This window comes from Ixodes scapularis, unplaced genomic scaffold, assembly GCF_016920785.2.
Source record: "Ixodes scapularis isolate PalLabHiFi unplaced genomic scaffold, ASM1692078v2 PGA_scaffold1__304_contigs__length_218370807, whole genome shotgun sequence".
NCBI lineage: Eukaryota > Metazoa > Arthropoda > Arachnida > Ixodida > Ixodidae > Ixodes > Ixodes scapularis.
In genome coordinates this window covers 35,139,851-35,428,208 of record NW_024609846.1, presented here as the reverse complement: position 1 = coordinate 35,428,208, position 288,358 = coordinate 35,139,851, and the positions used below count along the sequence as shown (strand labels likewise).

General features: G+C 47.5%; 3 protein-coding genes across 3 annotated transcripts; all 3 read left to right on the top strand.

Annotated features, from left to right (window-relative positions):
• The first annotated feature begins 19,486 nt into the window (after positions 1–19,486).
• LOC8027777 (chymotrypsin-like protease CTRL-1) lies at positions 19,487–35,872 on the top strand. The gene is made up of 6 exons (XM_029967384.2): positions 19,487–19,637; positions 21,244–21,421; positions 24,041–24,170; positions 26,672–26,816; positions 32,301–32,431; positions 35,541–35,872. The coding sequence occupies exons 1-6, from the start codon at positions 19,502–19,504 to the stop codon at positions 35,748–35,750; spliced, it is 930 nt and encodes a 309-aa protein (XP_029823244.2). The 5' UTR covers positions 19,487–19,501; the 3' UTR covers positions 35,751–35,872.
• Positions 35,873–110,275: 74,403 nt separating this feature from the next.
• On the top strand, positions 110,276–214,598 carry LOC8038590 (enteropeptidase). The gene is made up of 6 exons (XM_040216538.1): positions 110,276–110,324; positions 115,993–116,221; positions 117,879–118,080; positions 118,165–118,300; positions 120,596–120,846; positions 214,293–214,598. The coding sequence occupies exons 1-6, from the start codon at positions 110,276–110,278 to the stop codon at positions 214,575–214,577; spliced, it is 1,152 nt and encodes a 383-aa protein (XP_040072472.1). The 3' UTR covers positions 214,578–214,598.
• A 13,953-nt stretch (positions 214,599–228,551) lies between these two features.
• Positions 228,552–284,630, top strand: LOC120844655 (chymotrypsin-like protease CTRL-1). The gene is made up of 6 exons (XM_040216531.1): positions 228,552–228,600; positions 264,199–264,424; positions 268,531–268,732; positions 268,818–268,953; positions 270,854–271,059; positions 284,385–284,630. The coding sequence occupies exons 1-6, from the start codon at positions 228,552–228,554 to the stop codon at positions 284,628–284,630; spliced, it is 1,065 nt and encodes a 354-aa protein (XP_040072465.1).
• The last annotated feature ends 3,728 nt before the right edge of the window (positions 284,631–288,358 follow it).

Below are 288,358 nucleotides of genomic sequence, written 5' to 3'. Positions count from 1 at the left end.
CACACGAAGACAAAAAAGCAGGTGGTGAGGATTTGCAAAAGGCGAGGTCGAAGGGGAAGCAACAACGCAACTAAGCTCCCTCTGCATTTTCGACGCCCTAAAGTAAAAAAAAAAAAAAAAAAAAAAAACAAATTATAAAAAAACAAGAAAACAAAAACTCTGCTGTACAGCCAAAGCTACAGGGGAGAGAGTGTATCCCGACCTGTTCAACAGTAGGGATATAAGGGACGGGGAAATCCCAACCCTTCGCTGGAATGAAATGGAACGGAATGAAAGGAAAGGCCGTTTCTGCCGGTGACCTAGCCTTGCCTAGTCTGCCAGCGTTCGGCTTCCATCGTGGGCCTGAGAAAGATAATCTCCCTTCTTGAGAGCGAAATGGAAGGGGTGCTTATGTTTTGCGGGCTTGTCGCCATCCGATAGGCCTCAATTATTTCTTTCCCGACTCGCTCGCAGTGGCCTCCCATGGCTTTTGTGCCGGTGAAATTAGGAGCGCAGCCGGAACATTTTCTCTAGTAAGTGACGATCGGGTGCTGAGAAGCAGCTCTTTCGGCGTCGAATTGATGTTCTCGGAGTCGGTCATTGAGGCATCGCCCCGTTTGCCCGATGTACCTGGCCCCGCAGGACAGGGGGATCACGTACACTTCCTCCGCCTCCTCTCCTTCCCCCGAGAATTCACTTTCCCGTACTCCCACGGAGCGGGCGGGCTTTGAGCTTGAAGCTGAAATTAAATGTTGTTGAAGTTGAAAGATTGTCTTGTCTGTATCGTCCCTTATGCGTCTCCACTTTTTAACGTTTAAAAAGTATCAACACGCTAAAATAATACAATTTCCGGGATTTCATTTTAATTCCCCAAGTGTGATGCGGGAGCGGCTCCACGGAGCCCCGGTCATTTCCGCTCTTTGTTATCGCTAGGATTTGACAGTGCTCAATCCCAATACAAGACATTTACATGAGCCACACTCGCTTTTGCAATGTGCCACCTAATAATATCTCTTGAGGAGACGTGCGCACATCAGTCTCGGGCAGCGCTAGCTCGATGGCAGCACTTTCTGTAAAGGCGCATTCTCACCGGGGTGTAAGCAGTCGCGCGGTGCGACTAAATCGCATCGCAGACAAAAAAAAAAAAATAATTAGATAGTCACTCTGGCGTGCGCTATGAGCGAAGCGAACCTCTTCGTTGGCAAGCGGCTTCTCAAAAACTCTCGCTCCGAACGCCGTTGATTGGCTCAGCCTCTCCGCGACTAGATCGCATCGCAAAAAGTCGGGTCAGCAAAATAAGATAAAGTGGCCAGCCAAATAAAACTTGATTTCTATTTAATTAAGATGATGACCTCCCGCGTACATCAAATACCTCATCAGCCGAACTCCAAGGTAGTATGCCTAGTTCTGGCACTTGTTTGGCAACTTTGGCCCGTAGCTGCCAGATGACAGCCGAACTATCGGGAAGCGAAGACTAACTTTGGCACTTGTTTGGCAACTTTGTCCCGTAGCTGCCAGATGACTGCCGAACTATCGGGAAGCGAGGCCTAACTTTGGCACTTGTTTGGCAACTTTGTCCCGTAGCTGCCAGATGACTGCCGAACTATCGGGAAGCGAAGCCTAACTTTGGCACTTGTTTGGCAACTTTGTCCCGTAGCTGCCAGATGACTGCCGAACTATCGGGAAGCGAAGCCTAACTTTGGCACTTGTTTGGCAACTTTGTCCCGTAGCTGCCAGACGACTGCCGAACTATCGGGAAGCGAGGCCTAACTTTGGCACTTGTTTGGCAACTTTGTCCCGTAGCTGCCAGATGACTGCCGAACTATCGGGAAGCGAAGCCTAACTTTGGCACTTGTTTGGCAACTTTGTCCCGTAGCTGCCAGATGACAGCCGAACTATCGGGAAGCGAAGTCTAACTTTGGCACTTGTTTGGCAACTTTGTCCCGTAGCTGCCAGATGACTGCCGAACTATCGGGAAGCGAAGCCTAACTTTGGCACTTGTTTGGCAACTTTGTCCCGTAGCTGCCAGATGAGTGCCGAACTATCGGGAAGCGAAGCCTAACTTTGGCACTTGTTTGGCAACTTTGTCCCGTAGCTGCCAGATGACTGCCGAACTATCGGGAAGCGAGGCCTAACTTTGCCACTTGTTTGGCAACTTTGTCCGGTAGCTGCCAGATGACTGCCGAACTATCGGGAAGCGAAGCCTAACTTTGGCACTTGTTTGGCAACTTTGTCCCGTAGCTGCCAGATGACTGCCGAACTATCGGGAAGCGAAGCCTAACTTTGGCACTTGTTTGGCAACTTTGTCCCGTAGCTGCCAGACGACTGCCGAACTATCGGGAAGCGAGGCCTAACTTTGGCACTTGTTTGGCAACTTTGTCCCGTAGCTGCCAGATGACTGCCGAACTATCGGGAAGCGAAGCCTAACTTTGGCACTTGTTTGGCAACTTTGTCCCGTAGCTGCCAGATGACTGCCGAACTATCGGGAAGCGAAGCCTAACTTTGGCACTTGTTTGGCAACTTTGTCCCGTAGCTGCCAGATGACAGCCGAACTATCGGGAAGCGAAGCCTAACTTTGGCACTTGTTTGGCAACTTTGTCCCGTAGCTGCCAGATGACTGCCGAACTATCGGGAAGCGAGGCCTAACTTTGGCACTTGTTTGGCAACTTTGTCCCGTAGCTGCCCGATGACTGCCGAACTATCGGGAAGCGAAGCCTAACTTTGGCACTTGTTTGGCAACTTTGTCCCGTAGTTGCCAGATGACTGCCGAACTATCGGGAAGCGAAGCCTAACTTTGGCACTTGTTTGGCAACTTTGTCCCGTAGCTGCCAGATGACTGCCGAACTATCGGGAAGCGAGGCCTAACTTTGGCACTTGTTTGGCAACTTTGTCCCGTAGCTGCCAGATGACTGCCGAACTATCGGGAAGCGAAGCCTAACTTTGGCACTTGTTTGGCAACTTTGTCCCGTAGCTGCCAGATGACAGCCGAACTATCGGGAAGCGAAGCCTAACTTTGGCACTTGTTTGGCAACTTTGTCCCGTAGCTGCCAGATGACTGCCGAACTATCGGGAAGCGAGGCCTAACTTTGGCCCTTGTTTGGCAACTTTGTCCCGTAGCTGCCAGATGACTGCCGAACTATCGGGAAGCGAAGCCTAACTTTGGCACTTGTTTGGCAACTTTGTCCCGTAGCTGCCAGATGACTGCCGAACTATCGGGAAGCGAAGCCTAACTTTGGCACTTGTTTGGCAACCTTGTCCCGTAGCTGCCAGATGACTGCCGAACTATCGGGAAGCGAAGCCTAACTTTGGCACTTGTTTGGCAACTTTGTCCCGTAGCTGCCAGATGACTGCCGAACTATCGGGAAGCGAGGCCTAACTTTGGCACTTGTTTGGCAACTTTGTCCCGTAGCTGCCAGATGACTGCCGAACTATCGGGAAGCGAAGCCTAACTTTGGCACTTGTTTGGCAACTTTGTCCCTTAGCTGCCAGATGACTGCCGAACTATCGGGAAGCGAAGCCTAACTTTGGCAGTTGTTTGGTGACTTTGGCCCAAAGATGGCAGATGTCAATCGAACTACAAGGTAGTAAGCCTAACTCTGGCACATCTGTGGCGATTTTGGCCTGAAGGTGCCAGATGACAGTCGAACTGTCAAAAATTGAAGGGCAACTTTGGCATTAGTTTGGCGATTTTGGCCAAAAATGCCAAATATGTACCGAACTACCGGGCAGTAAGCCTAACTCTGGCATTTGTTACGCGATTTAGGCCCAAAGATGCTAGATGACAGCCAAACTACCAGGTAGTGAAGCCTAAGTTTGGTATTTCTTTGGCGAATTGGCACCAAAATACCCAGACTGCGGCCAAGGGAGGTAAGGTTTGGCTCTACTTTGGGCTTCTTTGGGCTTTTCAATGCCCTAAACTCCCAGAAAAAAGCCAAGTTTTGGCCCCGAACTCGGTGCTACCTGGGTCTCCTCTTCTTGCTCGGAAACGCACTCAGCACCTTGTAACTCTCTATTTCCATCCATGTCTTAGAATTATCAAGTTCAACCCATGTACCTTCGGCCTCGTCCAGAAACGAAAAATACCTTCGCCGCTGTGCGCGCCTCCTTCAAGGTAATCTCAGATGTTTTTACATCGCAGCATCATCACGCGGGAAATATACGGCGCTGGCGGCTGCACCGCTTTCGCCGCTTTACATTGGCTCCCGCCGACTCCTCCCATTGGCCAAGCTCTCTCTATATATGGCTTTGGAAACGATGAAGGCTGCTCTGTTATAGCTAACCCTGTTGGAAAATCTCGATGATGGAAAGATGACGGAAAAGGCTCATACAAGCGTAACCGTAATATGGGACATCCTATACAAGCGAAAAAGGCGGCTCCAGTATAGTGGAATAAGGCGGAACGATACAGGTGGGCGGAACCATACAAGCGTGTCGTATTATGGGACATCCTATACCAGCGTAGTGGATATAGGCGGAACCATGTAGGCGGACGGAACCATACATGCATAACGTAATATGGGACATCCTATACCAGCAAAAAGGCGATACCAGCATGGTGGAGCCATATGGCTCCAGCGTGTTGGTTTCGCCTTTTCACTGTTGTACAGGGCGATTTAGTTTTAAGCTTTACATATATGTTTAGAAAGGTCGTGAAAGCTATATTAATGCGGTTTGTGCAGGCGAGTTATACGGCCAGGCGTACGTAGTATAGGGACCTAGTCGTAACGATCAGTCAGATAATTAAATACAATTTATTAATCAACTTTTTAATTAGTGAAAATGAAAATATGGTTTCAATTAGAAACTTGCTGAGTCATTGAAAACCACAAAATCAAGTTTTTTTTAGAAGGATATAATTCAGGGGTAGCGTTTTATGCATTCTGTAAAAAGCTTTATTTGGACGAGTTTCTAGGTTTCAGTTTCTTATCAGAGCTCATCTCTGCGCCCACGGTCCTGTTCCCCAGGGGCATAGACACGCAACACACATGCGACTTGCTTCCCTTCATCCTACGAGGGAGGCGAGGGGGCGGCTTCGCACTGCGGTCACCGGGCAGCTGGACCGCAGGTGCAAAGATGCGCTCTGGTAAGAAACCGAAGTCTGGAAATGCGTCCAAATTGACCATTTTTTTATAACGCCATAAAATGCTACTCGTCTTATATCTTTACAAAGAAAATTGATTTAGTGTGTTTTGATGATGCTTAGCAGGTTTCTAATTGGAACCATGGGTCTATTTTCACTGATCAAAAATTTCACGAACATACTATACTTAGAGAGAGGCTGAAGCAGTTTTGTATTTGAGAAAACACTTTTAAATCTTCTTCATTCGACCTCCAGAATCTCAAATATCAAAATTATTTGCTAATTTAATTAATCAAGGCTGCATAGTCATTTTTAAAGCGCTGTGAAAGCACCTCCCTAGAGAGCGATGTCACAACAGCAGCTTTCAAAATCTTTGTTCACGCATCTTCAGCGCCTATCAAAGCTATGCACGCACATGCTATTTTTTAAAAGGGCAGAAAAATGTGTCACGACTGGTGCCAGTGCCGGAGAATATACCTAGAAAACTTGCGATTGGACGCGCGGCCCTTAAGCGACACACGCTTGGCGGCCGAAAGGTCTTCTTACGATGTCACTGTTGGTGGGATGTGTTTTGTGTTTTCTCACGTTTAGTTATATCTTTGAGGAAAACGAACGGGATATTCAGATTCGCGGGATAAAACTACGCTAGAATGAACCTCCATCTAGTTTTCTGAAAGAAGTCTGGCACATCTCTGTAATAAGCCGACGGATCATTACAAATTAGCCTTTTATACTATGCCGCCCTGGCCATATAACTCACGTGCACAGACCGCGTAAATGTAGCGTTTACGGCTTTTTTAAAAAAAATCTGTAAAACATAGAAAAAAAACTCTGTAGAATGTCCCCCAATACAATACGATTGTATGGTTCCTTCCCCGCTTGCATTGTTCAAGAAAGACTTGTGGACATCCAGCGTTTCATTGGAATGCTGGATGTCAGCGAGTCTCTACATCAGTGAGTGGTTTCAAACAAGCATGGTGTTTGCACACCAGTAAGCTCTTATCCGAGGCTCACCAGGACCACTAAGAGCAGAGGCGAAATGTCGTGACCTGGTAAATTTGGTTGCAGGTATTTATTTTTACAAGAACTGCATGCAGCAAAGCTTAACTTTGCTTGAAAGAAGATTATTAAAAATTCAATACTGAACAATGGTGTCCCTTGAGCTGTCAGACCAAACTCCCACTCTTGCCACTCAGGAGTTCCTAACTTGTGCGTAGAGGATCAGCACAACCCAGATTTGTGCTGCGAGCGCACCTGCAATATAAAAGTTGAATAAACATGAGATGAAATATGAGACGTTTACAATTCTCTGTAACGTGAAATTAGAGCACAGATCTTGAAGAGGAGGATGGGAAGGTATGCTCTCCTCCCCCTCCCCTCCTCCTCTTCTGCTCCCTCCCATTTAGCAGGAAACTTCCCTGAATTTAGCGGGAAAATTTCCCCACTAAATTTAGCTGGTTAAGTTTCCCACTAAATTTAGCGCAGAAATTGATGTCACATGACCTCAACACAAATGCAGTTTTTCCGCTAAAAGTAGCAGGGAAAATGACGTCGCATGACCGTGTCACGTCAGCCATAAAAAAAATTCAGTTTCTCAGCTAGACTTAGCGGAAATATTAACGTCACATGACCACAACATTAATTCAATTTCCTGCCAAGTTTAGCAGGGTGGTTACGCCGACAGCGACGCCGCGAAACGCGGAAACGGGTGCTAAGAGCTGCGCTAAAAACTAAATGCATCAGGTGAAATAAAGTGAACATTAGAGACACTGTAAGAAAAAGAAGAGAATCTAAGATACCGTTCTCAGATCCTTCCTTTTGTCCGTTCTCAAATGTTTTGATTTCAAGAAATATTTATCTCTTTATTCATACCCAGAGAACCCCTCCCAGTTTCAGCATGAATGCAATAAATCAATGCAGACTAGACCTTGTAAACTATAATCCACATGAAAATTAATGTTTGCCACATAGTCATGTATGAGTCAGTGGCTCAGATCTCTAAATACATTTGTATTGAGGAACATTCTTGAATAAAACTTCTGGGCTTCGAATTCAACAGTTTGTACTTCCATAAGGAACACTGTATGGCACTGATTTTTTTTTTTTTTGTGACACATCAGAAACAGCACAGCACTGTCATCCTCGCATACCTAACAAGAATTTGTATTTTTTTTTTTAGCATGGCATGTGCTATTCTAATTCCCATACAGCATCCTTTAACAAAATTTCCTTTGTAGAGCTTTTTATTGGTTCTTATTTAGCTCGCACGACAGATTCGGTACCTTGAATTCTCACTCGGCATCAACAGTTTTATATATTAATGTAATAGCGAAAGACAAGATGTATGGACTTGAGTACGGCTCAGCAAGCACAGATGTTGAGAAAAGTACTGAAGAAAACTCAGATGTCAAAATAAAAATAAGCTGGAATGTGGAATTATGGACATGGACATGAATACAGTTAGCAGATTCAATATGAAGAATATGTGTTAGACGCACGCTCAAAGAAACCTGTTGCATCTATATTCATTCAAATTACTTTGCAGAACCCAGCGCTGCAGTCTCAGGTGGGAGTTCGCTGAATGAGTCTACTGAAAATGAGTGTAGACGGAAAAAGCAGTATGATCTGCGATAATGAACATTACATAAGTGACATGTCATTATTACTGTTACAGTGCCGAATGTTCCAAACTGTCAGTCGCATCATTCTGTGAGTTCCCTCCGTACATTACAGGGTTTGGCTCTCTCGAATGCTTTGCGAGAAAAATGATGAACTGGAAATATCTAGAGTAGTTCTAGAAAAACTATTTCCAGAATCTTATCTCAGCATCGCAAAGAATATAAAAAGTTTCTAAAGACAAGGTTAGTGCAGGAGTTGAATAAACTAAATACTTTGTTTTTCGAAACCATCTTGCCGTAGTAAACGTATGAAGTTCCCCTAGGTAGAGCTAGTCATTACGGATGATTTTGCCCATTGCGTACCATAAAAATTTAATTTGCGACCTACAATATTTACAAACTCAATTAACTCTGAATAAGTGGACCACTTGGCATTAAAGATTGGCCTCACCATGACTGTCTGCCAACATCTACATAATAATTTCCATGAACCTATGTATTTCAAGAAAATATTTGGTGCGAGCTGCTTAAAACACAATAGCACTTTTTAGCAAGTGCTGATTGTTGGGCAAGTTGGTACGGTACGTTAGAAAACATGACTGTGCTTTGAAGACGGGGACATAGGAAGGACAGACACCACAGAGTGCTAACTTTCAACTGATTTAATTCAAGAACCTCGGCGTAGAAACACACTGCGTCACCGCACCACATCTCAACCAATCCGTGGCCCTGCCACGGACCGCAAGTACGCCAACTCCTTATCCGCCAAGTCAATTAACGCCACACTGACACAACACGTGCCGGAACTATTTATAGCATCAGCCTCCATAATCTCTCTAACAGTCATATCTTTGTGCCTAGCAAGAACAGTAGACTGAGCAAATAATGGTTTGCACTCGCAGTCATGATCTGTCGTGTCACTGTCATGACTGCGGGTGCAAACCATTATTTGTTTCGTCTATTGTTCTTGAGAGGCACAAAGATATGACTGTTAGCGAGATTATGGAGGCTGACACTATAAATAGTTCCGGCACAAGTTGTGTCAGTGTGGCGTCAATTGACTTGGCGGATAAGGATTTGGCGTACTTGCGGTCCGTGGCAGGGCCACGGATTGGTTGAGATGTGGTGCGGTGACACAGTCCGTTTCTACGCTGAGGTTCTTGAATTAAATCAGTTGAAAGTTAGCGCTCTGTTGTGTCTGTCCTTCCTATGTCCCCGTCTTCCAAGCGCAATCATATTTTCTACCGCACTTTTTAACACTAATAGAAAGCCTGTAGTGGGCCACAACTTAAGCAGTTTTCACTTCATTATAAAGAGCAATTACACATATGTGAACCATGAACATAGGCCTGCACTGAATTTTTTTCTTAAGCTGAACGTGCTATGCTCTGTTTACTATATAAATCTTTGCAGAGCTGACAATGTGCAAGTTCCTGTTTTTTTATATTTCACATGTCCCGACTGGTGAGTGTGGTAGGGACATAAGATTGATGACACCAACGAAACACAATGATTATTTTAAGAATTTGTTTGGGTATAGCACGAGCAAGGCGATCTGCGGGAAGTTATTTCTGTGACACCGTCGAACCTACATCCGCGGGCTTTAAGTTCACATGTTAATCATGTCTGCAGACTCCTTTTTGTAATTGGAATTTCATCCAACCCAAGATTTGAATATGTTTTTTTTTTTCATTTTAGGCTTAGTAGTGCTTTTTATGTTCTATTAATAGGTAAGACAAATGCTTATTTCAAGTGGCATACCTAACACCTGGTGGCACGAGGACTCCCCTGTCGTGACGCAGACCGAAAGTCACAGCCAGGGAGATACTGCGATGCTCTTGTTGCTGGGATTACCTCCCCCATGGTCCTGCCCAGACCACAGAAAAAGATTGAGTCCAAGCTTGTGGCCACTAGGATCTCCAGATCTTGAGGCACCCAAGTAGCTGAAAATAAAAACAAATCACAATCAAGTACTTGGCAGAGCTACATTAGAATGGCTAGCATATTCTTTCGTGATCAGCACATAGATCCTCTTATTTTAGTCATAGTCACCCCCCAGGACAAAGCTACGTAGGCGTTAAAATGATGGGTACCGAATTTAGGTGAATGATCAAATGCATTCATTTAACCCCCTTTCGCCCCAACCTGAGACTTCTGTCAAATATTCACATTCAACTGTAAAGACTACAAATAAAACTACTACTGCAATGCAAAGCCGTATAGTGGGAGAGTTTAGCCAGCGGGTGTGGCAACGAAGGCGCCGGAGAGGAGGAAAGGGAGGAGAACGCCGAAGGAGGGAGAGAGAAGGCAGCAGGGAAACAAAGAGGAGACGACCACCATTTTGACGCAAAGCTGTCTGCACGGAGCACTGTTGAGGCTACGTGTCGTCTGCTACGGGCTTATTTATTTTTTTTGCCTAAATAAAAGTGCGTTCAAACATGGAGGAACTTCTTTCTTTGGGTTTTTAAGCCACCGAGGAATAACACTAGGTATATCATTTTATTGCCAGAGCCTGCCAAATAAAAGGAAAGAACCGAAATTTGAATATCGATCCCATGCCGGGCAAATGAATGAAAATGGCGGCCCTCCCCGCTCAGCTGGGAGCAGCCTAGAGTTCACGCGCATGCGCTCACGCCTCTTGCTCTGTGCCGCGGGCTGATCAGCTCACTCGGAAGGGAGACGTTACGGCAGCGAAATCATAGACTGCCAGACTCTCCCCATATATGGCTCTGCTGCAATGGAAAGATTTTCCTACCCTCGTGCTCAGCGAGTGTCGACTGTGGATACAACTCCGGTTCATACACTCGCTGAACATGAGGGTAGAGTGTACCAGCAGAGGGCAGGTGTCTGTATACAAAGAGTTTAGTTGGCACACCAAGAGGCTAACGAATAAGAATGGGTACCACTCTGATCAAAATGCCAAAAAAGCGTGGATCTCGGCTTGACACTAACAGCGGCACACAGTATCTATTTTAGTGACAAAGGGGTACTAAATCATTATTTTCAGCTTCCTAACTAAACTAAATATTCTTCCCGGCTTGCTTTTTAGGAAAATCTCAAAATTTACAAGAACTACTAAGACAACGTCTAAAAAAACGCAATGGCAAAACCAGCAATCGAATTCGCCTGCTCTCCAGTAGCACGACATCTATGGCAGGCAGACCTGCAGAATGAGCAAGCAGTTTAAGAAACAGAGATGTCCTATGTATAATTTTTTTTTTATGTTGCAAAGCAAGCGCTGGAAGGAGGTTTCCAACATTAACGAAATTTCTTGCAATCAGTTGAGAACAAATTAGAGCAGTGAACTTGTCCTTGCTTCTGGCATAACGTTTTAGTGTTGCCCATGGAAACTCACATAAATTTGAAAATAAAAACAAAAAAGACTAACCTTCATAAAAAAATCAAACTTTGGCAAAGAAAAGTTACCTTGGAAAAAATATGTACAATACAGTTGTACAGCGTGCATTTGTGTGCTTAACCAATTTTGAGGCAAATCGGCTACAATGAAAAGAAGACGTTTGAGTACAATTAAGGGAAAGACAGAAAGGATGCATACCTACAACAAAAACATTTAGAACGACCACGGGCAGGAAACTCTGGTGAGGCTCTCGGAGTGACTCCCTCATATGGGCCTGCGCAGACCACAGAACAAGATCGGTCAGAGCTTGCAGCCATAAGGTGCTTCATACCATGAAGTTACAGAAGCGGGTGCAATTGGAAGCAAAGTGCATTTCATTTCTCTGAAAAACGAAGAGTTTAATAGGTAGCTTGCATTCATAAGGTGATACAGTCATGAATGCACAGACTTTTCAATGCAGCGCTATATCACCAACTTGTTAACCATGCCGGGCAACACTAAAAACTGAGAGCATTATTTTAAACTATCTCAGCTTAAAGTTAACCACGACAAAAGCTTCAAGCCATCCTTGCAAATTCAGTGCACAAAGCAAGCCATGTGACCTTCTAGTTGGACGCCATGGTACGTCGAGCTTATAATCATGCGTCATGCTGTTTTTGCTGCAAAGGCTTGTAGTTTCAAAAGTGGTCCAGCTTAAAGAGACTAAAAGTATAGACGTTTATGAGTGGGGCCCTCATTTAGTCTGCAGCTACATTGCGAAATAGGACATTCCAACCGGGATGTTTGCTGCCTGTAACCACACGACCAGCTTGTGCCCAGCGATTGTTCGAGCTGAATACATGTCCTCGACAGTGCCATTATTTGACAAGCATTTCTATGACTGTTAAACATGACTGACTTACAGAGAGACTCCACCTCAACGACTAATGACTTGGGATACCTAACTGAATACTGATATATCAACTAAATGCAAAACAATTACCTGGCAAGCATTAAATTTTTCAAGAGGCTGGGTCGACTCCGCATTAAGTTGAAGGAGTCGATGCGTAATAGGACAATACAAACAAAAATATGCCTTAGAATTCCTTTTGCACCCCCAAAATGATGTGTTTTTGAAGGTAAGGTACACAATGTTCTTGATTTAGAAAGTGCCTCAGCTGTACAAATGCATATGCAATAAGGGCACTTGCCAAGCCTATTCTACTCAGCTCTGTGCAGGTTAAGCTAAGTTAGAGTATAGAAGTACATGCTCACTGACACCATCTGAAAGGCAGGGAGAAGTCTCCGTTGTTCGACCTCCAGCCCGTCTGCTACCTTCGATGACGTTTCAGCGCCTGATGAGCCTGGAGCGAGCACATCTGTCTAAAGCGGGGTGAAAAGCACAAGCATGTGCTGGAGGACGCCCAGCCATTCTCTTTTTGTCATCGGCTATACTACATATTTTTAGTAAGACATATTTTTAAGTGAGGAAAAGTACTGCAAATATGCAGTCCACCTTAAAGATAACAACAGTTGCCATTCACCATTTTCCAAATAAGTGCTCCCACGTACCGGAATATCTACACATGTGGTGCGTGAGTAGGTTCAGGACTGAGAGGCTAGAAAACGAAGCGCTCGCAAGGCTTGTCTGGCCCTTCCAACCATGCGGGTACATTCGTTGCAAGTTCCCGATTTGTAGACAAAATGATTTAGAATGAGCAAATCTTGTCTACGCCCGAGGTAGAACATTGAATTGCGATTCCCCCATATTGTGCGAACCATCCTTCAAACTGCGGTACCACCTGCAAATAAACTATGTTGTGCTGCGGCACGCGTCCATGCTGCCTGCTTCAGAGGAAAACCACTGCTCGTGTTGAAGACGACATCCCACAGTGGACAGGCAACAATTTTTAACGAACAAAAACAAAATTGATATCATTCAATAGACACAGATAGGCTCACAAAGTGTCGGCACCATGATTGTTGTTGTTGGTTTTACTCTTGCATACAAACAAAGGTGACTTCCTCTCTCCTCCAATGGACAGTAAAACCCCCTTATCTTGGTGGCCCCTATTTCTTCTCGAATCGGTCACAGAGGACATAATCGCAGTCACTGAATTCCGCAAAATTAAAGGCCGCGAAAATTAAAGGTTCGCCAACATTAAGGGGTTTACTGTTCTTCTGAGTGTCACATGATGTTAACATTTCAAGGAGGCTGAAGGTATTGGTTTAAGAAAAAATTGACCTATGAAAAAAATGCCCTTCTCCAGGTTAGGCACGCGAGGTTCTTTTGCACTACCTATAAGGTGGCAAGTTTATTTCGGCAGAGCTTTTGGTAAAACGGAGTCACAAAAGTAGCTATATTTGGCGTCAACTATTTTGTGCTGCATTGTAAAGCCAGAGTAGATTCCACAGTGCGTGCTTCAGCAGAGCACTGTTTGTTGCGAGAGCATATGTGGTTTAGTGTTGCATCCCATTTGCATAATCTAGAGAAACTAGCACTGACAGAGTTGGAGCACTCCAAATATTAACAGCCGACTGTAGAAGCATTGAGAGATGCACACATGCGAACTGTGCATTTCTTAAAGGTGGGTTCGAGCAAAGGTAAAAACAATATCTATACTTACGGCGGCCATACTTGCCTTTCCCAAGCACGACCACTTTTCCCTCGGTAGCACCATCCAGTAAGAAGCACCAGCAACACGCCCATGAGACGCCGCCGCCTCCTGGATTGAATGACGACCCGCCTGAGGTCTTGGAAGGAGATCCGGAACACTGCTTTAGGCCAGATGTTGTATCTGGTGGGGCAGAGACTAAAAGCAAAAATTAACAAATTTATCTGAAGCACTACATTCCTATAGGACAGCAGTATTTTTTTTAGGCCCGTGATTCGCTTTAATTAAACACAAATGGTTGGTTTATATGATGAACCATCAGCCCCTATTTTTCTTAAGTGTAACGCAGTGTCTAACGTTACGTCCGACGGAACCCGAAATAAAAATTAAAGTTACGCCCAACGTAACTGTCAAGCATTCGAGTTACGTCCGACGTAACCCAAAATAAAAATTAAAGTTACCGTATTTACTCGAAAATAGGTCGAACTCTATTTGTTGGACCCACCGAGAATAAAAAAAAAAAAAAATTCAAATATAGGTCGACTTTTTTTTTTATTTTTAAGAACAGGGGAAATTTTGGGCAAAAGAAAGAAACCTTTATTTACATCACTTCACAGCTTGGTAGACATCCTCGCAAATCCGCCACAATACTTCACTGACACCGTTGTAAAATGACGACAAGAAACGAAAGAAGGTGCGAAGCAACGAAAGACAAACTACAAAGACGCAAACAAAACCGCCGTGTCGCCATGAGCAACACGCGAGCCGAACCGCCTCAAGCAACTAACAAAAGTAACATCTTTTTTTTTTTTTTTTTTTTTTTGTGCGCGTTTGCGAGGATGGAGGACAAAGTGCATGGCGCATCGCGTTCCTCTCCTTCCCCATTGCCCAGCAAGGGGAACGCTAGAGGTGCGATGGCGAAATCCAGTGCCCCAAGAGGTGCGCGCGATAGCGGCATCGGCCATCGCTGTTGTTTTCGGTTGTTTACAAAAGCCTTTGGAAACAAGAAGCGGCGCAGCTCTACGGCAACGCCGGCTCGGTGACTCGATAGCTTCATGCCTCCGGTACGGTCGCAAAATTTCGTCGCGAATGTAGGTCGAAATTCTTTAGTCACGATTTCCGAAAAAAAAAATAAAAGAAAAGAAAAAAAAAGGTCGACATATATTTGAATAAACACGGTAGTCAGCTGCGCGACGAGACACACATTATGAAAGCGATTGGTGCGAGCGATCAAGGCGATGAGCGACGTTTTCTAGAAGCCCAGGAACCGAGCGGCGCAAGCAGCGAGAGTGAGAAATCTTCGTCGCTCGGCGCCGGCACTCGTAGCTTCTCGTCGTCGCTCGTCTCGTTGATCGCTATATTGCTTACATGCTGTTCAGAAAGGTGCTCTAAGTGGTTACCATTGCATTGGGACCAGCCTCGCATCCAACCGTAACCAGTCTTGACTTTTTTTTAAGCCGCCCAGGTAGAAGTTAACATCGTACATACATCGTTTTCAAGCATGGCTCCTCGTTCATTGCTCGATTTACTTTTTCGTAAATGACAAACCGCAATGAAGCACAATTATTCTAGTTCAAAATTGTCACGAACACTTGGCACGCATGCTTACACTGTAGCGCACCTAACGTAATTTAAAAGTAGAACGAAAACGGGACGAGATTCGCTTACCGCTTCACGGAAACAGAGTCCTTCGGATCCTAGGCCTAACGGCCGAAATCGGAAGTCGCCTGCGGTCCGGCGATCGGACGAGTTGAGCCGGCCGCGCTGTGCTGACCCCGGCTGACCACGCCTGGTTGAACCATGAGAGGCGTCGTCGAGTTGAGAGCCAGAGACGCAGTAGAAACGGACCGTAAAACATCTGTCCCGTAAAACGCAGAAGGAGCCAGCGCCAAAACCGCTACGTCTGGCTGCGTCGCCATCTCCGCGACGACCGGAAGTGTGTAAACCGGGACTGGCCGGGAAGTTAGAAAAGGCGCGGCAGCGGAAGCCACTGGGCGGAAGCTTTACGTTTCGGTTTCGCTTTCCTCCGACATCGGCCACGGTCGCGGGCTGGTATGTTTGCGGCTGGTTGCGACGACGCGAGGGGCCACGAAAAGTCGCCGAGTTGGCCGAGTACGAGTCACGGCCCACGATACGAGCAACGGGCCATTTGCCCCTGTCGACCGGCGATGCGGTATCCGCGGCTTAGTGTCACGATCGGTTTGTTGCCGTGCACGTTGACTCAAAGCTCGAAGTTATGCAGTTCCGTCAGTTCCGTTCCGGCACCAGCCGCACCACGTTTTCCGGTGCATCGCACGTGGAGGCCTTTCGACGCATTCAGTGAACGTAAAGATCGCGCCCGCTGTCTTCGGTGCTGTGGAAGAAGTTGGGAGACGGAAGAAGCATCAAAACCAAGGCGTTTAGGACTCCAGTCCGGGCCGCCGGTCCACTCTGAACGAGAGGCGACGTGTGTGTGCACGCTTTGAGGAAGCCTCCACGTTTCGCCGCGCCAGACCTCGCCGATCGCGACCAGACCCCGAGTCCGAGAGGCTCTTGCGCAGCCAGGAACGGCAGCGAGGTAGGAGCTGCTCGTTCTGCGCAACCATGCAGTGCTCTACAGTGATCGGAGCTCTCGGTGTCATGCGTGCTTGCACCGAAGCCGTTGTGACCCCTTCGGACGCGCAAGTCGTACTTCGCAAAGGTTTGGACGGGGCCGCCGTCACCGAGCAGCTCCGCTAAATTCCGCTTACTTATGATCGCAATAAAAGCTTGCGTTTGTTCTCGGGAAAAAAATTGCGGGACCGCTCTCCGCGCCGCCGACGAGGTTGGCCGCCACCATGTTCTCAGCTGTTCACTCGCTCCCGCAGCGAGCGCCTTCCGATAATCCTCCCCGTTCCAAAATGCGATGCGATCTTCGTTTACATGGGCTGAATGAATGCGCACTCGCCATCTCGATCCACCTCTGTCTAGCGACTTTAATGCGATGCGCTTTGCGCATTATGCCGTTTACATGACCGCATATTGAATGCGGCAACTGGATTCAATGCGACTAAGTCGCATTCATGTAAACGCGGCTTATGTTATTTTTCGACATGTATGATGTATGTAACGATACCGGTGGTAAACGATGGACGTTTTTGTTGGAAGATGGCGGTCGTCTTTCTGCATGTATGGTTTAGTTATACCGGTGGTCTTGTGGTATAGGCGTTTCGTTGGAAAGATGGCGGTCGCCTACGTCATCGGACGCAAAATCATACCAGCCATACCGAGTCATATCGGCGAGCAAACCGGCTGCCAGTATAGACAGACCCGGAGCCATAGCGGTGCCGGTATCTCCAGTTATGGAGAACGCAAAACCAAACTAGCTGCATGTATAATAACAATAAATTATGGTGGTGTCATACCAGGACTGTACAAGCAGCAGGTTTGTTTCTTGTACGTTTTTCCAATAGGGTAATAGTGTCAGCAATAGCACGACATGGTGCCCGCCAGTGGCGTAGCCAGGATTTTATTTCGGGAGGGGTTAAACGGCACCCCCCCCCCTCTCCCCTCAATCACGCAAGGTGAGCTAGCCCACATGGACGCTCAAGCAAAAATTAGGGAGGGGCTGTTAAGATAAAACAGGTAAAGCTGCATTGTCATTTTTCAAAACGGAGCAGGCTTCATTTACAGGAATACCGGCGAGGTGGCTCACTGTTCTACCGTCGTCATACTTGCGGCCCACCAACTTTAAAAGATTTCCTCACAGCACACAATTCCCTCCGCTTTTTGAGGCAGCACTGCATTACCAACGCGTGAAGGCCAGACAAAACAATAAGATTGCTATACTTTCGCAAAAAAAAATTTAATAAATAAGCAGCAAAAATAATAAAATTTGCCGCTGGAAAATCGGAGCAACCGACCAGGCACCAACATTAGGGGCCCATATTTAGGGCGAAGGTAATTCTGAGCAATTACAAATTCAAAATCTATTATTTATTAAAGCAAATTCATGCTGCAGAACCAGATGCCAAAGGAAAGAGAGTGTTATCTTTACTAACCTGCTTTATCTTGCAGCGTGGTCCAAAGGCAGCAGCAGCATATCCTCGGGGTCATGAGAAGTCATCGGTCCGAACTCGTCGTTCCGTCACTCGGAGAAATGACATGACGCACCACACAGAAATTACACGCTGAATGTGGAAAGGAACTTGACTACCCTTGCGCCTATGCGTAGTCAGGGTATGAAGGCTTGTCTCTTAGGAGTTTCTAATGTTCCGTGCAAAGAAGAGATTAATCTAATAAGAAATTGCATCGGACGCCACCTCGACATACGAAGCAGAAAGCAAGACGAACTTCGTCGCATTCGTGACCGACAATTTTCTCAAAGTTAGGGAAACTTCGCCAAAAATAGGGAAATTTTAGGCGTCCAATGCAAGAGGGAGAAACCTGAAGCGCCCGTCACGTCTGCGGTACATATACAGGCCGTCGCCCTCTGTCCGGATCCCCTATTTTAGAACGTCCATCGTCTCCTCAAGATCCTAGCGACTCTGAGCGCTAAGCGCTCATTCTCTTCGCTACTACGCTCGAAAACATACCTGAGAGCGTCCACTTCGAATGAGCGACTGCTCGGTCTACACTTCGTTTCAGTTTACGTCCAGACGCAGCCGATGCTGCAAGCGCGAGCCTTTTGGCCCTGAACAGTGCTTGGAGTGCACGAGCGCACGTGCTTGGCAGGGACGCTGAAATCCCGGAGCTCGCGCTTGTACCATCGGCTGCATCTGGACCCAAGCGGAAACGATGTATAGCGCTTTTGAATATTCACCGCGACATTAAAGTTCAAGCGAAGGACGTCCTGGATGTTGTTTTCCGTGAATGCAGGCGGCTGCATTTTAGTGTGTAGGTGCTTGGAAACCAATTTACAGAGAACCTGTAAATTGTTTTCCAATCTAACTAGTCGCAGTCACCATTTAATTCGCGGCAATTTCTAGTCGAAACCACGTAATTCTGATCACAAAAGGCATGCGTGAGCGCAGCCCTACCCGTTGCTTACAGTGAATGTTTTTTTACAATTGATTTATTATTCCTTACATCACTGACACTGTATTATAATATAACCGTGTGTTCGTTTTATTATCTTTGGTTTGATTGAAGTGCGTATTTCAGTGAAAATAGTTTGTTATACTTTGCCTTGAAATTGCCATCCTTCACTCTGCACATGTTTCGAAATATCCGTTCTCTAATATCTGAGATCAAGTTCCGCATCCCATCGAATAAACAGGAATTGAGCAATATTGCATATTTTATTAATTATTGCATTTTCCACCCCACAAACAACTTTCCCGAAAGCACATAATTTGGAGATTGTCCGCGCTTCCCCGTTGCTGCGTGCCTCGTGCAAATCCGACTGCGTGAGCAGGAGAGCGAGCCGGGAGGGTGGGGGGGGAGGGGTAGCTTTGACTTTCGGGAGGGGTTTCGACCCCCCATGACCCCCCAAACGCCCCCTATGACTACGCCACTGCCGCCCGTCAATACCTTTTGCAATAAAAAAAAATCTTATGTTTCGCATTTCGGCTGTCTCGCGCGGTGTTCATTGCTGACCTCACATGCCATCGATATTGTTCTTGTTTTTTGTTCTTCCTTCCATCTCAACTAGGGAGCATCAGCTAGTATGTTGCCAATACTCGACAAAATATTTTTTTTTTCACACTACGGCGGCAGTCTGTGCAGATCCTCAATCGTAACTCCCCGTGTGGAAACAGCAAACCAGCGGAGTGCCATAAGCACGCCTCTTTTTTGTTTTTCCCCTATCAGGCAACCTTCCCTATATGCGCCGGTACAAAGAATACCGATATGTTTTATCTTTTGATCCTCTCAGCTGTTTGCAGGCACTCTTGTCGAATAGATTGTGCAAGCAATGCAAATAGCCCCGCTCTATTTTACTTGTCAATGCCGTGTGGAATTGACATGCAACCTGAGACGTACCGCTGTGGCTACAATGTTGGGGTTAATTGTCGTACTTATGGCGGTTCCTGCTTGGGCTCTGCAGAAAGGCAAGTATTACATCTTTTATTTGTTCATTCGATTCCCTATTTTCTTTTTTTGTAATTGATTCGTGTCTTTTTATCCAATTATTTTCATTAAAGATTAATCTTATTGTCCCATGTGTAAAACCGTTTCATCCTTATTCAATTAGCTAGAACTGGGACAATACATCGGGAGCAATGTTGTAACCCTGGAGAGTTGGAACGCTACGAACAGTCAGTTGCAGATTACCACGATTCATATTAACTATGTCTGTTCTTGAATTCTGTCCCCAACGCCCAGTGTAATAATATTTACTTTATAAAACATTCCTGGGTCCTTTCTGCAGCCTCAGTGGATGAAGATCTCGAAAAAAAATTTTATAGATGTTATGAAGCATATTACACTTAACTAAAAGAGTACGAACTATTAATAAATGCAATATTACATTTATATTTTTATGCGCTCTTAGTGTCTATATTGCCGCGCTTTCGATTGATTTTAGTAAACATAGTCTTAGTTTTAGGTTTCTGAGAAAACGTGATATACCAGGAATTTATAGTTTTGGTAGTCTGTAAATTCAAGTCAAAAATTAATTTTTAATGTTTTACCTAATCTTCAACCATCGATTTATTACTTCTTCCTCCACCGTGTTTTCACTTCATAAGTTCCTTGTCTCCCCTAATTATTCAAACTGTATCTATCACCGAATAATCAGAAGGAGCAATTTTAAGGGTTGTCCGTACAACGTCCTTGAAAATGTAACACATCATCAGCAAACACCAAAATTAATAAGATGAGACTTCGGTTCTTTTTTGTATGAGATAATACGCAACCAACAGTTGCGAGATACTCCTATCCACAGTGGATGATGATGATCATCGTCATTTATGAAACCTTGAAGACCCTTATGATAAGAAAAATAAGCTTGAACGATGAGCGCGATCGATAAAAGGAGCAAATTTCCAACGATGTTGTATTTTTAATAAGATAAAAGCAATGTTACCACTAGTATCACTTCCGAATATTTTAAGGTAGCTAGGACACCACGAAACAGACAAACTCTCTCAGAACCATAATGTTCTTCAGAGCTAAACTTTAAATGAAATATGATAGAAAACCACGTGTGGTTAACCACAATCGTGGTTAACTTACGACTCCATTGAAATGGCTGCTTATCAATCACGCATCCCAGCATTACGGGTATATCTAAATTTGTAAAATAAAACAACTTGTGGCATTCAGTCAACTCTGTCAACAAATTAGCCACGAAATTTAAGCCTTATTAGTTCCGTTTTATTTTAGAATCTGCGTATCACAATCACAATTTTACATTTTTACTTGACAGAATATTTTTTTCTTCTATTTCTACGACCTCAAAGCTCCGTGGTTAGTATGAGTACTTGCAAATTAAGAAAAGTTTTTAGAGAACTTTAGGATCCTCCCAATCAAAGGGAAAATATCTTGAATATACCTCGCCCAAGACCGGAGACAAAATTTATATTACAGCAACAGGATCAATTAAATCGTGTGATAACGTCAGAAATAAAAAAGGCAAGAATGTCAATCACTATTCGACTCCGTATAGAAATAAACACCAAAAGTTGACCTTGCTTCGTTACTTTATTCTTCCAGACCAGTGCGGAAACCCCGCAATTAAACCGGCTCTGGACGTCGAAGATCGAATCTACGGAGGTAGCGTGGCCGTGCCGGGAAGTTGGCCGTGGCAGGCACAGGTTTACGCCGGTAGACACTTGTGCGGAGGCACCCTTATCTCTGACCAGCATGTCTTGACTGCCGCACACTGCGTCTGGTAAGAATAAGACTTATTCTTTGAAACAAAAGGCTCTGCGAGTTCGCTTTTGAACAGAACAAGGAGACAGCCAGTGATGGCGAACGATAGAAGGCTCTCAGCTATAGGGACGAATATCCAAATAAAAAAAAACTGAAAGACGTTTAAGATTCTCTGTAACGCCGGATTTGAGTGTAGTACTTGAGCAGGAAGAGGGAGGGTGCGGAGGGAGGGAAGGTTATGGAGGAGAATTTACCGTGAAATTGTTCGTCAATTTTCCGGGAAATTCTCCCGCTCAATTTAGCGGGGACATTTCCCGGCTAAATTTGCAGAAAAATATCTATCCGCTAAATTTAGGGGAAAAAACAGCCAGCGAAATTTGGCCGAAAAATTCTCCAGCTAAGACTAGCGGGATAATTACCCCGCTAAATTTGACGGGAAAGTTTCCGCGCTAAATTTAGCGGAAACATTTTCGTGCTAAATTGAGTAGAACAAATTTTGCCAAATATGGCTGGAAACTTTTCCGCTAAATCAAGCGGCAACATTTTTCGTCAAATTTAGACGCCATGTGGCGTCAGCAGGATGACGTCACGCTTGACGTCACTCGTGACCCTCCTGAGGTCACGTCTAACGTCATTATGGGAAACGTCCTATAATGCAAAACGAGGTGACGGCGACGGCGACGGCGACGGTGACGGCGTCGCCGCTCAAGCCGGAAACGGGCGCCTAAGAGCTGCGCTCTAAAACTGCTATATGCGCGGAGAAAGAGAGAAAGGGAAACGGTATGGTGATTCACTTTGCGCACATCACGCAATGTTTGTCTAATCGCCTTCTCAACTCCGTGATTCGCTGGGATTCTCCTATTGTTCGGCAAAATTGAATTGCTGCAAAAAAACAGAAATCACGGGCTTTTTTTTTTTTTGTAGAGATTACAGTCAGCGCTTCTAATAGCCTCTGGCAGATTATAAGCACGTCTCAAATTGCGATCTCACATCTGGTCTCGTGCTTCATGCTTCGAAGTTCCTAACGGCTGATGGCACAATCTCATTGTCTGTTGAGCGATTAGATGTTCGGGACTGGACACGTCCCGCGTTTGTTCAGCTCTCGGTGACTCTTGATAGCAAGGACGTAGCGCTGGAAGTTTCCCATCATCTACGAGGGGCCAGGCCGGTGCACAGTCTTGAGACGAGTGTTGCGACGGTGTTCGAAAGGGATTCGTGTTGGGTCAGTGAAAACCTGAATCAACCGCCTTCCTTTTGTCACCTGAAACCGATCATAGCGCGTAGGCATGAAGGGGAGTTGATCACGTGGCGTGGCCTATGACTGGTTCGACGAGCAAGCAGTTCCCACCGCAATAGCAACTTGGGGGGGGGGGGGGGGGGGGAATAGAGTACAGCGACTCGAATTGCGAGTCACAATCATTTGTCTTTTGTTAAGTTATTGAATTTCCACGTATGTTCCGAGAGGCTAAGTGACTCTTCTGGCCACACTGGAAGCGTGACGTAAAATATTTTAATATAACGACAGTGCAGCGTGTTCTCCGCGGCTCATAAGAAATTTTGTTGTTTAAAATTAATCTTGGAGCAGCTCACGACAGAAAAGCAAAAATAAAAATTGCGCCAAAAACTGTTTCTGGAATTACAGGCGGGTTTTCGGAAGTTTATATTGACGTTTTCAAACCAAGGCTGGGGCAGGAGGAAAAATCTTTTACAGTGGAGGAAAAAGTAATAGGTCCAATCAACATTCCTAATTGAGCTCTGCTCTATGAGTTAGATTTGTTGTCTCTCCCTGTTATTTTTTAATCCACTGTAAAAAATTCTACATCCTTCTGCGCGATTCTCGGGTAAAAATCATCGCGTTTCTTTTTTTTTAGATTGCATATTTAATTTGCAGAGAGTACATAAGGTGACGTCACCAAAACAGGAGAACCTGGTAAATTTTGAATGTCGGTTTTGGCCTAACATTCATTTGCCGCTTTCTGAACACCTGTTTTTGAGTTTAGAAATCATGTGTAGCATGTCGGAAAGAGAAAAACATTTGTATATCGAAATTTATTTTTTGTTCACTTTAAATGAAACTATTTCTAAATTTCTCGCTCAGGTTCCACATGAATACCGTAAAGGTTCAACTTTCTAGTGCACGAACAGTGTGACAATAACTTCCCGGTAGCACAGTTCTTTAGACAAAAATATAGTTTCTGTCTTGAGAATAAAGGCTTTTAAATGGCCGGTGAAGCCAAGGTAAAGCCAAACTTGACGTCGAACTTGAGAATAAGGGATTTTAAATGACCGGTGAAGCCAGAGCTTTCCTTCGCCACAACAAGCGCCAAAGCTTGGCTTCACTGCTAATTATTTAGCTGTCATCTACCAGGTCTGGCCCTAAATCGCCTAACAAGTGCCAGAGTGAGGCTTCACTTCTTGTTTGTTCTGTTGTCATGTGGCAACTTTGGGGATACATTGAAAAACAAGTGCCCAATTTAGGCTTCACTGACAGTTCTTCGGTTCATACGTGCCATCTATGGCTAACGTCTTACACTAACCCGCATTGGGTCCAAGTTAGGCCCCTAGGATTGACAACCTTGTGTCAAGTTAAGCGTTTTACTGGCGTGCCTCCCGGGCTCATTCGTCCTTGTCCGTCCAGGAATCTTAGCCCTTCGACCTTCACCGTCTACCTCGGCTCCCATCACCGCTGGCAGTCGGGGGCATCAGAAGTACACGCGCCGGTCAAAGAGATGTGCGTCCACCCTGCCTGGCATCGTTCCAAAGCGCCGGTAAGGAATCGTGCGAGTAAGACCCATTAGAACTGGTGTCAAGGTGTCGATTCATGGGCTTCACTCATGTTTATGTGAGCAGACTCATGAAGCATAACCATAATGAGACAATGGGTCTTTTTGCAGTAAGCCCCTGCGCATCCCCTGGCTTTTCTTACCTAACCCTGTCGACGGTTTTCGAGGCAACCGTACCGCATGACCGGCAAGTTAAAAACCTATCTCCGCGCGCATTTCGTCGTTTTTGACGATTTGTTTTTAAAGCAACGGTACTATTTGGCATGAAAAACAATAAATACAGATACAGAAGCACGATGCCAACGTGCTTTGGAGGGTATATTTCACGTTGGCCCGCCCAACACTTGTAGTTCGCAGACTACACCACCATAAGGCGCTTGTTATTCGAGAGCGGTTCACTGTGTTGTTTAGTCGAAGGGAAACCGTGCATCGTACTACTCTACTTTTATGCAGCATGTGTTCCACATAAGAGTGAATAGTCCCACCACTACCGTTTTTTTCTTCAGGCCGATATCAGTAATTTGCGAGATTTCGCCGAGGATAAGGCATGTGTAGTTGTTTAGGTCTTGGCCCGTTCTATTTAGCGCGAACAATTATGCGCTAAATTTATCGGGAAAAAACATTGTGGTCTGATACTGTCAGGTGTCACGTTACGTCACGTTTTTTTCTCCAGATTTAGCATGGAAATATCTACTGTAAATTGAATTAACATTGTGACGGGATCTCACATTGTCACGACATGCTGTTACATGACGTCACGGCGTCACATCAACACCGTCCGCTAAATTTAGCGGACGTAAATGATCTGAATGAATCAATGCAATGCAGCTGTGTGCAGCAGAGCGGCAGCAGGGCGTCCAGCGCCTCGATATCACCGCAGTTCATTGGCAGGACGCCGCAGGGAACCGCTAACTTTGTTTTTACAGTAGTTTCCGAACAATATTTATGTAGACTGTCTTCCTTGAAAAGCAAAGCTGCTTCTAACAAAAACATTAGGACGTAGTAACTAACACAGATCGCCACTGTTTACGTCAGCAAACTGGACAGGTTTCCCATCCCGCTTATCAAATGTTGCACACGTAAGATTACCGAAACGATAGTATGTATAGAGCCACACTGTTCGCACAGACAAGGAAGAAGAGCTTTTTCAATGTTTTATTTCTTGAAAATAAAATTGTGTCACAAAGATTACTAGCGAGGCTTACATTTTCTCTTTAGCTAAGCAAAAGTAAGCGTTACAATTCGATGCTCATCAACACCTGCTTGCGTAGATGTCGTGTCGTGTTGAACACGACACGAAACCTACGATGTCGTGTTCGTGTTGATTGTGCCGAAATGTGAACTTATCCTAAAAAAAGTGGTTTATTAAACAAACGAGTTTGTGTGTCGATAATCCTATATCGCGAAGATATGTATATACCTTGTTCGATACAGGCGGTTAATGGCACAGAAAAAATCTGTTCAGACATTATATATAGGTCAGTCTGAGATCCTCCCAGAAAAACATGCTTTCAGGTTTCTTTGTTTTTTTTTTAGTTTTCTTAGTGTGAACTACAAACCAATTAAAACAAGGCGCTAACTTTGTATAATTTTAAAGAAATTGCGATAGCAATTTCTGCCCCGGGTTTGATACATTTAAGGATTATAAAGAGAAGCGAGAGTGCGGAATATTAGCCCTGTCGCCCTTCACGAAATTCGACCGATAAACGAACCATTTTTTAAAGCATCTGTCACGGGCTCATACATCTGGTGCTCCTCTGTCGTTCGCAATGATTCTTAATGCTAAATGGTGATACGGACGTGGAGCATAGGCGCGGTACGATCGAATGCACGACATACTTCAAAAGATAGCTCTTTCTAAAAAAAGAACCCTTTTGATTATTACCGGAGAGGTTTGAAGACCGCTTTTAATCCTCTTGTGGCTGATTACGACCGGCCATACTGCTGCGTAAGCAGTCGTAAGTAGTCGCAAGAGATTTAAAAACCGGTTGTAGAGGGGTCGGCAGTAGTGAAACCCGAGTGTGTCAAGTGAGCGTATGTCATATAAAAAGTAAGGTATTTTATAAAATAACGAGTAAACAGCACCCAGCTGCTTGATATACATCCCCAAGACATCTTTTTTTAGGAAATGCTTGCCTAAAGTGCAAAGACATCACTGTATGTTGTACCGTACTTTTTTGTGTTTATGTCGTATCTGACTGACTCTAGAGTGTCATTGGATTCTGTACCTACCATCGCCGCTTCTCCTACCAAGAGTGCATTCCGAAAAGCTTATTTGTGAAATTCTCTGAGTAAACTGTTATTATAAATGGGCAACCTGAATAAATGTGAAACAGCATTTTTTTAATTAAATGTACCATTTTATATACTTATTTCTTGACTGAATAATCATTTGAAATATTATGAAGATAATACCTTCACAGATCTCCTGAGAACGTATAGCAACATTTATGTAGTATGGACTAATATATTGTTATTTCGTTTAGGGTGAGGCACCGGACATTGCAATTATCAAACTCAAAAGGAAGGTGAACATGACAAGGACAATTCAGCCAGTATGCCTTCCGAACCAGGGGGAACAGCTCACTACAGGATCCAAGCTCTACGTCACAGGATGGGGTGAAGTAGGAGGTGAGTTATCACTAATTTTGCAATTTACTGAAGTCTACCCTGAGATATATCATATAAGCTATTGAAGGTGTAAAGGACGTGAAGTGAAATATTACTGAAAACAGAATAATTTAAGTACTGCAACACCAAGATTTTGTGATTCCTTACCCCGAGATAAAACGGATGAATGAATGGATGGATAGATGAATGGATACATAACGGCTGTTACCTTTAAATCAGGTGGTGACTTGCACCACCTAGTCAATTATTAATTTTAGCTTACTCAGCGACTTGCAGTAAAATGTGTTTTCTCTGAGTATTGTCGCAAACATTTTTAACGGAATTAAAAAAAAAAACAAAAAAACGAGCTACCAGCATGGGTTCTACAAAAAAAAGTTGGAAGCCTGAAGTTTTTTTTGCCAGTTATATAACGGGCAATACAGCATGAGTTCTGGTGAATAAGTGACTAAAAATATTCTCCCAGAATTGACGCTTGATTTGGAGTCAAGCCAAACAATCCAAACCATGAGGTTTTTATGTACCCTTTTGAGGTAAAAACAAGTGATAAATGTAATATTTGGGACGACGAGGTTTATGCTGTGATGGATAATTCAGAGAAGTTTGAAAAATGTTTCTTGATTTTCACTACGATTTTGTATTTCATAAAATAACCAGTAAACATGTACCCAACTGTTTGATATACATTCCGATAAAATATTTTCTTGAGTTCATTTAAAATGGTGTTGGTGGGATGATTTTGTGTACGTTCAACGTTTATTACGGAGATCGCCCGAATGATTGTATATGGGGTTTTGGGTTGCTGTAAGGTTCTTAGTTTTTTTTTCTTCTCGTTTTTGCATTGCTTTAAGAAAAAGAAGAAACAACGCATCTTTGAGACAGCTCGAAAGGGCAATCCAAATGGTTAAAAAATGCAAGAAAAGAAAAATATATTCATAATTACCCTTTATCCGTCCTTTGATTTTGCCAATATTCCTCTAATCTTCCCCAAATAAGCTCGATGTCTTCCAAACGTGTTGTTTCACTGGTTCCATTGAATCATAGGGCCTTTAAAGGGTCAGCTTCTTCGCGTGATGTCCTGGGTGGCCGTGGCCGTTTCATTCTATAATGGCACGCTGTGATACCTCCATTCCCTCACATATATAATACACGTTGTATCTACTGCTTAGTGTTTGGCCCTGTATGTCCTAATTCTCAAACCTCAAATAATAAGGCACTTTCTCCAAAGCCATACAATATTCTCTTCTTTTTAATATCCGTTTTTCTTGCCCTGTACCTTTAAAAAGGTGGCTTTTCCATTTATACGTTCTGATTTCTCTGCACTAAAGTTCAGTCCCAACTTGTGACTTCCCCGTCCATATATTGTCCTCAGTTACTGTATATTTCTACTGTTGTCTGCCATAATAAAATTGCTATCAGTATACATTATCCCTGAAATTGTCTGTGTGACTTTCTCCCGCGGTCTAAAATAGGTTAGATCCCACTTACGAGCGGTCTTCTTTAACCTATGTTCTAACCCATGCAGATATATCATAAATAGTAGGAGTGACATCGGGCACCCTTCTCTGAGACCCCTGCCTATGACTAAAGGCTGCATATGTCCACCCTCACATGCTATCGACATCTGATTATCCCTGTAGTCGTTCCATACAATGTATGACACACGGTCCCAGTCCTCTTTTCTTTAAAATATTCCACACCTTATTCTGATTTATTCCATCATAGTCACCTTTGATATCTAAAAACGCTAGCCAGATTGGCCGACCTTCCTAATTTGTAATTTAGAGGCACAGCGTTGAAGGAAGTATTATATCCTCTAAACTTCTCACCCTTCTAAACCCGTTTCATTGTTCACCTAGTATTTTTTTATTTTTTAGTTAATCCTGTACCCTACTCTTAATTACCTGCATTGCTAACCTGCATATGACCGAGGTTATTGTTTTTGGGCGCTAAGGTCTAATATATCATTATTTTACTCTACCTTAGTATAGAAGGTTCATTATGAGTCGCCTCTAATCTCTTGGAACTGTTCTATCATTAAAAATATTCTCCCATGCCTCTTGAAGCAATGTCACGGACTGTAGACGCATCATATTCACTAACCTGGATATCATCTCGGCCTGTAGATGTGCTTCCGAGGATGTTTTGCGTTGCTCTCTTGCATTTTCTTTCAGTGATTTCCGATAATTTCAGAATCTTCATGTTCCTCTGATTTACATTGCACAGGTTCCCTCGCTCAGAGATCTGCTTTTCAAACATCAGTTCTAAGATCATGCTTGTGTTTAATTGAGGCTTCCCTTTCGGGTTTTCCCGTTTGATGTGATCAGGAATCGCTACTAGTTTCTTGTCCTTTGCCCAGAGAATTAGGACATGCCAGAATTACCTAGCTTCTTGCCTATTCTTCTTGTTTCTATGTTCCATCTAGTCCGACCCTCTTCTTCAGATTTTCTCGTTTATTATGATTCATACTCCTTTCGAATCTGAAAAAATTCTACCCACTTTGTTTCTACATCTTATGGTGAATCTTCTTACACTTACCTGCCTATGATACCAAGACCGATTCTGACGTTGTGCTCTCAATTCTCTTACCCATTTGTTTAACCAAGGCTTTGCCTACATTTTTATTCTTCTCTTCGATTCCTCTCAACTTTACATAGCAGCAAACAGAAAAGTGCTAAAATCTTCAACATGTAAGAATACCTACCTCATCGGTGAATGCGCAGACATCACATAAACAAAGTTTAAAACCTTAAAACCAGAAGAACTATTGTCTTGGAGTTGTGGCACATGCAACGTGCATAACCAACGACAAGCACCTCAAAAGGATGGCCAGGAAACAGCTATGACAGGCGAAACTAACACAGCTATGATGGAGCAAATATTAAAAACAAACCAGGAGCTAGGAGAAGTCATATCTAGAATTGAGAACATCAAATGTTAGCTAAAAATCCAGTCTCTCAAATACCAGGATCGAAAAACGCAATGTTCAGAAAAAACAACCAAGAGACAGAAACCTCGACAACCATGCTTTCCCAAGCAGTACAATATCATTAAAAAAGTAGACTTTTTGACATTTGCTACGACCGAACTAAATAAAAGGACAATTGACATTCAGCAGCTCCGGTACAAAAGAGATTAAATATTAATTAAATAACTTAAATGGGCATTACAAAAAAGGCAAGCAATACTCGTGCAGAATAAACATAGAAATTAAAAGAATTACACGACACGGCTGAGAAGACTTGACAGCAGTAATGGAAAACCTAGCAGCGAAACTGAAGTTATTTGTGCCGCAGCCCAATAAGATAGAGTCAACTCGCAGACTAAAAGCGAGAGACGGTAAAATTCCTCTTGTGATTGTATGCTTTAATGAAAAGAGGAACGGATCAGATAGATCAGCAAACCTACCGCATTAAAGGGATGGTGACCCGAAATTTAGATTTCATGAAAACAATGCAGGAGATGTTGGCGGAAAGCTACAATCCCTACAACACTACTCGTAAGGCGATATCTCGGATGGACAGCCGTATTTTGAAAAAAGAGGTCGAAATTGAACCAGGCCGACGAGGCGCGTCACCGTGAAGATACCTAGTTTCCTCCTCTCTTCGCTTCGCTCCCTCAAGGCCGCGACGCGGAGAAGACGCGAGGCTGTTCTCTCTCCTTCTCGCAGAAACATGACGTGAACTTTTCTGTCAAATGCGCCTCCTTTTCCTGAAAAATAGAGTCATCCGTTCGAGATACTTCTGTATGAGTGATGACTTGGTGTTTGTAGCATCCCGTTGCACGCTTTTGCCGCGTGTTTTGTGGAATCCAGATTTCTGTTCAGCATCCCATCAAAGGACGAACACGGGTACACCAACGAGAACTTCTCCAGACTGCAACGGTGGCTGTTCTGGAATGAAAAATAGTGTACGTGGGAAATAGGGTACAAACACAACAAACACTTACTTATATTATAATTATATCTCCTAATATCACAATTTCATGGTTACCACCCAGCTGTTGTATATCTCGTGATATACAGTCGAGCCTTTGCGTATTATATTTCATAGAATTACACCCCATCCAGAGGTAAACAATTCCTATGAAAACACGTTCTCCCAATGTTTCGTGCACTCCGACATCATTTTTTTAGTGTCCGTCTTTCTCACTATGGGTGCAATTACACCACCTTTTCTTTATCTCTTTGTTTTATTTCATGCCACCAACGGAGATTAAAACTTTTTTTTATTACAGGCCGCTCCGTATCCCCAGGAATAGGTTTCTACATATCCAAACACACTAATATCTACTGATGCAGCTGTTGTTAAATTCCTTCCCCTTTAAAATATCCCTAAAAACCTGCACGTTTATACAGTTTATGCTTGATTGTCCTTTGTATCTTCACTGACTAGTTCTGCATTTCCTCCTTTCCGATCCGCTCTTAGCACGCGGGCGCCATTATTGAGGCGACCTTGGAACTGTGTTTCACTAAAGGGATTCAAGAAGAGTGGTTGTTCTGGGCGAGTTGGTGTGATATCTTATGGGATCTTCTGCGCAGCAAGTGCGAGGACAAAAAGGAGAACAGGACACAACAAGGCGCCAGTTGTGTCCTCTTCTCCCCTTTTGTGCTCATCCTTGCTGCGCGCAAGATTGCATAATATGCTCACAAGAGGGAATCGTCTGCAGTGTCTGCGAGGTCAAATATAGATACAATTTATACAAAATTATATTTCATAATATTTTCGAAAGGTTTTCAAGCCAAAAGAGAAAGAATGGTGTGCGAAAATAATAGCAATATATACACAAAAGCCAAGTTTTCTAGGGCTACCCATGGACGGCGCAAGTGTGCACTCTGGTCATAAGAGATCCCTAGGGGTTTTAAGCCCCTCGGTCGGAAGCGGCTGCAAATCTGTAAACCGTCTTTAACATCCCCAGTTTCATTTTGTACAAAATCGTTTTCGAAACTCAAATGCTATTGCCGATGAAATGAAATAACTTTAAAAATTTGCGTACAGGTTTTTTTATAATTTCCACCGATCCCAGTACGAACCTGAAATATATGTTAGGGTGTTTGACACATTAAACTCCACATACATGATCCAGACGACTGTCATAAAGACATTTGAGACAATTAAGTGCAAGTAAACGAATTTATATGTTTATGCCTATAATATTCTTCTACATAATCTATTAAGTATACCCAACTTTTAACCCTTGCTTGTTTTTCGAACGCAATATATGCATAGAGCAAATTCGAATGTATTCGGTTTGACTGACTCTGTATATACTAACCTGAGTCATGCACCAGGGGACAAAAACTGCGTGACAGGCTTTTGTTGAGCTATTTCATCATACTTGTTAATGTGGACGACTAAATTATGTCGAAACACAAAGCTAAAAGAGTGGTTCAAAACTAAAGTCACTTATGGCACGAAAACAAAACTAACAATTCCCTTTTTTTGTTTGACCAGTACTGATACATACATTATGCCATGCTCTTTATAGGTGGCAGGTCTGCACAAGAGCTAAAGCAGGTTATGGTATCAGCAATTTCACATCAAGAGTGCCGACGATTGAGACACCGCATAATTCCTCAAGCGTTTTGTGGTGGTCATCAATACGGCAGTACCTGCGGCGTAAGTATGGCATTTTCGTCTCCAGCAAACTCTCTGTCTGCTGCATGCGCGACCTTATCAGTATTTTGTTTCTGTTCTGGTGCATTCGCTCAGACACGTTCATCGTCTATACACAAACACTGCAGTATCATGAAAACATGCCTCTCTTAAACTAATTATTCCCGGGTAAATGGCGTTCATTTTACGAACACAAACAATAGCCCAGTGCTGACGAATTTACCAAACCAAGCGTGCCAAATTATAAAAGTATAATCGCACCTTGAAACATTTCAGTCTCAGGGCGTTGCGCTCTTATTATTCTTCATAAGGAATACACGAGCATTCATTCACTTTCAATATTTCAAGTTCTTACCGTCAACTACAGCTGAAGAAACGCATGGCGTAAAGAGACCCGAGCATATTATTTTAGCTCCCAAACCAATCATATGGCGGCATAAGTCCATAAGAATGCAGAAGAACGGACCACGAAATATAAATGGTGAACATGATATGCGTTCTGTGTTCATTAGCACTTCAGTGAGTGTAGTAAACCAGTGTGGTGCACCGCGGAGATAGAAGGATTAGAGCTAATTCTTACTATAGTTTTAACGGCAGAACGTTTCTCTATTAAAACCAAGATAGACCCTTTTCACAAACGCGTGCATTCGCCTGTCCTGTCTTGTTTAGGCACATGCTCTGAGCACGTCTTAGACACTGGGAGTTCTTGACCATTCGGCAATAACTGAGGTTATCGGCGAATGGTCAAGCAACATAGGCGGTCGCCATTTCGTCCCAAGAAATGGCGACCGGCAATGTTGCTTGATGGCTCTTTGAAATGGGAGTATTGCTGCAAGGAGTGAAAGAAAAACTGACGAGTGACTACTATAGCAAGTAAAGCGAGACCACTGAGTTTTGAAAATATAAACACGAAGATAACAGGCTGCAGGATATGCTTTGCGGCTTTCCATCTCAGAGAAGGACACAACGCCACCGGTGCGTCAACATGATTTATTGACTCTTACCGCCAGGTGCCACGACACAAAAAGCACCCGCGCATACTTCTGCGCCGGTCTTTTATCAGCGGCAGCTGCCGCTCGCGTGGCCTAGAGTTCCTGTATAGGCTCCCTACGGGAGCTAGAGTTGCGCGTTCATCCCCGTAGCGCCGTGTTTTCAGTGCGGCATGTTGATCGAGCTCCTCAGGTGACTGAATTCAGCGAAAAGCGGCGCCGCGTGTTCGAAACGCGCGGCGCGTTCAAAAGCAGGGGAACGTACGCCGCGACGCGTATACAACATCTGCTTTCCTGCACGACATTTGAGTATGCTCTTCACATGATTGGATCCCGGCGAATTGTGGCGCGGCGGCACATGGAAAACTGACTGGCAACTCTCGCTCCCGTTGGGAGCGAATACAGGATCTCTGGAGTGGTCCAGAGCCGTGGAGTGGCCGATTGCGCACTGCCACCTCGCGGTAGAAATCAATGCAGAGAGCGAGTAGTCTCCTTCTTGCTCAGTAGTAACGGTGCCGTCAGAACGACGCCAATTTTTGTGGGCTGATTGAAAAAAATAATCTTTTAAATGGAAAAAAATATATTAGGTAGACCTCAATGCTAGATTCCTCGAGGTCTACCGACTAGTTTTTTCGATCAGCCAATAAGAGCTCGGCGTCGTTTTGACGTCCCAGCCACTCGTGCGCAAGAAGCAGACGGCTTGCTTTCCGCATAGGTTCGACCTAACATGCGCCCAACATGCTGTATTGAGAAATCACATGGCGCGATTTAACATGCGGACGATTTGGCCGAATGCTGTGGATCACCAGGTTGCCCACCAGGTCCGTTGCTAATTTTTGTTTTTATTGTACGACAGAACATATTCAGGTTGCCCACCAGGTTGCCCACCAGGTTGCCCACCAGGTTGCCCACCAGGGGACCTGGTGGGCAACCTGGTGATCCACAGCCTTCGGCCAAATCGTCCGCATGTTAGATCGCGCCATATTTGATAGGCGCAGGTCTGTGCAAAATGTGCATAGCGAAAGAAGCGTGGCAAGACACTGTCTGAACCACAATTATTTAATAACAGTGAATTATACGGAATGTGTACCAGAATTGTTCATATTTTATCTGTATCAAATTATAGGACGCTTTGGTTAGAAAGGAATACACTAGATCAAGATCACTCGGAGTCGAGTAACTAGGAGTACACCTCAGAAAGGGCTTTCGGTTCCGCGTCCCTTGAAACAGAAATATATATAGGATAGCGTATATCCATAAAATTGTTTTTTTTAAGAAGAGTTCTACGAGCGTGTAGAATAACTTGCTACCTTAAGACTTCAACTCATGTTCAGACTTTTACACCACACAAATTTCTATCTCTCGTAAGCTCTTTTATGTTGAAGAGGACTCGTCGATCGCTAGCATAAGTATCATGTCTTTGCACCGAGACTACAAATTCATGCGTTCACAGCAAGACAACTTCCTAGCGGATCAATGGGCTCGAAACCTTTCAAGTAGTCAAGCTATCTGAACCTGCATGTCGTAATATGAACCACTATCGCTAAGTCGAATACTAGCATCTTAATAGAAATTAAAAAAAAACCTGCATAAAAACATTTCGTTTCCCGGATCAGTTTAACATTGACTTTCTAGGCCAGGAATTAAAAAGAATAAATTAACGCTGGTGGCAAATTGATCCCCCTGGCTGCTTCGAGAAGAGCTATCCAGGCTCGCAGAGCCAATTTACTGGTTCAAAGCCGCCTCCGAATCCCTCGAAGTTTGACGAAGTTTCTTTGGTGTTTACATCGTTCGAACGCTAAATACCCGGGCAAACAACTGTCGAATCACTAAACGTCTCGGGACGCATGCACAGTGTCTGATGTTTCTCATAACAGTCACTCTGCATGCTCGAAACGTACCCCGCCAACCAGTGGAAAAAGATGGCAGCGTGGAGAAGGCTTAAGTTTAGAATGGTTTATGACTGTGGCTCATCTTTGTTCTTTAGCTGCACGTAGAGGGTCCTAAAGCTGCCTTAATAAATTACGAGTCATTCAACGCAGCGTTAAAGTTTACCCTTCCAGGTTGGGACCTGATGTTTCCCGATGCCACTTTGTTGGAATAACCGATGTTCTTTATTTCAGGGAGACAGTGGGAGCCCAGTTGTACACTTCGCAAACGGCCAGTGGTCGCTGCACGGAATCGTCAGTGCCGGTCCCAGGGTGTGTGGAACAAGATTAGGACCCCAGATATTTACAAGGGTATCAGCTTACGTGGACACTTTCATCGCTCCATACATCGACCCACTAACGAGCCGTCAAAGGATTCGCAACATGTGCTCTATAAAGCAGTAGCGAAATAAATTACGTTATGTATTCGAAAAAAATATCGGAGTTGGACTGCTGATTGCACTGATGACGAACTTCGTCCTTTCGAATAAAAGCACGAAAGTGGAAGAGACTCTTATGAGGTATATCAAAGAAGTCTCATGGGGTCCCATTTAATCACTGCGAGAATGAGAACGAGGTCCAATATGCCTCTCGCGAAGTGTGCGAAGAGAGCGTTCGCAGGAGGTTCGTCTGCAGCGCGAGCAAAGAACGGGATTCGTCAGCTAGAAAGCTGTATTTGCAGTCCGGGTTGAGCGGCGTCGCCGGCGCCGTCGGCGTAACCGCGCGTTGCAGTGTGGGACGTTTCTCATAGGGACGTCACGCGTGACGGGACGTGTGATGTCACGCGTGACGTCACGTACGGCGAAAAAAGTTCTTCGCTAAATTTAGCGAGCTAATCGACGTCACGTGACCTCAACATCAATTCAGTTTCCCCGCTACATTTAGCGGGAATGTTTCCCCGCTAAACATAGCGGGAAAATTTTCGCGTAATTTAGGAAAAAAATTAGCCGAAAGTTCCTGCTAAATGGGAGAGAGGGAACCAGGAGAGGAGAAGGAGAGGCTACGGAGGGGGAGGAAGAGCATACCCTCCGTACCCTCCCCTCCTCCTTTTCAAGAGCTACGCTCTAATTCTGCATTAGAGTTGTAAAGGTCTTCGTTTTTTTTTCTCCGTATCTGTAAATACCAGGGCTTACAAACTTTGCCAGCTTGTTGTCTTGTACCTTGTTCATATTGTCGCTAAATACGGTTGTCTAGGACACCAACATAAATTTATAAAAAAAAAACACTCAAATGGGGCCATTTTGATAATTACGAGTTGTTTTGAAAGTCAGATAAAAAGAGGTCATCTTCGATTACTTTCAAATCTCCCAGATTAAGGACAATGATAGAAACTAGCAGAATCTGCAAAGGAATGTTGCATCATTTTGTGTATTTGAAGTTATAAGGCTAGAAATGTTCCCAAACTGAGTCTACCGCAGCACCCCTAATGGGCCGCGTAGACAGATACCCATAGATGACAAATTTATTATATTTACGAAGTGTTAAACTCGTCGAGGCTAGTCAGAAAGAAACAATTTTACGGCACAGTGGTGAACGTCGGTTTAAATTGAGAATTATTAGTGAGTTGTTGTATAAGTGTCGCAGAAAATGCGCCCGGTCCAGAGCGATCGTGAAGCTCTCTCACGTCGCATGCTTCGCAGGGCCTGTTTTCAGTAGCCGGCGTGCAGGGTCTCTGTGCACGCCACGTAACGAAAGCGAACAAAGCGGTTCTGCTTAACTTATGTTTATCTCAGCATTTTGCCTGGAGGTAACATAATATGGAGCGCGAAACCGGCCCGCCTCCTCACGGCATTAAAGCCGCCGCCGCGGTGTGCCTGTGGAACGCTGCCGGACCTCCCAGGCAGGCGCCAGTGAGGCTAACGGCAGACAGAGCGCGCACTACACTAAGCAAAGAACCATCGTATCCGCTTTGCTTAGTATGACGACCATTTCGTTCCCGACACTTTAGTGCATTCTTTGCTGTTCTGGAACGTATTAAAGAGCGCCTTCTTCCCTGCAGGAGGTCTTGATAATGCCACGCGCAGGGGGTCACGGACTTCTAGAACTTTCTCGTTTATTCTTGCTCCGGATATAACTTCTATCGTTTATCCCTGCTTTTGTTGTTCTAGAAAGTGCGTGTTCAATCTCCCCGAGCGCGCTACCCTGGAACCTTCTCCGCCGAATTTTCGAGATAGTGACGCACTCTAGATAAGATGCCGCCCGCGACATTGTCGAGACAGTTTCGCCCCTGCGTTCGACTCTGCTGACACGCCGACTTCGACGCCCGCGACGCTCTGCTTTCTTCTGTTTCCTTCTTTAGTTTTTATGCACAAGTTCGCCAGATTAAACGTTAAGTTTACTCAGTGATTCGCCACGTCATCACTTGTCATTCGTGATAATATTCTGGGGGTTAACCTTTGGTGCGGCGGCTTGCTCTGGTATCGGTAATTTCCACGGACGATCTTCTTGATCCGGCGACTGGGCTGGCGCTGTGAGGCCACGGAGGGATTTGCTTCATGACATGCGGTACTCCGCACCTCTACCAGAAATGTCATGGTGTAAGGCGAAGAGACTATAGATATTTAACAGAAAATAAAGGTTTAATTGTCAAACTTGTTTGAAACAAAATTAAAAAAAAAGCAAGTTTTGAGACAGCAGAAAAGCGGGCAGTGATTTGGCGGCGGAACAGGAAGTGAGAACAAGACTGCTTCAACAAGGTTCCGCGCAGCTCCTTATCTAGTGTGCATCAACTCTCAAAATTTCGGCCCAGAATGTTCGAGCGTAGCGCGTTAGGAGTAAAATTGAACATACACTTTTGAGAACAAGAAATGTGGACGAAATAATAACATTTACGTCCTGAGTAAGAGTAAACGCGAATCTTCTAGAAGTCCGTGACCGAGCGCCGCTTGCACCGCCCTGCGCGCGGCACTATTTGTAGCAGTAAGAAAGAGAAGATAGAAGAGGAAAACGAAAAAATAACGACGAACCGAGGTGTCTCGGACGAGTGAGCCACAAAAAGGACGTTCATCAGTCAAATACTGAACCGCTACAATTTGGTGACAGCGGTGGGATGCACTTTTAAACACGTCAAGGTCCTCTGCCGTCAAAAGGGCAGCCTTCAGGTGAGCCGCCTGCCTAGGACCAGCTGCGAGATGGCTTTGATTGATTGATTAGGGGCATTCTGGCGCAACAGCGACATGGCCATACTGCGCCAAACTTAAATATTTACGCAAAGCAGAGAGTGTTATTTAATGTAGAAGTAAAAGTCATATACACTGGCAGAAGACAAAATGTGAGAAGGGCCTAATTATCTGTGGTGATCTCATACCGTAAAAAGCGCATGTTGGAAAAGCTATAACTTATGCATAAAACCTGTTTTCACAAGGAACATAACAACACGTTCAAAAGGAATAATCGGCTGCTCGTCAAGCACTAGTGCAGGATGAAATGGAATACAATACATTGCGAATTCCGGAAAACAGGAGCGTCTTCCTTGTGCAAGGGCAGAGCAGAGACCAAGGATACGCCAGACTGTCAAGATCTCAGCACAGTGTACGCAAAAAGGTGGATCTGCCCCAGGCAACAAGTAGTCAAGTACACATGGGTGGCATAAGAGTGATCAAGCCTCAAGCGACAGAGTAATATCTCACGAGACCGGGTTTTATGGGAAGGGCTCTCCCATATCCCAAAAACAGGCTTGATGGAGTGCAGCTTATTGTCATGCTGTTGATTCCATTATGTTTGCCGTTTTAGGAAAATTTCTGCCCTAAAAATAGGTTTCAGGTCTTCACGTGGCAGCTGCAGACATGTTTCCAAAAAGTTTTTGGAAGAGGCCGTAAGCCTGTCAGCCTTCTCATTGCCACTGAGCCCAACGTGGCTGGGTACCCAGTAAAATATGATGTCATGCCCCTTTTGTAGGCCCCTATATATTTTTGCACGCACAAGCTGGAGAGATTATGCTTTGAATCCTTTACAGAGCTGATTTCAGTTATAACACTTCGAGAGTCAACAAACACAACATCCTTCAATGTATGGCTTTCTATAATATAGTCCACTGTTGTTAATACACTTTGAAGTTCTGCAGTGAATATACTAGCAACACTGTTCAACCGCTGAATGCCCGTAAATGATTCAGAGTACACAGCAGATCCAACAAAAGAGGAGGTCTTTGCCTCGTCGGTATAAAACTGTGCATAATATTTGTATTTTTTAGTACCTCATGAAACTCCTGCTGGATGATTATTGAAGACTGTCTTCTTCATAATGTCTACTATCATTAACCCGACCTCAAGAACTCTTTGTTATCACCTCCTGACAGAACGTCTTCTCGTCTTAACAACTCCTGCACAATCAAACGTGTTTCCGGTTCCACAAACGCATTCAATCAGTCCTTCCTCACTCAAGCCATCTCCGACTAGAACAGCCTACCATCCTCCATCGTCACCATCTTGGACCCACAAATATGTCTGTCAAGCTTACGGATTCATTTTTCTCGTTATTAATATTTTTTTGCCAGTTTGTACGATTAATGAGCTTGACCTGGATGTGTTAATTAGCTTGTGTTTCTTTCTTTTCTTGTTTGTATAACATGTTTATACCCCCCCCCCCCCTTATGTAATGCCCTAACCGGGCGCTTAAGGTGAAAATAAATGAAAATGAAATGAAATGAAGAAATGTTACGTTTGTTAAGCCTTGTGAAACACCAATCGCAGCTGACTGGCAGCAGGTCTCAAGGCGCAACAGTGTCGATCCTTTCGAGTAAGCTTATGTCATTCAGTTCAAGGCTAAGAGATTGACGGATGTCCTCAAGGCGAAGACTGAGCGGCCGCACAATACTATGCTTATTTTGAAAAATAAAGGGAGAACTAGAGTCATGCACACAGCGGTATGTTGGATAGTTAGGGTCGGACAGGACTTTGTAGGCGTAAATCAAGCTAATATATTGCCGTCTTTTTTCCAGCGACATCTGATTTGTCTCTACATATAAACTGAGGATTGGTAATGTCCGAAAAGCCCCTGTGGCAGGTCGAAGGCCAAGGCGGTGAACAGGATCCAACATCTGGAGTGCCGATGACCTTGCCGATCCGTAAACTACTGCTCCGTAATCAAGGCGGGACCTGACGAGGGAGTTATACAGGCGCAGCAGACACTTTCTGTCAGATCCCCATGACCTGTGTGACAAGACTTTGAGGATATTAGCAGATTTTAGGCATTTAAGTTTCAGCTGTTTCAAATGTGGAATAAAATTTAGCTTCCTATCAAAAATGAGTCCTAAGAACTTATGTTCATTTCGGGTACTTATGGGAGTTCTATTGATCTCTAATGATGGATCCAGCGTTATTCCACGTTTTAGACAGAATGGTACGCACACCGTCTTCTCATGTGAGAACCGGAAACCATTATAGTCGGCCCACTTACTAATTTTATTTATTGCGAGCTGCAGCTGGCGTTCACAGCTGGAGAGATTGCAAGAAGAAACTGATATTTTAACGTCATCAACGTGCAAGGAGTAAGACACGGTGCGTGGTATTACCTTCGAAAGAGAGTTGATCTTCACGGCAAATAATGTAACGCTCAAGACCATCCTTGTGGCACTCAATTCTCCTGAATAAAAAGGTCTGAATATGTGGCACCTAGTCTAACTTTGAATGTTCGGTCAGACAGAAAGCTTTTTATAACACAGAGCATGCGACCACGTAAACCACATGCGAACAGGTTCCTAAGCATTCCATACCGCCATGCCGTGTCGTCCGCCTTTTCCAAGTCAAAGAAGGCCGACACGCAGTGCTGCCTGTTTACAAAAGCGTTATGTATAGTCGTTTCCAGGCGCACTAGGAGGTCAACAGTTGACCGCCCTCCACGAAAACCACATTGGTTCCGATCGAAGAAACCCTGCATTTCAAGAAAATACACCAGTCTCCTATTGATCATCCGCTGAAATATTTTGCCAAGACTGCTTGTAAGTGCAGTTAGGCGATAGCTGGATGGAACTGACGAGCCTTTACAAGGTTTCAGCAATAAGATAACATGGGCCTGCTTCCAGGCTTGGGGAAAGTATGCCTGCGTCCACAGATGAATAAAAAACCAAAGCTAAGTTTCCAGAGATTTTAGTCCAGCTGACGAATCATCTCGTAATGAATCCTGTCAGGGCCAGGGGCCGACTGTTTCTTAAGACTAAGAGCCAACTTAAGTTCGTGCATTGTGAAAGGTTTGTTGTATCCTGCAGTATTTCTTCCAGACATACAAATGCGATGGGAGTCTGCACGAGCCTTGAATTGTCTAAATTCTGCCCTGTAATTATCAGAGCTAGAAACATTGTGAAACGGCTCTCCGAGGACATAAGCCAAATCTCAGAGCGAGATTGTAGGAGAATGGAAAAGAAGAATCACAAAAGCGTGATAATCACCCTTGATTTTGCGGTATCGATCTCACACTTCTTTGCACGAAACAAAATTGTTGACTGAAGAAACCTACTTCATCCAAGTCCATCGTGCGTTGCCTTTAATTTAAAAAGCCCCCAATCTGCCTTTTTTAACTTCCTACGAGGAACGCGCTTTAAAATGGTGGGAAGTGCGACGGTGCTTTTTAAAATGACCGGGAAGTGGTCGCTCCCAAAAGGGTTCTTTAAAACGTTCCAAGAAAAACAAGAAAACAATGAGGGTGATGAAATAGGCAGGTCGATGGATGTGAACGAGTAATGAGGCGCATTGTAAAATGTTGGTTCTTTGTTATTTAAAAGACACAAACCTGAAGACAGTAAAAGATGCTCTATGACCTTGCCACGAGAATCAAGTCGATCACTGCCCCACATAGTATTGTGAGCATTAAAGTCGCCTAAAATTAAGAAGGGTTTTGGCAGTTGATCAATAAGACCTTCGAGTTCATGAATATGAAGTGGAAGATGTAAGGGAAGATATAACGACGCAATGGTAATGAGACGGTAAACTAAAATACGGGTTGCCACAGCTTCAAGTGGTGTACAAAGAGGAACCTCAGCTCATGCTACTCCTCTCCGTACAACCACACCAACACCACCAGAAGGCTGAGCTGACAAACGATCTTTCATAAAAAAACGGTGACGACGTAAAATATCAGTGTGAGTGTTCTTAAGATGAGTTTCCTGCAAACAAACGGCAATAAGCTGCAGCTCGTCCAGAAAATAATGAATGTCATCTAAATCTTGTAGTAGGCCCCGGCAATTCCACTGCAGGAAGCCAACATGTCCCATTTGTTTGCTTGCTTGAGATGTAATTAAAATGTGGGTTTCGTAGCTGTGACCAAGTGGACAAAGGTTAGCTTAGATTGGTTGGGGCAGTGACACGTGGAGGTTTTTTCTTCGGATCCTTCTTTTCAGGGGCAGATTTTGTGCCTCCCTTAACAGGTGGAGGTGGTTCTGTCGGATCGACAGATACCTCCATGGCCTCCCCCTCCCTCTGGGAAGTGGAAGGAGTGGGCCCCTCACTGCTGTGAGAGGGAGTGGCGTCTAGCACCACTCGAGGCTACGGGCCAAGACGATAAGGCATCGTCTTGGTACGTGGAAGTTTTGGCGAGGCTGCCGGGGTCTGTGAACCCATAGAGGCCTCGCTTGGAATTGGGGGGCTGTTGGAGCACTCAAAGTCTCGAGGACTGTACTGAGTGCCCACCGATGCCTTGAGAGGCGGCGCTGCCCCCCTGGCAGCCGCCCAGACTTGGACGTAGTTCAACTACTCTACTCAAACTACCGTAGTTTAACTACCTTTCCGAGTAACTTGGTAACTTTCAATTACAACTTTATTTGGGTAATTAGTAGATTAATTTAACACGTTTTTCAGGTAACTTCTACTCAAATTACTAACTACTCTCGAAATCTAATCCTATTTTTTTTTATAACAAAAGTTTGAGCGCAGAAGTAAATAAGACATCAGCAGAGGAAGTGGCCTTCCCGAACAAGGGGCCCACTCACATTCCGTTCCCACGCACTTATACTCGGCAGCCGTAGAAACTGCATCACAGGCGTCCTGGGGCCAGGTGGCGACGAGCAGACAAAACATAACACCGGTGCGCACGAACGCAGGCAGAGATGCTTAACAAGCCTTGGTCGGGTATTGACCTAATCCGGTAATGCACGCAGGCGCCACGCCTCCAGCTGCAACCGTGAAAGACGGGGACACTGCGAGGGTTGTTGTTGTTTTCATGTTGTCTGCCTTTAGTGTGAACTGTAATTTGGATTTCAAAAAAACAATGCTGGAGATGTAGGCGGGACGCTACAATCTTTACAACACTACTAGTGATGCGATATCTCAAATGGACGGCCGTATTTTTGGAGAAAAAGAAGTCGAGATTGAACCAGGCCGACGAGGCGCGTGACCGTCAAGATACCTAGTTTCCTCCTCTCTTCGCTTCGCTCCCTCCAAGGCCGCGAGGCGGAGAAGGCGCGAGGCCGTTCCCTCTCCTTCTCGGAGAAACATGACGTCAACATTCCTGCCAAATGCACCTCTTTTTTTGAAAAATACGGTCATCCGTTCGAGATATCGCTGTATGAGTGATGTTTTGGTGTTTGTAGCATCCCGTTGCACGCTTTTGCCGCGTGTTTTGGGGAATCCAGATATCGGTTCAGCATCCCTTTTAGTGAGTTCTGACTCAAGTGGTAGACTCCACTTTAGGCGCCACTGGAATGACCTCGGAGCTGGGCGCCTGTTCTCATGGTCGCCTCGTCGTCAGCACATACTCCCCTCCGAAGCCGGACTCCCCCGCGCACAAACGCAGACACGGATAATCCGTTCATGGGAGCACGTTCCCGCTTCCCGCTTGTTCACGTAATCCTTCGCGTCCTTCCGACCTTCCACGCCAGGGAGACCTCCTCTTTGTTGAAGACGTTGTACTTGTCACCCTTGGGAAATCCTTTTGTTGGACCCAACGTCAGCGCCGAAAAGCAATTTCTCTTTTTTTCAGTGGCGTAGCATTAACATTGCAACGAGACGCGCAGTTGACAGTCAGGTGCACTCGCTCGGCGAACTCTCCAAACGTCGTGGGAAAAAAGAGGGGCCAGTCATAACAATCTCAACTTGCCGAAGAACAAAAGGAAGAAGGAGGAGAGTTCGTTATCAAAGACCCTCTAGACAGGCAAGCCTCGCATGTTTCTCATGGACACCAAAGATGCCGACACTCGCTTACCCGACCCTGCACAGCCTGCTTCTGAAATTGAACGCTGCCTTTGCATCCTGCGCCACGGTGGAACGTCTCTTTAGCTTGACTGAGGACGTCATTAGAAGGAAAAGGGGAAAACTATCCGATAACAACTTTGAAAGACAATCGCTTCTGCGAGCGAATAAACTATTTTGGAAGTCATAAATTGACTGCATTTATTTCAGGCTCGCAGGCTTTTTCACTGATCAAAACTGCTGTTCCTTTTGCTGCCACAAAAATATAAAAAGTAACTTCGGAAGTAACTTCAAAGTAACTCGCTACTTTTTGCAGTAGTTAGTAGTGTACAAAATTACTATTACAAATGCGTAATTTCTACTCTACTCCAACTACTTTTGGCATCGATACTCAGTAACTTAACTTAACTACCTTTTTTGAGTAATTTGTACATGTCTGCAGCCGCCTCGGCATAGGTGCCTTCTCGGAGGAAGGAAAATCGTTTCCTTGCCTCAGGGTATGTAAGATTCTCTTGCACCTTGAACGTCAAGATCTTTTCTTCTTGAGATTTCGAACAGGCTCGAGAATAGGTTAGATGGGCACCGGAGCAGTTGACACACTTGAGAAGTGTACCCTCGCATGTGTCAGCTGGATGGTCTGTAGCTCCGCACTTTGCGCACGTCGTTTTTCCGTGACACGTGACCGAGCTGTGACCAAATGTCTGGCACTTAAAGCATCGTCTCGGGTTAGGTATATATAGGCGCACCTTACAGTAAAGATAGCCTGCTTTGATAGTCTCGGGCAGTACAGTGGAAGCAAAAGTGAGAACTAGATGCTTCGAGGGTCTCTCCTGTCCATTCGTCGCACGGCGACCACTCCCTGCCCAGAAAGGCCCTCCAAGATCTCGTCCTCGCTAGATTCTAGCAGGTGCTCCTCCGAAATGACTCCCAGACAACTGTTCAAGGTGCGATGTGGGGTGACGGATACTTTGTAGTCGGATATCTTGTTTAGATCCAAAAGAACCCCACTCTGTACTCCATTTTCTAGTTCAACGAGCAGGTCACCGAATGCTAGTTTTTTTGCTTTAGAGTTTTGACCGATTAGGTTTTCTAAAGTCTTTGAAATAAGGAAGGGTAAGAGCTTAGCATGTGGTTTTCCCTTTTGTTCTGAGTGCATTACCAGAAAGCGGCTGGAGCTATTCTGGGCTGCGGCTGGTGTCTCTTCGGTGAATACTTCGATCCGGACCCTTTCAGGGTCCGATCAGGGGAGGCTTTTTGTTTGGAGCCCATATGAAGGGCGAAACACTTCGGCGTCCGTAGCGCACCACCCACCGCGGAGTCCAACAAGGGGATAGGTAACATCTCATAACAGGTCTGGCTTAACGAGAAAAGAGTCAAAGTACAGGTTAGCTGGTGGAAGTCAACCATTTCGTCGTTTACCCTGAGACTGGGTTTTTTTTTTTGAAGAGCAGAAGTAACAGAAAAAAACAGACAGGTCTCAATCGAGACCTGTCTGTTTTTTCTGTTACTTCTGCTCTTCAAAAAAAACCCAGTCTCAGGGTAAACGACGAAAAGGTTTGGCTTGTCTGAGTATGTTGCTCTATCAGTGCTACCAGGATGCTATAACCAAGTGTGGGTCAAGAAAGGGTTCTGTCGCCACCCAAGGTTAGTTCTTGCCGCCAAAGAAGGTGAAAGCGAAGAATAGAAGAAAGGAGGAGAGAGAAAGAAAAGAGGGGATAGTAGAAAAAATGGCGACTGACTGAATCATCCTGGTCGGGCCAAGCCAGGACACCCGTCTACGGGAAGCGGGGGCCGAAGTGGTGTATTGCCTCACCCGGGGGACCGCGAAGGGTCCAAACGTACCCCGGGCTCGGCTCAACCACCAGGATGCCCTTTTCCCCGGACACGGGAGAGCCACGCACAGCCAGGCGTGGGCGGGCGAACCCGCATGGCTCGGGGACCGTGGACACGCCACTCTCCAAACACCTGCTTTCACAGGTGCCCCCTGCGGGGAGCTGCGAGATGGCTTCACTTCGCAGTCGCCTGTGGCATCAACAGACCTCAGGCCACAGTGGTGACATTTTAGGTCCTGCACGGTCAAGCAGAACAACGAACGCCAACAATCATGGTCTCTAAACAGCAACATTCAAACAATTCAGCTGCAAATTATGCCGACATTTGTCGCCGAGCAGGTGCTCTGAAGGCACTTGGGTACGAGGACACAGCGCACCCGTAACAAACACTCAACGTTCACAGTCACACCAAAAGAAAGGGACACTTACACAGCACTTGGGTAACTGCCAAAGCCAACAATCGCCACTACTTAGCAGATTTCTTCCCTAAACCAGACAGCATCACATGCACTGCAGCGTTTCAACTTTAAGTTGCTAAATTCTGAACCCCCTCCCACCCTCCCCACCCCCTCGATCATTACCTACACCAGATGGACCCAACTGCCTTTGAACATTGTTGCACCGAAGTTGACAGGAAACTCGATGTCATCCCCCAACTTGCACTATGCCAGTGGTGCACAACTCAAAAATGACGCGGGCCAAAAATTGTTCATTGGAAACTGCGCGGGCCGCACCTAGCGTGACACGTTACACCTTTTTGCTGTAAGCAGGTTTTCAATGTCTGACGTCATCGCACTGGTTGCCTTCTTCATCACATCTTGCTGTGTCATGTCCGTCATAGAAGATCAAAGACGGTTCTTGTTTAGGGTCACCAGTGAGAACGTCTCCTCACAGACATACGTGCTCCCACAAGTGATGCAAGCTTCAATGCGTGGTCCACAAGGTTTCCGTACTTGCTCCTGCCAAGGCTTCTGTAGAAGTTAAGCAGCTGAGACTTACGATGCATACTCTTCAGTTCTGGCGAGCACTGGAGGTCGATGAGTTCTAGCTGCACCGTCAGACCTGTCTTCCGATGCGACAGAAAACGGATCGCGGAACAAATTGTAGTTACTATTCTCACTTTCGAATGCCTTGAATCTTTCTGGAACTCGGAGAGCAGGTACTCAACCTGTGGACCGTACGTCGCAGCTACCGTCGTCTGATTTTCGCCGGCGGCAAAGAGCTTCTGGCAGGTTGGAAAGTGAACTATGCTTCCACCCCCAAGCTGCAAATTGAAGAGGCGCAGCTTTCCTTGGAACGCGAAGATCGCGCTCACCATGTCCGAAATAAGATGGTCTTTTTCTTGAAGAGCTATGTTAAGCGTGTTCAGATGGCTTGAAATATCGGTGAGGAATGCCAGATCCCATGACCATTGTTCTTCCTCAAGCTCTGGTATGTGTTTCCCTTCCTCTTGCAAGAAAGCGATGATGTCGGCCTTCAGCGCGACGAAGCGACTCAGAACATTCCCACGGCTTAGCCAGCGAACTTCAGTGTGATACGCACGTCCATGTGCTCACTTTCAATTTCTTTCAGGTACTCTTGAAATTTTCTGTGCTTCAATCCCCGAGCACGTATAAAGTTGACAACCGAAGTCACGACCTTCATCACATGGTCAAACTTTATCACTTTGGCACAGAGTGCTTCCTGGTGAAGCACACAGTGATATTGCTTCAGTTCTACACCACTGAACGCTTGAAGTAAGGCAACGGCTCCGTTTCTCTTTCCCATCATGGCTGGGGCTCCATCGGTGCAGACACCTACGAGTTTTTCCCATGATAGCTTGAGCTTCTCGATGACGTCTTTGACATCCTTGTTGATCTCTTCTCCCGTAGTCCGTCCGTGCATTGAGCAAAGCTCTGCCAGCTCCTGGGTCACTTCGAAGTTTTCGTTCACACCACGGATGAAAACAAGCAGCTGTGCTGTGTCTTTGATGTCTATGCTCTCATCCAAAGCAAGAGTGTAGTAGACATAACGACTGCAACTCCTCTCCAGCTGTTTTGATAGGTCGTTGGCAATGTCATGCACACGTCGTTGTACTGTCATTCTTGATAGGCTCAGATTTCGGAAAACCAACATCTTGTCCGGGCACATCTCCTCAGAAGCAATCATAAGACATTCCTTGAAGTCGCCATCAGTAAACGGACGACCTGAACGAGCGATCTGTTGAGATATTTGAAAAGACGCCCGCGTGGCTCCTTCAGATGTGTTCTTTGATTTCTTAAAAATACTTTGCTCAGCAAGCGAATTCCGTTTTAAGTCCTCGTACTTCGTTTTTCTCTCCGAATCCGAAAGAGCGCTGAAGTCGCGGGCATGTTTGGTCTCGTAGTGACGTCGAACGTTGTATTCTTTAAGAGCTGCGAAAGATTCTCGACACACAAGACATAAGCACTTCGATGCGTTCTCAATGAAAAAGTACCTTCATGTCCACCCCTGGTTGAATTTCCTGTCCTCCTTGTCGATTTTTCTCCTCTTTGGAAGTGCACTCATATTCCAAGCGCGACACGACTAGCTTTTCTCTATCTGCAACAAGCTGTCACTGATCATGTCCCAATAGGATGGAGGAGGGCTATAGCCTCCGTGGAGAGAGGGAGGAGGAAACGGGATGACGAAGAGCTGGAACACTCACAAACACAGGGACGCGGGGTCGAGTCATGTTAACAACACACTGGATGGCTGTACAGGCTTTTGTATTGTTGTTTTCTGTGGGTCTAGTGGAGAGGGAATATTTAAACTGAGAACGCGGTGTTTCCCCCCGGAAAAGAGGACCCTGAGAAAAATAGGTCAACGGGTTCGAATGCTTTGTGCCAAGTCAACGGCCGCAGTGCATTGAATGACACGGTGAGCGGTTTCTGCGCTCAGCTGGGCCGCGGGCCCTGGGCCACACAGAAAGTGCCCGCGGGCCGTATGTTGTGCACCCCTGCTCTATGCACTTCAAGGCACCCGTCTCACGTACACAGCACTAGTCGCCACCTTTCATGATTATTTTGGTGATTTCCACCTGCAACAGGGATACTACACAGTACTCCAGTCACAACGCCAACAATTAAGTCAGACATTACCCGATCATTCATCAGGTATAGAAAGCCTAACCTACAAGTCATTTCCGGGACCGACACTCGATACCTTGAATCGTGTCGTCACGGCCACGTTCGTATACGCTGTAAGCAATCCCAAGGTTCAAAAATGTCTTCATCTCCTAACACCGCGTACAATAAAGCACTTCTTGGCCACGCCATGCAAATGAGCGCTACTCACTCGGCCACTAACTGCACGAAGCCATGAAAATCCCGGGAGGGGAGGGGTGGGGGGGGGGGGGGGTATAAGTACCAGCATCGTCCATCCCTGAAGAAACACGCTGGCATGTTGCGTCTACACATTCACGGAGAAACGCCAACGGGTCGTGCTACCAATGCGGAAGTCGTGGTAATTTGGCATTTAAGTGCACGGCTGCTTCTACCTCGTCGGAAAACGGCAATCCGGGTCCGTCAGAGCCGGATGCAATTGTTGGAAGACCCCTTATATGATTTGCAAGACGGCTGACATGGGTTCCTTTGCATCCTGTACTGGGCTAACACTTGGGAATTGTGGATGTAATTGTCGCCACTGGGGCAGCTGTGAACGTTATCGATGAAGCTTTTCCTTCAAACTTTAAGTTTCCTCTATGTTTGAACTATCGTAGTACTTCAGCACCGTAGGCCACTATTTATCGCCTACGGTGCTGTCATCCCAACGGCGGGAAAAGTTGGATTAAGCATCACTGTATTCGGTCGCCCATTCGTTGAAGATTTTGTCCTAATTTAAAATTGTGTCTGCCTTATGATTCTTGCGTGCGGCTGGAGCGTCAAAGCAATACCACCTAGACTGAAGGGCTCCGCATGGTCTATTTTCCTTCAATGAATTGTCATCAGAGTCCGGTCGCACTATCTCGACTTTCAGTTCCAAGTCCGACCTTCCAATCGCAGATTGTACACGATACCCAGCCAAACACTGACACAGCACTCGTGCACCATCTCACTCCGCCATCGATCTTACTCTGATAGCGCGTGCGGAGGCATTAAGAACGCAAACGTCAGGCTAAAAAAGTTAAATATATGGAGCACATTGCACTTGCGAACCATCAAGCGTCTCAGCAGGGCTGCTATGAAGTGCTGGCGCTTTGGGCAAAGTGGTTGTCGCAGCAGATGACTTGGATGGGCATTTGGACGCGAGATGTCCCTCTTGGCGACAGTGGAAACACACGGCTTCTTCCAAATTCTGCCCAGGACGAAAGGCTGCGACACCATACTTCTGTGATATGGCATCGTATCGAGCATTCTGCTCTTCCGCAGAGAGGGATCTGGAGCGCTGCTGTCTTGATGTATAGTTGGGACGGGGTTGTAGCGGTGCACTCTTCTCGGAGGTTGACGGTGTCGAAGGTGCGTGGGGGCTTTGGTCTGTCTGGAATCCAGATAGCTTGTCTGGTCGAGCTCGCTTGATGTGCAATGCAGCGTTGTCCAGGTCGGTAGCGATTGCGATAAACTCGTCGACCGTTGCGGGTCTCTGGGTGGCGATGGCGGAGACGAGGTGATCGTCACGAAGTCGTTGTAGAAGGTATTCAATTCGTTGCTTGTCTGTCAGTTGGACGGGACTTCGAGCAAGGATTTGCAGTTTGGCGAATGTATACGCATGCAGAGTCTGGTTCTTTGACTGTAGACACTCGCTCAGCTTTACTTGCCATTCGATAAGCGTTAAGTCGTCGTTGAAATGTCTCAGAAATGCTGCACGCCATGACGGCCACGTAGGGAAAGCGTCGCCGCATGCGAGGTGCCAGTTTTTGGGGGCTCCGCGCAGTTTACCTTGGGCGATAGCGCGCAGGGCGTCGTCGTTCCAGGATGCGAGCTTTTGGGCTCGCTCCAATTCCTCAATCCAGCGACGTTAGGACAGCTGTTTTGAGTCGTCAAACACTGGGAGGGTTTGCGACAAGTCGGGTAGCGTTGTCAATTGGGTCGGTCTCAGGGCGAAGGACTCTTGCATTCGAGCCAAAATCCTAGTGTTCTGCTCAAGGCAGGTTGCCAAGGTTGCAACAAGATCGCTGGGGACTTGTGACGGAGGAGATGTAGCTTACTGCGCAACTTGTAAAGTGCCAATGTCGTCGGTAGATAGAACAACTTCGGGTTCCTTCGGACTTTCGCGGACGCGGATGTCCAGGATGATTCGATCAATTAACTCGGACTTGGTTCCAGAGGCGTCCAAGCCTCGGCGTTCGGCCTCGGAGCGTAAAAACGTACTTGTAAACGTCTCCAAGTCCTCTGGCGTCGCCCTCCCATGCGATGAGCGGCATGGCGGTTCCGATGCGGTAATGGCGGTTCCAGGCGGGCAGGAGGTTCCAGGCGGGCAGGTAGCGACGTCGACTGCGCCAATTGTGAGGACTACGGCCGGGCGTCGGCCAGGCGAGGCGTAAGGCGATGAGGCGAGGGCTGAGCCAAACAATCGAATAAAGGTTTATTAACTGGCAATAACTAAGAAAAGGAACTAGGCGCTGACGCGCCACATGGCTCCGTCGCGCCAAAACAGAGAGCAGGCAGGAACTCTTGTTCGGCCAGGCTTGACGGTAAGGGTTAAAAGAGCGGGCCGTGGTAGGTGGCGCTGGTAGCTCGCTCACAATATAGTTATAATGCTCGAGGTAATCGAAGCATTCACTCGTATTTTAATTCCATTTCTACTTAGTGAATATAAAGAAACTGTTTATTGAGACACTCGCTGAACCGAATATAAAACCACTGAAGCAATAAATATGAAAAAAAGAAAGCTCGACGCACGTGGGAAACGCGTGGGTGGGCTAAAGTTGCCGCTCCTGCAACAGCCGCAAAAGGTCCTGAAACGCGAATGAAAATATTAGCATTATAGACCAGCTGCGTTCCGCCTGTTGCTCGAGTTGAACATTGGGCACACTCCCACACTTACCACATACTTCAAATATCTCTAAGACTGACTGATGTAGTGATTTTAGATGACGTTTAGCGAGGGTCTAATGAAAAGCGCACGTTTATTTACACAATCAAACACATTAATAAAAATATTTTATTTAATTTTTCGACTTGTGGTAAACATTTTTCTCCGATATTTTTTTTCTTCTCGACGTGTAACTCACCTGCACAGAACGCATATGTGGTGTACATATGAGTTTTGTGCAGGTGAGTTAGACGTCAAAGAGTTCCAAAGATTTCAGAAAAAAAACAAAAACGAGTTTGTTTGAAATAGAGTAAACACCCTGTACATGGTATAGTATATTCAGGTCGCATGATTTTAATTCGGACATATCTTTTTAAAAGGGATGTTGAGAGTTATACGAGCGCCGCCTTTATCATATATCTATCAGGATCGGTGAACATTAGATAGGTTATAATCGCGATGGTACGTTGGCTCATGAACTAACAGTCGTTGATTTATTCGTCATTATTTTCCAGGGTTATGTTGCAAGTGCAGCATGAACCGCAATTTTATTAAAGTGTGGATCAATAAAAAGTATTTACACGAATGCTTTAGTTTTGTAGATAGTAAATTGATCAATTATTTACGCTTTCGGCGCGTTTTAAAGATTTCGCACAAAACAAGCAGCACAAACCCAGCCCATAATGACACGTGACAGCGTGACCTAGTTGTTTTCATCGTGTCATTACTATCTCGCAAGCATGTCGTTTGGAGGTGCGACGGCGACAGAAGTGACGACGTGACTGAAACGGCGACGTCGCTAGAATAAGCGTAACTCTGGGCAGGGCTTGTAGCGCTCCTTTTGATCGAATATTTTAAAAAGGGCTAAAAACGTGAACATTTATTGAGTATCATCTTAAAAACCATGAGATTTTCGCAAATTATTTTAATTTTTCTGGCCCCTAATAGTAATTGGCATCATTACAGTAACTTCCGCATGGCCTCTAAAACAAATTAATGCGAAGGTTACCAAGAGAAATGATTAATTAGCCAACATACAATGGTAATTATTTCCTAATCCAATGTCCCCCAAACATGGTGAATACATCAAGACCATATTCGTCTAACTCTCACTCACTTTTAAAATATCCTTTCGAATTGAGTTGTTACTCGGGGCTTATATTTGCAGGTTACGTGGAACTTCTTTGGCACATCAACATATTACATTTATTTCTGCGGGTAGGCACGTCGACGGGCTTCCAATTTTTGGCAACATACCCATTAAAGTACCTTAACATGTGAGCTGAATTAGACATGAGGAAGATACATAGATAGGGGGGACGGACAACGTTGGATCCAGCTAGTGTCACTGTATGGGTTCCCAAAGTAACGAAACTTCAAAGCTTCATTCTAGAACCGCAGCGCGGCGCTGAAACTGAAACCATGGCACCGCCATCTTGGGTCCACGCGTCGACGGGGCTATGAAGGCAATAGTGACATGCATTGGAGCGTGTTGAAGGAGCTGGTTCATTCGGCGATACGCGGAATAAACCAGTTCACCTCTCATCGGCACTCACCTCTTAAAGCTTGCTTGTTGCAGTGTGCCCGGAGTCTTTCGGTTTTACTATGTCCAGCAAAGCCTTTTTCCTCCGTCTCGCAGTTGTGTTCTTTCCGAACGGGATCCAGAAGAGTCACTTTCCATCCTCCGATCTACTGCCTGCATCCGAAAGCGGAACAAGCAGGCATTGTGCCACAAGTACACAACCTCCCTGTTTTTGACGTCGGTAACCGAGTGGGAAAGAAGGCGTGTAAACGCGCGTTCGATGAGCAGTTGTTTGCCGGACCGAAGATGGTGGCGATTAGAGGAGCCTGAAGCGCTGATAGAAGTGAGTCTTGCGGTGCTTGTGAAGTTTTGTCTCGTGATCGCTACCGTCCAATGATGCTCACCAAGCCAAAACATGATCGACTATAGTGAGTATGTTGTCGGCAAAAAGCAAAAAGAAAAGGAATGCGTTGATCTGGGAACCCATACGGTGACTCTAGTCCCAGCTATGGACCTGAAAAATCTTTCAAGAACGGTTCGCTTCAGTATTCGTCTTCTATGCACAATGGTGCATATTTTTATTAAAAAAATGGAGAATGGGCAGAAAAAGTGTTTTTTTATTCTGAACAAATAACGAGCTTTTTAATTGCCTGAAAGATGAGGAAAAATATAGTTTTTCGGAAACTGTCAAGACGTGTATTTTTGGACTTCTATAGAGTAAGGCTTCCGGATATGAATGTAAATAGGGGCACTAAGACGGCTAGACTTTTCATGAACATTTGATTACGCGATTGTGTGTTGAGCGCGCAGGTGCAACTTTTATACCATGAACCGAAGCTGCGAGCGTGGCACCGCTGGAACTGCCGTTGCGACCCGGAGGTCACAGCTTTACACTACAAGGGATTTTTTAAGTTATTTGGAACATCTACTTTCTTGCAAAGCAGTCTTGAGAACCAATTCCTGCAATCTACGGAAAAAGCCTGCGAATGATGAGGTGTATAATATGTTTAGACATAAATAAAAGAAAAGAAAGACATTTACAACTCCCTGTAATGCCGAATTACAGCGCAGCTCTTGAGCAGGAGGAGGAGAGGATATGCACCTCCGCCCCCTCCTCCCTCCCCTCCTACTCTCCTGCTCCCCCCTTAATTTAGCGGGAAATTCTCGGTACGCTTTCAGCTAAATTCAGTGGAAAAAATTCCCTGCTAAATTTAGCGGGGAAATTCTCTGCTGAATTTAGCGGGGAACTTTTTCTGCTAACTTTAGCGGGGAATTTTTTTCACTTAATTTAGCGGGGAATCATTTTGGCTAAATTTAGCGGGAAAAGTTTTCCGCTAAATTTAACTGGAAATTGTTTGGCTAAATTTAGTGGGGAACTTTTTCCGAAAAATTTACGGAAACATTTTTCTGCCAGACTTAGCGGAAAACATGAAGACGTCACACGTGACGTTATCATGGAAAGCGTCCCATAATGCAACGCGCGGTTACGCCGACGTCGACGGCGACGCCACTCAAGCCAGAAAAGAGCGCCTAAAGGCCCGCTTACAATAGCGAGAAAAGGCGCGCGGCAAGACGTGTCCCGCATTCTGAAGACCACACTAGCAAGCGTTTCGCCGCCGCGGCCATCACGTCGCGGCAGTCATAATTGGGTCAGCTCCCTATCAGCTGCTGAGCCCAACAGACACCTTTGCTCATTTTTTTCGAAAGTTGCTTCGGCCCCTACTTCTGGAACCCCTGCGCTAATATCACGAAGTCGCACGAGAGGCCTTCACACAACTCGAGTGACAATGAACGTGCAACAGGGGTAGCGAGAAAAAACTCACCGGTGAAGCCGAAATCCTCGCCGATGTTCGCCCATCGGTTCAGCTTCACACCTTTCTCCTTGACCTTGGGGTGTTTTTTATCATATAGAAATGGGTACATGCGTTTCGTTTCAGTAAAACGCTCCATGGTCCTGGTGTTGTTGTCCAGGCTCATGGCAGAAAGAAGCTTGGCTGACTCGCCACTGCGTGGCGGCTCAACCCTGGCGCCAAAGCGTTGCCATGGCATCCCACGCGACTACATGTGACGCTTTCTGATTGGCGAAGCCGTCCCAGCGGCTCGCGACATACCGAAAAAAATAGCGCAGGGAGCAATTCTCTCGCAAAGAAAATCTTTTTTAACGCGTGCGGCGTGCAGCGCTCGTTTTATCGTTAGTTTGAGCGGGCCTTAAGAGATGCGCTCTAAAAATATTCAGGGCTCTGGCACAGAGCAAGGCAAAACGTCACGCTTAATCTATCATAAATAGGATCCGTGTTTTATATGCAGAGCATCTCTTGCTCGGGTCTATGTCCCGCGGCGTCGTAGTTCGCACTCACACTACGCATGCGCAACTCTCCTACTTCCCTCTTTCCAACAGCTGTGCGTTAATCTCTCCGCTCTCTCTCTCTACCAGCTGCGTGCACTTCGCGGGTGTTCGCTTCTACTCACACAGCGCGCGCATGCGCAACTCTCCTCCTCTAGTCTCCTCTCCTTCAAGCGTGAATATAAGCAGCGGTAGCGCGCTGCGCGCGTTCAAGGGGAGGAAGTGGCCGCACTTCCGGCCGCCGAAGCGTACGGACGTGAGATGTCTGGCTCCGAAGGAGCGGTGTCAGCGGCCCACGCCCGCCGCGGTATCAGTGCTACCGATAATGAAGATTACCAGGTCATGCTGCCTCCCCTGCCAACCGGATCTGTTGTTTTAAATACCGTCTTTTTGCATGCGGACATGAAAGGGCGGCCGTGCCGCATCGAAGATTTCCGCGACGCGTTGGTTCGTCTGGGTGCGCTCCCTGAGGTCTTTGCCCTCGGGGCGTACCAGATGAACCACGTGTGGGCGGTACGTTCAAGACTCCCGTGGGAAAAAAACGGATCCTGGAAACGCCGGAGCTGACGGTCAAGGGCCGCCGCTGCGTCGTCGTTGACCCCTGCCACCAGGACATCCGTGTGAAGCTGCACTGGCTTCTCTTCAACGTGGCCGACGACGATGTGAGGGTGGCACTTGCGCCGTACGGCAGGGTCATTGAGGTGGCCAGGGAGAAGTGGCGCGTCGACGGCTGCCAGAGCGTCGGCACCATGACGCGCACGGCGGTGCTGCGACTCAAGGCTGGAGTCACCCTAGACGACATCCCGCACCAGCTTCGTGTGGGCGGCGAGTTGGCCCTCGTAGTCGTCCCTGGCAGGGCACCGCTCTGTCTCCGGTGTCAGCGGACGGGACACATCCGCAAGGAGTGCCGTGTCCCGAGGTGCAATGTCTGCCGCCGGTTCGGCCATGAGAGCGTCAAGTGCGTCCGGTCGTACGTGGCGGCTGCTGCGCCCGCTGGGGGCTTGGAGAAATCTGAGCTCCTCATGGATGAGGCTGAGACCGAGGAGGCTGCCAAGGGTTCTCCGGGCAACGAGGGTCCTGCGGTGAACGACTCCTCTCAACCTAAAGGCGGCGGGGCCTTTGGACCGGAAGAAGCGGCACCAATGGTGGAGAAGCAAGCTGAGCAACGGGAGCTGCCGTCGGTGGAAACGCTTGCACCGCCTGGTGCGCAGGTTACCGTTGGTGACGACGCCGGTGAGGGACGGCCCGACGACGTGCCTATGGCAGACGCTGATGCCTCGGCGGGCAGCTCTGCGGCGAAAAGGGCGCATGACGACGACGGCATTGACCCAACCGAGAACAAGGTGGAGCCGCCTTCAAAGGCGGCCCCTATGTCGAGGCGACGTGGCCCCTTCAAGCCTGACATTCCTGCGGAAAACAGGAGGGTGGCCAAGCCGCCCCCGTGAGTGCCTGCGCCGGAGTTAGTTTAGGGCCTCGGAATCGGAGCCACTAGAGGACAGACGCCAGCCTGCGTCGAGACGGGTCGTCGCGCATGTCCGTTCCGAGGTAAGCGCCGTACGGTCTGTCTCCCTTCCTGGATGGCGGTGGTGTTAGAGGCGCCATTACGTGTTGCGACGCTTAGTGTCCGTGGGCTTGCAGCGAGGCGTCGGCAGTACCAACTAAGTCGACTGTTCGCCGAGAACGAGCTGGACATCATCGCCATTCAGGAAACCAAAGTCGAGAGTCTAGAACAGACAGATCGTATGGTGCAACCTTTCCGAACTCTTTTTAATGTATGTGTTTCGCACGCTGTGGGAACATCGGGGGGATGTTGTTTGTTTATTCGTAGGTCTCTGGATGTTGTTGAGACTGCTATGCTTTCTTGCGCATATGGCCGTTTTGTTTGATGCGATTTTTTCTTTTTGAATATTGAGTGGCGCGTCATTTGTGTCTATGCACCAACCAGCGAGCGCGAGCGCAAGTTGTTTTTTAAGGTGTAAGTGAGTATCTTAACTGCGATAAGGTAGTTATTTTCCTGGGGGACTTTAATTGTGTTTGCGCGCCTGAGGATCCTGCGAATATGACCCGAGTTCGTGACCAAAGTGCTTTTTATTTAAATGATGTTATCGCAGGTAATTCATTGGAGGACATTGCGCACGTTTCCTTAAAAAGCAGCGTCCATTTTACACATTTTCAAGGCTCTAGTCATGCTCGCCTCGACAGGGCCTATGTTTCGCTCGATCTTGTCCCGTTATGCGATCATTATTCTGTATTGCCAGTTTTTTTCAGTGACCACGCTTTAGTCATGTTCACCCTTGGCGACAAAGTTAGAAAGCCAAGGTGGAATTGGTCGCTTTGGAAGATGAATAGTACTCTTCTGAACGACGAAGTATTCAGAGAAAAAGTAGATGACTTGTTCAGAAAGTTCCGCGAGGATGAACCGACAATGTGGGGGGTGCGTTGGGAGCTTTTTAAAGAAGACGTAAAGCTTGCTGCCATTGAAAGGAGCAGTATTATTAATCAACTAAAGCGGCAAAAAGAAGAAAAGCTACGGAGTCAGCTAAATTTTTTTTTTAAAGGAAGACGGTGTGAAGCCGGGCGAGTTTGAAAAAGAAATTAGAGATATAAAAAATCAGCTCGAAATACTCGAGTGTGAAAGATACCGAGGGGCTATCGTGCGATCGCGATCAGAAAAGCTGTGGCTGGGCGAAAAGCCAACGAAGCGTGCGCTGAGCGATGAGAAGAGTCATGCTCATCGAAATGAGATAAAAGAAATTTGTTACAGTAATCTGATAACGCGCGATCAGAAGACAATCGAGCGAGCTTTTGTCGAACATTATCGCGACCTGCTTGGTCACTGCGCTCAGAAAGGTACCGGGCTTGAAAGTGAATTTTTGGCACTCATGCCCAGGCTTGAAGGGCATGTACGAGAAGAGTTAGAAGCGCCTATCAGCGTTAGCGACTTGGAAGCGGCAATCGTGGCCTTAACCAATGGTAAAACTCCTGGGCCGGATGGGCTCTGTGTCGATTTCTATAAAACGTTTAAGAAGGAAGCCGCCGACGCTTTGTACGAGGTACTGTCGGAGGCGTACGAAATATCTTTGTGGCCGCCATCCTTTCTGAAGTCCCATATTGTACTAATCCCAAAGTCCGACGACCGAGTCAAACTTTTATCCGTTTCGTCTCAGAGACCGATACGTCTTACGAACGTCGACTACAAAATATATATGAAAGTCTTAGCTAGACGGTTGCAAAGCGTTATCACATCCCTGGTCGGGCCGCATCAGACGTGCGGCATAAAGGGTCGTACCATATGCACAAACATTCATGTTGCGCGAAGCATTTTAGAATGTTGTGACGCTTTGGAGGGTCGTGTTGCAATGCTGCAACTAGACCTTGAGAAGGCGTTTGATCGTGTCTCGCATGATGTCCTTTTTTGTATTTTGGAACACGCAAACGTCGGCTCTGTTATTTTAGATGGATTAAATATGGCTTACGCGAACTGTTCGACAGCAATTATAGTTAATAAGAGTGTCAGTGAAAGTGTCGAAGTCCACTCTTCTGTGAGGCTAGGTTGTCCTCTATCCCCGTTGTTGTTCGCGATTTATTTAGAACCCTTTTGTTTAAAACTTCTTAATAAGGAATAAATACAAGGTTTTAAATTAGAGTCATCCGAAGTTAAAGTCCTTTCTTACGCGGACGATATAGCAGTTTTTTGTACTGACTATGACAGTTTGCGTGAAGTTGTCAGAGTCGCGGCTGGCTTTTGCAGGCAAACTGGTAGTGTAATAAATTGGGGCAAATGTGCAAGGTTCTGGCACGGTAGCTGGGCCACTACGCCTGGGATTTTTTTGAATGTCCAGTGGACAACCTTGCCGGGGAAATATCTTGGTGTGCCGCTCGAACACTACCGAGACACTACTCAAATGTGGAATGAAGAGACTGATAGGGCGAGGGCGAAAGCGGAGGGTTGGAGAGGTCGCGATTTATCTATGTTTGCGCGCACCACTGTCTGTAATTTGTTTTTGATCGCGAAAATTTGGTACATATTACAAGCATTGCCTATGTCGCGCCTAAACGTGCAGAAACTGCACAGAGTTTTTGCCGTTTTTATTTGGAGTTCGTGCTGGGAACGCACTTGTCGTACAAATTTCTTTCGCTCTCTTCGTAGAGGAGGTCTGGGACTGTCCCATTTGTTTATCCGTCAGGATGTTTCAAGGTTCATGTTTTTACGTGACCAGAATGATTCATTTTTGCGTACAGTTCTGCAGGTCCTTTTGCAAAATTCTCTGCCTGAGTTTCTTGTGTCGTCTAGTGACCCAATATGTGCTAGTGTTCAAGGGTTTGTGCGAGAAGTTGTACTTTCCTTTCGTATGCTCAAGGTACGCTTTTCCTTGGAATATCTACGTTGAGTAAGCCGCAAGCGGCTGTATAAAGACATCGTGGACGTTCTTTTACTCGTACCTTTATATAGGTCACTGTACTGTGACGCACCAGGGCAGGACGTCTTAACGAGGGGAAAGAAAATGCCGGTGAAGCCTTCTTTTAAATCTTTTTTCTTTAAACTACACTGCGGCGCGCTGCCTGTAAAGCCGTGGCTTGAGGAGAGAGAAGTCTGTTTGTCCCATGGTCGATCAATTTTCTACTATGTAAAAAACCCGAAACAATTGAACACATATTTCTCGATTGTTGGGATGCGGTTTTCCTGTGGGACATTCTTCAGCGCACGCTGAAGAAAGACCTCCCCCTGACCCCACATGGCATCCGTTTTTTGCCGTTGGTCAATGAAGGTGGGGTACCGTACGACTTGCTCATGCTTCTCGGCCTCCACAGTCTCTGGAGGACCAGAACGGGTGTAAACAACGCAGATATAAAGGTGCGCCCCGCTAGAGACTACTTCATTGAAAGTGTCGCGTATATTCGGGAGGTGTATCGCGCTTTGTCAGAGCCTCCGGACTGGATATCCATTCTAGACGGATTGGTGTGTTTAAAAAGATTTTAAAGTAGTCGCGTGGCTGCACAGAGGCCTACGTGTTTTGCCATCTGAACGTGAGTGTGCTTTCTGTTGTTGTTCCCACTGTCTAATCAGGCAATAAATAAAAAAAGGGAGGAAGTGGCCGAGAGGGCTAACGCGTCTCAGCTTGGAGCGTGGAGCGAAAGCTTGCGCTGGGAACCTCCTGGGTTCGATCCCCGCCGCCCCCGCACGTTTCGATCTGGATGAGTTTCGTACCGGCACGCGTTCGTGTAATCACTACTGCGTGATGCACGTTAAAAAAAATTACACCATCTTCCCGAGGGGAACCATGGGGTGATGCCGAGCATCGCGGAGTTTCCAACAACGTTCACGCGATGTGTGGTAACCAACGCAAGTTAACAACGTAATAACACGCAAGTTATGAACGTTAATAAGACCGTTCATAACGATCCGCGATGCTCCGCATCACCCCATGGTTCCCCTCGGGAAGATGGTGTAATTTTTTTGGTCGGGATAGTTCTCACAATTCGGGGTTATTTTTCGGTATTTTTTTTTTTTATTCCTTTGCATCGGTACTTTTCGCGGTCTAATTTCAATGCCGGAAAGTAGAGCTGGTAACGAAAAGAGAAGCAACTCAGGCAAGAAACGTGGTTTCTATAGAAAGAACAACCCTTAGGACAGTTCAGTGCGGCTGTGTTCGTTGTCCACGAGAAAAAAGAAATGCGAAGTACAAAACTGCTTTTTGCAAAGCTGGCAGTCCTTACTTTTTCGTTTTCTTGTGACAGCTAAAGATTTGGGAATTTCAGTTTTCACAGATTCCGAGAAAACCGCCTCGGGAGTTAATTTTTGATGTTTAAATTATGTACCCAAAACACGGTACCTTAATCATATTGTAACACCTAAAACAGTGGAACAGGAAAAAAAGAAAAATCACTTTCAAGTTCAATGAAAAGAGAAGAGTTGGGAAACGTCTCAAGCTCAGATAATTTAATTAATTTTTTCGCTCCTTGCATACGTACGATGCTGACGTCACCGACCTCTTCAAGCATACACTCCTTCTGGACAGAACAAATGTTGCCTTATTGTGTGTTCCAAAATTTAATCGTTCCGACTGCGGAGTAAATGTTCCATAGCATGGCGTTTCAAAACCTACTGGCGCTCACTTGATGGCATCAGAACTCGCCTTCCAGAAGCGGCTTGTTTACTCCGGAGTAATTATTCACGTGACCCTCTTCGATCGGGAGACAACGTCGGATGAAATCAAGCAGACTCGACACGTGATCTGCTCGCCGTCTGCTCGTCGTCTGCCTTCTGTGCTGACAGCCATCAAAGCTCGTTTGGTCCGTTGGCTTTGGTGGCAGACGTACAAAATGACAATGAATGACGTGCAGCCATTTATGTGTGGTTATTGCGATTTGGTGTTTTCACCGAAGGAATTGATCGACTGTGCAATATATCCAGACCGTGCACCTTGGCCACGAAGGAATTCCTATTTTTATTATCAGAGTGCGAGGGTTTAGAGGAACATCTCCGCATCCTCGTCCAAGGCGTTGGAGGGAACTCCGTAATCTTACGTTCAAGGCTGAGAAGGTTCCAGCGCAGTAGATGATGTGAACTATGATGATAATGCAAATGAAATCAAAGGTGCAAGCGAGCTGGAGAAGAATCACGAAAATAATCCATGGAGAGGGGGAATAAGGGGACAAAGGACAGACACAAATCTCCAAGCACAGCAAGGTGAATTGTGAGCGAACAAAGAAATCCGCCTGGTCCAGGTGTCGAACCAGGGACCTTTCCATTTCTAGTGTAGCGCGCTACCAACTGAGCTAACCAGGAGTTTGAGGCCTGTACAGCAAACGGATTTAGAAATGAAGAGGTACCTGGCTCGAAACCAGGATCAGGCTAATTTGTTCGGTTGCGCGCCAGTCACCTAGAAGTGTTTGGAGATTTGTGTTTGTCCATAGTTTCCCCTTTTCTCCGTCTCCAGAGATTATTTTCGCAATTCTTGTCCAGCTCGCTTGCAACTTTGCATTTATTTTCATATTCATTATAACCTTAAAATGCAAGCAGTTATTCACTCTTTTTGGTGTTAAACTGGTAGCAGCTGATGAAATCCGCTTGCTCTACTGATCTCTAAGTCCTTGGTTAGCAGAGTTGGTAGGGGGCTTCACTAGAAATTGAGAGGTCCCTGGTTCGACACCAGGACCAGGCGGATTTTTTTCGGTCGCGCGCCAGTCCCCAAGTTGTGTTTTGAGATTTGTATTTGTCCTTTGTCCGCGTTGATCTCCATCTCCAGAAATTATTTTCGGTGTATGGAACTATTTTTTTTTTGTGTGAGTAATGATATGATAACGTTTGTGAAGCGGCTTCGAATATTTCATGTTAATCAACAGTCTACAACCCCACCCCATCCCCGCACCCAAGAAATTGTCTCTAGAGGTTTGGAGATTGTTCTCTGTGATTTCGTAATCATACTCGAGTCAAAGCCAACGTAAGTTACATATCATTGTAAGAAAGCCCCTTCGCTGCAAACCTGCACCGTGTGGAATCAATTCCTGCAAAGCATGGGGGGTGCAGATTACCATGCGTGAAACGTATGCGTTTAGTGCACCTATAAAAAAATTGCAGCGATCACGCTGAATAATAAACACGCAAATTTGATGCATTACTGGAAGGAATAAGTAAATTTGATACCGATATACCGCTCAAAAGGATGGTGGAGGTGGCGTCAAACTTTATTAACAATATGACGCCCTGTTCGGCGCTAAAAAGGATGGTGACCAAGCGGAGCTGGTGGAGCAGTCATTGAAAACACCGCGTCGTCGCCGTTAAAGAAGAACTTCGAAACAGTTCACATTATCCTCTTTTCGAGAGCTTTCTCCGTGATTAAAAGATATCGTCTGCTATTTTCCGCCACTACTGCTATGCATTATTATCTGCATTATTTTTGCTGTAGCCCAAGACGAAGCCAATCCACGTTGTGTCCACTTGATTATCCCTGCCGTTCCAAAACTGAGTCGCGGATCGTTCACTCGCGATGACATGTGGCATTACCCGCTGATGTAGAAGACAAGTTACTCAGGTAATATTTGGAACATAGCCGTGGTGTCGCAGCACAGACCGTTTTTGTTGGTCTACGAGTACTTTCAGCCTCGTCATTCTCCGAGCTCCGTTCGGTGATAGCAGTGATTTACTCTTCCAACCACGTCCCTTGATGTGAAATATCGATGACGTACGGTCCTTCTTTCTGCATTTTGGATATCATAAAGTGTCAAAAGTGTGCACTTAATAAAACAGTTTGTGAGTTTATTTTTCTACAGAACACGGAGACAGCGAATCACGGCTAACGATAAGTGTATCCCTGCGAATGACGAAATTCAGAATACGAGAGTCAATGTCTGGTGTGTGCAGGACCACAGAAACTGATAAAAGAATAGAACAACCTGATAGGCGCAGGACCATCGAGATCTACGTTTCACATTTTCATATCTCACCGCGTAAAATTTCTTTTTCAAACTGTGATTGTCGTACGTGCTTGGTGTCGCCAATTAGAAAGAAAAGTGTGTAAAGGCTCGTTCACACTCTTGCGACCTCTTGGAACCGGGTGCCTTGGAGCCTCTGATTGTCCCTTATGACGAGAGGACACACTGGCGTTATATATTTTGTAGCACTGAAAGCTTGGAGGTCCGGCATATTTTATATATCTCTCGCGCATTATTTTTTCTTTCTTGGCTCGAAAAACTTTCGTAAAAATTATGAACGAGCATTTCTCATAGGTATTACGCACATGTGACCTCGTAAATCCCGCGAAACCTTCGCTCATGTGTAATGCAGTTCCAGGATCACCGCATAGATGGCACCCGCGTGTCAGTGTGTTCTCTCGTCCGAAGAAATTTTAAGAGGTTTCAACAGGTCTCGTCTCTCTCGGTCGTACTCGGTTGCAAGTGTGTGAACGTAAGATCGGAAGGCTTTTGCTCATCGATCGTACTGCCACCAGCATAGATGGTGATCTTGGAGTTACCGCGCACGAGAGGATGGTGTGATCACGATGCCAAAATGTAATAGGTGCCGCACCTTGCGCACGAGGTGTTCCGAAGGGTGCTTACCATGCTGCCCTGAAAGTACGGTGATGTCACAATTCGCACGTTACATATCAAGACGCCCGGCATGGTACATAGCGCGGTAAGAGATTGGGAAAATAATATTTTACTTGTGCAGAGATTTTATCCGACGAAAAGGGGCCTTTCGTACCTGTCTCGAAGGAAACAGAAGGCACTAACGATTGTTCGAGTTACCTTGACTAGGAGTAGGAATTGGTCACTAACAGAGCGAGGTCGTAAGGACCAACATATTTGCCGTGGCTTGTATTTTGCGAAAACTGCGTGATTGAAGGCAAAATGTTGAAGCCAATCCTAATCGGCCTTTCACATTTCAGTTGCGTGTGTGCTCGAAACTATCGAGATATTCTAGCTCAAGTAATGTCTCGCAGAACAGACGCCAAAAAACCTTGCAGCCCACGTCATTCACTTTAAAAATTCTATTGTTAATTCAATCGCCTAGATCAATGATTTGTTAGAAATAAAATAAAAAAGAAACACATAACTGAGGACGACGTCATCCTGGGATCATGCGTAATATTCTTTTATTTTCTGAGACTATTGTTTTCACGCAAAAAAAGCAACGAACAAAAACTCAGCTAAAAAGACAATTGGAATTTGTATGAGCCGATAACAAGCTTATACTTCTTGGTTAAAACTCTCAACTGCCGCTTCTTCACATTACATCTACTATCGGGGAAAATGAAATGCGAAAAGAGGAGCGCGTGGCTCGCGGTACAGGCTGCGCCGCCTGGAAGTGAGCCTAGGAGCGAGGGTGCGCGGCCTACTCCGACGTGTTCACGCCCCTCCCTCTGCGCTCCCCAAGCTTCAGCAGTGCGGCTCTTAGTGCGCTGAAAGCTATCGCCGCTATCTTTGCTGGCTCAGCGCGAGCGGTGCAAAGAAGCTCGCCGCACTCGCCGAGCAGGCAAAGATAGCGGTGACGGCTTTCAGCGCACTGAGAGGCGCATTGCCGAAGCTGGGCGAGCGCCAATCGAGGGGCGTGAACACATCGAAGGAGGCCACGCACCCTCGCCCCTAGGTTCACTTCCAGGCGGCGCAGCCTGTACCGCGAGCCACGCGCTCCTCTGTCCGCATTTCATTTTTCCCCGATAGTACATCCTCAAAGAGGAAAAAAAATAAAGCAACTACTGTTAGCGCTTGGTGTTGGAAACAGTAACTAATCGTCCGACTCTGCCTTGTCTATGACTGATTATGAAAACGTTAGTATACAAAGCGCGCTGCAGGTAAGGGTTGCTGTTTGTGAACTTTAAGGTTGGGTCTCACTTACAGAATTGTTCTTTAAACTTGTTATTAATTTGAAGTGTAAACAAGTTAATCTTCAACGAAGAGCTAACTTATGCGAATTCCGCGACTTCAGAAACTTCACGAAAAATTGCTGTAGTTTATATATAACTCCATGGTAACAAATACATAACATATCACTCACAATTTACATATTTCGCGCCACTCAAATACTACACTTTCTAGACTACACTTTCCAAAATTTGCGAAAAATTGAGCGTGTAATTTACTTACAATATCGCGACCAATGAGGTATGATATAATTGGTCAATAAATGTTCATTTTTCGACCTTGTTGTGAGAGGTTCATCAGGTATTTGAGTGAACATGAGTTGGTGATAATTACGTTTATAAAACAACTGCACTGGAAGGAAAACCGCTTGGAGCGTTGAAACGTGCCGTGGAGTGCTCCAGCTCACTAGTGCTGACAAGTCGAGCACAGGGTAGAATGGGCTCTTGGCTAGCGGAGCATGCGTTGCATCCAGAAAGTCTTGAGTCGTTGCATCCAGAAAGCAGCTAACGGAGTCCTGTTCATGCATATGTCCTTCTAAATAAGGCGGGACCTAAACACGATATTATGTGTGGTATTTAGAAGAACCTAAGCACGATTAAGTGTAGATCATGATCGCCAAGTTGGTAATAAAAGAGATATATTGTCATTGACAACCTAACGGGTGAAAAATCTGCAGTGGTAGTTAGACAGTGCAGAAAAAGGAAAAAGACATCGCTGGTTTCAACGAGCAAGCAAAAAGGAATCCTGGGTGAACCCTCACCTCTAAGGACATTTTGTTACATTGCATATTCAATCTTAAAGACGCGACGCTGTGTCTGTCCGGCCGCTGCGCCTGAGTCGTATCGCTTATTGTTGCATGACCACGAGATAAAAAGAAAAGGTACGGCCTTACACGGCACGCAGCAGTACATAGGCGAAGGCGAGATTGATAAGTTTATTATTTTGGCCGCTTTGGCACCATAGAGTTATTATAATGTACGCTAGAGGTTTAAGTGGCGCTAGTGTGCTGACGCAAATTGAAGCAGACAGAAACTAGTCGAAAATTGACTTCCGGTAATGCATTTTTATGCGAAAAAGGGAGTGCATTTTCTTCCTGCGCTCGATCACAAGAGCAAATATCTCAAATAATTCGTACGTACTAGGTAGATTGGAACATTTCTCAGTCAGGCCGACCAAAGAATTGGTCACTTACGGCGTTGTTCTTTCGAATTCATCGCATTAAAACCGGTGCTAAAACGGCTTCGTACGTGTATTTATGTGCACTGTCCGACACTGTTAGCGCGAACGTGGCGTCTGCGATTTCCAGCATGGGGGATATACAGGGTGTCAGAAAAGAAAATTTACACAATCTTTTTTACCGCAAAAAAAAAAAAAAAAAAAAAAAAACTGGGCACCGCCGAACGCTCATTTTCCGCCCAAAGGTAGCGCTAGAGGTCACAACCAGATGCCAAAGTTTCAGCCCGATCCGTTACCTTATTTAAAAGTTATAAGTGATTTTCTTAAAAGTTCAATGGGAAAATGGCGGCTGGTGGAGTTTTCAAACACATGGGGCTCCATGGCACCAGAAACCAAAAACGGGCAAAAATGGGCTCCATCTTCCCATTGAAATTTTCAGAAAATGGTGGGTGTGGTAGAATACGCAAAGATGTAATGATATTTATAATCACACATAAATAGCACGAGGTACAGACAAAGCTTCTTGCATAAATCACATTGGGGCATGGGCTTGCTTGAGCACGAAACTTTGCAAAATACTGCCTCGTGAGGCTAAGGCTAAATTCGGTTTTGCGTGCTTTTGTGTTTTGCATTCACATTACAACTCCGTCCTTTATCACACATGCTCTCTCGCATTTTATTATGCTTCCGCATACCATCGCGAGACTGCTAGGAAAATGGTGCTGTTGTCTTTTTTGTCGAATACAAAGTTTTCTAAAAAAAAAAAGCCGATAAAGCCGATAAAAAGCTGCACAAATGTGATCTACGCGAGCAAAGTACACGGCCAGGATGACGTAATGTTAAAAAGAAAATCTAACTAATAGATGACTAACTTGCGAAAATTCACAAATTAGTTTTTCAATGTATACGCTTTGGGGCACGTGTTAATATTGAAGAAATTGAAGCAATCAATGTTAAAGACCTGTCCAGTTAAAAAAAAAATAAAAACAAGAAAAAACATGGATTTAACTGTCAGTTGTATTTAAGGCTGAACCGCATGTAGGCGATTCAGCGAGCGAAGAAACGAGCGACGGCGACAGCGGCGAGACTCAGCGAGGAGCGCAGAATATGTTTAACTGTCGCTCGTCTAGTTCCTCGGAATTTAGATTACTAGAAAACGTCGCTGATCGCCTTGGTAACTTGCTCCCGCCGCTTTCATGCTGTTTGCTTCGTCGCGCAACCCCAAGAATCCGGGACATGCCGCCGCTCGCAACTTACGCCATCTCTCGGCAGTCACGTCAGCGCCCCATCGTAACTCAATGGGCAAAAAAGTTTTATTTTTGTAATTAAGTTAAAACTCCACAAATTAAATTGCACTCGGGGGGCCATAATATTGATCTAATAGCCCGCTTATGTGAAGAATTTCAGTGCCTCACGACCATTACATTTCCGTCCCGAATCAACAAACCGAATCCCATAGACTCCCATTGAAAACGAGGCCATGACATTCAGCTCCCAGGAAGAAAAGCTTGTCGCCACAGGAGCTTGAGGTCAAATGCGATCGCTTTATTAATCTTAGCTTTAATTGATTCCAGGAGAGCATTTTGAAATTCACGCTCAATTTTGAGTTATCTAGGTCTAAAGCTCTCTAATAACCGAGGGCTGGCAATAGCGTTAAAACATTGTTGGGTCAGCAGAGATCTCACGCCCAAAATATTTCGCAAATCTTTACTATTTTAAAGAATGAAATATATATTTCTGATGATTGCACCATGGTAGCAAGATCCTTCTTTTCGAAGGACAAATGAATTCATTTTAGCGCCATACATGTTGATAGCACTTATGGACCAATGAGAGATTTTGCGGTTCCTGTACCATGCCCAAATCCTAGTAAAGAATTCGACGACTTTACACAATTTCTAACTCACACACTTCTGGGAGCTCTAGGTGCTTCCTCTGTACTTTTCGGGTGGTGGGGGGGGGGGGGGGGGTCCGTTGGCCGCCCACCAAGAAGAACCGCGCTCGCCCGTGGTCGGCAAAAAGTTGGCTGTCATCTTCGACAATTGGACAACCTGTGAGGCTTAAATGCGATATCATTTCCCGCGTGGAGACCTCGCGGAGAGGAACCCCCCCCTCCCCCCCCCCCCCCCCCCCGCCCCGCGCGTTATGTTCCCGTTACTACACGGACCGTGTTCTTATGACCCCACGGATCATGGTCACGTGACCTTGTGGCTTCCGTTGGCCCACTCTTTCACTGTGGTCACGTGATTAATGTGGCGCAACGGACGATGGTCACGTGACCCCCGTAAATTATCGTCACGTTACCATGTCACCAACAATGGTGCAATATTTCTCATACGGGCGCTGTGCTTTTTATTCTTTGGTAGGAGCGCGCTTTACTTGTGCTACGGCACCATTTTTTTTTCAAGGTATTTCTTTGTATTCTCGTTGTGAGCACGTGCTGTCGGCATCGGGTACTACAAAAGATGTCATCATCCCGATTAAAGCGGAGATGAAGGCACCTTAGTTCGCATTTATAATCTCAAGGAAGCTTCTGGAGTGTTAAAAGGCAAAGCAGTAGGCAAAAAGTGCGAGTTAGGCTACTTGTCGCCTTTTTGCCGACTAAATTATACAGTGCTTTTTTCATAAGGTCAAGAAATTAGAAGGAATTGCATGAGGAGGTAAAATTTCCACGTGGCATGTAGCTGGGCATGTCTACTATCATTCTCCGGCAAAAAATTTTAATATTCATAAATATTATTTTCCTGCAATTTTTTTATATCTCGCCCCTCCCACAAAAAATCGCATCTGTCGCTCTGGGAACTATGCCAGATCATTTTTCCGCCCAGTTGCCCCTGGCTGAGGAAGCCACAAAAATCGATAAGGAGATTTAATTTACATCTTTCACATATCTTGGTATGTCTAGTATCATATTCCAGGAGGGTATTTTGATAATAGTAATAATTATTTTTTAGTTTTTTTTATCTGATCACATGCACAAAAAAGCGCGTCTCATCGCTGTGGAGAGTATGTCTGAACGTTTTTTGGCTATTCCGCCTGGCTCAGGAAGCCACAAACATCGCCTGAAAATATCGAATTTTCGTTCAGAATATAGCTGGGTATGTCTAGTATCATATTCGAGGAGAGCATTTTGATATTTATACTAATTATTTTTCTGTATTTTTCTAAATCCCGTCCCTGGCACCAAAAACCGCGTCTTTTCGTTCTGGAGACTAAGTCCCAACGTTTTTCTTGGCAGTTCCGCCCGGCTCAGGAAGCCACGAACATCGCCTGAGAATATCGAATTTTTGTTTAGAATGTAGATTGGTATGTCTAGTATCATATTCGAGGAGAGCATTTTGACATTTATACTAATTATTTTTCGGTATTTTTCTAAATCCCGTCCCTGGCACCGAAAACCGCGTCTTTTCGCTCTGGAGACTAAGTCCCAACGTTTTTCTTGGCAGTTCCGCCCAGCTCAGGAAGCCACAAACATCGCCTGAGAATATCGAATTTTTGTTTAGAATGTAGCTGGGTATGTCTAGTATCATATTCGAGGAGAGCATTTTGATATTTATACTAATTATTTTTCTGTATTTTTCTAAATCCCGTCCCTGGCACCGAAAACCGCGTCTTTTCGCTGTGGAGACTAAGTCCCAACGTTTTTCTTGGCAGTTCCGCCCCGCTCAGGAAGCCACGAACATCGCCTGAGAATATCGAATTTTTGTTTAGAATGTAGATTGGCATGTCTAGTATCATATTCGAGGAGAGCATTTTGATATTTATACTAAATATTTTTCTGTATTGTTCTAAATCCCGTCCCTGGCACCGAAAACCGCGTCTTTTCGCTCTGGAGACTAAGTCCCAACGTTTTTCTTGGCAGTTCCGCCCGGCTCAGGAAGCCACGAACATCGCCTAAGAATGTCGGATTTTTGTTTATAATGTAGCTGGGTATGTCTAGTATCATATTCGAGGAGAGCATTTTGATATTTATACTAAATATTTTTCTGTATTTTTCTAAATCCAGTCCCTGGCACCGAAAACCGCGTCTTTTCGCCCTGGAGACTAAGTCCCAACGTTTTTCTTGGCAGTTCCGCCCGGCTCAGGAAGCCACGAACATCGCCTGAGAATATCGAATTTTTGTTTAGAATGTAGATTGGTATGTCTAGTATCATATTCGAGGAGAGCATTTTGATATTTATACTAATTATTTTTCTGTATTTTTCTAAATCCCTTCCCTGGCACCGAAAACCGCGTCTTTTCGCTCTGGAGACTAAGTCCCAACGTTTTTCTTGTCAGTTCCGCCCGGCTCAGGAAGCCACGAACATCGCCTGAGAATATCGAATTTTTGTTTAGAATGTAGATTGGTATGTCTAGTATCATATTCGAAAAGAGCATTTTGATGTTTATACTAATTATTTTTCGGTATTTTTCTAAATCCCGTCCCTGGCACCGAGAACCGCGTCTTTTCGCTGTGGAGACTAAGTCCCAACGTTTTTCTTGGCAGTTCCGCCCCGCTCAGGAAGCCACAAACATCGCCTGAGAATATCGAATTTTTGTTTCGAATGTAGCTGGGTATGTCTAGTATCATATTCGAGGAGAGCATTTTGATATTTATACTAATTATTTTTCTGTATTTTTCTAAATCCCGTCCCTGGCACCGAAAACCGCGTCTTTTCGCTCTGGAGACTAAGTCCCAACGTTTTTCTTGGCAGTTCCGCCCGGCTCAGGAAGCCACGAACATCGCCTGAGAATATCGAATTTTTGTTTAGAATGTAGATTGGCATGTCTAGTATCATACTCGAGGAGAGCATTTTGATATTTATACCAAATATTTTTCTGTATTTTTCTAAATCCCGTCCCTGGCACCGAAAACCGCGTCTTTTCGCTCTGGAGACTAAGTCCCAACGTTTTTCTTGGCAGTTCCGACCGGCTCAGGAAGCCACGAACATCGCCTGAGAATATCGAATTTTTGTTTAGAATGTAGATTGGCATGTCTAGTATCATATTCGAGGAGAGCATTTTGATATTTATACTAATTATTTTTCGGTATTTTTCTAAATCCCGTCCCTGGCACCGAAAACCGCGTCTTTTCGCTGTGGAGACTAAGTCCCAACGTTTTTCTTGGCAGTTCCGCCCCGCTCAGGAAGCCACAAACATCGCCTGAGAATATCTAATTTTGGTTTCTAATGTAGCTGGGTATGTCTAGTATCATATTCGAGGAGAGCATTTTGATATTTATACTAATTATGTTTCTGTATTTTTCTAAATTCCCGTCCCTGGCACCGAAAACCGCGTCTTTTCGCTCTGTAGAATGTCCCAACGTTTTTCTTGGCAGTTCCGCCCGGCTCAGGAAGCCACAAACATCGCCTGAGAATATCGAATTTTTGTTTAGAATGTAGCTGGGTATGTCTAGTATCATATTCGAGGAGAGCATTTTGATATTTATACTAATTATTTGTCTGTATTTTTCTAAATTCCCGTCCCTGGCACCGAAAACCGCGTCTTTTCGCTCCGGAGATTTAAGCCCGAATGTCCCTGGGGCAGCTGCGCCTGGTTCAGGAAAGCACAAAATTGCCTGAGGAGGTCCAGTCTCCACTATGGATACATGACGCTAGTCTGGGAGAGTATTTTTATACGTCATCTAATGCTGTCTAATGTCGAGTGTAAATAACACTCGAAGTCTAAATGTGCTAGGAAGACTTAAGTAGCAGGAGTAAAACACAAAATCTGCATCTTGAGGGTGGTGTAGTGGGTTGAACGCTTGAGCCGTTATCGAGGGGTTGTCAATTCAACTCCACCTGACGGAAGCTTTTTTTTTTCATTAGTCCGTTTTTGTATAATAAGAACATGAAGCCCACACGCTAATGCGTCGTATGCTGTCACTGACGCCCGCGACCGCCCATTTAATCGGCCGCTTTCGCTAGTCGCGTACTTGTCTAAACACCCTTATTTGAGGGTGTGAGACATTAAACCCTTTTTCTAGGGTGTTTTCTTACACGAATAAGGGTGCTCCCTATAGGACAGGCCATTTACCCAAATAAGGGTATAAAAATTTTATGTGTGCCGATTGAGAGGTGGTGATACTGGCTCACGCTATACCTGAGAAATTCAGCCTGTGCAACTCAAACACGTGCCGGTACGATGCTCATCCTGATTGGTGGGGACGAACCCAGGATTTCCGGGTTTTTGTAGCCTGACCTTTCTGCTCTCCACATGCCCCGAGCTACCAGGCGCTAGCACACTCGGTTAGGGACTCTCCGAAAACCAGGACTCAAACAGGAAATGTCGTGGGTCCCTCGCCTTCGCTGAAGGTATAGAATATATGGGCGAACTAGCATATGAGTATTTATTTATTTGCACCATATAGTATCTCTCTTTCTCTCCCTTGCACAATATTACCAACTGCAGAGCTTACAGATGTTTCTGTGACTATCAGACAACTTAGTCAAATTTCGACACGGGCTTAAAATCATGTGGGTTACCACAATTTCAAGGTTGCTTGCAGAGTTTTTGCTGAACCTGGAAACACGACTTGCAAAAACTTGCATATTATACAGTTTGTTACAATATATGGTCAGCAGGGGAAGCTCCAACTCCGGCTCGAGCTCTCTAAGTTTGGTAACGCTTCAACTTACGAAGAATGACAAGCGCGAGGTGGAGACAGAGCGTCTCCTGCTGACCTTCTCGGTGTGGTCCAACCATTCGTAGGTGCCGTCTCTATCTGTACCACATCGCGCTCGGCGTGAGTTGATATTACAAGGGCACCAGGGTGGTTCGTGCCCCAGTAGACTTCTGGTAAAGCGCTTATTTGTCCATCTCTAACGCAAAGCGTGCTTTGTGTTCTGAGTTATACTTATGCCTTTATATGAACGTGCATACAAGGGTCGTTTGATGAGTTTGGTAAAAAAAGCTGGTTAAATGCTTTGTTAGAAGAAATAATTGATGTCGTTTCTCAACATAGTCCCCATTGAGGACTATCCACTTGGTCCAGCGAGTTTCTTAATTTTCTTTCTCTCAGAAAAAGAGGTTTTCTTAAAGGCTAGAAAATATGAACTGACGGGAGTAATGACATTCTCATTTGATGAGAACTTTTTCCGACAGAGTCAGATTTCTCAAGTTCGGGAACACTGATAAAACACACGACGCCATATCAGAAAAATGGGGTGGATGAAGAATCAACTCGAAGCCCAATTCTTCCAATTTTGCCATTGTCACGGTCAATTCGTGGGAGAGCGCGTTGTCTTGGTGAATGAACAGTCTGGTACCAACACCTCCTAGATCACAAGGCCGTAGTGCTGATAATTTTTCGTCACAGAAGAAGGCCGATCGCGGGCGGTGATTGGATACTAGCGCTGCGTCCGTCTCTCTGATTAGACACGAGACGCTGACGCAGCCCTCGCGTCCAATCACTGCCCGCGATCGGCCTTCTTTTGTGGCGAAAAATTATCAGCACTACGGCCTTGTTGTCTAGGAGGTGGTGGTGGTACCCATCGCGCACATAGAATTTTGTAGAGGGTTTTGTGCACACGTTATTTTGAGATGCCTATGGTCTCAGCAGTCTTGTGCACATTCACTCGACTGTCCTCCAAATTATATATTATAAATTTATTGAACAATATCCGTCATGGTGACCTCAACTCGGCGTCCGGAGCGCGCTTCATCTTCAGGGAACGTTCTGCCACGTTTAATCCAATGAACCCAGAGCTAAACAACCTTCAACGTTGAATAAGGGTCCCCATGAACTTCATGCAACTCGGTTTTGATGCGTAGACGTTAACATTTTTAAAACAAACGTGCTTGATCATTGCGCAGGGCTGGGTTTCTTTTTCCAGTGTTGTGGCGAGCGCTACAGTGTTTGCTTCAGCCGTCTGTCAAACATGAACAGCGCTTCGCTCCCGTCTGGAAGCTAGCCTGGGTTAGTTCGAAGAATGACACTTGCCAGCCATGGCGTCATCTATTGAATTGTTCATCGTATAAATTTACCAAACTTATCAAACGACCCTTGTACTTGCGAGCTGTACAGGAAGCAAAATTACGTGGAACAAAACGGAAAGAAGTTCGAATTTGGAAGCGCGCAGGGGTTCGCCAATAGTGGACTCTATAGTCTGTGACAGCTCAAGAGTGCAGTGGAAGCTCCGCTTCCAGCACGAGCTTTGTGGCCTTGATAACACAAGTGTGCACGCGCAGCCAAAGCGCGGCGGAAAGCAAGGAGCGCGCGCTGAAGGCGGAGCTTCCACTGCACTCTTGAGCTGTCACCCACGGTAGTGAGCTTGTTTACAAAATGACAAATAAATAGCTGACGTGCATATTCCACCGTATCACGGCCAAAGCTATAATTGTATCTTTTTAGCAACCACGCGCAATAAAAGCCCGGGGTAATCGCTTTGGGTGACGCCTCGGCAGCTGCGCGAGCACTTGTGCTGCGAGGATGCAAATCTACGCAGTCAGGGCTGCCATCTCACGCTAGCGCAGCCTCCGTGGTTAGTCCATGTTAGCGTGAGACTGCGAAGTACTACTGAAAAGGTTGTGCAAGCGCGAGCGGCTAGCCTCGACAAACTCGACTGGAGTACTCTCTGCCCGAGCGCTCGCGCAGCCACCGAGGAGTGATTCAAAGGAAACTGCTCGCGCCTTTAGCATGCATGGCTAACAATAGTCCATGCTGAGGTGAGACAAAGTTTAGCCTGAGCCAAGGCGCCCTAAGCCAGAAGACCCTCTCTAACAGGCTCCATTGATAAGAGAAAACCCAGCCTGAAACAGAGCACTTTTAGCATCGTTTTGCCTTATGTCCGATGCACTACCGCAGGTGCGAGGTAGGAAAACGCAGCGGACTCCGGCTCGCGCTTCAATACTTCGTCTAACCTTAGCATGGGCTATTGTTGGTCGCGTGCTAAAAGCGCGATCTATTTGCTTTCGACGACACCTCGGCGGCTGCACGAGGGCTCGTGTGGCTCGAATGCCAATGAAGGCTACCGTCTCGCGCTGGAGCAGCCTCCGGGGCCAGTCCATGCTAAGGTGAGACGAAGTATTGGCGACGTGAGCTATCGAAAGCGTCGCTGTGGTCGGCCCACCACAATTGGTCAAATCCTGACTATGACGTCAGCAAAGGATGCCTCATCGACGGAAATAAGAGGAATGTAAGAACTTCAATTTTGACGGTGTTGGCAGTGTTGCTTTGAGAGCGCTATGATTTCAGGCTTCCACCATGCTAATTACAAACACCATCGAACTTGTTGTTCACAAGGTAATGACGTCACGAAAGGTAACCGAACGAGGGCGCCACCGAAACATCTCGCAGCTAATAGCTTTAACTTTGCTCGGTTTAAATTTGGCTTTTTAGCGATGGAGCAATAGTCTTGAGCGTTAGCTTATCACTTTAAAATGCACATTGGCTGCGGGAGAAGCAATTACACATTGCACGTCTGCGCTAGGCGCGCCCAGCTGTGACCTTGAGAGGTTCCGAGGTTCGGAGCTGTCTTGAGCGTGTTATGAGTGCTATGCCCTTACTGCATTACGATGTCTCCTCTCCGGATTCGAAGATAAGATTGGCGGTGCGGGCGGAAACAGAGGGCACATTGGAAATTGGAAAAGTGATTTCGCTCGGGGCTTAGGCGCCACATGTCGTCGCGGAATGGAATTAAACCGAATGTCTCGGATTCTTGGCCATGAGACTGACCGAGCGACAGCGAAGCGGGTCGCCGTGGCTTGTCTCGTCAGGCGCCAAATCTCTTACAGGATGTTTATACTTTATTCATTGTCAAATTTTGTTCCAAAAATTTGTTTCTGGACGAAAATTTATTGTTAATGACACAAAGGACTACCACGTGAAACCCTTGTTAATGACACAAAGGACTACCACGTGTTAGTGGAAAAATGTGCATCACTTTTGCGTCACAGTGCGTCAAGGGTTTTTACATTTTCTTGAACATTTTATGTTCAGGTTTTTCTTTTTTCATTTGTTTTTTACCGGACTGGCATTCATGATTAAAGCGGTTTTCAGTAATATCGCGCAGCGATGCAAAGCAACTTGCCCCTGGCAATAACGTGGTAGATCGCTTTAGTTCGCCAGCTGCGGACCACCGACTACAAGCAGCTCCGGCGCGCTGTGGCACGAAATAGTGACGCAAATTTTGTCATTAACACGTGACCCTCCAGTGTCAAGCGAGGGTTGTCCTTCCGGCGGGCATCGCGTGTTTGGTTATTGTATCCACAGATTTCCAGAACCAATTTTGACAGTGAATAAATCAAACTAAGTGCTCAACTTCAAGATTAGAGAAAAAAAAGACAGTTGAACTGGGCTGGTTTCCAAGATTGATTGCCTTCATTTCTTCGATATAAACATGTTCCCTAAGACGTCTACTGGAACGTTTGGCCGTGTAACTCACTTGAGCAGACCGTATTTGTGGAGCCTTCGCGTTTTTTTTTTTCAAGTTAAACTTTACAATTTCGATATCTACTTTTGCTAGTGTTGCGAACATTACATTTCAGCAGTAAACTGAACTGCGTAGTAACATTTCTTGCTCTTGACGTTACCGCACAATAAGCTGGTGGTCATTGCGATTTGTTCTTGGTGAGAAAATCAATTCCGGTGTTGCAAAGTTCACGCTGCAGAATGTTCGTGCTCAGTGCAAAGCATGTATTTGATAGACAGGAATTATTCTTGCTTGGAGCAGCCTCATTAGAAACGGCGAAAGCGTCTGGTACTAAGAAAATGGGCTTTCTAGCAAGAGTGATTTGCGAACTCTTCCTGAGCCTTGTCGCTCTCTGACAAGGTGCCGGAAAGTGGGATGTCAGCGTTCCATGTCAAATTGAGTGGTTTCCACACTTGTTACGACAGTAGACGAATTTAGCGAGCTGTTATTTTGACACAAAATAGGTGTAATGACAAAAAATATTGAAAACAGACTGGTACGCAGCCAAACCAGGATTGTCTGTGCTTCCCGAGCGCCCCTCCCTCTCCTCCGTAACGTAACTGAAGGTCATTGCGTCGCATCGCAAAAGCCTGAAGTTTGATGCGTGCAATTGGGAGAAATCTGCGAGATTTTCCCTTCATGTAAATACCACTCTGCAACACAGTATGCTTTTACGCTTTCAATAAGTATTTATGAGCAATTAAAGCTTCCTCTCCCCGCCCCCTCCCCCCCCCCCAGCTTTTTTTGAATTAAAACTTGTGTTTGGGCGAGTTGGTTCATACTGATTTAAAAGGTTAAAAAGCGCAACACAACAAGGACAATGAAGACACGAAGACGACAGGACGGGCGCTAACTCACAACTGATTTTATTAGAAACAACACTGTCACTTTTATACACAAGATCGTATGCCAAACCCACACTGCAACCAATCACCGCTCTCACAAGCAACTATCTAGAAACATTACTTCTTTCTGAAGCAAAAAGAGAGAGGGCGCGCTAACGCATTTGTCATCTTTCTTTTTGATATAAAACGCCTCTATAATCTCTCTCTCGGTCTTATCGTTTGATTTCTTTAAAAATTTTGTTTCAGCCAAAAGAGGCTTACAGTCAGCACATCGCCTGCAGTGGTCTGCCAGGTGTCCCCCCGCGTTGTTCTGCACAGAAAGATTATGCTCGCGTGCCCTATCGTTAAAACAGCGCCCGGTTTGTCCAATATAAACTTTTCCACATCTTAATGGAATCTCATAGACAACATTGGTCACACATTCAGTGTACTGTACAGCGTGCTTTTTTGAACAAAGTGCTTTTTTCTGCCGTGTAAGCATCGGACAGATTTTTGAGAGCTTGCAAGGGGCTGAAAAAACAACATTTACATCGTATCTGCTAGCTATCTTTTTAATGTTGTGAGACACTTTATGCCAATAAGGAATCACATGTACACGTCTTTTAACTTTATTTGTCTGGCCGCCCGCTTGTAAGTTAGTTCTTTTTATTTTTTGAAGTAGGCTCTCACAGCAGCTCGAAATTAGGTTAGGTGGGTACCCTACGTTTTTTAGCCTTTTTACTTGCTCAGCAAAACTGATGTCCATCTGATGTTTGCAACTTTTTGCAAGGGCTGCCTGAAGACATGTTAACGCGATTCCTCTCTTGACCAGTTTGGAATGTGCACTTTTGTAAGAAACAAGGCTTTTCTTAGAACGCGGGCTATACCTCCAACAAACATGGTCGTTGGAAAACATGACCATAAGGTCCAAAAACCGAATGCAGTTCAGCACGGGCATTTCCCATGTAAACTTAAGTCCACCTGACGCTTCTTTAAAAGCTTTAACGATCCCGCAACAACCTCATCCAAACCCAAATTTGTGTCTAAAATTACAAGATAATCGTCAACATATCTAAAGACTTTAACTACATGCAATTCAGGCAGGCATTCCAAAATGCGTCTGTCCAATGACGCTAAAAATATGTTACATAAAGCAGGGGCAACCGACGAGCCAATACAAACACCAGATTTCTGTACAAAGAAACGCTCATTGTAACTGACAGCAGTGGACTGGAGGTAAAAGACCAACAGATCTAAAAAATGTTCGCTACTAACGCCCGCGACACTTTGAAAGTTTACCTCTCCCGACTCGTCTATCTTATCCCGAACAGCTCGGAGTAACCCGTCGTGAGGCACAGAATAATAGAGGTCCTCAACATCTACAGAGAAAGCCGAGAGGGCATTTTTACACCCCTCTCTAAACACGTCAATCACTTCATCCGAGTTTCTTACAAGAAAAGGGTCCCTCAAAGCCAAGGTTGCCAGGCTACGCTGTAGATAACGGCTAACCATAAACTGCCACGTGTTCCTCTCAGACACAATGGCTCGGAAGGGACAATCAGGCTTATGCGTTTTTCCTGTGAAGAACACTTCCAAGAAATTACTTTCCGCTTTTTCGGCTGCTTTCCTCACACTTTCCAAATTCAAAACTTTTAGCATCTTAAGAGCCCGAGTTTTTTGCGACTTCGGATTGAACTTGATTTCCCTGAAATTCTTAGCAATCGCTGTCAACGCCCTTTCCTGGAAAAAACCTTTCGGCAAAACAACGAAACCGCCCTCCTTATAAGCCTGGACTAGGGATAGATCATTTTGTTTTAAAAAACCCACAACTTTTTCAAAAGGAGGCTTCGTCCTACGAAGGTGACTCACAGTGTCTTTGAGGAAGTCCTCACCATCGCCAATCGCACGCTCTTTGTGCTGTTCACCGGCACGATCGGCCACTCGTCGAACCATGGCGAGCAGTTCTGGTCGCGTCGTAGATGGCTCGAAGCTGAACTTTGGGCCTTTTTGTAGAACTTCCTTGACTTCCGCTGGAAGAGTAGCACCTCCCAAAAGGGTGACGTTGTCTGTTGAACCCTCGGTTTTTCTCTCGCTTCGTGGTAACCTAAGTCGCGCCCTTTGCCACAAAAACTCTGTGGATTGTGCCGCCAATTTCTTGTACTCTGCGTACCGGCGTATGGCATTCCGCTCTTTTAATCCCTCCTGCACGACAACACGGAGCCAGTCTAAGTAGAGTCTGACCTGTCTCCAATATTCGGATTTCAAAATTTTGCACAGCCTTCTTGTGTGACCCCAAGAAGGTTCCACAACACCAAAGAGGCTCTATACTTCCAAGGGCACAATCTTCACCTTCATGCAGTACGACATGATCCGGGCCTGGCAGGTCGAAATGGCGATGTGGTTTATGCAGGTTATGGCAGGATCTTGTTTTACATGATGAAAAAGGAAAGAGCCCAGAGTTGTGGGTTTTTTAAAACAAAATGATCTATCCCTAGTCCAGGCTGATAAGGAGGGCGGTTTCGTTGTTTTGCCGAAAGATTTTTTCCAGGAAAGGGCGTTGACAGCGATTGCTAAGAATTTCAGGGAAATCAAGTTCAATCCGAAGTCGCAAAAAACTCGGGCTCTTAAGATGCTAAAAGTTTTGAATTTGGAAAGTGTGAGGAAAGCAGCCGAAAAAGCGGAAAGTAATTTCTTGGAAGTGTTCTTCACAGGAAAAACGCATAAGCCTGATTGTCCCTTCCGAGCCATTGTGTCTGAGAGGAACACGTGGCAGTTTATGGTTAGCCGTTATCTACAGCGCAGCCTGGCAACCTTGGCTTTGAGGGACCCTTTTCTTGTACGAAACTCGGATGAAGTGATTGACGTGTTTAGAGAGGGGTGTAAAAATGCCCTCTCGGCTTTCTCTGTAGATGTTGAGGACCTCTATTATTCTGTGCCTCACGACGGGTTACTCCGAGCTGTTCGGGATAAGATAGACGAGTCGGGAGAGGTAAACTTTCAAAGTGTCGCGGGCGTTAGTAGCGAACATTTTTTAGAGCTGTTGGTCTTTTACCTCCAGTCCACTGCTGTCAGTTACAATGAGCGTTTCTTTGTACAGAAATCTGGTGTTTGTATTGGCTCGTCGGTTGCCCCTGTTTTATGTAACATATTTTTAGCGTCATTGGACAGACGCATTTTGGAATGCCTGCCTGAATTGCATGTAATTAAAGTCTTTAGATATGTTGACGATTATCTTGTAATTTTAGACACAAATTTGGGTTTGGATGAGGTTGTTGCGGGGATCGTTAAAGCTTTTAAAGAAGCGTCAGGTGGACTTAAGTTTACATGGGAAATGCCCGTGCTGAACTGCATTCGGTTTTTGGACCTTACGGTCATGTTTTCCAACGACCATGTTTGTTGGAGGTATAGCCCGCGTTCTAAGAAAAGCCTTGTTTCTTACAAAAGTGCACATTCCAAACTGGTCAAGAGAGGAATCGCGTTAACATGTCTTCAGGCAGCCCTTGCAAAAAGTTGCAAACATCAGATGGACATCAGTTTTGCTGAGCAAGTAAAAAGGCTAAAAAACGTAGGGTACCCACCTAACCTAATTTCGAGCTGCTGTGAGAGCCTACTTCAAAAAATAAAAAGAACTAACTTACAAGCGGGCGGCCAGACAAATAAAGTTAAAAGACGTGTACATGTGATTCCTTATTGGCATAAAGTGTCTCACAACATTAAAAAGATAGCTAGCAGATACGATGTAAATGTTGTTTTTTCAGCCCCTTGCAAGCTCTCAAAAATCTGTCCGATGCTTACACGGCAGAAAAAAGCACTTTGTTCAAAAAAGCACGCTGTACAGTACACTGAATGTGTGACCAATGTTGTCTATGAGATTCCATTAAGATGTGGAAAAGTTTATATTGGACAAACCGGGCGCTGTTTTAACGATAGGGCACGCGAGCATAATCTTTCTGTGCAGAACAACGCGGGGGGGACACCTGGCAGACCACTGCAGGCGATGTGCTGACTGTAAGCCTCTTTTGGCTGAAACAAAATTTTTAAAGAAATCAAAAGATAAGACCGAGAGAGAGATTATAGAGGCGTTTTATATCAAAAAGAAAGATGACAAATGCGTTAGCGCGCCCTCTCTCTTTTTGCTTCAGAAAGAAGTAATGTTTCTAGATAGTTTCTAGATAGAGCGGTGATTGGTTGCAGTGTGGGTTTGGCTTACGATCTTGTGTATAAAAGTGACAGTGTTGTTTCTAATAAAATCAGTTGTGAGTTAGCGCCCGTCCTGTCGTCTTCGTGTCTTCATTTTCCTTGTTGTGTTGCGCTTTTTAACCTTTTAAATCAGCTTTTTTTCTTTGCCTCTTAAGGGAGCATTTCTACTCCGGATGGACTCCCTCTTCCGTTTGGGGGTGTGAATTCGGCAAGTATATTTGTGTCGCGGATTAAGAGCAATCCTCTAGTCTTTTTACTTTGCAGCTAAGAACTACGAAGGTTAAACAAAATACGGAGTTGGTCGAAACTTGGGGAAGAATCCAAGACCGACGCTGCTTTGTGACTTGGAGCTGCCGCCAATTTTTGACCTCTCCGCGCATCTGCTTGCGCAGGAAAAAAAGATAAAAAACAGCCTTCCCTTCCTCAACTTGGAATTAGATTTAGCGGCCACGTGATCTGACAATAATTATATACGGTCGGTGTTCATCATAATCATGTGCTGGGGCTGGTGAAGCATAGAGCATGTGCTGAGCTTTATACATAGTTCGGGTTCGGCTATTCTCATCTTTGATTAAACCACAGTCATTGGTCGAATGGTTGGAGATGGGGGTGGTCATGAACCCGATCACTCAACTCCGACTGATTACTGTCCAGTCCATCGCACTGCGAAGTCGATATGTCATGTGACGTCAGAGTATAAATAAAACTAATGAATTTATGACGTTCTCAATATAAATTGACATTTATTTTATTTTATTTTATTTATTTTATTTACACAAAGTGCGTGCTGTGAAGCCAGGCCAGGAGTTGTAGATATTAGGCCCACAGAGGCAAGCAATTTATACACTGAAAGTTATCAAGCTCTTTTCTAAATGAAATCAATTCAGTACAGTTGACTATACATTCAGGGAGTTATTCGAAAGAACTATATATCCGACAAAAAAAAAAGTGTTTCAAATGATCTGTGGTGTACAAATATTGTTTGCCATGGTGGTTGTGCTGTGTTGTTCTCGGCATAGTTTCAAATAGGGAAATATACCTTAAAGCGCTCATAGTGTAGTGCCCATGAATAGTTAAAAAAAGAAGTCTCCTATTCATTTCCATTATAGATTTTACGCTGGTTAAATTCGCTCGAGCCTTGAGTTCAGAGACATAATCTGTTGATCTCTATCTATCATAAATAAATGGAACGGCATAAAAAAAAAAAAAAAACTTCTTTCTAGACTATAGATGTTTTGACTGGTGAATGGTTCCCGGAAAGGGTTCGCATATTGAATACGTGAGAAAATCAAAGATTTATAAACTGTTAGTTTAACTTCCTAACTTACAGGTTCCAACTTCCTTCTAAGTGTCCAGATTTTCCGAAGAGCTATCTCAGATACCAGGTCAACATGAAAGTTCCAGCTTACGTTTGATGCGAGGTGGACTCCTATGTACTTAAACTCGGTTACTTTATTAAGTTTGACACCTGCAATAATATATATATACACACTAGTGCTTCTTTCCTGCTTGTTACGCTCGTATAAACCGCTTTAGAGAGTAGCTCTTAAGCGCCTATTTCCGGCTTCAGCGGTGTCGCCGTCGGATTCGACGTAACCCCGCGTAGCATTATGGGACGTTTCCCATATTGACGTCACGAGTGAAATCACGAGGGTCACGAGAGAAGGGGAGGAGGAGGAACATTTTTTTCCGCTAAATTTAGCGGAAAATTTCCCCGCTAGATTTATCGGCGAAAAAATCTCCGTCTGAAGCCATGGTGATTTTTGCCCCGGATGTTTATACCCTCTATAATGTTTATCAAATATTTAACTTTTTAGGTTTTATAGCATGTGCTGGGAAGTGAAATTGATCTCTATTTATAAACGTTTGTTAATACAATCTCGTTGTAGTTGGAACACCACCCTGCATATCTTTATGAGAACGAATTCGGTATATCGTTCGGTCCTAGGGACTTTTATAGCGAAGCTGTTTATGGCTAGGTTCTGGCAGATCGTCTCCATGGTCAAACCGAGAGTAGACAAACAATTTTGTACTGTTAACGCTGCAGTCGCCGGGGCCGGATAGGCGCGTTCCCTGCATAAGGAATTCGAAGTAAATACCAAAAAATAAAGCTTTGACGAACGCGCCCTCAAGATGCCATTTGTTTTAGGCTTTTGCTTTCGAACAGTCAGTGCCGCAGACGCCGGTGCCGCAGGGGCACACCTTCCCCGTACAAAAGATTGGAAGTAAATAACAAAAATGAAACGTTTACGAACGTGTGCGCAAGATGCTAGTCACGGTGTTCTTTAAAGGAGATAAATGCCGCCTAAATTTGTCTGAAGATTTCATACATTTTAAAAGAGAGTTGTTCATATATGAGCACTTTGCTCATATATGAACTTCTTTGAACTTCTAGTCTTAGACTAGTAGAAAGATTCCGCACTTCCTCTCGTCTCTCATACGCCTCGTTCTTTCTCAGCTGCCGCCGCTTTCCCTTACCCTATGCTTCATTTGAAAAATATTTCTGGTTATCCAAGGATTATTGTGCGAAGGTGTATTGATTCACGTAGGAACAAAATGTTCTATGGCACTATGAGTCAAAGATTTAGATTTTCCCCAAATATCGTGTGTGGACGATTTGCCTAATAGGGAATGTTCTCTGAAGCTATCACATTTTGCATGTGAAAGATCTAGACTACTATTGTCATGGGGTTTAGGAAAGTCTGGAAATTAAATCTGTGGACCCTTGTGTTATCCCGCCTTCTCAATGGACACTTGACGATAACCATGTCATGATCTGAGATTCCATACAAAACTTCGGACGGGTAGCCTGTTTGAGCCAGTGTTTTGCTAAAAATAGTAGGCAGCAGCGCTTGTGATGTAGAAATTTCACTGCGACCCACGCAAAGATTTATCCAGTCAATAGTGGGCAAGATAAAATTTCCCGCAAAGATTAGCATGCTGTTGGTATTTCGAAAGTGCTCGCATTAGTAGTCATTTAAAAATGTAAATTGTGTATCATCTGGAATCGGAGGTGCTACACCGCACCGATCAATACGGCAACTTCATGAATCACGATTTTAATAAATAAAGATTCAATATTTTTCATTGGGGACATTACAAGACGCGCAATCTCTTTCCGTACGACGACAGCCACACTGCCACTCCGAGAATAATTATCTTTCCAAAAGCGAATATAGTTTGCCGGTATAAGGTCAGAGTCCTGCGCTAGTCCGATAACTAGGTTCCTTTTATTATAACCACGTGAGGATCATGTTCTAAAAGAACGTTTCTAGTGCCGGTCTCTTGTTTATACATTACGTGCGTTAAAATTAACAATAATTAGTTCATTCTGGAAACCGCCGGCTGTAAAGGTGGTGTCTGCTTCAGTTCTCCTTCAAGGTCCCAGCCTTCCTGACATAGGCGACTAGATTGTGGGTGCCAGGGGAACAGACGGCTATAAATCAACAGCTGGTTAATCATGGATCAACCGAACCCTGGCACCTTGAATTTGGTTTTGGAGGGTAGCATCCCAGAGTTGGTTTCTTATAATTTGAATTTATGTTGAAAAGGCTTTACTAACAGAAATATCTGTGCCTTTCCCTCTGTTACAATAAGCAATATGTCAATTTTTTCCTTGTAGTCGTTAGAACGTACCATAATAGGCCGATAATGGCGTCGCTTTTTGCCAAGTTGGTGTATACGCGAGTAGTTACTCTCGTGACTCGTCATGTGACGTCACTGGTCAGGTGACTTGGCAGTACTCGACAGCATGCCTTGATATCATGACGTCACGTGACCACGTGACAGATGATGAATTTGTGCCAATACAGAAGAGCCACCGAGTACCGCAACATCATGCCACAAATAAAAAAGGCTACCGTAAACCGTTTTGAACATAGTAACCGTTATATTTTTTTCCGGTTCAAATCCAGTTCTGTTTTAAGATAACGGCGCAGATTTCGGTTCGCTTCAGTTCTTGCTCGACTCAAAATGACGGTTCAGTTACGGTTTTTGCTTCGGCTCGGTTACGGGTCTACACTCCGCGGGGAACTAGGCGTGTCTCGCCGTTTGAGGCGTATTTCGCGAGCCGCACCTCTCCATTTCAGTTCAAAGCGGCCGTAATTGTAGGCTTGGTCGAAAGGAAGGCTGCCGCGGCGGTGTTTGTACGCTGTGTGTGTGCGTCGGCAGCGCATCGTCTTGCCCTTTCATCGGCTTGACAATCGCTCGGTAGTAGTAATTCCTTTGAGTTGCGACCGTACCTTTTGTTCTTGTAGTTTAAACTGCTGCGTAACAAAATTAAATTTACAAGTTTTTTTTTTCAAGATTAGCTACGCATCATCGAACATTTATTCTCCACCCAAATATCGCGCTGGGGTCGGTTCTAAATGGCAAAGTTTAGGATTAACCATTATCTTATTAAAACGTTGTATGGGATTTTTAGAATTTTCAGTGTGAAAATGGCAGCCGACGCAGTCCTCGAAAACCTAAAATTAAATGCGAATATTTCATAATTAGCCGTTTTCTTAGTTAAACATTATGAGATTTTCTTGAAAATTTCAATAAAAAAACAAGGCTTGTTTTATTTTTTTTTTCGCACTCAGAAAAAAAAAAGTGGGGCCGTTTTTTTTTATTAAAAGTTTCAGGAAATCGCATAACCTCTAAATGTGGTAACGGCAAATTCTGAAACTTTGGCGTCTGGTTCACATCGCTAACGATCCATTTGGGTGGAGGCTCTGCAATCGGAAAAATTTCATTAATTTTTTGCTATAGAAGAAACAAAAAAGTACACATTTTTTTGAAAAATTGCGCATGAAACTGAGCAGCTGGTAAAAAAAGAGATGTCAGAGTATATCTTCCTGCTTATGTAAGGAGTGACTACAAAAAGAAAGCGCCAATGCTGTCTCGCAACAATCTGAAAAAATGGCTTTGCGCGAATTAGCAGTTCTGACTATCGCCAGCATATTATTAGGTAAGTGCGCACGTTCGTTCTGCAAGAAGCAGACGGCGATTTCGGATTCTTTCAAAATCTAAGCGAAATATAAGCTTGATTCTTCGAAGAAATGAGGATTGTTAGGATAATTAAGAAAGATAAGTTCAAACCATGATTAAGTAAGGTTGTAATTTATTGATTATTTTCACAACAAAGCAGTTGCACGAGGAATTTCATTATGCTGAAAGTATTTTATTAACCAGAATGCCTAACTAATTTATTATACTGTTTCTTTTTATCACCATCGCAATCCAAAAAACCTTTTGGCACCGAAGTTCTGTCCGATAGGAAAGCGTGTGTCATATAATCGTATTTTTAGAAAAAGAATCACTAGAATATTAAACAAATGGAATTTGCAACTGATAAACTGTCCAGCCAGACGCCGTGCGGAGAATGAAACGAAAATACGTAGAGCCAAGGTGAAGGCATACCATAAGTCCTCAACCTACCATTTGTAGCGTTTCGGTCACAAACAAAGCTAAACTTTGGGGAAATAGGTGGGTTTTAGACCCTAATTCAAGCCTAGATTATCAAGGAAAGAATTGGGCTCGTTTGAAATAAACGTCAAAACTCCCAATAATTTCAACACCAAATGAATTTCCTATGAATATATCCGCATGATTTATCATAAAATAGATTAATTTTTGGGGGACATAATAAATAGGGCGTTAACAGAAACAATGACCACAAGGAGAAAAGGCATTTCCACAAATAAGCATTGTATAACGTAGAATTTTGTTTGTGATATATTGACGTCACAACTTGGGCTCCGCTGCAGCCTGAACGGATGTAGTGGTCTTCTCCCTCATTTCCTCAACTGTTACACTACACCTACAGGAATTTTACTTACGCGCTAAAATGTCCTCCTGCTCTTGTGAGATATTAAATTATTGCGGCCACATTGTGTCGTTCAATTTTGTTTTATGCGTGGATATTTTATACCTCGGTTCAAACTATCAGTAGGAGAGTCGATTATACAAAGTAAGTGACCAAACTTGCGACTTATTGGGACGAGGCACTTGCAAGAGAACACAAGTTCGTCGTAGGATCGCGTGAGACATGAAAGTAGTCACCAGGCCTCCTTTCGCACATAAAATAATTTTGAATTTATGGCATTTTAATTTAGGATCAGAACTTAACAATTTCCTAATTTTAAAATTCCGGTAAAAAGAAAATAGAACGACGCATATATTTGAAGGGCATGTACTGCCATCGAGAGAACGTCAATGCCACTCTCTTCCATAACCGAAAGCAAGAAAATAAACTTTTGTAAAGCGCGCTTCATAAAATATTAAGTATAAATAAACCATAACAGCGCACACAATGAATTCTAAGGGAAGTGTAATACAGCGATACACGAACACGTTGCTCCTTGCCTAGTGGAGCTTATCTAGCACGCTCGCTGAATAAGGCCGTTGCGTAGGGCGTCAATACTGGCGTTGATCAGACAAATTTTCAGTTTCACCAAAACCCAAGTTTTCTAGATTTGTTTCATTACAACAAAGCACCAACAAGATAATTCAATCATATACGCAAAAAGCTAAACTAAACGAGTGCCCTGAAGCAGTATTTTAGTTACTGTTAGTTTGTGCTGTACTATCCTAATGCATTTGGGATCTAGTAATTAAATAACTAAATCTCTAACATTTTAGCCCGGTGTATATTATGCAATTACGTTTCGGTAAACGTTTCAACAACATTTCGAATTAACTGACGACAAATAGATTCCCACAGTTAGAAAAGAATAGCCTCACTTGAAAATAAAATTCATAAATAAACGCGCCTTCACTGTTTTTGATATCCAAAGATATTCTCTTATACTTTATCATGATTGAAAATATCTAGTTTCCGAAGCGATATCGCTAGCTTAACAATGTCTAATATACCCAAAATGAAAGAAACTAACCCAGAACAACAGATATGCCATTCTCTAAGTAAGGGTACAAAATGGATTATTAAAAAAATTCACGTTTATTTGATTGAGATCTGATATTGGATTCAAGTCATCTTAGTAGAGAAATGGAATTTTTACATCCCATTTCTGGAATGATTGATGTATGAGATTGATGTATGAGTCTTTCCAATCACTGGTATCGACACGGAAGAAAATATACTGTAATGTTGTAGCACTGATCAATTAACAAATGTTTACTGATGTAAACACCGCCACGGTAAAACAAAAAGAGCGTGATCTTCTTAGCCGAAATGTTTCATCTGCTTTTTCTTTCGCGTTCTGACTTGCTTGCAATCGGAGGTTGTTGTTGTTGTTGATTAAGAGATTTACAGCGCAAAGTGCGATAGGAGGTTGAAGTAAATGCCGAACGAGGTGGAATATAAAAAGAAAGCTCAATGCGTTGCTTTGCTCAAAAGAGCACTGACCTTTTTTGTGTGTTTGTCTTATTTAAGTCCTACTTGCTGATAATTCTTTTTTTTTTTATCATAAAACAAAAGCACATAAATAAATATTTGGGATTCTTGTGCTTCTTATGCGGTAGATCGAGTGAAAGGCTTACAGCACATATTTATGCAATCTACCTCTGTTCCTGAAAAAGATACTTAGGACGTATTCATTGTTGCTACAACGGTGATACAGTCAGTGGCAGCATGTGGGTCTACGAGCAAGCAAGACCGCCTCATCTTAATGGGGATATTGTCTTAGGCCATCGCGAATTTACAGACCTGATTGCGAAGTGGCAGCGCCTCAATCATTGACTACGGGTGCTGATGGCTGTTTCAGCATCCTTATGATAAACCTCGGCGTACCCCTACCAAGCTCAAACAAGGAGAACGCGTCGACAAGTTGTTTTTCTTACCTTCGTCAGCTCTTTCAACAGCTCCTGTTCATATACACCAACCGACACAAGCTTCAAATCAGAGTCAGCGAATACCTTGGGATGTGTAATTTTGGTCCATCCCTCGAGGAATACTTACTGAAGAAGCTCATCCGCGCCGCTACAGCACACGTGTGGCCCTTCCTGTTAACAAACTTGGATACATGCATCTCGTTGAACACAGGATTGATACAGGAGAGCATGCTCCCATTCACCAGCGCTTGGGTAGACTAGCTTGCAGAGAACACGAAGTTATTCGAACGCAGGTCGCTGACATGCTTAGTCAAGGGGTTGTCACGCCATCCAATAGCTCATGGTTGTCACTGGTTGTCTTGTTGAGCAAGAGAGATGGGTCTGTTCGTTTTTGTGTTGATTATAGAAAGATCAACGGTCACCACAAACGAAGACGTCTACAGCTTGCGCCGTCGTGGTGATTACCTTGACAGATTACAAGGCACCAGATAATTTACGATGCTTCACCTATTATCAGGTTATTGGCAAGTTCCGTTGAATCCAGAGGACACCGAAAACTCTGGATTCAAAACTTCCGCTGGACTTTATCAACTGAGACGATTACCATTTGGCCTTTGTAACGCACCAGCTACTTTCCAACGGCTTGTAGACAGGGTTCTAGGTCACCTCATGTGGACTATGGCACTAGTTTACCTTGACGACATTATTATTTATGGTAGAACGTTTGAAGAACACAACCAAAGACTCGAACTACATTTCGATGCACTTAATCGAGCAAATTTACGGAACAAACCTCAAAACTGTTTCTTGGGATTTGAAGAGGTTCTCTATCTTAGTCGTGTCATCAACAAAAACGGCATCAAACCTGACCGTGAAACCACAGAGAGGTATCAAGGTTCCCAAACTCGACCCGCCTTTCCACAGTAGAAAGCTTTCTCGGCTTTTCTTCTTATTTATGGCAGTTTCTTTCAGAATTTGCAGGTCGCGCAACGCCCCTATCACGCCTTCGTAAAAACATCCCCTAGCAATGGACCACAAGCGAGGAGGAGGCTTTCAACAATATCAAAGCAAGTCTTCTTTTGGGCGCAAATTGTAGCCCATTTCACTCCGGAATTTTTATCTTTCCTGCATACCGACGCCAGTGGAAATGGTCTTTGAGCTGATAACTCCAAGAACACGCTCCGGACAAAACTCAGAAAATCATCGCGCGCCCTCGGAAGTTCGTGATCTCTCGGGTGCGGAACAACGGTACCATTCTTCAGAACTGGAATTTTTTGTCTCATCTGGACTGTCCAGCACCTTTGGCCTTATTTATATAGTCATCAATTCAAACAAAACGTGAACATACCGCTAAACTCGCTCGCTGGGCTCTACTGATTCAAGGATATCAGTTAGAGATTCGTCACCGTAGAGGGGAGGACCGCACAGATGCCAATTTCCTTTCTCACATCCCGGTAGACCCGGCCGAGGAAATAACCAATGAGCTCAACCCGTACCCCTACCCCCTCCCCCCTCCCCCACAGTCAGCTTCTCGAACCACCTGAACATGATCCGACGTTTACGGAGAAGCTCAGCATAGCTCGAGACGCGGCCGCGGTGCTCGGTCTAGTTTCTGGAACGGCGAACCATGCAGCCGTTTGACAGGTGAACTTTCTATCTTCTAGTTTTCGCGTGGGTTCGCGTTCCCCGACGACCCCGTGTGAGGGGCAAGTTCTAATGGCAAGGGCCCGCTGTGGGATACTCTCGATATGTCTCCGTTTGTGGCGGAGAAAGGGCGGTTCAACACGCACCGAGAAATATAGAACAATTTATCTAAAACAAAACGCTGTCACGGCGGCGAGCGAAAATGCGACTACCTCTACAAACAGTAAGAAGGAGACACCGCCATTCACTTCCCTATTTCGTTTCACATTGAAGCCCGACATCAGACGACGGCACAATCCGATGCAGCCGATGAATCAGCAAACAAATTACAGGAGGACGAAGCGTAGCTTTTAAGATGGTTTCGAACCGGAAACGAATCGAACCGAAAACCGGAACCAGCCCGTTATTTTTAGTTGAAACGGAACTGAACCAAACCGAAACCTTTTCCGTCATCTTGTAACTGAACCGGAACTGAGTCGGAAAAAATAAAGGTATCCGGTTCAACTAGGTTCACGGTAATTGTTTTTCTTTTTTCGTTAGTTTAACAAAATAAATATTTGAGAATAAAAATTGGGCAACTGTATTTTTATATATCTGTAGCGTGCAGACTACGTACATATTTAATACATACATATATACAGGGTGTCACAAAAGAAAATTTACACGGTCTTTTTTACCGCAAAAATAAACTAGGCATCGCCGAACGACCATTTTTCGGCCAAAGGTACAGCTAGAGGTCACAACCAGATGCCAAAGTTATAAGTGATTTTCTGAAAATTTCAATGGGAAAATGGAGCTCATTTTTGCCCGTTTTCGGTTTCTGGTGCCATAGAGCCCCATGTGTTTGAAAACTCCGTCAGCCGCCATTTTCCCATTGAAATGTTCAGGAAATCAGTTATAACTTTTGATTAAGTTATCGGATCGGGCTGAAACTTTGGCATCTGGTTTTGACCTCTAGCGCTACCTTCAGGAGGAGAATGAGCGTTCGGCGATGCCTAATTTATTTTTGCGGTAAAAAAGACCGTGTAAATTTTCTTTTGTGACACCCTGTACATCTAAAAAGCGTCAAGCAGCCAAGTGGCCGAGCTGGGACGAACGTTGCTTCCAGTGGTGTCCCCTGCTGCGAGTCTCTTCTTCCTCTTCCCGCGCCCGCTGATCACTACAATATCCCCCCCCCCCCCCCCCCCCTTAGCTTGGAGGCGCAGTGGCCAAGCGTTTTCTTTTTAGCGCTAAGACCAACAGTGTCACGCATAGCTCTTTTGGGGACCCCTCGTCGACGTCGGACGAGAAGGAGGTGGGAAAGGCGGTGTTGCTGTTGAGTCCAGGTTGGCAGGTTTGACTCGGTCGATAGCTACAACTTGTTCTTTGTTCTTAACAATGATAGTGAACGTCTTTGTATTTGTCTCTATAACGGGGAATTGACCTTCATATGGAGGTTGGAGTGGTGTCTTGACGCCTTCGTTTCGAAGAAAAACGTGTTTGCACTTCGCGAGATCAGTACTTATGAAAGTGTTCTGTGAGGAGGACCTCGTGAAGGTACAGGCCGCAAGTCCTGCATCAGGAGCCGCAACCGATGAACATAATCTTCCGCGCTGGCAATTGGGGGATTGCTGGCTTTGTGAAAGAATTCTTCTGGTATGCGAAGGGACGTCCCATAAACCAACTCCGCTGCGCTACAGTTCAGATCGCTCTTGAACGCTGTCCGGATGCCGAGCATAACCAAAAAAAGCGAAGGGAAGTGCTTTATCTTGGGCTTTGATGGCCGCTTTCAATTGTCGGTGGAAACGTTCGACCATTCCATTGGACATCAGATGGTAGGCGGTAGTGTGTATGTGGTGTGCACCCAAGAGCTGCGACAGATTGTGGAACAGTAACGATTGAAATAGTCGTCCGCGATCTGTGGTAACGGTCTCGGGTACGTCAAACCGGCTTATCCCCATTTTGACGAGCGTGCGGGCGACAGTCTGTGCTGTTATGTCTTTCACGGGAGCCACCTCTGGCCATCGAGTAAACCTGTCAACGCAGGCCAACAGGTAACGGCAGTCGTGCGTTTGGGGAAGCGGACCGACGATTTCGACATGAATGTGGATGAATCGTCAAGCAGCCAAGTGGCCGAGCTGGGACGAACGTTGCTTCCACTGGTGTCCCGTGCTGCGAGTTTCTTCTTCCTCTTCTCGCGTCCGCCGATCACTACATATCGATCAAATCGCCACATACAGAATTGTAATCTGTGAGAAATAGTGGGTTCTCGTGGTAATTTTGCTTTGGCAGTATGATTAATCATGTGTCGCTTGGTCACGTGACGTGCATAGTCTCTCGTATAAAGACTGGAACGCGTCTCCAAATGGTGTGTTTACCGCGTCCAAAAAAGTGGCGCCTCAATGTCCGCTTGACGACATTATAGAAGTGCCGACCTGTCGCCCCTGCAGCGGTCGTTGATCTGGCAGACGTGTCTTCCGCTGCAGGTCGCTCTCCAATGCTGCAGTTCACGGAAGCTTCGGCAGCCAGAAGTAGGAGCGCCTGCCACGACAGCGACACCCCCGTTCGCTCGTGCTTTTCGCCAGCATTTCTACGACCAACGGCCATAATCGCGACATCCCACAGCAGAACACTCCGGCTTTTGTGACGTTATATTCTGACACTTTGGGCCGCTGTTAATATATGGTCGAGATGGGAAACATACCATTCAGATACGCGCTGCAGGCAACATAGTGTCAAGACGTGCTGTCAAGTTATGTCTCGTCGCGTGGCCCAGTGACGTCATGAAACTCACTGCGTCAAATCGATTGAAATGTAGAACGTCACTAGATTTATTAGCGTTGTTGACACAGTGACGTCACATGACATCGCAACTTCGCACCGCAAGTCATGTTGCAGCCTAACGTACTCAACTGTCATGAGCCGGAGTCGAGTCCTCGGGTTCATGACAGTCAGCATCGCCATACCTTCGCGTGAGGGGTCGAGTTCAAGTAAAGATAAGGATAGCCAAACTCTAACATTGGTTGAAGCTCAGCTCAATGCTTTATGTTTTGCTAGCCCCAGTGCATGACTAAGATGAACACTGACGTACCTATACATAATTCGCGTGAGTTCAAGTGACCGCCTATTCTAATTGGCAACTGAGGGGGGGGGGGGGGGGGCGAGCGGGAGTGGGAAGACTTTTTATTTCCTTTATTTTTCTACGTCTGTCAGTGCGCGAAGAGGAAAACTGAGAGGTATTACTATTTTCGGAAGTAACAACGTCAGGGATTGGTTTTTAGCAGTATTTACTGAAAGTACAAAAATGGTGCACGGCCCAATGTAAACGCACACATCACTCTGGCACTTAAACATGTTTTCGTTGTTGCTGAACTGCTTCACAGGGTTGTCCCTGTGAAGTATAAAACGAATCGTGACTTATTAATCCGACTTTGCATAAAACTACGGCTGTGTGCAGGAGGAATACCTGAAACAAAAGATCCCAGTCCGCAACCAGCCTCTGCTGCGTTGCGCGAGGGCGGCGCAGCAGGGGTTAGTTTCACTGTTTGAGCACGGGGCGTAGTGCCTTAGGTGCCGAGAAGCGCTCCGATTACAAACCGAAACTTAAAAAGCCGTCGAAGTTGTCAGTTTTTCAGAAAGTCGTAAAATGCTCCGCGTGCCTTCAATCGTTCTGCAATTTATTGATTTAGTGTTTTTCGGTCATTCTCAGCTATTTTCTAATTGAAACCATGCCCTTAAACACAATATTAAAAAGTTTATTACGCAAAGATAATTAACAACTTAATTATAATTAACTTTAATAATTTTTTCCTAAATGGGCCGACCAAAATGACACGGGCTGTTTTTTTATTGTGACGCGTAGTGTTCGCAATATCGAATTTGTCAACTTTTCGTGAAACACCCAGTATAATGATCAATTTAACTCCCCCAAACGGAGGAGGGAGTCGCTCAGGAAGAAACAATATTCTCTAAACGATAATCGAAATAGAGAGAGAGAGAGAAAAAAGGGGGTAGGAGGGGGGAGGGGGGGAGGGAGTTGTAAAAAACGTACTGTGTTGTAAAGGTTTCTCTGCTCCGGGGCATCTTCGGTATAGACAAGAAAGCCTGGCCCCGGAAACTACTGCCTTTGCAACAAATACTCGTCAGAAAGAGCGTTTTCGTAGTGCCAGACGCTCGCGCTGTTCCTCACGACGCTGCACCAAGGAAGAGTAATTTGTATCTCTCAAATACGTGGCTTGCACTGGGCCATGTATGGCTTGCATCGGGCTAAAACAGTAAAAATGGATCAAGTATTATCTTAAGAACCACGACAATTTCTCTCATTATATTTCTGGTCCCTAATAGTAATTTGCGTTGCTATTGAAATTTCACCATGACCTCTAAAATGAGTGAATTAAAAGTTTACTAACATAAATTATATAATAACCAACCTAACATGATAATTATTCCCTCTTCGAATGTCCCCCAACCATGATGAACAAACGGCGAAGACCGTGTTTATCAAACTCTCACCTGCTTTTAAATATCCGTCTGAATTAAAATCAAACACCTTGTATTTGCTGTAAATTGCTTCCCCAAGCAGCACGGAATTCGGCCAAGCATTGGCCAAAGGTTGGCGGTGGTCTTTTGGCAAAAAGTCAAAGAGTAGCGATTCATCGGCCAATGCTTGGCCGATGGCTGAGAGCCAGTGGCCATTAGTCAATGTCCAGAGAGAGGCCAGTCATCAAAAAATGACTGGCCGCTGTCTGGCCACTGGCCAAAGGACCATTTCCAGTCATTGGCAAATGATTGGCGGAATCTGTGCTGCTTGGAATGTTAGTGGAAGATTATAATTGGAGGTAGGCTGGAAACTCTTTGCGCCATCAACGTAATATTTTAATTTGTGCACGCCGACGCACCTCCAGCTTCTCGCAGCATATATATATATATATATATATATATGCCACAAAGTGTGAGCTGAGTTATGAGGCTGGGTTAGCTATAGCCCAATAAAGCTTTCAAGAAAGGTTCTCTGAAATGACAATTCGAAACAGGTGTATAAGTTTATTTTGAAAAAAAGAAGCAAAGCATGCGCAAAGAATAATAACGGGCTCATCGTGGTAAACAACAAAAAAAAAAATAGCGAGCGTTTTGATTTTTTGATTGATGTAGAAAATTTGTTCCTCGGAAACAGTAGAAACTTGTGGTTTTTTTTTTAAATTTTTATAGAGGAAGTCGAACGACTCAAGCTCGGATAGCTGCATTTATTTTTAGTTTTCCTTGTATACATCAATGGTGACGTCACCGAGCTCTTCAGTGACACGCTGTTCGTAAGCAGAACAATCGTTGTCCTCGTGCCATGGGGCAGACTATTTTATGTTGTATTACCAGTATTTTCAGCGTCGCTATACTCCGAACTCCGTCCGGTGATTGCAGTGATTGACTCTCCTATTTGCTTTCATGTGTTAAGTAGATGGCACACTGGATTTCTCAGACTGCAGCCAGTATACGCTCTAAAAAATTATGTGAGTTCAGTACTCTACTGAACAAGGTAACAGCCAATCACGGCTAACGATAAATGTATCCCTGCGAATGACGAAACCCAGAATATCAGAGTAATCTGTGCTGGATCACAGAGACTGTTAGAAGAATAAAAGAACCTGACACGCGCAGCGACAACGGTAACGACGATTCACCTACTCGTTTGTCCGTGCGTACATTTTCTGTTTTCAAAATTTGCTGGTTATTCGTTCTTATTTTAGCCACATAAAAAAAGTGTGTGACATCAGAAGAATTTATACAGCCGTACTGCCACCACTATAGCTGGCATTCTTGGAATGACCGCGCACGAGAGGGTGGTGTGTTCACGATATCGAAAAGTGATATGTGCCGCACCTTGCACGCGAGGTGTTCCGAAAATTGCCTATTATGTGACGCTGGGAGTACGGCGAGGTCACAATTCGCGTGTTACAGCTAAGTCCGGCATGGAACATAGCGCGGTAAGATATTTTGAAATTATTATTTTATTTGCGCCCGTATTCTATATGACGAAAAAAGCCCTATCGTACCTCGATCATAGAAAACAGAATGCACTAACAATTGTTCGCATGAAATGTCTTTGAGTGGGAGACAGGATTTTGCAAGTACGGAGTGAGGCCGTAAGAAGAAACGCATTCGCCGTGGTTTGTATTTTGCGAGGAATGCATGATTGAAGAAAAAAATGTCGACGCCACGCCTAATCGCGTTTTCACATTCCCGTTCGGCAGGTGCCTGAAACTATCCAGAAGTTCTAACTCAAGTCGTGTCTCGTCTTTCACGTTAGGATTTCTTTTGTTCATTCACCTGTCTGGAGCTATGATTTGTATGAGATGAAAAAACAACAACATATATCCGACGATAACGTCGCCACTGGATAATGCGAGATTTGCGCTTGCTGGGACTATTGCCCTCACGAAAAAAAAAAAAGCGACGAACGACAAACTCAACAAAAAAGGCAACTCAAACATCTATGAAAAAATAATAAACTTATACTTCTTGAAGCCACCTCTCGACTTGTGCTTCTACAAATTTCACAGTGACCTTAGAGAAAAACAATTAATCAAGGTACTGTTAATGTTCAGTTGTAAAAACAGTTGTTAAGTGCGGAACTCATTTCTATTGGAAACTCCTTAAGAAAAAGTTCGTATACAAAACGCGCGGAAGGTAAATGTTACTTTCTGTTAAGCTTTCATATGGTGTCGCACTGAGACAATTTTTTTTTACTTGTTAATATTAGAACTGTAAAAATTTAATCGTCGCGAGGACGTAACGTATGCAAAATTCACGAATTGAACATTTTCATGAAAAACTGCTCTCGTGAATATACTGGTAACGGTAACGAACACATAACACATTACTCCAAGTCTAAAGATGTCGTGCCCCCGAAATATTCCCAAAAACCACACTTTCCAAAATTTCTTAAATGTCCAGCCTGCTAAGATTATTTAATTTACAACTCCTTGACCAATGTGGGAGGATATACATTGTTTAATCAATTCTTAACTGCCGACCGTTGCGTCAGGTGTCCCAGTGAGAGTTGGAATGAAAATATGGTTGGTGTTCATTACGTTCGTGAAAACCATTGGAACGGAAGGGAAACTCCCTTTAGCGTTCAACCCTTCCGAGCAGAACCGCAGCTTGGTAATGCTGACAAGTCAAACAAAAAGTAGAATGGGCTCTTGGTAAGCGAACGCATTAGTAACAGCCAGAAAGTTTTTGGTAACATGCGGAGCTAATGGAGGCCTCTCACGTCTATGTCCTTCTACTTGAAGCAGGGCTTAAACCCAATATTGAGTCTGTTATTTAGCAGAACGTTAAAACAATTAAATTTATCCGTTGAACGCGCAGTCGGAACGAAAGGAGATATATGGCCTTTGACAACTGAATGTATGAAAACTCACCAATTGCAGTGCATAGAAACAAAAAAACGACATCATTGGTATCGAAGAGCAAGCAAAAGGGAACCCCATGTGAACAGTCGTGTCTAGGGACCGATTGTTACATGACATAGTCAATGTTTCAGCTAAGACACGATGTTACGTTCGTCCAGCCTCTGGTGCCGAGTCGTCTCGACGATTGCACGCCTTGTTCGAGAGCAGTGTTGGAAAAAACACTCGATAAAAGTATTTAACTTTTGTTAATAAATGCCTGCTTCATATAATATTTAAAATACTACTCAAGTTACTTTCATTGATACATGTTACAAATCAGTTCTTAAAAAAAGGTAATTTCAATTACAATGACATGGTTGAATATCATATCGCGCGGCGCACCTTAGACGCATCCTTTTGACTACACTTCATCTTCCATATATGGGAAGTTTACTATAAACGACGAATGGATAACAATGAGAGCCCATATAATAGCCACAGCAGTGGTCGCACCTTCTTAGTAGGTTGTGTTCAGAAAGCACTCAACGTTGGGGGACGCTTTGTTGGCGTTTCGAGAGGTCATCCTGCTTGTAGTTCGTTTCCTGTCCTGTTCTCTGCTTATCAATATTCCCTTACAGACAGAGTCCACGAGAGCAAGAAGTATGACGAAAATAATTCATGGAGAAGGGGAACAAGAGGGACAAAGGACAAACACGAGTATCCAAACATAGTTAGGTGATTGGTGCGCTACCGAAAAAAAAACGCCTGGCCCGAATATCGAACCCAGGACCTCTCCATTTCCAGTGGAGCGCTCTACCAACTGAGCTAATTAGGGGTTAGACATCAGTAGAGCAAACAGGTTTCATCAGTTGCCACCAGCCTAACACCAACACGGATGAAAGGCTTGCAATTTAAAGTTATTATTATGATGCAATTCAATGCAAAGGTGCAAGCGAGCTGGACAAGAATGACAAAAATAATCCCTGGATAAGGGATCCCTTTCTGCAGGGATTATTTTCGTCATTCTTCTCCAGCTCGCGTGTACCTTTGTATTTATTTGCATCATAATGCATCAGTCCACTTTTGTCGCGATGAGCTGTGACGGTTGTAGGTTCTGTTCGCAGGTGCATTCGTGGTACGAAGGGGCTGGTAGGAAAAGGAAAGCGCGGAGGAAAAAAAGAGGGGAAGAGGAGGAGCCGATCATGCCCTGTGAGAAGACCCTGAGGGCACCCTTCCTCTATACTTCCTCCTCCTCCTACTGTGGGGAGGAGGCAGTAAGCGTGTCCGGTGCTGGAGAAGGGGAACAAGTCCGCCACGGCCTTGCTCCCCCCTCCTCCTCCTTTTCATCTCCTCCTCCTCCACTAAAGGGAGAAAAGGGCTTGCATACACCGTATCTTCCCCCACCTTTCTCCCCTCCCTTTCTCCTAGCAACCAGGAAACCTCAGACGCCCTGCCGCCCAGAGGGGAGGAAGGGAGGAGGAGGAGGGGAGGGTACGGAGTGGAGGGTATGTCTTGTTTTTTTTAAAGACGGGGGCCAATTTTTTCTTAATTGCCTTGCCAAAAACATGTGTTTTTCAGTGTTGTCCAATAAGCAACCTCGTGAGAGAGAAAAGGCACCCGACTACGAGAGAGCGAGATAGAGAGAGAACGGGCAGCACCACACGACAGAAGAATGCTCCCTGCTTCCTCACCTGCCTTACAGTAATTTCTCTCAGGCTAGGTGTACACTATAATATGAGAAGACTGTAATACGAGAGGACCATAATAGATGGCTATAATATGAGATAACTCGTTCACGCCAATCCTGTTTTTGCGAGAAGACTGTGACAACTGCCAAAGCGCTAGCATCGGTGTCGTGTACCGACGCTGTGGTGTGTTTTGGGTAGGCAAACGTTAGTGGGGACGTGAGTGCTGTTCGTGGTGTCTGAAATTCGCGCTGAAATTCGGAGACCAGACAAAGTTGATTTTTGTTTTTCTGTCAAGGCCTGCAACAGCTTGGCAATGTGGGCAAAACTGCGGACGGATCTTGGTCAGTAAGATATCAACCTGATGAAGCACTTTACCTCAGTGGTGGATGTCGGTGTCGGCCACTAACCAAGAGCAGATAATTTGCGAGGGTCCGTAGAAACCCCATCCGCTGAAATGATGTGCCCGGGGTATTCGACTGGTTTGGTGAAAACAAACACTTCTTCAATGTCAGCTTCAGGTTCGCATTTGTAGGCGTGCAAACACTCTCTCGACGTTTTTCAGATGGTCAGAGAATATTTTGCCAAATGCAACGTAGTCATCAATATGTACGAGAGAGATTGCCATCCGCGCGAACTGTTGGCTATCATCTGGGCTGTAACTCATTTTTATCATTATTTATTGAGCCGGGAATTCATTATTCGTACCGACCACGCATCCTTAACCTGGACGCCGAGTTTCAAGACACCTGACGGACAGGTCGCGCTATGGCTGGAGCGTCTTTACCTATATGACTTCAAGATTCAACATCGTGCTGACCGCTCCACACCCATGCCCACTATCTTTCATGTCGCCCGTGCAATGAGAAGAGCAAGCAGTGTTTGAGGATTGCTAAACGCAGCTATATGTCACTCAACTCACTGCTGAACCTGCCGTGCAATAACGAAGACTGGACATCGGAAAACCTTCGTTCCGCTCAACTTTACAATCCAGGCATCGGCCCACTGGTCCAACAGAAAAAGAATAACTACAGACCATATTTGAAGAAGTGTCCGGTTTGTTTTCTGCAATTAACAGTTACTTGGTTCAATGTGACTCTTCATTTACGCACAAGAACATTCCGCTGCTGGCTGTTTTGTCGTGTGGCAGCTGCTGTTGGCACGCGAGCTCTGCACTCAGGTATTTCGATTTTATACAGTAGCCCCGAAGGAGAACACTTCGCTGTGGACTGCACGATAAGAAATATTCTTTAACGGAACTAGTGGCTGCAATGCTGCAATGGCGTAAAATAGTGGTGCCATTAATACCACATGTGTGCATCGCGTAAAGACCCCACGTAAAGCAACGGACACCACTACAAGAAAATGTGACGGTGAAACCCTTTGAACTATCGGAATCGACGTACTGGGACCATTTCCTCGGCCTAAATCTGGAAACAGGTTCCTGCTCGTAATTGTCGACTATTTCGCCAAGTAGCCCGAAGTGATTCATATTCAAAATCAGACCGCCTTCAAAATCGCCGACGCTCTGGAAAAGAATTGGATTACCAGGTACAGAGCCCCACTGAGCATCCACTCGGACCAAGGAAGAAGCTTTGAATCGCGAGTCTTCCAAGAGGTTGTCCAGATCTTCGATATATCAAAGTCGAGAACAATGCCCCCTACCCACAGTCGAACGGCCAGGAGGATAGGATGAATCGCACCATTTTACAACATCTATTGATGTTTGTAAATGATAGCCAAGGCGATCGGGATACCATCGTGCCTTTGTTTTTGTACACATGCCGTTGAGCTGCTCATGAGGTCACCGGCTACACCCCCGCCTTGATGCTATTTGGCCGTGATCTTCGTATGCCCTGTGGAATTGCCATCCCACGAGCATCAGAACCGGCCAAAGACCATGTGTCTCACGTGAGCGACCTGAGAGCGAACCTAGAACGAATGCATGCATTTGCCCGACAACGTTTGGCAAATGGTCTCACTCGTATGAAACGTCAGTACGACGCACATGTCGCAACACGCCCATTTTAAACAGGTGATAGGGTATGGCTGTACAACCCCATGCATAAAGGATGGCGGTCTTCTAAGCTTCAACGCCATCGGGAAGGGACTTCAACGATCGTCAAACGGCTCAACGCCGTGGTGTATCATATTCGCCGCAATGATCGATCACGGCTGCTTGTGATTCATCCTGACCGCCTATCATCGTACGACGGACTCCGTTATTTCTCAGTAAAAAGAAAGGAAAATACAATAGGGGGGGATAATGTAGTGATTAAAAGAAGAACGAGGCCGGATATGGCGCGATGTGGGCGCTTGGGCTAGCAGTTTGAAGCGAGCCAGCAAAGAAACCGACGTCTTGTCCGGCTATGAAACGGCTAGAAAGTGAACCCGCTACAATATAAAATTAAAAACAAAACTTATTTGGACTATATCAGTATAATTTGATTACTATCAATCTTGCCAGAAATTACAGTCTTTAGGTCTACATGTATTTTTTTTTAAACTAAAGATTGATTTATCAGTCCGTCCCATCAGTGATACCAGTGGAGAATAAAGAATTACTGTAAATTAAAAGTGCTGCCCAATTTACACATTTTTCACGAATTTAACACCACCCTACTAAAACAAAAAAAGCTTGATTTATTTAGTTTGCAAAAAAAGTTTCGATTTGTTTTCTTTCGCGTTTTGATTTGTTTTTAATAGGACGTTACGGTAGGTAGAGAACAAGATGGAAGGCAAAAGAAAGCTCAAGGCTCTGCTTAGCTCAGAAAAGCCCTTCTTCTTCTCGTGTTCCGCCTGCAATAAATTCTTCTTGCTTTATGATTCTTTGGTTTGAGAGTAAAACAAACGCACATAGAAGCATTAAAGAGAAGACAAACTGGAAACAAATACTATTTACACGGGATATTTTTTTTTAAAGAAGGTTTCATTTAGCCCATCGTAATAACAACGGTTCGATTTATACAAGACTTAAAACCATGGTTTCAATACTAACAGATCACATTGATATTTGTTCTCCAACCTGGTACTGGTTAACTTAAAATTATCCTTTTTTAATAACTTAGCATAGATGTGAAGTTGACCTTCTTGCTTGGTAGACAATCAATCTTTTTAACTATAATTAAAGTTTTTATCAAATGTTTTAGGCTATTAAGGAGCAAATGGAATATGAAACTTAACGTTGCAAAGTGTACTAGCATCCGTACCCACGGAAAGCGGCTAAAGAGAAATTTGTATATGGACACCGACAAAAGTGCCGTGATTCTGGATGTCAAGTATTTCCGTGTTTATATTTTGCCCTCGCTTAATCGGGGACGAGGATCGTATTCATTTTGCCTCGGCAGGGTTTCTCTAGCCGTACGGCAGCATCAGCCGCGTTTTCGCGTGGTGTTCCTTCCGCGTCGATCCGTGAGAAACCGGGGCCCTTGGCCCTCCGCCTTCGCCCTTGTCGAGGAGATACAGCTGCTGAACATTGGGGGATATGTAATTTCATTTACGTGGCAAATAAACGCGGTTCTATTCCTTTCCGAACGTTGATTACCGTGCCGATGGCTATAGTGCATAGAATACGACGTGAGGTCACAGATTAGTGCAGTGGCAATTTACAGGCACCGATGCCTTCAAACACGTGCAGCAGATAACTGGAACTACATGCCTTGCAGATCGATTTCAAGCCTGTGCTTACGCAAATTAAATGCGGTTTATAACGTACTTTTTACAAGGGTGCTAACGGCGCTTCAATACAACTACTTCCTCGGAAAAATGAAACACAGGTCACTGACATTTAAGAACTAAATTCTGTGAAGCTGTGAACTTTCTTGTGAACTTAAAGGTTATTCAAAAATGTCATTGACTTTCAATCTTTTTTTTTTTTTTGATTATCTTTTTCACTACAAGAGAAGTTCCGAGACAAGAGCGTGAAACGACTCTTATGAAACTAAAGCGTTCGAAAAACGATACGTAGCCAGCGCGTTTCACGAAACGTAGGCGATATCGTTCCTGCACCCAAAAACATAATATTCTCCTTCCCAAAAAGAAAAAAAAAACGCATTGACGCTTGTCAAAAGGCCTACTCAAGGAAACTGACAAATTTCAGCGTATTTTGGTTTAAATTGATTCTTCCTGAAGAACCTTTATATTTCTAAGTTATAAATATATTTTTTTTTTTTTGTATTCAAGTCCTTGGCGTCGTCGAACTATACTACGACAACCTACGCTTTAGAAATTTTACGGTGTTCTGAAAGCATAAATTGACTTTTCGGAAAGGTGCCTAGGTTTCAGTTTCTCATCGAGGCGCATCTTTATGCAAGCGATTGGCCCTTCATTACCAAACCGCGGAGCGAAACATTATTAATATCACGAAAAAGAACCGAAAAATCAAAGCTTATTTTTTCGATACCCTTAGATCAGCACGGCATTTCATTCAGCAGGCTTGCGTTACCCCTTCATATGTCCTACACAACAGGGAATATTTTTTTTTAACAGCGCGTTTTGGTTGCGGTGAGCAGAATTGCAGGCGCATAGGTAAGTTCTATTAGAAATCAGAAGCTTAAAATTGCGTTCAAACTAGGTGTTTTACTGAAACTTTGTATACCGCTGTGTGTGCCTTGCAGTTTTGTTAAGTGAACTGATGTAGTGGCCTTCGATAATGTCTAGACTGTTTAAAAATAAACATGTCTTAAAAATTATTAATTGAAAAGTTGTCATTCGGAAGTAGTTATTAGATTTATTATCCTTAGTAAGCCCATTGACAAAGACCATACCGGCATCAATTTTACTGTTCTCTGTCGGATGCACGCATTTATTTATTATGCAGCCGGCTTTTCTTTGGTCGACTGGCGGCCATTGATATCCAATCGGGGCTCGGAGGGCGCATTTAGCAAACAGGTATGAAACCACCGGATGTAAGCGGCTTGTCCCAAAAGTAAGCGCTTGACAAGCTTTCAACCCTTCCGTGTGCTGGTAAGCACAGCGTGCAGGGCGCTGGATTTTTTTCTTGTCTCATCAAGATAGCCTACTTGGTGCTCAGTAACATCGCATGCAGATACGAGAAGTCTCCTAGGTAGCCATTTAGTTGATGAAGTGTACCGTGCGCCCCAAGCTTAATGCCGCCACTCGAACACCCGACTTCCGCGGAGCGGCGCTATCCTGGCGGAGGCCGTTTCAGCTGCTCGGTCCTCGTGAAGGCCATTCCCAATCTCCGGACCGGGAGAAGGGGAGGTAACAGGGCCGCCGCTAAGGGCCCTTGACTCTGCGAATCACAGGCTCATATCACCGGAATCGCGTTTTTTTATTAAATTTTTTGTGTGTTTTGTTCGCATTTTAGCAGCGCATTCAAGCTTTCTCCATTGCGATGCACTATCTAAAGTTCTTTGTTATCAATCTTAAAGGCCAAAAAACATGTCCGCGTTCGGTGTCTTCCCGACAGCTGCTGCTCCGCCGTTGAAAACATCAGCTGTTATTTTCTTATTTTCTTTTACCCGAAGTTCCGATTCAAATTTTAGCAAAACAATGTGATCAGAAAAGTAGCTACAAGATCCTTCAAGCTGTTTTTTTTTTTTTATTTTCGCGAGCCGTTTTAGCGTACAATTTTGTTTTGCAGCACCCTGTATATGTGTACATGCGCTGTATATCCCACTCAGATGACAAGCCGTAGCGCTTATTTATCTGCATCTCCTCCGTATACGGGCCAACGCGGGACACAGATTAGACTCGACTGCTGCATCAGTTGTAACCGTGTCACATGTTTTCACTGGCTTAAGACCACTGTCCGCCGAACGCTGACGTAGAACTCATGTACAGTATGAGTCCCATGCTGGCCCTCAGTAGGTTACGGATGACATTCAACACTACTACGGCTTTCTACTATCAATATTCAATTACGGGTTCAGAATTCAGTAGATGCTCCGCCCGTAGGTGTAATGCGTCCCCTGCGAGAGCATCTAATTACGAAAAAAGTAGCACGTCGACTGCTCAGCGACATGGCGACATTGGCGACGTCGGTTTCACGTGCGAGGCGGAGCGAGCCCAAATTGCCGCTTATTGAACGTTACGACATCGTCGTGACTCTGCAAATCTAGTTATTTCGTAAAAGACAAATTTGTGGAAGATGTTCTATCTTCCAGTGTCAGAGTGGACGGCGGGAACATTTTCGTCTGTAGCAATTGTGGAACGAGGCAATTCCAACTCACCCGGTTTACCATGCGAATAATAACAGCGATGAGACTCGACAAGGACGCGAATTTCGAGAATAATTAATGTTGTTTTCAAAGCTTCGTATCAGTAGGTATGTTTTATTTATTAAAGCGAAGAGGGCCATGCTGCCGTTTAGACAGCATGGCCCTGTCGTCACTCCAGCATTTCACTCCGCCTAGCGATTCGATAGGGGTGACTGCAGCGTTGTGACGCGGCTCCCAAATTACCACGAAGAAACGCGCACACCACCGCAATCTAGTGACAAACACTGTCCCAGGTGCGAACGCTAACGAAACAAAATATAGCCATAGCCATAGAAGAAGCGTCCGCAGAAATGTACAGGTGAGGCTTGTGCGATTGCCCCAGTGTTGCTCCGGAGCATTCCGACGTCATTTACACGATTGTTGAATTTTCACATCGTCACGCAAGAGCTACCGCGAAGAAACGGTCACATAGACACGATTTTGCGCTGCGACTTGTATCTGGTGCGAACGCTAAACGTAAGAAAATACGCGATTGGCATCCCTTCCGTCGGTCTCGTTGAGAGAGGCTTACGAGATCGTCCAATCGAAGATCCTGAGCAAGTCGTCTGAAACTAAGTTGGCCTCGAGACGACCGTATTATACTCACATCCTAACACAGAAACAACTGTCCGCAAATGTGAATTCCGGCGCAGCCCTCCGATGTAAACCTGGGTGACGTTGACAAGGCGGCGTCTCTCGGCGGAACTGACGTTGAAAACATCGCTAGTCATACAGACAACCATAGAACGATAGTACGGCAAGCCGTGACGTCACTGATGTCAAGAAATGAATGTGAGCCTTTTGCTAAAGGAGTGATATGAATAACTTTGGGGCGCATTTTCCGCTGAATTCTTAACCTTTAGCCTACTATAAATAGATATCACCATCTATGATATCCTTGCGAGTCTGACGTCAAGAAAATCATAAATAGCTGTGAAATAGTAAATGTATAGAAAAGTATCGCTGCTTTCAACAAGCATGCGAAAGGAATCCATCCTGAAAAGTTATGCATAGTCATCAAACAAACAATGCACCGGTGGTGTTAAAGCGCGCTAAATGAATGGCTGCTGCCTAGTAACCTTACCAGTCTTACAAATATGATACGGAACGTAATATCAGGCTCGCTGTGTTTGCGCGTCTACAGCCCCCCGTGTCGCCGTTTCGTAGGCTTGATTGTCGCTTGTTTGTACTAATAAATTCGATTGCCGACCGAACGCTTTGTCAACACTCTTTTGTTTTGGCAGTCCAAAAGGGTGTTTCCTTCTACGGTATGTGTTAGGGTTATATCCTGCACAGGGGAATGTTAACCAGCGTTTTCGCACTGGCTTCGATGCGCTATCGTGCATTTATCAAATGCACTTGATGGTGAACTGATTCTCATGCTTTGCTCTCGCAGTGAAACGTAGAATAGATCGAAACCCTCACTTGTCCTCTGGTTGTCGTGCTGCGTCATAGACTCCATTTCAGCAAACAGCGAAAAAAAAAACGCATCTGAGGAACCTGGATGCTGGCTGCGCTGACTAAAGCCGGGGAATACAAGTGGGTAAACACTGTTAAGTCCATGGTGAGTTCGGGCTGAAGCATGTGGGCGCCTAGTCTGAGATTAGTGTGTGTGCGCTCGAAGCCCTTATCAAGGCAAGATGCGGCGGGAAAATATTGAGAGCTCGACTTGGTATAGCTATATGAACATAAGTTCAACCAAAGGATTGAGAAAATAGAAAGAGACACCAAGTTCCGGCTCGTGTTTCCGCTACAATTAAACCTGATTGGTTGTTAAGTAAGATTGGAAGGGAGGGGCAGCCGGTGGTTTTCGAAAAAATTTATGCATTATACTGTGTGCGAAGTCAGAACAATATACTGAATCCCACCGTCCTGGTGCAAAATGTATGTACAGTGGACAGTCCGGTAGGTGCAGTGAAGAAGAGACAAGCATGGACTACGCGGTAATCCGGTTCCGGACACAAGGCAATTTATTACGTCATGGTTTTGTCTCACTGTTTGTTGATACTATTGTCATGACGGGCAACGAAAACCATAGGACGAGGGAAGTATACGAAACTTCATATATTTCACCGAGCGAGAAAGGTACGTGCATTCGTTCAACATTTTAGGGATTACATAAATTCGAGGATTACTCAATGTGAAGTGTTTCTTAATAGGATCCTTCTAAACGTTTCTTATAGAGAGATCCCACGCTACAATTTTCAAGTGTTGACATACGAACCCTGATTAACTGTCGAGTGATCTACCAACAGAGTACTATGAGATAGACGTGCACACACGAAAACTTCAAAGGAAATCCTTGACATTCAAGCCTTCGTCCGCTTTCTAATCCATCATCTATGTAGACAGTTGTATGCTTGTTTTTCTTTGCTTGCAACATGTGCAACCGAATAATACCAGTTGAATAGCAGATGTTCCAATGCCTATACTTCCTTATGTCTGAATAGATGATAAAACGAAAGGTTGAATGCTAGTTCGCAAGAGTGAAAATATGAGTTTACACGACTTCGCTGTTGTAATTATCGTCAGCATATTATTCGGTAAGTGAGAATGTTCGTCTAAGTAAGCAGGAGACTAATACCTTGAATGTTTCCGTAATCCAAGCCTGTAATGAGCTTGATTCTTTATAAATCTGGGTTGGTGAAATAATTAAAAATGTAATTTTCAAACCGACGTTTTAGAAAATTCGTTATGAATTTTTCTTTGGAGTAATTTTGTAATCGCTTTACTTTGTAATGAAGTGGCTACAGGAGTAAACTGATTCTTCTAGGCATTTTATTCGCGTGTTACCCCAACTAATTTTACACACTGCCTCCATTTTTCCTATCACGAGTTACAACCTATTTCCACCGATATTTTTACTACAAAAGAGCGAGTGTCACAAGCTAAGAAAGAAATCATTGGACTAAAAAAAACTGAAAGTGAAATTTAGAAACTTTTTGTAGTCAGAACCCGTGCGAAGAACCAAACCGAACTGCATACTGTCAACTAGAAGTTCTACTAAATACAAACTAAGTTGCCTGAATGTTCTAGTTGTAACCACATTGTGTCAAACAAAGCTTCACTTAGGGGTAACTGGCGTTTTTTTTACCCTAATTCAAACACTAGCAAATTAAGGAAACAGTTCGCGCCTCGCTTTAAAAAAGACGTTCCCATTCCCGATAAATCTAACGCAAAGTGAATATAAAAATAACCCTACACAACTTGCCATAAAATAGTCCTCATTTTGGGACGTATAAGAAAAAATCACCACATAAAAAAATGGTTGTCGCCTCAATCAATTGCATAATGATGCATTTTATGATAAACGTGTCCATGGTATGGCTTGTTCCTGAATTTATTTAGTTTTATATGTGGTCCATCTTCGTTTGCTTACATTTAACTTTATATCTACGGAAGTGTTTCTTCCCCAGTAAGATGTGATCGTGTTCGGGGCTACGTTAAATTATTTCTGGCCCCTCAAACAATAACCTGTGCTCCATGGCTATGAACCGTCTTGTTTGCATTCTGTTCACGCTTGAATATTTATTGACTATAAAAGATACCAATTTTGTTTTGCTTTCTGCGAAAAAAGATGACTAAGATATCATAATTCGATCAATAAGTTTTCTTTTTGAAAAGTTCATTTTAGCCATTTACAAAACTGGAAGTTACACTGTACGCTCTTGAAGCCCGATCAGAGGGTTGACTTTCTCTTTCATTTTTTGTCTAGTTATTTTTTAGAAGTTACTCAAACTTTCATTAGAAAACTCGATAAAAGAATAAGGCGTGATCGAGCTTGCAATTAATCGAGAGCAAATCTTTAGGAAAAAGTCATGTTTGCTGTCCAATCGTGTGAGACGCGGAAATATTCAACAACCCTTTTCTCACCCCTGTGTTAAATCTGGATACTTGACTTTTTTATTTACAATTAGAAGTAAAACAATTCATTACTTCAAAAACATACTGACAAAAAAGGAGTGGAATTGTTTGATTTGAATTGACCAGCCTCGAGAAGGGGACCCTCGAGCCCTCGCTGTTCGTAACCACAACAAGGAAAATACATTTTTGTAAAGCGCTTATTAAAAAAAAATATATTGTACAAAGTGAACCACACCGACACACATAATGATTTCCTTTGTGCGGAGTAATACTTCGTGACGCGGAATCTTTCGTGGCTGCCACACGGAGTCTAGCGAGTACGCTCACGGAATGACGCCATTGTTTAGGGCGTCAGCCCCGGTGTTGATCCGGCAAATTTCCAATTTCTGCAAAAAAGAAGCTTCTTTGATTCATTTCATTACAATTGTGTTCTTAAAAAAATGTGATCCTATTCAGAAAAAAGTCACATAAACGGGGGCCATGAAATAGTAATCCTATGAGCTACGGTTACTTTTTTACGTACTTTCCCAACATAATTTACATAGAGTTGTCAAGCAACTAAATAGATAACGATTCGGTCGGGAGTATTTTAATGATGTGCATTTCAGTGACGGGTCAAATACCCTTTAAGAGTAACGGATCAAGAACTGGTTCACTTTGTTCGGAAAGAAGAGTTGCCCTTGAGAACGGAATTTGAGATGACCGTGCCGTTATTGCAGTTACGCCTTGAAAGACAGGAATATTCTTTTTGAATCAGGCAGGGTTGAAAATTTCTGGCTTAGAAAAGCTAGAATGATAACTTGATATTCGCCTAATAAATGAATATGGAACTAAAAACAGAAAAAAACATGAAAGTAAATCTGCGGGTTGTTGTATGAATGTAAATGGTCTTATACATAAGCTGGCAAGTAGTGCACTCTCGTAAGGTAGAAAAATTAACAATCGTATGTGATTCTAAAAAAAAAATATTTGAGACATTAAGGCGCAAACGATCTGATACCCAACATCGGGAAAGTGAAATTATGTTCGTTTTATCGGAAAACGGCTAAACACAATTTTGTTTCATTTGGATACTGAGCTAGCTGCCGAGACATTACGGTAGACCGCGCACAAATAGACAGAACGGACGAGGTAAGAAGACAACAGAAGAGGAGCGCGTACATTACAAAACTTCCTGTAGGCCGACTCTAGCCGTTGGAGCTTTATTTTAAGCTTGCGCCTTGCGCAGTTATGTCAGCTTTCTAACGAATTGAATGGCGCCGCTTCAATTCAAATGCTTTCTTGTAAAACACAGCTGTCGCTCTCCTTTCAGGATTAAATACCGCGAAGTTATGAACTTTAACTTGAATTGAGAGCTTGAACAAAAAATCTATTGAAATGTATTTATAAAATAAAAAGAGAAGACTATGCTTTCTCTTTAGCGAAACGTTCGATGAAAAACCGTTAAACCGTTGTTATGAAACGGAAACATGCGGAGAGACAATACACAGAGAGGGTATTTCTCAAAACATCTACGAAATTGCCTCTAAGAAAAAGAGCATCCCACGCATTGAAAATGATGTCGCATCGATGTCTTCCAAGCAACCTATTCGGGAAAATTAGTAAAATTTTGTGTAATTGGGATTATATAATTTTTCAGTATTTAATTTATTAAGTATATTAATATTATTTCAATTTAAACCGGTCTGGACATTATTGAAGATCGCTACATTAGCATGCTTTAGAAGTATATAAAATAGTATGCAGCACTTTAGGGTGTTTTAAAGAAACAAAAAAAAACTGTTGTAACGCATTTTTAGGTTTCAATTTCCCATCGAACCGCTTTGTTACGCATGCGACTGTGGGCTCTTCTTTGCCAAACCGCGCAGATCATGTGCGTGGCTACGCGCTATTCACATGACGACGAAAACAGAAAAATTAAAGCTTACAATGGGATTATTATTCCAACAGCACTGCGTTTCATTTAGCCGGCTTACATTACACTGCACCACCACGGACAGGTGATACATTTTTGGGGGCTGGACGCCTCGAACGCGGGGAGCAGGATAGTAGACGCAGATGTGCGGTCTGCTAAAAATTCAAATGTAAAAAAAAAACAAAAAAAAAAAAACGATTGCGCTACCCGTAAGGGGAAACCCTGCGCCAGCTGAGATGTGGCGTCGGAGCAGCTAAGGTGTAATTTCGAAACAGACGGACTCAATAAGCGGTAAAAGTGCGAGCGCGCACCATAGAGTCCGCATAAGTGTTTCGTATTAAACCGAGTAACACACCGAACGAAGTTTCCATAGTGTTTTGGAACTTATGAAGGCGTATTAACTAGAGAGCATCTCCTGAACATGCTAACCAATCTTAATGGCCACAAACTAAGACTGCCTCGTGGTAATTAAAGAACACTTCGGAAATCGAGCGCTTAAGTTTGAGATCCAGGAAACGAGGAAACTGTGTGCGTGTACGCATTAATCGTTCCCAATCCTCGGGTGTGGCTGCCTGAACGTCTTAGGCAATTTTCCCGCCTTGGCAATCAATCTGCGACATACGGAACATTATATTTCTCGTAGAATTTTAAGTTATTTTTTATCAAACCAAAGCCCTATTTGCTGGCCCTTCAGTTGAGGGCCTCCACTAGGGTATTGTATCCTAGATATAACTCACTCTGTCTTCCAGCCAACAGCCATCAAAGGCGCTTGTTCCAATACGGCAAGAACGATTGTTAAACTGACAAAAAATACCCTATTTCTGTCGTAGGCATGCCTCCCGCAACCCATAGCGGTCGCGTACAAATATCTCCTCTATGACTCCACACAGCAACTCAGGCAACTATTTCCATGTTAACTCCAAATGGAATTAACATGGAGCGCGCCATTTCAAGCGCTCCGAAAGCGCCCCAAGTGGAGCGCTTTCGGAGCGCTCGAGATCTGCGAGCGGAACTCACCATAATAAGTGCACGGTTTCGGAGGTTTTCTTGAGTGGCTGCAAAGAAATGTTAGTTTGTGCACGACAGTGACGCTTTGAGTATAAAACTGGTTAAGTGCGCACTGTGTTTACACAATATTTACAATATAAACAAAAGTACAGTGCATTCTCTAAAAGTCCGCAGTTGCTGCTTAGGAATCTCTCTCTTTTGCTTTCTCTCTCTAAATCTCTCATCGCCATCTCATATGATCTCATTGCCCTGCCAAGAGGGAGCGCTTGGCAGCTATGTTCGGATCCCGACGGTCTGTGCACCACTAAAGAGAGCGCCCTCCTGCGCCACCCAGTTTCGTGACAAGCTCGTGTCGCAAAAAAGTCGATGTCAGTGGCGTGACGCGAAAATCCATGATTGATCGATAGGTTCATGACGTCACAGCCACATGACCTCGCGCGGGAATCTCAAACAACCAACAACGCTCACGCAAAAAGTGAAGTGACGCGTGGAATGAAAACGATCAAAACATGACATGTTGGAAGAATTAAAGGTCGCCTGATGCTTCAAATGAATCCACTTTATAAAGTAGTTAATTTTCCTAAAATAGAGATGTGAAGAAGTTTAGGCGGGATTCGCTTGCGAGCCGGACACGCCACCGACAAGGCCTCGCAAGGCATGCTTGCACGGCTGTGGAACGAGAGGGAGTTTATATGTTTATAAGTCTCGCCATCGCGTTTCACTCTTAAAGGTGAAGCTGAAGCGTCCTACCGTAATTTTAATTGGTATCCAGAAACTTGCGAGGTGTGTTTTCCCGTGCATTTATTATTTCTCTTAATATTTTTTTTTAAAATTCCCCAGCACTTAAACCTTTCCCCAAAATGAATCCGTTTTAATTCTCCAGCGCTTAAGACTTTCCCCACAATGAATTCGATGATGCAACAGTGAGGATTTCTTTTAACCATTCCAGGAAACAGATGCATCTTTCTTTCTTTTCTTTAACGACGGCTTTGTTTTAATTATTATATCTTGAAAATCAGGTAACTAAATAATGTTCTTGTAGGCTTGATAAGTCTAGAGCATCAATGGTATTAAATGCACGCAGGGTGATCTGAAATGTGCGCTTTCTTAGTGTTTTAGTAATTTTTCTGAGTCACGTGGATTTGTTTTCAAATGTTGGCGAAGTTTAGACCGCCTCAGTATTCGGTGTACTTTGATAATTACGGTGCAATTAGATTTTGATTAAAAGAACGCTTCACATTTGGAGTAGCTTTCCAGGTTTTCGTTCCTTATTCAGTGCATTCAGAGTAACTCGTCCGGATTTAGCTAAGTCAGTTGACAACTTTAATACAAAGTCGTACTTTTGGGGGACGTTTGGATGCATGATTTCTTAAGACAATCTAACGGACGTTGCGAAACGCTCATTGGTCGCCTGCTATTTACAGGAGTTGCAGACAGGGGACAGGCTGAAGAACAGAACGATTTTTCAACACCGGTCGAATGTGGACGGCGCCATATAAGGAATACTGTTTCCGAAAGAATCATGAACGGCACCGACGCAAAACCGGGCAACTGGCCGTGGATGGTGGGGCTGTATACTCGCAACGATACCTTTCATTGCGGCGGCGTTTTAATAAGCGAGCAATTTGTGCTGACCGCTGCGCATTGTTTTCAGTATGTACACACTTCGTCTGTTTTCTTATGATGAAAATTATGTTTGTTACAACCCGTCACAAGTTGTGTAATATATGGCGAACCTTTGTTGCATACAAATGGCCAGTATTTGGAAAGTCTTTTTGACAATTTTTAATAGCATTATTTCGAGATACAAATATCTGTAGATATATATCAAAAACGTTTTGATTTAGTATAGGCATATATTTTAGGTGACTTTTTTCACTTTGAATATTAGGTATTTTCTGACATATTGCTAAGCACGGTGATATCAGGATTTTTAAACCACAAAGAATTCGCACAGCTTCTAAATCTATAAAATTTCAGCATACACGGATGGTTTAGTATGATTTCCCAACTGATATACATTTTCCCGCACGTAAAACGCTTATAACATGTTTTATATGCGTTCATCACGGAAGGACTGAGTAAAGCCGACGCCCGAATAGCCAACAGTAATTGACAACGGCTGCAGAAAAGGATCCCTTTTGTTGCATTTTTACACTGGGAGGAACCCATCTCTAAATACATTATCCGCATGCGGTGTAAAGATTATAATATACGAGACATTGCTAAAATCGTCAAACACGTTTTTTGATATAGATATATGTATGAATTGAACAATTGTTTAGTTTTGAAAGCACGCGGTCAAAACGCCGCTGCTCTGACTCAGGCTTTCGCCGGCGATATGTGCTTGCTCTTTGAGAGGAGCGATGTCATCTTATTAAATCAGTGCTCTTGCATCATAAAAAGATCGAGATACACCTAAGCATTCTCTGAGAGTTGTGAATGCGAAAGCATGCAATCCGCTCCGTCCGCTCCCTTTGTCGTCTGCTGCGTACTTTTCGTCGCAGGTCAGCGCGTGTGCTCCCCTGGGGACCTTGGACGCTCCGTCCCCAGGGGAGCAACGGCGCTCTGATGGACACGCAGCGACATGGGGTGAGCGGTCGTGGAAACTGGCGAGCGCAGCGGCCAATGGGAGCCCTGTTGACGTGCGCCAGCCAATGGAACTGAAGGAAATTAGGTGCCGTTTTCGTGCTTCAAACTGATGACGTCAGCTCACTCCATGAGACAGTTAATGCTTCGGCATTAATATACTCTTAAGGCGCTAAACTGGCAGTGATAACGATGACAGTACCCGAGGTAGCAGAATCAACTAAACATATTTGGAAGAGATAACAGTTTGCAGAAGCACACCTGAGATTAAAATGTGGAAACGGCCCGACCACTCTCGACCACCGCGTTTCCGCGACAAAGCAACACCGCGTAAGGCGATTTCCCGGTTCCGGCTGTGGATTACTATTGCCAATCCTTTCCAGTGCCGACTGTACACACCAGTTGTTCAAGGCACATACATATTCGCCAAAGAGAAATTGCTGAAACATTACACGGGGTTATTTTGTGACAAGGTTTTCCCTGCAAAAGAGAACGCACATAAAATGCAAACGATAACTTTGTGCTATGTCCCGTTTCGTACTTCTTAAGTGCAGTTCCGATAGCCTCCAAAATAGAACTCTATGACGAACAAAGATTGTAGTGTCGTCTAGGATTTCTTTTTTTTAAATTTAGATATCCCTGATGGTTTGACAAAAGAAATTTAATTACTAAATAAGAACTTTACGTCACCACTTACTCCCTGCCTCTCTAATGCTTGAAGCAACAAGAACGCCAGCTTTCTGTCTGCGCGTCTCGGAAGCACAAACAAAACAAGGGCCACAGATTGTTCTGATGAAACAACTCGACGTGACGCCGCAGAACGGAGTGACACAACAGAGAGCGACGCGACGCAGAACGTCAAGGTCACTTGCGTTGATGTTGAGGTCTGCATCCCAGTTCAGGACGACTGTAACTTCTTTATGGTATTGCATCCACTATTATATTTCACTATTCTCTGCTGTAAGCTATTGGTACATAGAGTTTAACCAAACACATTTCTCTTACAGAAAGACATTGCGATATTGAGATTAAAAAGACCTGTAAACTTGACAGATTTCATTCGGCCAATCTGCCTTCCGCAAAACTGCGTCGAACCGCGTTTAGACGTACGCACCTATATTGCAGGCTGGGGCAAAATCGAAGGTAAGCTGTTTTGCTTCGGCTTATTATATTTCCAACCGAATGCTATACAGCTTATACGGACAATCGATGGCCAGCGTTCTTTTTCTGCTTTTTCTGCTTTTTCTTCTCTATAATTTAAGGGCCGCCATCAAAACTTCAAGTGAACTCAGTAATAGCCAATTACAATCATCACACAGTGAACTGTATAGCGCACAAAAAGACAAGGACAGAGAACAAAAAGACGATAGAGACATAGTGAACAATGCTCTTTACTGTTCACTACGTCACCATAACAGATTGCCCAGCTTACCAGCTTTGTTATCAATCACGCTATAGAGTAAAACTTGGTGCTTTACATCACCCAGTCTGAGTAGCTTGGGAAAATTTAGAAGTTGTGGTACTAACAGTTTGCTGCAGTGCACTTTTTATCATAGCAAGCCTGCCGGAGTACGTTATCGTAATCATTGCGTGATGCTGTATTATCGATCATTTTTGTAGACGACGTAACAAAAATTGAACACTTTGTGAAACGTCTGATTTATCTTCAGAAAAACATCTGGAGGCGACGGCGCCGCTTTCATAGAAACGGTCTTGGCTTTTCGTTTCGTTCTATACAAAAATAAGTTTGCATTAACCATGATGACTTTGTACGCCGTGCAACACATATTACTTGGAGTTGTATGTTAGCTAGCGTATTCGCTACAAACGCGAATGAGAAATCGGTAGCTGCACAAATGTGGAGGAGAGACCTCCAAAGTCCGCAGTAATACATAAATTCTTCGATCTAAATGTGATGGTGTATTATCAAAGGGCGAGTAGGCTTAGTGAGGCAAGTTTTAGACAATGGCTTCCATGGTACTGAGCTTATATTCCAATTACCAGCAGAGTCAATTAAACAACCCTCTAGTTGAGGCTTTTCAAGTGGCTCAATAGAGAAGAAAACTGGCGATGGAAGTCAATAGGCCAAATCGACTAAATGTAGTAAAAAATGTCAAATATCCGAAATAATTTCGCTTCAGTGTACCGAGCATTTAGAACAATTTGCAACTTCTAAACATTTGATTAAGTAACACTGCCACGATGCAATAAAATTTTCCATGACATGCGAAAAGTCTGCAATTCTCAATTCGCTCGGCATAACTCTTCGAATTAGGCGCCAACCAGAAATAAAATTATTACTATTTACTGCAGGGAATTTGAAACTGCTACTTTGCCTGTAATGACCTACCGTATTGTCAAATAAATAAAAATGCTGATTGAAATTCAGTACTCGTTTCAGGAGTTACGGTTCTTCAACAACCTGGGCGCGAGCTTTTTTTTCCCTCACATAAATTGATATGATGCTTTGAAGAGTTAAATATGTTTTGCCAAATTCGAGATTATTTTGTTCGTTGTCACCGGGGAACTCGAGAATTGAAGTAAGGGTAGTGACACTGCGTTCAGGAACACACTTTCTAGTTATTTATTTAAAACAAAATGTAAAAAAACTACACCTGACCTCCCCTATCCCCGTCGGAACTCGAATCCCCAAGCCACCCAGATTATGATTCCTTAGAACAGCTATTAGAACTACTGCGTCCACAGGCACATCCTCCCAGAAGCAGCGTGTCTCGGTTTACGATCTAACTATGTGAACGGTTATGCTTAATAACATTACTGGAAATTCACTATTTCACACCGAATATATTATGGACTTCGGTGGAACAGCTTGTAGTCTATATCATTTGTGACTCGTTTATTGTTGTGTTTTAAGGCGACAAGCGAAGCAGGGTATGTGGCTTCCGAGCTCGCAGACTTGTGGTGTCTTACTTACGTAACATGCCTCACAGTCCTAGATGGGGACTCCAGTTTTTTTTTTTTTTTTTGTCGTGACTGATAAGAAATATGATGTCATTACCGATTGAACTGTGAGGGACCACCAGTATGGTAACGGGAGGTGTGGGTTAAAACTTTGTATATAAAGAACCACTGAAACATAATTGGCGGAGAGGATATTGACAAGAGGAAATGTCTTTTTCTTCTACCGCCTTTTGACTGCAGAGTCCAATGAATGTTTCAATTGTTTTAATCATTCAATTAATAAATAATTAATTACTGGTTCTCTTGATATATATTTTTAAGAACAAGTTGCATACTTACCATTAACAGAAAGTAGGCATCTACTAATTACTGAGTAACTCGCTTATATTCGCTTCAAATAATAGTTTTTTTATTCCTATTTACGGCCAAATATATCGCAAAACATACGAACATACAACAATCAGATATTCTAGGTGTCACCTATGATGCAAATATTAATTTCATAAATCTATCTAGTGGTTGAAGACTCGTACGAGTATGACTACGAAAGCTATGAAGACTCCGAAGAAGGAGGAGATGACGAAATTTCAGCGGAAGAAGAAATAAGCGAAAGGTCACCTTCAGGACCAGCAGTAATGGTGAAAGATGACCAAACACACACGCTGAAAGAAAGAGAGATTTGCCTTATTACTAAGGAGGAATGCGAACACCAACTTAACAGAACTGTACCGGACTATACCGTATGCTCCACTGGAGGAACATGTCGAGTGAGTAGAAATAGCTATAGTACAATTTTGTGTTAAACGATCAGTACCCACCGCGCACGGGATCGAACCGGGACCGGTTTCGTGCGATGGCGCAGCTATTTCGCTATTTTTCCCTCCCGCTGTCTGCAAGGCTTTGGAAAGTAAGGGGACCTTTTCTCCCCTGTTATCGAATTTCTTCACTGATGAGAGGACAACGAGAGGGACGGGCTTCACTTGTCCCACCTCCTGCGCGAACTTCCTGCCTTCGACAACGCTTCGCCGTCCCGTAGACCTAGAGCGTGCTCGCACGTCGAAGAAACGGCGAAAGGCAACGACCGCCTGCTAGACGCTGGGCGCTCTAAAGACACGCCATGCCGTTCTCACCTCGTCAGGGACTACACTCTAAAAAAAGTTTGTGCGTCCACTTTCACGCAGAACACTCGGAGAGCCAATCACCACAACTTACGGAGGCAGCTCAGCGAATGACAATGCCGAAACATATGTTAAGACCTAAAAACGCAGTGTGAGTTGTGACATTAAGCTAGGCAAAACGTCACGGTTGCACAGCTTAATGTCAAAACTCAGACTGCGTTTTTTGGCCAAAACATATGTTTCGGCATTGTCATTCGCTGAGCTCCCTCTGTAAGTTTCGGAGATTGGCTCTCCAAGAATGTTGTGCGGGGAAGCAGACGCACGGGCCTTTTTTAGAGTGCATGCTCCGAGAAACTGAGGGAGAGGGGGAGGCTACGGCGCGCGGACACGTCAGAACGCCGACCTCTGGTTCGTAGAAATAGTGGGCAGACTTTTGCGTCCACCGCGTTCGCCGAAAGCGTTTGAACGCGGAAGCCAGACGCCCGACGCCGGCGTTCTGTTGCCCTCCTCCCCTCGCCTTTTCCTCTTTTCCTTCCAAGAGGAGGAGGCGAGGGTACGCAAGACGAGGGGCTGGAGGCAATAGCCCCCCAACTCTACACACCCCGCCCAAAAATTTTCTTTCCGCCCATAAACCGCCGACCGCGTCCCCGGAACCCCGGACTTTGGTCCATCCCACAGCGCCACAGGGCGCCCGCAGTTCGGGGGCGGTTCGGGGGCGGTTCGGGGCGGTTCGGGGCCGCTGCAATACCTTTTAGGGAGGAGGAGGAGGGAAGGGGAGGGGGGGGGGGGGCCGGGTTCATATCACGTAAAGCCACTGTATTCGCAAAAGTAGCGACATCCTTTGAAGAATGCCGCCTGCTATCTTGGAGCGATCCAGGCGGCGCTAACGTCGATGCGCGAGCGCGAAAGAGCAAAATATAACAAAAAGAGTGTGCATAAGGGAGGAGGAGAAAGAAGAAGTGCCTATTCTGTCGGAGTGCAGTGCATGCTATAAGCTCATGTCGCCAATCAAATAATGCCGACTGTGCAACGTCACGGCTTTCATCGTCTTTCTTTGAGCACATCCTTCGCGGCTGGTAGACCGTGACAGTGCGCTTTTATCCTGTGTGTAGGCATTTGCGTGTTTTTCAGCCTTTGACTGCGCTCTGATTCAAGTATAAACCAAGTATAGGAAGGCCGTTTGCTATCTTGGAGCGATCTAGACGGCGCCACCGTCGACGCGCGGGTGTAAAAGACCAAAACAGAAAGGTAAAAGGTGTGCGCGTGAAAGGAGATGATGTCGCTACCTTTTTTATTTAGGGGCATTAGTATCACGGGCAGGCGAGAACCGATAGTTCTCCCAAAGGAGTGAGCGGGACACGTTTTTAGGAGTCAGCCGCGGGCCTACAGATGACTGCACTCCTTGATGCGCCGACATAAACCAAATCCCCCCTCCCCTCCCCCGCCTTCCTTTTCCGGAATAAACTTGGTTGTGAAAAAGATAAGCGATGGTAAAGAACGTTGGGGGCGTGTGCCACCCCTTGTAGGCCACTCGGACTCCGCCTGTGTGTGGGTATGGCAGCCCAAGTGGTTCCGACAACACCCCCCCCCCCCCCTTTCCTACCTTTCCCCGCACCCAAACAGTTTTCTTTCTCTCCTTGGGACATGTTTCGTGCGAGTATTCGCCTCGAGAATGAACTAAAGCTTACGCTACTGTGGCGCTATCATCATCAGCACTGTGTGGATAGGAAGATGGCTGTCCCATAGGCTATCTGCGGGCACGGCCAAGAACCTGCTCAATATCGCGTTTATTGCCTTGTACAGTGTCATTGTGAAAGCAATTTTAACGTAAAATGATCCGGCACTGCTCATTTCCACAGTGCAATACCTTTTTCACCGAGGTGGGGGTCAGTTTTCACCTATATCCAGTTGCCGGAGCGCTGAAAAAAGAGTGGCTGTCGAAGTTGATATCTGCGAAGGAGACTTCGATTTACGCATTTGCTTACTGTAACCATTTCATCACCAAAGATTTCAAGCCAATGATACGTGACAACCCTTATAAGCGGGCAAAGAACACTGGTTCCATATGTTTGGTGAGTGGCCCAGCTAGGATAAAGTACGCGTACGTGGAGCACGTTGATAGTCGCTCGCTGCTGGACAATGGGATCATCTTTAATGTGAGTCCTCCCGCTGCGGTGTTTTTGGACAGGCTGCGAATGCACTTAACTTATCACTGCGTGAGTATCCGACTTCTGAACCGTTGTATATCGTCAGTCCTACGAGCCCCCTTAACTATGACAAAGTAAGGAGACATCGACTGCAGCAAAAGTGACTCGCTCAGTGCCTGCGTGTACGTCGGACGCACCTGATTAATTCCCTTGAAGTTAGTTCGGTAGTACGCGGTAAGTAGGGCTGATGGAAAACAGGACATTCTGCCAAAGGAGCAAGAGGGACTATCGAGCCTAATGCATTGCTTGTTTACACTCCTGGAATTTTTACACTCCTCGTGACACAGGTTTCGTGCCACTTCGTTTGAAAGACGAAATTTTAACGGAAAATCACGCTACATGAAAGCGGCACGATTACATCTAAAGTTAACAGCTTACTAAAGACATGGGCGCAACGTACGAAGCTCAAGCTATACTTTTTCTGAAGTGACTGCAGCGCCTAATGCAAAACCCTTCGCGAGCTTGCAATTTTTGAAAATGACAAAACTAGCGACATATAAAGGCACGCGAATAGCTTCTTATTTTGAGGCCAGAATTCAAGTCTCTAGGATTCGAGAGAGTTAGCGGCCGCGAATAGGTTCCTATGCCTAATTTGCGAATAATCGGGATCGCAAAAATAAAGGGTTTTACATATGCAGAGTTTAAAATGTTCGGGAGGACAAATCGTGCGATTTCCACAAAGACGTTTCCGGAGGTTGGAGTTACAAACAATAGCTACGGAGCAGGGCAAGTGCACGAAAGTTCATCAATCGTTGCACCGTTCGCGAGTTTAAGATCCAAAGTGTGGGAATCCTTGCTGAGAGCCAACGACTGCAGCATGTAAAGCGCCGTTCACATATATGCAACCGAGTACGACCGAGATAGACTAGACCGGTTTTTAAGCTTCTTGCGACCTCTTAGGACCGGATTTGGTGCAGCGGAGCTGGTCCTAAGACGTCGCAAAAGGCTTAAAAAGCGGTCCGCTCTCTCTCGCTCGTACTCGGTTGCAAGACCTCGTCGCCGAGGTCGTTGGGGCCACAACGCTCAATAATGTGCCAGGCATTCCCAAGTTGTTCGACTTCGACAAGGGACCGCTTCATGACAGTACGCAATGGCACTGGAACTGAAACGAAGAGCCGCATCAAAATACCAACCGCAGTAGCAACAGTATTTTAGTATCCAGCTTGGTATTCCTAGCCTTCGCGTGTCTCCACGCTCGTGAAACGATACAATATTTTCTAAGAAGCAAGCATTCGCAACGTAAATAGCGCTGTTTACCCACAAACAAGCGTTCATTGTGGCGAGGATGCATGCTTCAAGGTGCGTTGAGGTCAGACGACGTGCGAAGGTATCCACACTCGCAGTGGTTCCAACATCGGCCGCACGGTGGCGACTGCGCTTGATCTCGGCCAATTAGCAAGAGCGGGATCACGGCCCTGAAGAGCTAAGCCCTGAAATCATTCGCGTCGGGCCCCAATTGGGCGAAGAGGGGGGGGAGGGGGGAAGGGGGGCGCTGTGAACCCGCATTCTGGTGATCCCGTAAACCCGCATTCCCGCGTAAACAACCGACGCATTCGAATAGAACCAGCTCGACGGCCCGGCAAGCCCGGCCGGTCTGGCTACGTCGCCCATGTCCTCCCCACCTCGCATGCTCACCATCGAGTAAAAGAAAATGACGTAGCGCGCTCGGCGCGCTTCTGTCAACTTCCGCCAAGCTCCCTATTATCGAACGCATCAAGTTCGGCGGGGTTGGGGGCACTGCACGGGGTTGACGCTGCCACGAATCTACAAGTGGAAGATTACCTACTCGAGCCGGATCTTGCAGCGGAAGAGGCTCGCTCTAAAAGGGGAGCTTTTGGAGCGATCAAAAGCAGCAAGTGGAATTCACCATTAGAGGAGGCACACGCCCCGCTTTGGGCGTTATAAGAGGCGACTCCGTCATGGCCCGTGAGGAAGCACGTTAGAGTCATTACGCCCCCATTGGAGTCTCCGTGTTCGTCGCCCCTATATCATTCCTCTCCGTCTTTCCTGTCCTTCTCTTCTTCCTGAAAAAAACAACAACAAAACATCCCCCTCTCTTTAGTACGCCCACTTTATCTTGAGGGTAATGTCAAGGCATCAAAGCGCTTACCTCACTCTGATGCGCCCTGATGCCCCAGTTTGACCCGGATATCGAACTTCGGGTTCTCAGGGAACGCACGCGCCCCACGTCCCTAGAATGGAAAGCACACGCCCCCCCCCCCCCCCCCCTCACGCTTCCACTCTCCCCTCTCGTGGCGCCACAGCTCCCCCCCCCCTTTCTTCGGGGGCGGCAGGGCCGGGACCCCTCTCCCTGGGTATGCGGCTGGAGTACACAGCGTCCCCCCCCCCCCCCCCCCCCCTCGAAGCTCTACCTTCCTTCCTTTTTGCTCTCTCCAAGGCTGAGGGGATATTCTCCAAGGGTGGCCACACGGCGCCGTTGAGGTAGGCTCCAAAAAGGATTCTGTCAGCCCGCAGTGTAAGCAACAAAACACGCAGACGGCGTCACATGGCGCCTTTGAGGTAGGCTCCAAACAGGATTCTCTTAGCCCTCAGTTAAGCAACAAAACACGCAGAGGGCGCCACATGGTGCCGTTGAGGTAGGCTCCAAAAAGATTTCTCTCAGCCCGCAGTGTAAGCAACAAAACAGGCAGACGGCGTCACACGGCGCCTTTGATGTAGGCTCCAAAGAGGATTCTCTTAGCCCTCAGTTAAGCAACAAAACACGCAGAGGGCGTCACATGGTGCCGTTGAGGTAGGCTCCAAAGAGGATTCTCTCAGCCCGCAGTGTAAGCAACAAAACAGGCAGACGGCGTCACACGGCGCCTTTGATGTAGGCTCCAAAGAGGATTCTCTTAGCCCTCAGTTAAGCAACAAAACACGCAGAGGGCGCCACATGGTGCCGTTGAGGTAGGCTCCAAAGAGGATTCTCTCAGCCCGCAGTGTAAGCAAGAAAACACGAAGACGGCGTCATACGGCGCCTTTGAGGTAGGCTCCAAAGAAGATTCTCTGAGCCCTCAGTTAAGCAACAAAACACGCAGAGAGCGCCACATGGTGCCGTTGAGGTAGGCTGCAAAGAGGATTCTCTCAGCCCGCAGTGTAAGCAACAAAACACGCAGACGGCGTCACAAGGCGCCTTTGATGTAGGCTCAAAAGAGGATTCTCTCAGCCCTCAGTTAAGCTACAAAACACGCAGAGGGCGCCACATGGTTCCGTTGAGATAGGCTCCAAAGAGGATTCTCTCAGCCCGCAGTGTAAGCAACAAAACACGCAGACGGCGTCACACGGCGCCTTTGAGGTAGGCTCCAAAGAGGTTTCTCTCAGCCCTCAGTTAAGCAACAAAACACGCAGAGGGCGCCATATGGTGCCGGTGAGATAGGCTCCAAAGAGGATTCTCTCAGCCCGCAGTGTAAGCAACAAAACACGCAGACGGCGTCACAAGGCGCCTTTGATGTAGGCTCAAAAGAGAATTCTCTCAGCCCTCAGTTAAGCTACAAAACACGCAGAGGGCGCCATATGGTGCCGGTGAGATAGGCTCCAAAGAGGATTCTCTCAGCCCGCAGTGTAAGAAACAAAACACGCAGACGGCGTCACACGGCGCCTTTGATGTAGGCTCAAAAGAGGATTCCCTCAGCCCTCAGTTAAGCTACAAAACACGCAGAGGGCGCCATATGGTGCCGGTGAGATAGGCTCAAAAGAGGATTCTCTCAGCCCTCAGTTAAGCAACAAAACACGCAGAGGGCGCCACATGGTTCCGTTGAGGTAGGCTCCAAAGAGGATTCTCTCAGCCCGCAGTGTAAGCAACAAAACACGCAGACGGCGTCACAAGGCGCCTTTGATGTAGGCTCAAAAGAGGATTCTCTCAGCCCTCAGTTAAGCTACAAAACACGCAGAGGGCGCCATATGGTGCCGGTGAGATAGGCTCCAAAGAGGATTCTCTCAGCCCGCAGTGTAAGAAACAAAACACGCAGACGGCGTCACACGGCGCCTTTGATGTAGGCTCAAAAGAGGATTCCCTCAGCCCTCAGTTAAGCTACAAAACACGCAGAGGGCGCCACATGGTGCCGGTGAGATAGGCTCAAAAGAGGATTCTCTCAGCCCTCAGTTAAGCAACAAAACACGCAGAGGGCGCCACATGGTTCCGTTGAGGTAGGCTCCAAAGAGGATTCTCTCAGCCCGCAGTGTAAGCAACAAAACACGCAGACGGCGTCACAAGGCGCCTTTGATGTAGGCTCAAAAGAGGATTCTCTCAGCCCTCAGTTAAGCTACAAAACACGCAGAGGGCGCCATATGGTGCCGGTGAGATAGGCTCCAAAGAGGATTCTCTCAGCCCGCAGTGTAAGAAACAAAACACGCAGACGGCGTCACACGGCGCCTTTGATGTAGGCTCAAAAGAGGATTCCCTCAGCCCTCAGTTAAGCTACAAAACACGCAGAGGGCGCCACATGGTGCCGGTGAGATAGGCTCAAAAGAGGATTCTCTCAGCCCTCAGTTAAGCAACAAAACACGCAGAGGGCGCCACATGGTTCCGTTGAGGTAGGCTCCAAAGAGGATTCTCTCAGCCCGCAGTGTAAGCAACAAAACACGCAGCCGGCGTCACAAGGCGCCTTTGATGTAGGCTCAAAAGAGGATTCTCTCAGCCCTCAGTTAAGCTACAAAACACGCAGAGGGCGCCACATGGTTCCGTTGAGATAGGCTCCAAAGAGGATTCTCTCAGCCCGCAGTGTAAGCAACAAAACACGCAGACGGCGTCACACGGCGCCTTTGAGGTAGGCTCCAAAGAGGTTTCTCTCAGCCCTCAGTTAAGCAACAAAACACGCAGAGGGCGCCATATGGTGCCGGTGAGATAGGCTCCAAAGAGGATTCTCTCAGCCCGCAGTGTAAGCAACAAAACACGCAGACGGCGTCACAAGGCGCCTTTGATGTAGGCTCAAAAGAGAATTCTCTCAGCCCTCAGTTAAGCTACAAAACACGCAGAGGGCGCCATATGGTGCCGGTGAGATAGGCTCCAAAGAGGATTCTCTCAGCCCGCAGTGTAAGAAACAAAACACGCAGACGGCGTCACACGGCGCCTTTGATGTAGGCTCAAAAGAGGATTCCCTCAGCCCTCAGTTAAGCTACAAAACACGCAGAGGGCGCCATATGGTGCCGGTGAGATAGGCTCAAAAGAGGATTCTCTCAGCCCTCAGTTAAGCAACAAAACACGCAGAGGGCGCCACATGGTTCCGTTGAGGTAGGCTCCAAAGAGGATTCTCTCAGCCCGCAGTGTAAGCAACAAAACACGCAGACGGCGTCACAAGGCGCCTTTGATGTAGGCTCAAAAGAGGATTCTCTCAGCCCTCAGTTAAGCTACAAAACACGCAGAGGGCGCCATATGGTGCCGGTGAGATAGGCTCCAAAGAGGATTCTCTCAGCCCGCAGTGTAAGAAACAAAACACGCAGACGGCGTCACACGGCGCCTTTGATGTAGGCTCAAAAGAGGATTCCCTCAGCCCTCAGTTAAGCTACAAAACACGCAGAGGGCGCCATATGGTGCCGGTGAGATAGGCTCAAAAGAGGATTCTCTCAGCCCTCAGTTAAGCAACAAAACACGCAGAGGGCGCCACATGGTTCCGTTGAGGTAGGCTCCAAAGAGGATTCTCTCAGCCCGCAGTGTAAGCAACAAAACACGCAGCCGGCGTCACAAGGCGCCTTTGATGTAGGCTCAAAAGAGGATTCTCTCAGCCCTCAGTTAAGCTACAAAACACGCAGAGGGCGCCATATGGTGCCGGTGAGATAGGCTCAAAAGAGGATTCTCTCAGCCCTCAGTTAAGCAACAAAACACGCAGAGGGCGCCACATGGTTCCGTTGAGGTAGGCTCCAAAGAGGTTTCTCTCAGCCCGCAGTGTAAGCAACAAAACACGCAGACGGCGTCACAAGGCGCCTTTGATGTAGGCTCCAAAGAGGATTCTCTCAGCCCTCAGTTAAGCTACAAAACACGCAGAGGGCGCCACATGGTTCCGTTGAGATAGGCTCCAAAGAGGATTCTCTCAGCCCGCAGTGTAAGCAACAAAACACGCAGACGGCGTCACAAGGCGCCTTTGATGTAGGCTCCAAAAAGGATTCTCTCAGCCCTCAGTTAAGCTACAAAACACGCAGAGGGCGCCACATGGTTCCGTTGAGATAGGCTCCAAAGAGGATTCTCTCAGCCCGCAGTGTAAGCAACAAAACACGCAGACGGCGTCACAAGGCGCCTTTGATGTAGGCTCAAAAGAGGATTCTCTCAGCCCTCAGTTAAGCAACAAAACACGCAGAGGGCGCCACATGGTGCCGTTGAGATAGGCTCCAAAGAGGATTCTCTCAGCCCGCAGTGTAAGCAACAAAACACGCAGACGGCGTCACAAGGCGCCTTTGATGTAGGCTCAAAAGAGGATTCTCTCAGCCCTCAGTTAAGCAACAAAACACGCAGAGGGCGCCATATGGTGCCGGTGAGATAGGCTCCAAAGAGGATTCTCTCAGCCCGCAGTGTAAGCAACAAAACACGCAGACGGCGTCACAAGGCGCCTTTGATGTAGGCTCAAAAGAGGATTCTCTCAGCCCTCAGTTAAGCAACAAAACACGCAGAGGGCGCCACATGGTTCCGTTGAGATAGGCTCCAAAGAGGATTCTCTCAGCCCGCAGTGTAAGCAACAAAACACGCAGACGGCGTCACAAGGCGCCTTTGATGTAGGCTCCAAAGAGGATTCTCTCAGCCCTCAGTTAAGCTACAAAACACGCAGAGGGCGCCACAGGGTTCCGTTGAGATAGGCTCCAAAGAGGATTCTCTCAGCCCGCAGTGTAAGCAACAAAACACGCAGACGGCGTCACAAGGCGCCTTTGATGTAGGCTCCAAAGAGGATTCTCTCAGCCCTCAGTTAAGCTACAAAACACGCAGAGGGCGCCACATGGTTCCGTTGAGATAGGCTCCAAAGAGGATTCTCTCAGCCCGCAGTGTAAGCAACAAAACACGCAGACGGCGTCACAAGGCGCCTTTGATGTAGGCTCAAAAGAGGATTCTCTCAGCCCTCAGTTAAGCTACAAAACACGCAGAGGGCGCCACATGGTTCCGTTGAGATAGGCTCCAAAGAGGATTCTCTCAGCCCGCAGTGTAAGCAACAAAACACGCAGACGGCGTCACAAGGCGCCTTTGATGTAGGCTCAAAAGAGGATTCTCTCAGCCCTCAGTTAAGCTACAAAACACGCAGAGGGCGCCACATGGTTCCATTGAGATAGGCTCCAAAGAGGATTCTCTCAGCCCGCAGTGTAAGCAACAAAACACGCAGACGGCGTCACAAGGCGCCTTTGATGTAGGCTCCAAAGAGGATTCTCTCAGCCCTCAGTTAAGCTACAAAACACGCAGAGGGCGCCACATGGTTCCGTTGAGATAGGCTCCAAAGAGGATTCTCTCAGCCCGCAGTGTAAGCAACAAAACACGCAGACGGCGTCACAAGGCGCCTTTGATGTAGGCTCAAAAGAGGATTCTCTCAGCCCTCAGTTAAGCAACAAAACACGCAGAGGGCGCCACATGGTTCCGTTGAGATAGGCTCCAAAGAGGATTCTCTCAGCCCGCAGTGTAAGCAACCAAACACGCAGACGGCGTCACAAGGCGCCTTTGATGTAGGCTCCAAAGAGGATTCTCTCAGCCCTCAGTTAAGCTACAAAACACGCAGAGGGCGCCACATGGTTCCGTTGAGATAGGCTCCAAAGAGGATTCTCTCAGCCCGCAGTGTAAGCAACAAAACACGCAGACGGCGTCACAAGGCGCCTTTGATGTAGGCTCCAAAGAGGATTCTCTCAGCCCTCAGTTAAGCTACAAAACACGCAGAGGGCGCCACATGGTTCCGTTGAGATAGGCTCCAAAGAGGATTCTCTCAGCCCGCAGTGTAAGCAACAAAACACGCAGACGGCGTCACAAGGCGCCTTTGATGTAGGCTCAAAAGAGGATTCTCTCAGCCCTCAGTTAAGCTACAAAACACGCAGAGGGCGCCATATGGTGCCGGTGAGATAGGCTCCAAAGAGGACTCTCTCAGCCCGCAGTGTAAGCAACAAAACACGCAGGCGGCGTCACAAGGCGCCTTTGATGTAGGCTCAAAAGAGGATTCTCTCAGCCCTCAGTTAAGCAACAAAACACGCAGAGGGCGCCACATGGTTCCGTTGAGATAGGCTCCAAAGAGGATTCTCTCAGCCCGCAGTGAAAGCAACAAAACACGCAGACGGCGTCACAAGGCGCCTTTGATGTAGGCTCCAAAGAGGATTCTCTCAGCCCTCAGTTAAGCTACAAAACACGCAGAGGGCGCCACATGGTTCCGTTGAGATAGGCTCCAAAGAGGATTCTCTCAACCCGCAGTGTAAGCAACAAAACACGCAGACGGCGTCACAAGGCGCCTTTGATGTAGGCTCCAAAGAGGATTCTCTCAGCCCTCAGTTAAGCTACAAAACACGCAGAGGGCGCCACATGGTTCCGTTGAGATAGGCTCCAAAGAGGATTCTCTCAGCCCGCAGTGTAAGCAACAAAACACGCAGACGGCGTCACAAGGCGCCTTTGATGTAGGCTCAAAAGAGGATTCTCTCAGCCCTCAGTTAAGCAACAAAACACGCAGACGGCGTCACAACCTCTACTACTGCGGAGCTGGTGGCTATTTGGCGGGCTTTGGAGCTCCTAGTGCGAAGTGGAACGCCAGGGAGAGCAGTCATCCTCACAGATTCGAAATCTGCTCTTCATCTTCTCCGGAACCCCGAGACAGGCACTCCATTAACTGCAACAACTGTAGCATCTGCCAGGTCGGCTGAAAGAAAGGGTTGGCAACTTGCTTTTCAGTGGTGTCCTGCGCACACTGGAATTGCGGGAAATGAGAAGGCGGATACCCTCGCTACTGAGGCCCATGGACTTGAGACCCCAACCATTTCCCTTCGCCGGTACAACGAAGCATGGCGATTTATACGAAATTTCTACCAGAAGCGCCACCCACACCGAGAGACGGCTGAAGGACGGCCCCCTCCAGCAATCCCCCGCAAGCTGTCAAGAGAACAAGCGTCAATGTTACATCGGCTGAGGGCAAACTGCGCAAACACAAGGTCAACTCTGCACAAACTTAAACGAGTCAATAGTCCTGATTGCCTACACTGTGGAGCCCTAGAGGACATTGAACACGTGCTACTAGTATGCACAGAATACGAAGAAGAGCGTAAAACCTTGTTTCAACGCTACACTTTCAATGGACTTCCTTCCTCCAACACTCGGGAACTCCTCATCCCAGAAGCCCCACGTCGGCTTGTCCAGAGGGCTTACAAAGACCTCTTGGATTTTTTGAGTGAGACTGGTTTGGCAGACCGTCTTTGATCAAATATCAGACACCGCAAACAGCAAGGTTGTTAAATTGAAACGCACACTTGTGCCAAACCCCCATCACATTATTGGACTGGTTTCCAAATTTCCACACTATCTCTTTTAGCCACCTACGGCTCCTCCCCCTTCCCCAAGCCGGGTAGCGACTCGCCCCGTACAGGAGGCCAACATCTCTCCCGGCTTTCCCTTTCCTTCTCTGGACCTCACAACAAGAAGAAGAAGAAGAAGAAGCGCCTTTGATGTAGGCTCAAAAGAGGATTCTCTCAGCCCGCAGTGTAAGCAACAAAACACGCAGACGGCGTCACACGGCGCCTTTGAGGTAGGCTCAAAAGAGGATTCTCTCAGCCCTCAGTTAAGCTACAAAACACGCAGAGGGCGCCACATGGTTCCGTTGAGATAGGCTCCAAAGAGGATTCTCTCAGCCCTCAGTTAAGCAACAAAACACGCAGAGGGCGCCACATGGTTCCGTTGAGATAGGCTCCAAAGAGGTTTCTCTCAGCCCGCTGTGTAAGCAACAAAACACGCAGAGGGCGTCACACCGCGCCTTTGAGGTACGCTCCAAAGAGGATTCTCTCAGCCCTCAGTTAAGCAACAAAACACGCAGAGGGCGCCACATGGTTCCGTTGAGATAGGCTCCAAAGAGGATTCTCTCAGCCCGCTGTGTAAGCAACAAAACACGCAGAGGGCGTCACACCGCGCCTTTGAGGTACGCTCCAAAGAGGATTCTCTCAGCCCTCAGTTAAGCAACAAAACACGCAGAGGGCGCCACATGGTTCCGTTGAGATAGGCTCCAAAGAGGTTTCTCTCAGCCCGCTGTGTAAGCAACAAAACACGCAGAGGGCGTCACACCGCGCCTTTGAGGTACGCTCCAAAGAGGATTCTCTCAGCCCTCAGTTAAGCAACAAAACACGCAGAGGGCGCCACATGGTTCCGTTGAGATAGGCTCCAAAGAGGATTCTCTCAGCCCGCAGTGTAAGCAACAAAACACGCAGACGGCGTCACAAGGCGCCTTTGATGTAGACTCCAAAGAGGATTCTCTCAGCCCTCAGTTAAGCTACAAAACAAGCAGAGGGCGCCACATGGTTCCGTTGAGATAGGCTCCAAAGAGGATTCTCTCAGCCCGCAGTGTAAGCAACAAAACACGCAGACGGCGTCACAAGGCGCCTTTGATGTAGGCTCCAAAGAGGATTCTCTCAGCCCTCAGTTAAGCTACAAAACACGCAGAGGGCGCCATATGGTGCCGGTGAGATAGGCTCCAAAGAGGATTCTCTCAGCCCGCTGTGTAAGCAACAAAACACGCAGACGGCGTCACAAGGCGCCTTTGATGTAGGCTCAAAAGAGGATTCTCTCAGCCCTCAGTTAAGCTACAAAACACGCAGAGGGCGCCATATGGTGCCGGTGAGATAGGCTCCAAAGAGGATTCTCTCAGCCCGCAGTGTAAGCAACAAAACACGCAGACGGCGTCACAAGGCGCCTTTGATGTAGGCTCAAAAGAGGATTCTCTCAGCCCTCAGTTAAGCAACAAAACACGCAGAGGGCGCCACATGGTTCCGTTGAGATAGGCTCCAAAGAGGATTCTCTCAGCCCGCAGTGTAAGCAACAAAACACGCAGACGGCGTCACAAGGCGCCTTTGATGTAGGCTCCAAAGAGGATTCTCTCAGCCCTCAGTTAAGCTACAAAACACGCAGAGGGCGCCACATGGTTCCGTTGAGATAGGCTCCAAAGAGGATTCTCTCAGCCCGCAGTGTAAGCAACAAAACACGCAGACGGCGTCACAAGGCGCCTTTGATGTAGGCTCAAAAGAGGATTCTCTCAGCCCTCAGTTAAGCAACAAAACACGCAGAGGGCGCCACATGGTTCCGTTGAGATAGGCTCCAAAGAGGATTCTCTCAGCCCGCAGTGTAAGCAACAAAACACGCAGACGGCGTCACAAGGCGCCTTTGATGTAGGCTCCAAAGAGGATTCTCTCAGCCCTCAGTTAAGCTACAAAACACGCAGAGGGCGCCACAGGGTTCCGTTGAGATAGGCTCCAAAGAGGATTCTCTCAGCCCGCAGTGTAAGCAACAAAACACGCAGACGGCGTCACAAGGCGCCTTTGATGTAGGCTCCAAAGAGGATTCTCTCAGCCCTCAGTTAAGCTACAAAACACGCAGAGGGCGCCATATGGTGCCGGTGAGATAGGCTCCAAAGAGGATTCTCTCAGCCCGCAGTGTAAGCAACAAAACACGCAGACGGCGTCACAAGGCGCCTTTGATGTAGGCTCCAAAGAGGATTCTCTCAGCCCTCAGTTAAGCTACAAAACACGCAGAGGGCGCCATATGGTGCCGGTGAGATAGGCTCCAAAGAGGATTCTCTCAGCCCGCAGTGTAAGCAACAAAACACGCAGACGGCGTCACAAGGCGCCTTTGATGTAGGCTCAAAAGAGGATTCTCTCAGCCCTCAGTTAAGCAACAAAACACGCAGAGGGCGCCACATGGTTCCGTTGAGATAGGCTCCAAAGAGGATTCTCTCAGCCCGCTGTGTAAGCAACAAAACACGCAGAGGGCGTCACACCGCGCCTTTGAGGTACGCTCCAAAGAGGATTCTCTCAGCCCTCAGTTAAGCAACAAAACACGCAGAGGGCGCCACATGGTTCCGTTGAGATAGGCTCCAAAGAGGATTCTCTCAGCCCGCTGTGTAAGCAACAAAACACGCAGACGGCGTCACAAGGCGCCTTTGATGTAGGCTCAAAAGAGGATTCTCTCAGCCCTCAGTTAAGCAACAAAACACGCAGAGGGCGCCACATGGTTCCGTTGAGATAGGCTCCAAAGAGGATTCTCTCAGCCCGCAGTGTAAGCAACAAAACACGCAGACGGCGTCACAAGGCACCTTTGATGTAGGCTCCAAAGAGGATTCTCTCAGCCCTCAGTTAAGCAACAAAACACGCAGAGGGCGCCACATGGTTCCGTTGAGATAGGCTCCAAAGAGGATTCTCTCAGCCCGCTGTGTAAGCAACAAAACACGCAGACGGCGTCACAAGGCACCTTTGATGTAGGCTCCAAAGAGGATTCTCTCAGCCCTCAGTTAAGCTACAAAACACGCAGAGGGCGCCACATGGTTCCGTTGAGATAGGCTCCAAAGAGGATTCTCTCAGCCCGCAGTGTAAGCAACAAAACACGCAGACGGCGTCACAAGGCGCCTTTGATGTAGGCTCCAAAGAGGATTCTCTCAGCCCTCAGTTAAGCTACAAAACACGCAGAGGGCGCCACATGGTTCCGTTGAGATAGGCTCCAAAGAGGATTCTCTCAGCCCGCAGTGTAAGCAACAAAACACGCAGACGGCGTCACAAGGCGCCTTTGATGTAGGCTCAAAAGAGGATTCTCTCAGCCCTCAGTTAAGCTACAAAACACGCAGAGGGCGCCATATGGTGCCGGTGAGATAGGCTCCAAAGAGGATTCTCTCAGCCCGCAGTGTAAGCAACAAAACACGCAGACGGCGTCACAAGGCGCCTTTGATGTAGGCTCAAAAGAGGATTCTCTCAGCCCTCAGTTAAGCAACAAAACACGCAGAGGGCGCCACATGGTTCCGTTGAGATAGGCTCCAAAGAGGATTCTCTCAGCCCGCAGTGAAAGCAACAAAACACGCAGACGGCGTCACAAGGCGCCTTTGATGTAGGCTCAAAAGAGGATTCTCTCAGCCCTCAGTTAAGCAACAAAACACGCAGAGGGCGCCACATGGTTCCGTTGAGATAGGCTCCAAAGAGGATTCTCTCAGCCCGCAGTGAAAGCAACAAAACACGCAGACGGCGTCACAAGGCGCCTTTGATGTAGGCTCAAAAGAGGATTCTCTCAGCCCTCAGTTAAGCTACAAAACACGCAGAGGGCGCCATATGGGGCCGGTGAGATAGGCTCCAAAGAGGATTCTCTCAGCCCGCAGTGTAAGCAACAAAACACGCAGACGGCGTCACAAGGCGCCTTTGATGTAGGCTCAAAAGAGGATTCTCTCAGCCCTCAGTTAAGCTACAAAACACGCAGAGGGCGCCACATGGTTCCGTTGAGATAGGCTCCAAAGAGGATTCTCTCAGCCCGCAGTGTAAGCAACAAAACACGCAGACGGCGTCACAAGGCGCCTTTGATGTAGGCTCAAAAGAGGATTCTCTCAGCCCTCAGTTAAGCTACAAAACACGCAGAGGGCGCCATATGGTGCCGGTGAGATAGGCTCCAAAGAGGATTCTCTCAGCCCGCAGTGTAAGCAACAAAACACGCAGACGGCGTCACAAGGCGCCTTTGATGTAGGCTCAAAAGAGGATTCTCTCAGCCCTCAGTTAAGCAACAAAACACGCAGAGGGCGCCACATGGTTCCGTTGAGATAGGCTCCAAAGAGGATTCTCTCAGCCCGCAGTGTAAGCAACAAAACACGCAGACGGCGTCACAAGGCGCCTTTGATGTAGGCTCAAAAGAGGATTCTCTCAGCCCTCAGTTAAGCTACAAAACACGCAGAGGGCGCCATATGGTGCCGGTGAGATAGGCTCCAAAGAGGATTCTCTCAGCCCGCAGTGTAAGCAACAAAACACGCAGACGGCGTCACAAGGCGCCTTTGATGTAGGCTCAAAAGAGGATTCTCTCAGCCCTCAGTTAAGCTACAAAACACGCAGAGGGCGCCACATGGTTCCGTTGAGATAGGCTCCAAAGAGGATTCTCTCAGCCCGCAGTGTAAGCAACAAAACACGCAGACGGCGTCACAAGGCGCCTTTGATGTAGGCTCAAAAGAGGATTCTCTCAGCCCTCAGTTAAGCAACAAAACACGCAGAGGGCGCCACATGGTTCCGTTGAGATAGGCTCCAAAGAGGATTCTCTCAGCCCGCAGTGTAAGCAACAAAACACGCAGACGGCGTCACAAGGCGCCTTTGATGTAGGCTCAAAAGAGGATTCTCTCAGCCCTCAGTTAAGCAACAAAACACGCAGAGGGCGCCACATGGTTCCGTTGAGATAGGCTCCAAAGAGGATTCTCTCAGCCCGCAGTGAAAGCAACAAAACACGCAGACGGCGTCACAAGGCGCCTTTGATGTAGGCTCAAAAGAGGATTCTCTCAGCCCTCAGTTAAGCTACAAAACACGCAGAGGGCGCCACATGGTTCCGTTGAGATAGGCTCCAAAGAGGATTCTCTCAGCCCGCAGTGTAAGCAACAAAACACGCAGACGGCGTCACAAGGCGCCTTTGATGTAGGCTCAAAAGAGGATTCTCTCAGCCCTCAGTTAAGCAACAAAACACGCAGAGGGCGCCACATGGTTCCGTTGAGATAGGCTCCAAAGAGGATTCTCTCAGCCCGCAGTGAAAGCAACAAAACACGCAGACGGCGTCACAAGGCGCCTTTGATGTAGGCTCCAAAGAGGATTCTCTCAGCCCTCAGTTAAGCTACAAAACACGCAGAGGGCGCCACATGGTTCCGTTGAGATAGGCTCCAAAGAGGATTCTCTCAGCCCGCAGTGTAAGCAACAAAACACGCAGACGGCGTCACAAGGCGCCTTTGATGTAGGCTCAAAAGAGGATTCTCTCAGCCCTCAGTTAAGCTACAAAACACGCAGAGGGCGCCATATGGTGCCGGTGAGATAGGCTCCAAAGAGGATTCTCTCAGCCCGCAGTGTAAGCAACAAAACACGCAGACGGCGTCACAAGGCGCCTTTGATGTAGGCTCAAAAGAGGATTCTCTCAGCCCTCAGTTAAGCAACAAAACACGCAGAGGGCGCCACATGGTTCCGTTGAGATAGGCTCCAAAGAGGATTCTCTCAGCCCGCAGTGTAAGCAACAAAACACGCAGACGGCGTCACAAGGCGCCTTTGATGTAGGCTCAAAAGAGGATTCTCTCAGCCCTCAGTTAAGCTACAAAACACGCAGAGGGCGCCATATGGTGCCGGTGAGATAGGCTCCAAAGAGGATTCTCTCAGCCCGCAGTGTAAGCAACAAAACACGCAGACGGCGTCACAAGGCGCCTTTGATGTAGGCTCAAAAGAGGATTCTCTCAGCCCTCAGTTAAGCAACAAAACACGCAGAGGGCGCCACATGGTTCCGTTGAGATAGGCTCCAAAGAGGATTCTCTCAGCCCGCAGTGAAAGCAACAAAACACGCATACGGCGTCACAAGGCGCCTTTGATGTAGGCTCAAAAGAGGATTCTCTCAGCCCTCAGTTAAGCTACAAAACACGCAGAGGGCGCCACATGGTTCCGTTGAGATAGGCTCCAAAGAGGATTCTCTCAGCCCGCAGTGTAAGCAACAAAACACGCAGACGGCGTCACAAGGCGCCTTTGATGTAGGCTCAAAAGAGGATTCTCTCAGCCCTCAGTTAAGCAACAAAACACGCAGAGGGCGCCACATGGTTCCGTTGAGATAGGCTCCAAAGAGGATTCTCTCAGCCCGCAGTGAAAGCAACAAAACACGCAGACGGCGTCACAAGGCGCCTTTGATGTAGGCTCCAAAGAGGATTCTGTCAGCCCTCAGTTAAGCTACAAAACACGCAGAGGGCGCCACATGGTTCCGTTGAGATAGGCTCCAAAGAGGATTCTCTCAGCCCGCAGTGTAAGCAACAAAACACGCAGACGGCGTCACAAGGCGCCTTTGATGTAGGCTCAAAAGAGGATTCTCTCAGCCCTCAGTTAAGCAACAAAACACGCAGACGGCGTCACAAGGCGCCTTTGATGTAGGCTCAAAAGAGGATTCTCTCAGCCCGCAGTGTAAGCAACAAAACACGCAGACGGCGTCACACGGCGCCTTTGAGGTAGGCTCAAAAGAGGATTCTCTCAGCCCTCAGTTAAGCTACAAAACACGCAGAGGGCGCCACATGGTTCCGTTGAGATAGGCTCCAAAGAGGATTCTCTCAGCCCTCAGTTAAGCAACAAAACACGCAGAGGGCGCCACATGGTTCCGTTGAGATAGGCTCCAAAGAGGATTCTCTCAGCCCGCTGTGTAAGCAACAAAACACGCAGAGGGCGTCACACCGCGCCTTTGAGGTACGCTCCAAAGAGGATTCTCTCAGCCCTCAGTTAAGCAACAAAACACGCAGAGGGCGCCACATGGTTCCGTTGAGATAGGCTCCAAAGAGGTTTCTCTCAGCCCGCTGTGTAAGCAACAAAACACGCAGAGGGCGTCACACCGCGCCTTTGAGGTACGCTCCAAAGAGGATTCTCTCAGCCCTCAGTTAAGCAACAAAACACGCAGAGGGCGCCACATGGTTCCGTTGAGATAGGCTCCAAAGAGGATTCTCTCAGCCCGCAGTGTAAGCAACAAAACACGCAGACGGCGTCACAAGGCGCCTTTGATGTAGGCTCCAAAGAGGATTCTCTCAGCCCTCAGTTAAGCTACAAAACACGCAGAGGGCGCCACATGGTTCCGTTGAGATAGGCTCCAAAGAGGATTCTCTCAGCCCGCAGTGTAAGCAACAAAACACGCAGACGGCGTCACAAGGCGCCTTTGATGTAGGCTCAAAAGAGGATTCTCTCAGCCCTCAGTTAAGCTACAAAACACGCAGAGGGCGCCATATGGTGCCGGTGAGATAGGCTCCAAAGAGGATTCTCTCAGCCCGCAGTGTAAGCAACAAAACACGCAGACGGCGTCACACGGCGCCTTTGAGGTAGGCTCCAAAGAGGTTTCGCTCAGCCCTCAGTTAAGCAACAAAACACGCAGAGGGCGCCATATGGTGCCGGTGAGATAGGCTCCAAAGAGGATTCTCTCAGCCCGCAGTGTAAGCAACAAAACACGCAGACGGCGTCACACGGCGCCTTTGAGGTAGGCTCAAAAGAGGATTCTCTCAGCCCTCAGTTAAGCAACAAAACACGCAGAGGGCGCCACATGGTGCCGTTGAGGTAGGCTCCAAAGAGGTTTCTCTCAGCCCGCTGTGTAAGCAACAAAACACGCAGAGGGCGTCACACGGCGCCTTTGAGGTACGCTCCAAAGAGGATTCTCTCAGCCCTCAGTTAAGCAACAAAACACGCAGAGGGCGCCACATGGTGCCGTTGAGGTAGGCTCCAAAGAGGTTTCTCTCAGCCCTCAGTGTAAGCAACAAAACACGCAGAGGGCGTCACACGGCGCCTTTGAGGTACGCTCCAAAGAGGATTCTCTCAGCCCTCAGTTAAGCAACAAAACACGCAGAGGGCGCCACATGGTGCCGTTGAGGTAGGCTCCAAAGAGGTTTCTCTCAGCCCGCAATGTCAGCAACAAAACACGCAGAGGGCGTCACACGGCGCCTTTGAGGTACGCTCCAAAGAGGATTCTCTCAGCCCTCAGTTAAGCAACAAAACACGCAGAGGGCGCCACATGGTGCCGTTGAGATGGGCTCCAAAGAGGATTCTCTCAGCCCTCAGTGTAAGCACCGAAACCCGCAGACGGCGTCACACGGCGCCTTTGAGGTAGGCTCCAAAGAGGATTCTCTCAGCCCTCAGTTAAGCAACAAAACACGCAGAGGGCGCCACATGGTGCCGTTGAGGTAGGCTCCAAAGAGGATTCTCTCAGCCCGCAATGTCAGCAACAAAACACGCAGAGGGCGCCACGTGGTGCCGTTGAGGTAGGCTCCAAAGAGGTTTCTCTCAGCCCGCAATGTCAGCAACAAAACACGCAGAGGGCGCCACATGGTGCCGTTGAGGTAGGCTCCAAAGAGGTTTCTCTCAGCCCGCAATGTCAGCAACAAAACACGCAGAGGGCGTCACACGGCGCCTTTGAGGTAGGCTCCAAAGAGGATTCTCTCAGCCCGCAATGTCAGCAACAAAACACGCAGAGGGCGCCACGTGGTGCCGTTGAGGTAGGCTCCAAAGAGGTTTCTCTCAGCCCGCAATGTCAGCAACAAAACACGCAGAGGGCGCCACATGGTGCCGTTGAGGTAGGCTCCAAAGAGGTTTCTCTCAGCCCGCAATGTCAGCAACAAAACACGCAGAGGGCGCCACATGGTGCCGTTGAGGTAGGCTCCAAAGAGGTTTCTCTCAGCCCGCAATGTCAGCAACAAAACACGCAGAGGGCGCCACGTGGTGCCGTTGAGGTAGGCTCCAAAGAGGATTCTCTCAGCCCGCAATGTCAGCAACAAAACACGCAGAGGGCGCCACATGGTGCCGTTGAGGTAGGCTCCAAAGAGGTTTCTCTCAGCCCGCAATGTCAGCAACAAAACACGCAGAGGGCGTCACACGGCGCCTTTGAGGTACGCTCCAAAGAGGATTCTCTCAGCCCTCAGTTAAGCAACAAAACACGCAGAGGGCGCCACATGGTGCCGTTGAGATGGGCTCCAAAGAGGATTCTCTCAGCCCTCAGTGTAAGCACCGAAACCCGCAGACGGCGTCACACGGCGCCTTTGAGGTAGGCTCCAAAGAGGATTCTCTCAGCCCTCAGTTAAGCAACAAAACACGCAGAGGGCGCCACATGGTGCCGTTGAGGTAGGCTCCAAAGAGGTTTCTCTCAGCCCGCAATGTCAGCAACAAAACACGCAGAGGGCGCCACGTGGTGCCGTTGAGGTAGGCTCCAAAGAGGTTTCTCTCAGCCCGCAGTGTAAGCAATAAAACACGCATAGGGCGCCACATGGTGCCGTTGAGGTAGGCTCCAAAGAGGATTCTCTCAGCCCTCAGTTAAGCAACAAAACACGCAGAGGGCGTCGCACGGCGCCTTTGAGGTAGGCTCCAAAGAGGATTCTCTCAGCCCTCAGTTAAGCAACAAAACACGCAGAGGGCGCCACATGGTGCCGTTGAGGCAGGCTCCAAAGAGGTTTCTCTCAGCCCGCAGTGTAACCAATAAAACACGCATAGGGCGCCACATGGTACCGTTGAGGTAGGCTCCAAAGAGGATTCTCTCGGCCCTCAGTTAAGCAACAAAACACGCAGAGGGCGTCACACGGCGCCTCTGAGGTAGGCTCCAAAGAGGATTTTCTCAGCCCTCAGTTAAGCAACAAAACACGCAGAGGGCGCCACATGGTGCCGTTGAGATGGGCTCCAAAGAGGATTCTCTCAGCCCTCAGTGTAAGCACCGAAACCCGCAGACGGCGTCACACGGCGCCTTTGAGGTAGGCTCCAAAGAGGATTCTCTCAGCCCTCAGTTAAGCAACAAAACACGCAGAGGGCGCCACATGGTGCCGTTGAGGTAGGCTCCAAAGAGGTTTCTCTCAGCCCGCTGTGTAAGCAACAAAACACGCAGAGGGCGTCACACCGCGCCTTTGAGGTACGCTCCAAAGAGGATTCTCTCAGCCCTCAGTTAAGCAACAAAACACGCAGAGGGCGCCACATGGTGCCGTTGAGGTAGGCTCCAAAGAGGTTTCTCTCAGCCCGCTGTGTAAGCAACAAAACACGCAGAGGGCGTCACACGGCGCCTTTGAGGTACGCTCCAAAGAGGATTCTCTCAGCCCTCAGTTAAGCAACAAAACACGCAGAGGGCGCCACATGGTGCCGTTGAGGTAGGCTCCAAAGAGGTTTCTCTCAGCCCTCAGTGTAAGCAACAAAACACGCAAAGGGCGTCACACGGCGCCTTTGAGGTACGCTCCAAAGAGGATTCTCTCAGCCCTCAGTTAAGCAACAAAACACGCAGAGGGCGCCACATGGTGCCGTTGAGGTAGGCTCCAAAGAGGTTTCTCTCAGCCCGCAATGTCAGCAACAAAACACGCAGAGGGCGTCACACGGCGCCTTTGAGGTACGCTCCAAAGAGGATTCTCTCAGCCCTCAGTTAAGCAACAAAACACGCAGAGGGCGCCACATGGTGCCGTTGAGATGGGCTCCAAAGAGGATTCTCTCAGCCCTCAGTGTAAGCAACAAAACACGCAGAGGGCGTCACACGGCGCCTTTGAGGTACGCTCTAAAGAGGATTCTCTCAGCCCTCAGTTAAGCAACAAAACACGCAGAGGGCGCCACATGGTGCCGTTGAGATGGGCTCCAAAGAGGATTCTCTCAGCCCTCAGTGTAAGCACCGAAACCCGCAGACGGCGTCACACGGCGCCTTTGAGGTAGGCTCCAAAGAGGATTCTCTCAGCCCTCAGTTAAGCAACAAAACACGCAGAGGGCGCCACATGGTGCCGTTGAGGTAGGCTCCAAAGAGGTTTCTCTCAGCCCGCAATGTCAGCAACAAAACACGCAGAGGGCGCCACGTGGTGCCGTTGAGGTAGGCTCCAAAGAGGTTTCTCTCAGCCCGCAGTGTAAGCAATAAAACACGCATAGGGCGCCACATGGTGCCGTTGAGGTAGGCTCCAAAGAGGATTCTCTCAGACCTCAGTTAAGCAACAAAACACGCAGAGGGCGTCGCACGGCGCCTTTGAGGTAGGCTCCAAAGAGGATTCTCTCAGCCCTCAGTTAAGCAACAAAACACGCAGAGGGCGCCACATGGTGCCGTTGAGGCAGGCTCCAAAGAGGTTTCTCTCAGCCCGCAGTGTAACCAATAAAACACGCATAGGGCGCCACATGGTACCGTTGAGGTAGGCTCCAAAGAGGATTCTCTCGGCCCTCAGTTAAGCAACAAAACACGCAGAGGGCGTCACACGGCGCCTCTGAGTTAGGCTCCAAAGAGGATTCTCTCAGCCCTCAGTTAAGCAACAAAACACGCAGAGGGCGCCACATGGTGCCGTTGAGATGGGCTCCAAAGAGGATTCTCTCAGCCCTCAGTGTAAGCACCGAAACCCGCAGACGGCGTCACACGGCGCCTTTGAGGTAGGCTCCAAAGAGGATTCTCTCAGCCCTCAGTTAAGCAACAAAACACGCAGAGGGCGCCACATAATGCCGTTGAGGTAGGCTCCAAAGAGGTTTCTCTCAGCCCGCTGTGTAAGCAACAAAACACGCAGAGGGCGTCACACCGCGCCTTTGAGGTACGCTCCAAAGAGGATTCTCTCAGCCCTCAGTTAAGCAACAAAACACGCAGAGGGCGCCACATGGTGCCGTTGAGATGGGCTCCAAAGAGGTTTCTCTCAGCCCGCAGTGTAAGCACCGAAACCCGCAGACGGCGTCACACGGCGCCTTTGAGGTAGGCTCCAAAGAGGATTCTCTCAGCCCTCAGTTAAGCAACAAAACACGCAGAGGGCGCCACATGGTGCCGTTGAGGTAGGCTCCAAAGAGGTTTCTCTCAGCCCGCTGTGTAAGCAACAAAACACGCAGACGGCGTCACACGGCGCCTTTGAGGTAGGCTCAAAAGAGGATTCTCTCAGCCCTCAGTTAAGCAACAAAACACGAAGAGGGCGCCACATGGTGCCGTTGAGGTAGGCTCCAAAGAGGTTTCTCTCAGCCCGCTGTGTAAGCAACAAAACACGCAGAGGGCGTCACACGGCGCCTTTGAGGTAGGCTCAAAAGAGGATTCTCTCAGCCCTCAGTTAAGCAACAAAACACGCAGAGGGCGCCACATGGTGCCGTTGAGGTAGGCTCCAAAGAGGTTTCTCTCAGCCCGCTGTGTAAGCAACAAAACACGCAGACGGCGTCACACGGCGCCTTTGAGGTAGGCTCAAAAGAGGATTCTCTCAGCCCTCAGTTAAGCAACAAAACACGCAGAGGGCGCCACATGGTGCCGTTGAGGTAGGCTCCAAAGAGGTTTCTCTCAGCCCGCTGTGTAAGCAACAAAACACGCAGACGGCGTCACACGGCGCCTTTGAGGTAGGCTCAAAAGAGGATTCTCTCAGCCCTCAGTTAAGCAACAAAACACGCAGAGGGCGCCACATGGTGCCGTTGAGGTAGGCTCCAAAGAGGTTTCTCCCAGCCCGCTGTGTAAGCAACAAAACACGCAGACGGCGTCACACGGCGCCTTTGAGGTAGGCTCAAAAGAGGATTCTCTCAGCCCTCAGTTAAGCAACAAAACACGCAGAGGGCGCCACATGGTGCCGTTGAGGCAGGCTCCAAAGAGGTTTCTCTCAGCCCGCAGTGTAAGCAATAAAACACGCATAGGGCGCCACATGGTACCGTTGAGGTAGGCTCCAAAGAGGATTCTCTCGGCCCTCAGTTAAGCAACAAAACACGCAGAGGGCGTCACACGGCGCCTTTGAGGTAGGCTCCAAAGAGGATTCTCTCAGCCCTCAGTTAAGCAACAAAACACGCAGAGGGCGCCACATGGTGCCGTTGAGATGGGCTCCAAAGAGGATTCTCTCAGCCCTCAGTGTAAGCACCGAAACCCGCAGACGGCGTCACACGGCGCCTTTGAGGTAGGCTCCAAAGAGGATTCTCTCAGCCCTCAGTTAAGCAACAAAACACGCAGAGGGCGCCACATGGTGCCGTTGAGGTAGGCTCCAAAGAGGTTTCTCTCAGCCCGCTGTGTAAGCAACAAAACACGCAGAGGGCGTCACACCGCGCCTTTGAGGTACGCTCCAAAGAGGATTCTCTCAGCCCTCAGTTAAGCAACAAAACACGCAGAGGGCGCCACATGGTGCCGTTGAGATGGGCTCCAAAGAGGTTTCTCTCAGCCCGCAGTGTAAGCAACAAAACACGCAGACGGCGTCACACGGCGTCTTTGAGGTAGGCTCAAAAGAGGATTCTCTCAGCCCTCAGTTAAGCAACAAAACACGCAGAGGGCGCCACATGGTGCCGTTGAGGTAGGCTCCAAAGAGGTTTCTCTCAGCCCGCTGTGTAAGCAACAAAACACGCAGACGGCGTCACACGGCGCCTTTGAGGTAGGCTCAAAAGAGGATTCTCTCAGCCCTCAGTTAAGCAACAAAACACGCAGAGGGCGCCACATGGTGCCGTTGAGGTAGGCTCCAAAGAGGTTTCTCTCAGCCCGCTGTGTAAGCAACAAAACACGCAGACGGCGTCACACGGCGCCTTTGAGGTAGGCTCAAAAGAGGATTCTCTCAGCCCTCAGTTAAGCAACAAAACACGCAGAGGGTGCCACATGGTGCCGTTGAGGTAGGCTCCAAAGAGGTTTCTCTCAGCCCGCTGTGTAAGCAACAAAACACGCAGACGGCGTCACACGGCGCCTTTGAGGTAGGCTCAAAAGAGGATTCTCTCAGCCCTCAGTTAAGCAACAAAACACGCAGAGGGCGCCACATGGTGCCGTTGAGGTAGGCTCCAAAGAGGTTTCTCTCAGCCCGCAGTGTAAGCAACAAAACACGCAGACGGCGTCACACGGCGCCTTTGAGGTAGACTCAAAAGAGGATTCTCTCAGCCCTCAGTTAAGCAACAAAACACGCAGAGGGCGCCACATGGTGCCGTTGAGGTAGGCTCCAAAGAGGTTTCTCTCAGCCCGCTGTGTAAGCAACAAAACACGCAGACGGCGTCACACGGCGCCTTTGAGGTAGGCTCAAAAGAGGATTCTCTCAGCCCTCAGTTAAGCAACAAAACACGCAGAGGGCGCCACATGGTGCCGTTGAGGTAGGCTCCAAAGAGGTTTCTCTCAGCCCGCTGTGTAAGCAACAAAACACGCAGACGGCGTCACACGGCGCCTTTGAGGTAGGCTCCAAAGAGGATTCTCTCAGCCCTCAGTTAAGCAACAAAACACGCAGAGGGCGCCACATGGTGCCGTTGAGGTAGGCTCCAAAGAGGTTTCTCTCAGCCCGCTGTGTAAGCAACAAAACACGCAGAGGGCGTCACACGGCGCCTTTGAGGTAGGCTCCAAAGAGGATTCTCTCAGCCCTCAGTTAAGCAACAAAACACGCAGAGGGCGCCACATGGTGCCGTTGAGGTAGGCTCCAAAGAGGTTTCTCTCAGCCCGCTGTGTAAGCAACAAAACACGCAGACGGCGTCACACGGCGCCTTTGAGGTAGGCTCCAAAGAGGATTCTCTCAGCCCTCAGTGAAGCAACAAAACACGCAGAGGGCGCCACATGGTTCCGTTGAGATGGGCTCCAAAGAGGTTTCTCTCAGCCCGCAGTGTAAGCAACAAAACACGCAGACGGCGTCACACGGCGCCTTTGAGGTAGGCTCCAAAGAGGATTCTCTCAGCCCTCAGTTAAGCAACAAAACACGCAGAGGGCGCCACATGGTGCCGTTGAGGTAGGCTCCAAAGAGGTTTCTCTCAGCCCGCTGTGTAAGCAACAAAACACGCAGACGGCGTCACACGGCGCCTTTGAGGTAGGCTCAAAAGAGGATTCTCTCAGCCCTCAGTTAAGCAACAAAACACGCAGAGGGCGCCACATGGTGCCGTTGAGGTAGGCTCCAAAGAGGTTTCTCTCAGCCCGCTGTGTAAGCAACAAAACACGCAGACGGCGTCACACGGCGCCTTTGAGGTAGGCTCAAAAGAGGATTCTCTCAGCCCTCAGTTAAGCAACAAAACACGCAGAGGGCGCCACATGGTGCCGTTGAGGTAGGCTCCAAAGAGGTTTCTCTCAGCCCGCTGTGTAAGCAACAAAACACGCAGAGGGCGTCACACGGCGCCTTTGAGGTAGGCTCCAAAGAGGATTCTCTCAGCCCTCAGTTAAGCAACAAAACACGCAGAGGGCGCCACATGGTGCCGTTGAGGTAGGCTCCAAAGAGGTTTCTCTCAGCCCGCTGTGTAAGCAACAAAACACGCAGACAACTCACACGGCGCCTTTGAGGTAGGCTCAAAAGAGGATTCTCTCAGCCCTCAGTTAAGCAACAAAACACGCAGAGGGCGCCACATGGTGCCGTTGAGGTAGGCTCCAAAGAGGTTTCTCTCAGCCCGCTGTGTAAGCAACAAAACACGCAGACGGCGTCACACGGCGCCTTTGAGGTAGGCTCAAAAGAGGATTCTCTCAGCCCTCAGTTAAGCAACAAAACACGCAGAGGGCGCCACATGGGGCCGTTGAGGTAGGCTCCAAAGAGGTTTCTCTCAGCCCGCTGTGTAAGCAACAAAACACGCAGACGGCGTCACACGGCGCCTTTGAGGTAGGCTCAAAAGAGGATTCTCTCAGCCCTCAGTTAAGCAACAAAACACGCAGAGGGCGCCACATGGTGCCGTTGAGATGGGCTCCAAAGAGGATTCTCTCAGCCCTCAGTGTAAGCACCGAAACCCGCAGACGGCGTCACACGGCGCCTTTGAGGTAGGCTCCAAAGAGGATTCTCTCAGCCCTCAGTTAAGCAACAAAACACGCAGAGGGCGCCACATGGTGCCGTTGAGGTAGGCTCCAAAGAGGTTTCTCTCAGCCCGCAGTGTAAGCAACAAAACACGCAGAGGGCGTCACACCGCGCCTTTGAGGTACGCTCCAAAGAGGATTCTCCCAGCCCTCAGTTAAGCAACAAAACACGCAGAGGGCGTCACACGGCGCCTTTGAGGTAGGCTCCAAAGAGGTTTCTCTCAGCCCTCAGTTAAGCAACAAAACACGCAGAGGGCGCCACACGGCGCCTTTGAGGTAGGCTCCAAAGAGGATTCTCTCAGCCCTCAGTTAAGCAACAAAACACGCAGAGGGCGCCACATGGTGCCGTTGAGGTAGGCTCCAAAGAGGTTTCTCTCAGCCCGCTGTGTAAGCAACAAAACACGCAGAGGGCGTCACACCGCGCCTTTGAGGTACGCTCCAAAGAGGATTCTCTCAGCCCTCAGTTAAGCAACAAAACACGCAGAGGGCGTCACACGGCGCCTTTGAGGTAGGCTCCAAAGAGGTTTCTCTCAGCCCTCAGTTAAGCAACAAAACACGCAGAGGGCGTCACACGGCGCCTTTGAGGTAGGCTCCAAAGAGGATTCTCTCAGCCCTCAGTTAAGCAACAAAACACGCAGAGGGCGCCACATGGTGCCGTTGAGGTAGGCTCCAAAGAGGTTTCTCTCAGCCCGCAGTGTAAGCAACAAAACACGCAGAGGGCGTCACATGGTGCCGTTGAGGTAGGCTCCAAAGAGGTTTCTCTCAGCCCGCTGTGTAAGCAACAAAACACGCAGAGGGCGTCACACCGCGCCTTTGAGGTACGCTCCAAAGAGGATTCTCTCAGCCCTCAGTTAAGCAACAAAACACGCAGAGGGCGTCACACGGCGCCTTTGAGGTAGGCTCCAAAGAGGTTTCTCTCAGCCCTCAGTTAAGCAACAAAACACGCAGAGGGCGTCACACGGCGCCTTTGAGGTACGCTCCAAAGAGGATTCTCTCAGCCCTCAGTTAAGCAACAAAACACGCAGAGGGCGCCACATGGTGCCGTTGAGGTAGGCTCCAAAGAGGTTTCTCTCAGCCCGCAGTGTAAGCACCGAAACCCGCAGACGGCGTCACACGGCGCCTTTGAGGTAGGCTCCAAAGAGGATTCTCTCAGCCCTCAGTTAAGCAACAAAACACGCAGAGGGCGCCACATGGTGCCGTTGAGGTAGGCTCCAAAGAGGTTTCTCTCAGCCCGCAGTGTAAGCAACAAAACACGCAGAGGGCGTCACATGGTGCCGTTGAGGTAGGCTCCAAAGAGGTTTCTCTCAGCCCGCTGTGTAAGCAACAAAACACGCAGAGGGCGTCACACCGCGCCTTTGAGGTACGCTCCAAAGAGGATTCTCTCAGCCCTCAGTTAAGCAACAAAACACGCAGAGGGCGTCACACGGCGCCTTTGAGGTAGGCTCCAAAGAGGTTTCTCTCAGCCCTCAGTTAAGCAACAAAACACGCAGAGGGCGTCACACGGCGCCTTTGAGGTACGCTCCAAAGAGGATTCTCTCAGCCCTCAGTTAAGCAACAAAACACGCAGAGGGCGCCACATGGTGCCGTTGAGGTAGGCTCCAAAGAGGTTTCTCTCAGCCCGCAGTGTAAGCACCGAAACCCGCAGACGGCGTGACACGGCGCCTTTGAGGTAGGCTCCAAAGAGGATTCTCTCAGCCCTCAGTTAAGCAACAAAACACGCAGAGGGCGCCACATGGTGCCGTTGAGGTAGGCTCCAAAGAGGTTTCTCTCAGCCCGCAGTGTAAGCAACAAAACACGCAGAGGGCGTCACACCGCGCCTTTGAGGTGCGCTCCAAAGAGGATTCTCTGAGCCCTCAGTTAAGCAACAAAACACGCAGAGGGCGTCACACGGCGCCTTTGAGGTAGGCTCCAAAGAGGTTTCTCTCAACCCTCAGTTAAGCAACAAAACACGCAGAGGGCGTCACACGGCGCCTTTGAGGTAGGCTCCAAAGAGGATTCTCTCAGCCCTCAGTTAAGCAACAAAACACGCAGAGGGCGCCACATGGTGCCGTTAAGGTAGGCTCCAAAGAGGTTTCTCTCAGCCCGCTGTGTAAGCAACAAAACACGCAGAGGGCGTCACACCGCGCCTTTGAGGTACGCTCCAAAGAGGATTCTCTCAGCCCTCAGTTAAGCAACAAAACACGCAGAGGGCGCCACATGGTGCCGTTGAGGTAGGCTCCAAAGAGGATTCTCTCAGCCCTCAGTTAAGCAACAAAACACGCAGAGGGCGCCACATGGTGCCGTTAAGGTAGGCTCCAAAGAGGTTTCTCTCAGCCCGCTGTGTAAGCAACAAAACACGCAGAGGGCGTCACACGGCGCCTTTGAGGTAGGCTCCAAAGAGGATTCTCTCAGCCCTCAGTTAAGCAACAAAACACGCAGAGGGCGCCACATGGTGCCGTTGAGATGGGCTCCAAAGAGGATTCTCTCAGCCCTCAGTGTAAGCACCGAAACCCGCAGACGGCGTCACACGGCGCCTTTGAGGTAGGCTCCAAAGAGGATTCTCTCAGCCCTCAGTTAAGCAACAAAACACGCAGAGGGCGCCACATGGTGCCGTTAAGGTAGGCTCCAAAGAGGTTTCTCTCAGCCCGCTGTGTAAGCAACAAAACACGCAGACGGCGTCACACGGCGCCTTTGAGGTAGGCTCCAAAGAGGTTTCTCTCAGCCCTCAGTTAAGCAACAAAACACGCAGAGGACGCCACATGGTGCCGTTGAGATGGGCTCCAAAGAGGATTCTCTCAGCCCTCAGTGTAAGCACCGAAACCCGCAGACGGCGTCACACGGCGCCTTTGAGGTAGGCTCCAAAGAGGATTCTCTCAGCCCTCAGTTAAGCAACAAAACACGCAGAGGGCGCCACATGGTGCCGTTGAGGTAGGCTCCAAAGAGGTTTCTCTCAGCCCGCTGTGTAAGCAACAAAACACGCAGAGGGCGTCACACGGCGCCTTTGAGGTAGGCTCCAAAGAGGTTTCTCTCAGCCCTCAGTGTAAGCACCGAAACCCGCAGACGGCGTCACACGGCGCCTTTGAGGTAGGCTCCAAAGAGGATTCTCTCAGCCCTCAGTTAAGCAACAAAACACGCAGAGGGCGCCACATGGTGCCGTTAAGGTAGGCTCCAAAGAGGTTTCTCTCAGCCCGCTGTGTAAGCAACAAAACACGCAGAGGGCGTCACACGGCGCCTTTGAGGTAGGCTCCAAAGAGGTTTCTCTCAGCCCTCAGTTAAGCAACAAAACACGCAGAGGACGCCACATGGTGCCGTTGAGATGGGCTCCAAAGAGGATTCTCTCAGCCCTCAGTGTAAGCACCGAAACCCGCAGACGGCGTCACACGGCGCCTTTGAGGTAGGCTCCAAAGAGGATTCTCTCAGCCCTCAGTTAAGCAACAAAACACGCAGAGGGCGCCACATGGTGCCGTTGAGGTAGGCTCCAAAGAGGTTTCTCTCAGCCCGCTGTGTAAGCAACAAAACACGCAGACGGCGTCACACGGCGCCTTTGAGGTAGGCTCAAAAGAGGATTCTCTCAGCCCTCAGTTAAGCAACAAAACACGCAGAGGGCGCCACATGGGGCCGTTGAGGTAGGCTCCAAAGAGGTTTCTCTCAGCCCGCTGTGTAAGCAACAAAACACGCAGACGGCGTCACACGGCGCCTTTGAGGTAGGCTCCAAAGAGGATTCTCTCAGCCCTCAGTTAAGCAACAAAACACGCAGAGGGCGCCACATGGTGCCGTTGAGATGGGCTCCAAAGAGGATTCTCTCAGCCCTCAGTGTAAGCACCGAAACCCGCAGACGGCGTCACACGGCGCCTTTGAGGTAGGCTCCAAAGAGGATTCTCTCAGCCCTCAGTTAAGCAACAAAACACGCAGAGGGCGCCACATGGTGCCGTTGAGGTAGGCTACAAAGAGGTTTCTCTCAGCCCGCAGTGTAAGCAACAAAACACGCAGAGGGCGTCACACCGCGCCTTTGAGGTACGCTCCAAAGAGGATTCTCTCAGCCCTCAGTTAAGCAACAAAACACGCAGAGGGCGTCACACGGCGCCTTTGAGGTAGGCTCCAAAGAGGTTTCTCTCAGCCCTCAGTTAAGCAACAAAACACGCAGAGGGCGTCACACGGCGCCTTTGAGGTAGGCTCCAAAGAGGATTCTCTCAGCCCTCAGTTAAGCAACAAAACACGCAGAGGGCGCCACATGGTGCCGTTGAGGTAGGCTCCAAAGAGGTTTCTCTCAGCCCGCAGTGTAAGCAACAAAACACGCAGAGGGCGTCACATGGTGCCGTTGAGGTAGGCTCCTAAGAGGTTTCTCTAAGCCCGCTGTGTAAGCAACAAAACACGCAGAGGGCGTCACACCGCGCCTTTGAGGTACGCTCCAAAGAGGATTCTCTCAGCCCTCAGTTAAGCAACAAAACACGCAGAGGGCGTCACACGGCGCCTTTGAGGTAGGCTCCAAAGAGGTTTCTCTCAGCCCTCAGTTAAGCAACAAAACACGCAGAGGGCGTCACACGGCGCCTTTGAGGTACGCTCCAAAGAGGATTCTCTCAGCCCTCAGTTAAGCAACAAAACACGCAGAGGGCGCCACATGGTGCCGTTGAGGTAGGCTCCAAAGAGGTTTCTCTCAGCCCGCAGTGTAAGCACCGAAACCCGCAGACGGCGTCACACGGCGCCTTTGAGGTAGGCTCCAAAGAGGATTCTCTCAGCCCTCAGTTAAGCAACAAAACACGCAGAGGGCGCCACATGGTGCCGTTGAGGTAGGCTCCAAAGAGGTTTCTCTCAGCCCGCAGTGTAAGCAACAAAACACGCAGAGGGCGTCACACCGCGCCTTTGAGGTACGCTCCAAAGAGGATTCTCTCAGCCCTCAGTTAAGCAACAAAACACGCAGAGGGCGTCACACGGCGCCTTTGAGGTAGGCTCCAAAGAGGTTTCTCTCAGCCCTCAGTTAAGCAACAAAACACGCAGAGGGCGTCACACGGCGCCTTTGAGGTAGGCTCCAAAGAGGATTCTCTCAGCCCTCAGTTAAGCAACAAAACACGCAGAGGGCGCCACATGGTGCCGTTAAGGTAGGCTCCAAAGAGGTTTCTCTCAGCCCGCTGTGTAAGCAACAAAACACGCAGAGGGCGTCACACCGCGCCTTTGAGGTACGCTCCAAAGAGGATTCTCTCAGCCCTCAGTTAAGCAACAAAACACGCAGAGGGCGCCACATGGTGCCGTTGAGATGGGCTCCAAAGAGGATTCTCTCAGCCCTCAGTGTAAGCACCGAAACCCGCAGACGGCGTCACACGGCGCCTTTGAGGTAGGCTCCAAAGAGGATTCTCTCAGCCCTCAGTTAAGCAACAAAACACGCAGAGGGCGCCACATGGTGCCGTTGAGGTAGGCTCCAAAGAGGTTTCTCTCAGCCCGCAGTGTAAGCAATAAAACACGCATAGGGCGCCACATGGTGCCGTTGAGGTAGGCTCCAAAGAGGATTCTCTCAGCCCTCAGTTAAGCAACAAAACACGCAGAGGGCGTCACACGGCGCCTTTGAGGTAGGCTCCAAAGAGGATTCTCTCAGCCCTCAGTTAAGCAACAAAACACGCAGAGGGCGCCACATGGTGCCGTTGAGGCAGGCTCCAAAGAGGTTTCTCTCAGCCCGCAGTGTAAGCGATAAAACACGCATAGGGCGCCACATGGTACCGTTGAGGTAGGCTCGAAAGAGGATTCTCTCGGCCCTCAGTTAAGCAACAAAACACGCAGAGGGCGTCACACGGCGCCTTTGAGGTAGGCTCCAAAGAGGATTCTCTCAGCCCTCAGTGTAAGCACCGAAACCCGCAGACGGCGTCACACGGCGCCTTTGAGGTAGGCTCCAAAGAGGTTTCTTTCAGCCCGCAGTGTAAGCAACAAAACACGCAGAGGGCGCCACTTGGTGCCGTTGAGGTAGGCTCCAAAGAGGATTCTCTCAGCCCTCAGTTAAGCAACAAAACACGCAGAGGGCGTCACACGGCGCCTTTGAGGTAGGCTCCAAAGAGGATTCTCTCAGCCCTCAGTTAAGCAACAAAACACGCAGAGGGCGTCACACGGCGCCTTTGAGGTAGGCTCCAAAGAGGATTCTCTCAGCCCTCTGTGTAAGCACCGAAACCCGCAGACGGCGTCACACGGCGCCTTTGAGGTAGGCTCCAAAGAGGTTTCTCTCAGCCCGCAGTGTAAGCAACGAAACACGCAGAGGGCGTCACATGGTGCCGTTGAGGTAGGCTCCAAAGAGGATTCTCTCAGCCCTCAGTTAAGCAACAAAACACGCAGAGGGCGCCACATGGTGCCGTTGAGGTAGGCTCCAAAGAGGATTCTCTCAGCCCTCAGTTAAGCAACAAAACACGCAGAGGGCGTCACACGGCGCCTTTGAGGTAGGCTCCAAAGAGGATTCTCTCAGCCCTCAGTTAAGCAACAAAACACGCAGAGGGCGCCACATGGTGCCGTTGAGGCAGGCTCCAAAGAGGTTTCTCTCAGCCCGCAGTGTAAGCGATAAAACACGCATAGGGCGCCACATGGTACCGTTGAGGTAGGCTCGAAAGAGGATTCTCTCGGCCCTCAGTTAAGCAACAAAACACGCAGAGGGCGTCACACGGCGCCTTTGAGGTAGGCTCCAAAGAGGATTCTCTCAGCCCTCAGTGTAAGCACCGAAACCCGCAGACGGCGTCACACGGCGCCTTTGAGGTAGGCTCCAAAGAGGTTTCTTTCAGCCCGCAGTGTAAGCAACAAAACACGCAGAGGGCGCCACTTGGTGCCGTTGAGGTAGGCTCCAAAGAGGATTCTCTCAGCCCTCAGTTAAGCAACAAAACACGCAGAGGGCGTCACACGGCGCCTTTGAGGTAGGCTCCAAAGAGGATTCTCTCAGCCCTCAGTTAAGCAACAAAACACGCAGAGGGCGTCACACGGCGCCTTTGAGGTAGGCTCCAAAGAGGATTCTCTCAGCCCTCTGTGTAAGCACCGAAACCCGCAGACGGCGTCACACGGCGCCTTTGAGGTAGGCTCCAAAGAGGTTTCTCTCAGCCCGCAGTGTAAGCAACGAAACACGCAGAGGGCGTCACATGGTGCCGTTGAGGTAGGCTCCAAAGAGGATTCTCTCAGCCCTCAGTTAAGCAACAAAACACGCAGAGGGCGCCACATGGTGCCGTTGAGGTAGGCTCCAAAGAGGATTCTCTCAGCCCTCAGTTAAGCAACAAAACACGCAGAGGGCGTCACACGGCGCCTTTGAGGTAGGCTCCAAAGAGGATTCTCTCAGCCCTCAGTTAAGCAACAAAACACGCAGAGGGCGCCACATGGTGCCGTTGAGGCAGGCTCCAAAGAGGTTTCTCTCAGCCCGCAGTGTAAGCAATAAAACACGCATAGGGCGCCACATGGTACCGTTGAGGTAGGCTCCAAAGAGGATTCTCTCGGCCCTCAGTTAAGCAACAAAACACGCAGAGGGCGTCACACGGCGCCTTTGAGGTAGGCTCCAAAGAGGATTCTCTCAGCCCTCAGTGTAAGCACCGAAACCCGCAGACGGCGTCACACGGCGCCTTTGAGGTAGGCTCCAAAGAGGTTTCTTTCAGCCCGCAGTGTAAGCAACAAAACACGCAGAGGGCGCCACATGGTGCCGTTGAGGTAGGCTCCAAAGAGGTTTCTCTCAGCCTGCAGTGTAAGCAACGAAACACGCAGAGGGCGTCACACGGCGCCTTTGAGGTAGGCTCCAAAGAGGATTCTCTCAGCCCTCAGTTAAGCAACAAAACACGCAGAGGGCTCCACATGGTGCCGTTGAGGTAGGCTCCAAAGAGGTTTCTCTCAGCCTGCAGTGTAAGCAACAAAACACGCAGAGGGCGTCACATGGTGCCGTTGAGGTAGGCTTCAAAGAGGATTCTCTCAGCCCTCAGTTAAGCAACAAAACCCGCAGACGGCGTCACACGGCGCCTTTGAGGTAGGCTCCAAAGAGGTTTCTTTCAGCCCGCAGTGTAAGCAACAAAACACGCAGAGGGCGCCACATGGTGCCGTTGAGGTAGGCTCCAAAGAGGTTTCTCTCAGCCTGCAGTGTAAGCAACGAAACACGCAGAGGGCGTCACACGGCGCCTTTGAGGTAGGCTCCAAAGAGGATTCTCTCAGCCCTCAGTTAAGCAACAAAACACGCAGAGGGCGCCACATGGTGCCGTTGAGGTAGGCTCCAAAGAGGTTTCTCTCAGCCCGCAGTGTAAGCAACGAAACACGCAGAGGGCGTCACATGGTGCCGTTGAGGTAGGCTCCAAAGAGGATTCTCTCAGCCCTCAGTTAAGCAACAAAACACGCAGAGGGCGTCACACGGCGCCTTTGAGGTAGGCTCCAAAGAGGATTCTTTTAGCCATCAGTTAAGCGACAAAACACGCAGAGGGCGCCACATGGTGCCGTTGAGGTAGGCTCCAAAGAGGTTTCTCTCAGCCCGCAGTGTAAGCAACGAAACACGCAGAGGGCGTCACATGGTGCCGTTGAGGTAGGCTCCAAAGAGGATTCTCTCAGCCCTCAGTTAAGCAACAAAACACGCAGAGGGCGTCACACGGCGCCTTTGAGGTAGGCTCCAAAGAGGATTCTCTCAGCCCTCAGTTAAGCAACAAAACACGCAGAGGGCTCCACATGGTGCCGTTGAGGTAGGCTCCAAAGAGGTTTCTCTCAGCCTGCAGTGTAAGCAACGAAACACGCAGAGGGCGTCACATGGTGCCGTTGAGGTAGGCTCCAAAGAGTATTCTCTCAGCCCTCAGTTAAGCAACAAAACACGCAGAGGGCGCCACATGGTGCCGTTGAGGTAGGCTCCAAAGAGGTTTCTCTCAGCCCGCAGTGTAAGCAACGAAACACGCAGAGGGCGTCACACGGCGCCTTTGAGGTAGGCTCCAAAGAGGATTCTCTCAGCCCTCAGTTAAGCAACAAAACACGCAGAGGGCGCCACATGGTGCCGTTGAGGTAGGCTCCAAAGAGGTTTCTCTCAGCCCGCAGTGTAAGCAACAAAACACGCAGACGGCGTCACACGGCGCCTTTGAGGTAGTCTCCAAAGAGGATTCTTTTAGCCATCAGTTAAGCGACAAAACACGCAGAGGGCGCCACATGGTGCCGTTGAGGTAGGCTCCAAAGAGGTTTCTCTCAACCCGCAGTGTAAGCAACAAAACACGCAGAGGGCGTCACACGGCGCCTTTGAGGTAGGCTCCCAAGAGGATTCTCTCAGCCCTCAGTTAAGCAACAAAACACGCAGAGGGCGCCACATGGTGCCGTTGAGGTAGGCTCCAAAGAGGTTTCTCTCAGCCCGCAGTGTAAGCAACGAAACACGCAGAGGGCGTCACATGGTGCCGTTGAGGTAGGCTCCAAAGAGGATTCTCTCAGCCCTCAGTTAAGCAACAAAACACGCAGAAAGCGTCACACGGCGCCTTTGAGGTAGGCTCCAAAGAGGATTCTCTCAGCCCTCAGTTAAGCAACAAAACACGCAGAGGGCTCCACATGGTGCCGTTGAGGTAGGCTCCAAAGAGGTTTCTCTCAGCCTGCAGTGTAAGCAACGAAACACGCAGAGGGCGTCACATGGTGCCGTTGAGGTAGGCTCCAAAGAGGATTCTCTCAGCCCTCAGTTAAGCAACAAAACACGCAGAGGGCGCCACATGGTGCCGTTGAGGTAGGCTCCAAAGAGGTTTCTCTCAGCCCGCAGTGTAAGCAACGAAACACGCAGAGGGCGTCACATGGTGCCGTTGAGGTAGGCTCCAAAGAGGATTCTCTCAGCCCTCAGTTAAGCAACAAAACACGCAGAGGGCGTCACACGGCGCCTTTGAGGTAGGCTCCAAAGAGGATTCTTTTAGCCATCAGTTAAGCGACAAAACACGCAGAGGGCGCCACATGGTGCCGTTGAGGTAGGCTCCAAAGAGGTTTCTCTCAGCCCGCAGTGTAAGCAACGAAACACGCAGAGGGCGTCACATGGTGCCGTTGAGGTAGGCTCCAAAGAGGATTCTCTCAGCCCTCAGTTAAGCAACAAAACACGCAGAGGGCGTCACACGGCGCCTTTGAGGTAGGCTCCAAAGAGGATTCTCTCAGCCCTCAGTTAAGCAACAAAACACGCAGAGGGCTCCACATGGTGCCGTTGAGGTAGGCTCCAAAGAGGTTTCTCTCAGCCTGCAGTGTAAGCAACGAAACACGCAGAGGGCGTCACATGGTGCCGTTGAGGTAGGCTCCAAAGAGGATTCTCTCAGCCCTCAGTTAAGCAACAAAACACGCAGAGGGCGCCACATGGTGCCGTTGAGGTAGGCTCCAAAGAGGTTTCTCTCAGCCTGCAGTGTAAGCAACGAAACACGCAGAGGGCGTCACACGGCGCCTTTGAGGTAGGCTCCAAAGAGGATTCTCTCAGCCCTCAGTTAAGCAACAAAACACGCAGAGGGCTCCACATGGTGCCGTTGAGGTAGGCTCCAAAGAGGTTTCTCTCAGCCTGCAGTGTAAGCAACGAAACACGCAGAGGGCGTCACATGGTGCCGTTGAGGTAGGCTCCAAAGAGGATTCTCTCAGCCCTCAGTTAAGCAACAAAACACGCAGAGGGCGCCACATGGTGCCGTTGAGGTAGGCTCCAAAGAGGTTTCTCTCAGCCCGCAGTGTAAGCAACGAAACACGCAGAGGGCGTCACATGGTGCCGTTGAGGTAGGCTCCAAAGAGGATTCTCTCAGCCCTCAGTTAAGCAACAAAACACGCAGAGGGAGTCACACGGCGCCTTTGAGGTAGGCTCCAAAGAGGATTCTTTTAGCCATCAGTTAAGCGACAAAACACGCAGAGGGCGCCACATGGTGCCATTGAGGTAGGCTCCAAAGAGGTTTCTCTCAGCCCGCAGTGTAAGCAACGAAACACGCAGAGGGCGTCACATGGTGCCGTTGAGGTAGGCTCCAAAGAGGATTCTCTCAGCCCTCAGTTAAGCAACAAAACACGCAGAGGGCGTCACACGGCGCCTTTGAGGTAGGCTCCAAAGAGGATTCTCTCAGCCCTCAGTTAAGCAACAAAACACGCAGAGGGCTCCACATGGTGCCGTTGAGGTAGGCTCCAAAGAGGTTTCTCTCAGCCTGCAGTGTAAGCAACGAAACACGCAGAGGGCGTCACATGGTGCCGTTGAGGTAGGCTCCAAAGAGGATTCTCTCAGCCCTCAGTTAAGCAACAAAACACGCAGAGGGCGCCACATGGTGCCGTTGAGGTAGGCTCCAAAGAGGTTTCTCTCAGCCCGCAGTGTAAGCAACGAAACACGCAGAGGGCGTCACATGGTGCCGTTGAGGTAGGCTCCAAAGAGGATTCTCTCAGCCCTCAGTTAAGCGACAAAACACGCAGAGGGCGCCACATGGTGCCGTTGAGGTAGGCTCCAAAGAGGTTTCTCTCAGCCCGCAGTGTAAGCAACGAAACACGCAGAGGGCGTCACATGGTGCCGTTGAGGTAGGCTCCAAAGAGGATTCTCTCAGCCCGCAGTGTAAGCAACGAAACACGCAGAGGGCGTCACATGGTGCCGTTGAGGTAGGCTCCAAAGAGGATTCTCTCAGCCCTCAGTTAAGCAACAAAACACGCAGAGGGCGCCACATGGTGCCGTTGAGGTAGGCTCCAAAGAGGTTTCTCTCAGCCCGCAGTGTAAGCAACGAAACACGCAGAGGGCGTCACATGGTGCCGTTGAGGTAGGCTCCAAAGAGGATTCTCTCAGCCCGCAGTGTAAGCAACGAAACACGCAGAGGGCGTCACATGGTGCCGTTGAGGTAGGCTCCAAAGAGGATTCTCTCAGCCCTCAGTTAAGCGACAAAACACGCAGAGGGCGCCACATGGTGCCGTTGAGGTAGGCTCCAAAGAGGTTTCTCTCAGCCCGCAGTGTAAGCAACGAAACACGCAGAGGGCGTCACATGGTGCCGTTGAGGTAGGCTCCAAAGAGGATTCTCTCAGCCCTCAGTTAAGCAACAAAACACGCAGAGGGCGCCACATGGTGCCGTTGAGGTAGGCTCCAAAGAGGATTCTCTCAGCCCTCAGTTAAGCAACAAAACACGCAGAGGGCGCCACATGGTGCCGTTGAGGTAGGCTCCAAAGAGGATTCTCTCAGCCCGCAGTGTAAGCAACGAAACACGCAGAGGGCGTCACATGGTGCCGTTGAGGTAGGCTCCAAAGAGGATTCTCTCAGCCCTCAGTTAAGCAACAAAACACGCAGAGGGCGTCACACGGCGCCTTTGAGGTAGGCTCCAAAGAGGATTCTTTTAGCCATCAGTTAAGCGACAAAACACGCAGAGGGCGCCACATGGTGCCGTTGAGGTAGGCTCCAAAGAGGTTTCTCTCAGCCCGCAGTGTAAGCAACGAAACACGCAGAGGGCGTCACATGGTGCCGTTGAGGTAGGCTCCAAAGAGGTTTCTCTCAGCCCGCAGTGTAAGCAACAAAACACGCAGAGGGCGCCACATGGTGCCGTTGAGGTAGGCTCCAAAGAGGATTCTCTCAGCCCTCAGTTAAGCAACAAAACACGCAAAGGGCGCCACATGGTGCCGTTGAGGTAGGCTCCAAAGAGGATTCTCTCAGCCCGCAGTGTAAGCAACGAAACACGCAGAGGGCGTCACATGGTGCCGTTGAGGTAGGCTCCAAAGAGGATTCTCTCAGCCCTCAGTTAAGTGACAAAACACGCAGAGGGCGCCACATGGTGCCGTTGAGGTAGGCTCCAAAGAGGTTTCTCTCAGCCCGCAGTGTAAGCAACGAAACACGCAGAGGGCGTCACATGGTGCCGTTGAGGTAGGCTCCAAAGAGGATTCTCTCAGCCCGCAGTGTAAGCAACGAAACACGCAGAGGGCGTCACATGGTGCCGTTGAGGTAGGCTCCAAAGAGGATTCTCTCAGCCCTCAGTTAAGCGACAAAACACGCAGAGGGCGCCACATGGTGCCGTTGAGGTAGGCTCCAAAGAGGTTTCTCTCAGCCCGCAGTGTAAGCAACGAAACACGCAGAGGGCGTCACATGGTGCCGTTGAGGTAGGCTCCAAAGAGGATTCTCTCAGCCCTCAGTTAAGCAACAAAACACGCAGAGGGCGTCACACGGCGCCTTTGAGGTAGGCTCCAAAGAGGATTCTCTCAGCCCTCAGTTAAGCAACAAAACACGCAGAGGGCTCCACATGGTGCCGTTGAGGTAGGCTCCAAAGAGGTTTCTCTCAGCCTGCAGTGTAAGCAACGAAACACGCAGAGGGCGTCACATGGTGCCGTTGAGGTAGGCTCCAAAGAGGATTCTCTCAGCCCTCAGTTAAGCAACAAAACACGCAGAGGGCGCCACATGGTGCCGTTGAGGTAGGCTCCAAAGAGGTTTCTCTCAGCCTGCAGTGTAAGCAACGAAACACGCAGAGGGCGTCACACGGCGCCTTTGAGGTAGGCTCCAAAGAGGATTCTCTCAGCCCTCAGTTAAGCAACAAAACACGCAGAGGGCTCCACATGGTGCCGTTGAGGTAGGCTCCAAAGAGGTTTCTCTCAGCCTGCAGTGTAAGCAACGAAACACGCAGAGGGCGTCACATGGTGCCGTTGAGGTAGGCTCCAAAGAGGATTCTCTCAGCCCTCAGTTAAGCAACAAAACACGCAGAGGGCGCCACATGGTGCCGTTGAGGTAGGCTCCAAAGAGGTTTCTCTCAGCCCGCAGTGTAAGCAACGAAACACGCAGAGGGCGTCACATGGTGCCGTTGAGGTAGGCTCCAAAGAGGATTCTCTCAGCCCTCAGTTAAGCAACAAAACACGCAGAGGGCGTCACACGGCGCCTTTGAGGTAGGCTCCAAAGAGGATTCTTTTAGCCATCAGTTAAGCGACAAAACACGCAGAGGGCGCCACATGGTGCCGTTGAGGTAGGCTCCAAAGAGGTTTCTCTCAGCCCGCAGTGTAAGCAACGAAACACGCAGAGGGCGTCACATGGTGCCGTTGAGGTAGGCTCCAAAGAGGATTCTCTCAGCCCTCAGTTAAGCAACAAAACACGCAGAGGGCGTCACACGGCGCCTTTGAGGTAGGCTCCAAAGAGGATTCTCTCAGCCCTCAGTTAAGCAACAAAACACGCAGAGGGCTCCACATGGTGCCGTTGAGGTAGGCTCCAAAGAGGTTTCTCTCAGCCTGCAGTGTAAGCAACGAAACACGCAGAGGGCGTCACATGGTGCCGTTGAGGTAGGCTCCAAAGAGGATTCTCTCAGCCCTCAGTTAAGCAACAAAACACGCAGAGGGCGCCACATGGTGCCGTTGAGGTAGGCTCCAAAGAGGTTTCTCTCAGCCCGCAGTGTAAGCAACGAAACACGCAGAGGGCGTCACATGGTGCCGTTGAGGTAGGCTCCAAAGAGGATTCTCTCAGCCCGCAGTTAAGCAACAAAACACGCAGACGGCGTCACACGGCGCCTTTGAGGTAGTCTCCAAAGAGGATTCTTTTAGCCATCAGTTAAGCGACAAAACACGCAGAGGGCGCCACATGGTGCCGTTGAGGTAGGCTCCAAAGAGGTTTCTCTCAGCCCGCAGTGTAAGCAACGAAACACGCAGAGGGCGTCACATGGTGCCGTTGAGGTAGGCTCCAAAGAGGATTCTCTCAGCCCTCAGTTAAGCAACAAAACACGCAGAGGGCGTCACACGGCGCCTTTGAGGTAGGCTCCAAAGAGGATTCTCTCAGCCCTCAGTTAAGCAACAAAACACGCAGAGGGCTCCACATGGTGCCGTTGAGGTAGGCTCCAAAGAGGTTTCTCTCAGCCTGCAGTGTAAGCAACGAAACACGCAGAGGGCGTCACATGGTGCCGTTGAGGTAGGCTCCAAAGAGGATTCTCTCAGCCCTCAGTTAAGCAACAAAACACGCAGAGGGCGCCACATGGTGCCGTTGAGGTAGGCTCCAAAGAGGTTTCTCTCAGCCCGCAGTGTAAGCAACGAAACACGCAGAGGGCGTCACACGGCGCCTTTGAGGTAGGCTCCAAAGAGGATTCTCTCAGCCCTCAGTTAAGCAACAAAACACGCAGAGGGCTCCACATGGTGCCGTTGAGGTAGGCTCCAAAGAGGTTTCTCTCAGCCTGCAGTGTAAGCAACGAAACACGCAGAGGGCGTCACATGGTGCCGTTGAGGTAGGCTCCAAAGAGGATTCTCTCAGCCCTCAGTTAAGCAACAAAACACGCAGAGGGCGCCACATGGTGCCGTTGAGGTAGGCTCCAAAGAGGTTTCTCTCAGCCCGCAGTGTAAGCAACGAAACACGCAGAGGGCGTCACACGGCGCCTTTGAGGTAGGCTCCAAAGAGGATTCTCTCAGCCCTCAGTTAAGCAACAAAACACGCAGAGGGCGCCACATGGTGCCGTTGAGGTAGGCTCCAAAGAGGTTTCTCTCAGCCCGCAGTGTAAGCAACAAAACACGCAGACGGCGTCACACGGCGCCTTTGAGGTAGTCTCCAAAGAGGATTCTTTTAGCAATCAGTTAAGCGACAAAACACGCAGAGGGCGCCACATGGTGCCGTTGAGGTAGGCTCCAAAGAGGTTTCTCTCAGCCCGCAGTGTAAGCAACAAAACACGCAGAGGGCGTCACACGGCGCCTTTGAGGTAGGCTCCCAAGAGGATTCTCTCAGCCCTCAGTTAAGCAACAAAACACGCAGAGGGCGCCACATGGTGCCGTTGAGGTAGGCTCCAAAGAGGTTTCTCTCAGCCCGCAGTGTAAGCAACAAAACACGCAGAGGGCGTCACACGGCGCCTTTGAGGTAGGCTCCAAAGAGGATTCTCTCAGCCCGCAGTGTAAGCAACAAAACACGCAGACGGCGTCACACGGCGCCTTTGAGGTAGTCTCCAAAGAGGATTCTCTCAGCCCTCAGTTAAGCAACAAAACACGCAGAGGGCGCCACATGGTGCCGTTGAGGTAGGCTCTAAAGAGGTTTCTCTCAGCCCTCAGTTAAGCAAAAAAAAAAACGCAGAGGGCGCCACATGGTTCCGTTGAGGTAGGCTCCAAAGAGGTTTCTCTCAGCCCGCAGTGTAAGCAACAAAACACGCAGAGGGCGTCACATGGTGCCGTTGAGGTAGTCTCCAAAGAGGATTCTCTCAGCCCTCAGTTAAGCAACAAAACACGTAGAGGGCGTCACACGGCGCCTTTGAGGTAGGCTCCAAAGAGGTTTCTCTCAGCCCTCAGTTAAGCAACAAAAAGCGCAGAGGGCGCCACATGGTGCCGTTGAGGTAGGCTCCAAAGAGGATTCTCTCAGCCCGCAGTGTAAGCAACAAAACACGCAGAGGGCGTCACATGGTGCCGTTGAGGTAGGCTCCAAAGAGGATTCTCTCAGCCCTCAGTTAAGCAACAAAACACGCAGAGGGCGCCACATGGTGCCGTTGAGGTAGGCTCCAAAGAGGATTCTCTCAGCCCTCAGTTAAGCAACAAAACACGCAGAGGGCGCCACATGGTGCCGTTGAGGTAGGCTCCAAAGAGGTTTCTCTCAGCCCGCAGTGTAAGCAACAAAACACGCAGAGGGCGTCACATGGTGCCGTTGAGGTAGTCTCCAAAGAGGATTCTCTCAGCCCTCAGTTAAGCAACAAAAAACGCAGAGGGCGCCACATGGTGCCGTTGAGGTAGGCTCCAAAGAGGATTCTCTCAGCCCTCAGTTAAGCAACAAAACACGCAGAGGGCGCCACATGGTGCCGTTGAGGTAGGCTCCAAAGAGGATTCTCTCAGCCCGCAGTGTAAGCAACAAAACACGCAGAGGGCGTCACATGGTGCCGTTGAGGTAGGCTCCAAAGAGGATTCTCTCAGCCCTCAGTTAAGCAACAAAACACGCAGAGGGCGCCACATGGTGCCGTTGAGGTAGGCTCTAAAGAGGTTTCTCTCAGCCCTCAGTTAAGCAAAAAAAAAACGCAGAGGGCGCCACATGGTTCCGTTGAGGTAGGCTCCAAAGAGGTTTCTCTCAGCCCGCAGTGTAAGCAACAAAACACGCAGAGGGCGTCACATGGTGCCGTTGATGTAGTCTCCAAAGAGGATTCTCTCAGCCCTCAGTTAAGCAACAAAACACGCAGAGGGCGTCACATGGTGCCGTTGAGGTAGTCTCCAAAGAGGATTCTCTCAGCCCTCAGTTAAGCAACAAAACACGCAGAGGGCGCCACATGGTGCCGTTGAGGTAGGCTCCAAAGAGGATCCTCTCAGCCCGCAGTGTAAGCAACAAAACACGCAGAGGGCGTCACATGGTGCCGTTGAGGTAGTCTCCAAAGAGGATTCTCTCAGCCCTCAGTTAAGCAACAAAACACGCAGAGGGCGCCACATGGTGCCGTTGAGGTAGGCTCTAAAGAGGTTTCTCTCAGCCCTCAGTTAAGCAAAAAAAAAAACGCAGAGGGCGCCACATGGTTCCGTTGAGGTAGGCTCCAAAGAGGTTTCTCTCAGCCCGCAGTGTAAGCAACAAAACACGCAGAGGGCGTCACATGGTGCCGTTGAGGTAGTCTCCAAAGAGGATTCTCTCAGCCCTCAGTTAAGCAACAAAACACGTAGAGGGCGTCACACGGCGCCTTTGAGGTAGGCTCCAAAGAGGTTTCTCTCAGCCCTCAGTTAAGCAACAAAAAACGCAGAGGGCGCCACATGGTGCCGTTGAGGTAGGCTCCAAAGAGGATTCTCTCAGCCCGCAGTGTAAGCAACAAAACACGCAGAGGGCGTCACATGGTGCCGTTGAGGTAGGCTCCAAAGAGGATTCTCTCAGCCCTCAGTTAAGCAACAAAACACGCAGAGGGCGCCACATGGTGCCGTTGAGGTAGGCTCCAAAGAGGATTCTCTCAGCCCTCAGTTAAGCAACAAAACACGCAGAGGGCGCCACATGGTGCCGTTGAGGTAGGCTCCAAAGAGGTTTCTCTCAGCCCGCAGTGTAAGCAACAAAACACGCAGAGGGCGTCACATGGTGCCGTTGAGGTAGTCTCCAAAGAGGATTCTCTAAGCCCTCAGTTAAGCAACAAAACACGCAGAGGGCGCCACATGGTGCCGTTGAGGTAGGCTCCAAAGAGGTTTCTCTCAGCCCTCAGTTAAGCAACAAAAAACGCAGAGGGCGCCACGTGTGCCGTTGAGGTAGGCTCCAAAGAGGATTCTCTCAGCCCGCAGTGTAAGCAACAAAACACGCAGAGGGCGCCACATGGTGCCGTTGAGGTAGGCTCCAAAGAGGATTCTCTCAGCCCTCAGTTAAGCAACAAAAAACGCAGAGGGCGTCACATGGTGCCGTTGAGGTAGTCTCCAAAGAGGATTCTCTCAGCCCTCAGTTAAGCAACAAAAACGCAGAGGGCGCCACATGGTGCCGTTGAGGTAGGCTCCAAAGAGGATTCTCTCAGCCCTCAGTTAAGCAACAAAACACGCAGAGGGCGCCACATGGTGCCGTTGAGGTAGGCTCCAAAGAGGATTCTCTCAGCCCTCAGTTAAGCAACAAAACACGCAGAGGGCGCCACATGGTGCCGTTGAGGTAGGCTCCAAAGAGGTTTCTCTCAGCCCTCAGTTAAGCAACAAAAAACGCAGAGGGCGTCACATGGTGCCGTTGAGGTTGTCTCCAAAGAGGATCCTCTCAGCCCTCAGTTAAGCAACAAAAAACGCAGAGGGCGCCACATGGTGCCGTTGAGGTAGGCTCCAAAGAGGATTCTCTCAGCCCTCAGTTAAGCAACAAAACACGCAGAGGGCGCCACATGGTGCCGTTGAGGTAGGCTCCAAAGAGGTTTCTCTCAGCCCTCAGTTAAGCAACAAAACACGCAGAGGGCGCCACATGGTGCCGTTGAGGTAGGCTCCAAAGAGGATTCTCTCAGCCCTCAGTTAAGCAACAAAACACGCAGAGGGCGCCACATGGTGCCGTTGAGGTAGGCTCCAAAGAGGTTTCTCTCAGCCCTCAGTTAAGCAACAAAAAACGCAGAGGGCGTCACATGGTGCCGTTGAGGTAGTCTCCAAAGAGGATTCTCTCAGCCCTCAGTTAAGCAACAAAAAACGCAGAGGGCGCCACATGGTGCCGTTGAGGTAGGCTCCAAAGAGGATTCTCTCAGCCCTCAGTTAAGCAACAAAACACGCAGAGGGCGCCACATGGTGCCGTTGAGGTAGGCTCCAAAGAGGATTCTCTCAGCCCTCAGTTAAGCAACAAAACACGCAGAGGGCGCCACATGGTGCCGTTGAGGTAGGCTCCAAAGAGGATTCTCTCAGCCCTCAGTTAAGCAACAAAAAACGCAGAGGGCGTCACATGGTGCCGTTGAGGTAGTCTCCAAAGAGGATTCTCTCAGCCCTCAGTTAAGCAACAAAAAACGCAGAGGGCGCCACATGGTGCCGTTGAGGTAGGCTCCAAAGAGGATTCTCTCAGCCCTCAGTTAAGCAACAAAACACGCAGAGGGCGCCACATGGTGCCGTTGAGGTAGGCTCCAAAGAGGTTTCTCTCAGCCCTCAGTTAAGCAACAAAACACGCAGAGGGCGCCACATGGTGCCGTTGAGGTAGGCTCCAAAGAGGTTTCTCTCAGCCCTCAGTTAAGCAACAAAAAACGCAGAGGGCGCCACATGGTGCCGTTGAGGTAGTCTCCAAAGAGGATTCTCTCAGCCCTCAGTTAAGCAACAAAAAACGCAGAGGGCGTCACATGGTGCCGTTGAGGTAGTCTCCAAAGAGGATTCTCTCAGCCCTCAGTTAAGCAACAAAAAACGCAGAAGGCGCCACATGGTGCCGTTGAGGTAGGCTCCAAAGAGGATTCTCTCAGCCCTCAGTTAAGCAACAAAACACGCAGAGGGCGCCACATGGTGCCGTTGAGGTAGGCTCCAAAGAGGATTCTCTCAGCCCTCAGTTAAGCAACAAAACACGCAGAGGGCGCCACATGGTGCCGTTGAGGTAGGCTCCAAAGAGGATTCTCTCAGCCCTCAGTTAAGCAACAAAACACGCAGAGGGCGCCACATGGTGCCGTTGAGGTAGTCTCCAAAGAGGTTTCTCTCAGCCCTCAGTTAAGCAACAAAAAACGCAGAGGGCGTCACATGGTGCCGTTGAGGTAGTCTCCAAAGAGGATTCTCTCAGCCCTCAGTTAAGCAACAAAAAACGCAGAGGGCGCCACATGGTGCCGTTGAGGTAGGCTCCAAAGAGGATTCTCTCAGCCCTCAGTTAAGCAACAAAACACGCAGAGGGCGCCACATGGTGCCGTTGAGGTAGGCTCCAAAGAGGATTCTCTCAGCCCTCAGTTAAGCAACAAAACACGCAGAGGGCGCCACATGGTGCCGTTGAGGTAGGCTCCAAAGAGGTTTCTCTCAGCCCTCAGTTAAGCAACAAAAAACGCAGAGGGCGTCACATGGTGCCGTTGAGGTAGTCTCCAAAGAGGATTCTCTCAGCCCTCAGTTAACCAACAAAAAACGCAGAGGGCGCCACATGGTGCCGTTGAGGTAGGCTCCAAAGAGAATTCTCTCAGCCCTCAGTTAAGCAACAAAACACGCAGAGGGCGCCACATGGTGCCGTTGAGGTAGGCTCCAAAGAGGATTCTCTCAGCCCTCAGTTAAGCAACAAAACACGCAGAGGGCGCCACATGGTGCCGTTGAGGTAGGCTCCAAAGAGGTTTCTCTCAGCCCTCAGTTAAGCAACAAAAAACGCAGAGGGCGTCACATGGTGCCGTTGAGGTAGTCTCCAAAGAGGATTCTCTCAGCCCTCAGTTAAGCAACAAAAAACGCAGAGGGCGCCACATGGTGCCGTTGAGGTAGGCTCCAAAGAGGATTCTCTCAGCCCTCAGTTAAGCAACAAAACACGCAGAGGGCGCCACATGGTGCCGTTGAGGTAGGCTCCAGAGAGGTTTCTCTCAGCCCTCAGTTAAGCAACAAAACACGCAGAGGGCGCCACATGGTGCCGTTCAGGTAGGCTCCAAAGAGGATTCTCTCAGCCCTCAGTTAAGCAACAAAACACGCAGAGGGCGCCACATGGTGCCGTTGAGGTAGGCTCCAAAGAGGTTTCTCTCAGCCCTCAGTTAAGCAACAAAAAACGCAGAGGGCGTCACATGGTGCCGTTGAGGTAGTCTCCAAAGAGGATTCTCTCAGCCCTCAGTTAAGCAACAAAAAACGCAGAGGGCGCCACATGGTGCCGTTGAGGTAGGCTCCAAAGAGGATTCTCTCAGCCCTCAGTTAAGCAACAAAACACGCAGAGGGCGCCACATGGTGCCGTTGAGGTAGGCTCCAAAGAGGAGTCTCTCAGCCCTCAGTTAAGCAACAAAACACGCAGAGGGCGCCACATGGTGCCGTTGAGGTAGGCTCCAAAGAGGATTCTCTCAGCCCTCAGTTAAGCAACAAAAAACGCAGAGGGCGTCACATGGTGCCGTTGAGGTAGTCTCCAAAGAGGATTCTCTCAGCCCTCAGTTAAGCAACAAAAAACGCAGAGGGCGCCACATGGTGCCGTTGAGGTAGGCTCCAAAGAGGATTCTCTCAGCCCTCAGTTAAGCAACAAAAAACGCAGAGGGCGTCACATGGTGCCGTTGAGGTAGGCTCCAAAGAGGATTCTCTCAGCCCGCAGTGTAAGCAACAAAACACGCAGAGGGCGCCACATGGTGCCGTTGAGGTAGGCTCCAAAGAGGATTCTCTCAGCCCTCAGTTAAGCAACAAAACACGCAGAGGGCGCCACATGGTGCCGTTGAGATAGGCTCCAAAGAGGTTTCTCTGAGCCCTCAGTTAAGCAACAAAACACGCAGAGGGCGGCACATGGTGCCGTTGAGGTAGGCTCCAAAGAGGTTTCTCTCAGCCCTCAGTTAAGCAACAAAAAACGCAGAGGGCGCCACATGGTGCCGTTGAGGTAGGCTCCAAAGAGGATTCTCTCAGCCCGCAGTGTAAGCAACAAAAAACGCAGAGGGCGTCACATGGTGCCGTTGAGGTAGTCTCCAAAGAGGATTCTCTCAGCCCTCAGTTAAGCAACAAAAAACGCAGAGGGCGCCACATGGTGCCGTTGAGGTAGGCTCCAAAGAGGATTCTCTCAGCCCTCAGTTAAGCAACAAAACACGCAGAGGGCGCCACATGGTGCCGTTGAGGTAGGCTCCAAAGAGGTTTCTCTCAGCCCTCAGTTAAGCAACAAAAAACGCAGAGGGCGTCACATGGTGCCGTTGAGGTAGTCTCCAAAGAGGATTCTCTCAGCCCTCAGTTAAGCAACAAAAAACGCAGAGGGCGCCACATGGTGCCGTTGAGGTAGGCTCCAAAGAGGATTCTCTCAGCCCTCAGTTAAGCAACAAAACACGCAGAGGGCGCCACATGGTGCCGTTGAGGTAGGCTCCAAAGAGGAGTCTCTCAGCCCTCAGTTAAGCAACAAAACACGCAGAGGGCGCCACATGGTGCCGTTGAGGTAGGCTCCAAAGAGGATTCTCTCAGCCCTCAGTTAAGCAACAAAAAACGCAGAGGGCGTCACATGGTGCCGTTGAGGTAGTCTCCAAAGAGGATTCTCTCAGCCCTCAGTTAAGCAACAAAAAACGCAGAGGGCGCCACATGGTGCCGTTGAGGTAGGCTCCAAAGAGGATTCTCACAGCCCTCAGTTAAGCAACAAAAAACGCAGAGGGCGTCACATGGTGCCGTTGAGGTAGGCTCCAAAGAGGATTCTCTCAGCCCGCAGTGTAAGCAACAAAACACGCAGAGGGCGCCACATGGTGCCGTTGAGGTAGGCTCCAAAGAGGATTGTCTCAGCCCTCAGTTAAGCAACAAAACACGCAGAGGGCGCCACATGGTGCCGTTGAGATAGGCTCCAAAGAGGTTTCTCTGAGCCCTCAGTTAAGCAACAAAACACGCAGAGGGCGGCACATGGTGCCGTTGAGGTAGGCTCCAAAGAGGTTTCTCTCAGCCCTCAGTTAAGCAACAAAAAACGCAGAGGGCGCCACATGGTGCCGTTGAGGTAGGCTCCAAAGAGGATTCTCTCAGCCCGCAGTGTAAGCAACAAAAAACGCAGAGGGCGTCACATGGTGCCGTTGAGGTAGTCTCCAAAGAGGATTCTCTCAGCCCTCAGTTAAGCAACAAAAAACGCAGAGGGCGCCACATGGTGCCGTTGAGGTAGGCTCCAAAGAGGATTCTCTCAGCCCTCAGTTAAGCAACAAAACACGCAGAGGGCGCCACATGGTGCCGCTGAGGTAGGCTCCAAAGAGGTTTCTCTCAGCCCTCAGTTAAGCAACAAAAACGCAGAGGGCGTCACATGGTGCCGTTGAGGTAGGCTCCAAAGAGGATTCTCTCAGCCCTCAGTTAAGCAACAAAACACGCAGAGGGCGCCACATGGTGCCGTTGAGGTAGGCTCCAAAGAGGTTTCTCTCAGCCCTCAGTTAAGCAACAAAAAACGCAGAGGGCGTCACATGGTGAAGTTGAGGTAGGCTCCAAAGAGGATTCTCTCAGCCCTCAGTTAAGCAACAAAACACGCAGAGGGCGTCACATGGTGCCGTTGAGGTAGTCTCCAAAGAGGATTCTCTCAGCCCTCAGTTAAGCAACAAAACACGCAGAGGGCGTCACATGGTGCCGTTGAGGTAGTCTCCAAAGAGGATTCTCTCAGCCCTCAGTTAAGCAACAAAACACGCAGAGGGCGCCACATGGTGCCGTTGAGGTAGGCTCCAAAGAGGTTTCTCTCAGCCCTCAGTTAAGCAACAAAAAACGCAGAGGGCGCCACATGGTGCCGTTGAGGTAGGCTCCAAAGAGGATTCTCTCAGCCCGCAGTGTAAGCAACAAAACACGCAGAGGGCGCCACATGGTGCCGTTGAGGTAGGCTCCAAAGAGGATTCTCTCAGCCCTCAGTTAAGCAACAAAAAACGCAGAGGGCGTCACATGGTGCCGTTGAGGTAGTCTCCAAAGAGGATTCTCTCAGCCCTCAGTTAAGCAACAAAAAACGCAGAGGGCGCCACATGGTGCCGTTGAGGTAGGCTCCAAAGAGGATTCTTTCAGCCCTCAGTTAAGCAACAAAACACGCAGAAGGCACCACATGGTGCCGTTGAGGTAGGCTCCAAAGAGGATTCTCTCAGCCCTCAGTTAAGCAACAAAACACGCAGAGGGCGCCACATGGTGCCGTTGAGGTAGGCTCCAAAGAGGATTCTCTCAGCCCTCAGTTAAGCAACAAAACACGCAGAGGGCGCCACATGGTGCCGTTGAGGTAGGCTCCAAAGAGGATTCTCTCAGCCCTCAGTTAAGCAACAAAACACGCAGAGGGCGCCACATGGTGCCGTTGAGGTAGGCTCCAAAGAGGTTTCTCTCAGCCCTCAGTTAAGCAACAAAAAACGCAGAGGGCGTCACATGGTGCCGTTGAGGTAGTCTCCAAAGAGGATTCTCTCAGCCCTCAGTTAAGCAACAAAAAACGCAGAGGGCGCCACATGGTGCCGTTGAGGTAGGCTCCAAAGAGAATTCTCTCAGCCCTCAGTTAAGCAACAAAACACGCAGAGGGCGCCACATGGTGCCGTTGAGGTAGGCTCCAAAGAGGATTCTCTCAGCCCTCAGTTAAGCAACAAAACACGCAGAGGGCGCCACATGGTGCCGTTGAGGTAGGCTCCAAAGAGGTTTCTCTCAGCCCTCAGTTAAGCAACAAAAAACGCAGAGTGCGTCACATGGTGCCGTTGAGGTAGTCTCCAAAGAGGATTCTCTCAGCCCTCAGTTAAGCAACAAAAAACGCAGAGGGCGCCACATGGTGCCGTTGAGGTAGGCTCCAAAGAGGATTCTCTCAGCCCTCAGTTAAGCAACAAAACACGCAGAGGGCGCCACATGGTGCCGTTGAGGTAGGCTCCAGAGAGGTTTCCCTCAGCCCTCAGTTAAGCAACAAAACACGCAGAGGGCGCCACATGGTGCCGTTCAGGTAGGCTCCAAAGAGGATTCTCTCAGCCCTCAGTTAAGCAACAAAACACGCAGAGGGCGCCACATGGTGCCGTTGAGGTAGGCTCCAAAGAGGTTTCTCTCAGCCCTCAGTTAAGCAACAAAAAACGCAGAGGGCGTCACATGGTGCCGTTGAGGTAGTCTCCAAAGAGGATTCTCTCAGCCCTCAGTTAAGCAACAAAAAACGCAGAGGGCGCCACATGGTGCCGTTGAGGTAGGCTCCAAAGAGGATTCTCTCAGCCCTCAGTTAAGCAACAAAACACGCAGAGGGCGCCACATGGTGCCGTTGAGGTAGGCTCCAAAGAGGAGTCTCTCAGCCCTCAGTTAAGCAACAAAACACGCAGAGGGCGCCACATGGTGCCGTTGAGGTAGGCTCCAAAGAGGATTCTCTCAGCCCTCAGTTAAGCAACAAAAAACGCAGAGGGCGTCACATGGTGCCGTTGAGGTAGTCTCCAAAGAGGATTCTCTCAGCCCTCAGTTAAGCAACAAAAAACGCAGAGGGCGCCACATGGTGCCGTTGAGGTAGGCTCCAAAGAGGATTCTCTCAGCCCTCAGTTAAGCAACAAAAAACGCAGAGGGCGTCACATGGTGCCGTTGAGGTAGGCTCCAAAGAGGATTCTCTCAGCCCGCAGTGTAAGCAACAAAACACGCAGAGGGCGCCACATGGTGCCGTTGAGGTAGGCTCCAAAGAGGATTCTCTCAGCCCTCAGTTAAGCAACAAAACACGCAGAGGGCGCCACATGGTGCCGTTGAGATAGGCTCCAAAGAGGTTTCTCTGAGCCCTCAGTTAAGCAACAAAACACGCAGAGGGCGGCACATGGTGCCGTTGAGGTAGGCTCCAAAGAGGTTTCTCTCAGCCCTCAGTTAAGCAACAAAAAACGCAGAGGGCGCCACATGGTGCCGTTGAGGTAGGCTCCAAAGAGGATTCTCTCAGCCCGCAGTGTAAGCAACAAAAAACGCAGAGGGCGTCACATGGTGCCGTTGAGGTAGTCTCCAAAGAGGATTCTCTCAGCCCTCAGTTAAGCAACAAAAAACGCAGAGGGCGCCACATGGTGCCGTTGAGGTAGGCTCCAAAGAGGATTCTCTCAGCCCTCAGTTAAGCAACAAAACACGCAGAGGGCGCCACATGGTGCCGTTGAGGTAGGCTCCAAAGAGGTTTCTCTCAGCCCTCAGTTAAGCAACAAAAAACGCAGAGGGCGTCACATGGTGCCGTTGAGGTAGTCTCCGAAGAGGATTCTCTCAGCCCTCAGTTAAGCAACAAAAAACGCAGAGGGCGCCACATGGTGCCGTTGAGGTAGGCTCCAAAGAGGATTCTCTCAGCCCTCAGTTAAGCAACAAAAAACGCAGAGGGCGCCACATGGTGCCGTTGAGGTAGGCTCCAAAGAGGAGTCTCTCAGCCCTCAGTTAAGCAACAAAACACGCAGAGGGCGCCACATGGTGCCGTTGAGGTAGGCTCCAAAGAGGATTCTCTCAGCCCTCAGTTAAGCAACAAAAAACGCAGAGGGCGTCACATGGTGCCGTTGAGGTAGTCTCCAAAGAGGATTCTCTCAGCCCTCAGTTAAGCAACAAAAAACGCAGAGGGCGCCACATGGTGCCGTTGAGGTAGGCTCCAAAGAGGATTCTCACAGCCCTCAGTTAAGCAACAAAAAACGCAGAGGGCGTCACATGGTGCCGTTGAGGTAGGCTCCAAAGAGGATTCTCTCAGCCCGCAGTGTAAGCAACAAAACACGCAGAGGGCGCCACATGGTGCCGTTGAGGTAGGCTCCAAAGAGGATTCTCTCAGCCCTCAGTTAAGCAACAAAACACGCAGAGGGCGCCACATGGTGCCGTTGAGATAGGCTCCAAAGAGGTTTCTCTGAGCCCTCAGTTAAGCAACAAAACACGCAGAGGGCGGCACATGGTGCCGTTGAGGTAGGCTCCAAAGAGGTTTCTCTCAGCCCTCAGTTAAGCAACAAAAAACGCAGAGGGCGCCACATGGTGCCGTTGAGGTAGGCTCCAAAGAGGATTCTCTCAGCCCGCAGTGTAAGCAACAAAAAACGCAGAGGGCGTCACATGGTGCCGTTGAGGTAGTCTCCAAAGAGGATTCTCTCAGCCCTCAGTTAAGCAACAAAAAACGCAGAGGGCGCCACATGGTGCCGTTGAGGTAGGCTCCAAAGAGGATTCTCTCAGCCCTCAGTTAAGCAACAAAACACGCAGAGGGCGCCACATGGTGCCGCTGAGGTAGGCTCCAAAGAGGTTTCTCTCAGCCCTCAGTTAAGCAACAAAAACGCAGAGGGCGTCACATGGTGCCGTTGAGGTAGGCTCCAAAGAGGATTCTCTCAGCCCTCAGTTAAGCAACAAAACACGCAGAGGGCGCCACATGGTGCCGTTGAGGTAGGCTCCAAAGAGGTTTCTCTCAGCCCTCAGTTAAGCAACAAAAAACGCAGAGGGCGTCACATGGTGCCGTTGAGGTAGGCTCCAAAGAGGATTCTCTCAGCCCTCAGTTAAGCAACAAAACACGCAGAGGGCGTCACATGGTGCCGTTGAGGTAGTCTCCAAAGAGGATTCTCTCAGCCCTCAGTTAAGCAACAAAACACGCAGAGGGCGTCACATGGTGCCGTTGAGGTAGTCTCCAAAGAGGATTCTCTCAGCCCTCAGTTAAGCAACAAAACACGCAGAGGGCGCCACATGGTGCCGTTGAGGTAGGCTCCAAAGAGGTTTCTCTCAGCCCTCAGTTAAGCAACAAAAAACGCAGAGGGCGCCACATGGTGCCGTTGAGGTAGGCTCCAAAGAGGATTCTCTCAGCCCGCAGTGTAAGCAACAAAACACGCAGAGGGCGCCACATGGTGCCGTTGAGGTAGGCTCCAAAGAGGATTCTCTCAGCCCTCAGTTAAGCAACAAAAAACGCAGAGGGCGTCACATGGTGCCGTTGAGGTAGTCTCCAAAGAGGATTCTCTCAGCCCTCAGTTAAGCAACAAAAAACGCAGAGGGCGCCACATGGTGCCGTTGAGGTAGGCTCCAAAGAGGATTCTCTCAGCCCTCAGTTAAGCAACAAAACACGCAGAAGGCACCACATGGTGCCGTTGAGGTAGGCTCCAAAGAGGTTTCTCTCAGCCCTCAGTTAAGCAACAAAAAACGCGGAGGGCGTCACATGGTGCCGTTGAGGTAGGCTCCAAAGAGGATTCTCTCAGCCCTCAGTTAAGCAACAAAACACGCAGAGGGCGCCACATGGTGCCGTTGAGGTAGGCTCCAAAGAGGATTCTCTCAGCCCGCAGTGTAAGCAACAAAACACGCAGAGGGCGTCACATGGTGCCGTTGAGGTAGTCTCCAAAGAGGATTCTCTCAGCCCTCAGTTAAGCAACAAAACACGCAGAGGGCGTCACATGGTGCCGTTGAGGTAGTCTCCAAAGAGGATTCTCTCGGCCCTCAGTTAAGCAACAAAACACGCAGAGGGCGTCACATGGTGCCGTTGAGGTAGTCTCCAAAGAGGATTCTCTCAGCCCTCAGTTAAGCAACAAAACACGCAGAGGGCGTCACATGGTGCCGTTGAGGTAGTCTCCAAAGAGGATTCTCTCAGCCCTCAGTTAAGCAACAAAAAACGCAGAGGGCGCCACATGGTGCCGTTGAGGTAGGCTCCAAAGAGGATTCTCTCAGCCCTCAGTTAAGCAACAAAACACGCAGAGGGCGCCACATGGTGCCGTTGAGGTAGTCTCCAAAGAGGATTCTCTCAGCCCTCAGTTAAGCAACAAAACACGCAGAGGGCGTCACATGGTGCCGTTGAGGTAGTCTCCAAAGAGGATTCTCTCAGCCCTCAGTTAAGCAACAAAACACGCAGAGGGCGTCACATGGTGCCGTTGAGGTAGTCTCCAAAGAGGATTCTCTCAGCCCTCAGTTAAGCAACAAAACACGCAGAGGGCGTCACATGGTGCCGTTGAGGTAGTCTCCAAAGAGGATTCTCTCAGCCCTCAGTTAAGCAACAAAAAACGCAGAGGGCGCCACATGGTGCCGTTGAGGTAGGCTCCAAAGAGGATTCTCTCAGCCCTCAGTTAAGCAACAAAACACGCAGAGGGCGCCACATGGTGCCGTTGAGGTAGTCTCCAAAGAGGATTCTCTCAGCCCTCAGTTAAGCAACAAAACACGCAGAGGGCGTCACATGGTGCCGTTGAGGTAGTCTCCAAAGAGGATTCTCTCAGCCCTCAGTTAAGCAACAAAACACGCAGAGGGCGTCACATCGTGCCGTTGAGGTAGTCTCCAAAGAGGATTCTCTCAGCCCTCAGTTAAGCAACAAAAAACGCAGAGGGCGCCACATGGTGCCGTTGAGGTAGGCTCCAAAGAGGATTCTCTCAGCCCTCAGTTAAGCAACAAAACAAGCAGAGGGCGCCACATGGTGCCGTTGAGGTAGTCTCCAAAGAGGATTCTCTCAGCCCTCAGTTAAGCAACAAAACACGCAGAGGGCGTCACATGGTGCCGTTGAGGTAGTCTCCAAAGAGGATTATCTCAGCCCTCAGTTAAGCAACAAAAAACGCAGAGGGCGCCACATGGTGCCGTTGAGGTAGGCTCCAAAGAGGATTCTCTCAGCCCTCAGTTAAGCAACAAAACACGCAGAGGGCGTCACATGGTGCCGTTGAGGTAGTCTCCAAAGAGGATTCTCTCAGCCCTCAGTTAAGCAACAAAACACGCAGAGGGCGCCACATGGTGCCGTTGACGTAGTCTCCAAAGAGGATTCTCTCAGCCCTCAGTTAAGCAACAAAACACGCAGAGGGCGTCACATGGTGCCGTTGAGGTAGTCTCCAAAGATGATTCTCTCAGCCCTCAGTTAAGCAACAAAAAACGCAGAGGGCGCCACATGGTGCCGTTGAGGTAGGCTCCAAAAAGGATTCTCTCAGCCCTCAGTTAAGCAACAAAACACGCAGAGGGCGCCACATGGTGCCGTTGAGGTAGGCTCCAAAGAGGATTCTCTCAGCCCTCAGTTAAGCAACAAAACACGCAGAGGGCGTCACATGGTGCCGTTGAGGTAGGCTCCAAAGAGGATTCTCTCAGCCCGCAGTGTAAGCAACAAAACACGCAGAGGGCGTCACAAGGTGTCGTTGAGGTAGTCTCCAAAGAGGATTCTCTCAGCCCTCAGTTAAGCAACAAAACACGCAGAATGCGTCACACGGCGCCTTTGAGGTAGGCTCCAAAGAGGTTTCTCTCAGCCCTCAGTTAAGCAACAAAAAACGCAGAGGGCGCCACATGGTGCCGTTGAGGTAGGCTCCAAAGAGGATTCTCTCAGCCCGCAGTGTAAGCAACAAAACACGCAGAGGGCGTCACATGGTGCCGTTGAGGTAGTCTCCAAAGAGGATTCTCTCAGCCCTCAGTTAAGCAACAAAGCACGCAGAGGGCGTCACACGGCGCCGTTGAGGTAGGCTCCAAAGAGGTTTCTCTCAGCCCTCAGTTAAGCAACAAAAAACGCAGAGGGCGCCACATGGTGCCGTTGAGGTAGGCTCCAAAGAGGATTCTCTCAGCCCGCAGTGTAAGCAACAAAACACGCAGAGGGCGTCACATGGTGCCGTTGAGGTAGTCTCCAAAGAGGATTCTCTCAGCCCTCAGTTAAGCAACAAAGCACGCAGAATGCGTCACACGGCGCCTTTGAGGTAGGCTCCAAAGAGGTTTCTCTCAGCCCTCAGTTAAGCAACAAAAAACGGAGAGGGCGCCACATGGTGCCGTTGAGGTAGGCTCCAAAGAGGATTCTCTCAGCCCGCAGTGTAAGCAACAAAACACGCAGAGGGCGTCACATGGTGCCGTTGAGGTAGTCTCCAAAGAGGATTCTCTCAGCCCTCAGTTAAGCAACAAAGCACGCAGAATGCGTCACACGGCGCCTTTGAGGTAGGCTCCAAAGAGGTTTCTCTCAGCCCTCAGTTAAGCAACAAAAAACGCAGAGGGCGCCACATGGTGCCGTTGAGGTAGGCTCCAAAGAGGATTCTCTCAGCCCGCAGTGTAAGCAACAAAACACGCAGAGGGCGTCACAAGGTGTCGTTGAGGTAGTCTCCAAAGAGGATTCTCTCAGCCCTCAGTTAAGCAACAAAGCACGCAGAATGCGTCACACGGCGCCTTTGAGGTAGGCTCCAAAGAGGTTTCTCTCAGCCCTCAGTTAAGCAACAAAAAACGCAGAGGGCGCCACATGGTGCCGTTGAGGTAGGCTCCAAAGAGGATTCTCTCAGCCCGCAGTGTAAGCAACAAAACACGCAGAGGGCGTCACATGGTGCCGTTGAGGTAGTCTCCAAAGAGGATTCTCTCAGCCCTCAGTTAAGCAACAAAGCACGCAGAGGGCGTCACACGGCGCCGTTGAGGTAGGCTCCAAAGAGGTTTCTCTCAGCCCTCAGTTAAGCAACAAAAAACGCAGAGGGCGCCACATGGTGCCGTTGAGGTAGGCTCCAAAGAGGATTCTCTCAGCCCGCCGTGTAAGCAACAAAACACGCAGAGGGCGTCACATGGTGCCGTTGAGGTAGTCTCCAAAGAGGATTCTCTCAGCCCTCAGTTAAGCAACAAAACACGCAGATGGCGCCACATGGTGCCGTTGAGGTAGGCTCCAAAGAGGATTCTCTCAGACCTCAGTTAAGCAACAAAACACGCAGAGGGCGTCACATGGTGCCGTTGAGGTAGGCTCCAAAGAGGATTCTCTCAGCCCGCAGTGTATGCAACAAAACACGCAGAGGGCGTAACATGGTGCCGTTGAGGTAGTCTCCAAAGAGGATTCTCTCAGCCCTCAGTTAAGCAACAAAACACGCAGAGGGCGCCACATGGTGCCGTTGAGGTAGGCTCCAAAGAGGTTTCTCTCAGCCCTCAGTTAAGCAACAAAAAACGCAGAGGGCGCCACATGGTTCCGTTGAGGTAGGCTCCAAAGAGGTTTCTCCCAGCCCGCAGTGTAAGCAACAAAACACGCAGAGGGCGTCACATGGTGCCGTTGAGGTAGTCTCCAAAGAGGATTCTCTCAGCCCTCAGTTAAGCAACAAAACACGCAGATGGCGCCACATGGTGCCGTTGAGGTAGGCTCCAAAGAGGATTCTCTCAGCCCTCAGTTAAGCAACAAAACACGCAGAGGGCGCCACATGGTGCCGTTGAGGTAGGCTCCAAAGAGGTTTCTCTCAGCCCTCAGTTAAGCAACAAAACACGCAGAGGGCGCCACATGGTGCCGTTGAGGTAGGCTCCAAAGAGGTTTCTCTCAGCCCTCAGTTAAGCAACAAAACACGCAGAGGGCGTCACACGGCGCCTTTGAGGTAGGCTCCAAAGAGGTTTCTCTCAGCCCTCAGTTAAGCAACAAAACACGCAGATGGCGTCACACGGCGCCTTTGAGGTAGGCTCCAAAGAGGTTTCTCTCAGCCCTCAGTTAAGCAACAAAACACGCAGAGGGCGCCACATGGTGCCGTTGAGGTAGGCTCCAAAGAGGTTTCTCTCAGCCCTCAGTTAAGCAACAAAACACGCAGAGGGCGTCACACGGCGCCTTTGAGGTAGGCTCCAAAGAGGTTTCTCTCAGCCCTCAGTTAAGCAACAAAACACGCAGAGGGCGCCACATGGTGCCGTTGAGGTAGGCTCCAAAGAGGTTTCTCTCAGCCCTCAGTTAAGCAACAAAACACGCAGAGGGCGCCACATGGTGCCGTTGAGGTAGGCTCCAAAGAGGTTTCTCTCAGCCCTCAGTTAAGCAACAAAACACGCAGAGGGCGTCACACGGCGCCTTTGAGGTAGGCTCCAAAGAGGTTTCTCTCAGCCCTCAGTTAAGCAACAAAACACGCAGAGGGCGTCACACGGCGCCTTTGAGGTAGGCTCCAAAGAGGTTTCTCTCAGCCCTCAGTTAAGCAACAAAACACGCAGATGGCGCCACATGGTGCCGTTGAGGTAGTCTCCAAAGAGGATTCTCTCAGCCCTCAGTTAAGCAACAAAACACGCAGAGGGCGCCACATGGTGCCGTTGAGGTAGGCTCCAAAGAGGATTCTCTCAGCCCTCAGTTAAGCAACAAAACACGCAGAGGGCGCCACATGGTGCCGTTGAGGTAGGCTCCAAAGAGGTTTCTCTCAGCCCTCAGTTAAGCAACAAAACACGCAGAGGGCGCCACATGGTGCCGTTGAGGTAGGCTCCAAAGAGGTTTCTCTCAGCCCTCAGTTAAGCAACAAAACACGCAGAGGGCGCCACATGGTGCCGTTGAGGTAGGCTCCAAAGAGGTTTCTCTCAGCCCTCAGTTAAGCAACAAAACACGCAGAGGGCGTCACACGGCGCCTTTGAGGTAGGCTCCAAGGAGGATTCTCTCAGCCCGCAGTGTAAGCAACAAAATATGCAAACGGCGCCACACGGCGCCTTTGAGGTAGGCTCAAAAGAGGATTCCCTCAACCCGCAGTTTAAGCAACAAAACACGCAGACGGCGCCACACGGCGCCTTTGAGGTAGGCTCAAAAGAGGATTCTCTCAGCCCGCAGTGTAAACAACAAAATATGCAGAGGTGTCACACGGCGCCTTTGAGGTAGGCTCAAAAGAGGATTCTCTCAGCCCTCAGTTAAGCAACAAAACACGCAGAGGGCGCCACATGGTGCCGTTGAGGTAGGCTCCAAAGAGGATTCTCTCAGCCCGCAGTGTAAGCAACAAAACACGCAGAGGGCGTCACGTGGTGCCGTTGAGGTAGGCTCCAAAGAGGATTCTCTCAGCCCTCAGTTAAGCAACAAAACACGCAGAGGGCGCCACATGGTGCCGTTGAGGTAGGCTCCAAAGAGGTTTCTCTCAGCCCTCAGTTAAGCAACAAAACACGCAGAGGGCGCCACATGGTGCCGTTGAGTTAGGCTCCAAAGAGGTTTCTCTCAGCCCTCAGTTAAGCAACAAAACACGCAGAGGGCGCCACATGGTGCCGTTGAGGTAGGCTCCAAAGAGGTTTCTCTCAGCCCTCAGTTAAGCAACAAAACACGCAGAGGGCGCCACATGGTGCCGTTGAGGTAGTCTCCAAAGAGGATTCTCTCAGCCCTCAGTTAAGCAACAAAACACGCAGATGGCGCCACATGGTGCCGTTGAGGTAGGCTCCAAAGAGGTTTCTCTCAGCCCTCAGTTAAGCAACAAAACACGCAGAGGGCGCCACATGGTGCCGTTGAGGTAGGCTCCAAAGAGGTTTCTCTCAGCCCTCAGTTAAGCAACAAAACACGCAGATGGCGCCACATGGTGCCGTTGAGGTAGTCTTCAAAGAGGATTCTCTCAGCCCTCAGTTAAGCAACAAAACACGCAGAGGGCGCCACATGGTGCCGTTGAGGTAGGCTCCAAAGAGGTTTCTCTCAGCCCTCAGTTAAGCAACAAAACACGCAGAGGGCGTCACACGGCGCCTTTGAGGTAGGCTCCAAGGAGGATTCTCTCAGCCCGCAGTGTAAGCAACAAAATATGCAGACGGCGCCACACGGCGCCTTTGAGGTAGGCTCAAAAGAGGATTCCCTCAACCCGCAGTTTAAGCAACAAAACACGCAGACGGCGCCCCACGGCGCCTTTGAGGTAGGCTCAAAAGAGGATTCTCTCAGCCCGCAGTGTAAACAACAAAATATGCAGAGGTGCCACACGGCGCCTTTGAGGTAGGCTCAAAAGAGGATTCCCTCAACCCGCAGTTTAAGCAACAAAACACGCAGACGGCGCCACACGGCGCCTTTGAGGTAGGCTCAAAAGAGGATTCTCTCAGCCCGCAGTGTAAACAACAAAATATGCAGAGGTGCCACACGGCGCCTTTGAGGTAGGCTCCAAAGAGGATTCCCTCAACCCGCAGTTTAAGCAACAAAACACGCAGAGGACGTCACATGGTGCCGTTGAGGTAGTCTCCAAAGAGGATTCTCTCAGCCCTCAGTTAAGCAACAAAACACGCAGATGGCGCCACATGGTGCCGTTGAGGTAGGCTCCAAAGAGGATTCTCTCAGCCCTCAGTTAAGCAACAAAACACGCAGATGGCGTCACATGGTGCCGTTGAGGTAGGCTCCAAAGAGGTTTCTCTCAGCCCTCAGTTAAGCAACAAAACACGCAGATGGCGTCACATGGTGCCGTTGAGGTAGGCTCCAAAGAGGTTTCTCTCAGCCCTCAGTTAAGCAACAAAACACGCAGAGGGCGCCTCATGGTGCCGTTGAGGTAGGCTCCAAAGAGGATTCTCTCAGCCCTCAGTTAAGCAACAAAACACGCAGATGGCGTCACATGGTGCCGTTGAGGTAGGCTCCAAGGAGGATTCTCTCAGCCCTCAGTTAAGCAACAAAACACGCAGATGGCGTCACATGGTGCCGTTGAGGTAGGCTCCAAAGAGGATTCTCTCAGCCCTCAGTTAAGCAACAAAACACGCAGATGGCGTCACATGGTGCCGTTGAGGTAGGCTCCAAAGAGGATTCTCTCAGCCCTCAGTTAAGCAACAAAACACGCAGATGGCGTCACATGGTGCCGTTGAGGTAGTCTCCAAAGAGGATTCTCTCAGCCCTCAGTTAAGCAACAAAACACGCAGATGGCGTCACATGGTGCCGTTGAGGTAGGCTCCAAAGAGGTTTCTCTCAGCCCTCAGTTAAGCAACAAAACACGCAGAGGGCGCCACATGGTGCCGTTGAGGTAGTCTCCAAAGAGGATTCTCTCAGCCTTCAGTTAAGCAACAAAACACGCAGATGGCGCCACATGGTGCCGTTGAGGTAGTCTCCAAAGAGGTTTCTCTCAGCCCTCAGTTAAGCAACAAAACACGCAGATGGCGCCACATGGTGCCGTTGAGGTAGTCTCCAAAGAGGATTCTCTCAGCCCTCAGTTAAGCAACAAAACACGCAGATGGCGCCACATGATGCCGTTGAGGTAGTCTCCAAAGAGGTTTCTCTCAGCCCTCAGTTAAGCAACAAAACACGCAGATGGCGCCACATGGTGCCGTTGAGGTAGTCTCCAAAGAGGTTTCTCTCAGCCCTCAGTTAAGCAACAAAACACGCAGATGGCGCCACATGGTGCCGTTGAGGTAGGCTCCAAAGAGGGTTCCCTCAGCCCTCAGTTAAGCAACAAAACACGCAGATGGCGCCACATGGTGCCGTTGAGGTAGTCTCCAAAGAGGTTTCTCTCAGCCCTCAGTTAAGCAACAAAACACGCAGATGGCGCCACATGGTGCCGTTGAGGTAGTCTCCAAAGAGGATTCTCTCAGCCCTCAGTTAAGCAACAAAACACGCAGATGGCGCCACATGGTGCCGTTGAGGTAGTCTCCAAAGAGGTTTCTCTCAGCCCTCAGTTAAGCAACAAAACACGCAGATGGCGCCACATGGTGCCGTTGAGGTAGTCTCCAAAGAGGTTTCTCTCAGCCCTCAGTTAAGCAACAAAACACGCAGATGGCGCCACATGGTGCCGTTGAGGTAGTCTCCAAAGAGGTTTCTCTCAGCCCTCAGTTAAGCAACAAAACACGCAGATGGCGCCACATGGTGCCGTTGAGGTAGGCTCCAAAGAGGTTTCTCTCAGCCCTCAGTTAAGCAACAAAACACGCAGATGGCGCCACATGGTGCCGTTGAGGTAGTCTCCAAAGAGGTTTCTCTCAGCCCTCAGTTAAGCAACAAAACACGCAGATGGCGCCACATGGTGCCGTTGAGGTAGTCTCCAAAGAGGATTCTCTCAGCCCTCAGTTAAGCAACAAAACACGCAGATGGCGCCACATGGTGCCGTTGAGGTAGTCTCCAAAGAGGTTTCTCTCAGCCCTCAGTTAAGCAACAAAACACGCAGATGGCGCCACATGGTGCCGTTGAGGTAGTCTCCAAAGAGGTTTCTCTCAGCCCTCAGTTAAGCAACAAAACACGCAGATGGCGCCACATGGTGCCGTTGAGGTAGTCTCCAAAGAGGTTTCTCTCAGCCCTCAGTTAAGCAACAAAACACGCAGATGGCGCCACATGGTGCCGTTGAGGTAGTCTCCAAAGAGGTTTCTCTCAGCCCTCAGTTAAGCAACAAAACACGCAGATGGCGCCACATGGTGCCGTTGAGGTAGGCTCCAAAGAGGTTTCTCTCAGCCCTCAGTTAAGCAACAAAACACGCAGATGGCGTCACATGGTGCCGTTGAGGTAGTCTCCAAAGAGGTTTCTCTCAGCCCTCAGTTAAGCAACAAAACACGCAGATGGCGCCACATGGTGCCGTTGAGGTAGTCTCCAAAGAGGATTCTCTCAGCCCTCAGTTAAGCAACAAAACACGCAGATGGCGCCACATGGTGCCGTTGAGGTAGTCTCCAAAGAGGTTTCTCTCAGCCCTCAGTTAAGCAACAAAACACGCAGATGGCGCCACATGGTGCCGTTGAGGTAGTCTCCAAAGAGGTTTCTCTCAGCCCTCAGTTAAGCAACAAAACACGCAGATGGCGCCACATGGTGCCGTTGAGGTAGGCTCCAAAGAGGTTTCTCTCAGCCCTCAGTTAAGCAACAAAACACGCAGAGGGCGCCACATGGTGCCGTTGAGGTAGTCTCCAAAGAGGTTTCTCTCAGCCCTCAGTTAAGCAACAAAACACGCAGAGGGCGCCACATGGTGCCGTTGAGGTAGGCTCCAAAGAGGTTTCTCTCAGCCCTCAGTTAAGCAACAAAACACGCAGATGGCGCCACATGGTGCCGTTGAGGTAGTCTCCAAAGAGGATTCTCTCAGCCCTCAGTTAAGCAACTAAACACGCAGAGGGCGCCACATGGTGCCGTTGAGGTAGGCTCCAAAGAGGATTCTCTCAGCCCTCAGTTAAGCAACAAAACACGCAGATGGCGCCACATGGTGCCGTTGAGGTAGGCTCCAAAGAGGATTCTCTCAGCCCTCAGTTAAGCAACAAAACACGCAGAGGGCGTCACACGGCGCCTTTGAGGTAGGCTCCAAGGAGGATTCTCTCAGCCCGCAGTGTAAGCAACAAAATATGCAGACGGCGCCACACGGCGCCTTTGAGGTAGGCTCAAAAGAGGATTCCTTCAACCCGCAGTTTAAGCAACAAAACACGCAGACGGCGCCACACGGCGCCTTTGAGGTAGGCTCAAAAGAGGATTCTCTCAGCCTGCAGTGTAAACAACAAAATATGCAGAGGTGCCACACGGCGCCTTTGAGGTAGGGTCAAAAGAGGATTCCCTCAACCCGCAGTTTAAGCAACAAAACACGCAGATGGCGCCACATGGTGCCGTTGAGGTAGGCTCCAAAGAGGATTCTCTCAGCCCTCAGTTAAGCAACAAAACACGCAGAGGGCGTCACATGGTGCCGTTGAGGTAGGCTCCAAAGAGGATTCTCTCAGCCCGCAGTGTAAGCAACAAAACACGCAGAGGGCGTCACATGGTGCCGTTGAGGTAGTCTCCAAAGAGGATTCTCTCAGCCCTCAGTTAAGCAACAAAACACGCAGAGGGCGTCACATGGTGCCGTTGAGGTAGGCTCCAAAGAGGATTCTCTCAGCCCTCAGTTAAGCAACTAAACACGCAGAGGGCGCCACATGGTGCCGTTGAGGTAGGCTCCAAAGAGGATTCTCTCAGCCCTCAGTTAAGCAACAAAACACGCAGAGGGCGCCACATGGTGCCGTTGAGGTAGGCTCCAAAGAGGATTCTCTCTGCCCTCAGTTAAGCAACTAAACACGCAGAGGGCGTCACATGGTGCCGTTGAGGTAGGCTCCAAAGAGGATTCTCTCAGCCCTCAGTTAAGCAACTAAACACGCAGAGGGCGCCACATGGTGCCGTTGAGGTAGGCTCCAAAGAGGATTCTCTCAGCCCTCAGTTAAGCAACAAAACACGCAGAGGGCGCCACATGGTGCCGTTGAGGTAGGCTCCAAAGAGGTTTCTCTCAGCCCTCAGTTAAGCAACAAAACACGCAGATGGCGCCACATGGTGCCGTTGAGGTAGGCTCCAAAGAGGATTCTCTCAGCCCTCAGTTAAGCAACAAAACACGCAGAGGGCGTCACACGGCGCCTTTGAGGTAGGCTCCAAGGAGGATTCTCTCAGCCCGCAGTGTAAGCAACAAAATATGCAGACGGCGCCACACGGCGCCTTTGAGGTAGGCTCAAAAGAGGATTCCTTCAACCCGCAGTTTAAGCAACAAAACACGCAGACGGCGCCACACGGCGCCTTTGAGGTAGGCTCAAAAGAGGATTCTCTCAGCCTGCAGTGTAAACAACAAAATATGCAGAGGTGCCACACGGCGCCTTTGAGGTAGGCTCAAAAGAGGATTCCCTCAACCCGCAGTTTAAGCAACAAAACACGCAGACGGCGCCACACGGCGCCTTTGAGGTAGGCTCAAAAGAGGATTCTCTCAGCCCGCAGTGTAAACAACAAAATATGCAGAGGTGCCACACGGCGCCTTTGAGGTAGGCTCAAAAGAGGATTCCCTCAACCCGCAGTTTCAGCAACAAAACACGCAGATGGCGCCACATGGTGCCGTTGAGGTAGGCTCCAAAGAGGATTCTCTCAGCCCTCAGTTAAGCAACAAAACACGCAGAGGGCGTCACATGGTGCCGTTGAGGTAGGCTCCAAAGAGGATTCTCTCAGCCCGCAGTGTAAGCAACAAAACACGCAGAGGGCGTCACATGGTGCCGTTGAGGTAGTCTCCAAAGAGGATTCTCTCAGCCCTCAGTTAAGCAACAAAACACGCAGAGGGCGCCACATGGTGCCGTTGAGGTAGGCTCCAAAGAGGTTTCTCTCAGCCCTCAGTTAAGCAACAAAAAACGCAGAGGGCGCCACATGGTTCCGTTGAGGTAGGCTCCAAAGAGGTTTCTCTCAGCCCGCAGTGTAAGCAACAAAACACGCAGAGGGCGTCACACGGCGCCTTTGAGGTAGGCTCCAAAGAGGATTCTCTCAGCCCTCAGTTAAGCAACAAAACACGCAGAGGGCGCCACATGGTGCCGTTGAGGTAGGCTCCAAAGAGGATTCTCTCAGCCCGCAGTGTAAGCAACAAAACACGCAGAGGGCGTCACACGGCGCCTTTGAGGTAGGCTCCAAAGAGGATTCTCTCAGCCCTCAGTTAAGCAACAAAACACGCAGATGGCGCCACATGGTGCCGTTGAGGTAGTCTCCAAAGAGGTTTCTCTCAGCCCTCAGTTAAGCAACAAAACACGCAGATGGCGCCACATGGTGCCGTTGAGGTAGTCTCCAAAGAGGTTTCTCTCAGCCCTCAGTTAAGCAACAAAACACGCAGATGGCGCCACATGGTGCCGTTGAGGTAGTCTCCAAAGAGGTTTCTCTCAGCCCTCAGTTAAGCAACAAAACACGCAGATGGCGCCACATGGTGCCGTTGAGGTAGTCTCCAAAGAGGTTTCTCTCAGCCCTCAGTTAAGCAACAAAACACGCAGATGGCGCCACATGGTGCCGTTGAGGTAGGCTCCAAAGAGGTTTCTCTCAGCCCTCAGTTAAGCAACAAAACACGCAGATGGCGTCACATGGTGCCGTTGAGGTAGTCTCCAAAGAGGTTTCTCTCAGCCCTCAGTTAAGCAACAAAACACGCAGATGGCGCCACATGGTGCCGTTGAGGTAGTCTCCAAAGAGGATTCTCTCAGCCCTCAGTTAAGCAACAAAACACGCAGATGGCGCCACATGGTGCCGTTGAGGTAGTCTCCAAAGAGGTTTCTCTCAGCCCTCAGTTAAGCAACAAAACACGCAGATGGCGCCACATTGTGCCGTTGAGGTAGTCTCCAAAGAGGTTTCTCTCAGCCCTCAGTTAAGCAACAAAACACGCAGATGGCGCCACATGGTGCCGTTGAGGTAGGCTCCAAAGAGGATTCTCTCAGCCCGCAGTGTAAGCAACAAAACACGCAGAGGGCGCCACATGGTGCCGTTGAGGTAGGCTCCAAAGAGGATTCTCTCAGCCCGCAGTTTAAGCAACAAAAAACGCAGAGGGCGCCACATGGTTCCGTTAAGGTAGGCTCCAAAGAGGTTTCTCACAGCCCGCAGTGTAAGCAACAAAACACGCACAGGGCGTCACACGGCGCCTTTGAGGTAGTCTCCAAAGAGGATTCTCTCAGCCCTCAGTTAAGCAACAAAACACGCAGAGGGCGCCACATGGTGCCGTTGAGGTAGGCTCCAAAGAGGTTTCTCTCAGCCCTCAGTTAAGCAACAAAAAACGCAGAGGGCGCCACATGGTTCCGTTGAGGTAGGCTCCAAAGAGGTTTCTCTCAGCCCGCAGTGTAAGCAACAAAACACGCAGAGAGCGTCACACGGCGCCTTTGAGGTAGGCTCCAAAGAGGATTCTCTCAGCCCTCAGTTAAGCAACAAAACACGCAGAGGGCGCCACATGGTTCCGTTGAGGTAGGCTCCAAAGAGGTTTCTCACAGCCCGCAGTGTAAGCAACAAAACACGCACAGGGCGTCACACGGCGCCTTTGAGGTAGTCTCCAAAGAGGATTCTCTCAGCCCTCAGTTAAGCAACAAAACACGCAGAGGGCGCCACATGGTTCCGTTGAGGTAGGCTCCAAAGAGGTTTCTCTCAGCCCGCAGTGTAAGCAACAAAACACGCAGAGGGCGTCACACGGCGCCTTTGAGGTAGGCTCCAAAGAGGATTCTCTCAGCCCTCAGTTAAGCAACAAAACACGCAGAGGGCGCCACATGGTTCCGTTGAGGTAGGCTCCAAAGAGGTTTCTCTCAGCCCGCAGTGTAAGCAACAAAACACGCAGAGGGCGTCACACGGCGCCTTTGAGGTAGGCTCCAAAGAGGATTCTCTCAGCCCTCAGTTAAGCAACAAAACACGCAGAGGGCGCCACATGGTTCCGTTAAGGTAGGCTCCAAAGAGGTTTCTCACAGCCCGCAGTGTAAGCAACAAAACACGCACAGGGCGTCACACGGCGCCTTTGAGGTAGTCTCCAAAGAGGATTCTCTCAGCCCTCAGTTAAGCAACAAAACACGCAGAGGGCGCCACATGGTTCCGTTGAGGTAGGCTCCAAAGAGGTTTCTCTCAGCCCGCAGTGTAAGCAACAAAACACGCAGAGGGCGTCACACGGCGCCTTTGAGGTAGGCTCCAAAGAGGATTCTCTCAGCCCTCAGTTAAGCAACAAAACACGCAGAGGGCGCCACATGGTTCCGTTGAGGTAGGCTCCAAAGAGGTTTCTCACAGCCCGCAGTGTAAGCAACAAAACACGCACAGGGCGTCACACGGCGCCTTTGAGGTAGGCTCCAAAGAGGATTCTCTCAGCCCTCAGTTAAGCAACAAAACACGCAGAGGGCGCCACATGGTTCCGTTGAGGTAGGCTCCAAAGAGGATTCTCTCAGCCCGCAGTGTAAGCAACAAAACACGCAGAGGGCGTCACACGGCGCCTTTGAGGTAGGCTCCAAAGAGGATTCTCTCAGCCCTCAGTTAAGCAACAAAACACGCAGAGGGCGCCACATGGTGCCGTTGAGGTAGGCTCCAAAGAGGTTTCTCACAGCCCGCAGTGTAAGCAACAAAACACGCACAGGGCGTCACACGGCGCCTTTGAGGTAGTCTCCAAAGAGGATTCTCTCAGCCCTCAGTTAAGCAACAAAACACGCAGAGGGCGCCACATGGTGCCGTTGAGGTAGGCTCCAAAGAGGTTTCTCTCAGCCCTCAGTTAAGCAACAAAAAACGCAGAGGGCGCCACATGGTTCCGTTGAGGTAGGCTCCAAAGAGGTTTCTCTCAGCCCGCAGTGTAAGCAACAAAACACGCAGAGGGCGTCACACGGCGCCTTTGAGGTAGGCTCCAAAGAGGATTCTCTCAGCCCTCAGTTAAGCAACAAAACACGCAGAGGGCGCCACATGGTTCCGTTGAGGTAGGCTCCAAAGAGGTTTCTCTCAGCCCGCAGTGTAAGCAACAAAACACGCAGAGGGCGTCACACGGCGCCTTTGAGGTAGGCTCCAAAGAGGATTCTCTCAGCCCTCAGTTAAGCAACAAAACACGCAGAGGGCGCCACATGGTGCCGTTGAGGTAGTCTCCAAAGAGGATTCTCTCAGCCCTCAGTTAAGCAACAAAAAACGCAGAGGGCGCCACATGGTTCCGTTGAGGTAGGCTCCAAAGAGGTTTCTCTCAGCCCGCAGTGTAAGCAACAAAACACGCAGAGGGCGTCACACGGCGCCTTTGAGGTAGTCTCCAAAGAGGATTCTCTCAGCCCTCAGTTAAGCAACAAAACACGCAGAGGGCGCCACATGGTGCCGTTGAGGTAGGCTCCAAAGAGGTTTCTCTCAGCCCTCAGTTAAGCAACAAAAAACGCAGAGGGCGCCACATGGTTCCGTTGAGGTAGGCTCCAAAGAGGTTTCTCTCAGCCCGCAGTGTAAGCAACAAAACACGCAGAGGGCGTCACACGGCGCCTTTGAGGTAGGCTCCAAAGAGGATTCTCTCAGCCCTCAGTTAAGCAACAAAACACGCAGAGGGCGCCACATGGTTCCGTTGAGGTAGGCTCCAAAGAGGTTTCTCTCAGCCCGCAGTGTAAGCAACAAAACACGCAGAGGGCGTCACACGGCGCCTTTGAGGTAGGCTCCAAAGAGGATTCTCTCAGCCCTCAGTTAAGCAACAAAACACGCAGAGGGCGCCACATGGTGCCGTTGAGGTAGGCTCCAAAGAGGTTTCTCTCAGCCCTCAGTTAAGCAACAAAACACGCAGATGGCGCCACATGGTGCCGTTGAGGTAGTCTCCAAAGAGGTTTCTCTCAGCCCTCAGTTAAGCAACAAAACACGCAGATGGCGCCACATGGTGCCGTTGAGGTAGTCTCCAAAGAGGATTCTCTCAGCCCTCAGTTAAGCAACAAAACACGCAGATGGCGCCACATGGTGCCGTTGAGGTAGTCTCCAAAGAGGTTTCTCTCAGCCCTCAGTTAAGCAACAAAACACGCAGATGGCGCCACATGGTGCCGTTGAGGTAGTCTCCAAAGAGGTTTCTCTCAGCCCTCAGTTAAGCAACAAAACACGCAGATGGCGCCACATGGTGCCGTTGAGGTAGTCTCCAAAGAGGTTTCTCTCAGCCCTCAGTTAAGCAACAAAACACGCAGATGGCGCCACATGGTGCCGTTGAGGTAGTCTCCAAAGAGGTTTCTCTCAGCCCTCAGTTAAGCAACAAAACACGCAGATGGCGCCACATGGTGCCGTTGAGGTAGGCTCCAAAGAGGTTTCTCTCAGCCCTCAGTTAAGCAACAAAACACGCAGATGGCGTCACATGGTGCCGTTGAGGTAGTCTCCAAAGAGGTTTCTCTCAGCCCTCAGTTAAGCAACAAAACACGCAGATGGCGCCACATGGTGCCGTTGAGGTAGTCTCCAAAGAGGATTCTCTCAGCCCTCAGTTAAGCAACAAAACACGCAGATGGCGCCACATGGTGCCGTTGAGGTAGTCTCCAAAGAGGTTTCTCTCAGCCCTCAGTTAAGCAACAAAACACGCAGATGGCGCCACATGGTGCCGTTGAGGTAGTCTCCAAAGAGGTTTCTCTCAGCCCTCAGTTAAGCAACAAAACACGCAGATGGCGCCACATGGTGCCGTTGAGGTAGGCTCCAAAGAGGTTTCTCTCAGCCCTCAGTTAAGCAACAAAACACGCAGAGGGCGCCACATGGTGCCGTTGAGGTAGTCTCCAAAGAGGTTTCTCTCAGCCCTCAGTTAAGCAACAAAACACGCAGAGGGCGCCACATGGTGCCGTTGAGGTAGGCTCCAAAGAGGTTTCTCTCAGCCCTCAGTTAAGCAACAAAACACGCAGATGGCGCCACATGGTGCCGTTGAGGTAGTCTCCAAAGAGGATTCTCTCAGCCCTCAGTTAAGCAACTAAACACGCAGAGGGCGCCACATGGTGCCGTTGAGGTAGGCTCCAAAGAGGATTCTCTCAGCCCTCAGTTAAGCAACAAAACACGCAGATGGCGCCACATGGTGCCGTTGAGGTAGGCTCCAAAGAGGATTCTCTCAGCCCTCAGTTAAGCAACAAAACACGCAGAGGGCGTCACACGGCGCCTTTGAGGTAGGCTCCAAGGAGGATTCTCTCAGCCCGCAGTGTAAGCAACAAAATATGCAGACGGCGCCACACGGCGCCTTTGAGGTAGGCTCAAAAGAGGATTCCTTCAACCCGCAGTTTAAGCAACAAAACACGCAGACGGCGCCACACGGCGCCTTTGAGGTAGGCTCAAAAGAGGATTCTCTCAGCCTGCAGTGTAAACAACAAAATATGCAGAGGTGCCACACGGCGCCTTTGAGGTAGGCTCAAAAGAGGATTCCCTCAACCCGCAGTTTAAGCAACAAAACACGCAGATGGCGCCACATGGTGCCGTTGAGGTAGGCTCCAAAGAGGATTCTCTCAGCCCTCAGTTAAGCAACAAAACACGCAGAGGGCGTCACATGGTGCCGTTGAGGTAGGCTCCAAAGAGGATTCTCTCAGCCCGCAGTGTAAGCAACAAAACACGCAGAGGGCGTCACATGGTGCCGTTGAGGTAGTCTCCAAAGAGGATTCTCTCAGCCCTCAGTTAAGCAACAAAACACGCAGAGGGCGTCACATGGTGCCGTTGAGGTAGGCTCCAAAGAGGATTCTCTCAGCCCTCAGTTAAGCAACTAAACACGCAGAGGGCGCCACATGGTGCCGTTGAGGTAGGCTCCAAAGAGGATTCTCTCAGCCCTCAGTTAAGCAACAAAACACGCAGAGGGCGCCACATGGTGCCGTTGAGGTAGGCTCCAAAGAGGATTCTCTCAGCCCTCAGTTAAGCAACTAAACACGCAGAGGGCGTCACATGGTGCCGTTGAGGTAGGCTCCAAAGAGGATTCTCTCAGCCCTCAGTTAAGCAACTAAACACGCAGAGGGCGCCACATGGTGCCGTTGAGGTAGGCTCCAAAGAGGATTCTCTCAGCCCTCAGTTAAGCAACAAAACACGCAGAGGGCGCCACATGGTGCCGTTGAGGTAGGCTCCAAAGAGGTTTCTCTCAGCCCTCAGTTAAGCAACAAAACACGCAGATGGCGCCACATGGTGCCGTTGAGGTAGGCTCCAAAGAGGATTCTCTCAGCCCTCAGTTAAGCAACAAAACACGCAGAGGGCGTCACACGGCGCCTTTGAGGTAGGCTCCAAGGAGGATTCTCTCAGCCCGCAGTGTAAGCAACAAAATATGCAGACGGCGCCACACGGCGCCTTTGAGGTAGGCTCAAAAGAGGATTCCTTCAACCCGCAGTTTAAGCAACAAAACACGCAGACGGCGCCACACGGCGCCTTTGAGGTAGGCTCAAAAGAGGATTCTCTCAGCCTGCAGTGTAAACAACAAAATATGCAGAGGTGCCACACGGCGCCTTTGAGGTAGGCTCAAAAGAGGATTCCCTCAACCCGCAGTTTAAGCAACAAAACACGCAGACGGCGCCACACGGCGCCTTTGAGGTAGGCTCAAAAGAGGATTCTCTCAGCCCGCAGTGTAAACAACAAAATATGCAGAGGTGCCACACGGCGCCTTTGAGGTAGGCTCAAAAGAGGATTCCCTCAACCCGCAGTTTAAGCAACAAAACACGCAGATGGCGCCACATGGTGCCGTTGAGGTAGGCTCCAAAGAGGATTCTCTCAGCCCTCAGTTAAGCAACAAAACACGCAGAGGGCGTCACATGGTGCCGTTGAGGTAGGCTCCAAAGAGGATTCTCTCAGCCCGCAGTGTAAGCAACAAAACACGCAGAGGGCGTCACATGGTGCCGTTGAGGTAGTCTCCAAAGAGGATTCTCTCAGCCCTCAGTTAAGCAACAAAACACGCAGAGGGCGCCACATGGTGCCGTTGAGGTAGGCTCCAAAGAGGTTTCTCTCAGCCCTCAGTTAAGCAACAAAAAACGCAGAGGGCGCCACATGGTTCCGTTGAGGTAGGCTCCAAAGAGGTTTCTCTCAGCCCGCAGTGTAAGCAACAAAACACGCAGAGGGCGTCACACGGCGCCTTTGAGGTAGGCTCCAAAGAGGATTCTCTCAGCCCTCAGTTAAGCAACAAAACACGCAGAGGGCGCCACATGGTGCCGTTGAGGTAGGCTCCAAAGAGGATTCTCTCAGCCCGCAGTGTAAGCAACAAAACACGCAGAGGGCGTCACACGGCGCCTTTGAGGTAGGCTCCAAAGAGGATTCTCTCAGCCCTCAGTTAAGCAACAAAACACGCAGATGGCGCCACATGGTGCCGTTGAGGTAGTCTCCAAAGAGGTTTCTCTCAGCCCTCAGTTAAGCAACAAAACACGCAGATGGCGCCACATGGTGCCGTTGAGGTAGTCTCCAAAGAGGTTTCTCTCAGCCCTCAGTTAAGCAACAAAACACGCAGATGGCGCCACATGGTGCCGTTGAGGTAGTCTCCAAAGAGGTTTCTCTCAGCCCTCAGTTAAGCAACAAAACACGCAGATGGCGCCACATGGTGCCGTTGAGGTAGTCTCCAAAGAGGTTTCTCTCAGCCCTCAGTTAAGCAACAAAACACGCAGATGGCGCCACATGGTGCCGTTGAGGTAGGCTCCAAAGAGGTTTCTCTCAGCCCTCAGTTAAGCAACAAAACACGCAGATGGCGTCACATGGTGCCGTTGAGGTAGTCTCCAAAGAGGTTTCTCTCAGCCCTCAGTTAAGCAACAAAACACGCAGATGGCGCCACATGGTGCCGTTGAGGTAGTCTCCAAAGAGGATTCTCTCAGCCCTCAGTTAAGCAACAAAACACGCAGATGGCGCCACATGGTGCCGTTGAGGTAGTCTCCAAAGAGGTTTCTCTCAGCCCTCAGTTAAGCAACAAAACACGCAGATGGCGCCACATTGTGCCGTTGAGGTAGTCTCCAAAGAGGTTTCTCTCAGCCCTCAGTTAAGCAACAAAACACGCAGATGGCGCCACATGGTGCCGTTGAGGTAGGCTCCAAAGAGGATTCTCTCAGCCCGCAGTGTAAGCAACAAAACACGCAGAGGGCGCCACATGGTGCCGTTGAGGTAGGCTCCAAAGAGGATTCTCTCAGCCCGCAGTTTAAGCAACAAAAAACGCAGAGGGCGCCACATGGTTCCGTTAAGGTAGGCTCCAAAGAGGTTTCTCTCAGCCCGCCGTGTAAGCAACAAAACACGCAGAGGGCGTCACACGGCGCCTTTGAGGTAGGCTCCAAAGAGGATTCTCTCAGCCCTCAGTTAAGCAACAAAACACGCAGAGGGCGCCACATGGTGCCGTTGAGGTAGGCTCCAAAGAGGTTTCTCACAGCCCGCAGTGTAAGCAACAAAACACGCACAGGGCGTCACACGGCGCCTTTGAGGTAGTCTCCAAAGAGGATTCTCTCAGCCCTCAGTTAAGCAACAAAACACGCAGAGGGCGCCACATGGTGCCGTTGAGGTAGGCTCCAAAGAGGTTTCTCTCAGCCCTCAGTTAAGCAACAAAAAACGCAGAGGGCGCCACATGGTTCCGTTGAGGTAGGCTCCAAAGAGGTTTCTCTCAGCCCGCAGTGTAAGCAACAAAACACGCAGAGGGCGTCACACGGCGCCTTTGAGGTAGGCTCCAAAGAGGATTCTCTCAGCCCTCAGTTAAGCAACAAAACACGCAGAGGGCGCCACATGGTTCCGTTGAGGTAGGCTCCAAAGAGGTTTCTCTCAGCCCGCAGTGTAAGCAACAAAACACGCAGAGGGCGTCACACGGCGCCTTTGAGGTAGGCTCCAAAGAGGATTCTCTCAGCCCTCAGTTAAGCAACAAAACACGCAGAGGGCGCCACATGGTGCCGTTGAGGTAGTCTCCAAAGAGGATTCTCTCAGCCCTCAGTTAAGCAACAAAAAACGCAGAGGGCGCCACATGGTTCCGTTGAGGTAGGCTCCAAAGAGGTTTCTCTCAGCCCGCAGTGTAAGCAACAAAACACGCAGAGGGCGTCACACGGCGCCTTTGAGGTAGGCTCCAAAGAGGATTCTCTCAGCCCTCAGTTAAGCAACAAAACACGCAGAGGGCGCCACATGGTTCCGTTGAGGTAGGCTCCAAAGAGGTTTCTCTCAGCCCGCAGTGTAAGCAACAAAACACGCAGAGGGCGTCACACGGCGCCTTTGAGGTAGGCTCCAAAGAGGATTCTCTCAGCCCTCAGTTAAGCAACAAAACACGCAGAGGGCGCCACATGGTTCCGTTGAGGTAGGCTCCAAAGAGGATTCTCTCAGCCCTCAGTTAAGCAACAAAACACGCAGAGGGCGGCACATGGTGCCGTTGAGGTAGGCTCCAAAGAGGATTCTCTCAGCCCTCAGTTAAGCAACAAAACACGCAGAGGGCGCCACATGGTGCCGTTGAGGTAGGCTCCAAAGAGGATTCTCTCAGCCCTCAGTTAAGCAACAAAACACGCAGAGGGCGTCACACGGCGCCTTTGAGGTAGGCTCCAAAGAGGATTCTCTCAGCCCTCAGTTAAGCAACAAAACACGCAGAGGGCGCCACATGGTTCCGTTGAGGTAGGCTCCAAAGAGGTTTCTCTCAGCCCTCAGTTAAGCAACAAAAAACGCAGAGGGCGCCACATGGTTCCGTTGAGGTAGGCTCCAAAGAGGTTTCTCTCAGCCCGCAGTGTAAGCAACAAAACACGCAGAGGGCGTCACACGGCGCCTTTGAGGTAGTCTCCAAAGAGGATTCTCTCAGCCCTCAGTTAAGCAACAAAACACGCAGAGGGCGCCACATGGTTCCGTTGAGGTAGGCTCCAAAGAGGTTTCTCTCAGCCCGCAGTGTAAGCAACAAAACACGCAGAGGGCGTCACACGGCGCCTTTGAGGTAGGCTCCAAAGAGGATTCTCTCAGCCCTCAGTTAAGCAACAAAACACGCAGAGGGCGCCACATGGTGCCGTTGAGGTAGGCTCCAAAGAGGTTTCTCTCAGCCCTCAGTTAAGCAACAAAAAACGCAGAGGGCGCCACATGGTTCCGTTGAGGTAGGCTCCAAAGAGGTTTCTCTCAGCCCGCAGTGTAAGCAACAAAACACGCAGAGGGCGTCACACGGCGCCTTTGAGGTAGCCTCAAAAGAGGATTCTCTCAGCCCTCAGTTAAGCAACAAAACACGCAGAGGGCGCCACATGGTTCCGTTGAGGTAGGCTCCAAAGAGGATTCTCTCAGCCCTCAGTTAAGCAACAAAACACGCAGAGGGCGTCACACGGCGCCTTAGAGGTAGTCTCCAAAGAGGATTCTCTCAGCCCTCAGTTAAGCAACAAAACACGCAGAGGGCGTCACACGGCGCCTTTGAGGTAGTCTCTAAAGAGGATTCTCTCAGCCCTCAGTTAAGCAACAAAACATGCAGAGGGCGCCACATGGTGCCGTTGAGGTAGGCTCCAAAGAGGTTTCTCTCAGCCCGCAGTGTAAGCAACAAAACACGCAGAGGGCGTCACACGGCGCCTTTGAGGTAGTCTCCAAAGAGGATTCTCTCAGCCCTCAGTTAAGCAACAAAACACGCAGAGGGCGCCACATGGTTCCGTTGAGGTAGGCTCCAAAGAGGATTCTCTCAGCCCTCAGTGTAAGCAACAAAATATGCAGACGGCGCCACACGGCGCCTTTGAAGTAGGCTCAAAAGAGGATTCCCTCAACCCGCAGTTTAAGCAACAAAACACGCAGACGGCGCCACACGGCGCCCTTGAGGTAGGCTCCAAAGAGGTTTCTCTCAGCCCGCAGTGTAAGCAACAAAACACGCAGAGGGCGTCACACGGCGCCTTTGAGGTAGTCTCCAAAGAGGATTCTCTCAGCCCTCAGTTAAGCAACAAAACACGCAGAGGGCGTCATACGGCGCCTTTGAGGTTGGCTCCAAAGAGGTTTCTCTCAGTCCTCAGTTAAGCAACAAAAAACGCAGAGGGCGCCACATGGTTCCGTTGAGGTAGGCTCCAAAGAGGTTTCTCTCAGCCCGCAGTGTAAGCAACAAAACACGCAGAGGGCGTCACACGGCGCCTTTGAGGTAGGCTCCAAAGAGGATTCTCTCAGCCCTCAGTTAAGCAACAAAACACGCAGAGGGCGCCACATGGTTCCGTTGAGGTAGGCTCCAAAGAGGATTCTCTCAGCCCTCAGTGTAAGCAACAAAATATGCAGACGGCGCCACACGGCGCCTTTGAGGTAGGCTCAAAAGAGGATTCCCTCAACCCGCAGTTTAAGCAACAAAACACGCAGACGGCGCCACACGGCGCCTTTGAGGTAGGCTCCAAAGAGGTTTCTCTCAGCCCGCAGTGTAAGCAACAAAACACGCAGAGGGCGTCACACGGCGCCTTTGAGGTAGGCTCCAAAGAGGATTCTCTCAGCCCTCAGTTAAGCAACAAAACACGCAGAGGGCGCCACATGGTTCCGTTGAGGTAGGCTCCAAAGAGGATTCTCTCAGCCCTCAGTGTAAGCAACAAAATATGCAGACGGCGCCACACGGCGCCTTTGAGGTAGGCTCAAAAGAGGATTCCCTCAACCCGCAGTTTAAGCAACAAAACACGCAGATGGCGCCACATGGTGCCGTTGAGGTAGGCTCCAAAGAGGATTCTCTCAGCCCTCAGTTAAGCAACAAAACACGCAGAGGGCGTCACATGGTGCCGTTGAGGTAGGCTCCAAAGAGGATTCTCTCAGCCCGCAGTGTAAGCAACAAAACACGCAGAGGGCGTCACATGGTGCCGTTGAGGTAGTCTCCAAAGAGGATTCTCTCAGCCCTCAGTTAAGCAACAAAACACGCAGAGGGCGCCACATGGTGCCGTTGAGGTAGGCTCCAAAGAGGTTTCTCTCAGCCCTCAGTTAAGCAACAAAAAACGCAGAGGGCGCCACATGGTTCCGTTGAGGTAGGCTCCAAAGAGGTTTCTCTCAGCCCGCAGTGTAAGCAACAAAACACGCAGAGGGCGTCACACGGCGCCTTTGAGGTAGGCTCCAAAGAGGATTCTCTCAGCCCTCAGTTAAGCAACAAAACACGCAGAGGGCGCCACATGGTGCCGTTGAGGTAGGCTCCAAAGAGGATTCTCTCAGCCCGCAGTTTAAGCAACAAAAAACGCAGAGGGCGCCACATGGTGCCGTTGAGGTAGGCTCCAAAAAGGATTCTGTCAGCCCGCAGTGTAAGCAACAAAACACGCAGAGGGCGTCACACGGCGCCTTTGAGGTAGGCTCCAAAGAGGATTCTCTCAGCCCTCAGTTAAGCAACAAAACACGCAGAGGGCGCCACATGGTGCCGTTGAGGTAGGCTCCAAAGAGGATTCTCTCAGCCCGCAGTTTAAGCAACAAAAAACGCAGAGGGCGCCACATGGTGCCGTTGAGGTAGGCTCCAAAGAGGATTCTGTCAGCCCGCAGTTTAAGCAACAAAAAACGCAGAGGGCGCCACATGGTTCCGTTGAGGTAGGCTCCAAAGAGGTTTCTCTCAGCCCGCAGTGTAAGCAACAAAACACGCAGAGGGCGTCACACGGCGCCTTTGAGGTAGGCTCCAAAGAGGATTCTCTCAGCCCTCAGTTACGCAACAAAACACGAGGAGGGCGCCACATGGTGCCGTTGAGGTAGGCTCCAAAGAGGATTCTCTCAGCCCGCAGTGTAAGCAACAAAACACGCAGAGGGCGCCACATGGTGCCGTTGAGGTAGGCTCCAAAGAGGATTCTCTCAGCCCGCAGTTTAAGCAACAAAAAACGCAGAGGGCGCCACATGGTTCCGTTGAGGTAGGCTCCAAAGAGGTTTCTCTCAGCCCGCAGTGTAAGCAACAAAACACGCAGAGGGCGTCACACGGCGCCTTTGAGGTAGGCTCCAAAGAGGATTCTCTCAGCCCTCAGTTAAGCAACAAAACACGCAGAGGGCGCCACATGGTGCCGTTGAGGTAGGCTCCAAAGAGGTTTCTCTCAGCCCGCAGTGTAAGCAACAAAACACGCACAGGGCGTCACACGGCGCCTTTGAGGTAGTCTCCAAAGAGGATTCTCTCAGCCCTCAGTTAAGCAACAAAACACGCAGAGGGCGCCACATGGTTCCGTTGAGGTAGGCTCCAAAGAGGTTTCTCTCAGCCCGCAGTGTAAGCAACAAAACACGCAGAGGGCGTCACACTGCGCCTTTGAGGTAGGCTCCAAAGAGGATTCTCTCAGCCCTCAGTTAAGCAACAAAACACGCAGAGGGCGCCACATGGTTCCGTTGAGGTAGGCTCCAAAGAGGTTTCTCTCAGCCCGCAGTGTAAGCAACAAAACACGCAGAGGGCGTCACACGGCGCCTTTGAGGTAGGCTCCAAAGAGGATTCTCTCAGCCCTCAGTTAAGCAACAAAACACGCAGAGGGCGCCACATGGTGCCGTTGAGGTAGTCTCCAAAGAGGATTCTCTCAGCCCTCAGTTAAGCAACAAAAAACGCAGAGGGCGCCACATGGTTCCGTTGAGGTAGGCTCCAAAGAGGTTTCTCTCAGCCCGCAGTGTAAGCAACAAAACACGCAGAGGGCGTCACACGGCGCCTTTGAGGTAGGCTCCAAAGAGGATTCTCTCAGCCCTCAGTTAAGCAACAAAACACGCAGAGGGCGCCACATGGTTCCGTTGAGGTTTCACATTTAAATATTCTAAGCTTAAATGGTAAAACAAAATGGCTAGGTGGCGTAAGCTACCGCCCGATCCAAAGGGCTCAGCCGTATTCATCCATCCATCCATCCAGGTAGGCTCCAAAGAGGTTTCTCTCAGCCCGCAGTGTAAGCAACAAAACACGCAGAGGGCGTCACACGGCGCCTTTGAGGTAGGCTCCAAAGAGGATTCTCTCAGCCCTCAGTTAAGCAACAAAACACGCAGAGGGCGCTACATGGTTCCGTTGAGGTAGGCTCCAAAGAGGATTCTCTCAGCCCTCAGTTAAGCAACAAAACACGCAGAGGGCGCCACATGGTGCCGTTGAGGTAGGCTCCAAAGAGGATTCTCTCAGCCCTCAGTTAAGCAACAAAACACGCAGAGGGCGCCACATGGTGCCGTTGAGGTAGGCTCCAAAGAGGATTCTCTCAGCCCTCAGTTAAGCAACAAAACACGCAGAGGGCGTCACACGGCGCCTTTGAGGTAGGCTCCAAAGGGGATTCTCTCAGCCCTCAGTTAAGCAACAAAACACGCAGAGGGCGCCACATGGTTCCGTTGAGGTAGGCTCCAAAGAGGTTTCTCTCAGCCCGCAGTGTAAGCAACAAAACACGCAGAGGGCGTCACACGGCGCCTTTGAGGTAGTCTCCAAAGAGGATTCTCTCAGCCCTCAGTTAAGCAACAAAACACGCAGAGGGCGCCACATGGTGCCGTTGAGGTAGGCTCCAAAGAGGATTCTCTCAGCCCTCAGTTAAGCAACAAAACACGCAGAGGGCGCCACATGATGCCGTTGAGGTAGGCTCCAAAGAGGTTTCTCTCAGCCCTCAGTTAAGCAACAAAACACGCAGAGGGCGCCACATGATGCCGTTGAGGTAGGCTCCAAAGGGGATTCTCTCAGCCCTCAGTTAAGCAACAAAACACGCAGAGGGCGCTACATGGTTCCGTTGAGGTAGGCTCCAAAGAGGATTCTCTCAGCCCTCAGTTAAGCAACAAAACAGGCAGAGGGCGCCACATGGTGCCGTTGAGGTAGGCTCCAAAGAGGATTCTCTCAGCCCTCAGTTAAGCAACAAAACACGCAGAGGGCGCCACATGATGCCGTTGAGGTAGGCTCCAAAGAGGTTTCTCTCAGCCCTCAGTTAAGCAACAAAACACGCAGAGGGCGCCACATGATGCCGTTGGGGTAGGCTCCAAAGGGGATTCTCTCAGCCTTCAGTTAAGCAACAAAACACGCAGAGGGCGCCACATGGTTCCGTTGAGGTAGGCTCCAAAGAGGTTTCTCTCAGCCCGCAGTGTAAGCAACAAAACACGCAGAGGGCGTCACACGGCGCCTTTGAGGTAGTCTCCAAAGAGGATTCTCTCAGCCCTCAGTTAAGCAACAAAACACGCAGAGGGCGCCACATGGTGCCGTTGAGGTAGTCTCCAAAGAGGATTCTCTCAGCCCTCAGTTAAGCAACAAAACACGCAGAGGGCGCCACATGGTGCCGTTGAGGTAGGCTCCAAAGAGGTTTCTCTCAGCCCTCAGTTAAGCAACAAAACACGCAGAGGGCGCCACATGGTGCCGTTGAGGTAGTCTCCAAAGAGGATTCTCTCAGCCCTCAGTTAAGCAACAAAACACGCAGAGGGCGCCACATGGTGCCGTTGAGGTAGGCTCCAAAGAGGTTTCTCTTAGCCCTCAGTTAAGCAACAAAACACGCAGAGGGCGCCACATGGTTCCGTTGAGGTAGTCTCCAAAGAGGTTTCTCTCAGCCCGCAGTGTAAGCAACAAAACACGCAGAGGGCGTCACACGGCGCATTTGAGGTAGTCTCCAAAGAGGATTCTCTCAGCCCTCAGTTAAGCAACAAAACACGCAGAGGGCGCCACATGGTGCCGTTGAGGTAGGCTCCAAAGAGGTTTCTCTCAGCCCTCAGTTAAGCAACAAAACACGCAGAGGGCGCCACATGGTTCCGTTGAGGTAGGCTCCAAAGAGGTTTCTCTCAGCCCGCAGTGTAAGCAACAAAACACGCAGAGGGCGCCACACGGCGCCTTTGAGGTAGTCTCCAAAGAGGATTCTCTCAGCCCTCAGTTAAGCAACAAAACACGCAGAGGGTGCCACATGGTGCCGTTGAGGTAGTCTCCAAAGAGGATTCTCTCAGCCCTCAGTTAAGCAACAAAACACGCAGAGGGCGCCACATGGTGCCGTTGAGGTAGTCTCCAAAGAGGTTTCTCTCAGCCCTCAGTTAAGCAACAAAACACGCAGAGGGCGCCACATGGTGCCGTTGAGGTAGTCTCCAAAGAGGATTCTCTCAGCCCTCAGTTAAGCAACAAAACACGCAGAGGGCGCCACATGGTGCCGTTGAGGTAGGCTCCAAAGAGGTTTCTCTCAGCCCTCAGTTAAGCAACAAAACACGCAGAGGGCGCCACATGGTTCCGTTGAGGTAGTCTCCAAAGAGGTTTCTCTCAGCCCGCAGTGTAAGCAACAAAACACGCAGAGGGCGTCACACGGCGCCTTTGAGGTAGTCTCCAAAGAGGATTCTCTCAGCTCTCAGTTAAGCAACAAAACACGCAGAGGGCGTCACACGGCGCCTTTGGGGTAGGCTCCAAAGAGGATTCTCTCAGCCCTCAGTTAAGCAACAAAACACGCAGAGGGCGCCACATGGTTCCGTTGAGGTAGGCTCCAAAGAGGTTTCTCTCAGCCCGCAGTGTAAGCAACAAAACACGCAGAGGGCGTCACACGGCGCCTTTGAGGTAGTCTCCAAAGAGGATTCTCTCAGCCCTCAGTTAAGCAACAAAACACGCAGAGTGCGCCACATGGTGCCGTTGAGGTAGGCTCCAAAGAGGTTTCTCTCAGCCCTCAGTTAAGCAACAAAAAACGCAGAGGGCGCCACATGGTTCCGTTGAGGTAGGCTCCAAAGAGGTTTCTCTCAGCCCGCAGTGTAAGCAGAAAACACGCAGAGGGCGTCACACGGCGCCTTTGAGGTAGGCTCCAAAGAGGTTTCTCTCAGCCCTCAGTTAAGCAACAAAACACGCAGAGGGCGCCACATGGTGCCGTTGAGGTAGGCTCCAAAGAGGTTTCTCTCAGCCCGCAGTGTAAGCAACTAAACACGCAGAGGGCGTCACACGGCGCCTTTGAGGTAGTCTCCAAAGAGGATTCTCTCAGCCCTCAGTTAAGCAACAAAACACGCAGAGGGCGTCACACGGCGCCTTTGAGGTAGGCTCCAAAGAGGTTTCTCTCAGCCCTCAGTTAAGCAACAAAAAACGCAGAGAGCGCCACATGGTTCCGTTGAGGTAGGCTCCAAAGAGGTTTCTCTCAGCCCGCAGTGTAAGCAACAAAACACGCAGAGGGCGTCACACGGCGCCTTTGAGGTAGTCTCCAAAGAGGATTCTCTCAGCCCTCAGTTAAGCAACAAAACACGCAGAGGGCGTCACACGGTGCCTTTGAGGTAGGCTCCAAAGAGGTTTCTCTCAGCCCTCAGTTAAGCAACAAAAAACGCAGAGGGCGCCACATGGTTCCGTTGAGGTAGGCTCCAAAGAGGTTTCTCTCAGCCCGCAGTGTAAGCAACAAAACACGCAGAGGGCGTCACACGGCGCCTTTGAGGTAGGCTCCAAAGAGGATTCTCTCAGCCCTCAGTTAAGCAACAAAACACGCAGAGGGCGCCACATGGTTCCGTTGAGGTAGGCTCCAAAGAGGTTTCTCTCAGCCCGCAGTGTAAGCAACAAAACACGCAGAGGGCGTCACACGGCGCCTTTGAGGTAGTCTCCAAAGAGGATTCTCTCAGCCCTCAGTTAAGCAACAAAACACGCAGAGGGCGCCACATGGTTCCGTTGAGGTAGGCTCCAAAGAGGTTTCTCTCAGCCCGCAGTGTAAGCAACAAAACACGCAGAGGGCGTCACACGGCGCCTTTGAAGTAGGCTCCAAAGAGGATTCTCTCAGCCCTCAGTTAAGCAACAAAACACGGAGAGGGCGTCACACGGCGCCTTTGAGGTAGGCTCCAAAGAGGATTCTCTCAGCCCTCAGTTAAGCAACAAAACACGCAGAGGGCGCCACATGGTTCCGTTGAGGTAGGCTCCAAAGAGGTTTCTCTCAGCCCGCAGTGTAAGCAACAAAACAAGCAGAGGGCGTCACACGGCGCCTTTGAGGTAGGCTCCAAAGAGGTTTCTCTCAGCCCTCAGTTAAGCAACAAAACACGCAGAGGGCGTCACACGGCGCCTTTGAGGTAGGCTCCAAAGAGGATTCTCTCAGCCCTCAGTTAAGCAACAAAACACGCAGAGGGCGCCACATGGTTCCGTTGAGGTAGGCTCCAAAGAGGTTTCTCTCAGCCCGCAGTGTAAGCAACAAAACACGCAGAGGGCGTCACACGGCGCCTTTGAGGTAGTCTCCAAAGAGGATTCTCTCAGCCCTCAGTTAAGCAACAAAACACGCAGAGGGCGCCACATGGTTCCGTTGAGGTAGGCTCCAAAGAGGTTTCTCTCAGCCCGCAGTGTAAGCAACAAAACACGCAGAGGGCGTCACACGGCGCCTTTGAGGTAGGCTCCAAAGAGGATTCTCTCAGCCCTCAGTTAAGCAACAAAACACGCAGAGGGCGCCACATGGTGCCGTTGAGGTAGGCTCCAAAGAGGTTTCTCTCAGCCCTCAGTTAAGCAACAAAAAACGCAGAGGGCGTCACACGGCGCCTTTGAGGTAGGCTCCAAAGAGGATTCTCTCAGCCCTCAGTTAAGCAACAAAACACGCAGAGGGCGCCACATGGTTCCGTTGAGGTAGGCTCCAAAGAGGTTTCTCTCAGCCCGCAGTGTAAGCAACAAAACACGCAGAGGGCGTCACACGGCGCCTTTGAGGTAGGCTCCAAAGAGGATTCTCTCAGCCCTCAGTTAAGCAACAAAACACGCAGAGGGCGCCACATGGTTCCGTTGAGGTAGGCTCCAAAGAGGTTTCTCTCAGCCCGCAGTGTAAGCAACAAAACAAGCAGAGGGCGTCACACGGCGCCTTTGAGGTAGGCTCCAAAGAGGATTCTCTCAGCCCTCAGTTAAGCAACAAAACACGCAGAGGGCGCCACATGGTTCCGTTGAGGTAGGCTCCAAAGAGGTTTCTCTCAGCCCGCAGTGTAAGCAACAAAACACGCAGAGGGCGTCACACGGCGCCTTTGAGGTAGTCTCCAAAGAGGATTCTCTCAGCCCTCAGTTAAGCAACAAAACACGCAGAGGGCGCCACATGGTTCCGTTGAGGTAGGCTCCAAAGAGGTTTCTCTCAGCCCGCAGTGTAAGCAACAAAACACGCAGAGGGCGTCACACGGCGCCTTTGAGGTAGGCTCCAAAGAGGATTCTCTCAGCCCTCAGTTAAGCAACAAAACACGCAGAGGGCGCCACATGGTGCCGTTGAGGTAGGCTCCAAAGAGGTTTCTCTCAGCCCTCAGTTAAGCAACAAAAAACGCAGAGGGCGTCACACGGCGCCTTTGAGGTAGGCTCCAAAGAGGATTCTCTCAGCCCTCAGTTAAGCAACAAAACACGCAGAGGGCGCCACATGGTTCCGTTGAGGTAGGCTCCAAAGAGGTTTCTCTCAGCCCGCAGTGTAAGCAACAAAACACGCAGAGGGCGTCACACGGCGCCTTTGAGGTAGGCTCCAAAGAGGATTCTCTCAGCCCTCAGTTAAGCAACAAAACACGCAGAGGGCGCCACATGGTTCCGTTGAGGTAGGCTCCAAAGAGGTTTCTCTCAGCCCGCAGTGTAAGCAACAAAACAAGCAGAGGGCGTCACACGGCGCCTTTGAGGTAGGCTCCAAAGAGGATTCTCTCAGCCCTCAGTTAAGCAACAAAACACGCAGAGGGCGCCACATGGTTCCGTTGAGGTAGGCTCCAAAGAGGTTTCTCTCAGCCCTCAGTTAAGCAACAAAAAACGCAGAGGGCGCCACATGGTTCCGTTGAGGTAGGCTCCAAAGAGGTTTCTCTCAGCCCGCAGTGTAAGCAACAAAACACGCAGAGGGCGTCACACGGCGCCTTTGAGGTAGTCTCCAAAGAGGATTCTCTCAGCCCTCAGTTAAGCAACAAAACACGCAGAGGGCGCCACATGGTTCCGTTGAGGTAGGCTCCAAAGAGGTTTCTCTCAGCCCGCAGTGTAAGCAACAAAACACGCAGAGGGCGTCACACGGCGCCTTTGAGGTAGGCTCCAAAGAGGATTCTCTCAGCCCTCAGTTAAGCAACAAAACACGCAGAGGGCGCCACATGGTGCCGTTGAGGTAGGCTCCAAAGAGGTTTCTCTCAGCCCTCAGTTAAGCAACAAAAAACGCAGAGGGCGCCACATGGTTCCGTTGAGGTAGGCTCCAAAGAGGTTTCTCTCAGCCCGCAGTGTAAGCAACAAAACACGCAGAGGGCGTCACACGGTGCCTTTGAGGTAGGCTCAAAAGAGGATTCTCTCAGCCCTCAGTTAAGCAACAAAACACGCAGAGGGCGCCACATGGTTCCGTTGAGGTAGGCTCCAAAGAGGATTCTCTCAGCCCTCAGTTAAGCAACAAAACACGCAGAGGGCGTCACACGGCGCCTTTGAGGTAGTCTCCAAAGAGGATTCTCTCAGCCCTCAGTTAAGCAACAAAACATGCAGAGGGCGCCACATGGTGCCGTTGAGGTAGGCTCCAAAGAGGTTTCTCTCAGCCCGCAGTGTAAGCAACAAAACACGCAGAGGGCGTCACACGGCGCCTTTGAGGTAGTCTCCAAAGAGGATTCTCTCAGCCCTCAGTTAAGCAACAAAACACGCAGAGGGCGCCACATGGTTCCGTTGAGGTAGGCTCCAAAGAGGATTCTCTCAGCCCTCAGTGTAAGCAACAAAATATGCAGACGGCGCCACATGGCGCCTTTGAGGTAGGCTCAAAAGAGGATTCCCTCAACCCGCAGTTTAAGCAACAAAACACGCAGACGGCGCCACACGGCGCCTTTGAGGTAGGCTCCAAAGAGGTTTCTCTCAGCCCGCAGTGTAAGCAACAAAACACGCAGAGGGCGTCACACGGCGCCTTTGAGGTAGTCTCCAAAGAGGATTCTCTCAGCCCTCAGTTAAGCAACAAAACACGCAGAGGGCGTCACACGGCGCCTTTGAGGTTGGCTCCAAAGAGGTTTCTCTCAGCCCTCAGTTAAGCAACAAAAAACGCAGAGGGCGCCACATGGTTCCGTTGAGGTAGGCTCCAAAGAGGTTTCTCTCAGCCCGCAGTGTAAGCAACAAAACACGCAGAGGGCGTCACACGGCGCCTTTGAGGTAGGCTCCAAAGAGGATTCTCTCAGCCCTCAGTTAAGCAACGAAACACGCAGAGGGCGCCACATGGTTCCGTTGAGGTAGGCTCCAAAGAGGATTCTCTCAGCCCTCAGTGTAAGCAACAAAATATGCAGACGGCGCCACACGGCGCCTTTGAGGTAGGCTCAAAAGAGGATTCCCTCAACCCGCAGTTTAAGCAACAAAACACGCAGACGGCGCCACACGGCGCCTTTGAGGTAGGCTCCAAAGAGGTTTCTCTCAGCCCGCAGTGTAAGCAACAAAACACGCAGAGGGCGTCACACGGCGCCTTTGAGGTAGTCTCCAAAGAGGATTCTCTCAGCCCTCAGTTAAGCAACAAAACACGCAGAGGGCGTCACACGGCGCCTTTGAGGTAGGCTCCAAAGAGGTTTCTCTCAGCCCTCAGTTAAGCAACAAAACACGCAGAGGGCGCCACATGGTTCCGTTGAGGTAGGCTCCAAAGAGGTTTCTCTCAGCCCGCAGTGTAAGCAACAAAACACGCAGAGGGCGTCACACGGCGCCTTTGAGGTAGGCTCCAAAGAGGATTCTCTCAGCCCTCAGTTAAGCAACAAAACACGCAGAGGGCGCCACATGGTTCCGTTGAGGTAGGCTCCAAAGAGGTTTCTCTCAGCCCGCAGTGTAAGCAACAAAACACGCAGAGGGCGTCACACGGCGCCTTTGAGGTAGTCTCCAAAGAGGATTCTCTCAGCCCTCAGTTAAGCAACAAAACACGCAGAGGGCGCCACATGGTGCCGTTGAGGTAGGCTCCAAAGAGGTTTCTCTCAGCCCTCAGTTAAGCAACAAAAAACGCAGAGGGCGCCACATGGTTCCGTTGAGGTAGGCTCCAAAGAGGTTTCTCTCAGCCCGCAGTGTAAGCAACAAAACACGCAGAGGGCGTCACACGGCGCCTTTGAGGTAGGCTCCAAAGAGGATTCTCTCAGCCCTCAGTTAAGCAACAAAACACGCAGAGGGCGCCACATGGTGCCGTTGAGGTAGGCTCCAAAGAGGTTTCTCTCAGCCCTCAGTTAAGCAACAAAAAACGCAGAGGGCGCCACATGGTTCCGTTGAGGTAGGCTCCAAAGAGGTTTCTCTCAGCCCGCACTGTAAGCAACAAAACACGCAGAGGGCGTCACACGGCGCCTTTGAGGTAGGCTCCAAAGAGGATTCTCTCAGCCCTCAGTTAAGCAACAAAACACGCAGAGGGCGCCACATGGTGCCGTTGAGGTAGGCTCCAAAGAGGTTTCTCTCAGCCCTCAGTTAAGCAACAAAAAACGCAGAGGGCGCCACATGGTTCCGTTGAGGTAGGCTCCAAAGAGGTTTCTCTCAGCCCGCAGTGTAAGCAACAAAACACGCAGAGGGCGCCACATGGTGCCGTTGAGGTAGGCTCCAAAGAGGTTTCTCTCAGCCCTCAGTTAAGCAACAAAACACGCAGAGGGCGCCACATGGTGCCGTTGAGGTAGGCTCCAAAGAGGTTTCTCTCAGCCCTCAGTTAAGCAACAAAACACGCAGAGGGCGTCACATGATGCCGTTGAGGTAGGCTCCAAAGAGGTTTCTCTCAGCCCGCAGTGTAAGCAACAAAACACGCAGAGGGCGCCACATGGTGCCGTTGAGGTAGGCTCCAAAGAGGATTCTCTCAGCCCTCAGTTAAGCAACAAAACACGCAGAGGGCGCCACATGGTGCCGTTGAGGTAGGCTCCAAAGAGGTTTCTCTCAGCCCTCAGTTAAGCAACAAAACACGCAGAGGGCGCCACATGGTTCCGTTGAGGTAGGCTCCAAAGAGGTTTCTCTCAGCCCGCAGTGTAAGCAACAAAACACGCAGAGGGCGCCACATGGTGCCGTTGAGGTAGGCTCCAAAGAGGTTTCTCTCAGCCCTCAGTTAAGCAACAAAACACGCAGAGGGCGTCACACGGCGCCTTTGAGGTAGGCTCCAAGGAGGATTCTCTCAGCCCGCAGTGTAAGCAACAAAATATGCAGAGGTGCCACACGGCGCCGTTGACGTAGGCTTCAAAGAGGACTCTCAGTGCGCAGTGTAAGCAACAAAACACGCAGACGGCGCCTCACGGCGTCTTTGAGGTAGGCTCAAAAGAGGATTCTTTCAGCCCGGAGTGTTGGCAACAAAACACGCAGACGGCGCCACAAGGTGCGGTTGATGTAGGCTCGAAAGAGGATTTTCTCTTTGGGGTCTACAGGCTGTAGTCGGGTGCCTAATGCACCCGACTACGCCCTTTTTTTTTTTAGAGTATGTGCGTGTGAGTGCGTGTCTTCGTGTGCGAGTGTTTCAGCCAGCGCTAGGTCACTTGTGCGAGCGCTGAGGCTTTAAGAGAGGTTCCGTCGGTACCGCAAAGTCTTGCAAAAGTAGTTGTAATTATTCTTGAAATTTTGCATTTACTCACGCAAGAAAATATTTAAATTACAGTTACAGTTCATTTAGCCAAAACTAATTCAATTACTGTCATTGAATTACTGATTAAGGGGGCCAACACCCAAAGTAGTGAATGTTCGAACCGTTTGTCTGATTTAAGCAATGTTTTCAGGGCTTATTTCTTTGATGTTGAGAGCATTGGTGCCAAATTTTGGTAAACTGAGTCAAATATATAAAGAAACTGCAAATGTTCAGAGATGAAAGTGTGTGTGTCTCCGGAGAAAACTATAGTTTGAAATTGCTTATAATTTGTCGTTTTCACGTGTATATTGTTATTGCTTTAGGGTATATTTCTTTAGGATAGTTCGGAGCAGATAGCTATGGCGCTGTTTTTCTATATTATGCTATCTTTCATGACAAAATGCCGCATAAACACAAATACTGTTTTTTTTTAGGTTTTCATTTTTTCTCCAAAATGTTAGGTCTTAAGCATGCAAAATGACAAAAAATAAAACATACAAGCTCATGTATATGTTTCCCTAAGAATTTCACCCCAGAGAGACTCATAAAAGTGAATCCAAGTTACGTAACAACAAAACGATATTTTTCCTGAAGTGAAATTTATGGAAAAGGTGGGCTGGATAAATATCGATTTAAAATGCTCTAACCTATGTGTTTTCTTTCGCATCGGTGGACCGAAAATAATTTCAATTAAATTAACTGTAGAATGTAAATTAATGAAACTTTCTGCCAATAATCTCTAGATGTTGGTTGATGTGAATATGCCATGTTCAAAATCAACCCTTTTTTTGCAGAAATTCGTTTTTTCTGAGTAGTGTCCCCCTTAAAGTATAGTTGATAGTAGCCAAAACTGAATTACACCGCCCCTGAGCTTCGAAGGGCTTCCCGTTGCGCTCCCTCCCACTCTCTCTTCCTCTTTCTTCTGCCGCTCTTTATCTCTCTCCCGTTTTCGCCTTCAACCCCCCTTCTTTTTCTACGCTCTTCTCCCGAATTTTTGTTTTTTAATTGGTGAGTGTGTGTGTGTGTGGGGGGGGGGACTTTTGCTTTTCCCATGGATCTGCTAGGCAAGCCGAGGAGCGATTCGGTAGGTCCAGAGACTCGGGTCCGCACGTCGGGGGGAATGGATTGAGCCTGTACACCCCCCCCCCCCCCCCGCTAAAAAAAAATAAATAAATAAACAAAAAAGACACGGAGGTTGAGACGTTTTTGCTTGCGGGCCGCGAGAACGGCGTCCACATCAGCGACCGTCTCGGGTGAGGTCGGAGCTTGTGGTGTGTGGTGGATTCAGAGGGAGTTGGTCCCAACCCCTTTCTGTTGGCACCGCGCCCTCTTGCCCTTGCTTGGTGCCTCCACCCTTTGGTTGTGAACCAAGAAAGTTCGGTTCGGTTCCTCCTTTTTCTTCTTATTCTTATTCTATATTAATTATAATATTTATATCATTAGTCGCGACATACCCAACGCCCCTCCTCCCCTTCTCCCGCTCGCTTTCTTTCTCCCTTTGTCGCACCAACACCGAATATTTCTATCGACTTTAGTTCGCGGAGTGCCCTCTGAGCGGGGCGCAGCTATCGCCACCAAGCCCCCCACAAAAACAGAATGTGGGGTAGGCTCGACCGGAACCCTGTGAGGGGCAGAGGGGGATCGGGTGGTGGGTGAAGATGGGGAGAGAGAGGGAGGGGGAAGAGGGAGGAGGGAGTGCACGACGAAGGAGGGCCGACGCGAGAGAAGCGCCTTCAGCACGTGGCAGCCCGTCGCTCTTTCCGTCCCCTGACGCAACGGGTACCTCACTCCGTTTCTCGGCGCTAATGCATTCTACATCGATCGTTTGCATCAAACAGGGTGCATACAGCACCACATCCTACCCTATTGGCATGGACAGCCAGCGTCGCAGAGGTCACCAGAGCATCGTGCTTCCCCCACTGTCACACGTTCGTGCGGCATCGACGAAGAAGGCTTCCTCGGAAGTATTTGTGTATATTGTCACGGGTGGTGACCAATAAACAAGAAATGAACAGGAAGAAATAAACGTTTAATGTGGCGAAGTTGTGCCAAAATAAAAGGGTACAAAATATAATAACAGAGCTTCGCGGGCGTCGAAGTCGGCGTAGCAGCAGAGTCGAACGCTGGGGCGAAACTGACTCCGGCTTGCCACGCGGAGCCGCTTTTGTACACGCGTTGGCTTCCGGAGCAATCGACGTAGAAGGTTCGACGCGTAGAACATTTGAAACTCGAATAGCTAGACGGTTCTCGAATTCACCAGAATATCACATTACAGTGTCAACGAAACGCGCAGCCGCGGCCAGGAATCGAACCCTGGCCCTTCGCGTGGGAGGCAAGCGCGATAACCGTTAGGCTACGACCGCGCTGCCTACTTGGCGCGCGGCAATATAGATATGGGATTTTCCGAAACAGCAGAAGCTGCTGTCTCCGCTTGTTCTAAGGCTGTCCACTATTTTAGATAGCGGCAGCCACCCCTCACGGTTCGAATCAGAAAACCCCGAGACTGTGAGTGTCCTGTCGCTCCAATTACGCACAGGCTCTCCAAGGTCAAAATGTTTTCGCGGAGTAATGCCTGATAGTCCTAAGAACCAGGCACGTAGCTAAGGGGGGGGGGGGGGGGGCATGGGGCCCGCCCCCCTGCCCTCCCGAAATCTTTCATTTTGCTGGGACCTCCTCTCCCCCCTCCCCCTCATACAGCATTTTGTCATTTGCGCCCCCCCCCCCCCCCCCCCCCCCCCGAACCGAATCCTGGCTCCGTTCCTGCTGAGAACCTAGTGATTGTTTTCGAAGAACAAAGGATAATTTATCCTTTTTTTGCTTACGTAATTACGTTCGGCAGTCAGGACTCGCAGAATTTAGGAGTACACTGCTAATCACTTTCAGGGTTCACTACTATTTGCAACAGCTTAGTGCTGCCAATTGTCCTTAGCGGAGTGGAATCTATACCAAAATCGCGGGTGTTTTCTCTGTGCTTTCCTTTGCAGGGAGACAGCGGGGGACCATTGATGTACGAGGACAACGGAACGTGGTTCCTTGCTGGAATCCATTCCGCATCAGATCGTAATTGCTATGAGCCCGAGGTGCCAGCGAGACATATAAAAGCGTCATATTTCATTTCAAAATTGATCGAACCCTTTATGCAGCGAACTAATAACAATGAAGGAACGAATAATAGTGTATGCGCCGCAGACGAGGCACGCATAGAGTGTGTAACAAACTTTTATGGGTCTTACAATATTTCAGTAGAACCCGAAACAAGTGAACAATAAAAAAATGCTTGTTGATCCACTTTTAACACACACATCTGACATCTTTTAGTTTCACTTTTAATCATTGAGATGCTCAGAAACTTAGTGCCGATTTGTGATCAAAATCTAAGTTAACGCAGCGTTTCCATGAACTCATGTGTAAAAAGATTGCATTGTCCAGATATGTATTCCTGTTCGGCTGTCACGCTCTCAAATATAGGGTGGTCCAAGTTACCAGGCTCGATCTAAAATGAACCGTAAAAATCGACGCCTGCATATAGCCGTCTAAACTTTTCGTCAAAATTGTATTTCACAGGTCGGTTTTTTCTTGTAAAATTACAAAGCGTAGATCTCTTTTAGTAGAAAATAGAGCCAAGAAACTTGCCAGGGTCTACGGCGGGCGGCGACCCAGACGACAGGGTCGAGTAGCGGGGAGTGTTTGGTGCTCGTATTGATAGATGGTGTCAGGAGCAGCGTCTGAAGATGCAGCCGACCAGCGAACGATAGCAGACGACACGCAGAAGAAATTTGTTGGCAGCAAAAGCGCCGCCGTTATGCAGACGCGTTTATCTTTACTTAAATTTTGCTTTTATTGTTCGCATTTATTTTTAATCGAAGGTACATTTCAAAAAAGATCATGTTCAATTTAATAAACCGCAGTGGTCGCGAGCCGTCGCGATAAGGAGTTAGCGCCATCTATTAATACGAACACCAAACACACCCCGCTACAGGACCCCTGCCGTCTGCGTTGCTGCCCGCTGTAGACCCTGGCAAGTTTCTGGGCCTTGTTTTTTACAGAAAGACAGCTAGGCTTTGTAATTTTACAAGAAAAAACCGACCTCTGAATTCCACCTGTGACGAAAAGTTTATATTATTACGTGCGGGCGTCGATTTTTACGGTCCATTTTAGGTCGAGCTTGGTGACTTGAACCACCCTATAGTTCAGCGCCTACCACAACACTCGTTGAACCAATCAGTGCGGTCTACAGGAGCGGTGTTCAGATAAAGACGGGGCGTGAAATGAGCATTCTGACTAGAGGTGGGCAAATTTCAAATTTAGAATACGAATTTAACAATATGAGTCTAATAACTGAATTAGATCCTCCAACTACGTCTTTATTATTTGTAAAATATTTAAATTTTACTGAATATTTAAAAACCTATTCACAAGCACTAGTCCCCTTTCGGTTCCTTTGAGCAAGGCTAGCCGAGACGGCTACCGCATCGCTGACTGCATGGTCTGGACTTCGCACACAGAAACGTCCAATTGTCGATGCGGTAGCGCAAATAAGAGACTGTAACGTTCCTTCCTAACTATGTTACCCGTGATTAAACTGATTTCACTACTTCGCCGCCTCAAAGCGGAGAACCGTATGAATGACAATTCCAAACCGAAGGAGTTCCTTTTGGAAATACTTCGAAAGAGCACGCCTTCTCAAGGACCGGAAACATGATTCTGTGTTGGTGAATGAGCATCAAAAGATTCCTGTGGGGATCAAGCAATGTACCCGGACTTTGTGCGCCGTACCGGGTTGATGTCAGAAGGAGGACGCGAGCTCCAAATACCCTTTAAATGCTTTACCATATTGTGCCCAGAAATGTGCATCCGTCTTTCGTATGGACAACCGTGCTCTGGCCTGGACTAAACGTCTGGCTTCATGAGGCCACGTTGCGGTTTCCGCCGTTTTCTTTCGCTCCGTTCGTTTGCTCCTTATATTCACGTTTCCTCTTACAATAGAACGTCAAGCTCTAGCTCTAGTTGAACTAGCACTCCGTACAAGGAAAGAATGTTGCGCGAAAAATTGAGTAAATATTCAGAAATCGAAAATGTTCTATCGCTACCCAACAGATGGTGACACCAGTGTCAGACTGGTTCGTAGGCAGTCGCAAGTGCGTGAAGCTCCGTCAGACCGAAACGGAATGTAGCCAGAGCACCTGGTGGCCAGGAAGAAGAAACTTAAGCCGCACCCATATCCTCATTCGAGAGGACCGCTGCCTCACGGTTCTGCATGTTATTTGGCGGGCCATTAAAAACAAAGCATCGAAAGGTAGACGTATATGTGGAGTACATGCTGAATGTAATTCGGATATTTACTAGTATTTTTAATTCAATTTCTATTTAGTGAACATAAAGACACGGTTTTATGAGACGCTCACTTAACAAAATCTAAAACCACTAAATCAATAAATATTAAAAAAAAGACAGCTCAAAGAACGTGGGAAACGCGTTGGTGGGCTAAAGTTGCCACTCCTACAAGAGCCGCAGGAGGTCCGGAAACGCGAATGAAGAGATTAGCCTCCGACATTATGGACGCCGCAGCGTTCCGCCTGTCGCAGGAGTGGAACATTTGTTGCACCCTCACGCGTACCACGTACTTCAAATCTTCCTAATATTGATTAATGAAGTGCTTTAGATGAAGCTCAGCAAGTATCCAATGGGAGCCGCGTGTTTCTTTTTACACAATTTAAAAAAAAGTTAATGAAATAGCTTTAGTAATATTTTCGACTTCTCGTGAGAATGGGCATCCTAGATTTTGTTCCCCTCAACGTGCAACTCATGTGTACAAAACGCATTTGAGCACTTTTCACAGATTTCTAAAAAAAAACCAATAACAAGTCAATTCAAAATAAAGCAAACACCCTGTATGTATTATACTATATACAGGTCGCATGATTTTAATTCAAACATATATCGTTAAAAGTTAAAAGGGAGCTTGATAGTTAAACGAGTGCCGCCTTCTCCATATATTTTTCAGGATCTGTAAAAATGAAATAGGGATAATCGCGATGGTACGTTGGCTCATGAACGAAAATTCGTTGATTTATTAGTCATTAGTTTTCAGGGTTAGGTTACAACTGCACCTTCGACTGCAATTTTATTAAAAGGTGGATCAATAAAAAAGTATTTATAGAAATGTGGTAGTTTTGAAAATATCATATCGAGTCAATTTTCACGCTTTCAGCAGGTTTTAAAGATTTCACGAAAAAAGAACGCCACGAACCTAGACCATTATGATGCATGACGGTATGACCTAGTTATTTTCATCATGCCATTAAATTACTATCTCGCAAGCGTGTCGTTTGGAGGTGCGTCAGCGACTAAAGTGACGAAGTGACTGAAACGACAACGTCCCTAGAATAAGCGTAATTCTGGGCAGGGCTTGTGGCGCTCCATTTGAGCAAATATTTTAAAACGGGACAAAAACTTGAAAACTGATCGAGTATCATCATCAGGACTACGAAATTTTCAAAAATTATTTTAATTTTTCTGGCTTCTTATAGTGATTGGCGTCATCACTGAAATATCCACATGACATCTAAAACAAACGAATGCAAATGTTATGACCAAATATGATTTAATTAATGAACTTAAGATGGTAATTACTCCCGCATCTAATGTCCCCCAAACATAATAAATATATGAAGATCTTAATCAGATAAGTCTCACTCCCTTTTAGCTCAGATTTTGGGATTTTTGGCTTTTCACAGATTAAGAGAAAACCGCCTCGGGAGTTAATTTTCGTTGTTGAGGGTATATACCGAAAACAGGGAACCCTAATCATATTGTAACACCGACAACTGTGGAATGGGGGAAAAAAAAAACGATCTCAATTTGAAGGAAAAAATAATAGTTGGGGAACACCTCAGTCAGATAATTAATTTTTCTAGCTCCTTGTATACGTACGATGCTCACGTCGCCGACCTCGTCAGGCTTACACTCCTTGTGGACAGAACAACCGTTGCCCTAGTCTGTGTTCCAGAATTAACTCGTTCTGACAGCGGAGACAAGGTTCCGTAGCATGGCATTTCAAAACCTACTGGCGCTCACTTGATGACATCTGAACTCGCCTCCCACAAGCGGTTTGTTTACTGCGGAGTAATTATTCACGTTACGCCCTTCGATCGGGAGGTAACGTCGGATCAAATCAAGCAGACTCGACACGAGATCTGTTCATCGTCTGCTCGTCTTCTGCTTTCTGTGCTGACAGCCGTCAAAGCTCGTTTGGTCCGTTGGCTTTGGGGGCAGACGTTCGAAGTAACAATGAATGAGTTGCAGCCATTTATGTCTGGTTATTGCGATTTGGTGTTTTCACCGAAGAAATTGACTGAGTGTGCAACACATCCAGACCGTGCACCTTGACCACGAAGGTATGCCTATTGTTAGTATCAGAGTGCCGTTGGAGGGAACGTTGGAATCTTACATTCAAGGCTGAGAATGTTCGAACGCAGTAGATGTTGTGGAATTATAATGATAATTCAATTCATTGCTAAGGTGCAAGCGAGCTGGATAGGAATGACTAAAGTAATCTCTGGAGAAGTGGAGGACAAGGGGAACAGAGGACAAACAGAAATCTCCAAACCCAGCTAGGTGAGGGGTGCGCGAACGAAACAAATCCGTTTGTTCCTGTGTTGAACCAGGAACCTCTCCATTTCTAGTGGAGCGCTCTACCAACTGAGCTAACCAGGAGTTAGACGTCAGTAGAGCAGACGGAGTCACCTAGCTGTGTTTGGAGATTTGTGTTTGTCCTTTGTCCCCCCATTATAACCTTAAAAATGCAAGCCGTTTACCGTTTAGACTGGTGGCAGCTGATAGAATACATTTGCTCCACTGATGCCTGAGTCGGGGTGAGCTCAGTTGGTAGCCAGCTCGACTAAAATGAAGAGGTTCCTGGTTCAACACAGGACCACGCGGATTTGTTTCGTTCGCGCACCAGTCACCTAGCTACGTTTGGAGATTTCTGTTTGTCCATTGTTCTCCTTGCTCCCCCTCTCCAGGGATTATTTTCGTCTCGTGGGGCTATTTTTTCAGTGTGTGTGTAATGCGACGACAAAGCCTGTGAAGCAGTGAAGGCTTCGAAGAATTCATGTAGTTGATCAGTCTACAACCCCACCCCATTTCCGCCCTTTAGAAATTGGCTAAGCAGTTTAGCGGTTGTCTCTGTGATTTTGTAATCATACTTGCATCGAAGCAAACGTAAGTAACATATAACTTTTGAGAATGCCCCTGCGGTGTACCCCTGCACCGTGTGGAATCAATTCCTGCAAAGCCTGAAGGAGGCGAATTACAATGCGTGGAACGTATGCGTTCAGGGCCCCTAGACTAAAATAACTGCGATCGCGCTGTTTAATAATCACGAAATTTTGATGTATTACTGAAAGGAATAATACATTTGATATCAATATACTACCCAAAAGTATGGTGACCAAGGGGAGCCGGTAGAGGCACCTTTGAAAACACTGCGTAGCCGCTATTAAAGAGGAACTTCAGAGCGGTCCACTGAGGTAAGATTCAGAACATATCCTTGGTGCCCCAGCACACACCGTTTTTTCTCGTGAGCGAGTATTTTCAGCGTCGTTGTTCTCCGAGCTCCATTCGATGATTGCAGTGATCGACACTCACGAGTACGCGCTTTGATGTTAAATATAGACGACGCACTCTCCTTCTTTCTGGATTTTGAATTTCTAAACCTGTCAAAAGTGTGCACTTAAAAACACAGTTTGCGAGTAAACTTTTCTACAGAACACGGAGACAAAAATGTCACGGCTAACGATAAAGGTATTTTTGCGAATGACGAAACTCAGAATACGAGGAGCAATGCGTGATTATGTGCAGGATCACAGAAACTGAAACTGAAAAAGAACAAAAAAACCTGATATGCCGACGAACATCGAGAATGGCGTTTCACCTTCTCATTTGTCACTGCGTACATTTTCTTTTTCAGACTGTGCTTGTCTAACGGTCTTGGTGTCGCCAATTAGAAAAAAAAAAGTCTGTAAGATCGGAAGACTTTTGCATGTCCGTACTGCCACCACCCTAGAAGGCGATCTTGGAGTTGCCGCGCACGAGTGGATGGTGCAATCACGATGCCAAAAGGTAATATTTGCCGCACCTTGCGCACCAGGTGCTCCAAAGAGAGCTTACCATGTGGCACTGAAAGTACAGTGAGGTCACAATTCGCGTGTTACATCTAAAGTCCGGCATGGTACATGGCGCGGTAAGAGATTGGCAAAATAATATTTTACTTGTGCCCGTATTTTATCCGACGCAAAAGGCCCTTTTGTACCTCGCTCGAAGGAAACAGAATGCACTAACAATTGTTCGCATGAGATGACTTTGAGTAGGAGTTGGAATTGGTCACTTACAGGGTAAGGTTGTAAGGACCAACACATTTGCCGTGGCTTGCATTTTGCGAGGCATGCATGATTAAAGACAAAATGTTAAAGCAAATCCTAATCGGCATTAAAAGTTTCAGTTGCGTATGTGCCCGAAACTATCCAGATGTTCTCACTCAAGTAATTTCTCACAAAACAGTCGCAAAAAAACCTTTCACGCCATGTCATCGACGCTAACATTTCTATAGTTCATTCAATCGTCTGGATCGATGATTTGAGAGAAATGAAAAAAAGAAAAAAACGCGTATGCGTAACTGACGATGACGTCATCGTGAAACCATGCTTGTTTTTTGCTGAGACTTGCTTTTACGTAAAAAAAAACAGCGATCGAAAAATTAGACAAAAAAGACAATTGTAATTGTTAAGATACAAATCGAACTTATACTTCTTGGTTACACATCTCAACTGCCGCCTCTTCACATTACATGTACATCCTCACAGAAGAAGAAAAAAAGAAAAGCCAACTGCTGTTAGCTTTTGCTGGTGAAAACACTAAGTGCCCAACTCTGTCTTATCTGTGACGCATTTATTAAACGTTCATATACAAAGCGCGATGCAGACGAGGGTTACTGTTTCTCAACTTTAATGTTGTGTCTCACTTGCAGAATTGTTCTTTGGACTTCTTATTAATTTGAAGTGTAAACAAGTTAATTTTCAACAAGGAGCTAACTTATGTGAATTTCACGGCCTAAAAAACGTCGCGAAAAATTGCTGTAGTGTATATATAACTCCACGGTTACGAATACATAACATATCACTCAGAATTTAAATATATCGTGCCACTGGAATATTTCCAAAAACTACACCTTCCCAAGTTGCGAAATATTGAGAGTTCTAAGGTTGATTTAATTAAAACGTCTTGGCCAATCAGGGAGGATATAGTTTGGGCAATAAATTTTTAATTGCCGAAAGTGGCGTCAGAGGTTCAGCAGGAGTTGGAGTGAACATACGGCTTGGCTGGTGATAATTACGTTAATAAAACATATTCACCTGAAGGAATACCGCTTGGATCGTTGAACCGTGCCGAGCAGGGCTGCAGCTCATTAGTGCTGACAAGTAACGCACAAGGACGAATGGCCTCTTGGCTAGCGGAAAATGCGTTGCATCCAGAAAGTCTTGGGTCACATGCGTAGCTAACCGAACCCTTTTTATGCCTGTCCTTTTATGTAAGGCGGGACCTAAGCGCAATTTTATGTGTGATTTGGCAGAACTTGAGCGCAATTAGATCTAAGTCGTGAACGCGAAGTCTGTAATAAAATAGATATATGGTCAGTGACAGCTTAACGCCTGAAAAATCTCCAGTGGCAGTTAGACAGGGCAGAAAAAGGAAAAAGACATCGCCGGTTTTAACGAGCAAGCAAAAAGGAATTCTATAAGAACAGTCATTTCTAAGGACATATTGTTGCATGGCATATTCAATCTTTTAGCAAAGAGATGATGCTGCGTCTGTCCGGCCGCTGCTCTTGTGTCGTCTCGCCTATTGTGGCACGGCGGCTAGATCATAAACAAGGTACGGTCCGACACGGCGCAGCCGTTCATAGGCGAAGGCGAGATTGATAAATTTACGCTGCTGGCAGCGTTGGCACTAGACGTCGTGTACGCTCCGGGAAATTCCTGGGACTCGCAGTGCTGATCAGTAGCGAAGAGATAATATTCAAAGGAGAGGTACCAAGGAATAAACCAAGCATTGCCGGGGATGAACCGCAGCTCTCTAGATATCCAACAGGCTCTTTGCAGCTGTCATCGACTGGTAGTGCCGCAGTGGTCGCCTGGGGCGCCAGAGTGTTGAACCGAAATTTTTATCGGTTCGGTTTGGGTTCGTGTTCCAGGCTTTCCGTTCAGTTCCGGTTCAGTTCCGGTTCATTTCCGAGGCGCAGAAACCAGTTGGAACCAATTTAAACCGCTAAATTGAGAATATACCAAATCGAAAAGACCATCAAGAATATCTGATGTTCCATCAGACTTCTCTGATGGCCAATTGAACTTCCCTGATGGCCCATCAGGCTTCCTTGATGACCCACCATACCTCATTGATGGCGCCTGATGGTCCATCAGACCCTTTATATAAACTATCAAAGGGATTTTGATGGTCCATCAGACTTCCTTGATAGCGTCTGATGGACCATCAAAAGCGTCTTAATTGTTCGTCAGGAGCTCCAATGGTACCTGATAGTCTACCACACGTCTCTGAATCCTGATGGACAATCAAAAGCGTTTTGATGGTCCATCATGGACTCCAATTTCAACTAATGTTTCATCAGACATTTCTGGTGGACCATCAGAAGCGTGTGACGATCCGCCAGAAGCTCATAACGGCACCTTATGGTCCGTCAGACCATCAGACGATAATCAATCAAAAGTGCTTTGTATCATCAAAGCACTTTGAGAGGGTATAGTCTGGTATTTCCACGAATTATATTCTGCAGCGGCTTTTATATGCGACGACAGTATTTCATCAGTCGTGGGCGCGCGTGGCTGCAGGGGTGCTGAGTGGGTGTATATTCCTCTTGACTCGATCGCACACAGGTTTAAACCAACCATATGTATGCCACCTCCTGACGAAGCCGAGCCTCTCGGCGAAACTGTCGTAATACATACAATAAACTCCTGCATAGCAACTTCGCAAGTACGGATCTCTGACTTATTAAATTTTCCCGGTCCATTGTTCTCAAACTACTCTGGCTCACCTATATATATTTATATATATATACACTTTTTGGCTGCTTTTCGAAAGTGCCGTCAAATAGCTTGCGTACAAACATTAAAACTGACAGCACTCGCCGTTTTAATAGGTAAATATTTCGTGGTAGAAAGTGACTCCGCTTGGCGAACAATGTAGAGCAGCTCAAGAAGACGAGAGTTACCTAGGCTTACCGCGGAGTTGGTGGCGGTTTCATTGAGTTGGGTTTAGCAGACGACAAGCTCGAAGGCTTTGCTACGCGGAATTCGCTCACTCCAGGAAAGCCGCTGCCGCGATAAAACTTCTTTGTCATTCATCAACTTCTGGGCTTCCCCGAGGACGGTCTCATTGATGGCAAGTTCTTTTTGACTACTCCACTACGAGAGCAAGCTTGCCAGCTCAGCCGTAGGTGCTCCGGCACGCTTGATTTTTTTAATCGGCGTTCGCACGTTCTACAGAGGACCGATTGATTTCCAAACACCCAACATAAGGATCGCAGCACACCATAAAATACTCGCCTCCGAGCACAGCTTACATGCTTCAATATTCTTACTTTTGTGCATTTCTCCGATAGACTTGCGTGTATTGCCCGGTGTCAAGCAATGGCCGCCGGTGACGACAACGACGGGCTGCCGATCCGCGATCCAGCCTACTGCAATAGAGATCAGTCGTGTGAGCGCCATTACAAATACCATTTAATATATATATATATATATATATATATATATATATAAAACTGAGAAGAAAAAAACCCTTAGTGAAAAACAGCAACAACGGACGATTTAATCTTCGACGTTTCGGCCGGAGTCCGGCCTTCGTCAGGAGTCCGGCCTTCGTCAGGAGTCTTCCTGACGAAGGCCGGACTCCGGCCGAAACGTCGAAGATTAAATCGTCCGTTGTTGCTGTTTTTCACTAAGGGTATTTTTCTTCTCAGTTTTATACCCACGCCTTCGGCCTCCCGCCACCATGCCCGTTATATATATATATATATATATATAAAAACTGAGAAGAAAAAAACCCTTGGTGAAAAACAGCAACAACGGACGATTTAATCTTCGACGTTTCGGTCGGAGTCCGGCCTTCGTCAGGAAGACTTCCTGACGAAGGCCGGACTCCGGCCGAAACGTCGAAGATTAAATCGTCCCTTGTTGGTGTTTTTCACTAAGGGTTTTTTTCTTCTCAGTTTTATACCCACGCCTTCGGCCTCCCGCCACCATGCCCGTTATATATATATATATATATATATATATATATATATATATATATATATATATATATATATATATAACGGGCATGGTGGCGGGAGGCCGAAGGCGTGGGTATAAAACTGATAAGAAAAAACCCTTAGTGAAAACAGCAACAACGGGCGATTTAATCTTCGACGTTTCGGTCGGAGTCCGGCCTTCCTGACGGAGGCCGGACTCCGGCCGAAACGTCGAAGATTAAATCGTCCGTTGTTGCTGTTTTTCACTAAGGGTTTTTTTCTTCTCAGTTTTATATATATATATAGATATTTATATATAATTAACACTGTATTTTCAATTGCGCTCATACCATCAGAATTAAATGCCGATTGCCAGGCAAGCTTTGTTGATGGTGTCTGTTGGACCAATAAAGGCTTCTGTTTGTAGCTCAAAGACCTTCAACAAATTTTTTGTGGCGACTAATGTACCATCGAAACGTTTTGATGTTGCCCGAGTGAAACCATCAGGACATCTCGACAGACTATCAGAACGCAAAATGGCTGATGGTGCTTCTCATGACATCGTGCGGTTGTGGGAAAAACTGTACTATATTCGGGAGGTTCCAGCACCGTCGTCGCACATGCGTGAATTACATTCCGTGGGTAAAGCTGACACCGGCGTGGCTTCAAAACATGGTGTTCAATCTGTTAAAATTCGCCTCAGCAAATGTGCTAAAATACTCCAAAAGTACCGAAGAAAAAAACATACCAATAGACTCAGGTATGTTTTTGAAACCACAGTTTTGTTTTAAATTGTCGTATTTTCCGTTGGTGAAACAATTTGATGATCACATTTGTATGTCAAGTAGATCATGTGTACACTCTAAGTGGCAGAGAATGTACCGGAAAACGCACTTTGCTTGATAGAAAATTCATTTATTAGGCGTACGTGCACTGTGAAAAAACGTTTGCGAGGAAACACGTTTGCAAAGCCGCGAATGCGGTAATATGAGGCTTACTGCCTTCTCGGGCCGACAAGGCTTAGTGTGTTACACGCTGTCACCCGACGCCAAAAAGAAAATAATAACATGCCATAAGATAAATACAAACGTTTTTTCCAGGTTTCTACGGGGACTTCGGAAGGTACTCAAACACTTCGGACGTTCCTTTTTGAAATTATAAGGGGCTCAGAATAAATTTCACAATTGACCGTAATGGAATCTTTGTCTTCTGCCGGTACATATGTGTGATTAGAAATATATACCGACCACCAGGCCATCGAGCCATTAAGCCGTCAGATGTCCAAAATACGACAGACCATCACACCATCAAACCATCACACCATTGAAACATCACGCCATCAAACCATCAATGTCCCGAAACACGTCAGATCATCAGCCTGGTGGACAATCAGAAGTTTTCCTGATGGTTTTTATGATAGGGTAGATTCCGAATTGTTTTGACAGTAGGCACTATTTCCTCCTTGAAATGAGTAACTCTAATTTTTTTTATCGTAGGTACAAAGCATTCTTTATCCTCAAATACCAAAAATAATATTTTCTTCATTTAATTGCGACGCAACAGTAAAATAAAACTTATAATAACATACAAAATGGCGTGCGCATATGACTCAGTATTTATTTGTTTACCTTCGTTACATATAGTTTAATGGAGAAACAGCGCAGGGATTTGGACATAGTAGAAGACAGAACACAAACACTGCGCTAACATACAACTGAGGTTGATTGGATGTGACACGCGTATAAATACAAAATTTGCCCGGAGCAAAACCGAAGAGGGAATACGACACTCAATCAGAACGAGACGTGTTCCTAGAGTCATCTGCGCGCTCAGCTGCTCTCCGATCTACAAAGGGCCGTGCTCTCCTTTGACGAGACGTCAAGTGACGGCGCACTGACCCATTCTGGCCCGGCTTGTCCGATAGCGTGCGCTTCTATAATCTTCCACTCGAGCGTGTCCCTTTGCCAACTGATGACGGTGCATGTTTCAAAGGCTGGAGCACATCCGCAGTCGGGGCAGTGTACACCATGATGCCCCCGCACAAGCTGCGACACATTATACGTATCTTAACCGCTCATTAAAACAACGTTTTGTCTGCCCTATTTATTTACGGCGGCACGATAGGGGATAAAAAACATCACTTCCACAGTTCATGTCACAGTTTGGTTTTGGTTCTTCTCAGTGGAAACTTATTTTTCTCTTACGTCCGAATTCACCTTTTGCACATCCTAGAATATTTTTTTAAGAGCCGATAAGACCACACGAACACCGATTCGTCGTCCCACTTTATTCAGATTATGGCAAACCTTCTGTGGGTACAGTAATACCGTGATACTCGTTTTTTTATGTCAGCATCTTTATTGCTCTCGATGCGTCTTCTCTTCTGTAGAGTTTCTTAGACCGCAGTTAGAAGGTGCGATGCGTCGCCTTGGTCCACGAGTCTGAAAACTTGATTTTTAAAGCTGTCATTGAGCAAGTGGAAGCAGACTAGTATAGCATTTTTCAAACAAATGTTGATGTTATTTTTTTTTTACCAGCTTAGAATGTGATGATAAAAAGGGTAGGAAAGGTGCTGGCTATTTGAGGCTCTAGGCTCAAATAGCCAGCACATGCGTGACGGGTGGCAGTGGAGACTGAGGTATAGAAAACATATAGAACCATTTACCGGTAATTCGTTGATGAGAATGACCGGGACAAGGCATTCCCTGAATGTTTCGAGAAAACCAGAAATTTCATCGTCACACTCTAGAAGCACAAAGAAGTCATATACAAACCTAATTATCTTCTTTATTTAGCTTTAAGCTTCACGTTTCTTAGATAAATGTCTGTCATAAAATGCGAAATAGATTTTGCTTAACACGGGAGCTAATCAGGAACCGGTACACATGCAGTTCATATAAATGAGACTCCCTTTTCCAAGTGAAAAAACGCCAATTTTAGGTAAAAGGTTAAAAGCTCTAAGAAATGGATTATGTTTAGTCCGCACTAACCTTGAAAAGCTACGTATCCCCAGCCGTCAATACAATGTTTAACACATGCTAAAAGCACCGAGTGCGGAATGGAGCAGTAAAAAATCTAAATGTCAAAGTGTACAGGCAACAAAGCTTTGGTCCGAACATCGTTGAAGAAAGTCTACTTCTCTTCTGGGCTTTTTTGCCTGAAAGGAATTGTCAGTATAATACGTTCAATTTTGTTTGTTAAATTACCGCCTGCGATGTTTGCCAGATTTAATCTTCCGGCACTATTACACATAGCGGATTGTAGTTTTTGTGTTTTGTTTGACAATAATAGATAAAGATTGAGGCTTTTTTTCCTCTTACAGCTAGAGAAAGTTCATATAGATTCAGCCGTCTGCATAGTTTGCGTGCTTCCGTTTCCACTTTTCAAAAAAAAAAAAAAAACGTTTTCCCCAAAAACAATGTACGCATCAGCGAACATTGATTCTCCGCAAAATAAAGCGTTAATTGTCCGATTTAAATTCCAAAATGTCACGATTGATCATTACCATATTAAAAAGCTGTAAGTCATTTTCTTGTACATTAACTGTGAAAATGGCAGCCGACGTAGGCCTTCAATATATAAAACTAAGTGGCGCAACTTGCAAATAAAAAAAAATAGAACGGGTCCCGTTTCTTTAATAAAATTTTCAGAAAATTACATAACATTCTAAATAAGATTCGGGCTAATTTTTAAACTTTGGCATCAGTTTCATATTGCTAGTGATTCAATTGGTTGGGGGCTCAGCATTCGAGATTCTGTCGTTTATTTTTACAGTAAGAAACAACAACAACAAAAACCTTGTAATTTTTTTTTTACGAATTGCACATAACACTGGGGAACTGGTAACAAAGCAGATTCCAGAGTACATCTGCCTGCTTATGTCTGGAGCGACTTTAATGAAGGGAGGGCAAATGCTGTCTCCCAACAGTCGGAAAAAATGATTTGGCGCGACTTAGCAGTTTTGACTGTCTCCAGCATACTATTGGGTAAGTGAGCATTTTCGTTGGGCAAGTAGCAGATGCCGATCTTGCACTTTATCAAACATTCAGGCAGAATATAAGCTCGATTCTTAGAATAAATCAGTGTTGTTAGAATAAGTTATGTAATCTATTTTCAAACCAGGATTGGGTAACGTTTTAATTGATTGTTTACTTTTATAACGACACAGTTGCACGAGACATTTGATCATTTTGAAAGTATTTTATAAACCAGTAAACCTTACTAATTTATCATACTGTCTCCCTTTATTAGCATCACGGGCTACGAAAGTATTTTTGACATCGAAGTTTTGGCCGTTAGGAAAGCGTGTGTTGTATATTCGTAGGATGAGAAAGTAATCACCAGAATAGTAACCAAATGGAAATTGCATCTGAGAAACTGCCCAGCCAGGAGCAGTGAGGAGAATCAAGCGAAATTACATAAATCCAAGTGGAGGCGTACCATATGTCCACAACCTAAGATTTGTAACCTTTCTGTCACATCCAAAGAAAACTTTGGCTTGATCAGCGGGTTTTAGACCATACTTCAAGCCTAGATTATCAAAAAGGAATTAGTCGCTGAAAAAAAACGAAAGACAAGAAACGTCCACCCTTTTGATAACTCTAACACCAAGTGAATTCGGAAAACATATATATATACGTATGCTCATCATAAAATTAATGTATTTTTGGGACACAATTACCACAAGGGCAAAATGAATTTTCACGAACAAGGGTTGCATAACAAAGGATTTTGTTAGCAATATATCCCCGTCACGACTTGTGCTCCACTGCGGCCTGAACGGATTCAGTGCTATCTGTAATCCTCCCTCATTTCCTCATCTTTTACCCTACACATACAGGAGTTTTGCTTACCAGCTTAGATATCCTCCTGCTTTTCTGAGATATTAAATTATTGCGGCCACTCGAAAACTGGCCAGCACTTTATCGCTATCAGGCATTATATTTTAGAGCTGTTCAAACTTTTTTGTTAATTTCTTATTAAGGGTACCTAAATCCCTGGGTTCCACAGAAACAATCGTTAATATATCAATATTCGATCAATCGATCAGCTTTCTTTTTTAAAATAAATTTTACTTTACCCAACCACATAAATGGTGGCTACCTCGTACCTTCCTGAAGCCTGTTGACAGTGTTGATTGTGTCGTTTATCGATTAGAATCCATTATCAAAAGAAGTGTTCAGGCTTGCGATGTGTAGGCACGAGGCCCCTACACAAGAGCACTGCTCTGTTGTACGATAGCGTGAGACGCGGAAGTAGTCACCGACCCTCCTCTCGCTCGCAAACTGATTCTGAATGCATGGCATTTTAATTTCCGATCAGAACTCAAGCAATTTGATATTTTTTAGGCTTCTAGTAAAAATAATACATAAATAAAACAGCGCTAATGTATGAGTAGCATGGACTAGCATCAAGAAAACCCCAGGGCCACTGTCTCCGGTAACCGAAAGCAAGAGAATACACTTCTGTAAAGCGCGCATTATAAAATGTATAAATAAGTGGACCATACTAGCGCACGCATTAAAATCCTCGGGAAGGGTAATACAGCGATACACGAACTCATCTCTGGTTGCCACGTGTAGTTTAGCTAGCACGCTCGCTAAATGGCGCTGTTATGTAGGGCGTCAAAACTGGCGTTGATCAGACGAATTTTCAATTTGACCAAAGCCCAATTTTCCTTGATATTAGTTCACACAGAAAGAATAAAAATACACTCAAATGGACGAGGTTACAGACACCCACAATTCTTTCAACGAGCAAAGACACATTGATATCATGCCCATCGCGATAGGAAAACCTCATTGGTCACAGAGGAATACAAGGACGACAAAAACACTAGAAATATATACTAGAAGACGATAAATAAAGTTGAATTTATCTCCCTAAAAATAATATTAAACAGACGAGAATTGAAGGAGGCCTTTTCTATGATAACGCGGGCACTTGGAATTCCAGCTCTTTTGTTGGTAACGACTACGAAGGTACTTAAACATTGTGCGTGGCATACTTGATTTCAAATGCTTCAATCACTTCTTGCCCATACTTGTCCTTGTGTGAGCAAAGCACTGTAGTGTTTTCATAGCTAGGGGTGAAATCAAGGAAGGTGCGGTCATGAACAACAATTGGATGGTAAGTGTCAGATGACGCCTGCTTGACGTTTAGAAAGTGCTCCCTAAGGCGAACGTTCAGGTAAAGTCCCGTCTGGCCGATGTATATGGTGTCGCAACACAGCGGAATAAAAAAATTGGCTTTTATTGGCATTTAACATATTTGTTGGAATACTTGATGGTGCATTCTGGTGACGACTTTTGTTATTTACCCTCTGGAACATTTGTTTTAATTTCATCCTTCATGGGAAGACCATCTTCGTTTCGGACAGTCCAGCTAGACTCTTCAGGGGATGGGCGGTGTTATGCACGTATGGAACGCAGGCTGGGCGTGTGTGTCCGTGTCATTTGTTGTTAGATGAAGGGCGTTCGGGGGCTGTGATGTGACGCTTAAGGGTACTACGGAGGCCTGCTGGGTAAGGCGCTTGGAGCAGTCGGCCATGCAGACGTTGGACAATTGCTGATGAGAGATTACCTTCGAATGGTTGTGCACGCCCGCACCTGCTATGATAGCACCTCTAGCTATGAAAGCAACACAGTGCTTGGCTCACACAAGGACAAGTATGGGCGAGTACAAATTGAAGCATTTACGATCAGGAATGTCTCAGAACCTTTGTTTTCATTATTGATAAAATAGTTAAAATTCCTAGCACCAGAGTTATTATGGAAAAATCTTCTTAAATTTGTTTCTCTTTTTTTTTTTTTTTTTTTACGGGGAGATAAATTCAGTTTTCTTCATCTTTTTTGGTATGTTTTTCCAGTATTTTTGCCGGCCTTTAATTTCTTTGTGACCCTATAGGTTTTCGTAATGTGATGGCCATCACATCAATGTGTTGTTACTCTTTGAAAGAACTGTGGGTATCTGTCCCTCGTCCATTTCAGTTTATTTGATTCTTTCCGGGAGAACTACAGTTTATACGACGTGCTCTGCCACGTGTACTTCCTTGATTCGTTTCTTTACAACATTGCACAAAAAAAGTTCAATGATATTCAAAAACAAAGCTAAAATAAACGAGTGCCCTAAAGCAGTGTTAAAGCTACAGTTCCTTTTTGCGGTTCTATCCAAATGTTATTGGGGTCTAGTAATCAAATAACTAAGTTTCTAACCTTTTAGCGTGGAGTATATTGCTCGAGTGCGTTTCGGTAATGGTTACAGCACTATTTAGAATCAGCAGATAGCAAATTGCTCCACTGTGTTAGAAAATAATAGCCTAACCTGAAAATAAAATGCGGAGATTCAATTCATTTCAATTCAATTAATTATTTATTGCCTTCATTGTTTTTGAAATTCAAGAAGAAACTTTCTTCTTGAACCTAAAATGTCTAGCTTTCAAACCGATATCGATAACTTATTAGTTGTCCAGTAAACGTGAAATAATAACTAAACAAAGAACAACACAAATGACACTCTGTTGGTTAAACTTTAGGAAACCACAAATAAAGAAAAACTGATTTATTTGATTTAGATCACTGAAGCTAGAAACACTGAATTTGTACATATACGTATATGCTTGAGCATGGCAGATTAATTTATCAGTCCCTCCGATCACTGGTAACAATGCGGAAGAAAATATACCAAGTTAAACCACAGAACAATTAACAAATTCTAATTGGTGTAATTCCTGGCACACTAAAACAAAAAGAGCTTGATTTTCTGAGCCGAAAAGCTTCACTTGCGTTTTTTGCGCGTTCCGATTTGTTTGTATTAGAACGTTAAAGCAACTGCCGAACAAGTTGGAAGCTACAAAAGACACTCAAAGCACAGCTTTGCTCAGAAGAGCACCGCTTTTTCTAGTGCTCGGTCTAATACGCCTCGCAAGTGGGCTCATTTTCGTCTTCTGCGCATGAGAAAGGAAGTAGCGGTGACGTCAGAACGCCGAGCCCTGATTGGCTGATCGCGACCCCCTATCTGAGCGTCGTCTGCTCCTTTGCAACGTCGTCTGCTCGCAACATCGTCTGCGTCTCTCTCACCTTTCCTGCGACTTTCAGAAGTGCAGGTCTTTACATGCGAGCTCGACTTCGCCTTTCACAGAGGGCAGACGAAATAACTCGAGCGGTACGTTGTTTTTGTCTAACAACTAGCAGACGCGCATCAAGGAGGGAATTCAGAGGACTCACTGGCGAGGTGTCCCGAGGCGCCGAGGTTTGTTTACGAAGAACCGGGAGGTGAGCGTGCAAGTTCCCTCCCAAATACTTTGTCCCTCCTTTCGTGTGCGGCGATACCCCCCATTCTTTAACAGCGTCGGCGGGTTGGCGCAGTTGACGACGTCTGCTCTACGTCTGCTACTCAAAGCGATGGCTGCTTTACCTTTCCTGCGTCTGTCGGAGATTCACCGCTTTTTCACCGGCAAGATTCACCGTTGCCTCGGGAAACAAGGAGATAACAAGAGGAAGAAATTGACCTCTTAATCCAAAAGTGAGGTCAGCGATCAAAGCATAACACGGGAAGTGTTCACAAGGGTCGCGCGGGCATATTCCATTCAGCACGCCAGCCGGTCGTGGGCAGACGGTCGCCGAGACCGGGAGTGCCTGCTAGATCTAACTGCCGTTCTCGCTTGGTCGCGTTCGGTGGAATCATGGCCGTTGGAGCTTTTCCCGGGCGTTTGTGCATCCAGCGTTCTTGTTCGTCGTGGTCTGTTTCAAGTACTTTTTACTTTTTCTTGCTGCTTGAAGTCGGGACGCGTGAGAAGCGCACATAGAAAAATAAACGTCCGTGGGTCGTCGCGACCGCGACGCTGTCGGCCATGCTGATTGTAAGAAGTGCGTACGACAGCTTCAAAGCTGTCCTAGGATTTCGTCGTAACCTGCGCAAAACTCGCGAAAATTTCGTTTCGTGAATACAAATTTGTTCTTAAGTTATGGCTTACGCATATTTTTGGCGTAAGATCGTTTCCTGCGACTTACGGAAGTTGCAGGAAAGGTAAAACAGACGCAGACGACGTTGCGAGCAGACGACGTTGCAAAGGAGCAGACGACGCTCTGATAGGGGGTCGCGATGAGCCAATCAGGGCTCGGCGTTCTGACGTCACCGCTACCCCCTGCGCAAGAAGCAGACGAACTTGCCCTCCGCATATAAATCCATCTTGCTTGATGATTCTTTGGTGTCAGCATATAACAAAAACACATAGAAAATAGGTCGACAAAAATAACATAAAAAAGTACTTCGCTGATTTTATTTCGTGGGAAACGTTTGCTTTGAATTATCATTGTAACAATGGTCTGAAGAACATAACTACTTAGACGATGTTTCAGACGATGTTAGAAAACCTCAGAACGATGTGCAAAACGCTACCCGTCTCTCGTAGGTTTCGCAAGCAAAATGATGTAGTGGCTCTCGATGATGTCAAGGTAGTTTGCAATTAAGCTAACCTTTAGATTTAATAATTGATACGTTATTACCTGCAGTAGTTTTACCCCGATTATGTAGAAGGTGTTATTTTGTTAAATACGCCCTTTGAGAAAGACCATCCCGGCATTCATTTTATGCCCTTTGTCTAATGCGAAATTCGTTGTTTACTAGAGCCGTTTTTTTTTCTTTTGTCGACTCACGACCACTGTTGTCCACTGGAGGGCTCGATGCCGCAATAAGCAAGCAGGTATAAAGCCCTCGGAAGTGAGCGGCATGTCCCGAAAGTGGCATGCCGCTCTTCCAAGTGCCTGTTCGAACAGCGTCCAGGGTGCTGGATCCCTTCATGTCATCTCAAGAGAGCCGGTATATTTCGCAGTAAGAGCGCATGCAGGTTCGAGAAGTATCCGGGGAAGCCATTCGATGTCAAAATTTTTAAATTCTAGTTCATCAAATGTATATATATATATGTTCCACGTTTAAATGACTTATTTTCGGTATTTAATGAAAACGAGTTTAATAAAACCCACTCTAAGACACAAGAACTCATTGCTCAAACATTCGACTCGATGATCCGGGAAGCCCAGCGGACGCTCGACTTCCGGCACGAGCATCAAAGTTCAGGTGGCTTGAGTTGCGCCTGGCTCGGTAAGCAGCTATCCGCCATCCAGGCCCCTATTCGCCATTTTAAGTTTGGCAACAAGTTCAGTGGCTCCATCTATTGGGTAGCCCAGGAAACTCATCCGAGTCAAGCACATTTGCAAATTTTTTACTGGTAATTTTTTGATTATAACAGTGTATTAAGTGTGGCAGTGCTATAAGCTACCATTCCCAGAAGATAGCGTGTATATTTGATGTACTGCTACACCCACCATCTAGTTCAGATCCGGAAGTGATTGGGGGCTGTTTGCGCACTGGCGCCACCACGTTTCACCTTACGCCACAAAGTGCGAATAGTGGAAATCAGTGCTGGCGGCTCGCAACGAAAATCCTTTTTTATCCGACTCACGGACGTGTCTTCACGTCTCGGTTAAACGCGATCCGTCGTGTCTCTATCTTTGTACTTTCAGGTTCCTTCGTAAATATGCGGTTGACCTAAAGGTGAAGGTTGCAACCAAACGGCGAAAATTGATCCCATTCTTTCAGTATTAGTGTTTAAAAAACAAAACAGTAACTCTAATGCAAGGCTAATATTTCTCTAACAGTCGCGTTTTATTCAATCACAACCATTCAGCCAAGACATTAATCGGCACCAAACAAACCTTATCAGGTGTTATGGTTGAAAAAAATGGTACATAAGGCGAATCAAAGCATAACGCAATGTACAGTTGACTGCATGTTGTGTGGGCATTGGCAGGTTGCACGTCCCTCAGTAGCATGAAGGTTTTAGAGTGTATAAGGAGAGCTGTGTTGAACACTTTAAGACGCATAAAGCCATTGCACCCGTTGTTGCAGTTCTTGCGCCGATAGCAAAGTAATTCAGCTGGTAATGATAGCGCAACAGATATTGACGTTTATTGTTTGAAACATTTATACAGCACAAAGCAAGTAGGCATAATGCAAATCATTGAAATGCCGCCACGTGCAATAAAAGTTCATAAACTTTGAATAACTAAGCAACGGCTAAATAAAATTTGTTAGAACATGGGCTCTGTGTCACCAAGCATAACTACGCAGTATCATATATGAACTTAACTTATTAATAAAATCATTTTGCACCACTCAAGCAAGCAATAATGCAATCAGCTCGCGTGCTAAACTTGTATCCCACTTATAGACTTCAAGGGCTTTGCACAAGGCTTTCTCATTGGGCTAATCATTGACAAAACTGCTACAGGCGTTCGCTAATTAGACAACATTATATGGACGCTACTTATCGATAAAAATGTGAACTTCTCTGTTTTGCCAATGCATTTTTTTAGCAGAACGTTAAAGGTACGATGCAACAATTTTTCGACCTGGACCAAATACCTGTATGAGTACACCCCCTGCCACCGTTTATAATAAAGATCTAAAAATGAATTTTACCGGCGTGTGTTAGTTTTTAAAAATGGTAAATACTGAAGTTTTTGGCGCTTTCAATATTTCAAGTTACGTGTACAGTGATCTAACTTGTGGAACACCGAGGGCCCACAGTATCCGCATAGGTTCTGGGTGTCTGGCGTTGCCCATCTATTCACAGTGAGAAACCAGGCCACAAAAAAAAAGAAGAAAACTGTCCCCTTGAAATGTAAGGAGCGAACACGCATGCCCATCAGCGGCCATTATTCCTCGCCTGTATGCTTCATTTGCTGCAGAACCAAACATAGGACGTGGTACTATGAAGGGTCCATGCTAACCTTCAAAAAGAAAATAGAGCGAAATTGGTACACAGACCTAGGCAGAACAAGGCGAGAACATTCACGAATTCATGACAACAACGTCCTTTATGAACAAGTAAAGAAGAAAGCGTAAATATTCTTTTAGTACAGATGCTTGCAGATGACTAGTACGTATCTGGTGGGGCTCTATCATTGTTTATAACGCCTTTAACTACCACACTAGGCTCAGTCTTATGAGGAAAAAACCGAGGCAAATAAGTCCGCAAGCCGTGTGCAATTTCGTCGTTGCACAAAACTCTGTCAATTTTAAATATATATCTTGTTTTCACAAAACATTTCGTCCACACGCTGTGCGCCACTTTCCTGGTCATTTCGACGACAAAACCGTTTAACAATAAAAAAAATATTTCACGAGATGGATGTATTTTTTTGGAAGGAAAATTTAATTCCTCGGTCTTCATCTCAGATATGTATCCTTCGAATGTGAATGTTTATGCCGCAGGCGTAGGTTCACCTTCCTCGGTTTTCAAAACGCACGGTAGAGTTTTATTCTCAAGAGGAAACCTGGCATTGACTCAAGATGGATCCTCGCTGCCTGATTTTAAAACGCCTTGTCCTTTATGAAGGTTTCTCCGCATAGTTTGACCCGTACAACGAAACAAAATATCTGAAAAAATTGGAGTCCTGTTACCATTTGCTCAAATAACATTATTATAACATCCATCTAATTAAATTGTTTATGTGGAAGGTATTGCAGGAATATTAGGTTTAACTGAAGGATCGAGCACTCAAAGTATAGTGAAGTGATATTTATTACCCGTACCTTTAGTTATATATTGCTAATCTGCTGCATGCCTGTATTTCCCATCTTCGCTTCAGTATTCACGTTGCAATGAGCCTTTTCTCCTGATACCTGGATACAATATATCCTGGTATATCGTAATTCATAAAAAGAAACTTAAACTTCTGTTGCTGTTTTTGGTGGGAACGTTTTGTGTATGAGGGTGGTTTAAAGGTGTTGTTTCGTACGACAGAGAACGTTATTCAACCCTATACTTGCATCTTAACCTTTAAAGTTTTGGGATTTTCGACACACTGAGATGTAGATTCATTACCAGTAACATATTATTATTGATAAACAATATTAATCTTTAATTTATTTATGAACGATATGTCTGGATAGACCATACGATAATGTTCAATGGATGCTTTAAAAAAAATCTTATCACCGAAAATGGAAATGTAAGGTCAGCCATAAGAAACCATAAGACGCGCTATAGCCACCTAAAGATTAATATATGCTTTCAAAACTATAGAATCTCGACAATTCAAACTTCTTCAGCTGACATTAGAAACTATGTGTCTCGGAGCTATAGACTCGCGACCATTCGCTTTCCTTTAGCGAGCGATAGAAAAATGCAGGTATTTAATGTTATAGATTCGCGACTATGCGATGTGCCGTCACCGGCTGTAGAGTGGTGTATGTCTACAAATCCATGGACACGCTATCTTTGAATTTCCTGAAACCAACTCAAGGGTGTTTAATGTCACCAAAGCTATAGGCGTCCGACCTTTCACTGTGCTTTAGCCAACTATAAAGGCATTTGTATGTCTCTACGGTTATAGACTGGCGACCATTCCACATTCTTTAACCGGCTCATTGGTGTTTTATGTTGCTTAGGCTATAAACCCGTGACTTTCTTCTGCGCACTGCAGAGGAAGGGAAGTAGAAAAGCTTCATTAATGCGCTCGCTCGGGGCGATACTTTATATAGCCAGTTCAATGAACCGTACGTAAGGCCTGATTAAGTTACGGGCTAAGAGGGCTGCAGCCCTGGGGCCCCGACCCTGGGGCGGCCCCACGCCGTTAGTCGAGGAAAAAAAAAATAAATGTAAAATATCTTAAACAAAAATTAGAAATTCAAAATAAATGTAGAAAAATATTTTGACCGCATATGAGAAGCGAGGTTTGACGAAGACAGTGGCACTGCAAGCGAAACCAAATAACACTTTGAGTGGCGAGTTTCTTTTCCTAATCAGTTTGCGCTTGGTGTACAGGAAGGCTCGTTACATTTGACGTGTGAGCGGCCCCTCACGCTACTTCTCCACGTTCTTTTCAAAACGGTTTTAAAGAAAAGGAGTCGCAGAGGTGCGCCCAGCCTTCTGGTCTTTTCCATCTTTCTTTCAAAAATAAAAGGGAAACGTCATAAATGTCGGAGTCCTTTGTGCCATGTGGGGAATGCTTCCTCTATAACAATGCGTTTAAACTGTCCCCACATTTTACAAGCCAGATGAAATTCCTTCCGCCATCGATGAAAGGTTACATATGGGAGCATTCTTTAGAATTTATGAGAAAGAAAAAAAGGGAGAGCAGACTGCGCTGCAAACAACGGATAAACGACATTCTTAGATACTTTTCTTCATGTTCTTGCCACTGATGTATCGATTTTTTTTTTTAAAGCAGAGAGTGAAAGTCGAAAGTAGCGAACCAGATCAGTTATTATTTTTCCCCAGTCCCTTTTTACTACGTTGGTTTGAGTTACGACTCATATGGGGCCAGTTTGGCGCAAGCTTGGGCCAGGCATAAGCCAAGTTGGCTCTAGCTTGCGCCAATCTGGTCCAAGCCTGGGCCGAGGAAGTGCGCTACTGGGACATTCCCTTTAAACTCACAGTCAAAATGTAATGTCACAAGCATATAACTGGGGCGTCTACGTAAAAAACAGGGTTTAAAAAAGAGGTAAGTGAGAAAAGCTAACAAAGTTTAAATATGTAACCAGTTGTCCGAACACATAAAAAAAAACAAAAAAACTCTGCCATCCGGATCATAAAAAAGTATAAAAACTGACTACCTGCCAAGGGAACTTGCCTGATTGACCGGTTTGCCTGCTCTGTTCATTCCCACTTACTACGACGTGTGAGCGCCTGCCGCGTAAATGTTGGTATCGCCAGCTCGACAGCGGCGGACATAACGTGGAAATGTAGTTTTAAGGTGTTACATATGAGGACAAGAGGTGAACTCCTGCACACTCCTTATTTCTGAGAGTGTAGGCATCAAAGGGAGGCTTACGACACCATTCGGCACAATTTGCCGAATGGTGAATTGTGCCAGGAAGTCCTTTTATCCACCTTTTAATTACCTAACACCTCAACTTACGGTGCAAAGGCTAAACTGACATGTAAGAAATAAGAAAGAATAGTTTTAATCGAAGCTACTCTTCAAACCCAAAGGGCAGTGAGCAGGAAGCACCGCCATTGGCTTTCATACTTCGTTTCACATTAAAGCCCGACTGCAGCCGACGGTACTCTCCAATGCAGACAGTCGAGCAGCGCAACATGTGTATCATCTCGGCGCTCGTCGCCTCAGTGCGTTTGCTAACGCAGGCTAAATCAATCACGCACATAAAGAAAAGTAGCGGAGGATCAGGGAGCAATGCCCTCATTGAGCGTGATTGGTTTAGACGGGGGACCGCAAATGCACGTTTTGGAACGACGACGACGACGAGGTTAGCATCCTGTCCTGATACCTGCTCCTGATCTGAATCAATCTAAGTAATCTGCAGTTTGTTCTATTAGCCTGTTTTATAACACTGATACGAACAGAAAAGGCCGGCAGTCCTCTAGGGTGGATTTTGGATGGCCTAGCCATCTGCCTTCAACCCAGTGAGGCATGTCCATGCCTGTTCCGCTGGGCGACCTTACGCCTGTTCTATCTCCTGCGCTTCTGACCAATGATGTTTTGGGGAACGGACCGCCTGTCTCACAAGACAGTGCCCAGCCCACTCCAATCAATGCGACGATCCCGATCAACGGAGGTCCCAGCATACCTTCAGCGCTGCCTCATGAAGAGCAATCAAGCGATATGCCGTACCAGGAGGTCACCTCAGGTAAACGGAAACGTTGCAGAGACATCGACACGAAGTCGAAGCCGACCACCGGTCTCGTCGTCCTGTTTACCCCGGCCGATCCGACAGTGAGCGTCGAATCCATCAACTCACTGCGCCTCTCGGACACCTTCCAGGAACTGGCGCCTTCCTGCATCATTGAGGTGCGCCCAAACAAGTGGAAAAACGTGATTGCCGTTGACACCCGAAACGGTCAGACCACGCAATTGCTCTTGAAGTTGACCACCCTTTGCGGTATAAAAGTACGAGCTTTTGAACCAAGGGGGAAGACCTCCAGTGTCGGTGTTATTCACGACGTTGATCCAGAACTTACTGACGCTGTGTTACTTGCGTCAATGCGCTCAGACGCGCCCATAAAGGAGGTGCGCCGTCTTGGTAAGTCGCGCACCGTTCGTATTGAATTTCAATCACCGACGCTGCCAGAACATGCCTATGTTGGATTGGTCCGACACCAAGTCACTCTGCATGTCAACAGCCCTCTGCAGTGCAAGAAATGTGGTCATTTTGGCCACGTGTCTGCGTCGTGCAAGCGAGAGGTACAATGTCTCCGGTGCGCAAAGCCACACTCCACTGACAAATGCGACGCCCCCAGCCCGTGCTGCATTAACTGTAAGAAATCCCACGAAACAACGTCAATGCGTTGCTCCCAGTGGCAGAAACAGCGAAGTATCTGCCGCTATAGTTGCGAGAATAACATCCCCTTTGCTGAAGCTCGAGCTGAGGTCAACAAGAGTCACGGAAGCAAGGCTAATGTATCTAAGCAAACCCTGCAAGAAGACCCAGCAGCAACTGGGGACCTTGCCGCCTCGGACAAGCCACGGCATCCGAGACGTTCCAGACGTCGCTCGTCAGACCACCGACAACCATCATCGCAAGATCCTGCTGAAGAGAAGGTGAGCTCCATGGAAACAGAGATGCCTACCAACGATGTCTGTTCTGTGTCGGCCCCGGCTCTGGTATCAATTCAAGAACTAAACCTTCCACACACCTACGCCGAGGCACTACGCAGTGAACCTAGGCTGCCTACAGCTGCTACTGCCTCTGCTCAAATACCTCTAGCTCCTGAAGCATCACATTGCAGAACAGCTTCTGAGGGTCCACGCAGTACAACGCTGTCCGCCTTGATTCGCCTTGCGATTTCCACCGCACGGGAATTTATTTCCATCATGACGTTCCCAGGGGCGCGTACACTGCTGCAAATTCTCTCCTTCATTGAGCCACTTATCGACAGCATTCTAAAATGAACCCAACTTATATATTTCTTTTCCTAATAACAATTCAACATTTATCTTCATACACGTACAGCGTGGCAACACAGGTAAAGAATAAAGCCAAGCCGATCATACCTACAGTTCTACAGTGGAACGCTCGTGGCCTTCGAACACGTCTCCCCGACCTCAGACAGCATCTCTTCTTGAATCCTGTGGACGTTCTTGCCATACAAGAGCCATTAACGCAACCTGGGGACTTTAGACTCTCACCATACGTGATTTACAGCAGTGCGCCGGCGCTAGCAAATGGACGAAGCCGAGCGCTACTGCTGGTGAAAGCTGGACTCTCGCATAACCACGTCGATCTCTCTGCGTTTTCCTCACACAGCGCAGAATACGTGGCCGCCACGATTCGCGTTCGTGGGGTGGAGTTCACAGTGGTGTCTGTGTACGTGGCTCCGGGTTCCACAGCCGACTGGGACGCAAGAATCTTGAGGGACATAGCGCGTCAATGTCCCGGCAGACTTTTATTTTGCGGGGACTTCAACGCCCACAATACCACATGGGGTGATAATCGGACCACACCAAGGGGGTCAGCACTTGAGGAGGTTACCACCTCCCTTGGCCTGGAGGCCCTTAACGACGGCTCTGAAACATTTGTCCGTCAGGGTGTCCACGGCAGTGTTCTAGATCTGACCTTCGCACCACGGGACATTGCAGCCTCTTGGACAGTAATGGCAGACACGTGGGGGAGCGATCATGTCCCAATCATGGTAGTATCACCTCATACGAGAACCAGGAAGTACAAGAAGTACGAAGTTACACACTGGGATCTATTCCGCCAACATCTCAGCAAAGCCCTGGAACATGGACCAATGAACGATCTTGGCACAGCAATCACGAACGCCCTCAGCCTATCAACGAGAACAGTCAATTTGCCAATCCAAAGGCCTGCACCGGATTTGGAATACCTCAACCTGCGCGCTGCTCGCAGGAGAGCCCAGCGGAAAGCTCGCCGAACGAACATTGCAGCTGACTGGCAGCACCACCGGAAGATTGACGCGAAATTTCGCCGACATACGACACGACTTCAACGTAAGCAATGGAACCAGCTATGCGCCTCTTTCGCATCCCCAGGAGGCCTCACTAAAGCGTGGAAAATAGCCAGAGCACTCTCTGCGGAAAAAGTGCCGACACACCCTTCTGCTGGACTCGCCATTTCTCTACAGCTAACACTAGAGGCGACTGCAGAGCTCCTTGCCGACGAATTTTCTAGAAATATCCCGTCACCTGCGGGGTATCGTCCCTTCACCATTTCACCCCCGGATGGCCCTCCTCCTATTTATTTTGACACGGATTTCACAGTTGACGAGCTGAAGGCAGCCCTTGTGCAATGCACGCGCCGCAGTGCTCCAGGACCAGACGGTGTCACGTATCAAGCCCTACGCAACATCGACGAGTGTCATTACCCTAATCTTCTTCAGGCGCTCAATCATGTGTGGCAAACTTCAGAGATTCCCGATGCCTGGAAGCTCTCGCACGTGATACCAATACCCAAGTCTGGCAAACCGCTCACGTCACCCGAGTCGTATAGGCCAATTTCGCTGACCAGCTGCGTTGGAAAGCTTCTCGAAAGGCTAGTCCTCAGGCGCCTAACTTGGCATCTGGACGCAACAAAGGCTCTACCTGGTCAACTTTCTGGATTCAGAAGACACCGCTGCACAGCGGATGCTATCTGCGATATTGTATCTGCACTGGAAGAGGCCCGCGCGACCCGCCAAGTGGTGTACTGCGTGTTTTTGGACATACGCAAAGCATTTGATGCTTTACCTCATGACACAATTCTTCACCAACTCAGCAATTTTGGAATATCAGGCCGGGCTTATAACTACATCCGCGCCTTCCTTCAAAACCGATCATTTGTCGTCAAGGTCCCCAATGCCACGAGTACTCCAAGACATGTCACACAGGGAGTACCGCAAGGGAGTGTGATTAGCCCGTTTCTCTTTAACTTGGCGATGGCATCCCTCCCTGGAGTCATACCACAAACAGACAACCCTCTGGATCCGCGCGTCAATATTGCAATATATGCAGACGATGTGGCAATATGGGCGGTAGGAACCACAGATAAGGCAAAACTCACCGGCCAAACTTTGCAGGTAGCGCTGGACAAAACGGTGGCAGAAATTTCGCGCCTTGGACTGACCCTATCCGCACAAAAATCAACCCTGCTTTTCAGCCACCCTACCTATGCAAGACAGACTCATCATATCCTTATTGAAGGCACTGAGGTGACAAGAGAGAAAACGCACCTCTACCTTGGGCATCTTATTGATGAGACGGGGAGTTGGCGACCAGCAGTAAAACGACTTCTCATGCAGTGCCGGCAACTACTAGGCCTACTGAGAAAATTCCGTGCCCACAGTCAGCAGGGCCTTCCTCCCAACGGGTTGCTCACCCTCTACAAAGGCCTGATAAAGTCGAAGTTTCTCTATTCGCTACCTCTTGCAAACATCCGCGGTCCACAGAGAGACCAGCTGGAAAGGTTTCACAGAGTTGCATTACGCCTCTGTTTGGGATTACCCTCCAACTCCCCGAATATACCTACTCTCGTAGAGGCAAGAGAACAACCGCTATTCCTCAAGGGAGAGGAGAGCAGCAAAAGGCACCTAATTCGCATTCATGTAGCGCTATCTACTGATTATCTTCTGACGAATCTCCACTCGAGGTCCTCGTCACACTTCGGCCGAATCGCTGCAGAGTTCACTAATGAGATCGGTGACCCTGGACCTCGGTTCCCCATCCGCCCACCCCACTCGACAGAACCACCTCTCAACGTGCAGGGATCACTCCCCGACGTCCGGGCGAGAAAAGACGTTCATCCAGTTGTCGCACGCACTGCTGTGGCAGTAGCACTTGAGGAGAAGTACGCCAGCAGCCTTGAAATATATACAGATGGTTCCGTAAATAAAAGCGCAGGTACAGCAACCGCCGCTTACGTGATTCCATCCATTGGGAAAGAATACGCCGTCCGTATAAACCTTGAAACATCGTCCACGACTGCGGAAATGGTCGCTATACTCTTGGCCCTGGAATACCTTAGGACCACCGAGTGGATGACCGCTGCGGTAATATTAACGGACTCCCGCACGGCCCTGCGCAATTTAGCTAATGCCGGCGAGGGATCCCTGCTCGCTCAAGAAACAGCCCATCTTGCAACGACACTACAAGAACGCGGGTGGACATTAGCATTTCAGTGGGTCCCGGCGCACTCAGGAATTGTGGGTAATGAGCGCGCCGACACCCTAGCCAAGAACGCACACGCTCTACCCTCACCTACTTACCACCTCCGACCCTTTCATGAAGCGAGACTTCTTATTGCCAGAAATATCAGGAGTCGGCACCCAGACCCATCTACAGCGCGAGGCACACCCCCCATCCCAGTCCCTGATTCCAGACTGACAAGGGCAGACGCATCGCTACTCCATCGACTCCGGACAGGGAGTGCGTTTACGAGGCTAGCACTTCATCGCTACGGCCGAGCCGGCAGAGTTGACAGCCCGGAGTGCACAGTGTGTAGGGACCCCGAGGACATCACCCATATACTCCTCATCTGCCCAGAATACGACGCAGCAAGGAAAGTGCTCTTCGCCACTGTCCTAAAAGCAGGAGGACAAACGGCTACAACCACGTGTCTCCTTTTTCCCACTGGTAGCCGGCGGCAAGCATGGAGCATTTTCCGTGCCGTGCTAGAGTTTCTCCACCAGACAGAGCTTGCCGAGCGCCTGTGACCCCTGCATGTCTTCTCATCACACTCCTATCGCGCCCGTCACCCACTCCCCCCCCCCCCCTTTTCCCCCTCTCCCCTCTCCCTTCCCAACCTTTAAATCTGCCTGGAACTTTGAACTTGTGATTCCTCTTTAATACCCTATCCCACTTTTAATCCCTCATCCCTTTGTTCATGCGAGTCTTTTCCCCTACTAGGGTGAATAATAGTACGCATGGACATTTACCCCCTTTTCCCGTATCTCAACACTTCCCCCCCCCCCCCCCCCCCCGCAAATGCACCAAGACGACCAGCTTCGTGACCATGCACTTTTGTCACTGTTGGCTGCCGTTGGCTGTGGTCGACTTAAGGCTGGTTTACACACTTGCACTTGCTTACAACCAAGTTCTTGTGATCTCTTACGGCAAAAGGCCACACTGGCCCACCTGTACCATGTATAAGGTGTCTCTGGAACTACAAGAAATGTTTTGAAGTATTCTTTGAGATGAACTGTTTGTGCTATTTTTGAGAAATGGTCGTTTATAACGCTGTAAAAACTTTTCGAGCCAAATGAAGGACGGATGGTTAGCGAAAAAAATTAGTATTGACACAGAACTCGCATGCGTTCTACGGCTAAACGAAAAATGCTGCCGCCAATCTGTCCTCTCATCATGACAAATCAAAAGAGGTTGTGAAAAACTTGGCCGTCAGAAGTAGCAAGTCTGAACCCGCGTTCAGACTAAAATGGAATAAATTGAGAGCTCCTGGTGCCCAAGAACGGCAACTTTAAACCGAACCCGCATCACCTTTGGACAAGACCGCTACCTTAGGGTTCGTCATGTTTTTTGGCAAGTCATTAAAAACAAAGCAGCGAAAGGTAGATGAATATGCAGTACGTGCAGGTAACTTCTAGACCAAAGGTGACATATTATAGGTTTTGCATTTTCATGGTAAATAGGATAACTAACTAGTATTTTTAATTCAGTTTCTGCTTACTGAATATAAATTGGCGGTTTTAATTTGAAACTTAATGAGCGCAATCTAGAACCACTAAATCAATCAATATTAAAAAAAAAAAAAAAAACCTCGAAGCACGTGAGTAACGCAAGGGCAAGCTAAAGTTACCACTCCTCAAACCCGTGTGACGGGGTTAGCAACCGCCATTACGGGACCACCGGTGTTCCGCCTGTTCCACGAGTTGAACATTTGGTGCACCCTGCGCTTACCACGTTCTTCAAATATTTCTAATATTGACTGATGTGATGGTTTTAAATGAGAGCTCAGCAAGTGTCGAATGAGAACCGCATGATTAATTACAAAAAATAAAACGTAAATAAAACAAAAAGAAAAAAAAACTTTTAGATAATTATTCTGCTTCTTGTGACAATTCGCCTCCCATATTTCGTTCCCCTTGAGGCCTGACTCAGATGCACGAAACGCATTTGTGCAGCTTTCACAGAATTCTAAAAAAAAAAAAAAAAAACGAGTCGGTTTCAAGTAAAGTAAATACCCTGTATATTATATAGTATATACAAGACGGATGGTTTGAATTCCAGCATATATTTTTAAAAAGGGGTTTGAGAGCTGAGCGAGTGCCGCCTTCACCGTATCATGTCAGGTTTGGTGAACATCAGGTTTTGGCTTATTGCCATTGTATGTTGGCAAATAAACTAACATTTGTTGATTTATTAGTTATTAGTTTCAGGGGTTATGTTAAAATAGCAGTATTGACAACAATTTTTGTTAAAGTGTGGATCAATAGCAAGTATTTGCGGAAATGTATTTATTTGTTTGTTTCACATATCATATTGATCAACTGTCACGTTTCTAGCGCGTTTTCAAAATTTCGCGCAAAAAGAGCACCACAAGCCCTGCCCATAATACGGAGTTGTAGTCGATCCTTTTCCTCCACCGCCATCCGGTATTTGTAAAGACAACGCCGCCGCTGCGCATGCGCGCCGCCAGCTTTGTCTGCATAGTTCAAGGTCTTGTGGCTAATTACGGAGCGCTCTGCGGGTGCTTAGTGGGCTGCGGAAACGGTCTACTAAAACTCCCTAATGACGCATGACTGCGTGACCTAGTTGTTTTCATCGTGTCATTACTATCTCCCACATATGTCGTTTTATGTGCACCGACGACAGAAGTGACGACGTGACGGAAACGACTACGTCATTGGTATAAGCGTCATTGTGGGCACGGCTTGCGGCGCTCCTTTTGCACGAATATTTCGAATCGGGCCAAAAACGTGAACGTTCTTCAAGTATCATCTTAAAAGAATTATATTTTCGCAAATCATTCCGATTTCTCTGGTATGTATTAGTGATTCGCGTCATTTCTGCAACTTCAGCATGACCCCCAAAACAGGGAGACACAAAGTGTATCACCAGAAATTATTTAATTAGCCAACTTAGAATGGTAATTATTCCCGCTTCTAGTGTCGCCCAGGGATGATGAATACATGGTAAAGACCATACACGCCTTAGTCTCATTTTCTTTTAAAATATCTGTTCAGATTTAAATAAAACATTTTGTGTTTGAGGTAAATTCTTATGATACTGGGACATTACATCTGCAGGTTGGCAGGAAACTCTTAAGGTCATGAACGCATTACCGTTGTCTTGGGCTGTGTTCCAAAATTTACTCGATCCGACTCCGGAGTGAAGGTTCCGTACTGTGGCGTTCCAAAACTTTCGCGCGCTTAATCGATGACATTAGGACACGCGTTCCATTAGCGGGTTGCTTTTGCTTACTCCGGAGTAATTCCTCACGCTACCCTCCTCGATTGGGAGGTAACGTCGGATCGAATTGACCTGATACGACGTGTGATCAATTCGCCTTCTGCACGTCGTCTGCTCTCTGCGCCGACAGCCGTCAAATATCGTTTGCTTCTTTTGCTTCGGGGCAGACGGTCGGAATTGCAGAGAATGAGGTGCAGCCATTTATGTGTGGGCTTTTACGATTTTGTGTTTTCAAAGCAGAAATTGTCTGTGCAACAAATCCATACCGTGCACGTTCCCCGGAAATGTATACCAAGTGTTATTACCAGAGTGCGAGGGTTGAGAGGAGCTTCTTCGCATCCTCGTTCTCGGCGTTGGAGGGAACTCGTTATTCTTACGTTCAAGGCTGAGAATGTTCGAACGCAGTAGATGATGTGGAACTATTTTTTTTTTCTCTCAGACTGTGTGTAATAAGTTGGCAATGCTTCTAAAGCAGCGAGGTCTTCGAAGACTTATTCGGTCAACAGCCCCACCCCCTCTCCGCCCGCAAGAAATGCCTGCAGCTGTTTGGAGGTCGTCTTCGTGATTTTGTAATCGTATTCGCGTCACAGTGAACTTAAGTTACATACCACTGTTGAAAAAGCCCCCTGAGCTGTACGGCTACACCATATGGAAGCAATTTGTTCAAGACGTAATCAGGAAAATTACGATGCCTGGATGCATAAGATGCGTGTCGCTAAACTTAGATCAAACTTAAAAAAAACGATCGCTGTAAGTTTCGTCCAGGTGCCCTAAACGCATATGATCCGTATGCGTTTTGGGCACCTTGACTAAACTAACAGTGATAGCGCTTATTAATAAACAAGGTTTTCTTTTAGTGAATAACTGAAAGGATTAATTAATTTTGATCTCAGTATACAGCCAAAAATTATGGTGATTAAGTGGAGCAGGTGGAGCCACTTTCAATAACGCCGGGTCGTCACTGTAAAAGAATAATACCGAAGCGGCTAATATTATAGTCTCTCCGAATACTTTATCTGTGACCAAAGAGGTCGTCTGCTATTTTCCGCTGTGGCTGCTATGTTTTATTTTTGCCAGATCCCAAGACAAAGCCTATCCGCGTAGTGTTCAGGTAATTATCCCGCCTTATCGAAAATCGAGTAGCGGATCGATTACTTGTGATGTCACGTGCTATTACACTTGGACGTAGGAGACAGGTTACTCGGGTAAGTTTTGGAACATAGTTTTGGTGTCACAGCGCGGACAGTTTTTGTTCGTCTACAAGTATCTTCAGCGTCGCTATTCTCCGAACTCCATTCGATGATTGCAGCGATCGACCCTTCAAAGTACATGTTTTGAAGTGAAAAACAGTTGACATGCCGGCTTTCTTTATGAATTATGGATTATTTTTTAAACTGTAAAAAGTGTGCACTTTAAAAAATGGTTTTCTGAGCTGAAATTTCTGCTGAACACGGAGACAGCTATACTCCGTTCCACCTTCAGTCCGAGCGCAGTGGATGCCACGAGCCATCCCAGCCGATCCAGCGCCGGGAGAAAATCGCGTGACCTGCCGGTTGGGCAGAGCGACGCAGGGAGCTCAAGGTCACATGACACTCCCTCCACGCTGGATCGGCTGGGATGGCTCCTAGCGTCCGTAGCGCTCGGACTGAATGTGAAACGGAGTATAATCACGACTAACAATAAATGCATCCCTGCGAATGACGAACTCAGAATACGAGATCCAATGTGTGATGTATGAAGGATCACAGAGAGCGATCAAATAATAGAATACACATCTTGTAAACCCTGAGATGGGGAACGATAAAAAAACGGACGAACACAACAAAATTTCAATAACCTGATATGCACAGGAACACCGAGAACGACGTTTCACTTGCTCATCTGTCTTTGGTTACATTTTCTTTTTCAAAATGTGCTTGTTATGCGTTCTTGGTGTCGCCAATCGGAGAACAAAAGGTGTTTAAGATCGGAAGACGTTTGCCTATCCGTACTCCCCTCACCATAGCTGGTTCTCTTGGAGTAGCCGCGCACAAGAGGATGGCGTGATCACGAAGCCAAAAAGTAATGTCCCAAAACTTGCAGACGAAATGTTCCGAAGAGCGCCTGCCATGTGACTCTGGGAATACGGCCAGGTCACAATTCGCGTGTTACAGCTAAAGTCTGGCGTGGTACATTGTGTGGTAAGAGAGTAGAAACATAATATTTTACTTGCGCACGTATTCTACCTGACAAAAAAGGCCCTTTCGTACATCGCTTGAAGGAAACAGAATTTACTAATAGGTGTTCCCATAGGATGACTGAGTAGGCAATAGAATGCGTGGACTTACAGAGTCAGGTGGTAATGACCAACATATTCGCCATGACTTGTGTTTTGCGAGGCTTGCATGGTTTAAGACAAGATGTTGAAGCCCCGCCTAATCGGGTTTTCACATATCAGGTGTGTATGTGCCCAAAACTATCCAGATATTCTAACTCAAGTAATTTCTCGCAAAGCAGACCCCAAAAAAAACATCACCCCGCGTCTTTCACTTTAGGATTTCCATTGTTGATTTCTCCGTCTGTAGCGATGATTTGTGAGAAATTAAAAAAAGAAACGCATATAGCTGATGATGTCGTCATCGTGGGATCATGATTGTTTTTAAAGCTGAGTTGCTCTATTGTAAAAAAAAAAATAAAAAAAAAACGAACGAAAAATTTTACAAAAAATACAACTGAAACTTTTATGAGACAATAACGAACCTATACTTCTTGGGGATACCTCTCGACTACCGCCTCTTCATATTACATGTACATCCTTACAAAAAAGAAATGAAAACAAGTACTGTTAGCGTTTGCTGTTGGAAACAGCATCTAAGTGCCGAACTCAGTCTTATCCGAGACTCATTGAGAAAACGTTAGTATACAAAACGCAATGAAGGTAAGGGTTACTGTTTGTAAACTTTAAGGTTGCCTCACTGAAAAAAAAATGTTTTTTAAAGTTGTTTCTAATTTGAAAAGTAAACAAGTTAATCTTCGACAGGTAACTTAGACACATTCAACGACTTAAAAAAGTTGCGAAAACTTTCTGCCGGGTATATAGAACTCCACGGTAACGAATACACAACATATCACTCACAATGTAAATATTTCGTGCCACCAGAATATTCCCGAAATTTACACCTTTCAGAATTTGCGAAATATTGAGAGTGCTAGGTTGATTCACTTACAACGTCTTGACCAATGAGAGAGGATGCACTTTGGGCAATAAATGTGTAATTGCCGACCGTGGCGTCAGAGGTTCACCAGGAGTTTGAGTGAACAAATGGCTCGTGATAATTACGTTCACAAAAACTTGCACCTCAAGGAAAACCACTCTAACCGCTGAACCGTGCCGACGAGTGCTTTTGCTCATTTGTGCAGACAAGTCGCGCAAAGTGTGGAATGGGTTCTTGACTAGCGGGACATATGTTGCATTCAGAATGTCTTGGGTCACATGAGTAGCTAACAGAGTCCTGTTCATGCCTATTTCCTTCTAAATAAGGTTAAACCTAAACACAATTTTATGTGTGCTATGTAGCAGAACCTAAGCGCGATTAACTGTAACGCGTGAACGCCAAGTCGGTATTAAAAAAGATATATGGTCGTTGCCAACCTGACGTCTGAAAAATTTTCAATAGAAATTAGGCAGTGCAGGAAAAGAAAAAGAATCATCGCTGGTTTCAGCGAGCAAGCAGAAATGAATCCTATGTGAACCCTCATGTCTAAGGACGTATTGTCACGTGTCATATATAATCTCTTAGCAAAGATATAATCCTGCGTCCTTTCGGCTGCTGCTCCTGGGTCGTGTCGACAATTGTGGCACGGCAACTAAATCAAAAACAAGGTACGGCCGGACACGGCGCGCAGCCGTACATAGGCGAAGGCGAGACTGATAAGTTTACAATGCCGGCAGCGTTGGCAGTAGTAGTCGTGTACGCTTCGGGCAATTCCCGGTACGCGCGCTTCTAAGCACGAGCGGAAATATAATAATCAAAAGAGATATACCACGCAAAAACCAACCAGTGCATTTGAGGGGCCGCCGCACTCTAGATATTCTACCATAGCCTTCTATACACTGACAAATCGTGGCAGAACGTCAAGAGAAGCGGCCACGGAAATGGAAAAGGTGGTGCGGCAGACAACGGACGAGAGGAGAGTCATGTGACTGGCGCCCCGCTGCGGCTAGACGACGAAACACGCTTCCCTCGAGCGAACAAGTGTGTTCCGGGTCCTCGCCACCGCTAAATCTGCTTGCTAACGTCCAGGTTTCCTGAGAAATGGCTCTTTGATGTTCTGTGTTACCAGATCCTCGAGTTCCAAATCTGCGACCGGACACTCTATGGCTTCGTCGTCAAACTTCCAGGCTTTGTGAGTAAAGACGAGGCTAAGAGCCTGCAGGCCCTCTACAACTGTCATCGGCCGGTAGCGCCGCGGTGGTCGCTCGGACTGTGCAACACTAGAGCGCACGACACTAGAGCGCCGACAATAGGGAGTTTTAGTAGGCCGTGTTTCCCGCTCCGCTAGCCCTCCGCTACGAAGAAACCGCCACTGCGCCTACGCGCCGATGGCCTTGGCTGTAGAGTTCCGGGTAGCGGAGGGGCTTAGCGGAGCGGGAAACACGGTCTACTAAAACTCGCTATTAGAGCGCCGACAGTAGAGCGCAGCGACGTTAGCGCGCGCGACACGAGAGCGCCGCGACGTTAGAGCGCGCGACTCGAGAGCGCAGCGACGTTAGCGCGCGCGACTCGAGCGCGCAGCGACATTTGCGCGCGTGTCATTAGAGCGCCCGTCACGAGAGCACACAGCCAGTCCAACGTGAGTGGCCCGACCCGACGGACCACTTGTTCGGACATCGCGTTCACCGCGCGGGAGGGAGGAGGAGAAGAAGAGGGTACAGATGAGGCATACCGTCCCCTCCGTACCCTCCCCTTTTCCTCCTCAAGAGCTCCCCTCTAATTCGGCATTACTGGCAGTTGTGAACATCTTTCATTTTTCACTTCGGATCTTATTTCTGTGCTACAGTACCATTTGTCTTTCTAGGAACTCGTTTTCATAACCGGCATCTCCTGACATTTCCCACTGTCTTTTGACGGCTTGCGCGATGAAGTGCACACATGATTTCTCCATAGCGTTCCTGATTAGTGATTTCACAACACCTGCTTTCACCGACTTGGCGTGGCAACGTTTCTTACTTAAAACCCGGTTTTGCTGCTACCTTTCCGTAGTCCCAGCAAAAACCACCCTCCATGTGAATACCCAAATCCATATACTGCAATACTCCGTTGTCCGGCCGTTCTGCGATGAACATAAGCTCTGGAGCTGCACCCCTTACTGTCTGTTCAATGTGTAATACATACTTTTCCCGAAACGAGGAAATCACTATATCGTCAACCTATCTCGTTACAAGGCGTGTGCACAGCGACCGGTCCGCCAAGGCATCAGTGACCGTAGAGTGCAAGTTGTTTAAGTATATTTCTGTTAGCATCGGAGCAACCATTGCCTGCAAATACAAATCAAGAATGCAAAGAAAACTGTTTATCGCTACTCCTGGTTTTGACTGAAAACTAAACAAATTAAAGTCCAAGACCTCTCAAACTTGCTGCATTAGTCTTGCCATCTCTAGAGATTAATTATAGTCCTTTTATGCCCATTGAAACAACTGAGCAGTCCTTTCCATAAATCCCCTCAAGGACATTGATGAGTTCATTTGAATTCTTCAGAGCGAGACTCGTCTCCAATGAACCAGGTTTAAGCCACGTTGAAGGAACCTCGAAACAGCTGTTTTGTCATGCGCGGTTTTTTATTAATTACTGTACGCAGGGGCATTTCCGGCTCGGGTTTATCAAGCATGATCATCATCCACCAGCTCACCTACGCACTCACAATCTTTGCGAATTTGCTATAGATCTTGACGCATTGGTGCTGTGTCTCTGGAGACGTTTTTTACAAAAAAAAAAAAGCTGACCTACGAATCCTATACAATCAATCCTTTAAATTTACTACCCGCGGCACTATCCTCGTGTAGGTTCCCGGTGTCTAATCATGCCTAAAACGTTTATGTTCGAGTTGTTATTTCTCTTTGTGCTGCGGTTTTTTCTTCGATATTCAATAAATATCTGAAATCTTTGGTATTCAAATATTTCTGAATCAAAGCACTCTGGTTCGGCCCTAGAAGATTGGACTACTTTCTAAGAACAAAGGTGGAGGAGCCACGGTTCTGTAGAATGCAAAGAACGTACAAAGCGATAGACAAGTCTTTTTTCTTCGTAGACTCTTTTGTGAGACATCCAGAACGGGCATTGCCTTAATGTTGTGTTCTATCAACAACAGAAGGTGACGTCGTCACCGTACTCGACGCGTCAACGAATTAAGATTTTGAAAAAACGTTCTCAAATATATTTCGCAGATTTGCAGGGGAGGTTTCTCAGTGTCTGTCAAAAGGCTGGAAAGCTCTGCATCCGGTAAACTTGCGTTGAGCTTTCCTTCGATGAGTTTTTTACTGAGATCTTTTAACGGTGAGCTTTCTTCATAAAGGTTATGGACATCACAATACTATTTAAAATTATGTGAAGGACGTTTAAATAGCCACCATTAAGATCGGAGCCAAAATGCTTGTCAAGAATAGACCAAATATAGCAAAACGTAAACCCAACTGCAGATAGTCCCGGTACCTATATGCCCAACCCCACTTCTTTGCCCCCTTTTTTTTCCGATGTCAGTAAACAATTAGATCAAAAGAGTCGTATCCGTTTTATTTTTATTTTTTACTAAAGGCATATTCAATGAATCAAAAATCACCAACGCTCCGATAAACAAAGTCGCACAATTTTGTTCTGCCTGTGGAGCCGCAGAGGCATTACATATTTTGCGGTGTTTGCTCAACTGGGGTTCGCTCTCGTGTCGCACGCTCAACTGGTCGTGCGCTCTTGTGTCGCGCGCTCAATTGGTCGTGCGCTCTTGTGTCGCGCGCTCAACCGGTCATGCGCTTTCGTGACGTGCGCTCTAGTGTCAAGCGCGCTACTGTCGCAGCGCCCTCGTGTCGCGCGCTCTAACGTCGGCGCTCTAGTGTCGCGCGCTCTAAAGGCGCTCTCCCGGTCGCTCAGGGTACCAGAGTGTCGAGCCAAAAATTTTGTCGGTTTGGTTTGGGTTTGTGTTCAAGGCTTCCGGTTCAGTTCCGGGGTGCAGAAACCGGTTCGAAACGGTTTAAACCGCTAAATTGAGAATGTATTTTTCGGATTGTTCAGGCAATAGGCGCCATTTCCTCCGTGAAACGAGTGACATATTGTTCTTCATCGTTCGTACAAGGCTATCTTTGTTTTCAAATACCAAAAATAAGATTTTACTTTATTTAATTCCGACGCTACTTTATATCTACATACGAAATATTGTGCATTCGTTTTATTTGATTACTTCGGTAAAATATATTTTAAAGGAAAAAAAAAAACAGCTCAGGGACACGGATATAGTAGAAGAGGAAATACAAACACGGCGCTGAGTTACAATCGAGCTCTGATGAATCTGACAACGCGTATAAATACAAAATGTGTCCCGAGCAAAAACAAAGTTGGGAGACAACACTCCAGAACCATGACGCCCGTTCCTAGAGTCATCTGCACGCTGTGCTGTTGTCCGATCTACAAAGAAACATGCTCTCCTTTATCGACAAAGTAAGTGACAGGGTACTAATCCATTCTGACCCCGCTTGTCCATTAGCGCGCTCTTCTATAATCTCCTGCGTGAGCGTGTCCTTTTGTGAACTGATGACCGTGCATCTTTCAAAGAGTGAAGCGCATCCGCAGTCGCGGCAGTGCACACCAAGATGCTCCGACACAAGCTGTGACACATTAGTCGTGTGCTCTCTTAACCGCTCATTGTGACAGCGTCCTGTCTGCCCTATCAGTCTGCGGCATCAAGATGAGGGATAGAAAACATCACCTCTACAACTCGTATAAAAACCTGGCTTTGACGTTCCTTATTGCAAACTTGTTTTTCTCTTACATCATATTTCACTTTTTCGCACATCCTAGAGAGTTTGTTCGGAGCCGATAAGACCACACGAATACCGATTCGCGGTTCCACTATTTTCAGATTTTGAGAAACCTTGTGTCGGTACGGTAGTACCTTGATATTCGATTTTTTTTTTCTGTTAGCTTCTTGATCGCTCTCGTTGCGTCGTCTCTTCTGTAGAGTTTCTGGGACCGCAATTAGGAGGTGCGAAGAGTAGCCTGCGGCCATGTGTAATACTACTTGATTTGTAAAGCTATACTTGACCAAGTGAAAGCAGAATTTATGTAGAGCATTCTGAATAGAAAGGTTGATAATTTTTTTTCACCAGCTTAGAATGGGGTGATGAAAACGGCGGGAGGGGTTTGTTGCCTCCAGTTTCATAAAGACAGGAGATATGTGAGTGATGACAGCGGAGCATGAAGTCTAGGTATCTTATGGGACCATTTATCGCTAATTCGTGCATTAGAATGAACGGTTCCACGCACTCAATAAAAGTGGCAAAATAACCGAGTATTGATCATTAAAATGCTTTCCGTTACAGTTTACAAGTGCTAACAAGTCATCCACAAAGCTAAATATATTCTTGGCCCTGGAACCTTCAAGTTTCCTAGATAAATGTATGTCATAAATACTATGTAGACGTTGCTTTACACGAGAGCTAATCAGGAACCTGTACACATGCAGTTCATCTGAATGAAAGACTCAATTCTACGTAAAGAAGTCGATATCAGGTAAAAGGTTAAGACCCCTAAGAAATTTCTCACCCTTAGTCCGCACTAATCTTGAAAAGCTGCATATCCCTAGTCGCCAATACAATGTTTAACACATGCTAAAAGCTCGGAGTGCACAATAGAATATTACAGATCCTTAATGTCTTCGGAACAGGCAACAAAGCTTTGGTTCGGGCATCGTTTTAAAAAGTCTACTTCTGTCCTGAGCTCTTTTTTACCTGAAAGGGATTGCCAATAGATAAAACGTTCAATTCTGTTTGTAAGAATACGGCCACCGATTTTTGCCAGATTCCACTTTTCGATACTATTACACATAGCGCGCAGCTAGTTTTTTGTGTGTTATGGCTAAGGAGAATAGGTAGAGATTTAGGCATTTGCCCTTACTGACAGCTAGGGCAAATTTAGATAGATTCAGCCGTTTGCATTGTTTCGGAGCTTCAGACACATTACAAAATTTATGAGTCTTCCTAAATTTAATGTACATTTTGGAACATAAAAATAGGGCGTTAACCCCAAAAAAATTACCGCAAGGTAAAAAGGCATTATCAGAAAGAAGCCTTGCTTAGCGAAGAATTCTGTTAGTGTTCTATTTGTGGCGATACCGCATACTAGGCGTATGCGTGCCGGAAAGAAGTCAGACGACGAACTGCGCTCTAGGTCATGAAGGAACCAAAAAGCCCCCGTTTATTGATCGGGCCGATAATATACACTGCCGGGAACATCACGTGATCATGACGCTGGGCGGACGGGCCAGCGATAACAACATAGGCAAGCGATAACAGACAACAACACATCTCTCTTTTTTCGAGAACAAAAAAACGTCGCACATACAAGACAAAGAATATACGTTGCCCCCAAACTTCAAAACAAAACATAGTCATCAATACCCAGCCTTATGGGTTTTTTAACTACTCTTCCAAACCGCGTTACAGTGCGAGTAGGGTCACCATTGGCTACCGCGCAAGATGGAGGCGCCGAATCTGTAGCCGCAGAGTCGTCCGTGCTATGTGCAAATTGTGCAGTACTTGGTTGCTGTAGCCGCAGAGTCGTAGTCGCCGAGTCGTCTGTGCTATGACCCAACTGTGCAGTACTCGACTGCTGTTTATTGTCCGGAAACTCGTATGCCTCCGCGTTTTCACATTCTTTTGGGAGACGGTTAAGCATTCTCCTGTTTCGGCGGAGATCAACGCCGTCGTCTGTCCGCACCACATACGACCGCGGTTTCGGCGCCGGTGCAAGGACTGTGGCCTTGGACTGCATGTCTGTCACCCAGACCGGGTCACCTGCTTCCAGCTCGGGAAGCCGTCTGGCCCGATGGCGTCTGTTGTAGTAGCGGCACTGCTGCCTCCTAACCTCCTGGTCCTTGGCCACTACTTCTTTCGGGCGGCTTTCTCCCGGCTTTCGATGACGTGGCAGCATTGGGACCCTGGTCCTCAGTCGCCTACCCATAAGTATTTCAGCAGGGCTGACCCCAAGAATGCCGGGCGTTGCCCTGTAAGCCAACAGTGCCAGGTAAGGGTCTTTGGACTTTAAAACGAGATGCTTAACCGTCTGGACCATTCGCTCTACTTCTCCGTTCCCCTGCGGGTGTCTCGGACTCACGGTGACATGGCGGAACCCGTACGACACAGCGAACTGTTCAAACTCGTTGCACGCGAACTGAGGACCATTATCGGTCACAACGCACTCAGGGATTCCATGTCTAGCAAAAATACTTTTCAGTCTTTCAATGACTGTTCCCGACCTTGTAGAAGGCAGAATAGCAACCTCAGGGTAACGTGAAAGATAATCAACCGCGACAAGGTACGCCTGGCCGTTGATTACACACAGATCAACTCCCACTCTCTCCCAAGGAAACGATGGTGTTGCGGTTGCCATCATCGGCTCGGCTTGTTGCGGAGCATGTTGTGCGCAAACAGTGCACCGATTCACGAACAGTGCCAGTTCGGTGCTCAATCCTGGCCACCAGACAGAACCTTTAGCAACACTGCGACAACGGCCGATGCCCTGGTGCCCATCGTGCAGTTTGCACAGCACTTCTGTTCTTAGAGACTGTGGGATTACGAGCCTTGTTCCTTTCAACAAGAGACCATCAACCACGCTAAGGCATGCTCTATCTTGCCAGTATGGCGTGAGAAACGAAGGAACATTTGGTTTCTTCGGCCAACCGGTTTTACACAGTCTGATGAGGTGTTTACAAATGTCATCCTTAATTTGACATTCTCTCACTCTAGACAAAAAATTGTCCCCCGTTTCCAAGCCAAGCAAACACGCCTTAGAATATGCTGTGACCTCCGACACACACAACCCCTTTTCGGAGTCGCCGCATTTGACAGGGGACCGCGAAAGAGTGTCGGCCGTGACTAGCGATTTGCCGGGAACATACTGGACACTGTAAAGATAGCGCATTAGTCTCAACTTTCTTGAGGCATGCTTTCGCAAAGTGTCCTTTGTTGCCGCAGTTGTGGCACTTGGAAGTTTTGGCCGGGCACGCCGACCTCGGGTGGGCGTCGCCATCGCAGTACAGGCACCGCCCCCTGTTGCGTTGTGGACGTCTCGGCTGTCCAACACGACACCGGGGAAGCTTTCATTGGCGCGATTGACGCGGACCGGAAAGCGCGCTATGTGCAGGTTCGGATAAACTCGGTGCCCATCCTCGCTAAGGTTGATTCGGGCGCGGAAGTGTCAGTTTTACCGTCTACTTTTCCAGGATTGCCCACCCACCTTGATAAGGCAGACGAGGTACTACAGGGGGCTGGCGGCAACAAGCTCAACGTATTAGGCAAATTTGTAGCCGAGATTGCGTGGAAAGAAAAAACTGCCCGTCAAACGTGCTACGTAGTTAGCCCTCTCCGCGACGTACTTCTCGGGCTGCCAGCCTTGGAAGCACTAGGTGTCGTTAAATTTGCCGACTCACTTACTGCAGATAAAGAGCGGTACGAGACACTTTTTCCGCACATGGGTCGTAGCCTAGGAACTATCCCAGGAGAATACACTATCAGGCTACAACCTGGTGCAATTCCCTATGCCATAACCGCTCCGCGGCGAGTGCCGATTCCGCTCATGGAAAGACTAAAACACGAGATTGAGAGACTCGTGCGCATGGAAATAATTAGAAAAGTAGATGGCCCCACAGAGTGGTGCGCGGGAATCGTGCTGGTCACGAAACGGTCGGGGGACCTAAGAGTATGCGTAGACCTCACGAAGCTAAATAAGTGCGTTGTTCGCGAGCGCTTCACGCTACCTACGGTCGACCAAGCTTTTGGCTCTCTGGCAGGGGCGAAATGGTTTTCGAAGCTTGACGCTTTTTCGGGCTTCCACCAAGTTCGTCTAAGTAAGGACTCCCAGGAACTGACTACGTTCTTGACTCCATTCGGAAGGTACTGTTTTACCAGACTACCGTTCGGAATTACGTCCGCTCCGGAGTATTTCCAGAAAAGAATATACGTTGCCCCCAAACTTCAAAACAAAACATAGTCATCAATACCCAGCCTTATGGGTTTTTTAACTACTCTTCCAAACCGCGTTACAGTGCGAGTAGGGTCACCATTGGCTACCGCGCAAGATGGAGGCGCCGAATCTGTAGCCGCAGAGTCGTCCGTGCTATGTGCAAATTGTGCAGTACTTGGTTGCTGTAGCCGCAGAGTCGTAGTCGCCGAGTCGTCTGTGCTATGACCCAACTGTGCAGTACTCGACTGCTGTTTATTGTCCGGAAACTCGTATGCCTCCGCGTTTTCACATTCTTTTGGGAGACGGTTAAGCATCGGTGCCTGTACTGCGATGGCGACGCCCACCCGAGGTCGGCGTGCCCGGCCAAAACTTCCAAGTGCCACAACTGCGGCAACAAAGGACACTTTGCGAAAGCATGCCTCAAGAAAGTTGAGTCAGCCCAAAGGTAGCAAAGATTTCGCGGGCTTGGCGACCCATTGTGTAAAGTAGCGTGCGTACCTGGGCCTCTTCCGAGCGTTCGTTGAGCGCTGTTGCGAAGCGGTAGTCATCGAAGTGGTCGATCCAGGCCGGCCACTCTGACGTCTTGTCAAAGTCCAGCGGTGGCGGTTGCTGGAGGGCCGGGATTACTGTTGCGGGCTTGTTTTCCATTTTCCAGGAATGCTGCCGTCTGCGGCCTCAGCGCGATAGATGACCCCATCCCACTTCTGACACCATGTGGCGATACCGCATACTAGGCGTATGCGTGCCGGAAAGAAGTCAGACGACGAACTGCGCTCTAGGTCATGAAGGAACCAAAAAGCCCCCGTTTATTGATCGGGCCGATAATATACACTGCCGGGAACATCACGTGATCATGACGCTGGGCGGACGGGCCAGCGATAACAACATAGGCAAGCGATAACAGACAACAACAGACTATTCACGTCACGACTTGTGGTTTGCTTCGGCCTGAACGGATCTAAGGCCATCCTTCGTCCTTCCTCATTTTCTCATCTTTTACCCTATACAGACAGGAGCTTTACTTACCCACTAAGATGTCTTCGTGCTTTTATGAGATATTAAATCATTGCGGCCACTCAAAAATTGGCAATCACTTCATCGTTATAAGTCTTTATGTCTGCGCTCTGGTCAAGCTTTTTTGTTCATTTATTATGCGTGGTACGTAGACTCTTGTTGTCCACCGTAAACGACAACTAAGATATTAATATTCGATCAATCAGATTTTTTGTTTAAAGGTTTCTTTTCCAAACCATATAGTTGGTTACTAATTTGTACCCTCCTGAAGCCTGATGATTATGTTAATTGTTTCGTTCAAGTTCTATTTTTGCCTAGATACATTTTAACGCCTGCTCAAGCTTTCAGAAGAAGAATCGATTATCATAAATAAGTGACAAAACTCTCCATTCATCGAGACGAGGCCCTCCTCGCAAAAGAAATTACTCCGATGCTCGACCGCGTGAGACACGAAAGTGATCACCGCATAAACTAACCCTCACGCGCATAAACTAATTATGAATACATGGCAGCTGAATGTATTATAAGAACTCAATCAATTTATACTTTTAAGGTTCCTTCTGTTAAAAGTAAAGCAAAATAAAACAGCGCAGATTTGTGACTGGCATGCACTAGCACAAGGAAAACCCCAGTGCCACCAATTCTGCCGTAACCGATGGAAAGAAAATGCACTTTTATAAACCGTGGATTATAAAATATTAAGTATAAGTGAACCACTGCAGCACACAGAATGTATTCATCGGGAAGGTATAATTCGGTGATACACGAACTCATTCCTGGTTGCCACGTGTAGTCTAGCTAGCACACTCGCTAAATGGCGCCATTTTGTAGGGCGTCAAAACTGGCGTTAATCCGACGAATTTCTAAATTTACCAAAGCTCAAGTTTGTTTTATTTGGTTCATTTCAACAATACAGCGAGAAAAAAATTTACTTGTATTCAGAAAAACGCTAAAATGAACGAGTGCCTCGAAGCAGTAATGAAGTTAATGTTACTTTTTGTTGTACCATCCAAATATAAGTTTGGGAGCTAGGAATGAAACAACTAAATTTCAAACATTTTAGCCTGCAGTATATGCATTCTTTTAATACACACGATAAGTGAGTTATTTACGTTTTACTGGGTATGACGGAGGACTCCAAATAATAAAATAGTTTTAGATTATCAATGTATCAATCCGTGTGCCCCGAACAACTGGTAAGGCCTTAGGAGGGTTACACTTGCGGGAAGTCAAAGGCAACGAAACTTAAATATTTTAACTTTACAGGTTGAGGCTCAGTATTACACTTTTTTTTAAAACATGGAAGGGTATTGAAAATGTCCACGACAGGATTAAAACTCTTGTCACAGATGATCTGCATCCGAGTCAATAAAAGACTTGAGTCTAAGGTAAAAATTATCTCTAGCCCTCGAACAAAATCACCCTTTAACTTGGAAAACATGTCGGTTCTCCTCACGTAAACCAGGAAGCGTTGGGAACAAATGTAACGAATTATATATATGTACATATATTTTTTATTTAACAAGATGATTTCCAAAATCTTCCCCATTAGAAGCAATAAAAAAAGAAAAATGAAGGCACGACACGCAGAAAGTTTTAGGCCCCTGTCTTGACATTTGTCCCCTCTTCCTGGTTCATAAGCAAGACCTACGACTGTCCTTCAGACGCGTGAAATAAGTCGTCATAATGCCAACGCTCTCAAGATGTATGTTGACCAGCAGTGAACCTCACTCATTCAGATCCCTGAAATTTACACAGAACAAGCCGACCTGCCCAGCTCGTACTGATTACAGCTTCGATTGGCTTTTAACAAGGTTGTCTTTTTATGAATTGAATTGGTAAACCCGTCAGTGCCTAAACATTTTCACGCATCGAGTAGTCAGTTAGAGGTATTTCATAATGGGCCGGACGAATAGGGTTGCTAGCTACTAAGGACTTGTGTTAGCTTTCTAGACAGATGGCACTGCTGATGAGTTGGAAGTAACTCAGTTGGGCTTCAGCCAGTATACGTTACTGACATCGAACATGTTGTTTGAGTTGTTGTTACCGATTGCCGAGGAGATATTCGTACGCCTGCAACAGAAAGGGTTTGTGCGTCGATTTGGGCACTAGCTTTTATGCAGAAAAAAAAATGATTCCTGAGAGATTCGTGCAAAAAATTAGTTAGTACTTTTGATGGCTGTCCATTGGAAGATATACGGCGTCATATCTAGAACAAAATGTCCTAATCAAGCTCCAAACGGAAAAGCCGGCAACTATTACTTTTTTTTTTTAAATAACCTAGAGTTTCACGAGCATTGTAATGGTATTTTTGCGGCCCACTGATGCTTAGGCGTGCCAAGGCTCTTTATTTATTGGTATCGACGAACTTGCGAGATATGTTTTTTTCTGTTCTTATTATTTGTTTCAATATAATTTTTTTCTTAATTTCGCCAGCACTTAACCTTAATAAAACTTAATTTGATGGTCCATTGATGAATGCATTTTCAAATCAATCTAGGAAAGCAGCTGCATCTCTTCTTAATACTCTTGCAGGCTGGTTAGTGCTCGAACACCAGAAGATTGAAATTGAATGACGGGTACTTTCGGGATCGATGCTACTTCTTAGTGTTTTAATTTTTTTTTTTTTTTTTGAGTCGCGTGGACTTGTTTCGAAACATAAGTACAGACTGCCTTAGTACACAGTACACAAGGACTTGGGTGTCCTTTGATATATCAAAGGACATAATTACCGTTCAAGTAAATTTCGATAAACATTTCACACTTCATGTAGTCTCACAGTTTTTTTTTTTTTCAACCTTATGAAATATGCGCCTCTTGCTCTTCGCCACTCGAAGTGATTTGTCTGGGTTTACCAACGTCATCTCTCAGCTTCATAAATAATTTGTTCATTTGCAAAACGTTTGGTTGCATTGTTTCCTAAGACCCTCCAGCAGACGTCGCGAAGCACTCATTGGTGGTCTGGTATTTACAGGAGTTGCAAGCATGGAACATACAGAAGATAATGATTTTTTGAAAAAAGATAACTGTGGACGGCGCCATCTAAGAAATACTGTTACCGAGCGCATCGTAAACGGTACCATGGCAGATCCAGCAAGCTGGCCGTGGATGGTGGGGCTGTACAATGGAAACGATACCTTCTATTGCGGCGGCGTTTTAATAAGCAACCAATTTGCGCTGACCGCTGCGCATTGTTTTCGGTATGTGCACATTTCGCCTGCTTCTTTATGATGTTAATTACATTTGTTGGAACGGATCATGTCGATAAGACCTGTCGCACATTCGTTGCATACAAATGTGCTGTATTTGTAGATATATTTGACGATTTGACTGTATAGCAGTATATCTAAATTATAACAGCTGCTGACATTTAACCTTTAAAATTAGTCCAGGCAGACATTTTGAGATGTGATTTTCACTTCAAGGAAAATGTGTTTTGGTAACATTGAAATGATGCGTAATACTTTGAAGTTTAATATCAGGACCAGAGGTCGGCATTTTAGGTCGCCCTCACTCACCCTCACCCTCACAGCCACACTCACCTAAGCCCCTCACTCACCCTCACCCTCACAGCTACACTCACCTTCAGCCCCTCACTCATCCTCACCCTCACAGTCACACTCACCTTCAGCCCTTCACTCACCCTCACGGCCCTCACGCACTCACCGCCCTCACGGCCCTCACGCCCCTCACCGCCCTCACGGCCCTCAAGCCCCTCACTCACTCATGGCCCTCACGCCACTCACCGCCCTCACCGCCCTCACGGCCCTCACCGCCCTCAGGCACTCATAGCCCTCACGCCACTCACCGCCCTCACCGCCTTCACGGCTCTCACGCACTCATAGCCCTCACGCCACTCACCGCCCTCACCGCCCTCACGGCCCCCACGCAACTCACCGCCCTCACGCCACTCACCGCCCTCACGCCCCTCACTGCCCTTGCGGCCCTCACACCCCTCACGCCTCTCACGCACTCATGGCGCTCACGCCACTCAGGCCAGCTTCAGATGGGGCAATTTCGCCCAGAAACTTTACGTCGCAACACCAACAACACGGGCCGCCCGCGATCACACGCAGCAACCAATTGCTGCAATTTGCCATCGTCATCATAAAATTTCATTTTTCTTGCACTATTTAGACATAATTACGCGTTATAAACGTGTTCTTATGCATTTAAATCTCGTTAAGAATACCAATGCACATTTCTGAAACAGTTTATTTAAAAGAAAAACGATCGATTTCAAACCAGAACCAAGTCTTTCGGTGTCATCATCCCCGGCACGAGGTATCACGTGAAAATGTTGCGTCCCTGATTGGATGCAGTCGCTTCAAACGTATTCGAATTGCTCCGAGTTGCTTGCTTATTTCGAGCCGAACCCGATCTCAGCAATTCGTGTCGATCTAGGGAAAGCTAGAGAACAACCCGCCATTAACACCGAAATTGCTGAGAAAGATGCTCGATCTGAAGGGCGCCTCACGCACTCACCGCCCTCACGCCTCTCAGGTCACTGCCCTCACGCACTCATGGCCCTCACACCCCTCACGCACTCACCGCCCTCACACCACTCACGCACTCATGGCCCTCACGCCACTCACCGCCCTCACGCACTCATGGCCCACATACCCCTTACCGCCCTCACCGCCCTCATGGCCCTCATGGCCCTCACGGCCCTCACGGCCCTCACCGCCCTCACCGCCCTCACGGCCCTCACGGCCCTCACGGCCCTCACCGCCCTCACCGCCCTCACCGCCCTCACGGCTTTCACCGCCCTCACAGCCCTCACGGCCCTCACCGCCCTCACAGCCCTCACGGCCCTCACTCACCCTCACTCACCCTCACACTCATGAATTTTCCTGGTTCAGAAACTCACTCACCCTCACCTCATCTGTGAAGATGAGGGTGAGTGAGGGTGAGTGAGGGCCCTCATGAGTGAGGTTTGCCGAGGTATGATCAGGACATCGCAACCCCTAATTTCTCGCAGAACTTTCTATCTCTACAGATTTCCAACCTTAAAAAAGTTGATTTAGGATGATTCACCGACCTATATAAATTTGCCAGAACCTAATACGCAAATAAAATTATTGGTAGATCTTTATAATGGAAGGGCTGAGTTAAGGCAGGCTGCATAGTTTCGAGTAAGGAGCTAACAGCTGCAGGAAAGGCTGATTGTGTACATTTTGTTTTTACTCCCCTCTACATGCATAGAAGACAAGTTTAATAAACAGGCGAGTTGTTTTTAGTTGCACATTATTCTAAACCGGAGACGACGGGCAACAAGGCGACAGAGACGTGCGTCTTAAGACATATTGAGACTTTAGTATTTTTTCCTGAATCTCGTCCGTCATCTCCGGTTCATAATCACGTATAAATGCATTACTGGCACTAGCAGTCAAGGTTAGATAATACGAGACAGCTCTAAAATTAACAGCCACATTCTTTTTTTGTATAACCAACAGTGGTTTAATGCGTCGCATGGTTTATGAATGCTTGCAAGAATTATCTCACTGATTGATAAAATACTCGAGATATAGGTAGTCACATGCGTCGAATCGGTAATGTGCCAAGCGTTAGCACTGGTGTAAAGAATGAAGACTACTAAGAATCAAAATTACAGGTAGTTGACGAAATGTGTTCTGTAATAATTTTTCTTTTTAGGCTTGTAATAAATATATAGAGGGGAAATAACAATTAGTAACCCTCGGTGCAATTTCTGGCTGAGAAACACACATTTGTAAGACGGTACTTGAAGCACTATGTGTCTAGGCATACATATACCGGTCATTCAAAACGCATGAACCTGTACAAAAAAAAAAAAAAAATCCGGGAACTTGTACAAGAGTTTGTGTCAGCGTTTTACATGTAAGCAAAAAAAGCGGCGACAGCTTTTTTTATTTTGCTGACTTCCATGTGAATGTAAGTTAAGCGAATCTTTGACTTCTTGAAGGCAACGCATACATCGTTGTTTTAGAAGGATCGGGCTAGGATTTACCGCAGACGGGCCTGAAGGCGTGGATCTTGTGTTATCAAATTCACTGAGCGAGCTACTTGTGTAGAATTATAGAAGTCCAGATCTTCACACTTTTACGTAAGGCGTCCGTCTGCTAACGGAACAGCCACAGATGGTTGCACTTGCAGTACCGGAGAACAGCCTTGCTTCGCATGTTGAAAGCTAAGCACACCAAGAAGTGTTGTTTTGGGCCTAACCGCCCAGAACAAAACAAAATAAACTTTCATGAAAAAATAAAAAATAAACGGGCGATTACCAGGAAATGCAAAGCAAACGACGACATGAAGCCTAACAAAGACGTAAAAAAAGAAGACAACATTGTATTTTGTTTGTATTGTACTTTTTTTATTTGTAAAACTAAATCATGCACTGGCAATTGACTCACAAACCGAGTGCATCGCTTTTGGTTCAAAAATGTCATCGGCTAATGTTGATGCCGATGAAAGCGCTCGTTGTGGCCCCCTGCAACCTTAGGTGCCGCCATCTATTGACCGTTGCGCCAATCGGACGGTTTTTGTTAGCAGACGGGCCTCGAAGGTAGGGTCTTCAAGGTCGGGAGTTTTAACGGTTTACTCGGATAAGCTTATTTTGTAAAATTTTGATACATAATCTACCGCCTTCAGCTATCTTTGTGGTAAATGCTAGCGGTATAGGTTAAGAAAACAATTTATGCGATCGCTTCAAATAGCTCCGGTTGACTCACACGGAAGGGCGTGTTCTGCACTTTCCAGACACTAATAATGAGCCAAAAAAATTAAAGACGTTTACAGTTCTCTGTAATGCCGAAGTAGAACGCAGCTCTTGAGGAGGAGAAGGGGAGAGTACAAAGGGAAGTGTATGTCCCTTCTCTCCCTTCGCACCCTCCCCTCCTCCTCGCCTGCTGCCCTCCCGTTTAGTGCGAAGTTTTCCCTAAATTTCCCCACTAAATTTAGCGGGGAAACTGGATTGGTGTTAAGGTCACGTGACGTCAATTACCCTGCTATAGTTAGCGGGGAAACTTAACCTGATAAATTTAGCGGGGAAGTTTATGAGCTAAATTTACCGTAAAAATTCACCCGCTAATATTAGCGGAAAAATTTCCGAGCTAAATTTAGGGGGAAAATTTCCCAGCTAAACCTGGCGGGGAAACGGGCGCCTAAAAGCTGCGCTGTAAAACAGGGCTGCAGTAAAAATCAAAAATGAACAAATTGTCTTCTTAAGTGATTTTAAAATCGAGATGCCACTAGTCGTTTGACGAAAGGAATATTACAACTTAAAAGCAGTGTCACGTCCCTTTCCATCTCTGTTTTATTCGTCTAGGAATCAGAACGCCATCTTTGTTTCGGTGCGTATGGGAAGCGTAAATAGAATCAATTATGCAGATTGTTCCGGCGAAACAACTGGACCCCTCACCGAAGAAGGAAGCGACGAACTAGATGGCAACGCGGCGCCGAATAGTCACGTCGTTTGCGTTGGGGTCGAGCAGGTCTGCGTCCCTATTCAGAACTGTTCCTTCTTTATGGTATTGTACCAACTACAATATTTTAAATTTTTCTTTATTATTTGCTGGCGCATAAAATGCTAAACAATATGCGTTTCTCTTACAGGGAGATATTGCCCTATTGAAATTGAAAAGACCAGTAAACTTTACCAATCACATTCAGCCAATCTGCATTCGAGAAAACTTGGACATGCCGTCTTCAAGTGTACCCATATTCATTTTAGGCTGGGGCTTTTACTATGGTGAATGGCTTCTCTCCCTATTTTATTCTAAGAATGAAAAGGGAAATAGCGATTATAAACAGTGTTTCGATTATCCACATGTCTAACAGAGCACGTCATCGCAAGCATTGAATCCTACTATACATTTAAAAACAATTTCTTGGAGGGTGTGTCAAAAATTATGATTTACTGAAACATCGGGTTTGCCTTGAGAAAAACAATCGGGAGGCAATATAGCGTCTCTTCCCTATATAGGGATCAGTTATTTCGTATTTTGTGTTATAAGAAGGTGCCTGTTTGGAAACAGGGTCCTCGCGGGCGCCAGTGCTAACTACCAACAAAATCAACAACAACAACCAGAACTACAACGACAACGACAGCAACCACAACAACTACAACAACACTACTACTATGACTACTACTACTACTAATAATAATAATAATAATATTTATTATTTTTGCAGGAAGTGTTTTTCCAGTAAGTTTTTTTATTATTTATTTTTGCTTTTGCTTTTGCTGCCTAAAAATTTTCAAATTAATGTGTATCATCTTACGTTGATACCGGGTTCAGACCCACAAGCCGCTTCTGGCTTTGACGGACTGGCTTTCTTATATATATGTAATGTGATCTGCTTGATTAAACAAAATTCTGAACTATAACGAAATTTCTACAGCAGTTCCAACTGGAGCCTTACGAGCCCGATAAAAAATACAACCTTAAGCCAGGTCATAAAAAAAAACAGAAGGCACCATGTGTGACTCTTCACCATTGAATGTAGCACAAAATGTTGCCCAGTTCCTGCGACACGGAGAAGGTAGAAGAGTTCCTTTTTTACCAAATTATAATAATAAAAAACAACTTAACGCACAAAACAGCCAAAAACTTACTTGTTTAAAGATGCTAGCAACAAAAAATGATTATAAAACAATCACACGAGTTCTTCGGTCAAATCAAAATGTAAAAGTGTTTTCTAAGCATGCTTTTTTTTAAAATGAACTTGAGGCACATAGACCGACCGCGTGATCTTATTATAGCGTGTATAACAAGCGGGGACGAGTAATTTAGATCTTTTTAATAGACCCTTTCCGAAATTCAGTATGGCCACTTCGATCACTATCGTAATCTGAAAAATAACATATTTGCCATACCTATGGCGGCCTTCTGTTTGCTGAGGAAGCAAGACGTTAAAGATGCTCCTGAACTGATGGTTCGAAGCCTACATACATTTAAGCCGTTTCCACGATGCGAAGGAGGAATTAAATCCAAGAGCTGCGTGTAAGTGTTCATTTCTAACTCGGGTACAGACAATCTTTTAGAGCATACAATCGGTTTCAAAGCCCCCTGACGTGTAGAACTTTATCAAGGCGTCTATGAAAGTTGGCGCTTCCTTCTGAGTGTTTGCATCTTTTTTTCCATCGACACTAAAAGAGGTTGAGAAAGAACTTACAGTTCAGCGCAGTTCTCGTCTGCCGTTCACTTGCGAAAGTGACGGTTCCCGATACAATAGTGCAAACTAGATGTTCATTGCCTCCGTTAGCACTGTAAAAGTTAAACTGCCCCTTGGGCCACCAGGTGACACAGCACTTCGGGAAGGGTCAATTGTTTCATATTCGGACAAATATTTTTAAAATCTTCCTTCTAGTAGTGCCAAGGCGCGACAGATTAAAAAAAAAAGAAGATTGCAGATTTGGCATGCACAAAGCCTTAAAAAGATCGTGATCGCGTGATGCAGGTTCATACTGAACGTTCCGTAAAATTCCTTTTAGAATCGTGTTTTTCTTCGCCTGCACAATCTAGACCATTGTTAAAGACCGTTTCGCCGTACAGCAGTGTACCATAAGCTGATGGTCTATAAGCATTCTGAGATATACGCCGAAATGCTGCTGTGTGAACAACAAACAATTTTGTAAATCTTTCTAGATACTCAGGTAATCGACTACTCCAGATACGAAGATATGGAAGAAACAGAGAGCTCAAGTTCGGAATTAGTCGTATCTGTGATATCTGGCATACCTTTGACACTGAGACAAAGAAATATTACATTGATTAACAAGACTTCTTGCCAAAAACAACTTCAGAGAATTGTTCCAGACTATGTTATGTGTTCCACTGGAGGAGGATGTCATGTAAGTAGAAATATCTGCTTCATATATCCACCATCAACAGATATAAACACCGGTCAATAAAAAATTGAGTTCATTCGTGCTGGGTTATATTGAACATGATGGCAAACCCTGAGAATGGAATGTTGACGACATCTTAAAGAGCGTATATAAGACTTGGAATAAATAAACCTGTAACTGAGTTTGGGACATTGTGTGTCCCCCTCCTTTTGTGTTTCTCTCCCTGTTCTTTTATATATGAATACTTCAGCATTGGTGCCCTGGTATATGCGCTAAGCTTGCACTGGTTTGTAGCACACGTGTCTAAAGATCGCAACGCCGCCACGGGATGGCACCATAGCCCCAACGGCCGACAAACCTGGTTAGGAAACACCTTCTGCGAGCGGAGACAGATGGCGGCGGAGTGCATATTTGGAGAGGCTAGGGCTGAAATCGCTGCTTCGGCCACTCTGATTCTAAAAAAAAGTGCGTCAGCATTTCGCGCAGCGGTTATATATAGGGTGTCCCAGGTCAGCCGGCTCGATCTAAAATGGACCGTAAAAATCAACGCCTGCACGTAGCAATCTAAACTTTTCCTCAAAGGTGTACTTCCCAGGTCGGCTTTTCTTATAAAATTACAAAGCGTAGCGCCCTTTCTGTAAAATATAGGTCCAAGAAACTTGCCAGGGTCTACGGCGGGCGGCGACGCAGACGGCGAAGTCGAGTGGCGGGTCGCATTTTCCCACTCGTATCGATAGATGGCGCTACCTATTTATCGACACTGCTCGCGACCACTGTGGTTTTATAAAATAAACAGAATCATTTTGCAATCTATAGTTTGGTTTATATATAAATGCTGACAATAAAATCAAAACAAAGTAAACAAGGCGCGTTTGCCTAAAGACGGCGTTTTTTTCTGCCAACGGATTTCTACTGCCTTTCGTCTGCTTTCTTTCGCTAGTCGGCCACAACTTCGGACGCTGCTCCAGACGCCATCTATCAAATCGTGCGCCAAACGAACCCCGCAACTCGACTTGGTCGTCTGCGTCGCCGCCCGCCGTTGACTCTGGCAAGTTTTTTGGCCCTATTTTTATTTTTTTACAGAAAAGGAGTTACGCTTTCTAATGTTTCAAGAAAAAAAAAAAAGTCCAGTGAAATGCACCTCTGACGAAAAGTTTATACTGCCCCGCGCAGCGGGCGATTTGTATGGTCTATATTATATCGAGCCTGGTGACTTCGGACACGATATACAGGGTGATGCAAGGAGACGCCAGGCTCTTTAAATCGAGCGGAAAATTCGGTTTCTTAACCTATCGCGCTATGACTTTGTGCAGCATTGCCCACAGATGGTGCATTTTTTTGCAAAATCTGCAGAGAGGGAACTTACCTGAGTAAAAAGTAAAGAAAGAAAAAGGCTTAGCTCCTATGGAAACGCAGCGACGATACTGGTCTGCAAACAACACGGCGCCTTTTCGCACGGAAGACAAGAGATGGCGCAACGAACGCCACCAACGCAGAGCCGTTTATTGAGAGAGTTTGGCCCAGGGTGTAAGATAGACAGGTGGGGAAACGAGAGCTAAATGAGCGACCGGATTGTGTCCCCCTCGGGTTTCTCCTTTTTCTGTGGCGCCATCTATGTGGAGCACCGCGAACTCTCACTCCGGGTGGGCGACCGGTGGCAACCGGCTAAGCTGACGGAGATGATTTCTCGTGGATTTTCAATAAAGGAATGTTGTGCTCTCGGTTTATTTTGTGCACGCTCCCATAAAGTTCCATGCAAATTCGATTCCGACTTATTTTCCTTTCGCCGCAGCGCCATCTGTCGCAAATCGGGGGTACCCGCAAGCACACGAGTACACAATCCGGTCACGGCGCTGCGGTAGGCTTCTATGGGCCGTTTCCCCACCTGTCTATCTTATACCCTGGTTTGGCCATACATTGGTTTGGATGGGCGAGCATCTCGGCGCCAACCACAGGCCGCGAAACAGCCCCTAGCGGTGGTCGTGTGCTTTAAATATGTGACACGACTAATTTGAGCCGCTTTAGCGTCGCTAGAGTGAAAAAGTTGAGCTCTCGGTGACTGAAAACGTTGTGCATGAGAGGTTTTAGTCACGCCAATATTCAAGTGTAGAATAAACGAACGTGTGCTCCAAAGCAGGGCCGACTTGCTAGAAACTGCGTCCCAGCTGAGGCGGGGAAAGAAAGCACTGCCAAAACCAGCGCACGAGCCTAGCCGGACTCCGCGTCTCAAGACGCTCGCGCGCCCCACCCTTTTCACTGTTTTCTTTCAGCCAGTATCAGGACGCTGTTCTAGCCAAGCCGGCCCAGAGAGAACTGTCTGCACAAACATCTGCACAATCATCAGCAGTACAGACAGAGGCATGGGCACGAGCGCGTGGCTTTGGAAAGTATCTCCTATGCACGAGTTCTCCAACAAACAAAAGCGTTTTGCTGGGCTAGGCTCACGCGCCTGTGCCTTTGTCTTCACTGCAGACATTTGTGCGATGGAGTAGAGAGGCCGGTATTGAACGCTTCTATTTCACGCTTTAAATGTCGTTTGCAATATTGTGACATCGCGGTCTACTGATTGGTCGACGCTGTGTCCAAGCGGGGGGAATTTTCGGCGCGGGGGGAATATTCGGCGCTGGCGGCGGCCTTCGCTCCGCCCTATTGGCCTAACTCTCCCAATACACGGCTCTGCACCAACGAACGAGCATACGGCGCCGAGAGCCGGCGGTTTTAGCAGACAATCTTTTCGACTTAAAAGCGGCGCGCGTTCCGCAGGCGGCGACAGTCGCAGAAACAAAAACAGGCGCGGTAACAACAAGGAACTGCAGTTCCTTGTCTGCTAAAGAGGCCGGCTCTCGGCGCCCGTGTGCTCGTTCGTTGGCGTAGCGACCGCTTGCGCCATCTCTTGTCTCCCGTGCGAAACGGAGCCGTGTTGTTTGCAGACCGGTGACGTCGCTGCGTTTTCATAGGAGCTAAGCCTCTTTCTTTCTTTACTTTTTCCTAAGGTAAGTTCGCTCTTTGCAAATTTTACAAAAAAAATGCACCATTTGTGGGCAACGCTGCACAAAGTCGTAGCGCGATAGGTTAAGAAACCGAATTTTCCGGTCGATTTAAAAAGCCTAGCGTCTCCTTGCATCACCCAGTATAACTAAGCACGGTGAATTTATACTCTTAGCACTTTTCCGCGGGGTGAACATTTCTAAAACCCCTCTTCACCGTGATGCAAGCAGATCAGGACACTTGGCGTGTGTATGAGGGACGTGCGCGCGATGAGTAGAAAGCGACGGTCATTTTGTTGCGCATACATGTTGAGCATACACGGGTGAAGACACCGCGCACTTACGGCCCGGTGGCATGGTAAGACTACTGAGCGTCTAGAACGGCGTGGTCGGCCGAAGGACAGAACCGCAGCAAGAGCGCGTCCCCATGTCTCCATAGCCAGTGGGAGGAGCTTCCGAAGGTGTTCAAAGCGCACACCCGCGCCTCGGCCGCTTATTTCGAGAGGCGTCAAGGACGGCCAGCCACGCCGTTCGTGACGCGCAGTTACCGTGTCACCGGGCCGTAAGCGCATGGTGTCGTCGCCCCTGTATACACAACATGTGTGCAAAACAACAAAATGGCTCTGAAATTTTTCACGCCTGGCATGGGCGCCCTTCATGCACACGTTAGGTTACCTGATCTGCCTGCACCAGGGACAAAGGTTTGGGCAATCTTCACCGAGCAAAAACGTGCTGAGAGGCTGCATTCACCATTCTCTCTACGAGGGCGATGCAACTAAAAACCTGAATTATTTATTATAAGGTAAACGAGGAAATACAGAAATTTTATACACATGTTCACTTTCGATGTGGTTCCTATGACGTGCGATACACGTGTTCCGCTGCTTCGGAAGTGCAAGAAATAATTTGCAAGAAAAGTGTTTTGGTTGTGACTGTAGCCACACGCGCACCGCTGTTTTCATCGCTTCAGAAATGATTGCCTCCCATAACTTCTTGGAGCCGTCCGACCACTTGAAAGTCGCTTGGGGCGAGGTAAGGGCAAATAAGGTGGGTGTGTCAGGCAATGAAATTTCGTATCCCGAACTGCCGCAAACGACAAAAATATCGCTATTTCGGCAATGTTTTGATTCGTCACAACGCGGCGTGCCGGGCCCGGTCGAGGGACGTACCCCACAGAAGCTACGCCGCATTTGAACTTTCTGGTTCACTTGTACTTTCGTTGCACAGACAAAAACGGATCACTGTTCTGCACTTTCATTGCGATGACTTTCAGCTGATTTAACACCTTCACTGCTCAAAAAGGCATCACAGATCGCTGCTCTAACACAGTGCTTGTTCACAATAAGACGGTCATCTTTGCACTGACGCTGCTTTCTTCTGTGCTCAAGTACAGGCTGTCACAAAAGAAAATTTGCACGGTCTTTTTTACCGCAAAAATAAACTAGGCATCGCCGAACGCTCATCCTCCGCCTAAGGTAGAGCTAGGAGTCACAACCAGATGCCAAAGTTTCAGCCCGATCCGATAACTTAATCAAAAATTAGAACTGATTTTCTGAAAATTTCAATGGGAAAATGAAGCCCATTCTCGCTCGTTTTCGACTTCTGGAGCCATAGAGCCCCATGTGTGCGGAAACTCCGTCGGCCGCCATTTTTCCATTGAAATTTTCAGAAAATCACTTATAACTTTTGATTAAGTAATCGGATCGGGCTGAAACTTTGGCATTTGGTTGTGACGTCTAGCGCTACCTTTGGGCGGAGAATGAGCGTTCGGCGATGCCTAGTTTATTTTTGCGGTAAAAAATACCGTGTAAATTTTCTTTTGTGACACCCTGTACATGCTGTAACCTGTTTGTCATTTTTTCAATCCCAAGGATAAATCCTGCCTTTTACCGAATTAAACATACAACTTTTCGAAATTTTATTGGACTTTGAGATATTGTCACTTTTTGTTTTAGTCACCTGCGCATTTGACCGACTTTCGTATATAACCGGCTGTGCAAAATGCTGACACATTTCTTCGAGAATCAGCGTGGCAGCAGCAGCGATTTTCGCCAAATTAATAATTTTTTTTTTGTTTTTGACAGGCAGGAGGTTTATTGTAATGTTTTATAAAGTTGCTAGTATTCGATAACGAAACCATAACAGCTCCAACAAAGAAGTGACTCGTTCATAAAAGGTTACAAATTTACAACTAAAGTTTTTCTTGTTCTCATTGTATTCATGAGAGCTAAAAAAAGTATTCCTTCATTTGTCTGTTTTGTCTACCCTCAGCTTCATACGTATTTTAGCTACCGGGTATGGACGAATAAAAAAAAAAAGACAACAAGAAAAATAAAACGAAATACAGGGATGGCAAACTTTATTGCTGTCAGGAACTAGCAATAAAGGCAAATCAAACGTTGAAAGACCTCGCTACTTGGAGTCAATGTAATGCTTTAAAAATAAATGATAACAAAACAAAAGCAATTTTATTTCGCCCAAAAAGTAAGAATGATTATATAACTACTGATATTGTTTTAAATGGAACCAAAATAGAGATTGTATCTAGTTTTAAGACACTTGGCGTTATATTCACGGATCGAATGAGTTGGGATGAACACGTAAATTATATTTCGGTAAAATTGTCACGAGTCGCAGGCTTAATGTATCGTCATCGCCATATTCTGCCCACAAATGTAAAATTAATTATTTATAATGCATTGTTTCTCTCCCACATTCATTATTCCTTCTTATAGTCTGGGGTACTACTACGAATACAAATTTAAACAAAATACTTGTGATACAAAAGAAAATATTGCGAAGTATTTGTAACGTGTCATACGATCACCCTAGCGAACCTCTCTTTAAACGTTTAAATTTGATGCCTGTCAATAGATTATATAAATATCGTTTATGCATGACCTACAAATCCGAAGTGCAAACAAACCTTCATGCCCTTAGTGAATTGGCGTCTCTCTCGCTAAGAGTAGCAACATATCCTACTCGAAACACGGAAATTTGGACGCTCCCTATTTGCAAAACTAACTACGGTGAACAAATGTTAAAGTATGCACTTCCTCGACTGCTTAATTTTCTTGTTGCTCACAACATTGACCTTCCGACAACATCTGTAAAACATCTCCGAGCATTTTTTTCTTTTCCAAATGTGATTGCTTAGTTGTCATGTTTCATAAACTAAATTTTTCCTTAATTGTGTAATGCTTTGCTTGCATGTGCTTTGATTTTGTTTGCCTTTTATATATAGTCGCACCTTTTTTGTAATATTGTCCTGGTCTTATCTGTGAAATTGTTATATTTTCTCTTGGTTTTCTTTTTGGATTACTTGTGCCACTGCTGCCATGTGTAAGGAGGGGAGGCCGAGGGCCCGTCAAGCTGCATGATGCAGCTTTTTTCCTCGGTCTCCCTCCGTCATTTGTGTTTTGACGGAAAATAAACATTATTATTATTATTATTATTATTATTATTAGAACGAAAGATTCTTACACCTAAAACGTGAACACCTTTCAAGGGCCTGGACGATGTTTTTCTTGCGCAGGACGATTTTTTTGCTTATGCAGGAAATTTCTCCGTTTAAGATGGCAACTGCCATATAAATAATTTGTATAGGGGTGTTGTGAAACTGCCGACGATTGATCTCGACGAGGCTCAACGTTTTCGAATAGTTCCATTTGTGTGAACTGGCGCTAAATTAATAAGCTGGGCTGGATTGCGTATTCGCAGGTGCCCACTTTACTGTGCTTTATTAGTGCGTATCTATTGGCTTGCTTCTTAAAAGTACATTAAAATGATTTTTAAAGGGCCAAGATGGGATGCACACTTTGTTTTGATATTTCGAAGAAAAATATATTTTCCAGCAATATTTAATCTATTCGCCCCTATTTAGGTAGGGGTAGCCCGCCCAACACCCCGCCCAGGAACGTAGTTAACTAAGTTACTTTTCTCACTTCTCATGGCTTGGAGAGATGAATGACGCATGGTTTGTTTGTTTTAAAATTGTTTCCAGTTCCATAATTTTATTTTTGTCGTCAAAATATATGTCCTTTTCCTGAGAAACAAATAAACTACATAAAGTCGTTACTAGTGATGAACCGAATCTCCCGAACTTCAGATTCGGCAAAGTTTGGAACATGCCGAACTTTTGATGGAAATTTCGACAAAAGTTCTGCAAATGCCTTCGCACGCGCGAGAACGCGACGGGGCCATAAATTGGAAATGGACGCCGTGCGGTCGTGCGGTTACCATCGAACAGTGTAGTACAACCAGCGGTTACAGCGAGTTACGTAGTAGGCCACACAGGAGGTGTGCGTTTTAGAGCGTTTACGAGTGTGGTTCTCTTCAATATCTTCTGCCTCAAGAACAAGATCAACCAATAATTTACGCAGTCAACTGCGCAAGTGACAAATGATGCCGCACATTCTGGAAGACGTGATTTTTAATTTACCTTTCCAGTGATGCAACGAGGTAGTTGAAACATCGAGGACCGCTCCGAATTTAGATGACTTCGCTTCTCAGTTATAAAATGTTCTGTATATAATGTGATAATTACGCAATGTAGAGGAAACGTAATCTACACTTGCAAAAAAACAATATTCGTGTAAAACATTAACTTTTACTTAGAACTACGAATAATGAGTTTACTATTGGAGATAATTACCAGGTACAACTCACCTCAGGCCTCTTCGAATGGTTGCTTGGGAAGGCAGGTGGCACCATGACTCCACAAACGTTGCTTCCAGAAAATTGTCGGCGATGCACTGGTTAGTTTTTTCCCTCTGGCGAGACCCTTCCTTCATGGCGGCGTAAGCCAATTTCGCCTCTTGTTGGAGCAGAAATGGTCTGTGTGTATGTTATTTCACCGTTTTGACCACGTCTCCGTTGATGGTGTGGACTCGTGCCTTACATTCGCGCTTCCGACTACAGTTCCAGTAGATCTGCTAGATCGTCATGAAGTGCATCAATATCCGCTTCCAGGAGCTATATGCATGGAAGATCGTAATACTTGATCTGTCAGCCAACATAGGAAAGTTTGTGTTTGTGTATCAACTCTCACTGATAGCTACCGAAGTCATGCCTAATTGAATAGCATTTAAACGCAAGTTGTAGAGTCTATACTTGTTTACGAAATATGAGGCCGCACATACCTTGTCGCTGTTCTCTCGTTGCGCGTCGTATACGAACCCACCGAATGAAAGCTTGAGTTCTCGTTTCCTCGGTAAAATGGAAGCCATCACCGAAGATCTAGCCCCGACGCGCGAAGACAGGCGGTGACCGGACAGGAAAACTAACCCTCTTATTTAACCAGAGACTAGACGAAACGTCGCAAGTACGAAATAAAAATAAACTAAAATAAAAAAAGGACCGTTAACCCTTTTACTTTAAAAGTCTCAACGGAACATACAAGTGAAAACCCGCACAAAAACACAAAAGCAGAACTGTTTTTGTGTCAGTAAATGACGCCCACAACCGGACGCCGGGCACAGAGGGATGTATATGTCGGCAGGGCAGGTCAAGGCCAGCGGGGCCCTCAAATGAAATGACCGGTACTGAAGTGACCACGTACCGAAATGACCACGTACCTAAACGACCGCGCGCCGACAAGACCGCGCACCGACACGACCGTGCACTGAAACGACCGAGCACCGAAACTACCGTGCACAAAAACGACCGTGTACCGAAACGAGCGCGTACCGAAAAGTCCGCTCCGAATCATCCGGTACCGAAATGTCCGTTACTGAAACGTCCAGTTCTCTAAATAAAGCCGAACCATATTAAAGAAAAAAAGACTTCGGCATCGACACCCGACTGCAACTGGAACAGCACCAAATTTTCCACAAGAAAGTTTCCCAGTCTCCGAAGCAAAATACCATGACATAAAGAGAAAACCAAATACTTAATATATAAGAAAAACACATTTACCGGCTTACAGTGGAACGGTTGAATATTAGTCAGCAACTGGTCGGCATTCTTTAACAGCAAGGGCTTGAACTTTCAGCATCCTTTAGGCAACCTTGATAAAAATTAAAAATTACCCTCTGCCAAGAGCCCTTCTCGTTAACTACACCTCCAACGGCAAATAAACTATGTGATTCTTAAGCAAAAACTTTCCGCATAAGGAACTCTAACTAGCACTCATTATGCTGTTAGCCACGATTGGAAACAGGCACTCTTTCAAGCGTTTCGTTATAAACAACCGGTTCAGCGATTTATCGAAAGGAAGTAAAATGAAGACAACCACCATGTCTACTTTTTTGGTGAAAGCATTGATCGGAAGCACGCCGAACATTGGATTTGTGGGTGTCTAAGAAAACAAAATCCGCACTATCCAACTCATCCCTCATCTTTCGTACACATCTGGCAGCTCGACTCTCCTACTTAAAATAACGATCTACCACCTTGCTCAGTCTCCTTACCAACTGATCTAGAAAAAGCAGAACGTTCATCAGTAGAATAAATCTTATGCGCCACTTGGTGATTATTTGGTACACTATCAACTCACGACGGTTTGACGCTTAGACTAAATTTTGGGCCATTTTGTAAGGCACGTACAGCAGAAGACAACAAGGGTACGGCATACGGATTACAAATCCTCTTCTTAGTAGGGTCCGTAGCACCATTGCGATCCCAGGGCGCAGAACCAAAGTCACATGCAGCCATACCTAGTCTACGGGAAACAGCCGAAAGGGAATTACACTTGGCAGACCACACCGGCTAATATCTGTCTTGCTTGAGCTTGAAACAGGTCTGAAAGTTCACCGTGCTCCTGAAGTTCTGGCTGGGGACGACCAACCAGAGTTCCTTCGATACGTCAGACAACAACCCTTAGCTGATTCATGCGGCGCACCTTTACGAATTGAGAAATATTTTCCTTAACCTCCATTGCAGGTTCTAAGACGCTACATACTTGAAATTATTCCCTCCCAGACACTTCTTCCGTAGCGCCAGTCTGAGGTAACTTGGCACCGATTTTAGTGCCGCAGCACGATGGACAAGGTGACACGAAACAAACAGCGTATGGAACTTGAGGTCGTTAGAACTAATTAGGGATACAACAGCGATAATGAAAGAAACTAAGCCTGCATTTCAAACGATCATTGAAGTTAAAGCAAGTAGGCAGGCGAGCTGGTTGAAATTCGACATGGTAACCCTAGAGCGAGGGGACAAAAAAGGAGGGACAGACACCAAATGCAAATATCTACCAAAGAGGCCGGAGTGCTACCACATCAGCGACTAGACACATCGGAACGACGCTTCTGCGAGGGTGTTGATTAACCTCGACATTACCATCGACGGCCACGACTTGACATACTTTTCAACACCTCATCCGACTATACCGTTTTGAGTGGATAGCTCTCTCATCGCCTTTCAAAAGTGATGACCCAGTGGGATGGCCCTACGAGGACATTCGCTGCCTTGGGGACTTGAACTACAAAGTGCTGCGCGACGAAACCCGACGCCCAGGACGCCGCCAGCCGCGACCGTAAGTAGCGCCCGTTGTTCGTCTCAAGCCATACTATGCTCCATAGGACTGAAAACTATTTAGAGTTAAGACGATCCTGCGAATTACTGTTTGGTGGTATTTGGTGTAGCTTTGTGGTATTGTATTTAAGGTTGCATAGGAACTATGCATTTTTAAAGGACGGAGTAATGCCGCGTTCGTGAGCAATGAGGAACGCTTCTTTATTAACCAAGAAGATTCGTGTTTGATCTTTCCGCCGAGTGTAAAAGATAAGAAGACCAGAATGTGCTTGCCTAGTCATTCTCGCCCTTGTTTGCTCCCGAACATTCTAGGCCTAATCTTCGAGAAGCCTAGTGAACTAGACAAGGAGACGAGCGCGGCTATTCTGCCTCACTTCGTCTCTCCCGCGACGACGCACATACACCCTCGAGCTAGAGTTCTGCCACACTGAGGCACCGTCACTCGATGCCCCCGCTATCGACACTTGCTGCGGTTGCTACAGGACAATCCGATGTTTGGTCATTGTTGCCTACCATACATAGCCTGTCAGATGGCGCATAAATTACTCTGGTTTCTTCGACCTCGTTTTAATAATTTTCTAATCACCGATATTTTGTGAAGTAGACTGGACGCACAACACATGCAATAATTTGCATTTTTTAGGTTATTAACACTTGTATCAGGTAAGAGAGATTGTCTTCAACATTTTAAATTAGAAAATACGTTAATAAGATTAGTCTTTTTTTTTTAGTTCCTTCGTATGACATTATGAGAGATGTGTCGGAACAGAAAAAATATATATTTTAGTAGGCAAATATCGAATAAAATTTGACACTAAACAGATTATGTGATAGTAGCCTCTTTTTTTCAATTGTGCACTCATGATTTTAGTCGCGGGAAGAAATACTTGAATCTAGATGGAACTTTGCTGCCGCCGTGGAAGAATACATTATGGTCTCGCTTTTCTTACTGATCCTCTTGCTCATCCACAATGTTTGCCTGCTTCTCGATCGTCATCCCTTCCCCTAGAAAACGCAAAACACATTTGCAAAAGTGTAAAAAACAAACAAAAAACTGTCACCCTTTCGATTTTGGTGAAGAAGAAAGACCGGCGGAGCTGTACAATGGGAAGTAATGGCCGACCGCAAGTCTGCAAGCCAGAGTGGAAAGGCTGCCGCCATCTATGAGCGACGGCGGCAACCAGATGCGTGGCTTGCCGCCGTCGCTCAAAGATGGCGGTAGGTGTCCTAAGTTCAGTGTCTTCATGTCTTTGCCGGGGACGCGATCCTGTGGAAACTAGCCCTTAACAGCTCCGCTGTAAAATAGACAAATTAATCGATTTGAGCAAAAAAATGAATGATTGAGCTTAAAACAAAGCTATTTCCACATCTGCTTGCTACCATTCTAGAAATCCAGTATTGCTGTTAGCTACATAATATTCTTGATTAACTTTCGCGACTGAAATAATATTTCATAAAAACACCAACGTTTTGTGACTCGAACACAAAGCACCGCAGCATGTTCGGCACCGTTGTCTCTCAGCACTGCGAGGAGTCAAAAACTTCGCACTTCTATGTTGATTTTTAATTTCACAAATCAATGTTTCTTTAATAACATTTAAAGCAAAATGGTAGTCTAAAGATAACTGTAAATCTTACCCTAGCAGACGTTTATTAAATGAGGAAGATAAATAAAATCAATCACCAGCTTGTTTTTACCTTTCGTAGAATATTTAATTGAAAATTGGTAGCAACCTGCGGTTCTAAAGTCCTCGAATGTATGCAATATAAAGAAAATAAAAAAATGAATTCATGAACCCAAGAACTCTTTCAGCTCGTGAAGAACGTTTTAGCTTTAACCACTATCGGCCCCTGGCGCAAAAGAAAGGCAATTGAACGATGAAGAAATATTTCTCACGCAAAAAAACATTTTTGAAGAGCCCCTTATAGGTTGTTTTTTTTATGAGAACCCTTTTGGGGTGATTAAAATACCTTTGTAGGCTGCAAATTACGGGGAAGCCAGAGAACCCCTAATCATTCTTTTACGAAAAGATTTTTGTGAAGTGCAGCATTGAAGGTGTGACCTTTTAAATCATGTAGAAGACATTAAGCTGACGTTTTGAAGAGGGAAATATCTTCATTTTTATGAAATTCCCACATACATTAGGAGGGGAAGCTAAATTGATGTATGGATCTTGTGACGTCATATGACGCGACAACATGTTTCCCCCTAAAGTTAACGGGAAACGTGGATCACTGTATATGTGACGTGGCAACAATTTTCCTCTAAATTTTTCTAAGGAACTGAAGGGGTGTATCAACTTGGCATTAGGTGATATGCAATGCTTTTCTCTAAATTTAGCGAAGGAACTCAATTGGCGCAAAGGTTGTCACGTGTCACTAAATGATGTCACGCACCCCAAACAACAATTGCGTTTCCCCTCTAAATTTAGCAGGATATGCACGGACGAACGGGCGGGCAGACGGACACCCATTTTGAGACTACAGGTTACCGCTAAAAAGCATTTCATGATTTAAAAATATATCCTGAGTTTAAAGCTGGTTACTCAGTATTACATCGCACCTTCAACGTTGAGGTTTCTTCACCATATAGAATGTGTTAATGGCGCGCAATGACCTCTCTTGCATCATAGTCCATGAAACAATTTAATGTTTTATTTCAAGATAACTTTATTTTCACCCAAACTTTATTTTCGCCAACTCGCCCCATTTATAGGACTGGTGGCCGCTGAAAAAGAAAATTGTTCCGGGACCTTAGGCAAAGCGCATTTTTCCAGCGGCTAGTGTAGTCGCAGGGCGCGAATTTAGCACCATTTAATTACCTTCGGTAGTTTTCCTTATAATATATATATGTTCTCTTTCCAGGGAGACAGCGGAGGACCATTAGTGTACGAAAACAATGGAACGTGGTTCCTTCTTGGTATTCATTCTGGAGGAGATCAGGATTGCTATAATCCCAAGGGGCCAGGACTGCATATCAATGTGTCATACTACGTTTCAACGTTGATTAAGCCCTTCATGAAGCTTGGTAACAACACCGAAGGGGGAAAACATGTATGCGCCACATACGAGGATCATATACAATATGTAGAACAATTGTATGCGTCTTAAAACGAGTCTGTAGAACACAATTCAAGAAATGAATAAAAAGTGTTAGTGTTGATCCACTTCCGCACGTGGAAAATCTTTGACTGCTTCAAATTTGTGTTATAAATAGACGGTGACTGGCGATCTTGTGTGTGATATACTTGACGGCGCAAAGCGCCAACGCATTTAAAGCCAGAGGAGTTGCATTTACCACTATTGCAATTATATTCCGCTATTACACTTTATATTCAAATATAAGAAACGCAGAACGTGTCGCGCCCCGATCATCTGAATGTCGATTCACAACCAATGCGGTTGCAGTATTATTCGATAAGAACTCAGAAGGAGCAATTGCAAAATCAGAAGCGTGGACATTGAGCCACGCCCTAATTTCTTACTCTGCCAGGGCTTGTGAACATGCTTAGCGCATCTAAATAGCTCTACATCATTATTTCATCCAAACTCTTCTTTTCATGGGAGAGTGCTGATCAGGAAAGGGCGAGGCTGAAACATAAATTTTCACATTAAATTCAAGTGGGCGCTGTGATGCTAAGATTCATATTAATCGTTCCCACTTCTTGCTCAGTGTTTTCAACGCCAAAATTTCTTAATAGGCACACTTCCTTACGATGTAAATTTTTGAGTTTTCATATTTAAACGAAAGTGATGGGATAACGAGATTTATATGAAAAAGCAGACGTATGTGTACTTTGGGATAAATCTCCTCACTATCTTTTCTTCTGCGCAGCTCTTTGTCGATGCGCAAACTTATTTCCAGCATACATTCACAGGAAAATTTGCTCGATCAACAGATTTTGACAGAGAGCAATTTACTCACAATGAATTTGGCAGCGTATATACGATGTCCCAAATTAAGCTTTACAGATAAAATAAAAAGGAAATAATAATAAGATAAAAAAACTGAAAGCCGTTTACAACTCCTGTAACGCCGGATTAGAGCGCAGCCCCTGAGGAGGAGGGTGGAAGGGTAGTGAGGGATAGGATGAAAGGGTACTGAGGGATAGGTGACTCACTGAGGTCACTTGACCTCAGGGTTTACGTGACCTGATGGGGTCACGTGACATCATAGGGTTCACGTGACCTCAGGGGGTAACCCTCGTGAGGGTAACCATCGTGACCCTCGTGAGGGTAACCCTCGTGACCCTCTTGAAAGTAACCCCCGTGACCCTCGTGAGGGGAACCCTCGTAAGTGTAACCCTAGTAACGCTTGTGAGGGTAACTCTGGTAACCCTCGTGAGGGTAACTCTCGTGACTTTCGTGGGGGTAACTCTCATAACCCTCGTGAGGGTAACTCTCATAACCCTTGTGACCCTCGTGAGGGTAACCCTCGTAAGAGTAACCCTCGTAAGCCTCACGAGGGTTACGAGGGTTGCGCGTGGTTACGCCGACGCCGCTCAAGCCGCAAACGGGCGCTTAAGAGCTGCGCTCTTAAATTTGAGATGTACATGAATTCAATCATTGCGCGTGCTTTATGCTCGGAGTTATGCAAAAAAAGTGCAAGAATAATCGTGACCGACAACCTTGTAATTCACTAAACAAATATAATTACACCTTTTAAATTACACTAACTAAGGTATATGCCTATATGGGAAGCAGCAAGCCGGCCGTATTCAGAGTTTACTGCATGTTGTAAAATTTTCTAACCAACCTGCGTTGAGGGGCATCCTTTTCCAAATTTTCCCATAAATTCGGCTAATTATAGGCAGACAAAACTGCGAAGAAAAATTCAAAAACCCTTTCAGGTTTGAGTTAGGTCTTGGTGTATAATTAATTTTGTTCGCCGACTGTGTTAGAGAGAAGCAGTTATTAGCATCGCCCCGTTTTCATACGGAATATCATACGCAAGTACCTCCGTCAAACCGGAGAATGTGTTGGCGGTTAGGGGCGTGCGCTGAATAATTGAGATTAAGTAGAAAATTTGGTGACATATCTGGGAATCTGGGAATTCTACAGATAAAAGAGTAAAAAAAATGAAAGCCGTTTACAACTCCCTGTAACACCGAATTGGAGCGCAGCTCTTGAGGAGGAGGGGAAAAGGGTACTGAGGGTCACGTGTTCTCGGGGCGGGGGGGGGGGGGGGGGGGGGGTGTCGCGTGACCTCGGGGGGGGGGGGGTCACGTGACCCCCCAGAAAAATTTTCCCGCTGGATTTAGCGGGGAATTTTTTCTGCTATATCTAGCGGGGAATTTTTCCCGCTAGATTTAGCGGGAAAATGTTTCCGCTACATTTAGCGGGAAATGTTTTCCGCTAGATTTAGCGGAGAAATTTTTCCGCTAGATTTAGCGGGGAAACTTTTCCGCTAGGTTTACCGAAGAATTTTTCCCGCTAGATTTAGCGGGGAAATTTTTCCGCTAGATTTAGCTGGGAATTTTTTCCGCTAAATCTAGCGGGGAAATTTTTCCGCTAGATTTAGCGGGGAAATTTTTCCGCTAGATATAGCGGGAAATTTTTCCGCAAGATTTAGCGGGAAAAGTTTTCCGCTAGAATTAGCGGGGATCTAGCGGGGAAAGTTTTCCGCTAGAATTAGCGGGGATCTAGCGGGGAAAATTTTCCGCTAGATTTAGCGGGGAAGTTTTTCCGCTAGATTTAGCGGAGAAGTTTTTTCCGCTAAATCTAGTGGGGAAAATTTTCCCACTAGATTTGGAGGGGAAATTTTTCCGCTAAATCTAGCGGGGAAAATTTTCCATTTCCCGCTAGATTTAGCGGTAAAACTTTTCCGCTAGATTTAGCGGGGAATTTTTTCCGCTAAATCTAGCGGGGAAATTTTTCCGCTAGATCTAGCGGGGAATATTTTTCGATAGATTTAGTGGGGAAGTTTTTCCGCTAGATTTAGCGGGGAAATTTACCCACAATGCACCGCGCGGTTACGCCGACGCCGACGCCGACGCCGACGCCGCTCAAGCCGGAAACGGGCCCCTAAGAGCTGCGCTCTAAAAAATTGAAAGCCGTTTACAACTCCCTGTAACGCCGAATTAGATCGCAGCTCTTGAGGAGGAGGAGGGAAGGGTACTGGGGGGTGGGGGGTCAAGTGACCTTGGGTGGGGGTCACGTGACCTAGGGGGGTCACGTGACGATGACGATGCTGATGACGTCATCAGAAACGATGACGTTGCGGATACCGATGACGTCATCAGTGACGTCACTGATGACGTCATCAGTGATGATGACAATGACGATGCGGATGCCGGTGACGTCATCAGTGATGATGACGATGACGATGCGGATGCCGGTGACATCATCAGTGATGATGACGATGACGATCCGGATGCCGGTGACGTCATCAGTGATGTCACTGATGACGTCATCAGTGATGATGACAATGACGATGCGGATGCCGGTGAGGTCATCAGTGATGATGACGATGACGATGCGGATGCCGGTGACGTCATCAGTGATTATGACGATGACGATGCGGATGCCGGTGACGTCATCAGCGACGTCACTGATGACGTCATCAGTGATGATGACAATGACGATGCGGATGCCGGTGAGGTCATCAGTGATGATGACGATGACGATGCGGATGCCGGTGACGTCATCAGCGATGATGACGATGACGATGCGGATGCCGGTGACGTCATCAGTGACGTCACTAAGGACGTCATCAGTGATGATGACGATGACGATGCGGATGCCGGTGACGTCACCAGTGACGTCACTCATGACGTCATCGGGGGTCACGTGACCCCGGGGGTCACGTGGCTCCCCACGTCAAGTGACCTTGGGATGAC

Coding starts and splice junctions, on each gene's coding strand:
- LOC8038590 (XM_040216538.1), top strand. CDS start 110,276: ATGAGTTTACACGACTTCGCTGTTGTAATTATCGTCAGCATATTATTC. Junction 110,325..115,992: donor TATCGTCAGCATATTATTCG/GTAAGTGAGAAT, acceptor TGCTATTTACAG/GAGTTGCAGACAGGGGACAG. Junction 118,301..120,595: donor AGGCTGGGGCAAAATCGAAG/GTAAGCTGTTTT, acceptor AAATCTATCTAG/TGGTTGAAGACTCGTACGAG.
- LOC120844655 (XM_040216531.1), top strand. CDS start 228,552: ATGATTTGGCGCGACTTAGCAGTTTTGACTGTCTCCAGCATACTATTG. Junction 268,733..268,817: donor AGAACTGTTCCTTCTTTATG/GTATTGTACCAA, acceptor TTTCTCTTACAG/GGAGATATTGCCCTATTGAA. Junction 268,954..270,853: donor AGGCTGGGGCTTTTACTATG/GTGAATGGCTTC, acceptor AAATCTTTCTAG/ATACTCAGGTAATCGACTAC.
- LOC8027777 (XM_029967384.2), top strand. CDS start 19,502: ATGCAAATAGCCCCGCTCTATTTTACTTGTCAATGCCGTGTGGAATTG. Junction 26,817..32,300: donor AGGATGGGGTGAAGTAGGAG/GTGAGTTATCAC, acceptor TGCTCTTTATAG/GTGGCAGGTCTGCACAAGAG. Junction 32,432..35,540: donor AATACGGCAGTACCTGCGGC/GTAAGTATGGCA, acceptor TCTTTATTTCAG/GGAGACAGTGGGAGCCCAGT.